This window comes from Ceratotherium simum, chromosome 7, assembly GCF_057802395.1.
Source record: "Ceratotherium simum simum isolate JZ-2026a chromosome 7, ASM5780239v1, whole genome shotgun sequence".
In the NCBI taxonomy this organism is placed as follows: Eukaryota; Metazoa; Chordata; class Mammalia; order Perissodactyla; family Rhinocerotidae; genus Ceratotherium; species Ceratotherium simum.
In genome coordinates, this window is record NC_141906.1 from 25,309,044 (window position 1) to 25,577,992 (window position 268,949).

At 39.0% G+C, this 268,949-nt stretch overlaps 9 protein-coding genes, 1 long non-coding RNA gene and 8 pseudogenes across 11 annotated transcripts; 4 read left to right on the forward strand and 14 right to left on the reverse strand.

The window, feature by feature from the left end:
• Positions 1–6,504: 6,504 nt before the first annotated feature.
• Positions 6,505–7,838, reverse strand: LOC101401622 (ankyrin repeat domain-containing protein 40 pseudogene; annotated as a pseudogene).
• A 1,252-nt stretch (positions 7,839–9,090) lies between these two features.
• Positions 9,091–18,686, reverse strand: LOC101404755 (E3 ubiquitin-protein ligase TRIM22-like). Its single transcript, XM_087433335.1, is given in 8 exon segments — positions 9,091–9,723; positions 9,981–10,007; positions 10,308–10,408; positions 11,650–11,672; positions 15,199–15,426; positions 16,073–16,168; positions 16,766–17,240; positions 18,673–18,686. Coding segments are annotated over 8 exon segments (1,560 nt in total). The 3' UTR covers positions 9,091–9,127.
• A 21,770-nt stretch (positions 18,687–40,456) lies between these two features.
• Positions 40,457–41,824, reverse strand: LOC147916597 (ankyrin repeat domain-containing protein 40 pseudogene; annotated as a pseudogene).
• A 112-nt stretch (positions 41,825–41,936) lies between these two features.
• Positions 41,937–49,935, reverse strand: LOC147916598 (E3 ubiquitin-protein ligase TRIM22 pseudogene; annotated as a pseudogene). The gene is made up of 3 exons (XR_015552681.1): positions 49,848–49,935; positions 45,585–45,607; positions 41,937–43,969 (listed from the first exon to the last, which is right to left on the reverse strand). The product of XR_015552681.1 is annotated as an E3 ubiquitin-protein ligase TRIM22 pseudogene (transcript).
• Positions 49,127–52,415, reverse strand: LOC147916599 (tripartite motif-containing protein 5 pseudogene; annotated as a pseudogene).
• A 10,274-nt stretch (positions 52,416–62,689) lies between these two features.
• LOC147916600 (ankyrin repeat domain-containing protein 40 pseudogene) lies at positions 62,690–63,751 on the reverse strand (annotated as a pseudogene).
• Positions 63,752–64,230: 479 nt separating this feature from the next.
• LOC101401874 (E3 ubiquitin-protein ligase TRIM22-like) lies at positions 64,231–73,639 on the reverse strand. Its single transcript, XM_087433336.1, is given in 7 exon segments — positions 64,231–65,951; positions 66,205–66,231; positions 66,534–66,634; positions 67,853–67,875; positions 71,372–71,602; positions 72,258–72,353; positions 73,205–73,639. Coding segments are annotated over 7 exon segments (1,494 nt in total). The 5' UTR covers positions 73,625–73,639; the 3' UTR covers positions 64,231–65,355.
• A 12,996-nt stretch (positions 73,640–86,635) lies between these two features.
• Positions 86,636–96,348, reverse strand: LOC147916601 (E3 ubiquitin-protein ligase TRIM22-like; annotated as a pseudogene).
• A 13,539-nt stretch (positions 96,349–109,887) lies between these two features.
• Positions 109,888–124,085, reverse strand: LOC101404325 (tripartite motif-containing protein 5-like). Its single transcript, XM_004418314.3, has 8 exons — positions 123,490–124,085; positions 118,234–118,716; positions 117,556–117,651; positions 116,676–116,906; positions 113,138–113,160; positions 111,778–111,878; positions 111,447–111,473; positions 109,888–111,179 (listed from the first exon to the last, which is right to left on the reverse strand). The coding sequence occupies exons 2-8, from the start codon at positions 118,654–118,656 to the stop codon at positions 110,587–110,589; spliced, it is 1,494 nt and encodes a 497-aa protein (XP_004418371.2). The 5' UTR covers positions 118,657–118,716; positions 123,490–124,085; the 3' UTR covers positions 109,888–110,586.
• A 2,628-nt stretch (positions 124,086–126,713) lies between these two features.
• On the reverse strand, positions 126,714–146,534 carry LOC101404056 (E3 ubiquitin-protein ligase TRIM34). Its single transcript, XM_004418313.3, has 8 exons — positions 146,223–146,534; positions 140,822–141,310; positions 140,079–140,174; positions 139,218–139,448; positions 134,329–134,351; positions 132,998–133,098; positions 132,667–132,693; positions 126,714–132,381 (listed from the first exon to the last, which is right to left on the reverse strand). The coding sequence occupies exons 2-8, from the start codon at positions 141,239–141,241 to the stop codon at positions 131,816–131,818; spliced, it is 1,464 nt and encodes a 487-aa protein (XP_004418370.1). The 5' UTR covers positions 141,242–141,310; positions 146,223–146,534; the 3' UTR covers positions 126,714–131,815.
• Positions 146,535–160,318: 13,784 nt separating this feature from the next.
• Positions 160,319–161,295, reverse strand: LOC101394797 (olfactory receptor 52B4-like; annotated as a pseudogene).
• Positions 161,296–167,288: 5,993 nt separating this feature from the next.
• On the reverse strand, positions 167,289–170,192 carry LOC147916602 (uncharacterized). Its single transcript, XR_015552682.1, has 2 exons — positions 169,288–170,192; positions 167,289–167,672 (listed from the first exon to the last, which is right to left on the reverse strand). It is a non-coding gene; the product is annotated as an uncharacterized LOC147916602 (long non-coding RNA).
• Positions 170,193–171,450: 1,258 nt separating this feature from the next.
• Positions 171,451–190,271, reverse strand: LOC101389586 (tripartite motif-containing protein 6). Its single transcript, XM_014779710.2, has 8 exons — positions 190,198–190,271; positions 178,444–178,933; positions 177,851–177,946; positions 176,964–177,194; positions 174,690–174,712; positions 173,246–173,346; positions 172,940–172,966; positions 171,451–172,712 (listed from the first exon to the last, which is right to left on the reverse strand). The coding sequence occupies exons 2-8, from the start codon at positions 178,864–178,866 to the stop codon at positions 172,150–172,152; spliced, it is 1,464 nt and encodes a 487-aa protein (XP_014635196.2). The 5' UTR covers positions 178,867–178,933; positions 190,198–190,271; the 3' UTR covers positions 171,451–172,149.
• A 13,663-nt stretch (positions 190,272–203,934) lies between these two features.
• OR52B6 (olfactory receptor family 52 subfamily B member 6) lies at positions 203,935–204,939 on the reverse strand. Its single transcript, XM_004443731.1, has one exon. It carries the CDS (start codon positions 204,913–204,915, stop codon positions 203,935–203,937), a length of 981 nt encoding a protein of 326 aa, XP_004443788.1. The 5' UTR covers positions 204,916–204,939.
• A 10,874-nt stretch (positions 204,940–215,813) lies between these two features.
• On the forward strand, positions 215,814–217,506 carry LOC101390466 (olfactory receptor 52H1-like). The gene is made up of 3 exons (XM_004443732.3): positions 215,814–216,731; positions 217,215–217,250; positions 217,447–217,506. The coding sequence occupies exons 1-3, from the start codon at positions 215,814–215,816 to the stop codon at positions 217,504–217,506; spliced, it is 1,014 nt and encodes a 337-aa protein (XP_004443789.3).
• A 25,567-nt stretch (positions 217,507–243,073) lies between these two features.
• On the forward strand, positions 243,074–244,134 carry LOC101390719 (olfactory receptor 52H1-like). The gene has a single exon (XM_004443733.2). The coding sequence runs from the start codon at positions 243,184–243,186 to the stop codon at positions 244,129–244,131; it is 948 nt and encodes a 315-aa protein (XP_004443790.1). The 5' UTR covers positions 243,074–243,183; the 3' UTR covers positions 244,132–244,134.
• Positions 244,135–254,712: 10,578 nt separating this feature from the next.
• LOC101390965 (olfactory receptor 52H1) lies at positions 254,713–255,672 on the forward strand. Its single transcript, XM_004443734.3, has one exon. The coding sequence runs from the start codon at positions 254,725–254,727 to the stop codon at positions 255,670–255,672; it is 948 nt and encodes a 315-aa protein (XP_004443791.2). The 5' UTR covers positions 254,713–254,724.
• An 11,627-nt stretch (positions 255,673–267,299) lies between these two features.
• Positions 267,300–268,195, forward strand: LOC101395045 (olfactory receptor 52B2-like; annotated as a pseudogene).
• The last annotated feature ends 754 nt before the right edge of the window (positions 268,196–268,949 follow it).

Consider the following 268,949-nt stretch of genomic DNA (forward strand, 5'->3'; position numbering starts at 1 on the left):
CCTCTTGCTACCAAACCAAAATGATTTCGCTCTTTGGTGAGTTAAAATCAGACTCTCCACCAGAAGTAGTTGTCATACAAAGCAATGTATATTTGCAACAAATAGGAGACCAGACAGAATCATTTCCGAAGTGGTGGCACTCCCTGAACTAGAGGAAGCAGATTCTTTTATCTCAGGTTGGGAATGAATATTTAAACGAGAAGTTTTGTCACCACGTGTAGAGGCAGGTATTAGCTGGCGCAGGCGCAATCTGAAAACACATTCTCACATACAACACATGTTATGCTAATAAGGCCTCAGTCCCTCTGAGGTTGAGCTTATAGTATTAAGATGAGGAGAAGGGCATTTTCTGGTTATCTTCAGGTCATCTGTGCAGGCACTGCCGTTGCAGTGGGGTTCAATCTGGTCCAACCTGGTTGATGCTGGTATCTCTTCCAGATATAGCTCAGAAAAACACCTTGATGGAGTGTTAATCACCTTTAAACTTCCTTTGAGCTGCTTTGGAAAAGCACTGGTGACACTCTGATGTGAACACACCCCCAATGATTCCCACCTCCTGGTGTTCATGCCTGTGTGCAATCCCTTCCACTAGAGAGTAGGCAGAATTTGTGAATTCCTTGTAATTGATGGAATGTGGTACAAGTGATGGGGTGTCACTACTGTGGTTATATTTCATTATCTAAGACTATCTCCCTACAGTAGTTCTCTTTCTCCTACTGGCCTTGAAGAAGTAGCAGCCATATTGTGAGCTTCCTATGGGGAAGCCCACATAGCAAGGACCTTTAGATAGTCTGTAAGAACTTAGGGTCTCAGTCCTATAGGTGTCAGGAACTGAAATCTGTCAACAGCCTAGGTTAGCTTTGACCCAGATTATTCCCTATTCTAATGTGTATCATAGCTGTCACTTTGAGTATGTGGGGGGGAGAAAGAAATTTTCCTCTATCCTTCTACATTCTCCTGGCTGGTCTAAGAATTAAATTGTCATGAGACAGATTAACAGGAGAAAAACAAACAGAAGTTTAAAAATGTCCATGTAAATAATCCATAGTCAATCTACAAATCAAAATTGGGGTGAGTTTATTACAAGCCAAGTTTGAGGACTATAACCCAGGGCCTTCCTTCTTCAAGGAAGGAAGAGCATCAAAGAAGTGGGGTATACAGAGTGGTTATATACTGTCTTGGAAAAAAGAACATACATCACATACAACAGGAATATCTCTTTTACTGCTGTCATCAGATGCTTAGCTGGCACAGCAGGTCAGTGGTCAGCAGGTCAGTGGTCACAAAGTGAGCACAGCGGATCAGTAATTAATCCTTAGTTTCCAGGAAGAGGTGCTTATCCTTAAAGAAATGCCAATATGGGGGAAGTTACATCCCTATCTTTAAGGGCATCATTCTTGTCTTTGGGACAAAGTAAATGTCTACAGCAGATGTACAATGCATACTCAACAGGCCATGTCAGGCTCTTTTGGAAAAACAATGTCAGGCCAAATTAGTATTAAACCAATCTGCTTCCTCATGTACTCCAACACATCCTATTGCTTTTTGTTTATTTATCAATAACATGTATACATAGGGGAAATCCAGGAAAGCTGAGTAACTCTCTAAAATGGCCAAAGCCTTCATTTTGAATATTACCTTCAGGTAAAATCAAAGGAGGATGTTGGGGGTAGGGGTTTGGGACTTCAAAGGGGAGGAAGGCAATTCACATGGAGAAGGAAAAGCAGATATTTGGTAACCAAATATTTGTCCTCCATGCAGCGACAATGGGACATGGACGGGACTCTGATCTCTAGGCCCTGCCAAGTCTCCCCCACTACGTTTAGCCCATATTCTTTGTAGATATCTCTGGTGATAGCTCTGTTCCTCTACCAGCCATTTATCTAGATTCTTTTAGGCAGTTAAGAGTGAGGTAAAAGAAAAACTTTCTAAGTCTTCTGTTTCTTTAAAATAATCTATCTCCTGGGCCAGGCTCAGTGGCCTAGTGGTTAAGTTCAGGGCACTCTGCTTCAGCAGCCTGGGTTTGGCTCCCAGACGTGGGCCTACACTGCTCTGTTAGCAGCCATGCTGTGCTGGCAGCACACATACTACAAAATAGAGGAAGATTGGCACAGATGTTAGCTCAGGGCAAAATCTTCCTCAGCAAGAGAAAAAATAAAAATAATAATCAATCTCCCAAACTAGCAAACTCTGTTCCCTTTCAAGTATATGCCAGTGAGTTTCTAAAGGAGAGAACCCAGCTAAGCTGTGCCCAGACTCCTGTCCACAGAAACTGTGACATAATAATTGTGTGTTCTTTTAAGCCTAAAATTTAAGCCTACCACCAAATTTGTGGCAATGTGTGACACAGCAATAGCAAATGAATACAATTTTTATTTAGTATATTGAGTAAGATTAAAGAGGCCATTACAATTATCAAAGATAATGAGAACAAAGTTATTTTTACAATAATGTATATATTTATTTTAAAATTGGATAGAACAAATTTTAAAGACTGTGATTCTTTATTCAAATTAGCTTATTTCTTGAAATGAAAGAAAGTTAATTCTTTTAAAGTGAATGAATGTGCTTTCCTAAAATCATTTATTTCAAATCAGAAAAGAAGCCAAGAAAAAATATGAATAGACACCACTCTGGGTCAATGCTTATGTACTAGAAAATTACAAAAGTAACTACAAATATTCTATTATTTAATTCCCACAATATCGCCATCAGGTAAGTTTTGTTATTTTTATTTATTTTATAAATGATACATTAAATTCCATAGAAATTGGTTAATTTGATAAGGGCTGCCAAGTGGCTATATCATCATTAAACAAAATTTGGTCTGTTTTCACTCTATTTTCAGAGTCCAACCTTTTAACCATCCAATTACAATGTCCACCCTCAACACTGAAGAGAGGGGATATATTCTTCATGTCATCTGCAATAGCATGCTGGTCAGGAAGTATCCCAGCATAATATTATCCACTTTCATGTCTACCCCTGTCTCATTTATGGTTACATGGATTGAGCATATCAAATTACATTTCTTGGCACCTAAACTTTTCTGTAACATGCACCGGGATTCTCCAGGATGCCGGCACTTCCTGGCTCTCCCTCCTGACCCCACATCTTTGGGGTGCCTTCTCTGTGGTGTGGTGCAGAGAAGACAGCACAGGTGCTGGAGTAACACACACCCGGTACTAATCCTGCCTCCCCTACTCAGCCTTCAGGCCATTGGGAAAGAGTCTAACAGTTTCTAAACTCTTTTAACCTGCTGGTATAAATTCATCCCTCTGATGATATTTGTAAAGACGAACTGGAATAATGTTAATATATATTGTAGGGTAGTAAGAACATTCCTTTACTACCTAGCTTCTTCTGACTGGCTTAAGAATTAAATTGGCATAAGACAGAATAATAGGATAAAATCAAACAAAATTTAATAATACATATACATAGGAGAAACCCAGGAAAACTGAGTAACTCACCAAAATGGGCTGAAGCTGCCACTTTAAATACCATCCTTAGTTAAAACACAAGAGGTTGTTGAGGGTAGTGGTTTAGGATTTCAAAGGGGAAGAAGGCAATTCATCTGCAGATGGAAAGCAAATATTTGGTAATCAAATATTTGCTGGGCTATGTATAAACAATGGGACCTGAGAGAGAACTTTGATCAAATGTGCCTTCCTAGGTGCCTGCCTGCCTGTCTATCACACCTAGTTTATGTTATTACACAGTCATCTAATGGTGTCAGCTTCTTCTAGGAATAGGCTTTCAATCTTAAATTCTTTTAAGCACTTAGGGGGAAGGTCAAAGTTTCTTTCTGAGTCTTTTGTTCTTAAAAATAATCAAGTGAAAGAGATTTATTTTGGGGTGGCAAATTCTGATCTCACACAATATACATATATTTATACAAGTAATTACATGTATATGTACCTATATATGTATATGTGACTGTGAGTGTGTATCTATATATAAATACATAGATATACTATATGAATACATATTTATATATATATATATTTAAATATGGAGAGAGAGAGACAGAAGGAGAGAGAGAGATACAGATATACATATTGATCTCAAGCCAGGAACTTTCATTTTCATCCAGCATGACCAAGATACTCATCTTTCTCTAAAGTCCTGCAAGTCTTATCCTTTTTTCAGTCAGTTAATATTTAACTGTAATAATATTTATTATGTTTCAGGGTCAGTAATGTACAAAGAAAAGAACCTCACTGAATGTTTATGCACAGTGTAAACAGGGGCTTTAAACATGTAGTGGAGGAGGAGGGATGAATTCACAGTTAACCTATGAATTCTTTGTTATAAATTACACAAAGCATATCGTTATAAATTAGACAAAAAAAATTTGTTATAAATTACACAAAGCATATAAAAATATTTCTATGAATACATAGAGTAAGACTTTAAAATCACCTACCAGCAACTGTGCAGTCTTATCCCACTGCCACAGGGAGGAGTCAGTTGACCATAGAGGACGTCATAAAGGAGAAGAGAGACCAGTGTTGGCCCATCTCACAATGGAGATGCCAATCCCTTGCCAATCTCTTTCTAAGCCCAGGAAATGCCCTGGAGCTACTCCTCTGCAGGCCACCTCCTAGCCAGGGGCCTCCACTGCTTCTGTGAATCTCCAATTAATCCAGATGGCTGGAAGAGTGTTAACCCAATGATTTAGACATGAGTTAATATTTTAACCCCAATGATTTAGACATGAATTAATACTGAATTTATTTAGCAGGATAGAACTAACCTTAACGGTATCAATAAAAGGAAACTTTTTTCAAAGGTAAGGGAAAAAAAGGCTAGGATTACTATATCTAGATAAACTAGCTTCTGATTGGTGGAAAGAGAAGGGAAGTTTCTTCTTTAAAGAAAGGGGGTAATAAGTAACATTTATTCTGCTGTGCAAACACTGTACAAGGGGGAGTAACTAACCATCAATCATTGCTGGAATACAATTAAGTCACTGAACAGAGCCACTCCATGTAGTTGGCCTTGAACCCACCCCAGCCTCAGCTCAACATTTAGGCAGCAGTAGGAGGCTATTATCTTAGCACAACATCCTCTTCCATTGACATTTTCTGCACCATCTCACTCAATCCTAGTGTCTCAGTGAAATTAACTCAATTAGGAAATTAAGTTTCTTTTGAAACTATAGGCACAATGGGGAAAAACTTCTTAAGACAACAGGGACGATCTTCAACAGATGGTTTCAAACTCCTGCTCTTCTGTGGGTTGAAGTATGCTCATTCTTATTTCTAAAGTTAAGCTGTTTGTTTAAACAAGAGAATGGCTTTCCTTTTACCATTAATGACACTGAAGGAAAGGAAAAGAATCTTTGAACGCCTTCTTTAGAAAAATCGTATGTCATGCTCAAGAGTTTAGTGAGGGGTTTGTTTTTTCCAGAACAAAGCCTGGCAGACACATACTTGGTGTTGTTAAGTGGATTGGTGGTGGTAGTGGGGGATCCCTAAGACCCAACTGTTTGTTTACAAAAGCAACAGATTTCAGAGTTGTGTAAAAATCCTAATAATTTCAAAATAACCTTATCTTTGACATAAAAATAAAGATGCTAACCCCTTTAGCTCAGTTTCCCACAATAACCTTTAAAACAGCAGCAGATCCTGTCTCAAAAATTGCTTTTCATTACTAGTAAAAAATGAAAGAGAATACGGGTCAGCAATGTTTGTGCTTTTCTCATATGGTGCAAATAAACGTTAGATGATAGGAATCACTTCAGAGTTAGGAAAAGACAAAAGAGGTTGCTCTTTCAGAAAGCATCCGAGTCCTCTAGCGACTACGAGGGGGAGTTAATGCAGAGATGACTGTAGACAATGGCAGACTAGAGACAGAGAAGCAGAAATGAGTGTTTGCAAAGGAAAATTGGGAAAGGGGAAGATCTTTTGGTTTAGAGCATATTTGCAATTAGGTAATTGTATTCTTAAATACTTTAACCTGAGTAACATTTGTAAATAAGTTCTGTGAAACCTAACAGCCAGAAGTCACACTAAAATTCCCTTGTCCAGTACCTGTGCTTTCCCCAGTTTTTTTCTTTGGTCAGTTCACATTTCAGGAGAGTTGGGAGCACGCAACACCAAGAAAAGAGCATCCCGGCCCTTCAGGGGCACTGTCAACAGGAGTGGCTAGAAACAAGCTCCGCTCTCGCTCAGCTTCTGCTCAGACAACTCTCTTACATTCTGCACATAAAATATACTGGGTAAAGAAATATCAGCTTCTCCCTCTCCAGGCCATTTCTCAGCTGTTCACAGCTTCAAGCAATAGATTTACTGTGCACCAAGAGGCTTGAAAGTTGCACTGCTCCTTGGGGGTCAGGGCCTTCCTACCATTGGCAGAACAATGTTAGCATATGCTATGCAGTGGTTTCAGGTTAGCATATGCTTCCCGGGCATCCAAGGCATTTAGACCAGTGGCTTGTCCTTGGTGCAGAGGTGACACACACTGTCACAATACTCAGTGATAAAAGTCCCTATTGTACTAGTAAGTCAGCTTTGAAGCTTTCTGGTAGCAAGACCTTTCAGTCAGTAAGGTTGCAGTATTTGTGGAGAGAAAATTATTTTCACTTATCGTTAGAACCAGTTCTAATTCTCGGAAATCTTGGAGTTGAGCAACATCTTTGTCCTTTCTTACCAGAGCACTGGATAACTTTCTGATCTTCTCCACTTGATCTGGATTGATACTAGGTTCACAGCAACTCACTCTGAGTAATTCTTGGTAGGTGAGCTCCTGTTGATCCAGTTCCATTTCAATGAAATGATTTTCTCAAAGAGATGGGTTTTGAATCCTCACGCTGAGTACAGCTCTTGCATATTAAATGGAAACACTCCGGTGAAGAAAAATGGATGGAATGCTGGCACCAGTCATGTACACAACTCATTTTGAGGCTCCAGAGACACTGGTGTCTTGGATGGGATGGAAGAGAACAGGGAGCAACTCTGACTCACTGATAGATCACAAACATGACCTAGTTTTGTGCTTTCTGGTGTTTTTAATATGGCAGAGGGGGCAGATACATCGCCATTCTGAACCAGTGTGAGGAGGTGTGGTCCCAAGGAAGGACTCCTACTAGGAGAGGTTCCCCAGGGGTGAGCAATGGAGGTAAGCCATCCCAAGGGGGTGATGCAGGAGGTGTGGAGAGGCCCTTGTTATGCAGCTGGGTTGAATCCTGTGCTATGGGGGTGTTGAAAAGAGGGAAGGTTGAGTTGGCCAAATAGTTGGGCACAAAGTGCAGTTTTGACTCCTTCTACTAGGGGAGGTTGTTGTCACCATCATCATCTTCCATTCCCATAATCTTCCTGATTTCTCTCCTCGATGTTAACTGGACTGACATTTCTCCTTTTGTGGTAAGAATCTCTTAATTAGCTCCTGAATTTAACGAGAGAACACCTGGCCACGATTGTGTTTACATACCCATTGTAAATACGTCCAGCTTTTGACCTCATTTTGGGAATTCACATTCACACTTTCACCAGTTTCCACACCTCTCAAGTGTCACTGAAGGCTGAGGCCACCCTTCATTCCCCTGCTGCTCCTGGCCTGTAGGCTCAAGTCTCCTCCAGGCCTGCAAATCTTGATTCAAGTGTTTTACAGTGGGATAGACTGCCCAAATTTGTAATGCATAATTCTACAAAAACAGTTTGTGCCTTTGCAATCCTGGGTAGTTCTATGCTGCACCATAAGTTAAAAATGATCTTAAAAAAAATGAAAATTGCCTCAAGTAGTAACTAGAGTGGTTTACCCAAGTGATTCCACAAGGAAGAGGACTGAACCCCAAAAGGCTGTCCGTAATAAGGACAGCTGAGCCTAGACATGACCCTCTCTACAGCACACATCATGAAAACTTATACTCTCTGCAGTGGGGTTTTGGGATCTGAAAAAAGAGACATCAGATGAGCCAATTAACATTTTATTAAAGTGAAACCAAACCAAAATGAAACAACATTGTTCCTCAGAACATTGACATAGTTTACATTTTTTAAGAAATAAAAACAAATATGTATTCCTACATATAAGACTCGAAGAAAAGTGCCTTACGTTTAATAAAATATAGTTTCTCAAAGTGATCCTAGAAATCAGATATGATCTTTGACACCAATTTTATTTTAAGAAAACAAGACTGTTAGATATTAAGTAACTTACATTTTGTAAGTGAAGAGAATAAATTTGACATAAAAATCTTTGAAAACCAAAAATCTACTCTTGGTAAATATTTACTTTATGCACTTCTCGCTTTAACTACGTGATAAAGATGGGTTGCCACTGGTAAAGCAATGCACTATGAAGGATTTACTATTTAGGGACAGATTCCTATGCACTGTCCTAGATAACATGGATAGGGCTTATGAGTTTTGCTTTGCTAATTCTGTTAAGCAGCTGAGGGAATGAGGAAGAAAAGAGATGTCAGAGGAGGTGCAGCAATACTATTCTTTCTATAGGAGTGATTAGATGTGTTTCCATTGCAAATACAAAAAAACAAGCATTCTCTCCTAAGGAAAACAAGATTTTAAGAAAGAATGTTCAATATTTCACTGTATGGTAAGGAAGTGTAAAGACAATTATCGGTTGAACTGCGTTCCCCCAAATTCATGTGCTGTCATGCTAACTCCTAATACATCATAATGTGACCTTATATGGAGATGAGGTCTTCACAGAGGTAATTAAGTTAAAATGATGTCATTCGAATAGGTCCCATTCCACTGTGTCTACTGCCCTTGTAAAAAGGGGAAATTTAGACACACAGCCATGCATAGTGAGAAGATGATGTGAAGAGACATAGGAAGAAGATAGCCATCTACAAGCCAGAGAGAGAAACCAAGAACAGATCCTTTCCTTACAGTCCTCATAATGAACCAACTCTGATGACACCTTGATTTTGAACTTTCAGGCTTCAGAATTTGGAGACAATAAATTGCTGTTGTTTAAGTCACCCAGTCTGTGGTACTTTGTTGCGGCAGCCCTAGTAGACTAATACAAACACATTCTAAATAAAAGAAGAGGAAAAAAGGAAGAAGCAGTCAGAATGGTGCAAATAAACTCAGGTAAGGGAGATAAGCCCCAGGACAAGGGCACTACGCAGAAGTAGGTGAGGGATTAAAATTGTTTAGGAGCTTGGTGGGCACAGAGTGATGGGGCCTGGACAGTTCCAAAGATTAAAATATGGATAAACAGTCTGAGAAAAGCGACATTTAGAGAACTTGTAGATGAGTGACCCACAGTTTGTGACATTGAAAAATGATACAGTGCAAGCTTCACAGTCTAGGAAAACTCCGATACGACAGGGAGTAACAGCCATGGGAAGACTCAAGACTTTTGGACTACAGGTAAAGGAGTCTTCAAAGGCATTGTACTCAGATCCATTCTGAAACCCTATAACCCAGTAACCGTACTGAGGTCTGTATCTGGAGTAAACATTTCTTTGATTTACATTTGGGGATAAAATAAGCCAATCGAAGTATTTCCTATTGAAGTAACTTTCCTTACTGCATATCCCCAGGATCCAGGCAATCTTCCCAGACACATCTACTTCCCAGTAGTATTTCCCTGAGAAGAAACATTGGTGGCCCAGGACATCAAAATCAGAAAAATCACATGACTCTGTATTCTTAGATGCAGCAAGTTGCATAACTCTCACTTGTCTCTGATCCACAGATACAACAATATTTGAGACAGTGTAGACTGGATTCGGCATCACGTCCACTGTAGGAAAAATCAGGAGTTAGGTAAGGGATACAGAATGGGTGCGTCTTGTGACATTGTGAGGAAGAATATTGGGATTTGACTGGGAGGAACTTGTGCTGGTGGGTCAGAGATGAGTAGGACACTAAAGAACTGTTGTATGTATGCAGGTTTGGAAAAAAACACATGAAGCTAACATCCTAGGACCTAGTAGTAACCTCAACTTCTAAAAAGGGATCAGAACATGGAAATTTGAGGACCCTGTAATTTCTTCTTACCCCAGTAACGTTGGACCTCTGTGAGCTCTGAAATGACAGAAGTTGCAATGACATTGTTAGAAGCAAAGGAGTGAACAGTGATACCTATCTTCTCTCTAGAGTGAGGACAGGGCAGGGGAGCCCTGTGAGGCTATAGTTGTGAATGAGAGGAAAAAGGAAACACCTGGTCATTCCTCCTAAAGTTTGATCATATTCAGCACAGGATCTCTCTCTGTGTCTGGCCTACTTCCTCTCTTTTATCCTCTTCTAGAAACAACATCCACTCCCCCATTTTGCCCCGATACTACAAGAATCCCACACCCACATTTTTGCCCTGGATCTCCTCACCTTTAGACACTTGTAGCATCTGGCTCAGATCTGAAACTCCAAATGCACTCTTCAGTTTCTGGGAAACCATTTCTGGCCTTTTCAAGGTCCAAGTCTCACTCCTAGAGAAGACAAAAATTGATCAGCCTACACTTCTGACCTTGTGTCTGTCCAAGACCGCTGTCTCCTCACCTTTCAGCCCATTGATATCCTTAAATCCTCTTCTTTGAACAACCTGAGGAGGGGAGAGAGGATATCCCTGACACTGCACCAGAAGAAATACGCTCATGTCTACTTCTCCATTTACCCTCTGCGTGATCTTTGGAAGGTCCACACCTCTCAGAAGCATAGTTTTTTCCTTTCAATGTGAAATCATTAACCTCTCCTGCTCTAACTCCTGCAAGTCATATGACATTTTATGAAATACTGGATTTAATAAAACAAAACAAAACTTTGGTACCTTCAAAAAAATTAATGTGTGGAAAAAGTCACTGCACGGATGTGGGTTCCCAGGGAGGTGATCAGAAAGTGAAGTTGCGGAAACTGTCTCCTGGGTGTTTAAGACATATCAAGTATAGGAATACTGTCTGGAGATGACCCACATCTTCAAAGTCTGCTGCCCAGTATCTAGGCCCTCCGAATAATGTCTGAGATTCCATGTTCTCTGAGAACCATTATAAACACTTGGAAAAGAAGATGTTACCAACAACAAACTAATAGTAGTCTGAATTTCACTTGTTAGGAAAGAGCTTGATGCTGCCACGTAGGTGTGTAAATTTAGACACAAATATGACACCTTTCCAATCTGGCTTCTAAAGTATGTAATCAAGATGGATCACTTTTTTGCATCCGGACAAAATACTTGAGATTCAAGTTTGTTTTTGCAAATCTAAACAGAACCACAGAGAAAGACCTGGTCTCCTCTAACCCAGGGCAGAAATTTAAATATAAAGGAGTTTTCTCCAAATCTGTGTGCTTGGCAGATAAAGAAGATAGGACCTTCCCACAGTAAGTCAGGCACCTATAAAATAGGGAAAACTGACTTCAATTCAGGCACGCCAGTTGAAAAACGTTTATAAAATCACAGGGTTCTGATGATACAGTGTCTTATCCCTAATACTGGTCCTGAAATGAAACTTTATAACTTCCCACCATCTAAGTGTCCTACCATAGAACCCTGGTCTATTCTCAATAGTTATAGAACACTCAAGCAATGATTTGTGAACAGAAATTTATGGTAAAACTATACCTCAAATGTCCTGCCCTGAGCGACGTTTCATTCTAATTGAGCACTAGATAAAGCAAATGGCTGTAAAACTCTTTTCATAGCACAGAAGGACCATCTCTGGTATCCCTCACATACCTTTTCATGATGTCATTTACATCCTAAGGAGAAAGAGAAAACATGAGTCAAGAAGTGATATGCCCTCTCCACTTGCACAGCTTCATCATATCCCCACCACCCCATGATGTGGTGGGCATAGACATGATCCCAAAGTGAGATTAAAAAAGTAAAGAACCAAGCCAATTATTCCAGAAGATGTTGTAATGTTTCCTAAAAGATAGAAATAAGGTTGACCCTTGTGAAAGTATAGCATGAGGCTTCCAGTGTCTGGAGATGAGATATATCTATGAGGAAAACAAGAGGTCCATAATTTTTTCCCCAAGTGCATAAAGCTCCCCAAGTGATAATTTGAATAATTCATCATTCTTTCATTTATTCAATGGAAATGTAAAGTGATATACTATTATTTTCCAAGTACTATGCCAGGCTTTGGAGAATCAAAAATTTGTAAATAATCATAATGTTCCTCAAGAAAGTTACAGGGCTTTTGCTGAGGGTACAAGCAAACAAATTATTAATGTAGGATAAATCTCAAGTCTTTTCTTCTTTTATGCACTAACTATGTGACCTCATCTACTCCCTTAAATTCTATACATGTTCGTGATGTTGATTTCCAACTCTGTATTTCTTCTGTTTTGCTTCCTAAATGCAGGTGAATATATTCAGTAGTAAAGAAGCCACAAGAATCAGCAACTTAGCATGTCTAATATATAAATTACAATCCACCAACCAAATTGTCTCCTCTCTTATGTCCCATTGTCCATAATGTTACCAATATCCACTTGGTCAATGTCCAAAACACTACAATATTTACTCTCCTCTTCAGTCTCTACCAAACCACTTTAGTCGACATTCTTCACAGTTTTTAGCCATCTGATCCCCTTTGTCATCAGAGATATTGTTTTATTTGCTTGAACAGATATGTATCAATACATTTATTCTGTTTTGTGTCAGACTTACTTCCTCCGTGTCACCAAATCTAGGCCAACAGCTATGTCTACACATGCCAAAAAAATGGTTTGGTGCTCTGTATTAGGGCTTTCTTTTGTATATGACAAAAAAACAAATAAAACTAGATTAAGCAGAGAAAAGGACAAATGGGGCAGTTATAGCTTTAGTCAAAGTTGACTCAAAGTTAAATTTGAGTCAAACCTCAAACCTGCTCATCAAGATCTGGTCTTGTCCTTCTCCAAATTTGATCTGTTCCCTCTGTATTGATTCTATTCTTCGTTCATGAAGAGAACATCAATCTCCTCATATAAACTCCAGAAGAAAGAGAACAACTCTTCCCAGTTATCACAAAAAATTCTGAGGCCTTCGTGACATTGGCCTATATTGGGCCGGGTGCCCATATTGAAAGCTTCACATATTACTGATGGAAGGAAATGAAGTAGTGTTGGAGGCATATTTCTACATTTCACTGAAACTAAGTCAGTATTATTCTGAAGTAGACTGTGATAGGATAAAGTTCATTTTGTAATCACTCTAGAAACCACTAGGAAGAAAACTAAAAAAAAAATACTGTTGGAAAATAGGAAAAATTAAAATTTTATGAAAGGAATAGTTATTTAATACAAACGAAGCTTCTTAAGGAGAAAGAGGAAAATAAAAATGACAGAAGACAGAAAGCAAACAGTAAAATGGTAAATTTAAATATAGTTATATCAATAATTGCATTAAATGTCATTGACTTAATACTCTAATTAAAAGCCAGAGACTGTGGAACTGGATAAAAAGCAAAATTAAATGATTGATATCTATAACAGCATATTTTGGATTAAAATACACAAGTAGGGTGAATTTAAAAATGTAGAAAAATATATACCATACAAGCAGAAATCATAAGATTGGTCAAGTGTTTATATTAGTATTAGACAAAAAAAAGACTTTAATTCAATAAATATTATGAGAGAGTGAGAGGGAAATTTCATAATGATAAAAGGTTCAGTACGTCAAGAAGATATAACAATTATAAATGTATACGCATGCAACAACAGAGCTTCAAAATACACAAAGCAGTCTTAAAAGGAAAAATAGACATTTCAGTAACAATAGTTGGAGAGTCCAATAACCCACTCTGAATAAATGAGTGCACAGCTTGAAGAAAAACTATCAAGGTATGGAAGATCTGGACAATACTGTGAACCAACTTAACCTAACTGACATCTACAGATCATTTCACCCAATGAATGCAGAACATACATTCTTTGCAAATTCATATAGAAAAATTTTGTAGACCTACAGAATTTTAAGCTATGAAACAAGTGTCAATGACATTAAAAGATTTAAATAATAAAATATATGTTCTGTGATAAGAGGAATTATATTTGAAATCCATAGCAGAAGAAAAAGTAAGAAATCACTAAATATTTTTTAATTAAACAACACAATTTCAAATATCCCAAGGGTTAACAAAAAAATCACAAAAGAAATTTGAAAACAACTTGAACTGAGTGAAAATAAAACCCAAAAATCAAAATTTATGGAATACAGCTAAAGCAGTGCACTTATGTCATTAGATACTATATCAGAAAAGATGGGCTCAAATCAGTGATCTAAGTTTCTACTTTTTAAAAAATTAGAAAAGGCAAAGCAAATTAGACCCAACACACATACACATGTGCCACCTGCATAGGTAAACACATACATACACAAAGAAAACATTAAAGGTGAGAGCACAGAGATAAATGTCATAGAAAGGTTAAAAAATGGATAAAATCAATGAAGTGATAAGATTTCTTCTTGAAAAAAATCAACAAAATTGACAAAACATAATAAAACTGACCAAAAAAAGGCAGAAAAATAAAAAGAAAAGAAATAACGCAAATCACCTAGATCATGAATAAAAGAAATGACATTACTGTAACTGTTGTAGAAATTAAAGGGTTTATAAGGGATTCTTATGATTAACTTTTCATCTACAAATCAGACAACTTAGACAAAATGAGCAAATTCAGACAATCACATACATTACCACAATACTGAGTCAGGAACTATAAAAAAAATCTAAATATCCCTAATTCAAGTAAAAAAAAAATATTTTAAACCCTTCCAAAAGGAAAAGCCCAGAGTGAGATGGCTTCACTGGAAAATTCTATTAAATATTTGAAGAATAAATAATACCAGTCCCTCACAAATTTTTTTCAATAAGTAGAGAAAGTGGGCGAAAAATCTCAAATCCTTCTGTGAGGGGGGAAAAATAAATCCCCTTGGAATCCAAAGTGTATGTGTTTATCTGTGATAAGCTGGACCATGAAGGGGACCTAATAAATGCTTAACACTAGATCGCAGAAAACAGGGGCCTATGTAATATCACTGGACACAATGGATCATCTTTCCAAGGTCAAATTTTTGCAGTGCCCTTGATAAATTGATAAAAATGAAGTTTTCCCTTGTTATTCATGTATTCAGTTATTCCTATAACCCTGATAGATGCAAGAAAGGGTTACTGCAGGGCCAAAGGAAACCTAGTCTCACCATCAGAAAGAACACAGCAATAAAGGGTAGAGGTAAACTAGTCTTCATATTTCTCAAATCTCAGAGACTGGGCTTCATCCTAAGTCTTACCTGCAACATCTCCATTGTTGACCCCTGTAACCGATGCTCCACATCTGAGATAAGAGCTCTCACCAACTGGCTCTACTGGACCAGCTCACTCTCAACCTCAGCCAAGTTATGAAGAATATCTCCTGCCTCATTCTTCAGCTTTAGCAGCTCCCTCTGCTCCTCACTGTCCAAGATACCTCTCATTTGTTTCAACTGCCTGGACACGTAGGTCTCATTTTGTAATAGATTCTTCCAGAATGAGAAAGAGAGAGAGGAACTCAGGCTCCCAGGCAGGGACTGGAAGCCAAAAAGAACCATTCTATTCGGGAAGTTCTCACAGGGAAGTCAGATAGAAGCAAGGGAGAAACTCTTGGGTAAGCTGACTTTTCCTATTATTTTCTCTTCATCACATTTCAAAATAATACCCTCAAATCTGCATTATTGAGACCAACTCTGAGCCATTTGATACCTGGGTGTGGCTCAGCTTTGACACAACTTTCCAGGACAATGAAGCCTTCCGGTATTTCTCTTGCCCCGTACCCTCTGCAAAAAGTTGTACGCTGAGGATAGAACCATGAGCCCTTGCCAAATATCTTCCCTGTGAAGAGTCAAAGACAAAAAATGTGACAGGAGTGGAATACAAAATTCACTAGCTGTCCTCATCAGAGATTCTGCCTAAGTGAATACTTGTCTCCAAATATCTTTGTTCATTTGTGACATGTTCACATTTCAATCCCCCCCCCGCCATCAGGGAAAGGATAAGGAAGAGGACTAATCAAACACTTTTTGACATATCAGCTGTCAGGGATCAAAGAAGAAAGGGGCTCCTCGTGACTAACAAACAAGGTTCTGCACAAATTTCAGTCTAACTTCCTCAGGAAGTGTCTCCTCCTACCTTCCAGGAAGTACTTTCCTCTCTAACGTCAGTCTCCATCTTCTCAGCTTCATGCTGCTCCAAACTCAGCCTCTCCAGAGCTGCCTGGAGCTTCTCCTGTGAGGAAGGTATCAAACCAGAGTCAAGCACTGGGCTTTCTCAGCATTGGAATGGACAATAAATGCGGAAGAATTCAGGCTGATATCCTGAGACACTAGAGTTTACACAAACTGTGAGAACTGCAATTAGTATCTATGACTTAGAAGAAAAGTTGAGGTGGTGAATGTGTTCTTTAGTACTCAGAGGTAGAAGTCAGCATCCTCTCCCGAAGAGAAGACTGATTCTCCTTTTCCTAGAAAAAGAAATCAGACCCTGAGGGAAGGAAAGAACTTATATCTCAACCCACCCAGCTTCCAGTTAACTCTCCTGTTCAAAGAGGTAATGAGAGCTTTTCTTGGGCACCAAATCTCTACCTACTAGCACAAGGTACAAAAATATGTACTTCTGGCTAAGAGTCTGTACTGTAGGCTTATCCTTATGTAATTGGATGAAATGCACAGAATTGGCCTGCAGGCCTTAGACAATGAGCATAAGAAGAAAAAAATGACAGGCCTCTGGGCTATGGTGACAAGGTAATTAAAGTCAAACGCATATTGGAGATTTCCCAACAAGTATCCTTTTCTGCTCTGTCTTTCCTCTATCCTGGTCTCTTACCTGATATTGGTGTGCAATATTCTCTATAAGGAATGTGTGGTGACCATGGTGCTCCTGAGAATGCTCACACAGGCAGCAAATGACCTTCCCATCTTCCTTACAAGAGAGCAGGAGTTTCTCTTTATGGTGCACACAGAGATCTCTCTTCTGCTCCTCCTCTGGGCTCAACTTGACCTCCCTGAGTCTCTCCACTATGTTGGCCATATGCCAATTGTGTCGCATGTTCCCAGGCCAGTAAGTGATTTGGCACACAGGGCAGCTACTGCCTCCTTCTTGGCCAATCATGGACTCTTGGTGGTTTGCGGTGATGCAGGCTTGGCAGAAGCTGTGGCCACAGGGTAGGCTCAGGGGTTCTGTCAGGGGCTCCAGGCAGATGGGGCAGATCACCTCCTCCTTTATGTTCACCAGGATTCCTGACGCCATCTCTACTGCTACCCCGTCTTACGTGTCCTGAGGCTCCTCTTGCTCACAGATCCTGCATGATTGGGAAAGTAAAAGGGGACAGAATAAAAAGGTAAGAATAAAATGAAATTAAATGTTTAGAAATCAAGGAAGAGCCAAGACCAAAATATTGAAGGACATGAAACAAGGAAAGAGGCTTGGTGGCTCGGTAAAAAAGAATTTTCCTAATAATTTTAAATATTTTAGTCCCAGTTCATGTCACACGACAAATCCCATCATGATCTGTACCATGATTGATATTTTCCTTTATTTTAACCGAATGAAAGGATGACCTGAGGACTTTTCTACCAAGATCTCTGTGTGACCCATCTATGCTGCTTGTTCTTTCCCATGCCAAAAACACATACTCAAGGTTAAAAGCACCAAACCACTTAAGCCTCTAGAGTTTTACAACTGCTCTTCTCTCAGTTGCCCTGATATCAGTATGACTCACTCTTATATATCTGTGAATTTTCTCCTTACATGTTCTCTTATCAGAAAGACCTGCTTTGACTAACTTATTTAGAGCGTAAGCTTTGCTATCACTTGCTCTACATTTGCAATGATTTCTCTTATTATCATGCCATAATATATGACAAGGTGTGTGCATATATGGAAAGAGCAAACCCTTTATCAGAAGTACAAATAAAGATAAGAAGTGACTTACAAAGATCGTTTATCTTCAATACACAGAGGTGAGACAAACCTAATGTATTTGGGGTCCCTCAGAGGTCTGGCTCCTCTTATCCCCTAGAGTCATTCAAAGAGGAACAGAGGATATTTCATAGGCAGAATTCATGCTTAGAGCAATGGGGGGTGTGGAAATGAAGAGATCAAGATTAGGTTGGAATTTCCAGAGACTATTGTGTTTGTAAATGGTGAGATTTTACCTCAGCCTGAAATATTCCATGGACATTGATAAGACCTTAAATGTGTGTATGTATGTGGATGGTAGAGAGAGAGATATGATACTCATAGGAAATACTCATAGGATCACACACCTCAGATACCGGGGAGAAGATCACACACCTCAGATACCCGGGAGAAGAGAAGCAAAGATGGAATGAATGTTAGTCTTGAGAAAGAAGTCTCAAAATACTAGGCAAGATGATTCAACAAACTATCACTGATGATGAATTATGCTAACAAATGGAATACTATCCAAAAACACAATGATATGTATAAACAGAAAACCTACACCACTATGAACTTGAAGTTGACCTGGAGAGTAATAGTAAATTAAATATTCAGACCTACGTGTAGAAAAGAGCAAATGTGAAGAACATTACTAGAGAGACATACAGGTTTTTGGGAAATCAAATAATGGGGGCAAATGAATGGATATCCAAGAATTCCAAATTGAAAACATAAAAGTTGAACTGCAAGCTGAAGAAGATGAAGGAAATATGGGATGAGAGAGAGGAAAAAATATGTTAGGTTGAAGAAATGACCTGTTCATAGAAGACCCCTCATCTTGCATGAGTTTTAAAATGCCAGTTTGCCTGATGTGCAGAAAACTGCTGGACCTTTGGTATCACATGAGCCTGCAGTGATCATAAAAGATGACTATTCCAAACTTATGTAATATTTAGGGACCTTTTTGCAAGAAGAAGGAGAAATTATCAAAGTTTTCCTATCAGAGAAGAGTGGGGACATATTTAGCTCTGCACATGAGCTGTGAAATGTTGGATGGATCCAGAATGAAATTGGGAAGATCAGTTACGAAGCATGCACAGTTGCTCAGGGGAGAGATGATGACAGCTTGAGGGACAAGATGATGAAGGAAATGGAGAAGAGCAGATGAGAGTGAGAGACAAGATGAGGTAGAAGGATGGGACTGGGAGTGGGACTGGATAAATTGTAACATAGACTTAACCTCAGGGCTGAGCTTCTTTCTGTAATATGATATTGGCTTTCTCTTCTCTCGGTAATTATTGTTCCCCCTGGAAAACCTCCTGGGTTACAATAAAATGGATGTTCAGCTGCCATGATTGTAAAAATGGCCTAAGGTCTAAAGTGCATTTGGACTGAGACGTCTTTGTATAGACCTTAAATGCCAGTTAGTAAGAACAGACCTCATTTTTCAAAGGGAGAATGTGATTCTTATAATCAAGATGTGTCTTATTTAGCCCCTGCAAGCTGTGTTTATGAGTTTTCACAAGGTAATCAATTCTTTGTATCACTAGGCTTATCTCACTTGTGGTAGTTTTACACACATTCTCCTCTTCTGGCTTCTTACAAAGCTGGGATTACAAGGATAAAGTATTTCCTGTACCACTGTAAGGTCCATCACTGAAAACTCACCTAAGGTAGCCATGAGATATGGTGTGCCTCTTGTCCTGTGTCCTCCAGCTAAGCTAAGTGAACCTGGAAGTTTATGTCATTTTGGACACATGGATGGAAATGGCCATCCAGATTGCAAACTGCTGCTGGCAGTCAGTCATGGAGAGTATTATAGAATGGTGGCACAGTGATGCTTATTCTCCGACCTGCACTCAATATGGCCATGTGGCCACAGTCTAGGATGAGAAGTTCTGTCAGGAGCTCCAGGCAAATGGGCTTATGAGGCAATAAACAATGAAAGGGAAGATCTCAATAGATATTAATGTCCTGATAGTCGCCAAAGTTTGACGGTAAATGGAAGATCTCCAGCATGAGACAACCAGTAAGTTTTACCTTTGCTCTGCACAAGCGAGGGAAAAGTTATAAAGACTGCATGGAGATAAATTTAGACCTACTGAAAGTGTCTCCTTGTGCCATGTTCATCATACATGAAGGGAACCTGATAAAGAATGAAGCTGAAGGTGAACCAAAAGTGTAATTCCCCTAATGGTACACATATAGAAAATAGTCCAAGGCCATATGCATTTACTCCTGGTCGTAAAGACTAAAGCCCAGGTCAGGGTCTAATGAATAGCAAGATCAGAAGTAAATATTATATCAGGGGTAAATATTACATGATAATGTTTACCCCTGTTTATGACTCAAGCTGTGACCCAAACATGGGAGTGAGGCCTCCAATTATTTCTCATCCCATTCAACATTCAACCAATGATGAGATGTATCAAGAACCTATAGAGGAGAGAGAAGCAGATCATGTTTTCTACCATAGGGATATAGAAGTTATTTCCACAGAGGGGTTACAAGGAGATAATGTCAAAGCAGCTTCTGCCACAATGGACAATGAAGGGCAATGTACAGAGGAGCTAGAGTCCTCTCACGTGGAGGATGAACCCTCCTCTACCTAAGCAGTGACCCAAGGGCTCCACAGCAATGAGGGAGCTAGCTATGAGAACATGAGTTGTGTGCCCTGCTACAACTTCCATGTTAGTCAGCTGCCATGGGTGTCAGACAATTTACACCTTACTCATTGGTCTTCTGACGTGAGTTCAGGAGAATACAAAATCAACATGTCTCAGAGATGACAGCCAAAGACAGGCAAGAAAACCATTGAAAGACAATAACTGTGTCAAAGTCCAAATAATAAGGCTGCGGACAGAATTTTCTTGTTTTTCACTGGAGTAAAAATATTTCTTTAAACATAAGAAGTCACAGACTACTGATGTTAAATGGAAAGAGTCACCTTTCCTAAATAAAATGGAACAAAGAAATTGTGCTACATTTTATTTGCCAGGTAGTCATCTTACACTATTTAATATAAACTTATTATAATACTAGCAAATTAAAAAGTGAAGCAGAAATGTAACAAATCAATTCTAAATCCCTGTGATAACTGGCATGACAGAGTTGTACTATATGAGCTCAGAGGACAGGTGCCTAACACTGACTTACAACTGAGAGGGGGACAATACTATGTAGCACAGGTGATAATCTTCAAAGTCAACTTTGATAAACGAAGATTGGGTCACAGGAGAGGAAGTCAGAGTGAGAAAAGAGATTTGACTGGTGTCTTCCATATGCCTGAGTCAGGCGGGTGCAGCTGTACCTTCTATAGGAAGGGGGACTAAACACAGAGATTCCCCTACTCTAACTTCCTTCTCTCATGAGTCTCAGGATCTTGTAATTGTACTGCTTCTTCTGACATGTTTTTATATCATTAACCTCAGTCAAGTAACTCATTTTATTTATTAAAGTTAGAAAAGATACCACTTCTGGAAATTCTTCCTACATGCTCCTCTTGCTCCTGATTTCTGAGCTGAGCTCTATTTCTGGGTGGCAGCTGTGGCTCAAGGAAAAGGATGAACAAGGTTAGTAATTTTTTAAGAACCTGCAGCAATTCCTTGTGTCTGGACAAGTGAGTAGATAAAGGCTACCGAGCTTGCCACCTGTCACTCCATTAGGGCTCTTAAGCACAGACAGGCTAAGAGATGAAAACTTATCTACAGAATCATTCAGAAATACTAGATTGTTACATTCATAGGCGTTAAGCTATTAGGATTCAGTGATTCCTCTGCCTTTGTTCCTGTTGCTGGGGAAAAGGACTTTGTACCCTTGAAAATTCGAGGAGACTGGAAATCCTCAACCAGGTACAATGCAAAATTATAGAATGAGTAGGAGATATGGGTAAATTCAGCTTGGAGAAAGAATGGTCCCTGCAGGAACAAAACAAAGCCTTTGACTTCTTCAAATCTCCCTTCTTTTAAGACCACGCTCCCCCAGACTATACTTCAGTCAGCGCTCTCAGCAGGGTGCCTTCATGCTAGGCCTTTTTCCTCCTTCAGAACAGCTTCCTGAAGTAAAATTTAACTCACTCAAGAGATTTCATTTTTTCCTCTGAAGTCTCCCAATCTCTGCCGTCTACAAACTACTCAACCCACCTTCAGACACCAATGGAGAAGTTGTAATTCCTTGAAGAAGAGAAAGGCAGGCCAGGGGCAGAGGCAGCCAGGATTCACTCACCAAACCAGGAGCCTGATGGCCACAAAGAGATCCGGAGGAGCCAAGTGAAAATGAAAGTTGAATTCTTGGAAGACGGCAGAAAGGGAGAGGAGAAACTATGGACCAATTAGAGTCCTCCAGGTAGGGCCCCTGATAAATGTCCTTGTGCCTGGGCCACATAGGCCAGTGAATACATTCTTATTCATATCTCATTTCTAGTCTTGGAAACTCTTTCATTGCTCTTCAAAGTAATTGGACCTTTGGAGCATTAGGCTTGCCTAGACAATGTAACTTCACACACACACACTTTGCCTTGTTTCATTACAAATGAGCTGTCATGAGAATAAAGTATTCCTTCATGTGTTTGGGAAGACTGTGATGCTGTCAGGTAATTGTCCAAATACAGACACAAGGATGCACCTTTCCATTCTGGTTTCTAAAGTGAGTGACCAAGATGGATTATTTGTTTGCTCTAGGGTCAAAATGTCCCTGGATATTTAAGTCTGTTTTAAGAAATCTAAACAGGAGCACATATAAGGACCTGGTCTCCTATATTCCCAGGGGAAAACTTAAATATAAAGGAGTTGTCTTCAATTTTGGATGTTAGGCGGATAATGAAGACAGAACCTTCCCATAAGTCAAGCCCCTGGAATTATGGAAACCTAAGTGAGATAAAGGCAATCGATGAATAAAATTGATAGAGTCACAGGGGTCTGATACCGCAACATCTTATCCCTAATACAGCTATTATACCAAACTCTATGACTTCCCCTAACCAATTCTTTACCATAGAATCTGGTCTATTCTCAAGAGTTATAGAGCATTGAAGTCGTGATTTATGAATACAAATTTAAGATAATCTACGTGCAAAATTTCCTGCCCTGAGTGATATTTTATTCTTATTGACCACCAGATAACCCTAATGGTTTCAAATCTCTTTTCGCAGCACAGAAGGACCATCTCTGGTCTCCCTCACATACCTTTCCAAGACGCCGTTCACAACTTAGAGAGGAAAGAGAAAACATGACTCAAGAAGTGATAGGCCTTCTCCACTTGGAAAGCTTAATCACATCCCCACCACTCCCTGCTGTGGTGGGACTAGATATGGTCCCATTGTGAGAGCCAAAAAGTAAAGAAAAGTGTCAGGCTAATCATTCCAGAAGACTCATACGAGATTGTCAGGTTTCCTAACAGGAACAAACAGCTTTGACCCTTTTGGAAGTACAACATGAAGCTTTCAATATCTGGAGAGGAGGTGTATTTATGAGGAAAATAAGAGGGCCATAATATTTTTCCCAAAGTGCATAAGGCTCCCCATGAAATTATTTGAATAATTCATGGTTCTTTCATTTAGTCAATGGAAATATAAAATGATGCACTATTATTTACTAAGCACTATGCCAGGCTTTGGAGAATAAAAAATGAGTAAATAATAAAAACATTCCTCAAGAAGTTTACATGGTTTTTGCTGAAGGTACAAGCAAACATATATATTACTGGAGGCATTTCTCAGGTCTCTCTCTTCTCATTTTATCCACTATGTATAAGTGGCCCCATCTACTCCCTTAAATTCAACACACACATGTGCAGGTAATTTCCAACTCTCTATTTTTACTCAATGTTGCCTCTTAAATACAGGTTAATATATTCAATAGTAAAGAAGCCACAGGTGCTAGTCACTTAGGATGTTTAATAAGTAACTTACTGTTCAACAACCAAATTATCTCCTCCCCTATACTCCATTGTCCATAATGTTTCCAATATCCATTTGGTCAATGTGCTAAAAACTACAATCTGCATCCTCCTCTTCAGTCTCTACTAAGCCAGTTTTGTGCACACTCAACAAGTTTTAGACATCTGATCTTCCTTATTATCACAGATTTTGTTTTATTTGCTTGAACAGATATGTGCCAATACATATCATCTCTTTTATCTCAGACTTAGTTCCTTCATGTAACCAAAAACTAGGGCAACAGATGGGTCTACACAACCACTAATAAAAGGGTTTTCTTCTCTGTATTAGGGCTTTTGTTTCTATACAACAAAAACCAAATAAAAGTAGATTAAGTAGAGAAAAGGATTTTGGGGGCAGTTATCCCTTAGTGAAAGCTTAATTTTGAACATTGTCAAATGTTGTCATCTGTATCTCATCTATGCCCTTCTTCAAATTCTATTTATTCCCTCTACATTGACTTTATTCTCAGTTCATGAAAAGAACATCAATCTCCTGATACAAACTCCAGAAACAAACAGAACCACTCTTCCCAGTTATCACAAAAAATTCTGAGGCTTTCATGACATTGACCTGCATTTGCTCGGGTGCCCATATTGAAAGCATAAGTCTGTTGTTGCTAGAAGGAAATGAAGCAGTGTTGGAGGCAAATTTCTATATTTTAGTAGAATTAAGTTAGTATTAATCTGAAGTAGATCATGATAGTATAAGATTTATATACTAATCACTAGAGTGACTACTAGATAAATACAACAATAAAATACAATTTAGAAAATGGGAAAACTTAGAATTTTATATTAAAAATGTTTAACACAAATGAAGCTTCTTAAGAGAAAGAGGAGACTAAAAACTACAGGAGACATATATAAAGCAAATAGCAACATGGCATATTTAAATACAGCCACATCAATAATTGCGTTAATGTCATCTTAATATCCTAAGTAAATGGCAGAGATTGTTGGACTGGATAAAAAGTAAGATTCAATTATTGCTACAAATAAGAAACATATTTTGGATTTAAGGACACAAATAGGTCAAAAGTAAAAGATAGAAAAAATATATACCATCTAAGCTGCCATCATAAAATAGTTAGTGTCTATATGACCATTAGACACAATAGATTTTAAGACAGTAAATATCATGAGAGAATGAAAGGGAAATTTCATAATGATAAAGGGTTCAGCACATCAATAAAGTATAAAAATTATAAATATATATGCATCTAACAGAGCTTAAAAATATGCAGGAGAAGAATAAAAGGAAAAATAAACAATTCAACAATAATAGTTAGAGATTTCAATAACTCACTCTCAATAATTGAATGAACAGCTTGCATAAAAACTGTCAAGGATATAGAAGACTAGTACTATCAACCAACTTAACCTAAGTGATATCTATAGACCATTTCATCCAACGAATGGAGAATATATATTCTTTTCAAATTCATATAGAAAAATTTTGTAAACAACAATAATTTGTAGCTACAAAACAAGTGTCAATACACTTAAAAGATGGAAAAACATAAAATATATGTTTTCTGATAACAGAGGAATTTAATTTGAAATCCATAGCAGAAGAAAAAGGAAGAAATCAGTAAATATTTTTTAATTAAACCACGTAGTTTCAAATATCTCAAGAGTTACCAAAAAACATCACATAGGAAATTTGAAAATACCCCATCTTATCCCTCTCTCATTTCTAGTCCTGGAAGCTGTTGCATTGTTCTTTAAGGTAATTCCTACTTTGGAGCACTAGGCTTACCTAGTCAATGAAACTTCACACACACATACCTTGTCTTGTTTTCTTTCTTTTTTTTGTTTTTGTTTTTTTTTTTTGTTTATTGTGGCAACATTGGTTTATAACATTGTATAAATTTCAGGTGTACTAAGTATAATGATGTACACACACACACACCTTTTCTTGTTTTCTCACAAATGAGCTGTCGCAAAGAGAGAATAAACTACCTCCTTTTCTGCAGTGAGGACCCACACTGAAGGCTCACCTGAGGCAGCCATACCAGCAGGTTCTGTCTTGTCCTGCATCCACCAGCTAAGGTAAGGAATCTGACCAGCTTGTGTCCTGTTAGGCCATGTGAGAGGGAATGGCTATCCAAATCCGAAATTACCTCAGATGGTCACTCAGAGGGGCTATCACAGTGGAAGCACAGTGTGGTGACTTTCAGAACTTGGATTCCATGTCTGAAATGAGACTTTTCCTAAATAGACTGGGAAGATGAAACTGTATGAAGTGGTTTTTGTTGGGCAATGTCATCTAATACTATTTATCATATAATCTCTATATCTTAGCATGATAAAATTGAAGCAGGAAAATAATTGTGATGGCTAATTTTACATGTCAATTTGACTGGCCACAAGGTGCCCAGATTAAAAATCAGTTCTGGGTGTTTCTGTGAAGTTGTTTCCAGACGAGATTAGCATTTAAATCTGTGGACTCAGTAAACTGGATTGTCTTCCTCATTGTCCCATTGTGGGTGGGGATCATCCAATTTATTGCAGGCCTCATTAGAACAAAATGGCAGAGGAAAAAAACTGCCCCTTTTGCTTCTCCTGCCCTTGGACTATAACTTGCAAAACCAGCTTCTCTGGTTCTCAAGCTCTCAGAGAGTTACTGATTACACCACCAGCTTTCCTGGGTCTCTGGCTTGCAGAAAGCGGATCCTGGAAGTTCTCTGCCTCAACAATAATGTGAGCAAATATAATGTATTGGTTCTGTTTCTCTTAAAAACCCGGACTAAGATAGTAGTGAAAAAAATTCTGAAAGTCTGTGTTAAGCGGCACAGGTGATCTGTGGTAATGATAATGACACAGATGAACTCTACTATTTCAAAAGATGTGTGTCTAAAAATGACTGGGAGACATTAAGGGTAAAAAGATGATTTTGTAGAGTTAATAATGCCCAAAGTCAACCTTAATCCAGTGAGATCTGGTCAGATAAAGGGAAATTAGAGCAAAAAAGAAAGAGTTTTGACTGGGATCTACCATCTGAGTGAGTCAATCTGGGGTGAAGTGTGCCTTTCCCAGGAAGAGAGGTGGTCAAATAAAGAGACACTGCTACTTTTAACTCCCTTATTTCATGGATCTTAGGATCTTGTTCTCATGCTGATTCTTCTGATATCTTTTCACATTGTTAACACCAATCAAGCATCTCCTTTTGTTTTATTTAAAGTTATAAAGATGCCCGTTATGGAAATTCTTCCCTCCTGACCCTCTTGCTCCTGATCTCTCAGCTGAGCACTGTTTCTGGGTTGCAGATACGGCCCAAGGAGAAGGAGGAACAAGGTTAGTGGTTTTTCGGGAACTGAATTGATCCCTGAGCTTGAACTTGGAAATCTGGTAGGACTAGTACACACAAAAGAAGCTTCGGAGAAAGACAGCTGTCACACAATTAAGGCTTCCCAATCCATAGAGGACAAGGTGCTAGGATTATGTGGTGAACCAGGCAGAAGCCTACATTATTACAATGACAGATGTTGAATTATTCAGCTTCAAAGAACTCTGACTTTCCCCTATTCTCTTCCTCAAAAGATCTTTTTCACCCCTGAGCAGGGCCAGGCATAGCACTCTTCTCTGCTGCTCTCTGTGCAGAACTGGTCCAGAAGCCTGGGCTGTGGCCCATGGAGCCTCTATAGGCTCTTTCTCTTGGAAATCCTTTGCTAGGATTTCTCAAGAAGTTCTCACTGGAACTAGGATTTCACCTAGAGTTGAGGACTCAATCAGTATACTCTGAGTTAGGAAGTGGAAATGAGTGGAGGACAATAGAGAGAACTGCAGTGGGGAGCCTGGTGTTCTCACTAAAACCATCAATAATGATCTCCACCCCCACCTTATGTTGTACACTCAACTGTAAGTTTCATGAAGTCAGGTAGGGACTTTCTCTATTTTGTTGCTTAGTGCCTCAGATCTATTAGAAGTTGTTGCATATAAGGAATGATAAAGAGAGAGATGGACAGAAATATAGCTGTAAACATCATTCTAACTAAATTGAACATCTAGGTGATAAATCATGCTTGTGTTCTATTGTTCCTGCTGTGAACATAATTGCTGGGTTACATAAGGAAATTCAGATATTCTCACAGTATTCTCCTGTGAGAACACATATGTGATTCTCCTTTGACAAATTTCTTTTTTGTGTGTGTGAGGAAGATTAGCCCTGAACTAACATCTGTTGCCAATTCTCTTCTTTTTGCTGAAGAAGATTGGCCCTGGGCTAACATCTGTGCCCATCTTCCTCTACTTGACATGGGATGCCACCACAGATGGCTTGATAAGTGGTGGTCCAAGCCTGGGATCCAAACTTGCAAACCACTGGCCTCAGAATGGGAGCGTGCGAGCTTAACGGCTATGTCACCCCTACCCTTTGACAAATTTTAACCAACAATTATTCATGTCTTTGTTTTCATCCTAAGGTTTCACTTAGATTGGTATCTAACCTGTCTCCCCGATCACACTTCATCCACATTAGCTCTTATCTTGTGTTAAGTTTTTCTCAATCAGAAAGCATTAAAAATCATGGGCCACAGGGAGATATTTCATTAGCTTTCTCTCCAAGCAGGAGACGTAATGACTGGAGGGGAAACACAGAGCCCTAAGAGGATTTTCTTTCTTTTCTCTGTAAATGAGAACATGATAAGCTTGAATGTGGAGCATGCTGCCAACACGCTCAGCACTGGTGAAAAATTGTGTGTGGTGAGAGGAGCACAGTGAATTAAAGTTTCCTGTTTGCCCATTTGTCAAGTATCTTGACAGGACCTGATTTCACTCAGCTGCAAATTTAATGCTTCTTAGGAAAGTCCTAAGATATAAACCAAGGATATGGGGCAGTTGAGAGATTCAAAGGGAGAGGAGAAAAGCATGGATATTCATCTGTGAAGGATTGGCAAAGGAAGAAGTACTGGACAGAGAAGTCTTTGGAGAAGGTAATTCATTTATTTTGTACATTGCAATCAATACCGCTATGTTTTTCTTGTCTCACAAGCATAGTCAGATTCTGAGTTCTCCATTCTCTACAGTTTCAATCATAAAGTATAGTTAAAAGACATCAGTTCTTAATATCTCTACATTAACCGCCATACCCCATACCATCATTGCTGAATATGCAAAGCAAGCAAACTGAGGTTCCTTTTCCACTAATGGAGGTATTCATTCTAACAAAACGGCACCCTTATCCCATAGATCAGCCTTATAAACCATGGACAAATGTAAAAATAAAGAAAAAGAAACTAAATTTGAAGCTGCTAGAGAGTGAAAAAAGCAGTTAGAATCACAGTGTAGTAGACATTGAAAGAAGAGCACAGTATTAGGGGAATTTTCTGGTTTTATGGCTGGTTTTTCATTAGAAGGCAGACCTCAATCCATAGTGGGTGTAACTCTTAAAACTCAGTTAGCGACAGAGAAGCTTATTGGTTTGAAAAACAAGGAGAATGCTGTGGGCCTGCCACAGAAGGCGGACAGTGGTGGAGAAGATCTGTAAAAGAGAGATCCAGAGGAAGAGATCCCAAATTGCACACATGTACTCTGACCAAATTTCCGAACAACACATGTGTGAGAAAGATGCCAAGCAGCCCAAGTAGAGTTAACGGAACTTAACTAAGTTTTCAGCTCCTGCAAAATTCAGGAGAGAATCAAGAATTTGAGTTCAATGAAGTTATTACCCGAAGAAAAAGTAATATCCTTCAGAGAAATAAATGGAATGCAGAGTCTCTACATCTCATTCACAATTCACCTAGGGGGATATTAGATACAATCTAAAATCATTCAACATACGAAGAAAGTAGAAAATATGGCTCATACTAAATAAAAAGACAATCAATGGAGACCAACTTCAAATAATCAAGATGTGTATATAGACAAGGACTTTACAGCACCTATTGTATCTAGGGTGAAGGATGTAAAAGAAAATATTCTTATAATAATAAACAAATAAGAAATGTCAAAAGAAAAATAGAGAAATTAGTTTTTTAATCAAAATAGTAAAACTAAAAAACTATAATCATTCAAAGAAAAAAAATCCAAGGTAGGTTAAAAAGAAATTCAGGATTACAAAAGAGAGCCTGAATGTACTTAAAAGTAGATTTATAAAAATCATCCAATATGAAAATAACGAACAGATCCTCAATAATCTGTAAAAAAAAATCAAGATAATAACATAGGCTTAAACCACAGAACAACTACTAAAATACAACAATACTAAAACTATAAAGATAGCTGAATTAAATGAGAAACAAACAGATAAAAACTACAAGTTCATTTAAATAATGCAGGGGCCAGCCCAGTGGTGTAGTGGTTAAGTTCATGTGCTCTACTTCGATAGCCCAGGGTTCGTGAGTTCAGATCCCGGGAGCAGACCTACGTTCCACTTATCAAGCCATGCTGCAGTGGCATTCCACGTGAAAAATGGAGGAAGACTGGCAACAGATGTTAGCTCAGGGAAAATCTTCCTCACCAAAAAATAAATAAATAAATAAATAAATACAGAGAAGCATCACAAAATCCAATACCCATTCAGGATAATGATAAATTAGGAATATTAATCTGATAAAAAGAAAAAAGCAAAAGTCTACCATTAACATCTACATAATGGCTAACTATTGAATACATTCTCTTTGTGATTGCAAACATGTTAAAAAACATGTCAACACTCACCACTCATATCATTCAACTCTATGTCCTAGCCCAAAAAATAAGGGAAGAAAAACAAATAAAAGCAGAAATATTGGTACAGAAGAAATAAAACAGTCTCTATTTGCAGATCACATAGTAGTTTATGTAGAAAATCAAAATAAATATCGAGTAACCTACTAGAATTAGTAAGTGAATTAAGCAATGTCTTAGATCTCAAGGACAATATTGAAAATCAGTTATATTTTATAACCTAGCAGTGAATAATTAGAAAATTAACGTTAAACATCCCTTTACAATAATTTCCCCAAATAAAGTACCCTGAGGAGGTAAACAATACCTCACCTCCCACCCCTGGATAACTAGACATGTTAACTGGACTGGGAGATTTCATAGCACTGGGAGGCATGGTGGATTTGCTGTAGGTATGAGATTAAAAAAAAAAAAAAAAAAAAAAAAAACAGACCTGGGATTGGACAATATGGAGAGATTAGGAGTCAAAATCAGTAGATTCCCCCATCATCATCCTTGGACAAAATAGATGATTATTAGAATCCTGTATCATTGAGTGTAGATCATGTGTCTATATTCTAATAATTATCTCATGTCCTCAGGGTTTAGAAACATCTGGTCACCAACTAGTGATGGCTGTAGATACCACTGTTTTCTCATTGTTCATGGATTAACCTACATAATGAAGTCTGATTATTCTGTGCGATTCCCGTGAAGCTACCCCAAATTTTCATTATGGATACTCATCTCCCAAATTCATTGCCCACTACAATCCTAAGGTCCCAGAAATGCAAATGGAGTAATTACCAGAGAACTTGGATCGTGAGAGAACCCACACTTGACGCCCAATGAACTTTTTGTTTTGAGTCCAGAATTCCATCTCAGGACACGTTCTGAGGAGAAGCTACTACGGTCTTCATACTCTTTTGAGAAAAGAGTCTCATTTGGGCCCAGGAGATGCTGTTAAAAAAAAAAGAAGTTTCAAACTCTTCTTTTGTGTTTGCTAAGTCACGTACTTTTCTCTTTAACTTGTTCCACATCTTGAAGTGGTTTCCTTCATGAGTTATGGCCTCAGTCATTGTAGCAATAGGGTGACAGGAATGCAGAGGTCAAAGGGAATATGAATGAGAATAAATTTCCTCCAGTGCCCATGGATGTGAGTTTGAGGGGGGTGTGTGTGCATGTGTGTGAGGAGAGAGATTGGATGTATCTAACCTGGAATGGAAAACTGAAGAATTTCTCATGAAACAAGGACCAGAGCACACACTGTTTGGCCAAGTTGTCTGTTATTTCTATTTCTCTCAGCTCATAAGTAGGTTGGGAAAGAGTTGGAAATGAAAATGCTAAAAGACACAGAGACACCATCATCCACTGCAGGAACACTCAATGCTGCAGCATCTGCCCTGATGTCTCACTGGAGGAGGAGAACAGGCTTTACTTCATTCCTGAGGACTGCTGTAGCCTTTCAGCTCACTGGAAAGAGAAAGGCTGACCAGGAAACGCTGACCTACACCTTTGATGAGGGAGCCCACGACTGAACTCTTGATCCTTCCTCTGTCACTATAACTCATAATGGAAACCAACAATCTGAAGAATGGAGATTGATCTGGGCAAACAGATTCTCTCTTTCCATTGAAGAGAATTACTGTGGAAATAGAAAATAATGTCAAACCAACTTATAGCTAGTATAATCATTTAGATTAAAGAGGCTGTTCCAGTAATTAAAAAAAAAGAATCTAAGTAACTTTGAGGAAGGTAAAATTTTCTTCTATAGCGATGAAATATTTATTATGTGCACAATACGGTATTGTTAACTACAGTCATGGACTGCACAATGACGTTTCAGTGAACAATGAATGGAATATGTGATGGTGGTCCCATAAGATCAGCACCATATAGCCTAGGTGTGTAATAGGCTGCACCAACTAGCTTTTTGTAACTCTATGCTGTTTGCACAAAGATGAAATTGCCTAACGACGCATTTCTTAGGACATATCCCCATCCATAAGTAACGCGTGACAGTAAGCAGAATGTTATACAGTAGATCTCTAGAACTTATTTAACTTGCATACCTGAAACTTCATATCTATTGAGCAGCAACTCCATAAAAATTTGTTAAGAGGTTAGATCTCATATTAAGCGTCCTTACCACAATTGAAAAAAGAGTGATTCATATCAGACTATTAAATAGTGAAGTCAAAAGGAATGTTTAGAGAACAAAAGATTAGAATTGTAATTGCAGATAACTATCTGTAAGTTGAAATAGACATATTTGAAGATTTAAAAAATAAATATGTATTATGCAAATGATGAAATCAAGAAATGATCTGTGAGTCTTTAATCAACTTATTCTATTTCAAAGCAAAGCAAATGTACTACTATTGAAAGTAGATTAATATTCATTCTTAATACTAATTGTTTCAAATCACAGTGAAAAATTAATCAACACTAATCTGGATCAGTGCTTATGTGCTAGAAAATGAGAAAGCTGTTACAAACATTCTAATATTTAACTCCCACATATGCTTATCAAATGTCTTAGTATATTTATTTCTGACGAGAACAGAATCCAGTTAAATTTAATTTAATAAGAGCCATTAAATAGCAACATCACTAGAAAATGAAATTCAAAGTCCAGGCTGTTAACTATTATCACCAGATAAAGACTTCAAAGTCCAGGCTATAAGCTGTGCACAGTGTTCACCCTCTACATCATGTCACCTGCAGGAGCACCCTGGTCACGAAGTAGCTCAATTTTCTTTTAGCCATTGCTATGACCTGCTCCTGCTTCATTAATGGCTCCATGGATTGAGCATATCAACCTCTATTTCCTGGCACCCAAGATTTTCCCATGATGCTACCAGCTTCTTCTACAGATCAGCATCGCCTGTGTTTTCCCTCCTACCCCACATCCTAGGGAATCTGGTTCCTACATATTCTTAAAGGGTGTACTGCAGAGAGGGCACCTGTGCTGGAGAAACCCAGACCTAGTTCTAATCCTGCCTCCTCCACTCATTAGCTGTGGGACATTGAGGAATATCTCATAAGTTTAAATATTCTTTTAAACACCTAAAAATAATTCCTTCTTCATATGATACTTTTGAAGATTAACTGGGATAATGGCCCCTTGTACATATATTTACACATATAATTATATGTGTGTGTGTGTGTGTGTGTATGTGTATACCATTCCCAGGCCAAGTTATTTTTCATTCCACTGGGACAAGTTATTTTCCCTCTATGTCTTTATACGGACTCTGTACAGGAGGCTGCCCTAGTATATAATACATATTTCACTTGAAAATTTGTACCCATGCTGTCCTGAGTAAATCTGTTCCTCATCCTGAAATTGAAACTGAGTGAAAAAAGAAAAGAAATAAATGTGCATAAGATTTTATGTATGGTTATACTCAAGTGTTTTACCACGTAGAAACGCCGTGAATACCAAAAGCCTGTCCCTTATAAGAGGAATTGTCCCTAGATACGCCTCCCTGTGCTGGACAGATTTTGGAAACTTATACTTTATCAGTTTTCTGACCAATTCCCATTAATGGGACTTAAAAAAAGACCCAGGCTCAGTATAAAAAGTTCTATAGAAGAAGACTGGAACTGGAGTGTTCTTGACAGGGAGTCTGGCAACTTAAGAAAGGAGACTTCAGTAGAATCAACTATTGTTGCTCTGAAGGGCACAAATCTGGGCACAGGACATTGACACAGCTTGTACTTTTCAGTAACTATGAGAGAAAATATTTATTATACTGTACGGAACACTTAAATAGCTACTTTACATTGAGTGACAGTTTTACACAACGATCTAAGAGTTAGGTGCAATTTTAAATCTCAATTTGTAGTTTAGGAATAAAAAGCCCATAATTTATTCATCTTTATTTACCTTGTAAAGAAAGAGATGGAATTTTATAGTCCTCCACGTGCTCCACTACAATGTAGATATCTGCAGCTTTACCATCATGGCTTGGGAACAGATGTTAGCCACGGCACATATGGATAATTTATCAACACCAATAATACATTCAGCAGTGGAGGACATCACAATAGAGGTTGTAGGGTCCCAAAGACACTCACCCATTGTCAGGCTTGGACAAGGAACTCGGTGGTGAAATATTCTCTCCTTGACCAAACTTTAGTCAGGCTCCTCCGAACTCTTTTCTCAAGTGGTCCCTGACTTTTAGGCTTGCAGTATTTGTCTCCACATCATCCAGGTTTAGCAAAAATTCTGCTGACTTAATTGAGTGTCATTGCCTCATCCCCCTTGAAAATATTTAGCTGGTCTGACCACCCTCGATATCTTATCACCCTGGCCTGCCTTCAGCAAAAGTTCTGTTAAATCAGTTTAGCAAAAATTCCTCTACCCCTTAGTAATTTTCCGTCCACTGACCTCTGACCCTGCTCCTTGCCTATAAATCCCCACTTTTCCTTATTATATTCAAAGAAGCCTGATCTCTCTCCCCTACTACCAAGCTCCATTGTAGAAGCCCTGCTGGAATAAAGTCATCCTTACCTCCTGCCCTTTAACAAGTGTTGTGAATAGTTTTTTTCTTTGACAGTGGTGGTGGCTTCAGAACCTAAATCAGAGAGAATTATCTGCTTTCCTCTCATCCTGATGCCAGGAATTGGGGGATCACAGTCACCTGTGCACCAATATCTACAATGTTCACAAAGTGCAATTTTCTTTTGTCTCCCTATTAAACTCCAACCTTGGCAAAGAGCTTCTGGTTTCTCTCGGAAACAGAGGAACATCTGCTTAACGCCTAGCCTTGTTTACATCTGAAATCTGAGATGTCTGGTTTAAAGTGACAGGTCCCTTCAACCCACCCCTAAACTCACTGACAGGGGCAGGGGAAATAGTTTCTGAATGAGTCACAGGGCGACCCTCAGGATTTAGACATAAGTTTTCTAGAGTGGAGGGAGGGATTGGAGAGTCTGGTGGAGCAGTGGCCCAGTCAGACACTGTTTCCCAGTGGGGATTTGCGGGGTCAGCACAGGGCAGGCCAGTTTGTGCAGTGCCCAGGCTGCCCCACAGGTTTTCCTGAGAGTTATCATAGCAATAGCTGCTGTCAGGCCACAAATGCCCCCTGAGAAGAGGCTTCAAAATAAGGCACCCACATGTACTGTTCTTGCTTACTAATATCAGAAAGATTTCCAACATCCATTTCCTCCAAAGAGGATCTAATCAAGACTCTAAGATCTCTTTAGGGCTGCTGGGCAAATGGATCCCAAAGGGCTCTACATTATTTTTTTTTCTTCTGAAGTTAAACAGCTGGCTGCACTGCAGGGTGTTTGTCAGGGCCATGGACCTGCCTAGAGTCACTCTGCTAGCAGAGCAATTTCCATTGGCTGAGGGCCCTAAACAGTGGAGGGGAACAGCTTCCCTAGCTTTCTCTGAACACTTTGAGGTGAACACAACCCTAATAATTCCTACCTCCTGCTGTTCATGCCTGGATTGCTCATGCAATCCCTTCCGTGGAGAGTAGGCAGAATTTGTGAATTCCTTGTAACTGATGGAATGTGGCACAGGTGATGGGGTGTCACTACTGTCGTTATACTACATTATGTAAGACAGTCTCCCTACAGTAGTTCTCTTTCTCCTGCTGGCCTTGAAGAAGTAACAGCCATATTGTGAGCTTCTTATACAGAGCCCCACATAACAAGGAATTTCAGACAGTCTGTAAAACCTGAGGGCCTTAGTCCTACAAGTGCCACAAACTGAATTCTGTCAACAACTTAGGATAGCTTCGACCCAGTCCCTTCCTTACTCTAACCTGTATCCCAGCTGGCATCTTGAGTACGTAGGGGACGAAGAAATTTTCCTCTACCCTTCTAGGTTCTCCTGGCTCACCTAAGAATTAAATTGACATGAGACGGAAGAACAAGAGGAAAAGAAACAAAAGTTTAGTAACGTGTATACATGGGAGAAACCCAGGAATACTGAGGAACTCACTAACATGGCTGAAGCCACCATCTTAAATATTAACCTCAGGTAAAGACAAAAGGGGATATAGGAGTAGTAGTTTGGGACTTCAAAGGGAAGTAAGGCAATTCACATGGAGATTGAAAAGCAAATGTTTGCTAAACAAACGTTTGCCATGCCTTGCAGATACAATGGGACATGGAGAGGACTCTGATCTCTAGGCCCTGCCCAGTTACTTCTTCAAGCCTGTTCTTACAGGCTATTTATCTAAACTCTTTTAGGCAGTTTAGGGGGAGGTAAATGAAAAACTTTCTGACCCTCCCATTTCTTTAAAATAATCAATCTCCCAAAGAGGCATAGTTTGGGCTAGCAAAATCTATTCCCTTTCAAGTACATCCCAGAGAGTCCCTAAAGGAGAGAACTAAGCTAAGCTGTGTCCAGACTTCTGTCCCCAGAACCTGTGACATAATAAATGTGTCTTCTTTTAAGCCTAAAATTTAGGGCTACCACTAAATTTGTATTACTTTGTTACACAGCAATAGAAAATGAATACAATTTTTATCTAGTATGTTGAGTTAGATTAAAGAGGCTATTACAATTATAGAAGATGATGAGAACAAAGTTATTTTTACAATAATATAATATTTATTTTGTAATTGGACAGAAACATTTTTAAAGACTGTGATTCTTTATTCAAATTTCTTGAAATGAAGTTAATTATTGTAAAGTGACTGAATATGTTTTCTTAAATCATTTATTTCAATTCAGAAAAGACGTCAAGACAAAACATGAGTAGACACCACTCTGGGTCAATGCTTTGTGGTAGAAAGTAATAGACATTATTACAAGTAGTCTATTATTTAATTCCCACAAGATCACCATCAGGCAAATTTATTATTCTTATTTATTTTCTAAATGAGAAATTGAATTCTGTAGACATTACTTAATTTGATAAGGGTCATCATTATATGAAATCTGATGTCGTCAAAGTCCAACCTTTTAACCATCCAATTACAATGTTCACACTCTACACTAAAGAAAGAGGATATTTTATTCATGTCATCTGCAATAGAATACTGGTCATGATGTAGCCCAGCATAATATTTTCCATTTTCATGTCTACTCCTGTCTCATTTATGGCTACATGGATTGAGTATATCAAATTACATTTCACGGCACTTAAGCTTTTCCCTAATATGCACCAGGCTTCTCAACAGGTCAGCATTTCTTGGCTCTCCCTTCTGACCCATGTCTTTGGAAGTAGGCTGATGCCTTCTCTGCAGTGTGCTGCAGAGGAGACAGCACAGGTGCTGGAGTAGCACACCCCTGGTACTAATCCTGCCTCTCTCACTCATTAGCCTTAGGGCCATAGGGAAGAATTCTAAGAGTTTCTAAACTCTTTTAATTTGCTGATATAAATTTCTCCCTCTTATGACATTTGTAAAGACTAACCAGGATAATGTTAATGTACATACATGTACTTATACAGATGATTACATGTATATATATATATCTCTTTATCTGTATATGTGACTATATGTGTGTGTATATATCTATCTATGTATATGTATATAGAAAGAGAGAGAGAGAGAAAGATATAGACATATACCTTGATCTCAAGCCACACACTTTAATTTTCATCCAGCTTTACCAAGATACTCTCTTGTCTCTCTCTTCGATGCTTCTCTAAAGTCCTGCAAATCTTTTTTTTTTCAGTCAGTTAATATTCAATTGTAATAATACTTGTTATGTTTGAACAGTGAGCAATGCACACAGGGAAAAATTTCAGTGAATGTTTACACACTGTGTAAACACAGACTTTAAATTGCAGTAGAGGAGGAGTTGTGAATTCACAAAGCTAAAAAAAATCTTTGTTAGAAATTACACAAAGTGTATAAAACTATTCTCTGTATGCACAGAGTAATATTTTAAACTTATCTACGAGCAACTGTGCATCTTATCCCACTGCCATACACAAGAGTCAGTTGACTACAGAGGACTTTCTAAAGGAGAAGAGAGACCAGTGTTGGCCCATCTCTCACTGGAGATGCCAGCCCCTTGCTAGCCTGTTTCTAAGCCCAGGAAATGCCCTGGAGCTGCTCCTCTGTAGGCCATCTCCCAGCCAGGGGCCTCCACTGCTTTTGAGAATCTCCAATTGATCCTGATGGCTGGAAGAGTTTTAACCCCAATTATTTAGATGTGACTTAATACTGAATTTATTTATTCCAGGATAGAGCTAGGCTTAAATGTATCAATAAATCATAACTTTTTTCAAAGAGAAGGGAAGAAAGGGTTAGAATATCTAGATAAACTAGCTTCTGATTGGTTGAAACACAAGGGAGGTTCCTTCTTTAATGCACTGCAGAGAAAGAGGGTAATAAGTAACCTTTACAATCCTGTGCAAACACAGTACAGAACACTGTACAATGTAACTCACCATCAGTTATGGGTGGAATACAATTTAGTCGTTGAACAGAGTGACTCCGTTAAGTTGGCCTTGAACTGACCTCAACCTCAGCTCAGCATTTATGCAGAAGCAGGAGGCCATTTTCTTAGCAAACATCCTATTCGAATCATTGACCTCTTCTGCACATTTTCTCTCAATCCTAATATCCCAATAAAATTAATCCAGTTAGTAATTTAGTTCCTTTGGAAGCTATAGGCACTATGAGGAAAATGTTTCTTAAGACAGCAGGGATGCTCTTCAACAGCTGGCTTCAAACTCCTGCTCTCCTGTTGGTTGAAGAGTGCTCATTCTTTTTTTTTTTGCTGAGGAAGAGAGGAAGATTTGCCCTGAGCTAACATCTATTGCCAATCTTCCTCTTTCGGCTTGAGGAAGACTTGCCCTGAGCTACCATCTACGCCAATCTTCCTCTATTTTTTGCATGTGGGTTGCTGCCACAGCAGGGCCACCAATGAATGGTGTAGGTCCACTCCCAGGAACCAAATCCGGCCGCCGAAGTGGAGCATGCCAAACTTAACCACTAGGCCGTGGGGTCAGAGGTGAAGTGTGCTCGTTCTTATATCTAAAGCTAAGGTGTTTGTTTCATCATGGGAGTGGCTTTTCTATTAACATCAACGACACTGAAGGAAAGGAAAAGGATCCTTGAATGCACTCTTTAAAAAAAATTGTAGTAATTTCAAAAAAACCTTTATCTTTGATATAAAAATAAAGATGCTAACTCCTTTAGCTCAGTTTACCACAATAACCTTTAAAATATCAACAGATTCTGGCTCAAACATTGCTTTTCATTACTACCACAAAATGAAAGAGAACATGGACCGACAGTGTCTGTGCTCTTCTCTTATGGTGCAGTTAAACACGTAGAAGACAGGAATCATTTCAGAGATTAAAAAAAAAAAAGTGGTTGCTCTTTCAGAAAGCATCAGAGAGCCCTCTATTGACCACAAGGAGGAGTTAATGCAGAGATGACTGTAGGTAATGGCAGACTAAAGATAGAGAAACAGTCATGAGTGTTTACAAAGGAAAAAGTAGGGGAGGAGAAGCCCTTTTGGTTTACAGCATATTTACAACTAGGTTAACTGTATTCTTAAATATTTTAACCTGAGTAACATTTATAAATATGTTCTGTGAATCTTAACCACCACAAGGCACACAAAAATTCCCTTGTCTAGTACCTGTGCTTTCCCTACTTTTTCTCTAGTCAGTTCACATTTCAGGAGAGTTGGGAGCACACAACACCTAGAAAAGAACATCCCAGCCATTCAGGTGCACTGTCAACAGGAGAGACTAGAAACGGGCTCTGCTCACTCTCAGCTTCTGCTTGAATAACTCTCTTACATTCTGCACTAAAACACACTGGGTATAGAACCAATGGCTTCTGCCTCTCCAGACCACTTCTCATCTGTTCACAGCTTCAAGCAATAGGTTCATTGTGCACTAAGAGGCTTGGAAGTGTGGCACCGCTGCTTGGGGTCAGGGACTTCCTACATTGGCAATATTAACAATATTAGTGTATGCTACACAGTGACAACCAGGGGCCCTCCTAGGCATCCAAGGCATTTAGATCAGTGGCTTGTCCTTGGTGCAGAAGTGACACACACTGTCACAATATTCAATGATAAAATTCCCTGCTGCATCAGTAAATCAGGTTTGAAGCTCTCTTGTTGTAGAAAGACTTTTCAGTCCATGTGGATGCAACATTTCTGAAGAACAATTCTTTTCCCTTATCCCTCAGATCCAGTTCCAACTCTTGGAAATCTTGAAGTTGAGCAACATCTTTGTCCTTTCTTATCAGAGCACTGGAAAACTTTCTGATATTCTCCACTTGATCTGGATTAACACACAGCTCACAGCAATTCACTCTGAGCAGTTGTTGGTAGGTCAGCTCCTGTGGGTCCAGTTCCGTTTCAACGAAATCATTTTCCCGAAGAGATGAGTTCTGAATCTTCACCTTGAGTACTAGCTCTTGCATATTAAATAGAAAAGATCCAGTGAATAAAAAGGGATGGAATGCTGGCTCTAGTCCTGTAAAAATCCCATTTGGTAGTTCCTGAGACACAGAGAAGAGAACAATGAGTGACTCTGACTAACTGTTGACAGACATACAGCACTGTTTTGTACTTTCTGGTGTTCTGACTACGGCAGAGGAGGCAGACACATCCCAGTTCTGAACCAGGGCCAAAGAAGTGTGGTCCCATGGAAAGGGTCCTAGCACAGGAGTTTCCTCATGAGGGAGTAATGGAGGTGAGCCATGTGCAGTGGGTGATACAAGAGGTGTGGAGAGGCCCCCATTCTCCAGCTGGGCTGAATCCTTTGCTGTGGGGGTGTAGATAAAGGAGAAGGGAGGGTTGGCCAAGTAGTTGGGAACAAAGGTCTGTTGTGACTCCTTCTTCACCTGGGGGAGGTTGTTGTCATCATCATCATCTTCCACTCCCATAATCTTCCTGATTTCTCTCCTTGATGTTAATTCTCCTGGCATTTCAGCTTTTGTGATAAGAATCTCTTTGGGAGGTCCTGATTTTAACAAGTAAGTGACCACCTGGTCATGACTGCATTAGATGCCCAGTGTAAACAAGACTAGCTCTTGACCTCATTTTGGGAGTTCATATTCAGCTCACTCTCCACCAGTTTCTGCACCTCTGGAATATCCCCCAAGGCCAAGGCCACCTACCACTCCCCTGTTGTTCCTGGTCTGCAGGCCCAAGCCTCCTCCAGTCCTGCAAATCTTGATTCAAATTTTACACAGTGGCATAGCCTGCCCTGAGTTATAATGCACACTTTTCTAAGAACAGTTTGTGTCTTTACTAACCTAGGTAGTTCCTTTCTTCATAAAAAGTTGGAAAATGATTTTTAGAAACAAAAAGGAAAAAGAAGAAACGTGCCTAAGGTAGTAAATACAGGGGTATACCCGAGTGTTTCACCCCAGGGAAAAGGACTGAACACCAAAAGGCTGTCCCTTATAAGAACAGCTGAGCCTAGACATAACCCTCCCTACAGGACACATCATGAAAACTAGCAGTTTGCAGAGGGTGTTGGATCTGAAAAATGAGACTTCATTAGAACAAATTATCATTTTATTGAAGCAGAACCAAACCAAAATGGACTGTTCCTTGGGACATTGACATAGCTTATATTTTTCAGTAATGCTGACAAATATTTATTCTTACATCTAATATTCTTAGTAAAGTGCTTTACATTTAACAAAATTTAATTTCTAAAAGTGATCCAAGGAATTAGGTTCAATCTTTAACATCAATATTTATTTTAAGAAAACGAGACCAAGAGATGGTAAGTAACTTATTCAAGGTTACACAGGTTATAAGTGAAGAGACCAGATTTGACCTCAGAAACTCTGAGCACCAAAAGCCTACTTATGGTAAATATTTAATTTATACACTTCCTGCCTTAACTCTGTGATAATATGGGGTGCCATTGGTAAAGCAACACACTCTGAAGGATTCACTATTTAGGGACAGAGGGCTATGCACTGTCTTAGATACATGGATAGTGTGGACAAGTTTTCCTTTGCTAATTCTGTTAAGCAGCAGAGGGAATGAAGAAGAAAAGAAATGTCAGAGGAGTTTCAGCAATACTCTTTTTCTCTAGGAGGGTTTAGATGTGTTTCCCTTGCCAACACACAAAAAATAAGCATCTCCTAATGAAAACAAGATATTAGGAAGAAAAGAGTCAAGCTTTCATTATATGGTAGGGCAGTGTAAAAGACTGACATGGGTTGAATTGTGTTCCCCTAAATTTCATATGTTGTAGTGCTAACCCCTAATACTTCAGAATGTGACCTTAGTTGGAGATAGGGTGTTTACAGAGCTAATTAAGTTAAAATGATATCATTAGGGTGGGCTCCACTCCAATATGACTGGTGTCCTTATAAAAAGGGGAAATTTAGACACAGAGCCCTGCATAGTGAGAAGATGATGTGAAAAGACATAAGAAGAAGACAGCCATCTACAAGCCAAAGAGAGAAACCAGGAACACAGCCTTTCATCATAGAGCTCAGAAAGAACCAACTTTGCTGACACCTTGATTTTGGACTTTTAGCCTCCAGAGCTGTGAGACAATAAATTGCTGCTGTTTACCTCACCAAGTCTTTGGTACTTTGTTGTGGCAGCCCTGGTAGACTAATACAAAAACAATATAAATAAAAGAAGGGGGAAAAAGGAAGAGGCAGTCAGATGGTGCAAATAAACTCAGGTGCAAGAGATGAGCCCCAGGACAAGGGCACTAAGCAGAAGTGGTGAGGGATTAAGAATGTTCAGGAGCTTGGTTGGCACAGGGTGATGGGGCCTGGACAGTTCCCAGGATTGAAATACGAATAAACAGTGCAAGAAAAGCGCCATTCAGAGAAAATGTACATGAGTGGCCTATGGTTTGTGACAATGAAAAATGAGACAGTACAGGCTTTATAGTCTAGGAAAACACCAACACAACAGGGATCAACAGCCATGGAAAGAGTCAAGACATGGGGATCAGAGGTGGAAGAGTCCTCATACACAATGTACTCAGATTCGTTCTGTAACCCTATAACTCAGTTGCCATTTTGAGGTCTGTATCTGGAGTATACCTCTGGATGATTTACATTTAGGACAAAAGCAAGCCCAAAGATCCAATTGCTCTTGAAGTCTCTTTCATTACTGCACACCCCCAGGATCCAGACAAACTTCTCAGACACATCTACTTCCCAGTAATATTTCCCTGAGGAGAAACAATGGCTGCCCAAGACATCAAAAGCAAAATGATAATGTGGACATATTCCTTAATGGAAAAGGATGCACAACTCTCACTTGTCTCTGATCCGCAAAAATGACAATACTCGAAATAGTGTTGACTGGATTTAGCATCAGGTCCACTGTAGGAAAAATTATAAGGTCAGTTGAGGGATATAGAATGGGTGTGTCTTGTGACACTGTGAGAAGGGATATTGGGATTTCACTGGGATGAACTTGTGTTGATGGGTCAGAGATGAGTAGGACACTTAAGAATGGTTGTATACATGCAGGTTTGGAGAAGAACACGTGAAGCAAAGATCATGAAACCTAGTAGTAACATCAACTTCTGAAAAGGGATCAGAATATGTAGATTTGAAGACCTGATAACTTCTTCTTACCCCAGTAGCACTGGATCTCTGTCAGCTCTGAAATGACAAAAGTTGCAATGATGTTGTTAGAAACAAAGGAGGAAACACTGATACCTACTTCTCGCTAGAGGGGGAACAGGGGAGAGGAGCACTGTGATGCTATGAACTGGTAAATGAGAGGATAAATCAGACAGCAGGCCATTCCCCCTTCGATCTGATCATCTTCAGCACAGGATCTTTCTCTCATTGTTAGGCCTACCACCTCTCTTTTACCCTCATCTAGAAATAGCATCCACTCTCCAATTTGGTCTGATACTACAAGAATCCCACAACCACACCCTTCCTCTGGGTCTCATCACCTTTAAACACTTGCACTTTCCCTATTACATGAGAAGCTTGGGATACTCTCCTTTGTTCCATGGAAAAAGATTTTGGCTTCTTCAGAGTCAAAGTCTCACTCCTGGGGATGAAAAAAATTGCCGCTGACACCTCTGGCTTTCTGTCCCTCCAAAAACACCGACTTGCTATATTTTAACCCCATTGATTCACTTGAACCCTCTTCCCTGGACACCCTAAAAATGAGAAAGAAGACTCCTGACCTTCAAACCAAAAGAATTGTATTCATATCCACCCTCCTGTTTTGCCTCTCTGTGACCTTGGGAAGGTCTTGACCCCTTAAATGCATAGTTTATTCCTTCCGATATGTAATCCTCACATTTCCCTCTCTACCTCCTAGAAATCATATGAAAATATATGAAATAATGGGTTTAATAAAACAAAACAAAACTTCAGTACCTTAAAAAAATTAATGTTTGGAAAAGTCACTGTATGGTTATTGGTTCCCAGGGAGATGATCAGAAAGTGAGGTTGCAGAAGATGGTTTCTGAGTGTTTGAGACATATCAAGGGTGGGAATACTGTCTGGAGAGACTAAGATCTTCAAATCTGTTCCCCAGTAAGGAGGCCCTCAGAATAACATTTTAGATTTCAGATTCTCTAAGAACAATTACAAACACTTGCAAAAGAAGACATTATGAACATGAAACTAATAGTGGTCTGGATTTCATGAGTTTGGAAAGAGCTTGATGCTGTCAGGTAGATGTGCAAATTTAGACACAAAGGTGAGGTCTCTCTATTCTGGCTTCTAAAGTACCTGACCCAGATGCATCAACTATTTGCACCAGGCCAAAATACTCACTGAGATTCAAGTCTGTTTTTGGAAAACTGAACAGAACTATATGGGAGGACTTGGTCTCTTCAATTCCCAGGGCAGAAATTTAAATATATAAGAGTTGTCTCCAATTCTGGGTGCTTGGCAGATAAAGAAGAAATGACCTTCCCACAGTAAGTCAGGCACCTATGAAATATGGTAACCTAAGTTAGACACGCAAGCAGGGTGAATAAAATTTATGAATCACAGGGGTATTTTAGTGCAAGGCCTTATCCGTAACACTGCGACTGACCCAAACTCTGTGACTTCCTCCAACCAAGTCCCTACGATAGAATCTGGTCTATTCTCAATAATTATAGAAAACTCTTAAATTTAAGGTAAAACTACACCCAAATTTTCCTTCCCTGAGCGATGTTTTAATCTAATTCAGCACCAGATATCTCTAATGGCTTTAAACCTCTCTTCACAGCACAAAGGATCATCTCTGGTCTCTCTCACATACCTTTCCACAATGCCATTGACATCCTATAGAGAAAAGGGAAAACATGAGTCAAGAAGTGATATGCACTCTCCACTTACAAAGCTTCATCACATCCCCACCACATCTTGATGTGGTGGGAATAGAGATGGTCCCAATGTGAGATCCTAAAAGTAAAGAAAAGACCCAGGCCAATCATTTCAAAAGATCCCAGAGATGTTGTCATGTTTTCTAAAAGTTAGCAACAGCTTTGAGACTTGTGGAAGTACAGCATGAGGCTTCTGATATCTGGAGATGAGAAACATTTATGAAGAAAACATGAGGTATGTAATTTTCCCCCAAAATGCATGAGGCGCCCCGTGAGATGCTTTGAATAATTCACGGTTCTTTCATTTATTTAACAGAAATGTAAAGTGATAGACTATTATTTGCCAAGCATTATGTCTCGCTTTAGAGAATCAAAGATGAGTAAATAATAATATTCCTCAACAGTTTACATGGGTTTAGCTGAAGGTACAAGCAAACAAATGTTTCTCAATCCCTTCTCATTTTGTACACTATCTATAGGTGATCTCATCTTCTCTCATAAGTTCAACACACACATATGTGCAGTTAATTTCCACCTCTTTATTTTTACTCAATTCTGCCTCTTTAATGCTTAATCTATTAAGTAGTAAAGAAGTCACAGGTATCAGTAACTTAGGATGTCTAATATGTAACTTACTATTCACCAACCAAATTATCTCCTCTCTTATGCTCCACTATCCATAATGTTACCAATATCCTCTTGCGCTAAAAACTGCAAAATTTACTCTGCATGTCAGTCACTACCAAGCCAATTACGTCCACACCTTTAACAGTTTTTAGCCATCTGATATTCTTTATCATCAAAGATATTATTTTATTTGTTTGAACAGATATCTATCAATATATCTGCTGTCTCTTACCTCAGACTTATTTCCTCCATGTTGCCAAAAACTAGGCCAATAGCTGGGTCCACACACTCCAAAAAAAGTGGCTTTGCTCTGTGTATTACGGCTTTTTTTTTTTTTGTATATGATAAGAACCAAATAAAACTAGAGTAAGTAGAGAAAACGATTTTCGGGGCAGTTATAGCTTTATTTGAAGCTTAATTTTGAAACTCAAGTCTAGTAATCAGGATCTGGTCTATGGCCTTCTCCAAATTCTATTTATTCCCTCTATATTGACTTCATTCTCTGTTTATGAAGGGAACGTGAATCTCTTGATATAAACTCCAGAAGAAAAGGGAACTTTTCTTCCCAGTTATCACAAAACATTCTGAGGCCTGCGTGGCATTTGCTTGGGCTGGATCAAGTACCCAAACAAAAGCATCACTCTATTGTTGTTGGAAGGAGATGAAGCAATGTTGGAGGCAAATTTCTAAATTTTACTGGAATTAAGTTAGTATTAATTGGAAGTAGATTGTGATCGGATAAGATCAATATTGTAATCACTAAAGCAACCACTAGGAAAAAAATATAGTTAGAAAATTTAAAATTTCATATTAGAAATATTTGTTTAACATGAAAGAAGCTTCTTAAGGTGAAAAAGGAGAATAACATCTACAGGATCTATATAGAAAGCAAATAGCACAATGGTAAATTATATACATCCGTATAAATAATCACATTAAATGTCATTGTCTTAATACCTCAATTAAAAGGCAGAGATTGTTGTACTCCATAAAAAGCAAGACTCAATTATTGCTATCTACAAGAGATATATTTTAGATTCAAAGACACAAATAGGGAAAAAGTAAAAATGTAGAAAAATAGATTGCTCAAATGTAGACATTAATATTACAAAATAGGCTTTAAGACAATAATATTATGCCAGAATGAGAGGGAAATTTCATAATGATAAAAGTTTCAGTACTTCAAGAAGATACAACAATTATAAATGCACAGGCACCTAACAACTGAGCTTTAAAATACAGAAAGCAAGATTAAAAGGAAAAATAAACAATTCAATAATAATAGCTGGAGATTTCAATAACTCTCTCTTAGTAACTGAGTGAATAGCTTGTGTGAAAACTATCAAGAATATAGAAGACATGGACAATAATATCAGCCAAGTTGACCTAACTGACATCTATAGACCGTTTCACCCAATTAATGCAAAATATACGTTCTTTTCAAATTCACATAGAAGACTTTTCTTCACATACAATATTTTAAGCTATAAAACAAGTAACAATACATTTAAAGACTCGAATGACAAAATATATGTTCTCTGATTACAAAGGAATTAAATTTGAAATCCACAGCAGAACAAAAAGGAAGAAATCACCAAGTATTTTTTAATTAAACAATATACTTTCAAATATCCCAAGGGTAAGCAAAAAAATTACAATGGAAATTTTAAAATAAGTTGAATTGAATGAAAATAAAAACCAAATAATCAAAACATATGGAATACAGCTAAAGCAATGGATTTATATCATTAAACACTATATCAGAGGATATTGTCTCAAATCAGTGATTTATGTTTCCATTTTAAGAAAATTAGAAAAGGAACAGAAAATTAAACCAAATACACACACACACACACACACACACACACACGAACACCTGCATATACACACATACACACATAAAGTAAATATCAAAGGTGAGAGAAGAAATAAATGATACAGAAAGTTTAAAAAATAGATAAAACCAATGAAACAATAAGCTTTCTGCATGGAAAAAAAAATCAACAAAATTGACCAAACATAATTAAACTGAAAAAAGAAGAAAAAAAGCAAATCACCAAAATAAGGAACAAAAGAAGTGACATTACTGTGAATGCTGTACAAATTAAAGGGTTAATATGACATTCTTACAATTAACTTTACGTGATGATTTAAACAACTTAGAGTGGAAAAATTCTTACAAAGACACAAATTACCAAAAACTGACTCAAGAATTGTAAAAAATTCTAAATCTAATAAAATTCTAAATTCTAAAATAAAAATTCTAAATTCTAAATCTAAATAAATCCAATACAAGTAAAAAAAAACAAAAGAAAGGTTATTTTAAACCTTTCTGAAAAGTGCAGAGTAAGATGTCCTCCCTGATGAATTCTGTTGAATATTTAAAGAATAAATCATACCAGTCCTTCACAAATTTTTTTCAAAAAATTGAGAAAGAGGGGGGAAAGCTCAACTCATTTTATGAGGGGAAGAAAAAAGCCAAACTCTTAGAACCCAAAGAGCATTTGTTTGTCTGTGTCTAAACTGGATCGTGAAGAGGTACCTGATAAATGCTTAACATGGACCCCAGATAACAGGGGCCAATAGAACATCAGTGAACACAACAGATCTTCTCTCCAAGGTCAAATTCCATAGCCATCCTCAGCAGAAATGTGAACATCTATGTGAACACCTCCCTCCAAATACGTGTTCATTTGTGACGTGTTCATGTGACGTTTTCAGCCCCCACCCCTATCAGGAAAAGGATAAAGAATAGGACTAATCAAATGATTTTTGGACATATCAGCTGTTAGGGAACAAAGAAGAAGGGAGGTCCCTGTGACTAACATTCAAGGTCTTCCCCAGATTTCAGTCTAACTCCCTCTTGAGGGGTCTCATCCTCCCTTCCAGGAAGTTCTCTCTTCTCTGACATCAGCTTCCAAGTTCTCAACTTCCTGCTGGTCCTCCCTCAGCCTCTGTAGAACTGTCTGGAGCTTCTTCTGTGAGAAAGGAATCATGCAGATTAAAGCCCTGAGCTTCTTCAGCATCAGAATGGTGGATAACTGGGGAAGAAATTAGGCTGATCTAGGAAGAGACGGGAGTTTACAGAAAATGTAAGAATTGCAATTAGAATGTATGACTTGGAAGAAAACTTGAGGTGGTGAATGTGTTGTTTAAAACTCAGGTGGTAAAAGCCAGCATCCCCTCCTCAGGAGAAGACTGGTTCTCTTTGACCTAGAAGACAAAACCTGATCCTGATGCAAGGAAAGAACTTACCTCTCAACACCAAGCTCCCCAGTTAACCATCCTGTTCAAAGGGGTAATGAGAGCTATTCTTGAGCACTAAGTCTCCATCTACTAGAACAAGGTACAAAAATATCTACTTCTGGCTGAGAGTCTGAGCTGTAGGTTTGTCCTTATCTAATTGGATGAAATGCACAGAAATGATATTCAGGCCTCGGCAGGTGAGCACAGGAAGAAAAGAGATCACAGGCCTCAGGGCTGCGGTGACAAGGTAATTAAAGTTGAATGCAAAGTGGAGATTTCTCATCAAGTACCGTTCTGCCCTGTATTTTTCTGTCATGGTGTCTTACCTGTATTCCTGAGCAATCTCCCCTATGAGGAATGTGTGGTGACCATGGTGCTCCTGAGACCGCTCGCAAAGCAAGCAAATGACCTTCCCATCCTCCTTACAGAAGAGCAGGAGTTTCTCTTCATGGCGCACACAGAGATCTCTCTTCTGCTCCTCCTATGGCCTCAACTTGATTTTCCTGAGCTTCTCTACTATGTCGGTCATGTGCCGATTAGGCCTCAGATTGCTGGGCTGGTAACTGACTCTGCGCACAGGGCAGCTGCTCTCTCCTTCTTGGCCAATCATGGACTCCACACAATCATGGACTCCTTGTGGTTTGCATTGATGCAGGCTTGGCTGAAGCTGTGGCCACAGTCTAGGCTCAGGGGTTCTGTCAGGAGCTCCAGGCAGATGGGGTAGGTCACCTCCTCCTTTATGTTCCCCAGGATTCCTTAAGCCATCTCAGCTGCTTCCTCATCTTATGTGTCCTGACTTCTGTGGCTCCTCTTGCTCACAGATCCTGCATGATTGGGAAGGTAGAAGGGGAAAGAATTAGAAAGGAACGAATAAAATGATACTAATTATTTAGAAATCAAGGATTGTCCATGACCAAAATATTGAAGGACAAGAGAGAAAATGTGAGGAAACAAGGAAAAAAGCGTGGTGACCTGGCAAAAAGGACTTTTCATGATAATTTCAAACCCTTTACTCCCACTTCATGTAACATGAGAAATTCCATCCTTATCTATTCAATGATTGACATTTATTTTTACTTTCACTGAATGAAAGGATAACCTGAGGCCTTTTCTACCACCCTCCTTGTGTGTCCCACCATCTATCCTGCTTTTTCTTTCCCATGCCAAAAGCACAGCTCCAATTTTAAAAGCACCAAACTACTTAAACCTCTGGGAATTTATACTTGCTCTTCTCTCAGATGTCCTGATATCATCATGACTCACTCTTATATTCCAGTGAACTCTCTCCTTAAGTGTTCTCTTATTGGAAAGACCTGCTCTGACTAACCTATTGAGAGTGTAATCTTTGCTATCACTTGCTGTACGTTTGCAATGATTTCTTTTATTATCATGACATAATATATGACAATGTGAATGTATACCTGGTAAGAGCAAACCCTTTTCAACTGTGTAAAAAAGAGATAAGTGATTACAAAGATCACTCATCTTCAAAACAGTGAGTTGAGATGAACCTAATATATTTAGGGTCCTTCAGAGGTCTCTCTCCTTCTATACCACAGAGTTATTGAAATATAGAGGAAACTTCTCAGACCCAATTAATATCCAGAGCAATGGGGCATGTGGAAGTGAAGAGATCCAGATCAGCTTGGAGATTGTGGGGAGTCTTGTGTTTGTAAATGGTGAGCTTGCACCTTGGCCTGGAAGTAACCCAATGACATTGAAAGGTGTCTAAAGGTATATATGTATATGGATGGTACAGAGGGAGATGGTATGGATATACTCAGAGGATCACACATGTCAGATACATAGAAAAAGAGAAACATGGGTCAAATGAATGTCAGTCTTGAGACAGAAGTCTCAAAATATTAAGCAAGATCATTCAACAAATTATCATTGGTAATCAATTAAGCTGGCAACTGGCCTACTATCCAGAAACACAAAAATGAACATAAACAGAAAATTTAAACCACTATGGCCTTGAAATTCATGTGGAATGTAATAGTAAACTAAATATTCAGCCTTATGTATACAAAAGAGCAGATATGAAAAACACTACTAGAGAGATGTTCGTGTTGTTGGGAAATCAAATGCTGGGGGCAAATGGAGGGTTATCCAAGAATTCCAACTTGAAATCATGAGTTGAACATAAAACTGAAGAAAATGAAAAAAATATGGGATGAGAGGACAAAATGTGTTAGGTGGAAGAAATGACCTGTTCATGGAAGTCATATCATCTTGTATGAGTTGTAAATGCCAGTGTGGCTGGTGTGCAGAAAACTGCTGGGCCTTTGGTATCTCATGAGCCTGCAATGACCATAAAATATGACACTTCCCAAATTATGTAACATTTAAGGCCTGTTTTCCAAGAGCAAGGGGAAATTATCAATGTTTTACCATCAGAGAAGAGTGGAGACATATTTAGCTCTGCCCTTGGGCTGTGAAACTTTGGAGGGATCCAGAGTGGTATTGGGAAGATCAGTTAGGATGCAGGCACAGTTGCCTACAGGAGAAATGATGATAGCTTGAGGGACAAGGTGATGAAGGAAAGGGAGAGCAGCAGATGAAAGTGAGAGTAAGATGAGGTAGAAGGAAGGGACTGGGAGTTAGATTGGTTACGGGGGAAGAAGTAGTGCATGCTTTCTGCCATATTATTTTCGCAGTGGGTCTACAAGGAACTAATGTCAAAGCAGCTGTTACGACAATGGACACAGAAGGGCAATATGCAGAGGAGGTAGAGTCCTCACATGGAGGATTACCCCAGCTTTACCTAAGCAGTGGCCCAAGGGCTCCACAGCAATGAGGGAGATAGATATGGGAACATGAGTGGCGTCTGCTTGATAGAACTCCCAGGTGAGTTGGCTGCCATAGGTGTCAGATGATTGTACGTTAAACATTGGTCTTCTGACATCTGAGCTCATGAGAATGTAAACTCAAAATGTCCCAGAAGTGAAAGCAAAAGGTAAGCAAAAAAGACATTAAAAGACAATAACTATGTCAAAGTCCAAACAACAAGGATACAAACAGAACTCTCTTTTATTTTCACAGGAGTAAAACTGTTTCTCTAAGCATGATGAAGTGCCAAGTTAAAGGAAAGAGTCCCTTTTCCTAAATGGCATGGAGAAATGAAAGTGTGGTATGTTTTATTTGCCAGGTAATCATCTAACACTATTCAATATAAACTCAATATAATACTAGCAAATTAAAAACTGACGCAGAAAAGGAACAGATCAATTCTAAATCCCTGTGAAAACTGGCATGACAAAGGTTTACTGTATGAGTTCAGAAGACAGGTGCCTAACACTGACTTACGACTGAGAGGATGACAAGAATATGTAGCAGAGGTGACAATCTCCAAAGTCAACTTTGATAAGTAAGACTGGGTCACATGAGAGATAGTCAGGGTGAGAAAACAGATTTGACTGCTGTCTTCCATATGCCCGAGTAAGGTTGGTACAACCGTACCTTCTACAGGAAGGGGGAGTGAACACAGAGGCTCCACTACTCTAGCTTCTTCCCTCATGAGTCTCCAGATCTTGTTATCATATTATTTCTTCTGAGATCTTTTTATATCATTAACACCACTTAAGTAACTCATTTTGTGTATTAAATTGAGAAAAGACACCACTTCTGTAAATTCTTCCTTCACGCTCCTCTTGCTCCTGATCTCTCAGCTGAGCTCTGTTTCTGTGGCCAAAGTGACCCAAGGAGAAGGGTGAGCAAAGTTAGTGATTTTTAAGAAACTGCAGCAATTCCCTGTATCTGGACAAGTTAATAGATAAAGGCTGCAGAGTTTGCCAGCTGTCACCCCATCAAGGCTCCTAAGCAGAGACAGGCAAAGGTGATGAGAATTTATCTACAGAGTCATACAGAAATACTAGTTTGTTACACTGATAGGCATTCAACTATTAGGATTCAAAAATCCCTCTGCCTTTGCTCCTGTTGTTGGGGTCAGGGACTTTCTACCTCTGAAAATTTGAGATGTCTGAGTGTCCTCAGCAAGGCACAGTTGAAAAGCATAGAATGGGTTAGAGATGTGAGTAAATTCAGCCTGGAGAAATACCAGTCCCTCCATGAAACAAATAAAGACTTTCACTTCTCTAAACCTCTCCTCTTTTTGACCACCCCTACTCCAGACTGTCCTGCAGTCAGCACTCTCGGCAGGGAGCCTTCAATTTTGTCCTTTTTCCCCCTTCAGAACAGCTTCCTGAAGACAAGTTAGACTCACCTGGCACATTTAGTTTTTTCCTCTGAAATCTTCCAACCTCTGCCCACTAAAAACTACTCACCTCAGCTTCAGACACCAATGGAGAAGTCCTGATACCTTGGAGAAGAATAAGGTAGGCCAGGGACAGGGGTGGTCAGGATTCACTCACCAAACTAGGGATCTGATCCTCACAAACAGATTCAGAGAAGCCAAGTGAAAATCAAAGTTAAATTTTGGGGGGAGGGCAGAAAAGAAGAAGTAAAACTATGGGTGAGTGGAAGGCCTCCACAAAGGGCCCAGGGAAATGACAAGGCATTTTTCCGTGGGCCAGATGGGCCAGTGACTACATTATCTTTATCTCAGTTCTAGTCCTGGAAGATATTTTACGGCTCTTCAAGGAAATTTGTCCTTTGGAGCAGCAGGCTCACCTAGGTAATGGAATTTCACACACCTCCACCTTGTCTTGTTTCCTTACAAATGAGCTGTCATGAGGAGGCAGTAAAGTACCTCTACCGCAGTGGGGACCCACACTGAAGGCTCACCTGAGGCAGCCACACCAGCACTCTCTCTCCTGTCCTGCATCTGCCAGCTAAGCAAAGTGTATCTGGCCAGTTTGTGTCCTGTTAGGCCTTGTGAAATGAAACAGCTATCCAAATCTGAAGTTACCTCAGGTGGTCAATCAGAGGGGCTGTCACAGTGGAACCACGTTGATGCTGCCTTTCAGAACCTGGATTCAGAATGGCCAAAATGAGAATTCGCCTGAATAGTCTGGAATGACGAAACTGTATGAAGTGTCATTTGTTGGACAATGTCATCTAATACTATTAAGCATATAATATCTATATCTTACCATATAAAATGAAGCAGGAAAATAATTGTGATGGCTAATTTTATATATCTTCTTGACTGGCCACAAAATGTCCAGATTAAACATTATTTCTGGGTGTGTCTGAGAGGGTGTTGTTTCCAGATGAGATTTGCATTTAAATCTGTGGACTCAGTAAACTAGATTGTCCTCTCCGTTGTGGGTGAGCATCATCCAATTTGTTGCGGCTTGACGAACAAAATGGCAGAGGAAAAAAAACTTACCCTTTTCGTTTTATGCCTGCCTGATTGAGCTGTGTCATCAGTCTGCATCTCCCTTGGACTAGCTCTTGCACCATTGGCTACTCTAGTTCTCAAGGCTTCAGACAGGGACTAATTATACCACCAGCATTCCTGGGTCTCCAGCCTGCAGACAGCAGGTCCTGGAAGTACTCACCCTCCATAATCATGTGAGCCCATATATGAAATATACATACATATATATGATATATAAATATGTCTTGGTTCTGTTTCTCTGGAATAGGCAAACTAATGTAGTAATGTAGTAATGAAACAATTCTAAAACTCTGTGTTAAGTGGCACAGGTGAACTGTGATGATAATAATGATAATGACACAGTTGAACTATGCTGTTTTAAAAGATACACACCTAAAAACTTCTTGGGAGAGTTATGGGTACAAGAAGGATGTTGTAGAGGTGATAAAGCCCAAAGTCAACCTTAATCTGGTAAGAGCTGGTCAGATAAGTAGAGGTCAGAATCAAAAAAGAAAGAGTTTTGACTGGGATCTACCACCTGATTGAGTCAGTCTGGGGTGCTGTATGCCTTTCACAGGAAGACAGGAGGTCAAATGAAGAGACACTCTGACTTTAACCCCCTTTTCTCATGGATCTCAGGAACTTCTTGTCATGCCACTTCTTCTGATACTTTTTCACAGTATTAACACCAATCAAGCCTCTCACTCTTTTTTACTAAAAGTTCAAAGACACCCCTTACGGAAATTCTTCTTACGTGTTTCTCTTGCTCTTAATCTCTCAGTTGAGCTCTGTTTCTGGGTGGCAGATATGGCCCAAGGAGAAGGAGGAGCAAGGTTAGTGGCTTTTCAGGAACAGAACTTAACCCTGAGTTTGAACTTGGAAATCTGATAGGACTAGTAAACACAACAGAAGCTACAGAGCAGGGCAGCTGTCACAACATTAAGGCTCTGAAACCCAGAGAGGACAGGGTGCTGGGCTTATGTGTTGAGCCATGCAGAAATCCTACATTATTACACTGAGAAATGTTAAATTATTAAGTTTCAAAGAACTCTCTGACTTTCCACTATATCTTCTGCAAAGGATATTTTTTAACCCTGTGCATGACCAGGCATAGCACTCTTCTCTGCTGTTCTCTGTGCAGAAATGGTTCAGAAGCCTGGCTGTGGCCCATCGAGACTCCATAAGTTCTTTCTTGACAGCATCCCTTGCAAAGATTTCTCAGGAAATTTGAAGACAAACAGGCAGATAGCCAGACACAGAGACAAAATGTTTGCTCTTCTTTGGAGATGGTACAATGTAGGAGTTTTACAGTAGGGTAAGGACTACCTAGGTACTGAGTTTCCTTATCTCATTATATCTTAATGGTCTGCACAGAGGCTTTCTGCATCTGCACAGTTTAGATAGGAAAAATGAAAGTGTCTCCATAATGGGGAGAACAAGTCCTACGAGAGGTTTAGCCAACATCCTCGAGATTTCTTCTGTTCTCCGTGTCAGGAACTGCCAATGGGAAGGTGGACCTGTTCTTGGCATCAAGAGACCTGAGGAAACTCAGAAACACTGAAACTCCTCCCCATCCCTCTATGCTCAGAGCTCCCTCTTTGACTACCATTAGAGCCCAGGATTTAACCTGCCCCACACTAATGACCCTCTATCCAAGCCCTCTAGCTCCCAGGTCAGTTAGTTTCAAAGAAGCCATTTGGTAACAAAGGCCATGTTCATAAAACTACTCCTAGTTTCATTCCTTTTTCTCACAGTGAGCTTATCAGTAAACCCTTTAGCACTCTCTTCAAATTAGGTCCCGTCCAAGGGAATCTTTTACCCAGATTCCAGGAATAGTTTCCCCACTGGTCTCCCTGATACTGTCACTGGTCTCACATAGTCTGCTCTCATCACTATTCATACTGAAAATCAGAATGATTTTTCAAAGTATACATGAATCTGGTCATTCCTCTGCTCAAATGCATGTCATTCAGTGCAAGTCCATCTTTAATATGGTCTGGTTAGGTGCACATTAAATATCCCCTGCTATGGCCTCATTCCTCTCAGCCCACCTGCCACTCCTCCCCAACCCACATTGGATGACTTTATGTTACTCAATCACTCTGGACAAAAATCCATCTTAATCTCATCATTTCCTTGAAGTTTCTGCTCAAAATCACCATCCCACACTGAGACCTAACCTGAAATCTATTTAAAATTGCAAAGCCCTTTCCCAGGGCACATAGATCCTTTGCCCCATTAAAGCCCTTTTGGTTGATTATTGCTGTTCTTTCTTTGTTGTACATTTGTACTGTAGTAAGTTTCATCTTTTGGCACACTACATTACTCTTTTACTCTTTGTTTTTTTCTCTCTCCTAACTCAGAATATAGTATTTTGTAGATACTTAATATTTGTTGTATGTTCAGTAGGTGTTAATACAAATACTTTTTACCACAACCGTAAGCTTTCGTTCTTGTGAATTTAATCAGAAATATTAAAAAAAAATTAAATCCATTTCTATCTGTTTATTGAGCCTTCTTCTAGCCACTGAGTAGACAATTAATAAATACCACTTATGGACCTTGTCCAGTAAAATATTGTGAGACCATTGAGGGAGAGCTTTTATTAGACTCCTCTCCAATAGGAGAGGTAGAGACTGGAGGGAACACAGAGCCCTAAGGATGATTTATTATTCCCTGGACCCTCAGAACATAACAAGCTAGAATGTGGACCATAGCAATGTGGTTAGCTCTGGAGATGGACTTTGGGTGGTGGGAGAAGGAGCATGATTCCTTCAGGTTTCCTTTTGGTACACATTTTCTTATACCCAGAAAAGCTCCATTTCCCCATTGGTTTCTCTCCACCTTAAATCTAATGTCTCACGGTGGTTCCTAGGACATCATTGGCACTTTTGCTGCCTACCCATCCCTTTTGGGGCCTCTGATTCCCTCCTACCATTGTCCAGATTTATTTTTTATAATCTCTTCCCAGACAAGCTCAAAAACATCAGGTCCTCTATGTACCTGCAATTTTCAAATTATAGATTGATCCAAGGCTTTACAGCCCAAAGCTGTCCTATCTCAACCTACTCAGAAATGCATAATGTATACTGGGGCTTGAGTTTTGAAAGAAAGAGTTCTTCCATAAAGAGAAGGAATCCAGATCAACAGATTTCACACTTTCTACTGTAAAACAGAACTCTTTCTTCACATTCCAGAAGCACTTGTATGTCATACAAATATCTCACAGAATCTGAAGGGAAACCTTTAGTTCTCTGGGACCTAAACCTGAGGACAGATCAGAGTTTTAAACGGAGAAAAGACTACAGGAATACCTAACTTTATTGTGCTTCACAGATACTGCATTTTTTTATAAATTGTAAGTTTGTGACAATGCTGCATACAGCAAGTCTATCGGCACTGTTTTTCCAACAGCATCTGCTCACTTCATGTCTCTGTGTCACATTTTCGTAATTCTCACAATATTTCAAACTTTTTCGTTATCGTTATATTTGTTATGGTGATCTTTGATCATTGATCTTTGATGTTACTATCATAATCGTTTTGGGGCACCACGAACTGGACCCATATAAGATGGCAAACTTAATCGATAAATGTTTGTTCTGACTGCTCCACTGACCGGGCATTCACCCATCTTTCTCCACCTCCTCAGGCCTCGCTATTCCTTGAGACACAACAATATTAAAATCAGGCCAGGGGCCGGCCTGGTGGCGCAAGCAGTTAAGTGTGCGTGCTCCGCTGGGGCAGCACCGGGTCCGCCAGTTCAGATCCTGGGTACAGACCGTTGCACCGCTTGTCAAGCCATGCTGTGGCAGGCGTCACATATAAAGTGGGGGAAGATGGTCGTGGTTGTTAGCCCAGGGCCAGTCTTCCTCAGCAAAAAGAGGAGGATTGGCAGATGTTAGCTCAGGGCCGATCTTCCTCAAGCAGGAAAAGAAAAAAAGAGAGAGGAAGATTGGCAACAGATGTTAGCTCAGGGCTAATTTTCCTCACCAGAAAAAAAAAAAAAATGGTGGAGCCCCTTAGTGTGCAGATCTTCTCTGCTGTATATAAAAATTCAGGTCATTATTTCCTTGTAACTAGGTACTTCATCCTGAACCAGGACTGGGCATTTGAGTAAATGAAAAAATGATAATGTCCCTGGGGAGTCATTTGTCAATTACTCAAGAGTACAGATTTTTGCCGGTGATTCAGAGCCTCTGTCATCATGACAATGGAGTGACAGAGAAGCAGAGGTCAAATGAAAATGTAGAAGATTAATTTCCTCTAGTTTGCATGGATGAACACTAAGTTATGGATGTGCACATACACACACAGAGACACAGGAAATCCCCACCTTGGAATCCCTTGTCTCATCAAAGGTCATCCAAAGATGAAGAAGTTGGGAATTCATGGGGATAAGCAGGAATGAGAGTAGTTACTACTTAACCAAACAACCGACCATTTTTTTTCTCAACTCTGACCTTGGTTGGGGGAAGAGTTGGGAATAAATATGCCAAAAGACATGGGGGATCACGTCAAGTCTTGAATGAACATGCATTTCAGAAATAATTCCTCCCCTATCTAACTGAAGAAGGAGAACAGGCTTTCTCCTTCATTCCTGAGAACTTTCACCTCACTGCAAAAGAAAGGCTGACAAAGGCAAACAAAACAATTCCCTATACCATTGCTAAGAAACTTCAAAAGTGTACTTCTGATTCTTACTGTACCACCATGAATAATAACTTTTTAAAGCTAGGTAAACAGAGCCCAAATTGGAATTCAATTTCAGTGACATAGAATCACTGCAGAAATTAAAAATAAATAAATAAGACTGGGTGGCTCTACAGAAACATTTATTTACAATTTTAAAGAAAATTGTAGTTCTTTGAGTTATTACATTTCTTAAAATAAAGCCAGGGTGATAATGTTGAAAGTAAACTAATATGTATTCTTAAAATCATTTATTTCAGTCAGAGTGAGAAGGAGCCAAAAAATAAATAGACAGCATGCTGGATTACTGCTTATGTGCTGGAAATGACAGAAGTTAAGGAAAATAATATTCTGTTTAATTTTCACAATACTACATCAGGTATATTTCATAATTGTTTTTTACAGATGAATAACTGAAAATGTGCTAGAAAGTAGCAGAAGTGATTACAAATAATCTATTATTTAGTTCCCACAATATTCTTGTGGGGTATCAGAATTGCCACCCCAAAATGTGTCTTTGGCTTGATTATTATTATTATTTTGTGTGTGTGTGAGGAAAATTAGCCCTGAGCTAACATCTGACGCCAATCCTCCTCCTTTTTCTGAGTAAGACTGGTCCTGGGCTAACATCCATGCCCATCGTCTTCTATTTTATATGGGATGCTGCCACAGCATGGCTTGACAAGTGGTGAGTCAGTGCATGCCTGGGATCCAACCTGCAAACCCCAGGCCACTGAAGCAGACCCCATGCCCTTAACTGCTATGCCACTGGGCCCACTACTGGCTTGATTATTTTTAAGAACAAAAGTCTCTGAAAGAAACTTTGACCTTCCCCCTAACTGCCTAAAAGATTTTAAGCTGGAAGTCCTATTTCAGGAAGAAGATGATACCTTAAGATAACTATAGTATAATATGAGTTAATTATGATAGACAGGGAGAAATCAAAAAAGGGCCTTTTAATCAAAGTCCTCTCCAACTCTCATTGTCTTTGCAAGGCATGGTCAATGTTTGTTTATCAAACGGTTGCTTTTCCATCTCCATGTAAATTGCCTTCCTCCCCTTTGAAGTTCGAAACCACTACCCCAAACATCCTCTTTTGTCCTTAGCTGAAGTTGGTATTTAAGGTCATGCCTTCTGACATTTTGGCAAGTTACTGAGTATTTCTGGATTTCTCCCATGTATACATGTTATTAAAATATTGTTTGTTTTTTTTCCTGTAAATCTGTCTCACATCAATTTAATTCTGAGAACAGCTAGAGGAACCTAGAGTGAAGAGAAACAGTTCATGCTCCTCTACATCTCCATCAGGTGAGTTTTATTATTTTTACTTATTTTATAAATGAGAAATTGAATTCCATAGAAATTAATTAATTTGATAAAGGCCAGTAAGTGGATATGTCATCATTATACAAAATTTGGTCTGTTTTCAGAGTCCAACCTTTCAATGATCCAAGTACAATGTTTACCCTCTACACTAACTTTTTTCAAATGGAAGAAAAAGGAAGGTTAGTATGTCTAGATAAACTGGCTTCTAATTGTTTGAAATATAAGAGAAGTTTCCTCTTTAAAGCACTCCAGAGAAAGGGGGTAATAAGTAACCTTTACTCTGCTGTGCAAACATTGTACAAGGGGGGGTAACTCACCATCAGTCATTGGTGGAATACAATTCAGTCACTAAACAGAGTGACTCCAAGAAGTTGGCCTTGAAGCCACCTGAAACTCAGCTCAACATTTAGAAAGCAGCAGGAGGTAATTACGTTAGCACAACATCCTCTTCCATTGATATCTCTTGAATGTTCTCTTTCAAACTTAGTGTCCCAGTAAAATTAACCCATTTAGGAAATTAACTGCCTTTGGAAACTGTAAGCACCATAGAGAAAATCTTCTTAAGATAGCAAGGATCCTCTGCAACAGCTGGCTTCAAACCCCTGCTCTCCTGGTTGTCTAACTGTGCTCATTCTTATTTCTAAAGTTAAGCTGTTTGTTTCAACAAGAGAGTAGCTTTTCTTTTAATATTAATAACACTGAGGAAAAGGAAAAGAATCCTTGAACGCATTCTTCAAAATGTTCTTATGCTGTGCCCAAGACTTTAGTGAGGTGTTTGTTTTTCCAGAATAAAGCCTGGTAGACTCACAACTCACTTTGTTAAGTGGATTGGTGGTGGTAGTGGGGGATCTCTCTGATCAAACAAATTGTTTACAAAAGCAAAAGATTTCAGAGTGGTGTACAAGTCCCAATAATTTCAAAATAATCTTTATCTTTCACCTGAAAATAAAGATGCTAACTGCTTTAGCAAAATTTCCCACAATAATCTTTAAAATAGCAACAAAATCTGTCTCAAATTTCTTTTCATTTCTAGCAGAAAATGAAAGAGGAGAGTACGGACCCACAATGATTGTAGTCTTCTCAAATAGTACAATTAAGCATTTATATGACAAGAAACGCATCAAAGTCAAAAAAAAAAAAAAAAAGCTGTTGATCTTTCAGAAAGCATCAGAGAGTTCCCTGGTGACTAGGAAGGGGAGGGGAGGTAATGCAGAGATGACTGTAGGCAATGGCAGACTAGAGACAGAGAAGCAGTCACGAGTGTTTACAAAGGAAAAAGTAGAGGAGGGGAAGCTCTTTTGCTTTACAGCATATTTACAACTGGGTAACTATATTCTTAAATACTTTACTGTTAACATTTATAAATGTGTTCTGTGAAAGCTAAAATTACCTTGTCTAGCACCTGTGCTTTCCCCAGCTTTTTTCTTTAGTCAGTTTACATTGCAGGAGAGTTGGGAACATGCAACACCAAGAAAGGCATACTTTGGCCCTTCAGGTGCAGTGTTAACGGGAGAGACTAGAAACTGGCTCTGCTCACTCTCAGCTTCTGCTTGGATAACTCTGTTACATTCTGCACATAAAACACACTAGATATAAAACTACTGGCTTCTGCCTCTCCAGACCACTTCTCATCTGTTCACAGCTTCAAGCAATAGGTTCATTGTGCACCAAGAGGCTTGGAAGTGTGGCACCGCTGCTTGGGGTCGGGGACTTCCTACATTGGCAATATTAACAATATTAGTGTATGCTACACAGTGACAACCAGGGGCCCTCCTAGGCATCCAAGGCATTTAGATCAGTGGCTTGTCCTTAGCCCAGAGGTGACACACACTGTCACAATACTCACTGATAAAAGTCCCTGCTGCATTAGTAAGTCAGGTTTGAAGCTCTCTTGTTATAGCAAGACCTTTCAGTCAGTGTGGATACAGTATTTCTGAACAGAAAATTATTTTCACTTATCATTAGAACCAGTTCTAACTCTTGGAAATCTTGGAGTTGAGCAACATTTTTATCCTTTCCTACCAGAGTATGCAATAACTTTCTCATCTTCTACACTTGCTCTGGAGTTAAAACTCAACTCACAGCAACTCTCTCTGAGCAATTCTTGGTAGGTGAACTTCTGTCAGTCCAGTTCAATTCTGAGGAAATCATTCTCTCAAAGAGATGGGTTCTGAATCCTCACCTTAAGTACTAGCTCTTGCATATTAAATGTAAATGTTTCAGTGAAGAAAAATGGATGGAAAGCTGGCACCAGTCCTGTACACATCCTGTTTCGAGGCTCCAGAGACACTGGTGGAAGAGACAGTCCACCAGTGTCACTGAGACACAGAGGGAGTGACTCTGACTCACTGGTGGTCGAAAAACAGGACCTGGTTTTATGCTTTCTGGTGTTCTCGGTATGACAGAGGAGATAGACACATCCCAGTTCTGAAGTAGTGTCAAGATGTGTGGTCTTGTTGAAAGACTCCTAGCAGGGGTGTTTCCCCAGCAGGGAGGAATAGAGGTGAGCCATACCTACAGGTTGATGTAAGAGGTTTGGAGAGGTCCCAATTCTACAGCTGGGCTAAATTCTTTCCTGCAGGGGTTTAGATAAAAGGGAAGGCTGGGTTTGCCAAATTCTTGGGAAGAAAGGGCAGTTCTGACTCCTTCTTTAGCTGGGGGAGGTTGTCTTCATCAACATCATCTTCTATTCCCATAATCTTCGTGATTTCTCTCCTTGATGTCAATTGGACTGGCTTTTCTCCTTTTGTAATAAGAATCTCTTTGTCAGCTCCTGATTTTAACAAGTTGAGGGACCACATGGTCATGATTGTGTTTACATGTCCAGTGTAAAGAAGTCCAGCTGTTGACCTCATTTTGAGAGTTCACATTCACCCCATTGTCCACCAGTTTCTGCACCTCTTGAATGTCCCCCAAGGCCAAGGCTGCCTACCACTCTCCTGCTGCTCCTGGCCCACAGGCCCAAGCCTCCTCCAGTCCTGCAAATCTTGTTTCAAATTTTGTAGAGTGGCATAGCCTGCCCTAAGTTATAATGCATACTTTTCTAAGAATGGTTTGTGTCTTTGTTATCCTAGGTAGTTCTATTCTTCATCTTAAATTTGAAAATGATTTTTTTTAAAAAAGAGAGGAAAAGTGCTAAGGTAGTAAATATAGTGGTATACCAAAGTGTTTCACCTCAAGGAAAAGGACTGATCCCCAAAAGGCTGTCCCTCATAAGGACAGGTAGGATGAGATGTGACCCTCTCTACAGGACACATGATGAAAACTTATACTCTCTACAATGGGGTTTTTGAATCTGAAAAATGAGACTTCTGTAGAACTGATTATCGTTTTATTGAAGCAAAACCAAAACAAAACATAACTATTCCTCAGGACATTGACATAGCTTATATTATTTCAGTAATAATAACAAATAATTATTCTTACATAAAAGATTCTTGGTAAAGTGCTTTACACTTAATAAAATATGGTTTCTCAAAGTGATCCTAGGAACTGGCTACACTCTTTAATATCAATTTTTATTTTAAGAAGATGAGACCAAGAGATAGTAAGTAACTAATTCAAGGTTACACTGCTTGAGAGTGAAGAGACCAGATTTGACTTCAGAAACTCTGAGCACCAAAAGTCTACTCTTGGTTAAATATTTTATTTATACGATTGCTGCTTTAACTCTGTGATAAATATTGGGTGCCATTGGTAAAGCAACACATTCTGAAGGATTCACTATTTAGGGACAGATTCTTATGCACAGGCCTAGACAACATGGACAGAGCTGAACAAGTTTTCCTTTGCTAATTCTGCTAAGCAGCAGAGGAAATGAAGAAGAAAAGAAATGTCATAGGAGTTACAATAATACTGTCCTTTCTATAGGAAGGATTAGGTGTGTTTCCCTTTGAAATACACAATACTAAGAAATTCTTTCCTAGTGAAAACAAGATACTAGGAAGGAAGGGTTCAAGATTTCACTGTATGATAAAGAAGTAGAAAAGACTGTTATAGGTTGTGTTCCCCAAAATTCATGTGTTGTAGTCCTAACCCCTAATACTTCAGAGAGTGACCTTATTTGGAGATAGGGTATTTCCAGAAGTAATTAAGTTAAAATGCTGTCATTAATGTAGGCCTTACTCTGATTCAACTGGCGTCTTTATGGAAAGGGGAAATTTAGACACAGAGCCATGCACAGTGAGAAGATGATGTGAAGAGACACAGGGAGATGACAGCCATCTACAAGCCAAAGGGAGAAACCTTTGAACAGATCCTTTCATCACAGCCATCAGAAAGAACCAACTCTGCTGACAACTTGACTTTGGGCTTTTAGACTCCAGAACTGTGACAATATAAATTGCTACTGTTTAACTCACCCAGTCCTTTGTACTCTGTTGTGGCAGCCCTAGTAGACCAACACAAAGACATTCTAAATAAAAGAAGAGGAAAAAAAGAGAGGCAGCCAGAATGGTACAAATAAACTCAGGACAGGAGAAGAGCCCCAGGACCAGGGCACTAAGCAGAGGTGGGTGAGGGATTAAGAAGGTTCAGGAGCTCAGTGGACACAAGGTGATGGGGCCTGGACAGTTCCAAGGATTGAAATATGGATAGACAGTCTGAGAAAATCGACATTTAGAGAACTTGTAGATGAGTGACCCATGGTTTGTGACATTGAAAAATGAGACTGTGCAGGCTTCATAGTCTAGGAAAATCCCTACACGATGGGGAGAAACAGCCATGGAAAGAGTCAAAAGCTGGGGCTCAGATGTGGAAGAGTCCTCAAAGGCATTGTACTCAGATTCATTCTGTAACCCTATAACCCAGTAGCCATATTGAGGTCTGTATCTGTAGTATACATTTGGATGATTTACATTTGGGCCAAAAATGATCCTAGAGATCCAATTGCTCTGGAAGTTCCTTTCATTACTGCATACCCCCAGGATCCAGGCAATCTTCCCAGACACATCTACTTCCCAGTAATATTTCCCTGATGAGAAACATTGGCAGCCCAAGACATCAAAAGCGGAAAAATCATATCGATGTGTATTCCTAACAGTAAAAGTTTGCACAACTATCACTTGTCTCTGATCCAAAGATAGGACAATACCCGGAATAGCGTTGACTGGATTCAGCTTCACGTCCACTGTGGGAAAAATTACAGGGTCAAGTGAGGGACATAGAATGGGTGTGTCTTGTGACATCTGAGGATCAATATTGGGGGTTGACTGGGAAGAATTTGTGTTGATGGGTCAAAGATGAGTACGACACTTAAGAACTGTTGCGTCACGCATATTTGGGGAAGAACACATGAAGCGAAGTACATGGGATGTAGTAGTAACTACGACTTCTGAAAAGGGACCAGAACATGGAGAATTGTATACCCTGTAACTTCTTACCCCAGTAACATTGGATCTCTGTCAGCTCTGAAATGACAAAAGTTGCAATGCTTGTTAGAAGCAAGGGAGTAAACACTGATACCTATCTTCTCTCTAGAGTGGGGATGGGGGAGGAGAACACTCTGAGGCTATGAACAGGTGAACGAGAGGTTAAAGCAGACACTTGGCTGTTCCCCCTTCAATCTGATCATCTTCAGCACAGGATCTCTCTCTCCTTGTCAGGCCTACCACCTCTCTTTTACCATTATCTAGAAACGACATTCACTCTTCCATTTTCCCCTGATACTATAAGAATCCCACACCCACACCCCTCCCTTGCCTCTCCTCACCTTTAAACGCTTGCAGTTTCCCTATCAGATCAGAAGCTCGGAGCACCCTCCTTTGTTCTTTGGGAAAAGTTTTTCGCTTCTTCAGAGTCAAGGTCTCACTCCTAGGGATGAAAAACATTGGCCTTAGACCACTGAATTTTTGTCCCTCCAAAACCACTGACCTCCTTTCTTTATACCCCTTCGATTCACCTGAACCTTATCCCCTAGAGACTCTGAGAAAGGAAGGAGTAGACTGTTGATCTTGGAGCCAGAAGAAATGTGTTCATGTCCAACTTCCCATTTACCCTCTGTGTGACCTGGGGAAGGTCTTGAACTCTGAGAAGCATGTTTCTTCCTTTCAATGTGAAAGCGTTAACCTCTGTCTCTCTACCTCTTAGAAATCATATGAAATTGTATGAAATAAAGGATTTAAAAAAACAAAACTTTGGTACCCTAAGAAAAACTAATGTATGGAAAAGTCACTGTATGGAGGTGGGTTCCCAGGGAGAAGATCAGAAAATGAGGTTGCAGAGACTGGGCCTGGGTGTTTAAGACATGTCAAGTGTGGGAATACTCTCTGGAGAGACCCAGGTCTTCAAAGTCTGCTCCCCAGTAGGGGAGGCCCTCAGAATGTCATCTGAGATTTCAAGTTCTCTGGGAAAAATTACAATAACTTGGAAAAGAAGACATTACGAACACCAAACTAATAATGGCCTGAATTTCATGTGTTTGGAAAGAGTTTGATGCTTCCAGGTAAATGTGAAAATTTAGACAAAAGGTCGCCATCTTTCCATTCTGGCTTATAATGTACGTACACAAGATGGATTAATTGTTTGCACCAAGGCCAAAATATTCCTTGAGTTCAACTCTGTTTTTGGATATCTAAACAGAGCCATATAGAAGGACCTGATCTCCTCCATTTCTAGGTCAGAAATTTACATATAAAGGAGTTCTGTCCAATTCTGGGTGCTTGGCAGATAAAGAGAACACAACCTTCCCACAATTCTATGAAATTCGGGAAGCTAAGTGAGATATAAGCAAGTAGGGTGAATAAAATTGATTAAGTCATAGAGATCTGATAACGCAACACCTTATCCCTAATACTGCTATTGACCCAAACTGTGCGACTTCCCCCTGACAATGCCCTACCATAGAATCGGGCGCAACTCAATAGTTGGAGAACACTCAAGCTATGATTTCTCAACTGAAATTTAAGATAAATCTATGCCCAAATTTTGTTGCCTGAACGGTGTTTTATTCTAATTGACCCCCAGATAACTCTAATGGCTTTAAACCTCTTTTCACACCACAGAAGAAGCATCTCTGGCTCCCTCACATACCTTTCAATGATGTCATTCACATCCTATAGAAAAAAGAGAAGACATGAGAAAGGAAGTAATACACCCTCCCCACCTAGAAAACTTCATCACATCCCTGCCAATAACTAACATGGTGGGAATAGAGATGAGCCCAATGTGAGAGCCAAAAAGTAAAGAAGAGCCCTAGGTCAAACATTCCAGAAGACCATGAGATTTTGTCATGTTTCGTAAAAGGTAGAAACAGCTTGGACCCTTGTGGAAATACAGCATACGGCTTTCAATATCCGGAGATGAGATAGATTTATGAGGAAAACAAGAGGTCAATAATTTTTTTCCGCAAAATACATTAGGCTCCCCATGAGATGATTTCAATAATTCAGGGTTCTTTCACTTATTCAAGGGAAATGTCATGTATTTACCAAATATCATGCCAGGCTTTGTATAATCAAAGATGAGTAAATCACCATAATATTCCTCAAAAAGTTTACATGGCTTTTGCTGAGGGTACAAACAATCAAATGTATTAATGGAAGCATTTCTCAAGTCTCTCTCTTCTCATTTTTTACACTATCTATAAGTGACCTCATCTCCTCCCTTAAATTGAAAACATACATATGTGAAGTTAATTTCCAACTCTCTATTTTTACTCCATTTTGCCTCTTAAATGAGGTTAATATATTCAATAGTAACGAAGCCACAGGAATCAGCACCTTAGGATGTCTAGTAGCTAACTTATTACTCACCAACCAAATTGTCTCCTCCTTTATTCTCCATTGTCTTTAATGTTACCAATATTTACTTGGTCACTGTCCTAAAAACTACAAAATTTACCCTCATCTTTAGTCTCCACCAAGCCAGTTTAGTCCACATTCTGATCAGTTTTTAGCCATGTGATCCTCTTTATCATCACAGATATTGTTTCATTTGCTTGAGCAGATATATACCAATACATTTGGTCTCTTTTACCTCAGACTGACTTCCTCTGTGTCATCAAAACTAGGCCAACAGCTGGGTCTCCACACTCTAAAAAAAAATGGTTTTGCTATCTGTATTAGGGCTTCTTTTGTATATGATAAAAACCAAATGAAACTAGATGAATAAGAGAAGAGGATTTGGGGAGCAGTTATAGCTTTAGTCAAAGCTTAATTTGAAACTCAAACCTTGTCATCAAGATCTTGTCTATGACCTTTTCCAAATTCCAATTATTCCCTCTATATGGAATTTATTCGAAGTTCATGAACAAACCTTGAATCTCCTGATATAAACTCCAGAAGGAAAGAGAATTTCTCTTCCCAGTTATCAAAAAAATATTCTGAGGCTTGCATGGCCAGCATTGGCTCAGGTGTCTGTATTGTTGCTGGAAGGAAATGAAAAAATGTTGGAGGCAAATTTCTACATTTTACTGGAATTAAGTTAGTAATGATATGAAGTAGATCATGATAGGATAAGATTCATATTGTAATCACTAGAGCAATCACTAGAAAAGAAACTTAAGAAAAATACAGTTTGGAAATGGGAAAACTTAAAATTATATATTAGAAATATTTGTTTAGCACAAAAGGAACTTCTTAAGGAGAAAGAGGAGAATAAAAACTACAGGAGACATACAGAAAGTAAATAGCAAAGTGGCAAATTAAATAAAGCCATATCAATAATTGCATTAAATGTCATTCATCTCAATACCCTAATTAAAAGACAGAGATTGTTGGACTGGATAAAAAGCAAAATTCAACTATTGCTATATATAAGAGACATGTTTGGATGTAAAGACAGAAATAGGGCAAAAGTAAAATGATAGAAAAATATATACCATACAGGCAGTAATCATAAGACAGTTTGTATCTAAACTAATATTAGACACAATAGACTTTAAGACAATAAATATAATGAAAGCATGAGAAGGAAATTTCATAATGATAAAAGATTCAGTACATCAACGAGGTATAACAATTATAAATGCATATACACATAATAACAGAGTTCAAAATAAACAAAGCAAGATTACAAGGAAAAATAGACAATTCAATAATAATAGTTGGAGATTTCAATAACTCACTCTCAATAATGGAATAAATATCTTGCTTAAAATATATCAAGGATACGGAAAACATGGACAATACTATCAACCAACTTAACATAACTGACACCTATAGACCATTTCACCCAATGAATACAGAATACACATTTTTTCAAATTCATGTAAAAAAATTTTCTAGACATATGTTTCAAGCTATAAATCAAGTGTCGATACATTTAAAAGACTGAAAAATAAAGTACATGTTCTTTGATTACAGAGTAATTAAATTTGAAATCCACAGCAGAAGAAAAAGTAAGAACTCACTAAACGTTTTTTAATTAAACAACACACTTTCAAATATCTCCAGGGTTAACCAAAAAATCACAAAGGAAATTTACAAATAAGATGAACTGAGTGAAAATAAAAACTAAATAATCAAAAAGTATGCAATAGAGCTAAAGCAATTGATTTATATCATTAAACACTGTATCAGAAGAGATGGTCTCACATCAGTGATCTAAGTTTCCACTTTAAGAAAACTGGAAAAGGAACAGAATACTAAACCCAAGATGCACACACACTCACACACATGTGTGCACCAGCATAACACACACACACACACACACAAAGAAAACATTAAAGGTGAGAGCAGAAATAAATGATACAGAAAGCATAAAAACTAGATTAAATCAATTAAACAATAAGGTTTGTTCTTGAAAAAAATCAACAAAATTGACCAAAAATAACTCAACTGAATAAAAAAGCAAAAAAAAGAAAAAGCAAAACGCCAGAATCAGGAATAAAAGAGGACACATTACTATGAGTGCTGTAGAAATTAAAAGTTTATAAGAGACTATTATGATTAACTTTATGTCTACGAATCAGACAACTTTAACACAATGGAAAAATTCCTTCAAAGATGTGTACTACCAAAAATGACTAAAGAACTCTAAAAAAATCTAAACAAACCTGGTACATGTCAAAAAAATAATTTTAAACCTTTTGAAAAAGAAAAACCCAGAGTGGCTTCTCTGTGTGGACACCATTGAATATTTAAAGAATAAATAACCCCAATCCTTCACAATTTTTTTTCAAAATGTAGAGAAAGTGGGGGAAAGTCTCAACCCATTCTACGAGGGGAAAAAAAAAAAAAAAACTCTTGGAATGTGAAGTCCAATTGTTAGTCTGTGTCTAAGCTGGATCATGAAGAGTTACCTGATATATGCTTAACAGAGAACACAGATAACAGCCGCCTATAGAATATCACTGGACAGAAGAGATCTTCTCTTCAAGGTCATATTTTTGCAAGGCACTTGTTTAACTAAAAAAAAATGAGATATTCCCTTGTAATTCATGAATTCAATTGTTCATATAACCTCTGAAATAGATGCAGGGAAGCGATACTGCAGGGCCAGAAGAACCTTAGTGTAACCAACAGAAAGACCACCTCAATACAGAAAAGAAGGAAACTAGACTTCATTTTTCTCAGATCTCTGATGCTGGATTTTCTTCTCAAGTCTTACCTGCAGCATCTCTACTGCTAACCCCTGCAACTGATGCTCCATGTCTGAGATGAGAGCTCTCACCAACTGGCTGTGCTAGACCAGCTCATTCTCAGCCTCGGCCAGGTTATGAAGAATATCTCCCTCCTCATTCTTCAGCTTTAGTAGCTCATTCTTCTCCTCATAGTCCAAGAGAACTCTCATTTGATTGAACTCTGCCTGGACACGTTTGGTCTCATTTTGTATTTTATTCTTCAGGAATGAGAAAGAGAGAGAGAGATTCAGGCTCTCAGGCAGAACCTGGGAGCCAGAAAAAGAACTATTGTTTTTGGGAAATTCTCACAGGGAAATGAGATAGACACACGGGAACAATTCTTAGGGAAGCTAATTTTTCCTAATATTTTCTCTACATCACATTTGAAAATAAAGGCCTCAAATCTGCATTATTGAGAGCAACTCTGATCCGCATTGGAGACTTGGGTGTGGCTCAGCTTTCACACAGCTGGCCAGGACAGTCAGGCCTCCCCGCATTATTTCTGACCCGCAACCCCGTCGTCTGCCAAAAGTTGAACACTGAGGATAAAATGAGGAGTCATTGTCAAATATCTTCCCCCAGAAGATTCAAAGGCTCAAAGACATGGTCATAAAGGTAGACAGAATTCACTAGCCATCTCCACCAGCGAGTCCATCAATGTGAATACTTCTCTCTAAATATCTGTGTTCATTTATGACATGTTCGCATTTAACCCCCACCCCTATCAGGGAAATAATAAAGAAGAGGACTCATCAAATGACTTCCGGACATGTCAACTGTCAAGAAACAATGAAGAAGGAAGTTCCTTGTGACTAACACTCAAGGTTCTGCCCAGATTTCAGTCTAACTCCCTCAGGTAGTGTCTCCTCTTACCTTCCATGAAGTTCTCTCCTCTCTGACATCAGCTCTCAACTCTGCAGCTTCCTCCTGCTCCTCCTTCAGCCTCAACAGAGCTGCCACGAGTTTCTCCTGTGAAAAAGGACTCAAACCAGGGGCCGGCCCGGTGGCGCAAGCGGTTGGGTGCGCGCGCTCCGCTGCGGCGGCCCGGGGTTCGCTGGTTCGGACCCCGGGCGCGCACCGACGCACTGCTTTGGCGGGCCATGCTGTGGCGGCGTCCCATATAGGGTGGAGGAGGATGGGCACGGATGTTAGCCCAGGGCCGTCTTCCTCGGCAAAAAAAAGAGGAGGATTGGCGGATGTTAGCACAGGGCTGATCTCCTCACAAAAAAAAAAAAAAAGGAATCAAACCAGAATCAAGCTCTGGGCTTTCTAAGCATCGGAACAGGATAAACGGGGACGAAATAGGCTGATCTTCAGAGATACTGGAGTTTACAGAAGCTGAGAACAGCAATGAGAATCTATGACTTGGAAAAAAACCTGAGGAGATGAATATGTTTTCTAAGATTCAGGTGTTAGAAGTCAGCATCCCCTTGCCAGGAGAAGACTGATTCTCTTCGTACTAGAAGAAAAAACCTGATCCTGAGGAAAGGAAAGAACTTACATCTCAATCCACCCAGCTTCCAGTTAACACTCCTGTTCAAAGAGGTAATGAGAGCTTTTCTTGGGCAAGAGATCTCCACCTACAAGCAAGAGTTACAAACATATGTAATTCTGGATAAGAATTTGTACTGTAGGTTTATCCTTTTGTAAGTTGATGGAATGCACAGAAAAGTCCTTCAGGCCTCGGAAGGTGAGCATAGGAAGAAAAGAGATGACAGGCCTTAGGGCTATGAGACAGGGTAAATAAGACGAATGCAAAGTGGAGATTTCCTGTCAAGTACCGTTTTCTGCCATGTCTTTTCTCCATCCTCGTCTCTTACCTGGTACTCCTTGGCAACCTCCTCTATGAGGAATGTGTGGTGACCACGGTGCTCCTGAGATCGCTCGCAAAGCAAGCAAATGACCTTCCCATCCTCCTTACAGAAGAGCAGGAGTTTCTCTTCATGGCTCACACAGAGATCTCTCTTCTGCTCCTTCTCTGGGCTCAACTTGACCTCCCTGAGCCTCTCCACTATGTTGGCCATGTACCTATTAGGCCGCAGGTTACCTGGCTGGTAACTGATTCCGCACACAGGGCAGCTGCTCTCTTCTTGGCTGATCTTGGACTCTTTCTTTTCTGCAGTAATGCAGGATTGGCAGAAGCTGTGACCACAGTCTAGACTCAGAGGTTCTGTCAGGAGCATCTGGCAGATGGGGCAGGTCACCTCCTCCTTTATGTTCACCAGGATTTTTGAAGCCATCACAGCTGCTCCCCTTGCCTACTGTCCTGACTTCTGAAGTTCCTCTTGCTCACAGATCCCTGCATGAGTGGGAAAGCAAGAAGGGTGCAGAGTAAGAAAGGAAGGGATAAAATGAAAGTAAGGATAAGCCAAAACCCAAATATTGAAAGACAAAAAAGAAAAGGTGGAGAAACAAGGAAAGAGGCTTTGTGAACTGGTAGAAACGACCTACCATGATAATTTTCATACACTTTATACTCAGTTCATGTCCCATGACAAATTCCAACTTATCTGTGCAATGACTGATATTTTCCTCTACTTTCACTGAATGAAAGAAAGATCTGAGGACTTTTCTACCGAGGTCTGTGTGAGCCACCATCTATCCTGCTTGTTCTTTCCCAGGACAAAAACACACCATCAATGTTAAAAACACCAAACTATTTATGCCTCTGGGAATTTATACTTGCTCTTCTCTCAGCTGCCCTGATATTGGTATGACTCACTCTTATACTTGAGTGAACTCTTTCCATACATGTTCTCTTATCAGAAAGACCTGCTCTGACGAACATATTTAAAGCACAGCCATTGCCATCACTTGTTGTATGTTTGCAATGATTTCCTTTATTATCAAAACATAATGTATCACAATGAGTTTGTGTAAATGTAAGAGTAAATGCTTTATCAGATGTGTAGAGATAGTAAGTGACTTTCAAAGATCATTGACCTTCAATACACAGAATTGAGATGAACCTAATGTATTTGGGGTCCTTAAGAATTCTGTCTCCTCCTACCCCATAGAGTTATTCAAAGACACACAGAAGAAACTTCATGGACCCAATTAATACTCAGCAATTGAGTGTGTGGAAGTGAAGAGATCTAGATCAGCTTGGAGGTTCTGGGAAGACTTGTGTTTGTGAATGGTGAGATTTCCATCTTGGCTTGGAAATATGCCATGGATGTTGACAGTAGGATAAATGTGTGTATGTATATGGATGGTGAAGAGAGAAATGGTATAGATATACTCATAGGATCACATATGCCAGATACCCGGGAAAAGAGAAGCATAGACGAATGAATGTCAGTCTTGACAAAGAAGTCTTAAAATATTAGCAAGATTATTTGACAAATTATCATAGAAGATGAATTATGCTAGCAATGGACCAATATCCAAAAACACAAAGATGAGCCTAAACAGCAAATTTAAATCACTGTGACCTTGACATTCACCTGGAAAGTAATAGTAAGTTAAATATTCAGCTTTATGTGTACGAAAGAGCAGATGTGAAAAACGCTATTAGTGAGACGTCCAAGTGGTTGGGAAATCAAATAACAGAGGCAAATGGAGGGTTATCCAAGAATTCCAACTTGAGAACATAAGTGTTGTTCTGATGCTGAAGAAAATGAAGGAAATATGGGATGAGAGAGAGGACAAAATGTATTAGGTGGAAGAAATGACCTCTTCATGGAAGACATATCATCTTATATGAGTTTTAAAATGCCAGTGTGGCTAGTGTGCAGAAAACTGCAGAACGTTTGGTACCACAGGAGCCTGCAGTGACCATAAAATATGACACTTCACAAATTATGGAACATTTCAGGACTGTTTTCCAAGAGCAAGGAGGAATTATCAATGTTTTCCCATCAGAGTAGTGTGGGGACATATTTAGCTTAAGACTTGGGCTGGAAATGTTAGATGGATCCAAAGTGGAATCAGGAAGATCAGTGAGGATGCATGTACAGTTGCTCAGGGGAGAGATGATGATAGCTTGAGAGACAAGGTGATGAAGGAAATGGAGAACAGCAGATGAGAGTGAGAGACAAGACAAAGTAGAAGGATAGGACTAGGAGTTAGATTGGATATGTGGGAACAAAGGGTTAACATCAGGCCTGAGCTCTTTCTTCCTTTAAAGATAATATTGGCTTACTCTTCTCCTAGTAAGTTTTGTTTTTTTTTCCCTGGGAAACCTACTGGCTTACAATAAACTGGAAGTTCAGCTGCATTGATATAAAAATGGCCTTATGTGTAAAGTGCTTGTGGACTGGGAAGACTTTATATAGATCTTGAATGCCAGTTAGTTAAGTATTGACCTCATCTTTCACAAGGGGAATGTGACTCTTACAACCAAAATGTGTTTTTTTTTAAGTCCCTGGTTGCTGTGCCCATTGGTTTTCACAAGGTAATCAGTTCTTTGTAGCACTAGGCTTATCTAACCTATGGTAGTTTCACACACATCCACCGGTCTGGCTTCTTAAAAAGCTAAGATGACAGGGATAAAGCATTTCCTGTACCACTGTAACGTCCATCACTGAGAACTCACCTGAGGCAGCCATGCTGGCTTACTGTGTCTGCTGTCCTGTATCCCCCAGCTAAGCTAAGTGAACTTGGCCTTTTATGTCTTATTAGGTCACGTGTATGGAAACGGCCATCCAGATTACAAACTGATGCTGGTGGTCAGTTAGATGGGGTAACACAGAGTGGTAGTACAATGATGCTTATTCTCCGACCTGGACTCAATATTGCCCTGTGGCCACAGTCTAGAATCAGGAGTTCTGAGCTATAAACAAAGAAAGGGAGCATCTCGGTAGATATGAATGTCTTAAAAGTTGTCAAGGTTTGACAGGAAAAGGATCTCTAGCATGAGACAACAAATAAATTTTCCCTTTCCTCTGCACAAGGGAAGAGAAAAGCTACAGATGCTGCATGGAGATAAACTTAGACTTACTAAAAGTGTCTACTTGTGCCATGTTCATCATACGTGAAGTGAACTTGATAAAGAATGAGGCTGAAGATGAACTGGAAGTGCAATCCAGCTAATGGTACAGATACTGAAAATAGTCCAGAGGCCATATGTAGTTAGCCTCTAGTTGCAGAGACTATAGCCCAGATCAGGCTCTGATGAATAGCGAGATCTGAGGTGGACATTACACCAGGGGTAGTTATTCTATGATAGTGTCTACCCATGTTTTATGACTCAAGCTGTGATCCAAACATGGGGGTGAGGCCTCCAAAAATTTCTTATCCCCTTCAAGACCCAACCAATGCTGAGACATATCAAGAGTCTATAGAGGAGGGAGGAACAGAGCATGCATTTTGCCATGGGGTTATAGAATTGATTTTCCCAATGTGGCTACAAGGAATTAATGTCAAAGCAGCTGCTGCCACCATGGACAAAAGAGCAATGTACAGAGGACCTAGAGTCCTCTCACATGGAGGATGACCCAGCCTCTGCCTAAGCAGTGACCCAAGGGCTCCACAGCAATGAGGGAGATACATATGGGAACATGAGTGGTGTGTGTCTGATAGAACTCCCAGATCAGTTGGCTGCCATAGGTGTCAGGTGATTGCACCTTACACATTGGTCTTCTGACATTTGAGCTCATGAGAATACAAACTCGAAATATCCCAGAGATAACAGCTAAAGAGAAGCAAAAGACATTAACAGACAATAACTATGTAAAAGTCCAAAAAATAATGATATGAACAGAACTTTCTTCTTTTGTGACTGGAATAAAACTGTTTCTCTAAGCATGATGAAGCCGCAAATTACTGACGTCAAATGGAAAGAATCAGTTTCCTTGAATGGAATGGAAAAATGAAATTCTGCTATGTTTTTATTGCCAGGCAGTCATCTAATGCTATTTAATATAAACTCCTTATAATACTATAGTATATAGTATCATATAACATATAGTACAGTATAGTATAGTATAGTACACAGTATTATAGTATATAATGCTATAATACCAGCAAATTAAAAACTGAAAAAGAAAATTAAAAAGTCAATTCTAAATCCCTGTGATGCCTGGCATGACAGGGGTGTACTGTATGAGTTCAGAAGACAGGTGCCTAACACTGACTTACGACCGAGAGAGGGACAAAAGTATGTAGCAAAAGAGATCATCTTCAAAGCCGACGCTGAGAAAGTAAGATTGTGTCGCATGAGAGGAAGTCAGGGTGAGAAAAGAGATTGACTGGTGTCTCCCATATGCCTGAGTAAGCTGGGTGCAGCTGTATCTTCTATAGGAAGGGGAAGTAAACACAGAGACTCAACTACTCTAACTCCCTTCCCACTCTAATTCCCTTCCCTCATGGGTCTCAGAATCCTGTTATCCTACTACTTCTTCTGACATCTTTTTATTTTTTTTTTATTTTATTTATTTATTTTTTTTGTGAGGAAGATCAGCCCTGAGCTAACATCCATGCTAATCCTCCACTTTTTGCTGAGGAAGACCAGCTCTGAGCTAACATCTATTGCCAGTCCTCCTCCTTTTTTACCCCAAAGCCCCAGTAGATAGTTGTATGTCGTAGTTGCATATCCTTCTAGTTGCTGTATGTGGGACGCGGCCTCAGCATGGCCGGAGAAGCGGTGCGTCTGATAGGCATTAAACTATTAGAATTCAAAGATCTCTCTGCCTTCGCTCCAGTTTTGGGGGGAAAGGACTTTCTATCTCTGAAAATTCCATGAGTTTGGCTGTCCTCATCAAAGTTCAATTCAAAATTATAGAAGGGGTGGGAGATGTGGGTAAATTAAGCGTGAAGAAAGAACAACCCTCCATGAAATACACAAAGCCTTTCACTTCTCAAAACCTCCATTCTTTTAACACCACCCTTCCCCAGACTGCACTCCAGTCAGCACTCTCAGCAGGAAGCCTGCAAATTGGGCCTTTTTCTGCCTTCAGAACAACTTCCTGAAGACAAATTACTTCACAGAGGCAAATTCAGTTTTTTCCTCTGAAGTCTCCCAATCTCTGCCCTCTACAAACTAGTCAACTCACCTTCAGACACCAATGGAGAAGTCGTAATTCCTTGAAGAAGAGAAAGGCAGGCCAGGGGCAGAAGCAGTCAGGATTTACTCACCAAACCAGGAGCCTGATCTCCACAGAAATCCAGAGGAGCCAAGTGAAAATGAAAGCTAAATACTTGGAGGAAGGTACAAAAGGAGAAGAGACACTATGGACGAACGGGAGGCCCCTGGGAAACGACAAGAATTTTGTGCCTGGGCCAGATGGTCCAGTGCCTACATTCTTATTCCTGTCTCAGTTCTAGTCCTAGAAGCTCTTTCTGACTCTTCAATGTAATTCATCCTGTGGGGCACTAGGATTATCTAGGCAACTGAATTTCACACACACTCACCTTGTCTTGTTTCCTTACAAATAAGCTGTCACTAAGAGAATAAACTACCTTCTTCACTACAGTGAGGATCCACACTGATGGCTCACCAGAGATAGCCACACCTGCAGGCTCTCTCCTGTCCTGCATCCACCAGCTAAGCAAAGTGAATCTGGCCAGTATGTATCCTATTAGGTCATGTGAGAGGGAATGGCTATCCAAATCTGAAATTACCTCAAGTGGTCACTCAGAGGGGCTATCACAGTGGAAGCACAGTGAAGCTGACCTTTAGAACTTGGATTCTACATGGTCAAAAAGAGACTTTTCCTAAATAGACTGGGAAGATGAAACTGTATGAAGTGTCCTTTGTTGGGCAACATCATCTATACTATTTAACACATCTCTATATCTTAGCATAATAAAAATGATGCAGGAAAATAATCATGATGGCTAATTTTACAGGTCAACACAACTGGCCACAAGGTGTTCAGATTAAACATTGTTTGTGGGTGTATCTAAAAGGGTGTTGTTTCCAGATAAGGTTAGAATTTAAATCTGTGGACTCAGTAAACTAGATTGTCCGCCCCACTGTGGGTGAGCAACACCCAATTTATTGCAGGCCTAAATAGAACAAAAATACAGAGGAAAAAAAATTGTCCCTTTTGTCCTGCCTGCCTATTTGAGCTGGGGCATAGGTCTTCTCCTGACCTTGGACTAGGACTTACACCACTGGCTACCCTGGTTCTCAAGCCTTCAGAGAGACACTGATTACACCACCAGCTTTCCTGGGTCTCCAGCTAGCAGACAGCAGATGCTGGAAGTTCTCAGCCTTCACAATTATGTGAGCCAATATATGATATATCTATATCATATTGCTTCTGTTTCTCTGGAAAACTCAAAGTAATGTAGCAATAAAAAAATTCTAAAACTCTGTGTTAAGTGGTACAAATGAAAAGTGATAATGATAATGATCTTGATAATGACACAGATGAATTGTGCTATTTCAAAAGATGTGTGCCTAAATGACTTGGGACTGTTGAGGGTACAAGGAGGATGTTGTAGATGTGATAATGCCCCAAGCCAACTGTAATCCATAAGATCTTGTCAGATAAGGGGAGTCAGGGTGAAAAAGAAAGCTTTGACTAGGATCTACCATCTCAGCGAGTCAGTCTGGGGCGCCGTATGCCTTTCACAGGAAGAAAGGTGGTTTAATAAATAGACACTCCTACTTTAACCCCCTTTTCTCGTGTGTCTCAGGATCTTGTTATCATGCCACTTCCCCTGACATCTTTTCACATTATTAACACCAATCAAATATCTCATTTTGTTTTATTAAAAGTTGTAAAGATGCCCCTTACAGAAATTCTTCCCACGTGTTCCTCTTGCTCCTAATCTCTCAGCTGAGCTCTGTTTCTCTGTGGCAGATAGGACACAAAGAGAAGGAGGAGCAAGGTTATTGGTTTTTCAGGAACCTAATTGATCCTTGAGTTTGAACTTGGAAATCCGTAGGACTAGTAAACATTAAAGAAGCTGTGGAGCAGGGCAGCTGTCACACTATTAAGGCTCCCAAATCCAGAGAAGACACGGTGCTACAATTAAGTGGTGAGATGTGCAGAAATCCTACATCATTACATGACAGATCTTAAATTATTAAGCTTCAAATAACTCTCTGACTTTTCCCTATTTCTTTCTCAAAGCATCTTTTTCATCCCTGAGCTGGGCCAGGCATAGCACTCTTCTCTACTTCTCTCTGCGCAGAACTGGTACAGAAGCCTGGGTTGTGGCCCCATGGAGATTCCATAGGCTCTTTCTCTAGGGCATCCTTTGCTAGGATTTCTCAGGAAGTTATTGCTGGAACTAGGATTTCTCCTAGAGATGAGGTCTCAGTCAGTATACCCTGAGGTGGGAAATGAAAATATATAAGTGGAGGGCAATAGAGGGAACTACAATGGGAAGCCTCGTGTTCTCAGTACTACCATCATTAGTGATCTCCACTCCCACCCTACATTGTACCCTCAACTGCATGTTTCATGAAGTCAGGTAGGGACTTTCTCTGTTTTCTTGCTTATTGACTCACATCTACTAGAAGCAGTTTCATGTAAGTGATAAATAGATAGGTATACAGACCTATAGCTGTAAATACCAATTTAACTGAATTGAACATCTGGATGATAAATCATACTTCTATTCTACTATTCTTGCTATGAACACAATTGCTGTTACATAATGAAATTCAGCTATTCTCATCTTATTATTAACATATATATGATTCCCCTTTGACAAAATTTAACCAACAATTTTTCATATCTCCTGTTTTCTTCCTGAGGATTACTCAGATAGGTGTCTAATCTGTGTCCACTACCACACTTTAACCAAATTAACTCGTACTTTGTTTTAAGGTTTTCTCAAATGGGAAAATTTAAAAATCCATAGGCCAAGGAGAGATATTTCATTAGCTTTCCCTCCAAGCAGGAGATTTGATGACTTGAGGGGAAACACAGAGCACTAAGAAGGATTTTTTTTTTCCACTATAATTCAGAACATGATAAGCTGGAATGTGGAGCATGCCAACATGCTCAGCTCTGTTGAAAAATTGTGTGTGCTGAGAGGAGCATGGTGAATTCAGGTTTCCTGCTGGCCCACGTTTTCAGGTATCTTAATAGGACCTGATATGACTCACTTGCAAACCTAATGCTTCTTAGGAAAGTCTCATGATATCCACCAAGGATATCAGAGATTCAAAGGGAGAGGAAAAAAAAGGTGATATTAAACTGTGGGAGGATTGGGAAGGAAAGAATTATTGGATAGAGAAGAGTTCTTTGGAGAAGAGAGCTCCTTTCTTTTGAACATTGCAATCAATACTGCTAGTGCTATGCTTGCCTCACAATACAGTTACTCTCTGAGGTCTCCACTCCACTCCAGTGTCAATCATACAATATACCTAAAAAGACACCTATTCTTAATATCTCTTCATTAACCACCATACTCCATACTATCATTGCTGAACACGCAAAGCAATTTAAACTGAGGTTCCGTACCCACTAATGGAGGTATTCATTCCAACAAAGCAGCATCCTAACCCATAGCGCAGCATTATAAACCTTGAACAGATGTTTAAAGAAAAAATGGGGCGTGGAGGCTAATAGACTAATAGTGGAGACTAAGGCACTAGAGAATGACAAAAGCAGTGGGAAACTACAATTTGATAGACATTTGGAATAAGGGAACAGTTTTGGAAGAGTTTTCCAGTTTTATGGCTTTTCATTTGAAGGCAGACCTCAGTCAGTAGTGGGTGGGATAGTTAAAACTCAATTAGCAACATACAGACTTATTGGCTTGAAGAAGAAGAAGAATTATTTGGGGCAGCTGGAAATTGTGGAGAATATCTGTAAAATAGGGATTCAGAAGATGAGATCTCAAATTGTACACATAAACTCTGACCAAATCTCTGAACTGCACATGTGTGAGAGAGATGAGAAACCGCCCAAATAGGCCTAAGAGAACTGAACAGAGATTTCAGCTGCTGCAAAATGCAGGGGAGAAGTAAGAATTTGAGTCCAACCAAGTTAATTGCCTGAAAAGAAAAAATAATAATATTCTTCAGAGAAATAAACAGAAACCAGAGTCTCTACTGCTCATTCACAATTCCCCTGGGGGTATTTTAGATACAATCTAAAATCACTCAAAATACAAAGAAACTGGAAAACATGGCTCATACTCAAGAGAAGAGGCAATCAGTGGAACCAACTTCAAAATAATCAAGATATGTTTAATAGACAAGGACTTCACAGCAACTATTATATCTAGGGTGAAGGATGTAAAAGAAAATATGCTTATAATAACGAGCAAATAAGAGATGTCAAAAGACAAATAGAAATAGTTCTTTTTTTAATTGAAATACTAAAACTAAAAACTATAATCACTCAAAAAACAAGTCTAGGGAATACTTAGGAGAAAATAAAGATCATAAGAGAAAACACGTGAATTTAAAGGGCATTAATAAAAATTATCCAATATAAAAATAATGAACAGAGCCTCAATAATCTGTAACAAACATCAAGGTAACGACATCAGTTTGAAAGACAGAAGAATTACTAAAATGCAACAATACAAAAACTACAAAGGTAGCTCAATTAAATGAGAAACAAAGGGGTAAAAATCACATGTTCATTTAAATACATGCAGAAAAGCATCACACAAAATCCAATACCCACTCATGATAAGGATAAATTAGTAAATTAATCTGATAAAAGGAAATATGACAAAGACTGCAGTTAACATCATATTTAATGGTCAAATATTGAATACATTCTCTCTATTATTAGAAACATGCAAACATGCACCATTCATATTCACCATTGAATTATATGACTTAGTCCAAAAAATTAGGGAAAGAAAACAAATAAAAGCATAAATATCAGAACAGTAGAAATAAAAGTCTCTAGTTGCAGATGACAAAATGGTTTTTGTAGAAAACCAAAGTAAATCTAGAGGAACTTACTAGAATTAGTAAGTGAATTAAGCAAGGTCATAGGACTCAAGACCCATATTGAAAATCAATTATATTTCATAATCTAGCAGTGAGTAATTAGAAAATTATCTTTAAAGATCCCTTTACAATAATTTCCCCCCGTAAACTACTCTAAGGTTATAAATGATGCCTCACTTCCCACCCCTGGGTGACTAGATGAGTCACCTGGTCTGGGAGAGTTCATAGCACTGGGAGGCATGGTCGAGTTGCTATAGGTGTGAGATGAAAACAGACCTGGGGTAGGACAGTATGGAGAGATTAAGATTCAGGATCAATAGATCCCCCATCATCATCCTTGGGCAAAATGGATGGTCATTGGAATCTATATCATTGAGTGCAGATCACATGTTTCTATTCCACTAAGGATCTCAGGTTCTCAGAGTTTAGAAATGTCTGGTCACCAACTAGTAACGTCTGTAGTTACTACTGCCTGCTTGCTGTTTATGAATGAATCTGAACAATGAAGCCTCTTTATTCCCTGAGATTCCCGTGAACCCCCCAAAATTCTCATTGTGGTGACTCATCACCCAAATTCACAGTCAGTCCAACACATTCCTAAGGTCCCAGAAATAGATGGAGTAATTGCCGCTCAGAGAACTTGTTCATGAGAGAACCCACAATTAATGCCAAATTAACTTTTTATTTTGAGTCTATAATTCCTTCTCAGGACATTTTCTGAGAAGAATCTACTTATAGGCTTCATACTCTTGTGAGGAAAGGGCTTCATTTAGGGGAAGGAGATGCTGTAAAATAAAAGGATGTCTCGAACTTTTCCTTTCTGTTTGCTCACATACTGTTCTTTTTAACTTGTTTCACAACTTGAATTGATTTTCTTAATGAGTTATGGCCTCAGTAATTGCAGCAATAGGGTGACAGGAAAGCAGAGGTCAAAGGGAATTTGGATAAGAATCAATTTCCCCCAGTGCCCATGGATGAGAGTTTGAGGCTGTGTGTGTGTGTGTGTGTGTGTGTGTGTGTGTGTGTGTGTGGAGAGAGACTGGATGTGTCTAACCTGGAATGGAGAACTGAAGGGTTTCTTGTGAAACAGGGACCACAGCAGACACTGTTTGGCCAAGGAGCCCACTATTTCTGTTGGGAAAGATTTGGAAATGAAAATGCCAAAAGACACAGGGTAACGGTAACCACCATGTGCTGCAGGAAAGCTCAATGCTGCCGCATCTGCCCTGCTGTCTCACTGGAGGAGGAGAACAAGATTTACTTCATTCCTGAGGACTACTGTAGCCTTTCAGCTCACTGGAAAGAGTGAGGCTGACCAGGAGAAGAAACACCGACATACACAATTGCTGAGGGAGCTCATGACGGAACTCCTGACCCTCCCCCATCACTGTAAGTCATGATGGGAGCCAGCAACCTGAAGAGAGGAGATGATTTATCTGGGAAACAGAAATGATTTTCCATTGAAAGAGAACTACTGTGTAAATAAAAAAGAATGTTAAATCAATTTATACCTAGTATATTCATATAAGTAAAAGAGGGTTTTCCAGTAATTAAAATAAAGAAATGGGGACTGGCCCTGTAGCCTAGTGGTTAAGTTCAGTGCACTTCACTTGGGTGGCCTAGGTTCGGTTCCTGGGGCATGGACCTCCACTGGGGGCGGCCACGCTGTGGCAGTGACCCACATACAAAATAGACGAAGGTTGGCACAGAAGTTACCTCAGGGCAAATAGTCCTCAGCAAAAATAAATTAATTAATTAAATAAAAATAATAAAATAAAAAAATAATTAATAAATAATAAAAAAATTTAAAAATGACTAACTACCTTTGAAGAAGGTAAAATATTCTTTTGTAACGAAGAAACACTTATTGTGTGCACAACACAGTATTCTCAACCACGGTCATGCACTGCATAATGACATTTCAGTCAATGATGAACTGTATATACGATGGTGGTCCCATTAGATTAGTACCATATAGCCTAGGTGTGTAATAGATTATACCATCTAGGTTTGTGTAAGTACACTCTATGATGTTTGCAGAAGGATGAAATCACTTAATGATGCATTTCTTAGAACATATCCCCGTCCAATAAGCGATACATGACTGTAGGCGGAATGTTGTATAGTAGATCTCTAGAACTTCTTTATCTTGCATAATGGAAACTTTATAACTGTCGAGCAGCAGCTCCTTATATATTCCTTAAAAGGTTAGATCTCATGTTAAGTGTCCTCACCACAATTTTTTTTTTCTGAGATTGATTATAATATATATATATTATATATACCTACATATAATCATGTAGGTATACACACACACACGTTCCTGAGCCAAGTTCTATCTTTTTCATTCCATTGGTCAAGTTATTACCCTTCTATATGTTGATGTGGGCTCTGGGCACCAGGCTGCCCGAGGTTATAATACATACTTCTCTAAGAAAATCTGTACCTTTGCTATCCTGGTAACTATATTCCTCATCCTGAATTTGAAACTGGGTAAAAAAGAAAAGAAGACAAAAGTGCATAAGAATTTATATATACTGTATACTCAAGTGTTTTACCACAAGGAAAAGGCCTGAACACTATAATGGTGTCCCTTTTAAGAATCGGTGTCCCTAGACATGGCTTCCTCTTCTGGACAGATTTTGGACTTTCATAGTTTAGCACTTTTGCGACCCATTTCCAATAAAGGGCCTTAAAAACAGGCCCAGCCTTGGCATAAAAAGTTCTATAGAAGAAGATTGGAATTGGAGTGGTCTTGACAGCAGAGTCTGGAACCTTGAGAAATGAAACTTCAGTAGAATCAATTACCGTATCTGTCACATAGGACATTGATGCAGCTTATACTTTTCGGTAATCATGAGAGAAAATATTTATTATATCGTACAGGATACTTAAATAGCTACTTTACATTGAGTGGCATTTAGTTTCACACAACAATCTAAGTGTTGGGTGCAGTTTTAAGTCCTAATTTGTATTTTAGGAAAAAGAAACCCAGAATTTATTCATCATTACACATCTTGTAAAAGAAGAGACAGGATTTGAACTCAAACACTCTGTACATAAAATCTTCACTCTGGGTACACATGTTGCTTATATTTTCCTTTCCTTGACTCCCTGATGAACCCGGTGTATCCTGGGCAACAAATTGACATACCCTCAAAGACTCCTTAGTTTTTGGTGGTGAGTATGAGATTATTATGGACTGTTCTAGATAACATGGATGGTGGCAGACAGGCTTTGCCATGTCTCTTCAGATCAATGATAAAGGAAAATATGGAGAAATGGGAGGGCAAACATGTTATATCAATACTGCTCTGTCTTTAAGAAGGATTAGACGTCTTTCTTTGAGAATACAAAAAGAGATAAATGATAAACAAGCATCTCTCTTAACTGTAACTAGATACACTGTACATCCCAAGGATTAGTAAAAGTTCTAAAGTAAAAAAGGAGACAACAAGGAAGAGATGGTATGAATGGTGCAGATGAGCTCATATATAGAGATGAAACCCAGGACAAGGAGCACTACAAGAAGGGGATGATGGAAAAAGAAGATCCAGGAGCTCAGTGGGCACAGAGTTATGGGGGCTGGACATTTCCATGAATTGAAATATGGATAGGCTGTCTTTGAAAAGTGACATTTAGAGAACTTGTAAATGAGTGACTTTGAAAATTGACTTTGAAAATTCAGACAGCGCTGGCTTCATAGTTTAGGAAAACTCCAACACAATGGGGAGGAACAGCCATGGAAAAATTCAAGACCCTGGGATCAGGTGTTGAAGAGTCCTCAAAGGCCTTGGACTCATATTCCTTCTGTAACTCTAAAACCCAGTAGCTGTATTGTGGTCTGTACCTGAAGTAAACATTTGGATGGTTTACTTTTTGGTCGAAAACAAACCAAGAACACTTTTTTCTATTGAGGTTACTTGTTTTACTGTATACACCAGGATCAGGCAATCTCCTACTTCCCAGTAATATTTCTCGAAGTAGAAACTTTGGTGGTCAAAGACATCAAAAGCAGAAAAATCACATGGAGATATATTCCTAAACATAAAATGGTGCAAAACACTCATTTGTCTCTGATCTGCAGATACAACAGTATTCAAAACGATATTGACTGGATTCAGCATCACACCCACTGTAGGAAAAATTATAGGATCAGGTGAGGGACATAGAATGGGAGTGTCTTGTGACATTGTCAGGAGGAATATTGGGAATTGACTGGGAGGAATTTGTGTTGATGGGTCAGAGATGAGTAGGACACTTATGAACTGTTGCATGTATGCAGGTTTGGGGAAAGACACATGAAGCTAGGATCATGGAAACTAGTAGTAACCACAACTTCTGAAAAGGGATCAGAACAGGGATATTTGAAGACCCTGTAGCTTCTTCCATCCCAGTAGCATTGGATCTCCATGAGCTCTGACATGACAAAAGTTGCAAGGACGATGTTAGAAGCAAAGGAGTAAACACTGCTACTTAGCTTCTCTCTAGAGTGGGGACGGGGTAGAGGAGCCCTGTGAGGCTATGAACTGCTGCATGAGAAGACAAAGCAGACACCTGGCCTTTCCTCTTATATCTGATCTCATCTTCAGCACAGGATCTCTCTTTCCTTGTCAGGCCTACCTCTTCTCTTTTACCCTCATCGAGAAACAACGTCCACTGCCCCATTTTGCCCAGAAACTACAACAATCTGACATGCACACCCTTCCCCTGGCTCTCCTCACCTTTAAACACTTGAAGCATCTCGCTCAGATCTGGAGCTCCCAATGCATGCTTCAGTTTCTTGGAAACAATTTTTGGCTTTTTGAAGGCCCAGGTCTCACTCCTAGAGAGAACAAATCACAGAACTGTGATAGTCCCACATTTCTGACCTTGTGTCTCTCCAAGACCCTTGTCTCCCTCACCTATCACTCCCTTGATGCACTTAAATCCTCTTCACTGAAGAGCTTGAAGAGGGTAGAGAGGAGAGCTCTGACAGTGCAACCAGAAGAAATATGCTCCTCATGTATACCTTCCCATTTACTCTCTGTGATCTTGGGAAGGTCTTCACCTCAAAGAAACTCATGTTGTTCCTTCTAAAATGGAAAAATTAACCTCATACTCTCTACCTATTAAAAACAAAATAAAATTAGATAAAATAATGGTGCCTTTAAAAGTTATTTTATGACTCTAAAAAAATATTTGATACATGGAGAAGTCACTGCCACCTCAGGGGTTCCACCAGGAGGAGGCCAGAGATGTGAGGTCCCAGATGGTGAGTAGAGAGGCTCCAGAACCTGGCCACTGAGGGGTTTAGGTTATCAAGTGTGGGGCTCCTGTGTTGAAAGTCTGAAGGGTCTCCTGAGGCTGTTATCCCAGTACAGATGCCCAGATATGAACATTTGAGGTCACATTCTCAGGGGATATGTTACAAATATTTGGAAAAGAAGTTATGACAACCAAACTAATAATGGTCTGAATTTCATGTTTGTGAAGATCTTGATGCTGCCAGGTGGGTAGTCAACTTTAGACACAAGAAAACCATTCTTGCTGTGAGATGCTAAGATGTGTAAGCAAGGAGAGATTAAGTATTGGCGCCAGGATAAGAGCCACTATTCCCTAAGACTTGAGTCTATTTTTTTGGAAATCCAAAGAAAACCACCTTCAAAGACCTTATTTTCTATTCTCAGAAGGAAAAGTAAATGTAAAGGAGCCATCCTTGTGTAAAACGTGGGAGAATGGCGGATAATGAGGACAGGATCATCCCTGCAATAAGAGATGTACCTAAGAAATATGGAAACAAGAGCTGAGGCAGAGACTGAGGTTTGGCTAAAATGAGGGAAGTCATGGAGTCCTGATACAGCAACCTCTCATTTCTAATGCTTCTCTTGGCCCTAATTCTGTGACCTCCCACCACCCAAATTCCCTACCATTGACAAGTTTCATCTGTGATTAGCAATTTGAAACAATGTAATATTCAACTGTTCCAGCTCTGTGATTTCTGATTGATCTCAAGATGACACTCGTGGATGCAATTCTGTCTTCACAGAAAAATGGACAATACCTGGTCTCGCACACATACCTTCTTACAACGTTAATCATATCCTGGGGAGAAGAGAAAAAACATGAGTCAAGGATAGAATTGCTAGATTTACAAAAAAAAAAAAAAAAAAAAAAAAAAGGCTAGTTAAATTTTTAATTTTGGATAAATAACAAATTATTTTTAGTGTAAGCACAACCCCTGCAATATTTAACATATGCTTCTACTAAAAAATGGTGTGTGGTGTATCTAAAATTCAAATTTAAGTACACATCCCATATTTTTTCTGACAATCATTGAAGGAGTGATAAGGTCTCCTACCTTACAAAGTTTTACCCACCTTCCTCCTCACATACCTAGCGCTCTTTGATATAGTGTGAATAAATAGATGGTCAGAATATTGAGGAAAAAATGTAGAGATGAGACCCTGACCAACCATCTTTGAGGACTCATTTGTGGAGGTTAGAAAGATACTTCACGTGTCTGGAGATGGTACATATTTTAAAGGACAAGAAGAGGCCTACTACTGTTTTAAGTACATTTATGAGAAGGCATCATTAATTCATTATGCTTTTATTTATTCCAGAGACAAACAAAGGTGAAATCTACTATTTGCCAGACATTATTCCAGGCTCTGAGGAATCAAAGATGAATAATTCATAACAGTCCTCAAGAAGTGTACGTTCTTTTGCTGCAGGTACAAGCAAACAAATACTTCGAGTAAATGTTTCTCTGGCTTCCCTCTACTTACTCTATATACCACCTACACACTACCTATAGGTGATCTCATCAATTTTTAAGTATGAAATAAGCAACAGGAACCAGCACCAAAGAAAGTCTAAAACGTAACACAACTATTTCCCAACTATTCACATGCTGTTGTTCAGAATGTTACTATTAGCCCCCCATCACTGCCTTAGAAATTATACTATCTTACCCTGAATTTCAGTATTGTATTAAGCAGTCCAGTCCATATCCTCAACTAATTTAGATCTTTTCCCCATTATGTCCATTATTTGCTTTATTTTTTTCAACAGAATTATACCAATATATTTATCTTATTTTATTTATTTATTTTTTTGTGAGGAAGATCAGCCCTGAGCTAACATCCATGCTAATCCTCCTCTTTTTTTTTGCCGAGGAAGACTGTCTCTGAGCTATCACTTATTGCCAATCCTCCTCCTTTTTTTTCCCCAAAGCCCCAGTAGATAGTTGTATGTCATAGTCGCACATCCTTCTATTCACTGTATGTGGGACGCGGCCTCAGCGTGGCCAGAGAAGCAGTGCGTCAGTGCACGCCCAGGATCCGAACTGGGCTGCCAGTAGCGGAGCGCGCGCACTTAACCGCTAAGCCACGGGGTCGGCCCTGTACCAATGTATTTAGTTTCCCACTCTCCAGCCTAATGTGTTTTATAGCAAAGACTTGACCACAAGTTGGTTCTACCTCTTCAGGAAAAGTCTTACTTTATATAATAGACTTTTTTGTTTTTATTGTGTATGACAAAAACCCAACTAAAACTGACTTAAATTTAAAAGAAAGAAGAAGAAATTAAGGAGGCAGGTAGAACTTTGGTCACAACTATGTTTTTAAGTAAAACTCTTGTCATCAGCATCTGTTCTTTCTTCTCAAAATTTTATTTTCTACCTGCTATGTTGACTTTCTTTTCAGACTCTATATGGCGTCAACTTGAATGTCTTGGTTTAATTGAAAATCTCTGATATATTACCTGGTTGAAAAGAGAATTTCTCTTTCTAGTCATGACAGTAAAATTCTAAAGCATAGAAATCACTGACCTGAATTGAGTCAATGATTAAAATAATTACTGCATCATTGGTAAATATATAGGAACCAGATATGCTTATTTATCTAGAATTGAGAGACAAATACATCCTAGATGCTACTGATTTTATCAACCCTAACCAACTACATGAACTAAGAGTAGAGAGGGCTCTACAAAGGGTAATCCAAGAGGTTGTTACAAAAAAAAAAGGTATTTGATTTGAGGTTGGACAGACAAACAAGGGTCCCATGCAGTTCATCCCACAGGTGAATTCCACCTCCACACCATTTTCACCAAGTCATTTCCAAAATATGGCCAAATATATTACAATAGTTACAAGAATATTAAAAATGGGTAACATATCATATATAAATTATTACTTAAAATCAGTAAAAGATCTAAACTTAAGATCTAAACCTGTAAAAGTGTTAGAAGAGAATATAGTAAAAACTCTTCATGAAATTTGATTTGTTAATAATTTCTTGGATATGACACAAAAAGCACAGGCAATAAAAAAATAGATAAATAGACTTCACAAATGTAAAAACTTGTGTGCATCAAAGGACACTCTGAAGAGAGTGAAGAGACAGTGCACAGAAAGGGAGAAAATATTTGCAAATCGTATAACCGGGAAGGTATTAATGCACAGAATATACAAAGAACTCCTCCAACTCAACAACAAAAAAAACCCACTCAATTCAAAACATGGGGAAAATATTTAAATAGACATTTCTCAAAAAGATGTACAAATGGCCAATAAACACATGAAAAGATGCTCAACATTATTGGGCATTAGGGAAACGCAAATCAAAATCACAATTAGATACTACTTAACACTCTTTAGGATGGCAAAAAATTCATAAAAATTAATAGATATTGGTGAGGATATGCAGAAACTGGAATTCTTGTACATAGCTAGTATGAATGTAAAATGATGCAGCCACTATGGAAAAAAGTTTGGTGGTTCCTCAGAAAGCTAAACACTTACTATTATGATTCATCAATTCCATTTTGAAGTATATACACAAAGGAATTGAAAGCAAGGACTCAAACAGATATTTTTAGGCCAATGTTCACTGCAGCATTATTCACAATAGCCAAAAGGCAGAAACAACACATGTCCATCAACAGATGAAGAGAGAAACAAAATGTGGTGTATACACACAATAACATATTATTCAGCCATAAAAAGGAATGAAGCTCTGCTGCGTGGTACAACATGGATGAAGCTTAAAAATATTGTGCTAAATGAAAAAGACCAGACACAAAAGGATCAATATTGTGTGATTCCACTTATAGAAGTACCTAGAATAGAGAAATTCATATAGGCAGAAAGATTAGCGGTTATTAGGGACTAGGGTGAGGGGGAATGGAGAATGGGGAGTTACTACGTACTGGTTACAGAGTTTCTGTTTGGGTTGATGAAAAATTTTAGAAATAAGTAGTGGCGATTTTTGCACAACACTGTAAATGTAATTAATGTCCCTGAAGTATATACTTTAAAATAGTGAAAATGACAAATTTTAAGCAATATGTTTACCACAATTGTTTTAAAAATTTAGTAATGTAATATACCAAATACTATTGAATTTTATCCTTTAAATGAATTAATTCTATAATATGTGAATTATATCCCAATAAAGCTGCTAAAAGAAATGAATGACAGCTACTTTCTAGAGTAGAAGATCTAAACTCTCATCTACTATTCAAATTTACTTTCAAGGCCACAATTTCTGTCATTTTCATCCTTATCAGTCTAACAATAGCTTCTCATGGTCTAGCAACCAATGTATATATGATAAAATGATCCATTCCAGACATTGCCAAAAAATAATCCAGATAACATAGAAATTGTTATCTGAACTCCTGGTTGGCAAAGTTGTGGAGGGTAAACACCACGAGGCTGTCATACATTACAACAATTTGAAGAACAGCCAAAACTCAAAAAGTTTCTTGATTGGCCCACCTGGCTGCCCCAGATCTATTCTTGTCAGTAGTGGTGCATGGCCTCATGCAAGAGGAATTCGTAGAAAATGTCCAATATGTGACTGTAGTTTTCCAGTACGTACAGTCTTGCAGGTTGCATGTTAAAGTCTGTTATTGCCTTAGGAATGGAAAAATCACGAGAATCATTTCCCAGGATTGTGATTTATCTTTCCCAACTACTTCCTAAAATGTTGTGTCATTTTGCTTTATTTTTATGGCCAATTACATGACCTAGTAACAAAAACTGGAGATCTCTTCCAGTCTAACAGATTCGTTTAGCTTATTTGTTAGCATGTGGACATTATCCTAGAGTGAATCCAAAACAGGATATCAGCCCCTTTCCCTAATCTGCATTCCAGTGAACAGACTTTAATAGTGATATCCTTGTGCCCTATCTCAGGTAGGAAGTTTACTCCCTGACCTTTCTCTGACTGCTGTCTCAGTCTCTGGCTCTTCACTAGTCCCAGGCATAACTCATACTGTGGTTTCATCCTCTCTGACTTTGCTGGCACTAACTTGACCTGAGAACAGAGAAGCTAGACTTGGTTCCAAAATGAAAGAGCCTGTCTTAGCAACTTGAACTGAAATTTCTCAGCCCTATGATAGGTCATTTCTAAAGGCCAAACAAGATAGTCACATACAAAGTCAATAGTCGCACTATACAATAAGTGGTTGTGTAAGAGCCGCCTCACTTCCATCTTCCATTTGCAGCCCAACAAATACAGGGAATCATTTACAAATTACTCAGCATTGTGTTTATTTCAAATGACAATATACAAAATCAAACAGGCTTGATTAGAAAAAGATAGAATTAGATTGTGCCAAAACAAATAAATGAAATATCCAGTAATCTATCTGGCTTCAGAAATAACTGATCTGATGAACTCAAATGATCACATTGGTGCTCTGTCTCTGGGCTTATACTTTTTCTGAGTTAGTGTCATTACCAAGTTTCACCTGGTTATCCCTGGACAACTGAGTATTACCTCTGGCTATCTACTTTTGAATGGGAAAAACATCATATTCATAAACATGAAATAGAGAAAGATGAAAAGCATAAAATAAGAATTTATTAGATCAGATAAGAAAAAAACTGAAAGATAAAAGAAAAAAATGTGGCAAATAAAAGAAATTAAAATGTCCACATTGGAAAATAAGTAAAACTGGATTTATTTACAGATGACATGATTCAGTACGTAGAAAATCTCAAGGAATACACACACACACACACACACACACACACACACACACTCCTAAAACCAGCAAAAGAGTTCAGGAATATTGTGAGATACAAGATCAACATAAAAATCTACTGTATTTTTGATTATGAGTAATGAAAAATCCAATAAGAAATTAAGACATTTATTTACAATAGAAACAAAATGAATCAACTCAAAAATTGAAGAAAATAAGTAAAAGACTTCTGTGCTGGAATCTACAAAATACTGCTGATGGAGTTTAAAGAAAATCTAAATAAATGGAGAGATTTTATATTGTTAAGATGGCAATACTCCTCAAATTGTTCTTTAAATTCCATACAATGCCTATCAAAATCCCAGCAAGCTTTTTAATAAAAATTAACAAGATATCTCAAAATTTTCATGGAAAATTCAGAGGACGCAGGGTGGAGTTTCCCAACTTTGGCACTTCTGGTATTCTGACCTGGATAATTCTTTGTCATGGAGTCAGCCCTGTGCATTGTAGGAGAATTAGCAGCATCTCTGGCTTCTACCCACTAGATGCTAGTAGCATCCTCCAAATGTTCCCTGGGGTAGGAGTGGTTAAAATTGTCCCCATAGAGAACAACTGACTTAGAATAGAATTGTTTTGAAATAGAATTGAATAGAATTGCTTCAAATTTTTTTCAAATAATTTTGCAAAAGAAGAACAAAATTGGAAGACTTAGGCCACCCAACTTCAAAGTTTTTTATGAAGCCACGGTAATCAAAAGCTCAGAGTATTAGTGCAAGAATAGATATATACATGCATGTAACAGATTGATAATCCAGAAATAATTCCTTACATTTAGAGCAAACTGATTTTTGACAAAGGTGCCAAAATAATTCAGTGGAGGAAGGGAGAGTCTTTTCAGCAAATGTGGAACTGAATTTGTTCATATTTTAACAGCTCAATATATTTACTAAAAATCCTTGATCCACTTAACATGGATTCATTTTATAATATGTAAATTATACCTCAAGAAATATGTTTTTTTTAAGGCAGAGGTAAATACCCAGCAGATGAAAATTATTACCCAGTATTGCAACAAAAGTTAAGTAAAAGAGATTCTTGTTCAGCTAGTAAAGGAGAATGGCAAGAAGTCAAGCAGAAAAAATTTGAAATTTCCTGAATTTCCCAACACACTTCACAGCTTAAGATCACAGTCACACTGCTAATACCACAGGAAAATAATTTAACATTCATACTAGGTACAATTCCTCCATCAAGTCTCTATAGATTTGCCCCCACATCCTTCCCCAGGTAACACAAACACACACACACACACACATATACACAGAAACACACACATGTAATCATACATGCAAACCCCTCACTCAGTTGTAGTGTTACATTTGTCACTCCTCAACAATAAAAAAATCAAACAAAAACATAGATTTGTGTTGTTTGCTTGTAACTAAGCTTAGTGAAGAGAGGCCTTACAAATGCTAGCTAATGGGAGACTATAAACAATCTTCTCTCCAAATTTTTCCATTGCCTTTTATAAATTAATAATAATGGGAATTTCCTTATCATTTGTACATTGAATTTTTCCTATGACTCTTGAAACGAATGACAGAGAGGGGCACTCAAGGGCGAAAGGAACCTTTTAATATCACCAGGAGGAAGAAAGTGCAGGGACACAGAAGGGAAAAAAAGTTAGTCTCCATGTTTTTCCCCAAATCTCATGTGTAGGAGCTCCATCCCAAGTCTTACCTTCTGTGTCTATTGATGATCCCCACATCTGATGCTCGAGATCTGAGATGAGCTCTCTCACTTACTGACTCTGCTGGACCAGCTAGTCTTTAGCCACTACCAAGTCATCTAGCACATTCACCTTGTCTTCCTCCAGCTTTTGCAGCTCCTTAGAGTCCAGGGTTTAATCTGCCCCACAATAATGACCCTCTTCCCACGCACTCTAGCTCCCTGCATTAGTTTCAAAGAAGTCATTTGGTAACAGAGGCCATCTTCGTAAAGCTACCCCTAGTCTCATCTCTTTTTCTCACAGTCAGTTTGTCTGAAAATCCTATAGCATTCTCTTCAAATTAGGTTCCATCCAATGGAGTCTTTCACCTAGATTCCAGGAATAGTTTCCCCAGTGGTCCCTGATACTTTCATTGGTCTCACACAGTCTGCTCTCATCGCTGTTCATGCCAACAGCCAGAATGATTTTTAGAAGTATACATCAATCTTGTCACTATTCTGCTCAAATGCATGTCATTCAGCCTGAGTCCATCTTTATCGTGGTCTAATCAGGATCACATTACACATCACCTCCTATGGCCTCATTCCTCTCAGCCCATCTCCTACTCTTCCCCAACCCACCCTGGTTGCTGTTATGTTCCTTAACCACTCTGGACAAAAATCAATCTTAGGGCCGGCTCCATGGCTTAGCTGTTAAGTGTGCGCGCTCTGCTACTGGCAGCCCGGGTTCGGATCCCGGGCGCGCACCAACGCACCGCTTCTCCGGCCATGCTGAGGCCGCGTCCCACATACAGCAACTAGAAGGATGTGCAGCTATGACATACAACTATCTACTGTGGCTTTGGGGGAAAAATAAATAAATAAAATTATTAAAAAAAAAAAATCCATCTTAAACACATCATTTCCTAGAAGACTCTGCTCAAAATCACCTTCCCACACTGACACCTAACCTGAAATCTATTTAAAATTGCAAAGCGCTTTGCCAGGGCACATAGATCTGGTGCCCCATTACAGCCCTTTTGGTTTATTGTTTCTGTTCTTTATTTGTTGTCCATTTGTACTGGAGTGAGTTTCATCTTTTTATGTACTACATTACTCTCTTATTCTTTGCTTACTTTCTCTCCTTTGACCCAGAATATAATCTTTTGTTGGCACTTAGCATTTGTTGTATGTTCGGTTGATGTTAACACACTTGTTTTTGTACCACAGCTGTTTGCTTTTGTTCTTGTGAATTTAATCCAAAATATTAAAAAATTTTAAAATTTGTTTCCTCCTGTTTATTGGGCCTTTTGTAGCCACTGAGAAGATAATTAATGTATACCATCTATGGATCTTGTCCAGGTGTAAGGCACAGATTCATGACCTCTGAAAAGTGGGAGGAAAAGAAAGTACACATCAAAATATTTGTAACATAGAGATTTAGGAACAAAGTATTCACAGGGGAGATTAAGAGGGAGTTCTTTCTGAGAAATGACCAACACCTTGTGTTAGCTCTCTGCAAGGGAAATTTGAGTAAGGAGTTGAGGTAATAAGCAACGGAAAGGTGAGTCTAAGATAATGAAGAACAAGTTCTAAAGTAAGATCTCTCCCCAGAAGGTCATGGAACACTACTGAAGTACGAGTAAGCCCTGACACTCAGTAGAGAACAAAGTTCCTGTGTCTGGAACTCCAGAGACAAGTGACCACACAGGAGCTGCAGACACGGGAAGCATCTGATCATCTAGTCCCTCTCATCAGGCTGTCCAAAGCGCTGGTAATTTATCAGGAAGGTTGTGGACAGCTTCATAGAAGTTATCAGGACTAGAGGAAGAATATGCGCTTCAAGAGGATCATATGCGGGCCGGCCCCGTGGCTTGGTGGTTAAGTGAGCACGCTCCACTGCTGGCGACCCGGGTTCAGATCCCGGGCTCGCACCGACGCACTGCTTCTCAGGCCATGCTGAGGCCGCGTCCCACATACAGCAACTAGAAGGATGTGCAGCTATGACACACAACTATCTACTGGGGCTTTGGGGGGAAAAATAAATAAATAAAAATCTTTAAAAAAAAAAAAAAAAAGAGGATCATATGCTTGGCAGAGCCCCTAATATCCTTTTCCCTCCAACATGAGTCCAGATAAGGGCTTTCATCTCTGCTGGCTCTCACCAGGAGCTTGAGCTTTTATGAAGAAGGAAAACAGGGCTCCATCTCAGAAGCTTTTCTAGAGGAAAGGAGGAGGGAATTTTCTGCTTCTGAGATAAAGAGTATTCTGGCTCACCTTCGTGGGGTAGAAAGTCAAAACTACAGAATAGAAAGAAGATGAGGGTAACAGCCTGGAGAAATAATGGTCCCTCCAAGAAACAAACTTTGCTTTTATAAACCTCTCTTTTTTAAAGTTCGCTCATCTCCCAGACTCTATGTCCCCTCTTCTGCTACCTTAGCAGCAAACCTACAAGACGAATCCTTTTGTTGTTTCAGAGCAACTTCAAAACCACAATTAAACTCACTCAGACACATTCAATCTGATCCTCCCAAAGACTGCTGCCCTTTGCCCTCACAAAGTACCTTACACACCTTCAGGAGAAGTGCAGGAGTCTTGACTTGGTGGAGATCAGGTGCAGATGTGGTCAGATTCACACAACAAACCACAGGACTGCTCTCCACAGAGGAGTTCCCCCACAGGAGCTGGGTGAGAAATGAAAGTTAAATTCTTAGAAGCAGAAATGAAACAAAGGAAGCAGAATAGAAACTGAGAAACAATAACAATGGGAGGCCACCAGGTAGGATACCAGAGGAGGGTGATGCTTCAGTATGTTCTAGGGTTTGCCCCAGCTAGTCACCCAATCTCTATATTCTTATTCCTCTCCCAGTTTACTCCAGGAATAATATTTGAATAAGAAGAATGTGAATTACAATGATACATTCTACAGCTTGCCTGAATACTCAGAATTTCAATTCAATCATATAATTATTAATTAAGCTTATCTTATATTCAGATCCTAAGTAAGTCACTAGGGATAAAATAATGATCCAGAAAGTCTTGGCACCTGACCTCTTGTAACACAGAGTGTGATGGGGAAGATAATCCGTTATTAAGCCCTGCAATTTTGAGCTGGCACAGTGAGTATTACTGGCTGTCATTGTGAATAGTAAAAGTAAAATGAATAAAAGATTCTTCAGTGTGAACCTGTTGAGAAAATATTTCCACAATGTTACTGAATCTTATAAGTCCATCAGTTAATTATGATTTTCTGCTCCTTATCCAGACAGGCCAGAATGGAAGGTTTCCAGAGACTAATTGTGGTAAGATTGTATCTGTGCCATGTTACCCAGCAACTAATAGGCAGATGAGAACATGGAGGTTTATAGATGGTGCTGTTCCAGTATAATCTTTCACTGAGTACTCACACCTCCAAAATTTGTCAACTTTTCCCCGCATCCTTTGGGAAACATTTGGTCCTTTCTACACCATCAATCAAAAGCAGAACTGAAACATTTTATATTTCCTACACATGCTTTCATGCCCTATTATCTCCTGTGTTCTTGTTCTGACTACGTGTTCCAAATATTGCAGCCACATAATGGTGGAAGCTCCATAACATGGGTCACTGACAGACAGGACTGAAGAGCACACCAATCCTCACATATTAACTGAAGTGAGACATGTAGGGAACTAAGAAATTGATGTTTTTCCAGTTAAAGCACAGATATTTTGATATTGTTTGTAACCCACAGAAGCGTAAGCTAATCTTGGCTTGTAAACTCTTTCTGACTCACTTATATCTATGATGCCGGAAGTGAAAATTATATAGACGTAATTCCTGATCCATATTTACAGTTTCAGTTTCTTGAGTAGGAATAAAATTTGTTTTAATGACCAATAAAGTCATGATGCTTTTCAAGTGCAATGAAATCCTCCACATTTTATAAAAATTGCATTTTTTTCCTTTATCATCTTTGTTATCACATAATACTGTCATTGAATATCGCTCCTTATCCGTACCTGCACCCAACAACAGTAAGTTGTCTGAAGGCAGAACAGGACCTTTTCTATGTTGTTGCTTCTTGTCTTAGATCTATTACAAAGTGTTGTATATAGGCAGTGATGTCTAAATAGAAAGACATGGAATTGTATAGCTATAGATATCATTTTAGTTACACTGAATATACTGATGATAATCATGGTTATGTTCTATTGTTGTTACAGTCAACATATTTGCTGTGATACATAAGGAAATTCTTGTATTAGTATTAACATTTATATGAACTCTCTTTACAAATTTTAACCAACAGTTTTTCATATCTTCTCTGGTTTTTTCCTAAGATTGACTCAGATACTTACCTCAATGCTTGTTGTTTCATCTATCTCCACTACCACACTGTAAGCACATTACTTCCTGTGCCCTGTGGTTTTTATAGATTATAAACAGTTAAAAATCGTGTGTCCAAAGTGCAAGATCTTTCATGAGACTCCTCTCCAACAGGAGAAGTAGGGACTGGAGGGAAACACAGGCCCTAAAGAGGATTTATTATTTCCTGAGCCCTAGAAACATAATAAGCTAGAACGTGGACCATAGCAATGTGGTTAGCTCTGGAGATGGACTTTGGGTGGTGGAAGAAGGAGCATATTTCCTTCTGGTTTTCTTTTGGCACACGTTTTCTTGTACCCTAACAAGCTCTTATTTCTTCCCTGGTTTGTCTCCACCTTAAATCTAATGTCTCGGAGGAGGTTCACGGGACATCAGTGGCACTCTCCCTGCCCTCTCATCCCCTCTTGGGCCTCTGATTCCCTCCTACATTTTCCAGATAAATTTTTTATAATCTCTTCCCAGAAAAGCGCAAAAACATCAAGTCCTCTGTAGTTGCAATATTCAAATTATAGATTGATCCAAGGCTTTACAGCCCAATGTTGCCCTATCTCAACCTACTCAGAAGTGCACAGTGTGTACAGGGGTTTGGCTTTTGGAAGAAGGAGTTCTTGGGGGCTAAAGAGAAGGAATCTAGATAAAAAGCCAGCTTTTACACCCCCTACTGCCAAATAGATCTCTTTCTTCACATTTCAGAAGCACTTGGACCTCATACAAACATCTCACCGAGTCTAGAGGAAACCCTTTAGTTCTCTTGGGCCCAGGACAGGAGGACAGATCAGAGAGTCAAAGGGAGAAAAAGGTACAGGCATAGCTTGCTTTATTGTGCTTCACAGTTATTTTATTTTTGACAAATTGAGGTTTCTGGGAACCCCACATCTAGCAAGTCTATTAGCACAATTTGTCCAATAGCATTTGCTCACTTTGTGTCGCTGTGTCACATTTTGTTAATTCTTATAATATTTTAAACTTTTTCATTACTGTTATATGTTTTATGGTGATCTGCGATCAGTGATCTTTTATAATACTATTGTAATTGTTCTGGGGCACAATGAACTGTGCTCAAATAAGACAGTGAACTTAATCGATAAATGTTGTCTATGTTCTGGCTGCTCCACCGATTGGCCATTCCTCCAACTCTCTCCCTCTCCTTGGGCCTCCCTATTCCCTGAGACACAACAATATTGCAATTAGGCCAATTAATATCCCTAACATGACCTCTAGGTGTTCAAGTGAAAGGAAGAGTTGCACATCTCTCACTTTAAATCAAAAGCTAGAAATGGTTAAACTTAGTAAGGAAGGCATGTCGAAAGCCAAGATATGCTGAAACCGGGGCCACTTGCAGCAAACAATTAGCCAGCTTGTAAATGCAAAGGAAAAGTTCTTGAACGAAATTAAATGTGCTATTCCATGAACATATGTATTATAAGAAAGTGAAACAGATTTATTGCTGATATGGAGAAAGTTTTAGTGGTCTCGGTAGAAGATCAAACCAGCCACAACATTTCCCTAAGCAAAGCCTAATCCAGAGCAAGGTCCTAACTCTCTTCAATTCTATGAAGGCTAAGAGAGGTGAGGAAGCTACACAAGACAAGTCTGAAGCTAGCAGAGGTTGATTCATGAGTTTGAAAGAAAGAAGCCATCTCCATAACATAAAAGCGCAAAGTGAAGCAGGAAGTGCTGATGTAGAAGCTGCAGCAAGTTATCCAGAAGATCTAGTTAAAATAATTAATGAAAGTAGCTACCCTAACAACAGATTTTAAATGTAGACAAAACAGCCTTATAGTGAAAGAAGATGCCAACAAGGACTTTCATAGCTAGAGAGGAGAAGTCAATGCCTGGCTTCAAAGCTTCAAAGAACAGATTGACTCTCTTGTTAGGGCCTAATGCAGCTGGTGACTTTAAGTTGAAGCCAATGCCCATTTACCATTTTGAAAATCCTAGATCCCTTAAGAATAATGCTAAATATACTCTGCCTATGAAAAACAAAGCCTGGATGACAGCACATCGTTTTACAACATGGTTTACTAAATATTTTAAGCCCACCATTGAGAACTACTCCTCAGAAAAAATGATTCCTTTCAAAATATTACTTATCATTGACAATGCACCTGATTACCCGAAAGCTCTGAGAGATGCACAATGAGATTAATGTTTTTTTGCCTCCTAACATAATGTCCATTCTGCAGCCCACAGATCAAGAGGTAATTTCAACTATCTAGCCTTATTATTTAAGAAATACATTTTGTAAGGTTCTAGCTGCCATAGATAGAAACCCTCAGATGGATCTGGGCAACGTAAATTGAAAACCTTCTGGAAAAGATTCAACATTCTAGATGCCATTAAGAACATTTGTGATTCATGGGAAGACATCAAAAAATCAACATTAACAGGAGTTTGGGAAACGTTGATTCCAACACTCATGGATGACTTTGAGGAGTTCAAGACTTCAGTGGAAGAAGTAACTGCAGACATGGTGGAAATAGCAAGAGTACTCAAATGAGAAATGGAGACTGAAGATGCAACAGAATTGCTGCAATCTCCTGATAAAACTTTAATGGATGAGGAGCTGCTTCTTAGGGATGAGCAAAGAAAGTGGCTCTTGAAATGGAATTCTCTTTAGGTGTAGATGCTGTGAAGATTGTTGAAATGACAACAAAATATTTAAAATATTACATAAACTGAGTTGATAAAGCAGCAGTAGTGTTCGAGAGGATTAACACCAATTTTGAAAGAAGTTCTACTGGTGGGTAAAATGTTATCAAACAGCATCACGTGTTACAGAGAAATTGTTCATGAAAGGAAGAGTAACAGATTTGGCAAATTTCATTATTGTCTCGTTTTAAGAAATTGCCACAGCCGCCCCAACCTTCAGCTACCACCACCCTGATTAGTCAGCAGCCATCAACATCGAGAAAAGACCCTCCATCAACAAAACTATTATGACACGCTGAAGGCTCAGATGCTGGTTAGAATTTTTTAGCAAAAAAAGTATTTTTTAATTAAGATATCTACATTATTTTTTTAGACATAGTGCTACTGCACACTTAATATACTAAAGCATAGTGTAAACATAACTTTTATATGCACCGGGAAACCAAAAAATTTGTGTCACTTGCTTTATTGTGATATTCATTTTATTGTAGTGGTCTGGAACCTATCCTGCAGTATCTCTGAAGTATGCCTATAAAAGGGTGGCTATGGAATTCATGGGAGGCATGGAAGGGACGAAGTATTAGAGAGAAGAGTGGGCCTTGCACAAGGGAGCTCATTTCCTTTGGTCCTCACAATCATTTCCCCTACCGCACCCTGAGATTGCCACATAAACACACTCATACACACGGCGCCCTCCACTCCCCTCCAGTTGTCAACAAGATTTATGGATAAAAAATAGACTGTACCAAATGTCGTGTCTACTGTATAGCTCTCCATTAACCACCATACTCCATACCATCTGCTTCTTCTTTCTGAAATGTAAGAATGAAAAATGGGACAATCACTTTGAAAGAAATCTGGAAGTTTATAATGACATAAAATACTCATTGACTCTAAAACCCAGTAAATCACCTTATAGTATTTACTCAAGAAAAATGATCTGTCTGTATTTCTAGAGGGCTGGATATGGGGATCCCACCAAGCCCTGCATGAACAAACACTGCAGAAACAATTCCCCTCCCTTCTCACTGGGGGAGGACAACAGGATTTCTTTCATTCCTGAGGACTGCCCTAGTCTGTCAGCTCAGTGGAAAGGGTGAGGCTGACCAAGACAAACAAAAGTTTGGCCTACAATATTGTTGAGAAATCCCACAAAATACTCTTGACTCTTCCTGTATTTCCATGAATAATAATTTTTTGAAGCTAGGCAAAGAAAAGGATTTGCAATGAAATAGAAATACTGCAAAAATAAAAAAGAATATTAAATCAACTTTTAATTAGTATATTCAGTGAAATAAGCTATTATAATAATAAGATAAGACAAGGCAGCTATGGAGACGATAAGAAAAAATGTTTTACAATGCTAAAATATTTATTTTAAAATTAGATAAAATTTTCTAAAATATCTTTGATTACTTAAGTACTTTATTCTATCTCTTTTTTTTTTCTCTTTTTTTTCCTCTTTTTTTTTTCCTCTTTTTTTTTTCTCTCTCTCTCTTTTTTTTTTTTGTGTGGAAGATCAGCCCTGAGCTAACATCTGCCAATCCTCCTCTTTTTTTGCTGAGGAAGACTGGCCCTGGGCTAACATCCATGCCCATCTTCCTCTACTATATGTGGGATGCCACCCAAGCATGGCTTGCCAAGCGGTGGGTCAGTGTACGCTTGGGATCTGAACCGGCGATCCCCGGGCTGCCGGAGCGGAGTGCGTGCACTTAACTGCTTGCGCGCCACAGTGCCGGCCCCATTATTCTATTTCTTAAAACAAAGCAAAGGTAATAATTTTGAAAGTAAACTAATATGTATTTTTTAAATAATTTATTTCAAGTTGCAGGTGAAGGAAACCAGAAAAACAATTAATAGACACTATTCTGGATCACTGCTGATGTGTTAAAAAATAGCAGCAGTAATTAAAAATATCCTATTGTTTAATTTTCACAATAACTCATCAGGTAATTTTCATTATGTGTTTTTTGCAAATGAGGAAGTGTATCTCATAGAATTGAATTTACTTGATAAGGGCCAGTATGTGACACCACCAGAATTATAATAAAAAGCTCCTTATGATACAGAAAGAGAAATACTGCATGATCTCACTTATATGTAGAATCTAAAATAGTCAAACTATGGAAATAGAGAGTAGGATGATTGTTGCCAGAGGCTGGGGGAGGAGGAAGTGAAGAGATGTTGGTCAAAAAGTACAAAATTTCAGTGATGCAAGGTGAATAAATTCTGGAGGTCTAACGTACAGCATAGTGCTAAGGTCTGAAGGCTTGTGTCTCCCCCCTTCAAATTCATATCTTGAAAAGCTAATACCCAGTATGATGGTATTAGAAGGTGGAGACCTTTGGGAAGTGATATGTCATGATGGCAGAGTCCTCATGAATGGGATGCATGCCTTGATAAAAGAGACCCTAAGATATCCCTAGCTCCCTACACCATGTGAGGACACAGCGAGAAGTTGGGAGTCTACAATAGGGAAGATGGTCTTCAGCAGACTGGCACAATGATCTTAGACTTCCCAGCCTCCAGAATTGTGAGAAATACATTTCTGTTATTTATAAGCCACTTCTTCTGTGGTAGGTTGTTATAGTAGCCTGAACAGACAAAAATAGATGATGACTATAGTTAACAATTATGTATTCTATATCTGAAATTTGCTAAGAGGATACACCTAAGAATAAATCTTCTCACCACACACACACACACACATATACACTCATGAACATGTACACACACATACACACAAAGGAACTATGTAGAGGTGATGGGTATGTTAATTAGCTTGATTGTGGTGATCACTTTACAATGTATACATATATTTAAATATCAAGTTGTACACCTTAAATATTTACAATTTCTATATTTTTATATGTGAATGGTATCTCAAAGCTGTTAAGAAAACTAAAAACAAAAATATGGCTGTGAGATATATATGAGTATATATGTCTGTGTTTATTTATGTGTGTGTGTATCAAAAGGAGAACTGTAGTAGTCTTGACAGTGGTGTCAAGGACCTGAAAAATTGGAGAAATTGGGAAAATTGTACAAAGCATGTCTTTGTATTATTTCTTACAACTGTTTGTGAATCTACAGTTATCTCTTTTTTTTGTTAAAAAGTTGCCAATTTTATAAAGCTTTCTCTAGGGTACAAATGTTCCTTTGACTGTGCATCCTCCGTTAAGCTCTTATTCTAGGCGGCAGACACGACCCAGGAGAAGCATGAGGGAGTTTGGTATATTCAGATATCTGTTAGGGTTTCCGGAGGACTGGGCATGGAGCTCAAGGGAGATGAGTGAAGAGAGGAGAGATTGCAGAACTGGGCAGGAGTCCTATCCACTTTATATAGGCAAAGAGGGCATAGAAATTTCTCTAGAGAATCACAAACACCACTATGTATTTACACGTACAAGAAGCAAATGTTATCAGCTTTCCCGGATCCCTCTAGCTTGAAGATCATCAAGTCTCCTCATTTCCTTCTCTCTCTTGAAGGAGAGCTGGTACTGATGTCCTCTGCTGTCCCTGATTACAGATGTGACCCAGAGGCTGGCCTGTCAAAAGGAGTATTGGAAACATAATTTCATAATTTTGCGCATCCTATTATTGTTTTGCTCCCATGAAGTTTTCTGCTTCTTCCTGAGAGTGAGTCATTTTTATAATATCCTAATTAGTAACATAGATTCTAAAAATTATTAGCTAGAATTCTATAGCAATTTTTAAGTTGTTTAGTTGTCAGTAATAGAACACTTATGAGCCATTGGCCTTGTTTAGATTTGTGTAAAATAATCACGTTCTCCTTTTCCTGTCATTTATTTTAGTATTTTTATTTGTTCTTTCATTATTTCAAAGAATAAGTCTCCCCTGCCTGAAAGGAGACAGCAGTTTGGAGGCAGGGAGAGGCTGGGATCGTTCCCCAAATCTGAAATCTTTGGCTGGGCTTTACCGAAGACCACATGCTGCTGCAGTTGCCTCTACCTGTGATACCAGCTAGTGGTCCTTTGAGAGTTAATGACTCAGAAGGGAAGGAGCAGGCTCAAGGCAGGGGTGAAACTGCAAATACACAACACTGCAGCTGCAACAAACACAACACAGCCTTGACATTTTCAGATTTCAAGCCCCATAGCTATAGTACCACCCCATCAAACAGTGACGGAGACTGAGATATCTCTGTTGTCATCAGAGCAAAGTGGCATGAGTCACTTAATGAACAGGAAGGTCTGAGGTCTTTGAGAACACCTGTGAAGGCACAGATGCCACTTTTAACACATCAGTTTACTTTAGCTTTCCTACAATACATTAAACATCAAAAATAAACTCACGACCCACATTAAATATACACTAAAATTTATGATTTTTTTAAAGAGGACCACTTGGCATAATAGCATGTTTAGGAGAAATATAATTACCATTTATTCATCTATTAGGGAATCTTTACCCCATAACATGAAAATAATAAGAGCTATGTTATTAAGTCTCCAATATTCTCAGTATTAACTGAAAACACTTAGTATCTATGATGATTAATTTTATGCGTAAAATTGGCTAGGCTCCAGTACCTAGATATTTGGCCAAACACTAGTATAAATGTTGCTGTAAAGGTATTTTCTAGATGAGATTAAATATTTAGACCAGTAGTCTGAATAAAGCAGATTGTCCAGTCAATTGAAGGCCTTAAAAGAAACAAGACAGTAGACCTCCCCCCTAAAAAAGAAATTCTGTCTCCTGACAGCTTTAGAACTTGGGCTGCAACATCAACTGTTCTCTGGGTCTCCAGCCTGCTAAACTGCCCTGCAGATTTTGGACTTGTCACTCTCCACAACTTCGTGAGTGAATTCCTTAAGATCTATCTATCTATCACCCTATGTCTCTATCTACACATATATCCTATTCGTTCTGTTTATCTAGACAACTCTGACTATTACGTGGTCTAGGAAGGTACCTGTACTGTCTTCGTGGCAAAGCAACATTGAGGTGAAAAACAATTGCCTCACTTCCCACGTGAAGGAGACAAATGAGAGTTAGTTGAGCTGGAAAAGTACTTAGCACAGCAGAAGGGAGTATGAGCCATGGGTGCAGCTGTTAAGAACAGACCCAGGTTTGGACAGTATGGAGAGATTACGAGTCAGGATGAAGAGCTTGCACAGCATCATCGTCATGTAAAATGGAAGGTCATTGGAATCCCATATTAATGATCACAGGTTATGTGTTTATTCCAACAAAGAACTCAGGTCCCCAAATGGGGAAACTTCTGATCACCACCTGGTGATGGATCTAGATACCTCTACCTGCACATTGTCCATTCATGATCCTGCAGGTTGAAGGTTCCTTATTCCCTGAGATTCTCCTGAGACCACTCAAACTTTCCACTGTGGATGCACATCTGCCTCATTAATGACCCAGCACAGTCCTGAGGACCCAGAAATACAAGACAAAGTGATTGCTACTCAGAGGTTCAGAGGTTACAGGGAGGGAAAAGACCTGGAACTGATTTTCAGAAAGCAAATCCACGCTTAGTGCTCACCAGACTTTTTGAGTCCAGGATACCTTCTCTGGTTGTTTACTGAGAAGAGAGAGTGTAGTCTTCGCAAAGGGCTTCATTTTTGGGCCACAGCATCTGTTAAAATGTAGGTGCCCCTCAATGTGCAGATCGTTTCTGTTTTATATAAAAATTCAGGACTTTATGCCTTGTAACTAGGTACCTCATCCTGAACTGGAGGACTGGGCATCCCAGTGAAGGTCCCTGGAGAGTCATTATTTTAATTATTCAAAACTACAAATTTTTTTCAAGCGAGTCAGATCCTAAGTCATCATAGCAATGGGGCGACAGGAAGGCAGAGGTCAAAGGAAAAATTTAGAAGATCAATTTCCTCTAGTTCCCACAGATGAACACTAAGATCTGGATGTGTACATACATACACACAGACACTGGAAATACCCACCATGGAATCCCTTGTCTCATCAAAGGTCATCTAAAGATGAGGAAGTTGGGAATTCCTGGGGACAAGCAGGGATAAAAGCAGATACTTCTTAACCAAACAGCCACCTTTTTTTTTTTTTTTTATTTTAACTGCAAAGTTGGTTGAGGGAAGAGTTAGGAATAAAAATTCCAAAAGACTTAGGTTTCCCATCAAGTCCTGAATGAACATCCACTGCAGAAATAATTCCCCTTCTATCTCAGTGAAGGAGAATAGGCTTTCTTCTTCATTACTGAGAACTTTCACCTCCCTGGAAAAGTAACACTGAGCAGGGCAAACAAAACACTTCCCTATACCATTGCTAAGAAATCCCACAATTATACTTCTGACTCTTACTATATCACTGTGAATAATCACTTTTTAAAGCTGGGTAAACAGAGCCCAAGTTGAAACTTAATTTCAGTGACATAGAATTACTGCAGAAAATGAAAAAAACAAAACTGGGTGGCTATACAGGAACATTTATTTTAATTAGCTAAAATTTAAAGAAAATTGTAATTCTTTAATTAAGTTATTGTATTTCTTAAAACAAAGTAAGAGTAATAGTGTTGAAAGTAAACTAATATGTATTCTTAAAACCATTTATATCAGTCACAGTGAGAAGGAAACAAAAAATAAATAGACGGAATGCTGGATTACTGCTTATGTGCTAGAAATGACAGAATTTATTGAAAACATTCTTTTGTTTAATTTTCACAATACTACATCAGGTAAATTTCACAATTTTTTTTTACAAATGAGAAACTGAATCCCATAGTATTTAGCTTACTTGATAAAAGGCCAGTATGGAGCAACACCATTTATTATGAATTATAATAAAATCATAACTGTGACACACACACACACACACACAGAATTATCTATCACAGGCAGAGCTGAAGTAGTCTTGACAGCAGTACAGTGGTATCTGGGATCTGAAAAATGAGACTTCAGTAAAAACAACCCTAGTGCCCCTGAAGACGCAAATCTGTTACACAAGACACTCACATAGCTTATATTTTTCAGTAATTAGTAGAGAAAATATTCATTATTAAGTTGAGACACCTAGATGCTTTAACTTAATGGCATTTATCTAATCACAATGATCCTAAGTGTGGTGTAGTTCTTATACCAAGATTATTCTAAGGAAATAAACACAGCACTTAAGTATGTCACTCAAGTTTACACTGCTAGAATATGGAGAGACAGGACTTGAACTCAGACACTGGACCCAAAACTTCCACTCTTAGTACATATGATTTATGATATTTTCTCCTTAACCCCTTGATGAATAAGGGACACCATGGGTGAACCAACACACCACTAAGGACTCATTCTTTCATGGATAACTTCTATACAAGGTCTTTGATAATATACAAAAGTTGTTGAAAAGCTTTCCTTCATCTTCTCCATCAGTGGCAGAGGAAATGGGGTTGTAAAAATTTGGCAGAGGTGTTACCTCAATACTGATCTTTCTTCATGAGGCATCAGTAATTTTTCCTTGAGAGTATGAAACATGATGAATAAAGATTCTCTCCTAATACAAACATGATATTGGGAAAAATATGACACAAGGCAAGTTGTACAACCTATTGGTGAATGAAGAATGTTCAACTGGAAAAAAGGGAGGCAGTGAGGAAAAGATGGTGAGAATGGTGCAAATAAGCTGTGTCAGATGCACCCAAGGTAAAAGGCACTCAAAAGTGAGTGAGGGTATAAGAATGTTCAAGAACTTGGAGAGCACAGAGTTATGGGGGCAGAACATTTCATAGGATTGAAATATGGAAAAATATCCCGAGAAAAGTGACATGAAGAGAATTTATAGATGAGAAACCCATGGTATGTGACATTGAAAAATGAGACAGTGCCAGCCTCATAGTCTAGGAAAATCCCAATACGAAGGGGACGAACAGTCAGGTAAAGGGTCAAGATCAAGGGATCTGAGGAGGAAGACTTCTCAAAAGCATTATATTCAAAGTGATTCTGTAACCCTATCACCCAGTAGCCATTTCTAGGTTGATATCTAGAGTAAACATGTTGATAATTTTCACCTTGTCTAAAAAAAGCCTTCATGTTGATTTCAGGGCACTTTCCACTATATACCCCCAGGATCCAGGTATGTTTCCCTGACACATCTACCTCCCAGTAATGTTTCCCTGATCTGATAACCGGGGACCCCAGGACACCATAATCATCATAATCCCCATTGCGATATATATTTGTATTGAATTTCCGAGAGAACTCATATCTCACTTGTCTCCGATCTGCAGAAATGAAAACATCTGATTTATCCTTGGGAGGATCCAGTGTCATGTGAACTGTAGAAAAATTATAGGGTTTGGTGAGGGATATGATGTAGCTTTATTTGGCACATTGTGAGAGGGATCTTGAGAATAACCTGAGTGGGTACTGGGAAGAACTTTGTTCTGTTCTTGGGGAGAGGTATAACACTGTAGAAACATAATATGTATCTGTGTGTTTGAAAGGGACACATGGGTCTTAAAACATGAGACCTACTGGAAAATGCATAATTCTGGAAGATGATAAGGACAAGGTGGCTTGATAGTACTGTGATTTCTCCTTACCCCAGTATCGTTGCACATCTGTGAACTCTGAAATGACAAAAATCCGTGACATTAATCCAATATTAAATATAAGGAAAGGAGTCAGCACTGAAATCTATTTCCTCTCCAGATTAGGGGAAGGATTGGGGACTACAGTGAGATAGTGAACTCGTGAATGAGAGGAAGAACTAGACACGTGGCCACTCCCCGTTAAATACGACCATATAATCAGCAGATATAGCCCCCCTTTTTTGTCTCCTCTGTCCACACCTAGAAATTGTACCCTCTTCCCCATTCAGCCCCTTCTTTCACAAGAATCCCACAGCCACCCACTTGCTCTAGCATTCCTTACCAGTAAACATTCGCAATATCCCTCTCAGATCAGGAGCTCTGAACACTCTCCTTTGTTCCATGGGAATAGTTTTTGGCTTCTTCAGAGTCAAGGTCTCACTCCTAGGGATGACAAAATCGGACCTGCACACTTCTGACTTTTTGTCCCCCCAAAACCACTGACTTCCTATCTTTTCATCACATTGATGCACTTGAACCCTCTTCTCTGAAGACTCTAAGAAAGGAGCTAGTAGACTTTGCCCTTGGAGCCAGAAATGTGCTCATGTCCACCTTCCCAATTACCCTCTGTGTGACCTTGGGAAGATCTTGACCTCTCAGGAGCACATTTCTTCATTTGCTCACATTTCCTCACATTTCTCCCTTCCAAAATGAAATCATTAACCTCTCCCTCTTGACCTCCTAGAAATCATATGAAATTATATGAAATAATGGATTTAACAAACAAAACAAAATATTGGTTCCTTAAAAATAATAATGTGTGGAAAAGTCACTGCATGAATGTGGGTTCCCAGGGAAATGATCAGAAGATGAGGTTGCAGAACCTGGCTCCTGGGTGTTTGAGTCATATCAAGTGTGGGAATATTGTCTGGAGAGACCAAGACCTTAAAGTCTGCTACCCAGTAGGGAGGCCCTCAGAATAACGTCTGAGATTTCAGGTTCTCTGACAACAATTACAAACCTTAGGAAAAGAAGATATTATGAACATCAAACTAATAGTGGTCTGAATTTCATGTGTTTGGAAAGAGCTTGATTCTTCCAGGTAGATGTGTAAATTTAGACACAAAGATGTGGCCTTTCCATTCTGGCTTCTAAAGTATGTGAGCAAGATGGATTGATTGTTTGCATCTGGGCCAAAATATTCCTTGAGATTCAAGTCTGTTTTTGGGTATCGAAACAGAACCATATAGAAGGTGCTGGTCTCTTCAATTCCTGAGGCAGAAATTTAAATATAAAATAGTTGTCTCCAATTTTAAGTCCTTCGCAGATAAAGAAGTCAGGACCTTCTCAGCAGATGTCAAGCGCTTATGAAATACGGGAACCTTAGATACATAAAAGCATGCAGGGTGAATAAAATTTACGAAGTCACAAGGCTCTGATACTGCAATGCCTTATCCCTAACACTGCCATTGACCCAAACCTTTCAACTTCCCCTTACAAATTCCCTACCATAGAATCTGGTCCATTCTCAATTATCATAGAACACTCAAACTATGATTAGTGAACAGAAATTTAAGATAAAGCTACACCCAACATTTCCTGCCCTGAGTGATGTTTTATTCTAATTGACCACCAGATAACTCTAATGGCTTTAAACCTATCTTCACAGCACAGAAGGACCACAGTTGGTCTCCCTCATATACCTTTCCATGATGCCATTCACATCCTAGGGAAAAAAGAGAAAACGTGAGTCGAGAAATGATACATCCTCACCACTTAGAAAGCTTCATCACATCCCCCCGACCCCCTGATGTGGTGAGAATAAAGATGATCCCAATGTGAGAGCCAAGAAGTAAAGAAAAGATCCAGGCTATTCATTCTGGAAGACTCATGAAATGTTGTCACGTTTCCTAAAAGGTAGAAACAGCTTTGAGCCTAGTGGAAGTACAGAATGAGGTTTCTGACATCTGGAGATGAGAAATATTTATGAGGAAAACAGGAGGTTCATAATTTTTTCCACAAATGCAGAATGTTCCCCATGAGTTGATTTGAATAATTCAGGGTTCTTTCATTTAATCAACAGAAATGTAAAGTGATAGACTGTTATTTGTCAAGCAATATGCCAGGCTTTGGGGAATCAAAGATGAGTAAATAATCATAATATTCCTCAAGAAGTTTATGTCGTTTTTGCTGAGGGCATAAGCAAATATATGTATTAATGTAGGCATTTCTCAAATCTCTCTCTTCTCATTTTATACACTATCTATAAATGACCTCATCTATGCCCTTAAATATGACATACACATATATGCAGCTAATTCCCAACTCTTTATTTTTACTCGATTTTGCATCTTAAATGCAGGTTAATATATATAGTAATAAGAAGCTACAGGAACCAGTAACTTATGATGTCTAATATGTAACCCACTATTCACAAACCAAATTGTCTGCTCTCTTATACTCCACTGTCCATAATGTTATCAATATCCACTTGGTCAGGGTCCTGAAAAACACAATATTTACCCTCCTCTTCAGTGTCTACCAGGCCAGTTTAGTCCACATTCTTCACAGTTTTTAGCCATCTGATCTTATTTATCATCACAGATATTATTTTATTTGTTTGAACAGATATGTACGAATACATTTAGTCTCTTTTACCTTGGACTTACTTCCTCCATGTCATCAAAACCTAAGCCAACAGCTAGGTATACAAACACCAAAAAAAATGGTTTTGCTCTCTATTAGGCCTCGTTTTTTGTATAAAGCAAAAACTAAAAAAAATAACAAAAAAACTGTATTAAGTAGAGAAAAAGATTTTCAGGGGCAGTTATTATTTTAGTCAAAGTTTAATTTTGAAGCTCAAACCTAGTCATAAAGATCTGGTCTACGTCCTTCTTCAAATTATATTTATCTCTCTGTATTGACCCCTCCATATTGACCTTATTCGCAGTTCATGAAGAGAACATGAATCTCTGGATATAAACTCCAAAGCAAAAGAGAATATTTCTTCCCAGTTATTGCAAAAAAATTCTGAGGCCTGCATGGAATTCGCCTGCACTGGATCAGATGCCTATATTGAAACCATCACTGTTGTTACTGGAAGGAAATGAAGCACTGTTGGAGGCTAATTTCTATATTTTACTGGAATTAAGTTTGTTTTAATCTGAAGTAGATCGTGATGGATAGGATACACGTTGTAAGCACTACAGCAACCACTAGGAAAAAAACTTAAAAAAAATACAGTTAGAAAATAGGAAAACCTAAAATTGCATATTATAAATGTTTGTTTAACACAAAAGAAGCTTGTTAAAGAGAAAGAGGAGAATAAAAACTACAGGAGACAAATAAAAAGCAATTAGCAAACTGGAAAATTTAAATACAACATATCAATAATTGCATTAAATGTCATTGTCTTAATATCTCAACTAGAAGACAGAGATTTTTGAACTAGATAAAAAGCAAGAATCAATTATTGCTATCTATAAGAGATACATTTTAGATTCAAAGACAAATAAGGGAAAAGGTAAAAATGTAAAAAATATATACCATAAAAGCAGTAATCATAAAATTGCTCAAGTATCTGTAGTAATATTAGACAAAACAGACTTTAAGGCAATAAATATTATGACAGAATGAGTGGGAAATTTCACAATGATAAAAGGCTCAGTACGTCAAGAAGATATAACAATTATAAATGTGTATGCATTTAACAACAGAGCTTCAAAATATGCAAAATGAGATTAATAGGAAAAATAGACAATTCTATAATAATAGTTTGAGATTTCAATAACTCTTTGAATAATTGAGAGAATAGCTTGTGTGAAAACTGTAAAGGATATAGAAGACATGAACAATACTATCAACCAAGTTGACCTAACTGACATCTGTAGACCATTTCACCCAATGAATCCTGAGTAAACATTCAAATTCAAAGAAAAATTTTCTTGACATAAAGTATTTTAGGTTATAAACAAGTGTCAATACATTTAAAAGATTGAAATAATAAAATACATGTTCTCTGATTACAGAGGAATGAAATTTGAAATTCACAGCATAAGGAAAAGTAAGAAATCACTGAATATTTTTTAATTCAACGTCACACTTTCAAGTATGCAAAGAGTCAATGAAAAATTACAAAGGAAATTTGAAAGTAAGTTGAACAGAGTGAAAATAAAAACTAAATAATCAAAATGTGTGGCATTCAGCTAAGGCAATGCATTTATCATTAAGCACAATATCAGAAAAATGGTCTCAAATTAGTGACCTAAGTTTCCACTTAAAAAAAAAAATACCTAGAAAATGAAGAGCAAATAAACCCAACACACACGTATGCACCTGCATATGCACACACACTCACACATAAAGAAAACATTAACTGTGAGAGCAGAAATAAATGATACAGAAAAGTTTAAAAAAATAGATAAAATTAATGAAACAATAAAGATTGTTCTTGAAAAAATCAATAAAATTGGCCAAACATATCTAAACTGACCAAGAAAAATACTGAGAAAGCAAATCAACAAAATCAGGAATGAAAGAAGGGACATTACTGTCAGTGCTATAGAAAGTAAAGGGTTTATAAAGGATTATTATGATTAACTTTACGACTACAACTTAGAGAAAAGGACAAATTGCTATAAAGACTAGAATACCAAAAACTGACTCAAGAACGGTAAAAAATTGAAATAGAGCTAATACAAGTCAAAAAAAATTATTTTAAACATTTCCCAAAAGAAAAGCCCAGAGTGAGATGGCTTCATGGGTGAATTCTATTGAATATTTAAAGAATAAATAATAACAGTCTTTTACAACTTTTATTCCAAAAATAGAGAAAGAAGGGGAAAATCTCAACTCAACCACAAGAGAAAAAAAAACAAACTTAGAATCCGAAGTGCATTTGTTTGTCTGTGACTAAGCTGGATCTTGAAGGGGCACCTGGTAAATGCTTAACATAGACCACAGATAACAGGGGCCTATAGAATATCACTGGACACAACAGATCTTCTCTCTAAAGCCAAATTTTTGCAAGGCACTTCATAAATTAATAAAAATGAGATTTTCCCTTGCTATCCATGCATTCAATTATTCCTATAACCTCTGAAATTGATGCAGGGAAGCGGTACTTCAGGCAAAAGGAACCTTAATGTCACCACCAGAAAGAGCACAACAATACAGAGGAGAAGGAAACTAGTCTTCATTTTTCTCAGATCTCAGAGGCTGAGACTTCTTCCCAAGTCTTACCTGCAGCATCTCCATTGTTGACCCCTGCAACCGATGCTCCACATCTGAGAGGACAGCTCTCACCAACTGGCTCTGCTGGACCAACTCATTCTCTGACTCGGCCAGGTTGTGTAGAATATCTCCCTCCTCATTCTTCAGCTTTAGCAGCTCCTCATGCTCCTCACAGTCCAGCATACTTCTCATTTGATTGAACTCCGCCTGGACACGTTTGGTCTCATTTTGTATTTGATTCTTCAGGAATGAGAAAGAGAGAAAGGCACTCAGGCTCTCTGGCAGAGATTGGGAGCAAGAAAAAGAACTAGTCTCTTTGGAAAGTTCTCACAGGGAAGTGAGATAGAAGCAAGGCAACAATTCTTGGAGATCCTGATTTTTCCTATTATTTTTACTTCATAATATTCCAAATTTATGGCCTCAAATCTGCATTGTTGAGACCAACTCTGAACCAAACTGGATTCCTGGGTGTGGCTCAGGTTTCACACAGCTGTCGAGGACAGTCAAGTCTCCCTGCATCACTTCAGACCTCCACACTCTGCCAAAGATTGAACACCGAGGACAAAACCATGAGCCATTGCCAAATGTCTTCCCCTAGAAGAGTCAAAGACTCAAAACCATGACAGGAAAGGAACACAGAATTCACTAGCTATCCTCACCAGAGAGTCTATCTATATGAACACCTCCCTCCAACTGTCTGTGTTCATTTGTGACATGTTCACTTTTCAGCCCCCACCCCTATCAGGGAAAGGATAAAGAAGAGGACTAATCAAATGACTTTTGGATGTATCAACTTTCAGGAAACAAAGAGGAAGGACGCTTCTTGTGACTAACACCAAAGTTTTTCCCAGATTTCAGTCAAACTCCCTCAGGAAGTGTCTCCTTCCACCTTCCAGGAAGTTATCTCTTCTCTGATGTCAGCTTCCAACTCCTCAGCTTCCTGCTGGTCCTTCCTCAGCCTCTCTAGAGTTGCCTGGAGCTTTTCCTGTGAGAAAGGAAGGAAACCAGAGTCAAGCAGTGGGCTTTCTCAGCATCAGAATGGAGGATAAATGGGGAAGAAATCATGCTGATCTCTGGAGAGACTAGAGTTTACAGAAACTATGAGAACAGCAATTAGAATCTTTCACTTGGAAGAAAATCGGAGATGGTAAATGACTCAGGTGGTTGAACTCAGCATCCCCTCACCAAGAGAAAACTGATTCTGTTTGACCTAGAACAAGAAACCAGACCTTGCGGCAAAGAAAGAATTTACATCTCAGTATATCCAGGTCTTGAGTTAACCCTCCTGTTCAAAGGGGTAATGAGAGCTTTGCTTGGGCACCAAATCTCCACCTACTAGCACAAGGTACAAAATGTCTACTTCCGGCTAAGTGTCTGCATTGTAGGCTTATTCTTTTGTAACTGGATGGAATGCAGAGAAATGTCCTTCAGGGCTCAGAAGGTGAGCATAGTAAGAAATAAGATCACAGGCCTCAGGGCTTTGGTGACAATATAATTAAAGTCAATTGAAAGTTGAGATTTCTCATCAAGTACCATTTTCTGCTGTGTCTCCATCTTAGTCTCTTACCTGATATTCCTGGGCAACCTCCTTCATGAGCAATGTGTGGTGACCACGGTGCTCCTGAGCCCGCTCACACAGCCAGCAAATGACCTTCCCATCCTCCTTACAGAAGAGCAGGAGTTTCTCTTCATGGCGCACACAGAGATCTCTCTTCTGATCCTCCTCTTGGCTCAACTTGACCTCCCTGAGCCTCTTCACTATGTTGGCCACGTGACGATTAGGTCGCAGGTTCCTAGGCTGGTAAGTGATTCGGCACACAGGACAGCTGCTCTCTCCTTCTTGGCTGATCATGGACTCCTTGTTGTTTGTCGTGATGCAGACCTGGCAGAAGCTGTGGCCACAGTCTAGACTCAGGGGTTCTGTCAGGAGCTCCAGGCAGATGGGGCATGTCACCTCCTCCTTTATGTCCACCAGGATTCCTGAAGCCATCGCAGCTGCTCCTGTATCCTACCTGTCTTGACTTCTGAAGCTCCTCTTGTTCACAGATCCCTGCATGATTGGGAAAGTAAAAGGGGACAGAGTAAGAAAGGTAGGAATCAAATGATATTACTTGTGTACAAATCAAGGCTGAGACAAAATATCGAGGGACAAAAAAGTAAAGGTGGTGAAACAAGGAAAGGAGCTTGGTGACCTGGTAAAAAGGACTTTTTATAATACTTTTAGACGCTTTACTCCCAGTTCATGTCACACGACAAACCCCATCCTCATCTGTGCAATGATTGATATTTTCCTTTACTTTTACTGAACAAAAGGATGATCTGAAAACTGTCCTCCCAAGATCCTTGTGTGACCCATTGTCTATCCTGCTTTATCTTTCCCACACCGAAAACTCATGCTCAATGTTACAAGCACCAAACCACTTATACCTCTGGGCTTTTATACCTGCTCTTCTCTCAGCTGCCCTGATATTTGTATGACTCACTCTTATGCTTCAGTGAACTCTAATCAGCAAGACCTGCTTTGACTAATTTATTTACAGTGTAACCATTGCCATCACTTGTTGCACATTTGTGATAATTTCTCTTATTATCATGACATAATATACGACATTGTGTGTGTGTACATCGTAAGAGCAAACCCTTTATCAGGTGGATAAATAGAGATCGTAAGAGACGAAGATCATTTATCTTCAATACACAGAGTTAGGAGGAACCTAATGTTTGGGGTCCTCCCTCAGAGGTCTGTTTCCTCCTACCCCACGGAGTTACTCAAAGACAAACAGAGGAAACTTGATGAACCCAATTAATACTGAAAGTAATAGGACGTGTGGAATTGAAGAGATCCAGACCAGCTGTGAAGTTCTGGGGAGTCTTGTGTTTGTAAATGGTGAGATTTCACCTTGGCCTGGAAATATGTCAAGGACATTAATAGGAGCCTAAGGATGTGTATGTATGTGGGTAGTGGAGAGGGAGATGGTATGGATATACTCAGAGGATCACACATTTCAGATATCTGGAAATTGAAACACAGATGAAATGAATGTTAATATTGTGAAAGAAGTCTCAAAATATTAGGCAAGATTATTCAACAAATTATCATTAACTATGACATATGCTAGCAAGTAGACAAATATCCAAAAACACAAAGATGAGTCTAAATAGAAAATTTAAACCTCCAAGCACTTGACATTGACTTGGTAAGTAATAGTAAGTTAAATATTCAGCCGTATATGTACAGAAGAGCAGCTGTGAAAAACACGCTAGAGAGACCTACAAGTTGTTGGGAAATCAAATAATGGAGGCAAAAGGAGGGTTATCTAAGAATTCCAACTTGAAAACACAAGGGTTGAACTGAAAGCTGAAGAAACTGAAGGAAATACGGGATGAGAGAGAGGACAAAATATATCAGGTGGAAGAAATGACCTCTTCATGGGACACATGTCATCTTGTATGAATTTAAAATGCCAGTGTGGCTGGTGTACAGAAAACTATTAGGTCTTTGGTATCACACGAGCCTGCAGTGACCATAAGATGTGAAACTTCCCAAAGTATGTAACATTGATGCACTCGTTTCCAAGAGCAAGGAAAAATTATCAATGTTTTCCCATTAGAGAAGAGTGGGGGCATATTTAGCTCTGCACTGCAGCTGTGACATGTTAGATGGATCCAGAGTGGAATTGAGAAGATAAGTTAGGATGTAGGTACAGTTGCTCAGGAGAGAGATGATGATAGCTTGAGGGACAAGGTGACGAAGGAAATGGAGAGTAGTATAATGAGAGACAAGATGAGGTGGAAGGATAGGACTGGGAGTTACATTGGCTATGTGGGAACAAAGGGTTAACATCAGGCCTGAGGTCTTTCTTCCTGTAAAGATGATATTGGCTTATTCTTCTCCTAGTAAGTTGTTTTTTTTTTTTTTCCCTGAAACCCTACTGGGTTATAATAACATGCAAGTTCAGCTGCCTTGATAGTAAAAATGGCCTGATGTGTAAAGTGTACTCAGTCTAGGAAGACTTTATATAGACCTTAAATGCCAGTTGGTAATCATAGACCTAATTTTTCACAAGGTCATATGACTTTTATAAACAAATATGTCTCTTTTAGGCCCCTAGAAGCTCTGCTCACAGACTTTCACAAGGTAATCAGTTCTTTGTAGCACTAGGCTTATCTAACCTATGGCAGTTTCACACACATCCACCTGGCCTGGCATCTTACAAAGCTGAGATGACAGGGATAAAGCATTTCCTGTACCACTGTAAGGTCCATCACTGAGAACTCACCCGAGGCAGCCAGGCTGGCATGCTTTGTCTGCTGTCTTGTAGCCCCCAGCTAAACTAAGAGAACCTGGTAGTTTGTGTCTTATTAGGTTCACCTGGACAGAAATGGCCATCCAGACTGCAAACTGCTGCTGGTGGTCAGTCAGAGGGGGTATCACAGAGTGGTAATACAGTGATGCTTATTTCTCAACCTGGGCTCAATATGACCCTGTGGCCACCGTCTACATTCAGGAGTTCTATCAGCAGCTCCAGGCAAATGGAGCTATGCAGCAATAAACAAAGAAAGAGAGGGTCTCAGTAGATATTAATGTCTTGACAGTTGCTAAAGTTTGATGATAAAAGAAGGGTCACTATGAGACAACCAGTAAGTTTTCCCTTTGCCCAGAAAAAGGGAGGGAAAAGCTATAAAGACTGCATGGAGAAAAATTTAGACCTACTAAAAGTGTCTACTTGTGTCATGCTCATCATACCTGAAGGAAACCTGATAAATAACAAGGCTGAAGGTGAACCGAAAGTATAATCCAGCTAATAGTACAGATACTAAAAAAAGCCCAGAGGTCATATGCAGTTGGCACCTGGCCGCAGAGACTATGGCCCAGATCAGGCCATTATGAATAGCAAGATCAAAGGTGGATATTATACCAAATGTAGACATTATATGATAACGTCTACCCATGTTTCTGACTCAAGCTATCCAAACATGGGCGTGGGGCCTCCAATTATTTCTCATCCCATTCAAGATCCAACCAAAGCTGAGATGCCTCAAGAACATATAGAGGAGGGAGGAGCAGAGCATGGTTTATGCCAAGGTGTTATGGAATTTATTTTCACAGTGGGGCTACAAGGAGCTAATGTCAAAGCACCTGCTGCCACAATCGACACAGAATGGCAATATACAGAGGAGCTAGAATCCTCGCCCATGGAGGATGATCTCACCTCTACCTAAACAGTGACCCAAGGGCTCCACAGCAATGAGGGAGATAGATATGGGAACATGAGCTGTGTGTCTGATAGAACTCCCAGGTCAGTTGGCTGCCATAGGTGTCAGGTGATTGCACCTTACACATTTGTCTTCTGACATCTGAGCTCATGAGAATAAAAATCCGAAACATCCCAGAGGTGACAGCTAAAGACAAGCAAAAAACACATTAAAAGACAATAGTTATGTAAACGGTCTAACGATAAGGATATAGCATAACTTTCTTCTTTTGTGATTGGAATAAAACTATTTCTCTAAACATGATGAAGCCCTAATTTACCAATGTTATATGGGAGAGAGTCACTTTTCCTAAATAGAATGGAAAAAAGAAATTCGGCTATGTTTTTATTGCAGGTAACCATCTAATACTATTTAATATAAACTCTTTATAATACTACCAAAATAAAAACTGAAGCATAAAAGTAACAAATCAATACTAAATCCCTGCAATAACTGGCATGACAGAGGTGCACTGTATGAGTTCAGAAGACAGGTGCCTAACACTGACTTATGCCTGAGAGGAAGACAAGAATATGTAGCAGAGGTGACAATCTCCAAAGCCAACTCTGATAAAGTACGAGTATTTCACGTGAGGGGAAGTCAAGGTGAGAAAAGAGATTTGACTGGTGTCTTCCACATGCCTGAGTAAGGTGAGTGCAGCTGTACGTTCTTTAGGAAGGGGCAGTAAGCACAGAGACTCACTTTTACTTCCTTCCTTCATGTTTCTCAGGATCCTGTTATCATGCTACTTTTTGTGACATCTTTTTATATCATTAACAATAATCAAGTAACTCATTTTGTTTATCGAAGTGAGCAAAGATAGCACATTTGCAAATTCTTCCTACATGTTCCTCTTGCTCCTGATCTCTCAGCTGAGCTCTGTTTCTGGGTGGCAGATACAGCCCAAGGTGATGGATGAGCAAGATTAGTGATTTTAAGGAACTGTAGCAATTTCCTGTGTCTGGACAAGTGAAATACAGGCTGCAGAGCTTGGCAGCTGTCACCCCATCAAGTCTCCTGAGCACAGACAGGCCAAGGGATGAGAATTTATCTACAGAGTCATACAGAAATAGTAGATTGTTACACTTAAGGCATTAAACTATTACGATTTAAAGATCCCTTTGCCTTTGCTCCTGTTGTTGGGGAAAGGGACTTTCTACCTCTGAAAACTCTAGGAGTCTGCCTGTTCAACAAGGTACAATTCAAAATTATAGAATCTGTAGGTGTGGGTAAATTCAGATTGGAGAAATAATTGTCCCTCCATGAAACAAATAAAGCCTTTTACTTCATCAACTCTCCCTTCTTTAGAGACCAGCCCTCCCCCAGACTGCACTTCAGTCAGCACTCTCAGTGGGAAGCCTGCAAATTGGGCCTTTTTCCGCCTTCAGAACAGCTTCCTGAAGACAAATTAAACTCACTCAAGCAAATTCAATTTTTTCCTCTGAAGTCTCCCAATCCCTACCATCTACAAACTACTCAACTGACCTTCAGACAGCAATGTAGTAGTTGTGCCACTTTTCAGAAGAGGAAGCCAGGCCAGGTACAGAGGTGGTCAGGATTTACTTACCAAACCAGGAGCCTGAGCTGCACGAAGAAGATGGAGAGGAGCCAAGTGAAAATGAAAGTTAAATTCTTGGGGGACGGCAGAAAAGAAGAAGAGAATCTATGGACCAATGGGAGGCTTCTACCTCAAGCCCCTGGGAAATGACAAGACTTTTGTGCCTGGGCCAGATGGGCCAGTGACTACATTTTTATCCGTACATCAGTTCTGGTCCTGGAAGCTGTTTCATGGCTTTTAAGGTAATTCATCTTTTGGAGCACAAGGCTTACCTAGGCAATGGAATTATACACACATCCACCTCGTCTTGTTTACTTGCAAATGAGTTGTCACAAGGAGAGAATGAAGTAACCCCCTTACATCAGTGAGAACCCATCTGAAAGCTCACCTGAAACAGCCATACCTGCATACTCTCCTGTCCTGCATCCACCAGCTATTGGACCTATCAGGTCATGTGAGAGGGAATGGCTATCCAAATCTGAAATTATCTCAGGTGGTCACTCAGACAGGCTATCCCAGTGGAAACACAGTGATACTGACTTTTAGAATCTGGATTCAGTACGGCCAAAATGAGACTTTTCCTAAATAGACTGGGAAGATGAAACTGTATGAAGTGTCATTTGTTGGGTAATGTCATCTAATACTATTTAAAATATAACGTCTATATATTAGCATAATAAAAATAATGCAGGAAAATAATTGTGATGACGAATTTTACATGACAACTTGAGTGTTCAGAAGGTGCCCAGATCAAACATTACCTCTGGATGTGTCTAAGAGGGTGTTATTTCCAGGTTAGCATTTAAATCTGTGTACTCAGTAAACTATATTGTTCTCCCCAATGTGGGTGGTCATCCTCCAACCCCTTGTGGGCCTGGATAAAAAAAAAGGTGGAGGAAGAGTGAATCTGCCCCTTTTGCTTCCTGCCTGCCTCTTTGAGCTGAGGCATAGGTCTTCTCCTGCTCTTGGACTAGGACTAGCATCATTGGATGCCCTGGTTCTCAAGCCTTCATATCAGTCCCTACTGATTACAGTCCCCACTGATTAAACCATTTGCTCTTCTGGGTCTCCAGCTTGCAGATGGCAGATCCTGGAAGTTCTCAGCCTCCATAGTCGCTTGAGCCTATACATATATATATATATATCATATTGGTTCTGTTTCTCTCAAGAATCCTGATTAATATAGTAATGAAACAATTCTAAAACTCTGTGTTAAGTGGCACAGATGAACTGTGATAACGGTAATGATAATGACACAGACGAACTACACTATTTCAAAAGATGTATGCCTAAAAAAGACTTGGGGGAGTTAAGGGTACAAGGAGGATGTTATAGGAGTGGTAATGCTCAAAGTCAACCTTATGCCAGTAAGATCTGGTCATATAAGAGGAAGTCAGGGGGAAAAATGATAGAGCTTTGACTGGGATCTGCCATCTGAGTGAGTCAGTCTGGGGTGCAGTGTGATTTTCACAGGAAGACAGGAGGTCAAATAAAGAGACATTCCTACTTTAACCCCCTTTTCTCATCGGTCACAGGGTCTGGTTATCATGCCACTTCTTCTGATATCTTTTCACATTATTAATACCAATCAAGCATCTCGTTTTGTTTTATTAAAAGTTGTCAAGATGCCCCTTTGTGGAAAATCCTCCTACATATTCCTCTTCCTCATAATCTTTCAGCAGAGCTCTGTTTCTGGGTGGCAGATATGGCCTAAGGAGAAGGAGGGGCAAGGTTAGTGGTTTTTCAGGAACCGAATTGATCCCTGAGTTTGAACTTGGAAATCTGGTAGGACTAGTAAACAGAAAAGAGGCTGGGGAGCAGGGCAGCTGTCACACAATTAAGGCTGCCAAATCCACTGGCAGATGTTACATTATTCAGCTTCAAAGAACTCTCTGACTTTCCCCTATTTCTTCCTCAGAGGATTTTTTTCATCCCTGAGCAGGCCAGGCATAGCACTCTTCTCTGCTGCTCTCTGTCCAGAAGTGGTCCAGAAGCCTGAGCTGTGGCCCATGGAGACTCCATAGGCTCTTTCTCTATGGCATTCTTTGCTAGGATTTCTCAGGAAGTTCTTTCTGGAACTAGGATTTATCCTAGAAGAGTGGTCACAGGGAGAGGAGTAAAAGCATGGATATTGATCTGTGGAAGGAATGGGAAGGGAATAAGTATTGGACAGGGAAGAGGTCTTTGGAGAAGGAAGCTCATTTCTTTTGAACATTGCAATCAATACTGCTAGTGCTGTGCTTGTCCCACAACGCAGTTACTCTCTGAGCTCTCCCATCCCCTCCAGTTTCAAGCATATAATATAACTAAAAAGACATCTATTCTTAATATCTCTGCATTAACCACTGTACTCCATACCATCATTGCTGAATATGCAAAGCAAGCAAACTGAGGTTCCATTTCCACTAATGGAGGTATTCGTTCTAACAAAATAGCACCCATAAATCAGGATTACAAACCTTGGACAAAGGTAAAAAAGTAAATAAATAAAAGGAAACTAAATGAGAGTGACAAAAGAGTTAGAATCTGCAGTACAATGGACACTTGGAAGAAGGGAACAGTATTGAGTGAGTTTCCTGGTTTTATGGCTTTTCATTTGAAAGCAGACCTCAATCAGTTGTGGGTGGGACAGTTAAAACTCAGTTAGCAACATAGAGACTTATTAGCTTGAAGAACAAGAAGCATATGGGGATACCACAGAGCTGGAAAGTGGTAGAGAATATCTGTAAAAGAGACATCCAAAAGAAGAGATCCCAAATTGCACATAAGAACTCTGACCAAATCTCAGAACTGTGTGAGATAGATGACAAGCAGCCCCACTAGGGCTAACAGAACTGAACAGAGACTTCAGCTGCTGTAAAATGCAGGGGAGAATTAAGGATTTGTGTTCAATGAAGTTACTGCCTGAAAAAAAAAAAAGTATTCTTCAGAGAAATAAACAGAATCCAGACTCTGTACAGCTCATTCACAATTCCCCTGGGATATTTTTAGATACAATCTAAAATCATTCATCATAAAAGGAAACCAGAAAACATGGCTTATACTCAAGAGGCAATCAATGCAGACCTACTTCAAATAATCAAAATGATGTATTTAATAGAGAAGAACTTCACAGCAGCTATTATATCTAGGGTGAAGGATGTAAAACAGAATATGCTTACAATAATGAGAAAACAAGAAATATCAATAAGAAATATCAAATATAAAAATAAGAAATATCAAAAATAAGAAAATAGAAATAATCCTTTTTAATTGAAATACTAAAACTAGAAACTACAATCATTCATAAAACCAATCCAGGGTTGGCTTAGGGGAAATTCAGGATCTCATAAGAAAGCCTGAGTGAACTTAAAAGTAAATTAATAAAAATGATCCAATATGAAAATAATGAACAGAGCCATAATAATCAAAAAAAAATTAAAGTAATAACATAAGCTTAAACCACAGAACAACTACTAAAATACAATACAAAAACTATACAAGTAGATGAATTAAATGAGAAACAAAGAGGTAAAAATCACATGTTCGCTTAAATACGTGCAGAAAATCATCATGCAAAATCCAATATCCATTGATGATAATGATAAATTAGGAGTATTAATCTGATAAAAGGAAATGAGAAAAAGCCTACCGTTAACATCATACTCATGGTCAAATATTGAATGCATTCTCTGTATGATTGGATATATGTAAGAAACATGTCAACACTCACCATTCATATTCATCATTGAACTATATACATCCTAGCCCCCAAAATAAGGCAAGAAAAACAATAAAAGCATAAATATCAGAATGGAAGAAATAAAAGTCTCCATTTTCAGATGACATAACAGTCTATGTAGAAAATCAAAATAAATCAAGAGAAACCTACTAGAATTAGTAACTGATTTAAGCAAAATCATAGGACTCAAGACCAACATTGAAAAGCAATTTATTTTATAATCTAGCAGTGAATAATTGGAAAATTAAATTTAAACATACTTTTACAATAATGTCCCAAAATAAACTACCTTGAGGAGATAAACAATCCCTCACTTGCCACTCTGAGTGATTAGATGAGTCACCTGGTCTAGGAAGGTTCATAGTACTGGGAGGCATGGTGGAGTTGCTATAGGTATGAGATAAAAAAGCAGACCTGGAATTGGACAATATGGAAGATTAGGAGTCAGAATCAATAGATCCCCCATCATCATCCTTGGGGAAAATGGATAATTACTAGAATCCCATATCACTGAGTGCAGATCAAGTCTCTCTATTCCAATAAGAATCTCAGGTCCTCAGTGTTTAGAAACATCTGGTCTCCAACTAGTGATGGCTGTAGATATTACTGCCTGCTCATTGTTCATAATGACCCTGCAGGATGAAGCCTGCTTCTTCCCTGAGATTTCTTCCCATGAATCCTTTCCCCCAAATTTCCACTGTGGACACCCATCTCCCAAATTCACACCCTAGTACAATCCTAAGGTCCCAGAAGGACAAGATGGAGTAATTGCCGCTCAGAGAACTTGCATCATGAGAGAATCCACACTTGATACCCACTGAACTTTTTATTTTGAGTCCAGAATTCCCTCTCAGGACATTTTCTAAAGAGAAGCTACTTATAGGCTTCATACTCTTGTGAGGAAAGAGCTTCGTTTGAGGACAGGAGACGCTGTCAAAAAAAAGATGTCTTGAATTTTTCCTTTGTGTTTGCTAACTCAGGTACTTTCCCCTTTAACTTGTTTTACATCTTGAACTGGTTTTCTTAATGAGTTATGGCCTCAGTCATTGTAGCAATAGGCTGACAGGAAAGCAGAGGTGAAAGGGAATATGGATAAGACTCAATTTCCCCCAGCGCCCATGGATGAGAGTTTGAGGTGTGTGTGGAGAGAGACTGGATGTATCTAACCCGGAATAGAGAACTGAAGAGTTTCCCGTGAAACAGGGACCAGAGCAGAGACTGGCCAAGTAACCCATTATTTCTATTTCTCTCATCTCATCAGTAGGTTGGGAAAGAGTTAGAAATGAAAATGCCAAAAGACACTGGGACATCATCATGGGCTGGATGAAAACACACTGGAGCAGCATTTGCCCTTCTGTCTCACCGGAGGAGGGGAATAGGCTTTACTTCATTCCTGAGGACTGCTGTAGCCTTTCAGCTCACTGCAAAGAATGAGGCTGACAAGGAAACGGAAATGCTGACCTACACCGTTGCTGAGGGAGCTCATGACTGAACTCCTGACCCTTCCTCTATCACTGTAAGTCATTATGGGAAACAGCAATCTGAAGAATAGAGATTGATCTGAGCAAACAGAGAAAAAGTGTTCCATTGAGAGAGAATTACTATGGAAATAGAAAAGAATGTCAAATCGGCTGCCAGCCCAGTGGTGTACTGGTTAACTTCACGCGTTCTGCTTTGGCGGCCTGGGTTCGCCGGTTCAGATCCTGGGCAAGGACCTACTCACTGCTCATCAAGCCATGCTGAAGTGGCATCCCACATAGAAGAACTAGAAGGACCTACAACTAGGATATACAACTACGTAATGGGGCTTTGGAGAGGAAAAAAGAAGAGAAAGATTGGCAACAGATGTTAGCTTAGGGCCAATCTTCCTAAAAAAAGAAAAGAACGTCAAATCAACTTATTCCTAATATATTCATTTAGATTAAAGAGGCCCTTCCAGTAATTAAAATAAAAACAGACTAAGTAGCTTTGAAGAAGGTAAAACTTTCTTTTATAATGAAGAAATATTTTTTATGTGCACAATACAGCATTATTAGTTACAGTCATGCACTGCATAATGACATTTCAGTCAATGATGAACCACATATACAACAGTTGTCCCATAAGATTAGTACCATATAGCCTAGGTGTGCAGTAGGCAATACCATCTAGGTTTGTGTAAGTACACTCTATGATGTTTGCACAAAGATGAAATTGCTTAACAACCCGTTGATCAGAAAATATATGCCTCCTTAAGCAACGCATATCTGTATAGGCAGAATGTTATACAGTAGACATCTAGAACTTATTTACATTGCATAACTGAAACGTTATATCTGTTGAATAGCAACTCCTTAAAAATTTGTTAAGACATTAGATCTCATGTTAAGCGTCCTTACCACAATTTAAAGAAGACTGATCGATATCAGACTATTAAATAGCAAAGTCAAAAAGAATGTTTGTAGAAAAAAATGTCATTTTGTACTTAGATAATTATCTGTAAGTTGAAATAAATATATTCAAAGATTTTTAAAAAAGAAATATTTATTATGCAAAAAGATGACATTAAGAAATGATCCATGATTCTTTAATCATGTTTTTCTATTTCAAAGGAAAGCAAAGGTACTAATATTTAAAGAAGATAAATATTCATTCTTAACATTAATTGTTTCAAAAAACAGAGAAAATTAATCAACACCAATCTGGATCAGTGCTTATATGCTAGGAAATGAGGAAGCTATATAAGCATTTTATTACTTAATTCCCACAATATCTCTATCACATAAGTCTTAGTATATTTATTTCTGATGATAAACTGAATCCAATTAAATTTTATTTAGTAAAGGCCAGTAATTAGCAACATCACTATGATAATGAAATTCTATCTAATTCCAAAGTCCAGGCTATCAACTGTCCACAGTGTACACCCTCTACATCATGTCACCTGCAGGAGCACCCTGGTCATGAAGTAGCTCAACTTGGTTTTAGCCATTACCATGACCTGCTGCTGCTTCATTAATGGCTACATGGATTGAGCATATCAAACTCTATTTCCTGAAACCCAAGATTTTCCCATGATGCTCCCAGGTCCTTCTGTAGATCAGCATCCCGTGGGTTCTCTGTCCTACCCCACATCCTAGGGAATCTGGCTTCTACCTTTTCTTGGGGTTATACTGCAGAGAGAACACCTGTATGGGAGAAACCCAGACCTAGCTCTAATCCTGCCACCTCCATTCATTAGCCATGGGACATTGGGGAATATCTCATAAGTTTATATATTCTTTTAAATATCTGATAGGAATTCCTTCTTCATATGTTTAAAGATTAACTGGGATAAAGATACTCTATGTATATATATTTACACACATAATTATATATGTGTGTGTGTGTGTGTTTAAGTATGAGTGTGTATATATATACAATTCTCAGGCCAAGTACTTTCTTTTTCATTCCCCTGGGACAAGTTATTACCTCGCTATATCTTGATGTGGGCTTTGGGAAACAGTTTGCCTAGTTTGCCCTAGTTTACTCCTCTAAGAAAGTTTGTACCTTTGCTATCCTGGGTAAGTCTATTTGTCATCCTGCATATGAAACTCATTAAAAAAGAAAAGAGAAGCTCATAATATTTTATATGCGGTGTATACTCAAGTGTTTTACCACAAGGAAAAGGCCTGAACACCAAAAGCCAGTCTCTTATAAGAGTAGCTGTCCCTAGATATAGCTTCCTCTGCTGGACAGATTTCGGAAACTCACACTTCTGCAGTTTTCTGACCCACTTCCAATAAAGGGCCTTAAGCTTTAGTATAAAAAGTTCTAGAGAACAAGACTGGAACTGGAGTGATCTTGACAGTGGAGTCTTGGAACTTGAGAAATGAGACTTCAGTAGAATCAATTATTCCTCCTCTAAGGGCACAAATCTGTTGCACAGGACACTGACACAGCTTATACTTTTCAGTAATCATGAGGGAAAATATTTATTATATTGTGCAGGACACTTAAATAGCTGTTTTACATTGAATGACACTTAGTTCTACACAACAATCTAAGAGTTAGGTGGAGTTTTAAATCCTAACTTGTATTTTATAAAAAAGAAACCCAGAATTTATTTATTATTACAGGTCTTGTAAAAGAAGAGGCAAGATTTGAAATCAAACACTCTGAACATAAAATCTTCACTCTGGGTACATGTATGGCTTATGTTTTCCTTTCATTGACTCTCTGATGGAACTGCTGTATCATAGGCAACAAACAAACATACACTCAAAGACTCCTTAGTCGTTGTTGGTGGGTGGGAGGTGATTATGGACTGTCCTAGATAACGTGGAGGGTGGCAGAGAGGCTTTCCCGTGTCTCCTCAGATCAGAAATAAAGGAAAATATGGAGATATGGGAGGGAAAACATGTTGTATCAATACTGCTCTGTCTTTAGGAGGAATTGAGAACACAAAAAAAGGGTAAGTGGTAAATAAGCATCTCTCCTAACTCTAACTAGATACACTGTACATCCCAAAGATGAGTAAAAGTTCTAAAGTTAAAAAGGAAACAACAAGGAAAAGATGATGCAGATGAGCTAAATTATAGACATGAAACCAAAGACAGGGGGCACTACAAGAAGTGGGCGAGGAAAACAGAAGGTTCAGAAGCTCGGTGGGCACAGTGTCAGGGGAGCTGGACAGTTCCAAGGATTGAAATATGGATAAGCTATCTGAGAAAAGGGACATTTAGAGAACTTGTAGATAAGTGACCCATGGTTTGTGACATTGAAAAATGAGACAGTGCCTGCTTCATAGTCTAGGAAAACTCCAACACGATGGGGAGGAACAGCCATGGAAAGAGTCAACACCTTGGGATCAGAGGTGGTAGAGTCTTCAAAGGCATTGTACTCCGATTCATTCTGTAATCCTATAACCCAGTAGCCATATTGAGGTCTGTATCTGGAGTAAACATTTTGATGATTTGTGGCTCGCCTAACATCAAACTTTGTATTACGGTAACATTTTCTACAGTATACCCCCAGGATCCAGGCGGTCTTCTTGGACACATCTATTTCCCAGTAATGTTTCCCTGAGGAGAAATATCGGGAGCCCAAGACACCATAATTATAATACTCAACAGGCCAAATTGGCACAGACATCACTTGTCTCTGATCTTCTGAAAGTACAAGATTCAAATTTAGGTTGACTGGACTCAGTATGATATCCACTGCAGGAAAAAAAAAAAATTATAAGTTCAGGTGACAAATATGCAGTAGATTTATCTGGTGACATTGTGAAGAGGACACTTGGGAATTGACTAGGAAAAACATGTATTGATTGGTTGGGGAAGAGGGTAAATATATACATATATACACACACACACATATATATATATATGGAGGTGATGAGATGAGAACACATGGGAGTAATACTATGGGATCTAATTGAAACCACAAACTTCTGAAAAGATATCAAAACAGAGTGATTTGAAGACCCAATAACTTCTTCTTACCCCAGTGGCACTGGACATGTGTTAGCTCTGAAATGATAAAACATTCAGTGATATTGATTAGAAGCAAATGATTAAGCACTGATACCTATCTCTTCTCCAGAGTAGAAGCAGGGGAGGGGAGTACTGTGAGGCTATGAACTGATGAATGAAAGGACAAATCAGATACCTAGCCAACTCTCCTAGATATAACCATATCTTCTTCAATGATATCCCTTCTTCTCTGAACACCCTCTTCCTTCCTATCCTCTCTTTGAAACTATACCAGCTCTCCAATTTAGTCCCTGACACCACAAAAATTCCACATCCAGAATCCTGCCCCGGCTCTCCTCACCTCTAAACATGTGCAGCATTCCCCTCAGATCTGGAGCACGGAACACACTCTTCAGTTTCTTGGAAGTAGTTTTTGGCTTCTTCAGCTTCCAGATCTCACTCCTAGAAATGACAAAAAAGGTTGACCCTACATCTCTTCCCTTGTGTCACTCCAATACCGCTGCTTTCCTTTCCTTCTGTTGATGCACTTGAACCCTCTTCCCTGAGAAGCCTGAGGAGGGGAGAAGGGAGAGTCCTGACGCTGGAGCCAGAAGAAATGTGCTCATGTCTACGTTCCCACTTAACCTCTGTGTGACATTGGGAAGGTCTTCACCTCAAAGAAACAATTTCTTCTTCTAAAAATGGAATAATTAGCCCTTCCCTTGATACCTCGTGGAAATAATACAAAATTAGATGAAATAATGTATAGGAAAAGCCTTTGCCACCTCTAAAAAATGTATGTAATATGTGGAAAAGCCATCACAGTGGATCTCCCAGGGAGGGGCCATAGACGTGTGTTCCCAGGCAGATCGTAGTCAAGCTACAGATTCTGCCTGTCATGTGGGTCTCCTTTTAGAGAGCCTGTGATCTTGTGCCCTAGTCAAAAGCCTGAACTCCAGTGGTGTGGCCTACAAATAAAATCTGAGATTTCAGATGTTCTGGAAAAAAGTGAAAAACACTTGACAAAGGAAAAGATATGACCACTGAAATAAAAAATGGTTAGAATTTCATATGTTTGCAAGGAACTTGATGCTGCCAGATGGGTTGGCAACTTTACACACAAGTACTATACTTTCCCATATATGCTTCTGAAGTGTGAGAACAAGAAGAGATTAATTATTGACACTAGGGTCAAAACCACTAACCCTGGGGCTCGGGTCTATTTTTGGATATCTAAAGAGAACCTCATAGAATGACCTGGTCTCTTCTATTTCCATGTGAGCAAAAAAAAATATAAAAGAGTTGCCCCATAACTTATTTTAGGGCTTGATGAAGCCTTCCATGTGATAAGGCAAGTACTTATGAAATACAGGAACAAGATCAAGGACAAATGGTGAATAAAATGAGTGAAGTCATAGGAGTCTGATGGTGAATTTCTTGACCCCTGTTATCTGTACTGGCCCTATAACTCTGTGAGCTCCAACTACCAAATTCACTATCATAGAATGTGGTCCAATCTCAAAAGACATGAAACACTTAAATCCTCCTCTATGACCAGCAATTTAAAATGATACTACATCCAAATTTCCTGCTTTGGGAGATTTTTCATTCTGATTGGCTACCAGATAACTCCCATGGCTACAAACCTTTCTTCATCACAAAAAAGCACCACTCCAGGTCACCCATACGCACCATTTCATGATTCCACTCATGTCCTAGGAAGAAGAGAGAAAACATGAGTCAAGGAGTATAAAGATTAGGGCAGGATTAATGAAAGATAGAATAGAAAATCAATAAAGAAAATCAGAGAAATCAAAAGTGAACTATTTGAAAATATCAACAAAATTGACAAACCTTTAGCTAGACATATTATGAAAAAAGATAGAGGAGGCAAATTACTGAAATCAGGAATGACAGAGAAGACATGACTACTGACTTTTACAAAAATTAAAAGGATTATAAAGGCTATGAACAATGGTATGCCAACAAATTAAATAATCTAGATAAAACGGACAAATTCTTAGAAACACAGAAACTATCAATACTGATTCAAGAAGAAATAGAAAATTTGAATAGACCTAAAACATGTAGTGATTGGACTGGAAATCAAAAACTTCCTGCAAAGAAAAGTTCAGGCCCAGATGACTTCACTGGTGAATTCTGCAAAAAGTTCAAAGAACAAATAATACAAATACTTCACGAATTCTTCCAAAAAATAGTAGAGGAGGGAACACTTCCCAACTTCTTCTATGAGGCCAGTACTCCCCTAAAACTAAAGCTAGACAAAGACATCACAAGAAAAGTACACTACAGGCCAAGATCCCTTATGAATATAGATATAAATTTCCTCAACAAAATACTAGAAAATTGAATCCAACAAAATATAAAAGATGATACACTATGGTCAAGTGGGATTTATCACAGAAATGTAAGTTTGGTAACAATCAATATACTACATCATATGAATAGAATAAAAGATAAAAACCACATGATGATTCCAATAGAGGAGACAGAAAAAAAGCCTTTGACAAAATTCAACATCCTTTCATGATAAAAACAAAAAAGGAATAATAACAACAAACTGGGAACAGAGAGAAGCTTCCTCAGCCTGATATAAAGCATCTATGAAAAACCCCTAGCTAACATCATACTTAATGGTGAAAAACTGAGCGCCTTTTCCCTAAGATCTCTAAGATCAGGAACAAGGCAAGAATGTCTTCTCTCACTACTTCTATTAAAAATAGCATTAGAGGTTTTAGTCAGGGAAGTTAGGTAAGGAAAAGAAATAAAAAGCATCTATATTGCAAAGAAAAACTATCTCTATTTGCAGAATACATGATCTTATATATAGAAAAGCTCTGCTCTATACATTGGCTATAGGTGACCCCTTCCAGTTTTTAAATTTTACCTCACATGCAGGTGCTGCTGATTCCAGCCTTTACGTAATCTAATCATTGTCTATTGTCTCTAGTTATGTACCCAGGATGATACATTACACAATGAAGAATAAACAGGTAGCAGCAACTCATAATATCTAAAATATAAACTACTATTCACCAACCATATTGTTCCCTCTCCTATGCCCACTTTCCAAAAGTGGTACTGATATTCACTCAGTCCCTGTTCCAAACACTAAAACATCTTACCAAGCCAGTCCCTTCCACACCTTTAACTTCTTTTGGCCATGTGCATTTTCACATCATCACTACTATGGATTTATTTGTTTTGAACAATACGTACCAATACATTTGGTCTTACTCTTAAATGCCCCCAGCTCGATTTACAACTAAAGGAATGGTTTCGCTCTCTAAATTAGTATAGATTGGTTGTACATGACAAAGAAGCCAACTAAAAATGCCTTAACTAAAAAATAAATAAATAAACAAAAAGAGGATTGTGGCCAGAGAGATATTATTTTAGTCAAAGATGGATCTGGAAGCTCAAATCCTGTCACAGATCTGGCCTTTCTGTGTCTCATAATTCTCTTTTCTTCCTTACCTGTTGACAGTATTCCCAGATTTTAATTGATAGCAACTTGAATCTCCTGGTTTAAATTATCTTCGCTGATATAATTTCCATGAGAAGGACAACTTTTTCTTCACTATAGTGACAATACAATTCTGAGGCCTTAAGCCATTGACCAGAATTGGGTCATATGTCCAACTTAAAATAATCACTGTGTGGTTGGTGGGAATACAGGAATTAGATATACTGATTTACATAGGATTAACTCATCCATCCTTGAAAATGCTGATTTTCTCAGTCCCAAACAAGTACATGGCTGGAAATACACATTTTGGGGTTTCCTTAAAAAGAAATCCAGGTGTTTTTACCAGGAAAATAAGGGAATGGATATTGAACAGATAAAAATAATAGGTGTTATCATCATTTAGCTGCCTACTGTCGTTCACATGTCTGTCATGCCATAAAATTTCAAAAATAAAAATGGTCCCATATAATAATACTATTACAGGAACACTAAAAGTAGAAGTGCCTCCTTTCCTAAGGGAAACAACCTAAAATCTCATCCAATTTTTGCATCAATTTTCGGGTTCAGCATTTCTTGTCAGCTCATTCTTCCCAGTCAGTGTTAAACATAGCCCCCAAACAAACAACAGCCCCTCCAGCAAACAACAATGATCCAATGATCAATGATCCATCCCAATGATGATCCTGATAAAAGGAAAGCTGTTATAAGAACTCTCAAGAAACAGGATTGTGAAGGGGCAGCACCACAATCAACAGCATATGTCTTAACATGTTGGAAAGGAACACCCAAACTCTCTAATCTGGTAAAAGAATAAGTTCCTTGGTTGGCCCATTTGCCATTCTTTGAAGTTGTTATCTAAATGTGGGATACTAATCCCACAAAATTTATAACTTTTATCTTTTAAGCGTTGTTTTTATTGCAAGTGACCAAATACCAACTTAAATTGGCTTAAACGGAACAGATGCCTGGACAAGTGACATAAACACAATAGTCTTTTCAAGAAGTTGGCAATTGAAAGAGTTGTGAAGAGCTTGTGGATGAGCTATAAACAAGGGAAAAGGAGTGAACCTATAAAACCTTTTTGTTTTTACTGAGATATTATTAAGATACTATAAAATTCATCTTTTATGGTACATAATTTAGTAGGTTTTAATATGTTTTCAATGCTGTGCACCATCACCACTATTTAATTCCAGAACATTTTCATTACTGCAAAAAGTAACCATATACTCATTAGCAATCATTTCCTATTTCCCCCTCTCCAGAGCCCCTGGCAACTACTAATCCAATTTCTGTCTCTATGGATTTGGCAATTATAGACTTCATATAAACAGAATCATACAAAAGGGGTCTTTTTGTGTCTGCTTCTTTCACTTATCCTATGTTTTCAAGGTTCATTCATTTTGTAATGTGTATTAGGACTTGATTTCTTTTTATAGCTAAATAATATTTCATTGTTTGGATATAACACATTTTGCTTATGTTTTCATCAGTTAATGGACATTTAGGTTGTTTCCATTTTTGAGCTATTATGAACAATGCTGCTATGAACTTTTGTATACAAGTTTTTGTGTGAATGTATGTTTTCAAATTTCTTAGGTATGCACATAGCAATGGAATTGCTGGGCCATATGATAACTCTAAGTTTTTGAGGAACTTCCAAGTAGTTTTCCAAAGTAGCTTCACCATTTTTCATCTTTACTAGCAATGTATGAGAGTTCCAATTTCTCCCCATCTTTGTCAACACTTGGTATTGTCCATTTTGAGGGATATAACCATCCTAATGAATATAAAGTGTATATCATTGTGGTTTTGATTTTGCATTTCCCTGATGGCTAAAGATGCCAATCATCTTTTTGTGTGCTTATTGGCTATTTATATATCCTCTTTGGAGAAATGTCTATTTAAGTCCTTTGCTCATTTTTAAATTGGATTGTCTTTTTATTGTTGAGTTGTAAGAGGTTTTAATATATTGTGAATACAAGATCTTATCAGATATTTGATTTGAAAACATTTTCTCCCATTCTGTGGGATATTTTTTCACTTTCTTCATGGTATCCTTTGTAGCACAAAAGTTTTTAATTTTGATGAACTCCAATTTATTTTATCTTTGGTTTCTCCTGCTTTTGGTGCCATATCTATGAAGCTATTGCCTAATGCAAAGTCACAAAGATTTATACCTATGTTTTCTTCTAAGAGTTTCATAATTTCTGCTCTTACATTTAGATTTTTGATCCACTTTGAGTTAATTTTTGTAAGCATCAGAGACAAAGGAAACAATCCAAGAAATGAAAATCAATTATCATTCTGCTTGATATCAAGAATAAAAAAAAAGGAAGTGTTTGGTAATCCAGCAAAGACAGGGAAACAGACAGACAAGAAATCAAGCAAAAATTATGAAAAGTCTAGAATTCCCTGAATGTCCCCATACTTCATGGCTCAAGAAAATGGTCACTCTATTAATGATTTGAAGAAAAAACTGTTTAAATTTTAACATTAGTTTAAATTGTTCCATCAAGTATCTACAGATTTGTACCAGCATCCTTTCCTGGAGTGCATGCACACACACATACACATGCACAAACACACACTCACACCATTCAGGTGTGATACTTCCTATCCAAATATTTGCCCACCCCTCCTAAGAAAAGGCTCCATGTTCTATCACTCCATATTTTTTTTAAAAAAACAATCTAATAAGAGAAGTTTGTAATAGCAAATATGCATTTTTTAATTGAAAAAAAGAATACATTTCTTAAACCTGAAAATGTGTGTATTTGCCTGTGGCTAAGATGAGTGGAAAGAAGCTTGACAAATGTCCAACACTAGATTACAGATAACAAGGGCCTAAAGAATATCACTGGATACCATGGGTCTTCTCTCCAAGGTCAAATGTATTCCCTTACTTCATAAAATAATAAAAATGAGACATTCCCCTGGAATGTTGACATCTGGAATGGACGGCAAAGAAGGGCTCTACAAGGCCAAAGGAACCTCTTAGTGTCAACACCAGAATTAGAGCCCAAGGACACAGAAGAGAAAATAACTTAGATTGTGTTTCGAGAATCTCAGATTGGGTGAGTCTTCTTACCTGCAGCATCTCCATTGTTGACCATTCACTGCGACGCTCCAGATCTGAGATGAGCTCTTTCACCAACTGGTTCTGCTGAACCAGCTCATCCTCAGCCTCAGCCAACTTATCCAGTGTCTTCTTTCCTTCTTCCTCCAATTTTTGCAGTTCTATCTTCTCCTCACTGTCCAGGATGCTTCTAAGCTGATTAAATTCTGTTTGTATCCTTTGTCTCTCAGTCTGTATATGATACTGCAAGGTTCAACAATAGAGAGAGTCTGTCAGCCTGACAGCCTACTGTGCAAAGGATTAGGATCCAGCAAAAAAAATATTTTTTCAGGGAGTTTGAACCAGGAGGAGAGTAGAGGCCGGAGGGCAATTTTTGGAAAAGCTGCTTTTCTCCTACTATTTGCCTTTCATTATATTCCAAAACAGGCCTCAGATTCTCTTATCTAGGCCAACTCTGGAACAAAATATAAAACCTGAGTGAGGTTTAGATTGTACACAGCTGTCCTGAACACTTGTGCCTCCATGCATTACTACAATCCCAAGTTTGAACCTTAAGGAAAATCTTGGTCCTTTGCCCAGTGTCTTCCACTGAAGGTATCTAAGCCTCATTGGAAAGAAGAATAAAAGACAGAATTCTTCAGCTTTTCTCATCATGGAGTCTGTCTTTATGCTCAATTCCAAATACCTGTGTTTACTTGTAACAAAACCACTCTCCAGCCCTCATCCCCAACAGAGGCAGGACAAAGAAGTCAAATGGTTTCTGGTGTCATTCAATGTCAGAGGACAAAGAGGAAGCGGCTTCCTTGTGATTTGGACTGGAGGTCCTGCCAAGATTCCAGGCTCAGAAATCCCTCAGGAAGAGTCTCCTCCTACCTTCCAGGTAGTTCTCTCTTTTCTGATGTCAGCTTCCAACTTCTCGGCTTCCTGCTGCTCTTTCCTGAGCCTCTCCAGAGCCACTTGGAGCCTCTCCTAGGAGAAAGGAATCACACCAGAGTCAAGCTATGGGCTTTCTCAGTACCTGGATAGAGAATAAATGGGGAAGAAATCAGGCTGATCTCAGAAGAAACTAGTTTATAGAAACTGTGATTAGAATCTGGTGGTTAGAATATATAACATGGGAGAAAATCTCAGGAGGTGAATATATTCTTTATTCCTGAGTGAAGTCACCATCCCCTCACCAAGAGTAGCCTTATTCTCTCTTTTCTTAGAGTAAGTATCAACTTTGCTGCAGAAAGGAAACTTCTATCCTCTTACTGAAACTCTTTCCACATCCAATCCATAATGTTGAACAGCAACCATCCTGCTGAGAGTAGCAGTGAAAGTTAACCTTTCGAAAGGAATTCCCCATCCATACAACCAATGGGAAAAAAGGCAAACCTCTCACTCTTGTCCAAGAGTCTAGGCTGTAAACTCTAGGCTTATCCTTTATGTAAATGGAAGGAATACCTAGAAGTGTCCTTCAGGTATTGGAAGCTGAGCATAGGGTAAGAGACATACATGGAGGGAGATTACAGGGTTCAGTACTATGGTGCCAAGGTGAGTAAAGAAGGATGGAAAGGTGAGATTTCTCACCAAGTACCATCTTCTACCCTGTCTCCCTCCACCCTGGGCCCTACCTGACATTCCTTGACTGCCTCCTCCATGAGGAATGTGTGGTGACCACGGTGCTCCTGAGACCGTTCACAAAGCCAACAAATGACCTCTCTATCCTCCTTACAGAAGAGCAGGAGTTTCTCCTCGTGGCGCATGCAGAGATTTCTCTTCTCTTCCTCTGGGCTCAACGTGACCTCTCTGAGTCTCTCCACTATGTTGGCCAGATGTTGATTTGGCCATAGATTTCCAGGTGAGTATCTGATACCACACACAGGACAGCTGCTTTCCCCTCCTGGGCTGATTTCTGCCTCCTTGTTCTTTGCAGTGATGCAGGCTTGACAGAAGCTGTGGCCACAGCCTAGACTCAGGGATTCTGTCAGAAGCTCTAGGCAGATGGGGCAGGTCACCTCTTCCTGCGTGTTCTTCAGAATTTTTAAAGCCATAGCACGTCTTCCCTGGCTTCTTCCTGTCCTAACTCCCGAGGTTCTTCTTGCTTAAAGATTTCTGGGTGGCTGGGTGGATTGAAAGGAGATGGTGTAAGAATGGCACAAACAAAAAGGACTCTAATTGTGCAGACATTAAGGACTGGCCAAGATGGAAATATTGAAGGGCAAAAAGGAAGAGCGAAAGAAACCAGAAATGGAATTCAGTGGCCTGGGCAAGCCACTAACGCATCAGGCTTCTACATTTGATTTTCTTTCAGCCTGGAATGATCCTTCCCTTCATATTTGCATGACTTCCTCTTACACTTCCGTCAGCTCTCTCCTTACGTGTCCTCTCACCAGAAAGGCCTAATACAACTAATTTACCAACAGCACAACCACCAATACATCATTCAATGTACATTTGCCATCTTTTTCTTATTATCACTATATAATTTATAATATCTTTCTTTAATTATTCTACTCCTAAAATGTAATCCACACATAGATCAGGCACTTCGTTTTTATTCACTCCTGCATCCCTTGTGCCTAGAACCCACAGGAACACAACGTTTGATGAATGTATAAAGAACCTCCTCACTTCTCCATAGGTGATTAGACTTTTTTTTAATCAGTATTTCATCTTTTTTTTCCCGTTGATTAGCTGTTCTCCAGTAGGTGAGCTTTGGAACCAGAAATATGATTTCCAGTGAAGTATTTACCTCCTAATATACCTGTCCCACACAGGGCTCTCCCATACCCTCATATTCACTCCCCAGATACACCCACAGAAACAGCAAGGACCAAAATAAGGAAGTAATCTTATCACCAATAATTGTATAACCAGTTACAATTTATAAGTCACGTTGACCTATTTATTCCTCACACAAAAATCCTTAAGAAATAAGAATTTTCTCAGATGTGTAAATAGCATGAGGTGACTTACAAAGATTATTCAATTCAATAAGTTGAATTGAGGTGAATATAATGTCCTCAGGGTCCTCTTTCAGAGATCTGGCAGATGTGATAAACACTATCACACAGAGGTACACGTTTTTGGGAAATCAAATAATTCGCCAAATAGGAGAATATAAAAGATATCCCCCTTGAATAAGTAAGGATTGACTGAAAGCTGAATGATGAAAAGGGAATATGGAATGAGAAAAAGAAAAAATATTTTAGGGAAAAGGAATCACATATATGCAGGCCCTATTGATGGAGAACACAGCATCTGCTACAAGTTTTAAAATGCCAGTGTGGCTAGTGTGCAGAGAGCTGCTAGGCCTTTGGCATTACATGAGCCTGCAAGGATCAGAAATGTGACACATCCAAAATGATCTAAAAGTGATAGTCTCTTCCAAAGAGCAGGGATCAGTGATGGGAGGTTGTAGGACCAGTTGATGGAGGAAATGGAGAGAAGCAGAGGAGAGAGAGAGACAAAGTGAGATAAATGTGACAGGACTGGAATTTAGATTGGACATGTCGGAACAAAGGGTTATCATCAGGCTAAAGTCCTTTCTTGCTGTAAAAAGGACATTGGCATTATCTTCTCCTAGTACTTTTTTATTTTATTTTTATTATTTTTGGTAAGTACACACCTCAGCTTCCACAAGGGGGTTGTGACTCTTGTGATGAAATATTCTCCTGCAGTGTCCTTGAAGCTATGCTCCTGGTTCTTACAAGGAAATCAGTCTATTACAATAAGACTTACCTAAGCTATCTTAGTTTCATACATATCCACCTGGTCTTGTTCTCTTACAAATGACCGAGGGGGATAAAGTATCCCCTATGCTACTGTATGGACCCTCATTCAGAGCTCACCTGAGGCAGCTATGCCGACACGCTGTAGTCTCCTGTCCTGTATGCCCCCGCTAAGCTAAGTGAACCTGGCTGGTTTATGTCCTGTTGTCACATGAGTGGGAATGGCAAACCAAACCTGAAATTATTGCTGGTGGTCGGTCAAAGGGCATGTAACAGAGTGGTAGCATGGTGACACTGACTTTCAGAACCTGCACACAATATGGACAAGGAACTGTGAGGCAAAAAAAAAAAGGAAGCTCTCAGAAGATATGAATGTCTTGATACTTGCTCTAATGGATTAAATTGTGTCTCCTACACAGATGTGTTCATCTGTGTGAATGTGACCTTATTTAGAAATAAAGTCTTTGCAGATGTAATCAAGTTAAGATGACGTCATACTGGAATAGAGTGGGCTGTAAACCAGTGACTAGTGTCCTTGTTAGAAAAGGAAAGGGCACAGAGACACATAGTGAAGAAGTCTATGTGACAATGGTGGCAGAAATTGAAGTAATAAAGCAACAAGGAAAGGAATGCCAAAAATTGCTGGCAACCACCAGAAACTAGGAGAAAGACATGGAACAGATTCTCCCCTAGAGCCTCCAGAAGAAACGAATTCTACCAGGACTTTGATTTTGGACTTCTGGCCTCCTGAACTGTGAGAAAATAAATTCCTATTGTTTTAAGCCATCAAATTTGTGGTAATTTGTTACACTGGCCCTCGGAAACTAATATAGTTGAAAAGATTTGATACTTAAAGAAAGATCTGAAGTATGTAACAAATTATAAATCTTCCCTTTTCTCTAAAAGGAAAGGGTGAGGGTGTGATGAAAGCTGTATGAAGACACATTTAAACCTAGAAACATGCCCACTTCTTCAATCATCCGTGGAGTTAACCTGATGAGGAATAAGGCTGAATGTGTAGGTGTAATCCAGATACTGATAATTGTCTAAAGGCTATATGCTGTTAGCCCTGGCTGTAGAGACAATTGGTTAGATCAGGTTCTGATAACTGTCAAGACCAGGGGTTTACATAATGATAATGTCCACTTCCGCTTACAACTGAAGCTATGAGCCAATGATGGGCATGGGGTTCTCTGTGATTTTTTATTCTATTCAGTATCCAACCAATGCTATGAAACACCAAGAGCTTCCAGAGGAAAAAGGAGTGGAACACGTTTTCTACTGTGGGGCTGTGGGCCTAGTGTTCATAGTGGGGCTGCAAAAAGTTGACGTCAAAACAGCTGTCACCATAATGGCCACAGAAGGAGGAAGGGGCAGAGAAGCCAGAGCCCCCACACATGCGCAGTGACCCCACCAATGCCCAAGAAAGACCCAAAAGGCCAACAGCAGTTATGGAAGTAGAGAAGGGAACACAAGTGGCATCAGCCTGACAGAACTTCCAGGTCAGCTGGCTGCCATAAGTGTCAGATGACTATATCCTACACTTGAGTCTTCTCCTAACATCTGGACTCACAATAATGCAAACTCTATGCCTCTCTGTGGGTTAGACAGTAAAATGAAAATGTCTTCAGGAAGAAAAGTGAAGGGAAGGATGTCCTTCAAAGTTTTCAGACAACATCCTAGACATTTCTCTTGGTTCCTGAGTCAGGAACTGCCAATGGGGAAAGTAGGACCATTTTTTGGCATCCAGAGACCTGTGGAACTCAGAAACATTGCCTCTCCCCTCCCCATTCCTCTATGCTCAGAACTCTTGCTTCAGCCACCCCTAGAATCCAGGGCTAAATCTGTCCCACACGAGTGCTCCTCTCCCCAAGAGCTCTAGCAAGGCTTTTCCAGGTCACTGCAGATCTCTCACTCTAATTCAACTTTTTAAAAATGTTACCTCATAATATTAGCCACCTTCTTATATACCATATCCATTATTTATTGTTTGTTTATGATCTCTCCTCAACTAGAATGTAAGCTCTTATGTGTATTCAACATTTATTTTATGTTGAATGGATAGTCATTGCACTTTTTCACACCAGCAGCCTGCTTAGGTCCTATGAATTAAATTTTTAAAAAATAAATAAATCCATTTCATCCTATGTGTTGGGCCTTGCCCTTGACCCTGGAGACAATCAATATCTGAGCAGAAATGGACCCTATCCAGGAGTAAGGCACAGACTCACAGGCAGGCAGTAACAGTGACTTCTGAAAAGTGGGAGTATAGCACACGATGGGCACGTGTTGGAATATATGTAACATGTCAATCAATGTGCAAATTGCTCACAAGTGAGCTTAAGACAGGACATGGTGTCACTTGATGGGGCAAACTTCTTAGCAAGACAAGTGAATCTTTGGGCTCCTCTTGAGCAATAATCAACTTTTATTAAACAGCTCTGAAGAAAGAAATACAGAGAGAAATTGAGGTAACAGTCAACACAAAGGTGTGTCTAAGAGGAAGAATGATAAAGGAAAAACCCTAAGGCACGTGAGGACACCAGTGCCAATGGGCTACGGAAGTACGAGTCAGCAGGTCTATTCAGGGAAGGGCAAGTAGATACCTGAGACTGGAGCTCAGAAGGACCCAGGATAAAAGGCAGACTCAGAGGCATCCACCCAGCTGTCTTCAGGCAGCCCAACAGCTAAAGATATGTCAGGAAGGCCACAGACAGCCCCTTGGTGGTTGCCAGGAGGGGAGTGAAAGAATCAGCTTCAATATTACCCCTGCCATGTCCCCAAGACTCCATTGTCTCTGATGCCTCATACTAGGAGCTTGGACTTTCACACGTTTGGAAAACAGGGACCTCTTTCACCAGATTTTCTTCTGAGGAGTTAGAGGTGGACAGAAGAGAAGAGACTTTCTGTTCATCTCTTTAAAAGAAAGAGAGAGAGAGAGAGAGAGAAAGAGAGAAGATTCCTGTTCAGCCTGGAGAAATAAGGGCCCCTCCAGGAAAAAAACAAGGCCCTCTGCCTCTTTAACATTTCTTTCTTTCAAGGCCGACCCTCTCCAGACTCAAGGCTGCCATCTGTCTGCACTCAGAGCAGGAAGACTGCAAGCTGGCTTTTCTTCCCTTCAGAACAATTCTGGGCCACAAACTAAACTCACCAATTTCGCCTAGTACTTTCGTCCCAGAGTCTCCCACCCTCTGCCTCCCATAAACCTCCCCACACATCGTTAGGTCCCAGCAGAGAAGTTTTGACTCCTGGTTTAAGTGGTGAAGAAAAACCAGGGCAGGTATGGTCAGGATTTACTCACCAAACAGGGGCTCAGTCTTCGTGAAGTAGTTTCTGCCGAGGAGCTGGCTGAGAAGTGAAAGTGAAATTCTTGGAGCTAACAGGAAGAGAGAGCGGAAGGAGCTTCTGGGCCAAATGAGCAGTAGTCCTTTAGGGCCACCAGAGAAAGAGTAATACTTTAAACCAGTGGTTTTCATGGGGAGAAAGGAGGATTTGCCCCCGGGGGGGAAATTTGGCAGTCTGAGGATCAATTTGGTTGTCCTAACTAGGGCGATGCTACTGCCATCTAGTGGGTAGAGGCCAGGGATACTGCTAACCATTCTACAATGCAGGACAGCTCCCATGACAAAGAATTATCCAGTCCAAAATGTCAAAAGTGCTGAGGTTGAGAAACTCTTTTAACCCTTTCTGCTTCCTAGGCCAGCTGGGCACCGAATGTCTCCTACCACTTTCATGGCTGTGCACAGGCCCTCAATTCAGTCTGCCAACTTGAATCATCTCTTCAGGTCCGATGTTGCATTTGCCCCCAAAAAGCACTACACCACCTCCTAGGAGATGGGAGTTGGGTGGAAGAGGGATAGAGGGTACTGAGAAGAGTTGGCTACAAAGGACCTGGGGAACTTTTTAGAGTGTTGGAAATTTTCTAAATCCTGATTGTGTGGTAGTTACACAGGTGTAGAACTTTCTCAAAACTCATGAAACTGCAAACTCTAAAAGGGTGCATATTATTGCCCATAACATGTATCTCAATAGCATTGATTATTAAAGAAAATTAAGTTTTGCAAGTGATTCTTATATGAATCTGAAGTTGAGAACTACCAGCCTTAAGTGGTGAATTGGGACTTTTGGGCTCTGGACAGAAAGGGCTGCTTTGAAAGTGAGGTAACCTTGAAATCACACCTGATAGGGAGTAACCTTGAACAGGGGAGTCTCTGTCAGAAGTAACCACCCTTCTTGGGCACAGGATGATCCCAGCACATTGTGTCTCTGTGAAGAGCACCCTCTATATTCATGAGGAAAATAAATTGATGGATTAATTTTCTGTGCTGTATTTATCAAGGAAATCCTAGTCTCCTGTGCTCCTGTAGAACACGTTACATAACAAAAAGTGCCACCTTTTAAAATTGCTTTCCAAGGTACAATTGTCCCTTCTGCCCCCCTCCATCATCTGAGCCATGTTTGGGGACCAAGGACAAGACCCAAGCAGATAGACAATTTAAAAATTGTTGAAATTTTACAACTTTCCCATAAAAACATCTGTACCCATCACATTTGGACATACGCTTTGGCTACTTTTAAGGAGTCAATTATTACTTTCCCATTTAGGTTTTCTTCTCCTTAGTTCAATATTGGTAATTTATATCATTCAGCTAGTGAGTCATTAGACAGATTTGTTCAATCATTAGTTTTAGTGTATATTACCTTAGCATTGTCCATCTGTTCTGTGTGTGTGACATCCAATTTTTCACCACAATTTTGTTCACTTTGTTTTTTTTCCTCTATTTTTCTTTTACCTCATTTCCCTATGAATGCAATGGGCTTGCAATCATGCTATGATTTTGCCAACTTTTTGTTATTTGCTTAACAACCTTCTATCAACATATATATGTTAAAAGCAGAAAAAAATTGCCACTTTTGGAAATTTGTCTTAGGGTATTAAGAGTTCCTGTGATGTATCACTCCCAGCTGAGCTGTGCTTCTGGGAGGCAGGAATGGCCTGGATGGAAGGGTAGGCAAGTTTGGTGTACTCAGGAATCTGAAAATAGTTCCATGGGATTATACTTGGAGCTCTAGGTAAACATAAGAGAGGTCATAGATGTGAGCAAGGGTCACATCATTAATACTTGTTTATATAAGCAGAGAGAGAGCTGGGGAATTATCTGGAGGATGATGACAACCACTACATAGATACCAGTGCAGGAGTAAAGTGTCATATTTCCCAGATTCCTCTGACTTTACTGCCATCATTGCCCCATGGTACCCACCCTCTCTCAGAGCAGGGCTCAGCAGGGCTGCCTTCTCTGTGATCCTCAGCTTGCAGATATGATTCAGAAGCCTGGGTCTCCACACGTATCAATATGTATAAGGCCCTATGTACATTGAAGATAATTTTGTACTTGTTTTAATTTTTATTTTATTATGAAGCTTTTATGGTTGTTTTTTGAATATTAGGTATTTTTCACAGAATTACTTCACAGAGATCTAAAGCTTATTATTATAGAACTGGGTAATATTTTCTAATATTTTAATTATCTGTAATGAACTACTTTTCATTCATAATTTTATTAGCTGTTTGTGCTACATTTGCCTTGTTTATTTGTGTAAAATGATCACTTACTCCTTCTACTGAAGTTTATTTTCATATATTTCATACACTATTGTATTCTTTCAAAAAACAATTCTTGGGACCAGCCCCATGGTGTAGTGGTTAAGTTCAGCATACTTCACTTCAGCAGCCTGGGTTCACAGGTTCAGATCTCAGGTGCAGACCTACACCACTTGTCGGCCATGCTGTGGCGGTGTCCCACATACAAAATAGAGGAAGACTGGCACAGGTGTTAGCTCAGGGCTCATCTTCCTCAAGTGAAAAAAGAGGAAGATTAATAACAGATGTTAGCTCAGGGGCAAATCTTCCTCAGCAAAAAAAATATAAAAATAAAAGCAAATCTCTCTGTATGAGGGAAGACAGTAATTTGGAGGGAGGAAGGGGGTGGGTTAGCTCCCCACATCTGAAATCCTTGGCTGGACTTTACAGAAGACCACATGTTGCTGCAGTCGCCTCTACCTGTGACACCAGCTAGTGGTAGTTGAGAGTTAATGACTCAGAAGGAAAGGTGCAGGAGGATACTGCTGCTAAGGCCAACTAGCACAGCACAGTGTAGCCTTTCAGGCCTCAAGCTCAAGGATGCAGCTCCAGCCCAGCAGACAGTGAAGGAGACCTTTTGAACCTTTTGTGCTCAGCAGTGCCAAGTGGCACATTTACTGAATTAAGAGGAAAATCTGAGGCCTCTGAGATCACGCGAAGGTCACAGATGCCACCTGTGAAGCATCATCTGTTTACTTTAGCTTTCCTATAACACATTCAACAATAAAAATGCACTTATATCCCACATTAAGTATAAATATGTTAAAATTGTATGAGTTTGCTAAAAAATGACCACTTGGCATAATGGCATGTTTGGTAGAAAGATAATTAATATTTAGTTATGTACTATGAGGTGTTTTTCTTTCCACAATTTGAAGACAATAGGATCTTTGTTATTAAGTCTCCAATATTCTCAAGAATAACTTAACACACTTAGCATATGGTACCTTACCTATAAGATCTCAGTGGTAAAAACCCTGAGAAGAAAAACAGTTCCTCTCTTCCTCCTCTAGGGAGACTAGATTAGAGTCACCTGAACTGGGTAGGTGTATAGCTTGGGAGATGCACCAAGAGGGGGAAGAGTTGAGGGCGCTGAGATTACGAAATGATAATAAAATAAAACATATTGGGGGGGTGGAGTCAGGATCAAGAGATTGCCCAGCACTATCCTCAGGCAAAACAGAAGATTGCTAGAATCTCATACAAATGAATGCAGATCCTATGTCTGTTCCAATGAGATTTCATGTCCCAGTGTTGAGAAACTTCTGATCACCATATGGTGATGGCTCTAGAGACTGCTTTTTGCTCATTGTCCATGGACAATTCTGCAGATTGAAGGCTCCTTTATGCCCTGAGATTCTCCTGAGCCCACCCAAACTTTCCACTGCGGACGCCACATCCCTAATTATGACCCAACACAGTCCTAAGGCCCCAGAAATACAAGATAGCATGATCGTCACATACACTTTCAGAGATGACGGGAAGGAGAAAGCCCTAGAACTGGTTCCTGGATGGTGAGAACCCCTACTTGGTACCCACTGGATTTTTGATTTTGAATTGAGATCCCTCTTTCAGTCTTTTCCTGAAAACAGAAAAATGTGAAGCAACTCACAGGCTTCATAGTCTTGCCAGCAGAGGGCACCATTTCTAGGGCCAGGAGGCTCTGTTAAAACGATGATGACCATTAGTATGCAGATTCTTTTTGTTTGTTTGCTATCTCAAGTCTTTTTTCTCTGTAACCAGTTTCTCATCTTGAACTGGGAAACTGAGAATTTCAGAGAATGAAAGACCTGAACATCCCTGGAGAGTTACCTGTCAATAATTAGAGAGAGTACAGGATATTCCTCGAGAGCTAGAGCCTCAGTCATTATAGCAATGGGTTACCAGTATGCAGGGGTCAAACAGAAATAGATAGAAATTGATCATCTCCAGTGTTCATGGATGAGTGCTGGAGATAGAGGTGTGTGTCAAATCCTGTCTCCAGGATTTGGAATACTTTCCTTCACCAAAGGTCACCAGGAGATGGAGGACTGAAAAATTCCTGGTAAAGAAGGGACCAGAGCAGAAACTGCTTTGTCAAGCAGCCCATTAATTCTGTTTGTCTCAATTCAGAAGTAGGTAAGAGATAGTTGGCAATGAAAATGCCGGCAAGACCCAGGGATATCACCACGTATTGCAGCACCATTTGACCTTCTCTCTCACTGGAGGTGCAGAACAGGCCTTACTTCATTCCTGACTGGGAAGAATGAGGCTGACTAGGAGAAAAGAAACACTGACCTACATCATTGCTGAGGGAGCCCATCCTAGTACTCCTGAGTCTTCCTCTATCACTATAATGTGGACAAGCAACCTGAAAAATGGAGACTTAGCTGGGCAAAGATAAAAAAGAGTTTCCAGTGAAATTACTGCAGAATTAGAAAAGAATATCAGAGACTTGCAGTTTTAGTTCCAACATGCAAAGAACTTGAAAGTCATTACTTCCATCCTTACAACAAGAAAAAAGCTAAATGAACTCAACATCAATGACTTTTCTTGGACCCAACAGAGAACTGAGGTCACAGGGTAAACCAAAAGCCTGAAATCTAGAGGTAGATAGGTGAAAACAGAGAATAACAGCCTAAATCTACTTACCTGGAGATGTTGCAGGAGGCATCAAATGGTAGGTGCATTAACATGGTAATTTTGGTGAATTGCTGGAGGCTGAGCATGGACTAGTTTGAGAGGGAGAAATTCCTAAGAGAAATAGCCTTAGGGGACTGACATGCTTCCATGGAATTTACTTGGAAAACCAAATCAGGTCCCCATAGTGAGGAGCCAAGAAAAAAATCCTCTCTTTTCTCTACCAGAAGGAGGGTAAAAGAACTGTTTTAAAATATGCCCAGAGCATTCCACATAACAAACTGAAAAGCAAAGAGAAAAAAGAATAATAAAAAAAAGAAAGAGTACTTAAGAATTGTGGTATAATTTCAAAATAACCAATGTATGTATAATTGGAATACTAGGAGAAAAAAGAGAGAATGGAGCAGTAGCAGAAGAAATATTTGAAGTCATAATGGCCAAGAATTTTCCAAAAAAATAATAACAGACACCAAACCAGAGATCTAAAGAGCTCAGAAAACACCGAAGATAGGAATTAGTTTCAGGATAAATTTAAAAAAACAAAACAAAACACCTATACCTAGAAAAGGGATATCAAATCAATTTTTAATATTATGTCCAGTTAGCTTAAAAAGACAGCAAGGAATACGAGGAGAATAAAATTTTTGTTTTAGAATAAAGATTTTTTACAATGATGAATTATTTTACAACTAGATGAAATTTAAAAATTATCTATGATTCTTTAATCAAGTTATTCTATTTTTTGAAATAAACCAAGGTAACAATGCTTAAAGTACTCTGCATTCTAAAAATGATTCATTTCAAATCACAGAGAATGGAAGTCAGAATAAAATCGACAACTAGTTATAGATTTGGATAAATAGATCAGTAGTTATGAGCTATGTTTCATGCTGACACATGCCTGTTCTCACATCCATATCATACATACCTCTCACACAAACTGCATAGCCAGGAAGGACCCTACTGGAAGCCTTGGACTTGGGGTCAGTTCAGAGATTCAAGAGGAGACAAGAGTACAGAAATGAATATGGGCTCTATGGATGGGCTGGAGAGGGAAGACACTTTACGGTGAAAGGAAGTTGGTCTCTGACACACCTGTCGACTAGTCTCCCTCCACTCCCTGCCCCTCACACAACCCCATATACACTAAGCCATCCATCCTTCAAATGTCATCAAAAGATAGATTGTCTTCATTAAATATATTTAAAAATCCATCTACTTTTTCTCTTTGATTCCAACACCATTTTCCACACCAATATCACCTCTTTTCTGCCCTATGGCCTCCTAATCATTCTCCTAATTAACACCCTCTACTCAACATACATTCTTCACAGAATAACCAAAATGATTTTTTACAATGGAAATATGATCATGCCATCTTTGAAAGTAAATATTTCAGTAGGTGTCCATTGCTTTTAGGATTAAAACTTACTTATTGGGCCGGCCCCATGGCTTAGTGGTTAGGTGCGTACGCTCTGCTACTGGTGGCCCAGGTTCGGATCCCGGGCGCACACCAACGCATCACTTGTCCGGCCATGCTGAGGCCGTGTCCCACATACAGCAACTAGCAGGATGTGCAACTATGACATACAATTACCTACTGGGGCTTTGGGGGAAAAACAGGAGGAGGATTGGAAATAGATGTTAGCTCAGAGCTGGTCTTCCTCAGCAAAAAGAGGAGGATTGGCATGGATGTTAGCGCAGGGCTGATCTTCCTCACCAAAAAAAAAAAAAAAACGTACTTATTAACAACGTCTACTGGCCCTGAGTGAAGGGATCATGGATAGACCTCTAGTCTTACGTTAAGCCACACACTGTGTTCACTCTTGCTGTCCCTCTCCTAGTACCTCACCGGGGCCAAGTTCCTTCTCATGTCGAACATGATTTTCTGTTTCCAAAATGCTCTGCTCCTCTTGCTTCACTTAATCAAGTTCAGCTCATCCTTCATGTTTCTCCTTCAAGGCTTCTCCTTCAGGTAGGTATCTTTGACCATAGCACCTAAGAGGGTCCTCTGTTATAGCAGAATGTAAAAACAAAAGGAAAAAAGCCTACCCAGATTCTACATAACTCTTATCACAAGTGTAATTCAAACGCTTATGTCTTTATTTTTAAAGTCTGTCTCCTCTTTAAGTCTGTAAACTCCGAGTTTCCTAGTAAATCTCCACACCTAGCACCATGCTTGGCATATTGGTGTGCAATAAAAATCTGTGAATAAACAAGCAAATGGATAAATTAATCAACATGATTTATATATTTATATATAATTTGTTTATATTTATTTATCACAAACTGATATACTCGAAAACCACATATTTATTAAATAAATATATATATAATGTGTTTATGTATTAATATATATATATAAAACAAAATGATATATTCAAAAACCACTATAAGCAACTTAAAATTGAATTTTAAAAAATGTTAAAAAAAAAAAAAAAAAACCCGTAGGAAGACAGGAAAGAGAAATGGAGAAATGAGAACCCAGGGAACAAATAGAAGACAAATAATAAACTGGCAGACATAAGCTCTACCATAGCATTAATTACTTTAAATGAAAATGATAGAACTATATCAATCAAAAGATAAAGAATGGCAGAGTGCATTAAAAAAACAAAAATATATGTTGTCTATAAGAAATTTACATCAAACATAAAAACATAGGACAAATGTAAATAAAAGAGGGGGAAAGCACTAAATTCTTTACATCAGAAAAAAAATTTCAGATCAATAATCTGAGTTCCTACCCAAAAAACCTAGCAAAAGAAGAACAAAACAAACTCAAAGAAGCAGAAGGAAGGAAATAATAAAGATAAGAAAAGAAATCAATGAAATTAAAAACAGGGAAACAATAGAAAAAATCAATGAAATAAAATGCTGGTTCTTTGAAAGACTGACAAAGATAAAAAGAGACAAGACACAAATCACTAATATCAGGAGTCAAACAGTAGATATCACTACAAATCCTGCAGCCATTACAAGCATAATAAGAGAACACTATGAACAACTTTATGTTCAGAAGTGCAACAGCTTAAACAACAGGAATAAATTCCTTTAAAACTACAAACCACATAGCTCAACCAAGAAGAAATAGATATTCTAAATAATCCTGTAGATTATTAAAGTTGATATTAAAGATATTAAAGAAACTGAACTTTAAAAGCTCCCAGAAAGGAAATCTCTAGGCCCAGATAGTTTCACCGAAGATTTTTACCAAATAGCTGAAGAAGAATTAACACCAATTTTATACAATGTCTTCTAGAAAATAGAAGAGGAGGGAACACTTCCCAACTCATTTTATGAGGCCAGTTTTATCTTGATACCAACATCACGCAGACAGTACAAAAAAGAAAACTACAGATTAATCTCTCTCATGAACTTAGATATAAAAATCTTCAACAAAATTTTAACACATTGAATTCAGATATGTATGAAAAGAATTATATACCATGACCAAATGGGTTTTATTCCAGGTATGCAAGGCTGGTACAATATTCAAAAGCCAGTCAAAGTAATCCACCATATCAAAGAACTAAGAAAGAAAAAGTATATGATATCAATTTATGCAGAAGAGTTATTTGCCAAAATCTAACATTCATTCATGATAAAAATGTTTAGCAAATTAGGAATAGAGGGGAATTTCATCAACTTGAAAAAGAGTATCTAAAAATATCTATAGGCATCATCACAATTAATGGAGAAAAACTGAATACTTTTTCCTTAAGATCAAGACCAATGTAGGGATGTCTGTTCTCACCCCTTTTATTTAATGTAATACTAGAAGTTCTAGCCAGTATAAGAAAGCAAGAGAACGAAATAAAGGGCGTACAGACTGGAAAGGAAGAATTAAAATTGTTCCTATTTAGAGATGACACGATTGCCTACATAGAAAATACCAGGGAATCTACAAAACAAACAAACAAATAAGAAAACATAACAAACTCCTAGAATAGGTGAGTTCAGTAAAGTTGCAGGATACAAGACTAATACACAAAAATCAATGTCAATTCTACATACTAACAACAAACGTGTGCAGATTGAAATGAAGAAGTATCATTTTTAATTATGCCAAAAGTAAAAAGTACTTAGAAATAAAGCTAGCAAAATATGCGTAGGATCTTTGTGTTGAAAATCAGAAAATACTGATGAAATAAATCAAAAGAGACCTAAATAAATGGAGAGGTACACCACGTTCATGAATTGGAAGACTCAACACTGTAAAGCTATCAGATACCAATTTTTCCAAAATTGATCTACATATTTAATGAAATTCCTATCAAAATCCCAGCATGATGTTTGTAGACATAGAGATACTTATTTTAAAATTTATAAGGAATTTAAGTTTTCAGTATACTAACCAGGTTGTACAAAAAAAAAAAAAATTTATAAGGAAAAGCAAGGAATCTAAAATTTATAAAACAATTTTGAGAAAAAAGAATGATGAGTGAAGAAACACTTACTTGATGTTAAAGCTTACTGTTTAGCTACAGTAATCAAGATAGTGTGTTATTGACAGAGGAAAAGACACACAGATAAATGAAACAGAATAGAAAACCCAAAAATAGACCTACACAAATATACCCAACTGATTTTGGACAAAGGCACAAAAGGAATTTGATGGAGGAAAGACAGTTTTTGTCAACAAATGGTGCTAGAGCAACTGAACATCCATAGGCAAAAAAAAAAAAAAAAAAGAATCTTGACCTAAACTTCACACCTTATATGAAAAATAACTCAAAATTCATCATGGACTTAAATATTAAATGATTACTCATAAAACAATTAGAAGAAACAAAGAAGAAAATCCTCAAGAACCAGGGCTAGATGAAGAGTTTTCAGATGACACCAAAAGTACAACTCATAAAAGGAGAAATTGATAAACTGGACTTCTTACCAACTTAAAAACTTTAAAACATTTTCAAAATAAAAAACATTTGCTGTGAGAAAAGCCCTATTAAGAGAATTAAAAGACAAGCTACAGACTGGGAAAATTAATTTTCAAACCAGACATCTGTCAAAAACCTTGCATTTAGAATACATAAAGAACTCTCAAAACTTAACTCTAAAAATAAATAAAAAATCCAATTAGGAAACAGGAAAAATACATGAACTGACATTTCGCAGAAGGGACTATTCAGATGACAAACAAGCACGTGGAAAATGTACAACAGCATTAGCATTTAGAGAAATGCAAGTTAAAACCACAATGACATACATCTATCATAATGACTGAAATAAAAAATAGTTATGATACCAAATGCGGTGAGGACACAAAGCAGCTAGATCACTCTTGCTTTGCTGGTGGGAATGTACAATGGTAGAGTCACTCAGGAAAACAGTTTGATGGTTTCTTATAAAATTAAACATGCACAAATTGTACAACCCAGAATTGCAAACTTGAGCATTTTTTTCAGAGAAATGAAAACTTACATTTACACAAACATGTGTGCATGAATGTTCATAGCAGCTTTATTCATAATAGCCAGAAACTGGAAATAACTCAAAGGTTATTTAACATAGGAATGTTTACAAACTTTGCAGTATATCTACATCATGGAATTCTACAACAATAAAAAGAAGCAACTACTGAGACACACAACAGTTTGGATGGATCCAAGGAAATTATGCTGAGTGAAATCAACCCAGTTCCTAAAGGTTATGTGTTGTATGATTTCATTTATATAACATTCATGATATATCAAATTTGTAGAGATGGAAGACCAGTTAGTGGTTACCAGGGGCTAGGTATCGAAGGAGAGGGATGTGAGTGAAGCTACAAAATGAAGTCATAAGTGATGCTGGAACAATTCTTTATCTTAATTATGGTGGTGGTTCCATGAATCTATAATGTCATATAATGACCTAGAACTATACACACACAGATGCAAGCGCACACACAAGTAGTACATGTAAAACTAATGAAATCTGACAAGGTCTGTGGTTTGTACCAATGTCAACTTTACAATTTTGATATTGTACTACAGTTATGCAAGATGTTACCAGAGGGCAAAACTGGATGAAAGGTAAACGGCCTTCCAGTACATTATTCTTTTGCAACTTCCTGTGAATCTATAATTATTTCGAAATAAAAAGTTTTTCAAAAAATTGTTGAATGTGAAATAAAAATATCATAAGACAAAAATAAATAATAATAATTATTATTAGTATAGCAAATATATATAACACTATATGCCTGATGTCATTCTAAGCACCTTACATATATTAATTCATTTAATCCTCATAAGAACTCTATTATGTTGATCAAATAATCCTAATTTAGAGATGATAAGATGAAAATAGAGAAATGGATGTGAATAATACTCAAATGCTAGCCTAAGGAGAATTTTCTATGGTTAATCAATGGAAAAAGACACAAAAGAAAAGACATACATATAGCTATTAATACTTAAATCATTTTATAAAAATACTAAGAACAAAGGACAAACTGACAAGTACTTAAATATGAGAGTGAAAACGTATTACTATTGATAAATTTTAAAAAATAATGAAAAGAGATAAGGACAAGATAAAGTTTTCAAGAGTTAAATGGGCAAACACAGGAATAGCCAGAATCATCTAGGAACTTTAGTAGCCAAGAGCAGAAACTTGACAAACAAAAAGGAAATGGATTTTTTCCTGCCTCTGCCATTTTCCTTGGTAGAGTTTCCATTTCCTCATCTGTAATACTTATTTTATGGAGCTCAAGTGAAGATGATGTGAGGTAATGTACATAAAATGCTTAGCATGGAAGCTGTAACGTGACAAGTACTCAACAAATGGTAGTTACCACTACTTCATAAGATGAACCATGACTATGTAATAAATGTTTAACCTCAATAGCAATAAAAATATAAGTAAAATTTGCATAGCAATATCATTTTTGTCCTTATCAATGGCAAAAGTTTTTTTAAATGAAAATACGCAATCCCCTTCTTAGTGCTGAGAGAGATATTTTGCATCCTTTCCAAGTGTAATTTTACAGGATTCATCAAAAAATCTATAAAATCTGCAATAGCATGTTAGAACTCTATTATTAAAATAAAAATTGAAAGATTAGTGTAAGTTCTATGTATAAGATATTCAGAGAAGCTTTGTTTATGTGGTTAGAAAAGGAAAACTCCAAATGCCCAATAATATTGAAAATGAATGAAAATATATATACACAGAACAAGAAATGTAAGGCTGTATACCAAAATATTATCAGTGGTTTGCTCCTGACTAGGGATTTTCTTTATGTTTCTGTTGTTTTCCAATTGTATTACATTGAGCATTTGCATCTTATAGTAGAAGACAATACTTAAAAATAATTTATTTAGAACATATCTGGGCTGTGTACTTAAGCAACAAGTAGAATTGAGCCTTAAATTTGTAAATATGTGGTCATAATGCCATACAAAAAGGACTTAAAAAAAGAATGCTTGGTTAAATGTTATAGTAAAACCCTGCAATGAAATGCTATATAGACATAGTAATTGAATATATAAATTCATATTAGAAACAAACGTTGTCAACAATGTACTACTAGAAAAGAAAAGTAGGTTTCAGACCATATATAGTATGATAAATACTCTCTACATATATTATATGATAATATTTTCCAGATAGATATAGGAATAGATAAAGCTATAGATACAGATGGAGATAAAATACAGACATAGATTCAGATACAGATGTAAACATAGATATATAAGTACATAGATATAAATATATAGCTATAGAAACCAATTTTTTTTTTTTTTTTTTTTTGGTGAGGAAGATTAGCCTTGAGCTAACATCCTTTGCTAATCCTCCTATTTGCTGAAGAAGATTGGCCCTGGGCTAACATCCGTGCCCAACTTCCTCTACTTTACATGTGGGACACCTGCCATAGCATGGCTCGATAAGCCGTGTGCAGCTCCACACCTGGAATCCAAACCTGCAAAGCACAAACCCCGGGCTGCCAAAGCAGAGGGCGAGAACTCAACCACCACACCACCAGGCCCACACCAGGAAAACAAAATTTTAACAATAAAATTGATGGAAAGCTGTGAGTGTATGGGTTTAGGAGTTCCGTTTCATGTTTGTCTTTTTTCATAATTTCTAATAAATTCTACAAAGAATCTAGATTTTTAATCAAATATGCATTAAAAAAGAAATATGAACAATATGCTATTTTTCTCATAGAGGTATTATCAACTAAATAATACATTGGGAAAGAGTTGTAGTTAGTGAAATTGTCACAGAGGAGACAAGATGAGAACTGGATATTAAAGGAGGAATAAGAGTTTTCCGACAAGTCAATGGTGGTTATTTCAAGACAAAGCAGAGACATGAAGACCTTAAGAGGGTGGGTTAATGGCCTGGTGTGCCTGAAATTTGGGTTACTTTGAAAGTGGTATGGAAAATATTCCTGTAAAGAAGGCCAGGAATCAGGTCATTAAAGACCTTGAATACTCAGCTGAGGAGGAGATCATTGAAGAATATGGCCTGACCTTGAGAATGGAGGAATTCCTGTTCCTCAGCATTCTCCCAGCATTCACAACCTCATCAGAAACCACATTAATATTTTGACATTACAACAATGATCACTATCAATACCCTCAGTCTCCACAAGGATTGTTCTGCAGAATACAAAACACACAATTCATTCACATTCCCTTATTATACACATGCATGTTGATAGGATATAGATTAAAATATAATAACTGCAAAACCTAGGAACCACTGATTCTGCTAATGTCATTTAGCTAGAATGAAGGACATTAAGGAATAGAGGTTTGTATGTGATTGTCTAGAGATATCACAAGATGTCTCAGAGAGTGGGAAACTCAGTGAGGAAGAGCTGAACAAATTCCCAGGCCAGAGAAGTTCTCACTTCATCTATTTCTAAAGATCATGCTAGTGTCATTAAAGATATATGAGTTCTGAAAATCAATTCATCCTGTCTCAGGCTCTTTGTAGGAGGTAGCTTCTTCAGTCAGACATAGCACTGCTCTCTCAGGTTGTTTTGACAACAGAAGAGTAAGTTCTGCAACCTCCCTGGTGAACTTGCTCCAGAGACAGAATTCACTGAGCTATTTCCTAGTGTTCCAGCTGCCTCTTCCTACCCACCACTTCCACAGACCACTTCACAGGTAGCTAGAGATGCTGAAAACTCAGTTCTTAAACCAAAGTGATTTCTGCTTTGTAAACAACATACAAATCACCTGCTCTTGGATTTGCTTGGTCTTGATCCCATAAATTATGGGATTCAGCATAGGTGGAGCAAGCATGCAGACATTAGACAATAAGATATGGATATGAGGTGGAATGTGGTGTCCAAACTGCTGAGTAAGGGTTGTGAAGATTCTAGGCCCATAAAAGAGGATGATGACGCAGACATGGGAGCCACATGTGTTAAGAGCTTTGTGGCGAGCATCTTGGGAAGTCATGTGGAAGACAGCACGGAGAATCAGCACATAGGAAACAAAAATTATCACAACATCTAAAACTACTGTTAACATTAGGATGGAAAACCCATACCAGATGTTCACTCGAATGTCATTACAAGCATATTTGGCCAAGCCAATGTGTTCACAAAAGGTGTGCGGAATAATATTATTTTTGCAGAAATCAATCTTTTCAAAAGAAATATTATGGGCAAAAGTGTACAATAACTTCTCAGACAGATAGTCACACCAATTTTCCCAATCAATGCATGTGTAAGAATAGTGGTGTATCTCAGTGGGTAGCATATGGCAATGTAGCGGTCAAATGCCATCAACAGTAAGATCCCAGACTCAGACATGAAAGTGCAGTGGATGATGAAGAACTGAGTGATGCAGAGATTCAGGGAGATCTCCCCAGCCCACAACCAGAAGATGGCCAAGGCTTGAGGTACCGTGCACGTGGAGAGGATAACGTCTGCTCCAGCCAGCATGCAGAGGAAGAGGTACATGGGTTCATGGAAGCTGCGCTTTATGAGGATAATGAAAATGAGCAGGCCGTTCCCAAACAGGGCGATGACATAGGAAATGAAGAAGGGGATGGAAATCCACCTGAGCTGGTCCTCAAGGCCAGGGATGCCCAGCAAGTAAAAGACTGTGTGGCTAACACCAGTGTGGTTTAAGGGAATCATATCGGAAGCAGATGATGTTGGACCTAACGTCCTGTTCACAGAGAGAGGAAAATACGTATTCTTTTAAATATATTCTTAAGAGGAATTATACTAATATGCTTTGTGAGGACACCAGGAGCTTTTGGCAAATCTCATACTCTCCATCTTTTTGAACATGCAAATAATAGAAAATATGCAAAGATGACAGGATATGGTCTGTGCCCCAATGAGTGACAGTCAATTACACTTGTCTCCCACCAATCAAAGTAGAAGATATTATTGTATGTATTTTACTTTCAAACAGAGGATTGTGAATACACAGAGGGAATCATTATGCATGTCTGAGAGGGCTGTAACAAGATGACACTTGAACTTGACCCTGAAATTGACTAGTTTATCATAAAGTGAAGAATGAAAAGAGAAGAGAAGTAGTATAAGGAAAGATGAATATACAGATCAATGCACAATGTATTCCTGAAACATTTCCAGAGTAGGATGACAGGTGCATAGGGAGTGCATAGGGGTTGTACAAGCAGATTTTACTGATTATGAAGGGCCTTGATCACAGCTTCACACTTAGACTCTCTGCTTTACACAGCGGGCAGCCAGCAGATATCTTGAAGTCAGTAGTTTGAATAATTACTCTACTTTAGAATGATTCCCCTGGAGGTTTATTGGAGTAGTAATTAACTGAAGAGGCTGGATGCTAAAAGACCAGTCATATTCCAGAAATAGAATGGATCTGAATGTAATAAAGTCACAGTGAATTAAACTAATATTTATTAAGCGTTGTTTTATGCTACGGCTTGTAAAATGCACATTGTATGTAACATTTTATATATTCTTCACACAGGGAGTAGACATCCACTCTAGGAAGTGGGTATTATCTCCACTTCACACCTAAGGAAAGTGAGACTCAGAGAATACAAATCACTTGACAAATTTCACAAAAAACAATTGATAGAAATGAGTTTGAAATCTCTACCTTCACTATACACAGTTTGCTCACCTGTGAAGAGGGTCAAGAGACCTTCTGGAGGTAACATAGACAGGGCTTGTGTGGCTGAGGGGAGGCACTCCTTGTGCTCACACTTAGGGAGCTAAGCTAGAAATGACTGGAATTGGAATATGAAAGGCATTACTGCTGGAGTGGTGGGTGTTGCAGTACTTGATCCTTGGAAGATTCTTCTGCTGATAGAAATTAACGTGTTATTTCATCATTTACTTCCTAGTATACTTTTGTTTATTTATTAGCTTAATCATTCGCAAGCATATGTCGAGCAGTGACCATTTTTCAGGCATTATGTCATGCGCCTGAGTCCTAACTTGGCTTTTGGTTTGAGAGAATGGTGGATATGTAAGCAGATGAGTTTAGTAGAACGTTCCAGGTGTAATGGGCTCAGAGGGCACCTTCTGAGAAGACAGCCATGCCCAATCCCATTTTCATCAGAATGAAGAAATGGACTAGACTATAAAATACCCTCTTCATGGGGTTTCTGAGGATACTAAACGAAGGGGCATCTTAAAACATCTAGCTCAGTGGCTCATCTTAGCTCAGTGGCTAATATGTATCTTACGCTCATTGATATTCTTTCTTCCACTCCAGTCACCCTCTTGATGTCCCTGATTTTCCTTTCTGGAGAGGAAAATTGGCTCCTACTTCTCACATCTACTGAGATGCCCTGGCTGCCTCCCCAAAACCCCATCTAATGGCTGCTTGGGGCAGGCGACCACAGTTCCCTTCCATTCCTTGGGCTTCATTCGTGTTTTTCCAAGAGGGGTCTGTAGTCTAAGTAAATTTGTTTTCTATTTTCTTATCTTTAGTTTAATGATTAGGGTACTTGCCATTTATTGGATCCCTTCTCTTTATCTAGTACCCTTCTGTAACCTCCGTCCACCTCGTATACTTTCAACCTCCCTTCCCAGACCTCACTATCTACTTCTGCTATAACCAATCACATTGGTGCCTCTGGTCTTCACTATCCTGTGTCCACATATATCAATAGCCTCCAAGAGTCTTGTCACCTTTGGCTTGTCTGGGACATAACGACAGTCCAGTTCTTACCTTGAACTTGGAACATCCTCACCCTCAGATGTCTAATTCTTACCAGCCTTAGGTTGAGTCGTCAGGGACAGACAGACACAAGATCTGTAATAAAATTCAGCTTATGAAGGGTCAGGGGTAGGGATGTTTATCCTCTTTTGTGGAACCCTTGAGGGAAGCACTTACACCGGGGTCTCCAGGGATGGAGCTGTCTCCACCAGCCTCCCCCTCTTCCCAAACGGACTGAGTCTCTAAAACTATTTGCCATCTCCCTCTCTTCCTCTTGACTCTCTTCTGTCTTGCTTCTCTCAAGATGCTTTGATATAAAAGCCTTTTCCACCTAATCTAGTCTTGCTACAGCCTCATTTTAATGGATGTTAAACTCACTTTTAACAGGAATATGAATATTTATACTTAATATGTACCAATGATTTGTAAAGTTTTGTTCTTCATGAAAAAGGACTACACTAAAGTTATATTCATAGCTGGGGTTTTCATAAGTTTCAAATTTCAGAGTCATGGATAATGATGTTTAACTATTGCTTAAGGATATAGACACATGTATAAACCCTTAACATGCTTAACAGTTAGTAGAAGAGGTGTGAGTCTTGATTACCTTGGACATTTATATTTCATGCCTCTGCCTCCTTTGGTTACGTTTAAGATTTTTCACTTTATCTTAATTTTCAGTTTGATTGTAATGCACCCAGGCATAGCTTTATTTGTTTTTATCCTTTTTGAGGTTCACTGAACTTTTTGAATCTGTAAATTTATGATTTTTACCCAATTTGGAAAATTTCAGTAATTATTACATTCAAATTTTTTTCTATCCCATTCTCTCTGATTTCATTTTGGGACCCCCAACTATACGTATGTTAGACTTTCTACATTGTTCCACCAGTACCTGAGGGTCTCTTCAATTTTTTTTTTCTATTCTTTTTCTCTCTTTTCTTTAGTTGCATAATTGTCTTGATAAATCTTATGGTTAATTACTAGAAGCATGATTACCTTGGTCAAAGGATAAACGCATTTGTAGATTTGTTAGATATTAAAGATTCCCTCCATAGTGGTTGTACCATTTTTCATCGCCACTAGCAATGTATGAGTGCTTTTTTTCTCATAATCTTGCCAGCAGAATATGTTGTCCAGCTTTTGAACATTTATCAATCTAATAGTTTGTAAGTGTGGTTGACCGTCTGCAAAAATGGCAGCCAATAATTCTTCCATCTGCTGCACACACATGCCATTCCCTCCATCATGAGGTACAGTCTGTTCTCCAGCCCCCTGAATCTGGGATGGCCTTATGACTTCCTTTGACTAATAGAATAGGGTTGAAGTGATGCTGTGTGAATTCTAGAGCATGTGGACCTTGCAACCTCCATTTTTCCCCCTTGAGGCCAGTAGCCATTTAAAAAGCTTAGGATAGACAGATGAATAAGACCACATGGGGCGAGATCACAATGAGGTCAATCAAAACACAACAGCTGACAACCATGAAGACAAGTGTTTTGCTTTACTCACTTAGTTATAGCCTAACCCTGAACTGTTCTTGGCATACTGTAGGCACACAATAAATATTTGTTGAATGAAATATGATTGAATGAATAAACTGATATATGAATGACTTCAGTCGCTGGGTGTAACTTTTAAGGTGCTTGAGGTACCATAAAGCCTGGTGATTCCCCAATAAGGGACAGTTGGTAGAGTTTCAGAATGTTTGGTGTCGGATGATGCCAAGGGATGGGATTTGGGAGCCTGTCACTATTCAATTTCAGGGAGGAGTTTCCCAAGATTTCCATCTCAGCATGGTAACTGAGGCAAGTAGGCATTTTGTGGCAGGCCAGCTTTCCAGCAATATTTCTCATTTCATCTTTCATAACTGTTCCTCAGGCACAGCAAATAATTAATTCTTCACCCTCCCGTTGTCATGCCATGCTCTTTCTACTACTTTAGGGTCCTTATCCTTGTTGATCTTTCTGCCAAGAATATGCTATTTCTTTGACTGACTGGTGACCTTGTACTCAGATCTCAACAACCATCTGGAATCTTAGCTCCTTCATGGAACCTGTTATAACCATCTTTCACACTAAGTAGTTTAAACTGATACTTTCTTGATGAGAAAACAACATATCCACATTCCTCTTACAGAGATTTATAGTATTTATCATATTTCAAACAAAATTTTGTGGTTGCAAAATATGCTAATTTATGGAAGACTCATAATTTACCTATCCATTTCATTATTATTTTTAAAATTTGTAATAATTTTTAATTGTGGTAAAATATATATATCATAAAATTTGCCATCTTGACATTTTTAAGTGTACTTTTCAGTAGTATTAAGTATATGCACACTGTGCAACCAATCTCCAGAACTTTTCATCTTGCAAAACTGAAACTCTACACTAATTAAACAACTTTCCATTCCACCCCAGCCCACCACCAGCCACTAGCAACTGCCATTGTACTTTCTGTCTCTATGAATTTGACTACTCTGTCTCATATAAGTGGAATCATACAGTATTTGTCTTGTGACTGGCTTATTTCACTTATCATAACGTCCTTAAAGTTCATCCATGTTGTAGCATGTGTCAGAATTTCCTTCCTTTTTAAGACTGAATATTATTCCATTGTATGTATATACCACATTTTGCTTATTTATTCATCCATAGATGAATACTTGGGTTGCTTCCATCTTTTGGCCACTATGAATAATGCTGCTATGAACATGGGTGTACAAATATCTCTTCAAGACCCTCCTTTAAATTCTTTTGGATACATAACCACAAAAATGTACAAGACCCACACATTGAAAACTACAAAATATTGCTAAGAGGGAGAAAAAAAACAAAGAAATGGAAAAATATACACGGTACATGGATCAGAAGACTAAATATTGATAAGATGCCAATTCTTACCGAAACTGATCTACAGATTCACTGCAATCCCAATCAAAATTATAGCAGACTATTATTTAGAAATTGATAAACTGATTCTAACTTATATATGGATGCAAAAAACCTAGAATAGGCAAAGCAAATTTGCAAAAAAACAACAAAGTTAGAAAACTTATACTACCTTATTTCAAGACTTATTATGAAGCCACAGTAATCAATATATATAGTATTGGTGCCAAGATAGATAAGTAGATGAATGGAAAAGAATAGAGAATCCAGAAACAGACTCACACATATATGATCAATTGAGACATAACAAAGGTACAAAGCCAATTCAGTGGAGAAAGGATAGTCTTTTCAAAGATAGTGCTAGAACAACTGGATCCAAATATACAAAGAGATGGGATTTTGATCCACACTTTGCACTATTTAAAAAATGATCTCAAAGTGGATCACAGACTTAACGTAAAACCTAAAATTATAAAATTTCTAGAAGAAAACTAAAGAGAAATTGTTTGTGACTTTGGTTAGGAAACATTCCTTAAATAAAACACCAAAATCATGATATATAAAAGAAAAAAATTGCGAAGTTGGACATCATCAAAATTAAGAACTTCAGCTCTTTGAAAGATTGTTAAGAAAGTGAAAAGGCAAGCCACATACTGGGAGAAGATATTTGCAAATCATATATCTAATGAGGGACTTATATCAAGAATATATAAGAACTCTCAATAAGAAGAAAATAAAAAAAAAAATATTTATTGGCAACCCAATAAAAAAACAAGCAAAAGGGCCGGCCCCGTGGCTTAGCGGTTAAGTGTGCGCGCTCCGATGCTGGCGGCCGGGGTTCGGATCCCGGGCGCGCATCGACGCACGGCTTCTCCCGCCATGCTGAGGCTGCGTCCCGCATGCAGCAGCTGGAAGGTTGTGCAGCTGTGACATACAACTATCTACTGGGGCTTTGGGGGAAAAAATAAATAAAAAAAAAAATTAAAAAAAAAAAAAAAAAAAGCAAAATATTTGAGATGTTACCGAACCAAGTGGGCTCACTTCCTGATGAGTTAAATAAGACTCTACACCAGTGGAAGTTGTCTCACAAAGTAAAATGTATTTGCAGCAAACAGGAGACCATGAAGAATCATTTCCAAAGTCATGGCATGCCCGAACAAAGGCAAGCAGGAACTCTTATTTGGTTGGGGAATGAATATTCATAAGGGAGGAGCTGGTATTTGTTTGCACAGGCTCAGTTGGAGAACATGCTTCCACATAATGAGGCCTAAGCTCCTCCTGGAGAGATTTTTGCATTAAAAATAGGGCAAAGGTCATGGGCATAGCTCTAATGTTGAGGCTTGGTCAGTTTCAGGATGGCTAGAGGTTACATCTTCCTTGAGCGCCTCACTTGGTCAGTTTCAGGATGGCTGGTGGTTCCAAACGCACTTTTGAGTTTCTTGAGGCACTTGGCGACAGAGACACTTCACCAAAGAAGATATGCAGATGGCAAAAAAACAAACAAAAATCACACATAAGAAGATGCTCAACATCGCTAGGCATTTGAGAAATGCAAATTAAAGATAATGAGATACGTCACTACACATCTATTAGAATGTCTAACATTAAAAACAAACCAAACCAAGTCATGGCCAGGATGTAGAGCAACTGAAGTCTCATACATTGATAAGGCAGATGTAAAATGGTATGACCACCTTAGACATAGTTTCGCAGTTTCAAAAAAATTGATATACCTACTACATAGCCCAGCTATTTCAGTACTACTAAATATTTATCCAAGTAATGAAAGCATATGTTTTTTGGCAGACTTGTACAAAAAATATTTATAACAACTATATTTGTAATAGCCCAAAACTGGAAACAACCCGAATTTCCATCAACAGGAGAATGGATAAGTTGTTGCATAGCCAAACAATGGAATACTATTAGGCAACAAAAAAGGAATGGATTCTTGATATAAGCAACAACCTGGCGAATGAAAGAAACTAGACAATAATACTGAATGATTCTGTTCTAGAAAATGCAAACTACAGTGACAAAAAGCAGAACAGTGGTTACTAGAGGATGGGTGTGTGGTGCACAGGGACAGAAAGGAGGGATTACAAAGGGGCAGGAGGAAACTTTTGAGGGGGGTAGACATCTTGATGGTGATAATAGTTTCACAAGTGAAAACGCATCAAATTGTACACTTTAAATATGTACAATTTACTGTATGTCAATTATATCACAAAAAAAGATGCTAAAAAAAAATCCTTTAAATTCAAATCAAAAGTAAATGCCAGCTCTAGCAAGCACAGGCTTGTTGAGAAATGTTAGGGTAACTATACCACTTGCCTAGAACTCCGATGAGAGCATCACTCTTCCCCTGCTCTCTTTATGAACTTTAGGCTATAGGATGGAATAAACATAGCCCCCCAAAAAATGCTGAGATCCTGGGTCTTCTGTAATGAGGAAGAGGAGTTGCTTAAAGTTCCAGGCACTCCTTTTAGTGTCCCGTATAACAGACCATTAGGTCTCCACAAAAATCTGCATTTTCCTTCCTTTGAAATTTGATTGTACATAACTGCATACAAGAAGACATTTTTACAATCTTCCTTGCAGTTATGTGTGGCCACATGGCTATTCTCAGCAACAGAAAGGGAGCAGAAATTATGAATCCTGTATATGAATTAAGGTTTTAAGAAGCAAATTGCCTCCCCAGTTTTCTTTACCCTTCTGCTGGCTTGATGCTAATGACACTACTGTCCTAGTGGATGGCAGAGCCCCAAATGGAAGAAAGCTTGGTCCATAAATCCCAAAGGGAACAGTGCCACTCACCCACTGGTTACACTCATGTTAGATTTTTACATGAATGAGAAATTGTTTTTAGTATTTGATCCATTAGACATTTTGGGGTTTATTTTTCATAGTAGTTTAGCTTTACTGCATTTCACCAAAAATGTCAAGGCCAGTAGGCCTGTGCCCAGACTCCCCCAAGAGAAAGTCAGGGCTGTAAACTCATTCTAAAGTTTAAATTCAAAGAACAATCTTCTAAGTTCTCTCCAAATCTCAGATTGGGCAACCTTCCCCAAATCTCACCTACAGAATCTCAGCAAATACTTTGGCTTTTCTTATTATCCAAGGTCATTCACTGGATACCTCCACAGGTAGAGGACAGCTGGGCTAACTCCTTTTGCCTGGAACTTACTACATGGGAAAATAAGTGGGAAGGGAGCAATTACTCAGATTCTCTTTTACAATCATCTCTCATCCCCCAACTTCCACCAGCTCCATGGGCAGTTTGCCTGCTGTATCTCCTTCCATATTGCTTCCAATTGAACAGCAGAACAGGACGAGAAGTATACATTTGGCCTCTGGTCTCCCACAAATTTGATCTCCCAAATGAAACCATACCCTAGAGCAAACCAGTGCTGCACTTTTACTGTAACCTGTACTTCATCTCACCAGACACCAGAACTGTGCCCTGAGGATGAACTAGCACAGCAGTCCTCCCTTATATGCAGGTGGGAAACGTCCCAAGACCCCCAGGGGATGCCCAAAACTGGGGATAGTACGGAACCCTTTATATACTATGTTTTTTCCTAATGAGCTTAATGGGTGGGTAGTGCATACAGCATGCTTACCCTGGACAAACGGATGATTCACATCCTGGGCCAGATGGAGCAGGACATCACGAAATTTCATCCCACTACTCAGAAAGGCATGCAATTTAAAACTCATGAATTGTTTATTTTTGGAATTTTTCATTTAATATTTTCAGACCTCAGTTCACCACGGTCACTGAAACTATGCAAAGTGAAACTGCAGATAAGGAAGGGAGGACTTCTGTATTTCGTCAAACCATGAAGGAACTTCAAGTGTCTAACAGACTGAGGGCTAAAGGCAGGGACCAGACTAGGCAGTCATATTCTCTGGCACGATCCCTATCTATGATCTTCCAAATTGTAAATTTCTAGGTATGTTGAGATCCTCTTCTCTCTGCCATTACCTTCTACAAAAATGCCTCAGAGGGGTACAGGGTCTGTGTAGAGATGAACATTATCTGCCTTACACTAGGGCCCCCTCGGGGATGGCAACTGCCTTACAGGAAGAGCTGTCTGATAGAAATATAATGAGCCACATATTTAATTTTAAATTTCCTAGCATATACATCAAAAAAGTGGAATAAAACAGGTGAAGTTAATATATATTTTATTTAATCCAATATATCCAAAATATTATCATTGCAATCTACAATATAAGTTATTAATAAGATATTTTGTATTATTTTTTGAACTAAATCCTCAAAATCTGGTGTGCATTTTACACTTACAGCACATCTTAGTTCAGACTAGTCACATCTGAAGTGCTCAGTAGCCACTGGTGGCTCTTGGCTACCATATTGGACAGCTAGCTCTAGTCAACTCCTTGATATTCCTTTCCACCCTCACATCCACCTCATAATTTCTTTTACAGTTGGCTCAAGAAGCATATAGCACCTCTCTACCAAAGTCATAGACACTCATTCACTAGCTGTTCATGTTAGAGCATGAAGAAGAGGGTGTGGAAAGGCTGGAAGAAATCATTCTCTTCCTAAAAGTGCTTTATATTAACTATTTTCTCTTCACCTTTTCCTCCTATTCTGGGAGAAAATTTGTATTGATCATTTTCCTGACTTCCCCTTTTTTTACTTACATGCATTTGGAAATTTTTTTTTTTAAAGATTTTATTTATTTATTTTTTTCCCCCCAAAGCCCCAGTAGATAGTTGTATGTCATAGCTGCACATCCTTCTAGTTGCTGTACGTGGAACTTGGCCTCAGCATGGCCAGAGAAGTGGTATGTCGGTGCGCGCCCGGGATCCGAACCCGGGCCACCAGCATCGGAGCGCGCGCACTTAACTGCTAAGCCACGGGGCCGGCCCAACATTTGGAAAATTTTTTGTTTTATTTTTCAATTTCTATCCTTTGTTTTTTTTTTTTTTTGGTGAGTAAGATTAGCCCTGAGCTAACATCTGCTGCCAATCTTCCTCTTTTTGCTTGAGGAAGACTGTCCCCAAGCTAACATCTGTGCCAATCTTCCTCTATTTTTTGTATGCAGGATGCCGCCACAGCATGGCTTGATGAGCGGTGTGTAGGTCTATGCCTGGGATCTGAATGCTTGAACCCCGGGCTGCTAAAGTGGAATGCGCAAACTTAACCACTATGCCACGGGCGGCCCCTACCCTTAAATTTTTAAGATCCATGAAGGTTGTAGTGAAAACTGAAATTGGAATCTCTTTAATTTGAATTTAAAGTGACCCAAATTAACATTATAATGGTTTTTAGCACTCAATCCTATATATACTTACACAAAAATACAGGACTTCTTTGTTCATTAATTGCATTTTATAAAACCCGACAACAATGTCACAAGAATGTAAAATTACATGTCCATTTCTTTCACAAACAGAGATGAAAACAAACCCTAAACAATGTATTAGCAAAAACAAATCCAGTATTGCATTTGGGGAATAACAGTGATTTATTTCAGGAATTTGTGTTAGATATAATAATTAAAACAAATCAATGTACTCCAATAACAGAATAAAAATGACATATGATTGTCTCAATAATTACAGAAACAATATCTCTTGAAATTTAATTTTCCATTCAGTACAAAAATTTGCAGCAAATTAATAGAAGAGAACTTCTTAAATTTGATCCCATACATCAACAAAACAAATCTTTATTAAATACCATGTTTAATGGTAAAATGTTGAAAGCCACCCATCTCAAGATCTGTGATTGATTCATCAAAGATGTTCATTATCACTACTGGGTACATTCTAGCATTGAGTAAATGTTCAAAGGTAAAGAAGTGAGAAGGCAGAAAAACAGAAGGTCAAAAGGGAGAGACTGAGGTACAGTTGAGCCTCAGAATAAGGGATACTGCTCAGATGTGGGCGAGGACAGAAGAATGTTCAAGAGCTTGGGCGACGCAGGGTCATTGGGACTACACAGTTGCAAGGATTAAAATATGGACAAAGGGTGGTAGGAAAGTAATATTTAGAGAAGGTATAGATGGGGAAGCCATGGTTTGTGACATTAAAAAAGGAGACAGTGCCGGCCTCATAATCTAAGAAAACCCCAATGCGGCGAGGGGGCACCATCATGGAGAGGAGGAGGGAAGCAGAAGATTCCTCATAGGCTCTATATTCATGTTTATGATGTAACCCAATTACCCAGTATCCACTCTGAGGTTGATATCTGGAGTAAACATTCTGATTGTTCGCCAACTGGCTGAAACAGAATGTAGGCTCCCCTGGATTACTGCACACCCCCAGGATCCAGTCAGTCTTCTTGGCCACATCTACCTCCCAGTAATGTTTTCCTGAAGAGAAGTGCTGAAAGCCCAGGACACCACAGTCATAATGCTCTTCCAGATGAGACCCAGACAGCTGAGCACCCACAAATCTCACCTGTCTCCGGTTTTTGGACAGGACAAGATTTAAATTAGCTGTCTGTGGATTCAGAGTCACGTCCACTGTGGGAAAAGGTACAATGTCAGAAGATGAGGATGGGTACATGGGTCTTATGACAACCGAGAAGAGAAAACGCAGGAAGTGTGGGAAGACTTAGAACTATGTGTTGGGGGGATGGAGGTAGGTATCAACATATCATACCTGAGAATATGTGTGGGTACGTTTGGGGAGCAGCATGTGAAAGAGGATAAGAACATGTCAGCTCAAAGAGGCCATGGTTTCTACTTACCCCAGTAACTTTGGACACCTGTTAGTTCTGTAAGGATAGAAAGAGTCAATCACATTATATGGAATCAACAGTCTCAGGTCTGACGTCTCTCTCCTTACCTGACTGAGGGGTATACAGGGAATTCTGTGAGGATGGCCATTTCAATCCCCCTTAAATATGAACTGCACCTTCTTCGGCACATTATGTCCGTCCCTCTCTGACCTCTCTCTTTGCCGCTATTCCCAAATACCAACTATACCCTCCATTCTATTTATTTCTTACTCCTACAATAATCACAGCCAAACTCTGTCCCCTGAATCTCCTCACCTCTAAACACTCGCAGCATCTTTTTCAGATCTGGGGCTCGAAACATACTCTTCAGCTTGGTGGGGAGAGCTTCTGGCTTCTTCAGGGTCCAGAACTCACTCCTAGAGAGAACAGAACTTATGAATCTCCTACACTGCTGACCTTGAGTTCCTTCAACACCTCTGTCTCCCTCATCTCCCAGGCCCATTGGTGAACTTAACTCTTTCCTGAAAAAAATTAGCATCATTCTTCAGAGTCCTGACACTGGACACAGAAGATCTGGACTAAAAACTACCTTCTCACTATCTCTGTAAATTTTGATAAGATTTAATCCCTCAAAGCCTCATTGTTTGTTTGTTTTGTTGTTATTTTTGTAAAATACAATAATTTTCCCTTCTCTCTCTATATCCTAGAGATTCTCTAAAATCAAATAAAATAATGGCCGGGAAATTTTTTGCTACCTCTAAAAAAGATACAAAATACTTAAAATGTCAGTGCCATCTAAGAGGGTCTACCACAAGGGGCTAGAGATGTCTGTGTCAACAGGTAGCACATCAGAAACCTGTTGCTGGGGCTTTGAGAGTATTAAGTGAAGGTCTCCCTTCTGAAGAGTCCGTGAATTTAGGCTTTAGGGTCTCCCAGAGTCCTAGGGAGAAAGGCCTTCAGACTAGCATCTTAGGATTCACTGTCTCTGGGAATATCATGCCAGTTGGAGAAAGGAAATGTCCTCACCTCCAAACTGAGAGGAAGGGACAACAGGCTCCATATTTCATGTATCTGTGATGCACTTGAAGGTACCAGGTGTGTGGGCAACTTTAGATGTCACCTTGCTGGATGAGATCCCAGAGTATGTGACAGACAAAAGAACATGTTTTGAGCCAGGGCCAAAACCACTCTTCTCAAGACCTCAGGGCTATGTTTTTACCCGAATTGAGAAAAACAGAAGTCTGAGGAGAACTGGAGAACTAAGCAGCAAGGCATGGATTGTTCCAAAGCTAAGAGATAAAGGGAAATTTGAGGCAGATGTCCCAGGACTGATTCTTGGACCTTGGGAAACAATGTAGATGGAAAATTTCCTTCTGATAAAATACATGGACAGAGAAAATCCCTGTATATTTCCAGCTATAAACTACTGGAATCAGGGATGGACGCAGGTCTAGAGGTTTGTGGAAAAGGAGTTCCATCACAGATTACTAGGGGAGTCAATGATACTGCAACCATTTACTCTTAATTTTATTCCCCAATTTGTGACCTCCCATCACCCAAATTCTCCTACCATAGAAACCAGGCCAGTCCCTCCATTTGAGAGGACCCAAAAATTCTCATGAGGAACAAATCAAGACACCACAGTCCTAAATCTTCCCTGCCTTGTGATTTTTTTTCCTTTCCTACTAACCACAAGATAACTCTATGTAGGAATCTTTTGTCAATCCAAGGGAACCACCTCGTGTTCTCCTACACATACCTTTTCGTGACATCATTCACATCCTAGGGAGGAAAGAGACATGTTAAGTGAAGGAGTAATAGGCTTTGTCCTCTAACGAGCCTCATCCATGTTCCTCATCCCATCCCCACCACCCTGTGAAACGATGGGACTAAAGACGGCCCCAATATGGAGGCCACAAAGTAGAGATAGGAACTCAGGGCAGACTGTCCCTGAGACTTCATGTAGGGATGTCGGGAGATGATTAATTCATTCATAGTACCTTTTTTTTTACAATAGAGTGTGTGTGTAAAATATTATTTATGCACATCATCTATTATTTGCCAGGCATTGTGTGTGGCTCTAGAGAATCTCACATGATTAAGTCATAATTCCTGTCTTGGAGCTGCTTACATTCTCTGATGCTGAGGATACAAGGGCCTTAAATATGGTTGTTTCTCAAACTTTACCTCCTCTAACCCTCTACGTTACCTTTGCTGACTTCATCTAGTTTTCTTGATTTTAACACACACACATGTTAATGATTCCCAAAGCCGTACTTCTGCTCAGAGCTCTCGTATATACTCCACCGAATGATCCACAGGCATCACTAACTCAACATGTTGAAAAGAAAACTTACATTTTCTGCAACCATGAGATCTCCCCTGTTATTCTGCATCTTCCTCAAGGAAACCCGTATCCATTCAGTCACCAAATTTAGACAAAGTATTGTCCTAAAAACTACCTTATATTCACCCTGACGTCCCATCTTAGACCAGGCCCATCCATTTCACACCCTTGGCTTCTTTTAGCCCCCTGCTCTTCACCATCATCATGCTACTGCCTGCCTCATTTGAGCAGAATTGCCTCATGACCTCCTATTTGGTCTCCCTAACTTCTGCTCTATACATCTCAATGACTCTGAAGAAAAGGCCAATGATTTGATCGACATAACACAGGAATAAGTATTTTCTCTGTACTGGGGCTATTTTTGGATGCATTTGACAGAAACGCAATTCAAATTGGCTTGAATATGGAAAGTGGTAGAGGTAGTAGATGTACCAACTTACACTAAACACCCAGAATTATATCAACCGTAAGGCATGGCTGTACTGAGGAACTCACATGATTAAATCAGGATCCTACTTCCTGGCTATTTCTCTTGTTAGCTTTATCCTTATGGTTTACATTTTGAAACTTGAAAGTTGCAGGCTTGCACCCAGCTATCCAATCTTAATGGGCAACAATGTCATATGGAAAGGAGAAGGAAGAATGTGTCTTTGATGGACGAGTTCTAGAAAAACTGACTGTGAGATAACACTCAAGTTAAAACGTCCATTGGGCAGCATACTAATGAGTGTTGGAGTCTAGACAGATGCCTGGACTAGTGATATAAATTGATGATCCTTTTGTACTTATGGAGCAATTTTTACAGTTTGAGGAGACTGTGGACGGGCTAGAAGAAGGAGGGGAAGGAGCAAGTATTAGGGTAACCCAACATCAAAGATGAAGAAAAAGGGCAAGAAGAATAAAATGAAGATGTGAAACCAGAATCAGTGAATGAGGAAAAGCTCCAACACGTGGAAAGTAACTACCCCACGACCCCAGCACTAGGGTCCAAGAATGAGTAAAGAAACGATTATTCCCCTAGCAAAGGGAGAGCAAGAGGAAAGCAAGACAGCAAACAGAAAATAAAAAACAGCCTGAAAGTTGCAGAATGTCACAAGGTACACCTTGCCTCAACCTCAGTCACACTATTCACTTTATGCAGAAAAACAGCTGCTCAGATTTCAACCTCAGTTTAAGCTCCTCCATCTGATATTTCTAGACTTGACACACTGCACCCTCCCAACCTAAACACACACACACAGGCCAGAGCCCAGGCTTCTCTGTGCCTCAAAGGTTGTCACAGCTTGGGGGGTGCTACTGGCATCTACTAGGTAGACGCCAGGAATGCTGCTAAACATCCTACAATGTACAGGACAGCCACTAACAGCCAAGAATTTTCCAGGCCAAAATGTCAATAGTGCCGACATTGAGAAATGCTGCTATAGAACATCACCAGATACAACAGATCTTCTCCACAGTATCAAATGAACTTTACTAAATGAACTAACATTCCCTTAGCCTTTGTACTTTTAATTATCCTCTGCTTTACCTGTGACCTCTGCACAGTTTAATGGGGAAGAGGTACTACCGAGTCAAAGGGATTTTTTTCTTGCCCCCACCAGGGTATCAGTCCATTGTCAGAAGGGAAAAAAAGTTAGTCTCTCTTTGCCTTGACTCTCAGATTGGGGGCTCCTTCGTGAGTCTTACCTGCAGCAGTTCTGTCGTTGACCCCTGACACCGACGTTCCAGATCTGAGATGATAGCTCTCAGTGACTGGCTCTGGTGGACCAGCTCATCCTCAGCCTCTTCTATAATACTCAGACCCCTCCTCTCCTCTACCTCCAGCTTTTTCAGTTGCCGCTGCTCCTCTTTGTCCAGGATGCTTCTCAACCGATTAAACTGTGTCTGAATCCTCTGTCTCTCAGGTTCCATCTGATTCTTCAGGAACACAGAAGAGAAAGTGGCTGCTAGTCTGTTGACCTCAGGGTCTCCTCTATAAGGGGTGGGGGAGACAGGCTCGGCACTGCTTTCCTGGCCAGGTCTTACCGGGAAAGGAGGAATAAATGGGGGAGTAAGTCCTGCAGAACCTGTTCTTTCCTCTTCTATTCTCCCTTCAGCTCTTCCCAGACCATGAGCCCCCGGTTGCCTTATCTAGGCTTCCTAAATTGAGACTGTGATTCCTGGGTGAGGTTTAGATTCCAGGCAGCCTCCCCTTCCAATTTTGAGTATTGAGGTAGGAATGATTGGCCTGTGCCTAACCTGTCTTTCTAGGAGGTTTCAGAGCTTCAACAGTAGAATAAGGTCCAGAATCAAGAAATAAGGGATGCCAACGGCCATGGCTCCTCTCCTACACGATTGTTTTCAAAAGCCAGGATTCCCTTTTGACATGTTCATTTTCTAATTCCCGCTTCCCTCTACCCTACTCTGTACCAAGAAACTACCCTTGTCTAGAAGGGTGGCAGTGAATGATTAGGCATAGGGAAGCTCTTCTGGCCAAATCAGGAAACAGACAGGACTAGGTCTCCTTTGCCCTTGGCTCCTACGCCCTGCCCTGACTCCTGTCCCAGGAAACCTTCAGGAAGAATCTCTCTTACCTTCCAGGATGCCCTCTTCTCTCTAATAACAGCTTTTAGTTTCTCAGCTTCCTGCTGCTCTTGCTTCAGTTTCTTCAGAGACTCTTGGAACTTCTCCTGGAAGAAACACATCAAGTCAAGCAAGGTCAAGCATGAAATTGTTTTGGTGCCTAGACATGGAATGAACGGGGTAGAGATTATGCTGACTTCAGAAGCCTGTCCTGCCCTGGGATGAAAAACTGAGAAGGCCTAAGTATCTTTTATATACAGAGGATGGGATCCAATGGGAACAGGTTGATTCTCTTTCCTTTGGGGAAAGAACCCGATCATGAAGCACTTTAAGTCCTTTATTCTCATTGCCAACATATTCCCAACACTCAATCCACCAAGCTCCCTATTTGCCCCTTGCAGCATCTTCTACTCAAAAGGCCATGCAGAGCTAATCTTGAGCAGCAAGAAAGAGATAAAGTTTCTACTCTTGGCCAGGGAGACGTTTTCTAGGTTCATTCCTCTAGCCTAACGGGAGGACTACAAAGAAATCAGATTAGAGCATGAGGCTAAAATCTCCTGCTAAGGACTGTTCCTCCCTACCTTCCCCCCATCTGGGCTCCCACCTGATATTCCTGGGCAACCTCCTCCATAAGGAACGTGTGGTGACCACGGTGCTCCTGAGACCGCTCACAAAGCCAGCAAATGACCTTCCCATCCTCCTTACAGAAGAGCTGGAGTTTCTCTCCATGGTGTGCACAAAGAAGGATCTTCGGCTGCTTCCCCGAGCCCAACACCACGTCTCTAAGCCTCTCCGCTATGTTGGCCAGGTGCCGATTAGGTCGCAGGTTCCCAGGCTGGTAGCTGGTCTGGCACACAGGACAGCTGCTCTCTCCTTCTTGGCTGATGCTGGACTTTTTGTTGTTTGCAGTGATGCAGGCTTGGCAGAAGCTGTGACCACAGTCTATGCTCACAGGTTCTGTCAGCAGCTCTAGGCAGATGGGGCAGGTCACTTCATCTCGTATGTCCACCAGTATTGCTGAAGTCATTGTAGCCACTCTCCTGGTTTGTGCTGGCCCAGCCCTGACTGCTAAGGTGCTTCCTTCTTACAGAATCCTGGGTAGATGGGCAAACAAAAAAGGATCAGGGTGAAAAATGAGGGAGAAAAAAGGGAGGCTGACTGCCCTGGCTAGAGGGCATACACCTGGGGTAACAGGGCTTCTCATTCTAATTCTGAACACGTTCTTTACCCCAGCTCATAGCAGACATTAATTTACACCCTCAATACAGCAATGATTATGATTTCCTTTTATTCCTGTTGGATGGAGGGACAAACTGAAGCTCTGCAAAGTAAGGGTCTTGTGTGCACCACCATCTGTTTGACCTTTTCCCAGCCCACCAAAACACACTCTCAATATTAAAAACACCAAAATATGCTGCTGCCTCAGGACTTTTGCACTTGCTGCTCCTGCTGCAAGGAAGAGCCTTCAGCCTGTTATGTGCACGACTCTCTGACTTCACTCAACTCTCTCCTTACATGATCCCTCATCAGAAGGATCTGTTGTCAAGCCTAGCTAAAGCACGGCCACCCATACAATTACTCTTGGTATACTTACCTGCTGAATTTTTCTTCTTATCACCACCTAATAGGAAAATTTAATTGTCTGATCCCCCCACTAGGATATAAGCTCCATGAGATCAGAGACTTTTTCTGTTTGTTACCATATCCTCAGAAGCTAGCACAGTACTCATCACACAGGCCTTCAACTTCTGATGAATAAAAATCTAGAACCTCCTCAGCCCTCCATGGGTGATGAGGCTTTTCTCATGAGCTTGTTCACCTCTTTGCCACCAGTCTGGCATTGCTTTTCAGTATCTAATCTCTAAGATCCAAGGTATCATTTGTCATCAAGACACTTCCACCTTTTAACAGCTCTGCCCCCCACAGAGCCCTTTCATCCCTCATGGTCACCTTCCCAGAAAAACCCAAAGATACAACAATGACCACAATAATGTGAGGTAATAGTTTCACACCTAACAATTTTATGAAACCAGCTGTGATTTAGAAATCACATTCACCTGCTTTCCTTATCCCTCAAAGGAAAATTCTGAATAAAAAGAGTATTTTGAGACCTTTGATAAAGACATTAAGTGACTTTATAGAAACACACATCTGGTAAGTCGCAGAGTTGGCATAACTGAACATGTCCAGAGTCCTTACTCGAAGCTCTGTCCTCAACTACATAGCCTTAACAAAAGAGAGTCAGTGGCAAAGGTGTAAACGTTGGGTCAGACCCTGTGATTTAGGAGTATGGAAATGGGAAAGTTCCCATTTGATGAAGAAATTTTACCAATTTAATAAACTTTGACCAGAGCCTTAGTGGGCCCATATGTGGGGGAGAGAGGGGACAGGTGGGGTGGGGGAGGCCACACATGTTCTAGTGATAGGACAGTCCACAGAGAAAAGACCTGAGGAAGAGGTATGCATGTGGGGTGGCTGGACCAAAGAAGTCTTATACCATTTAGGGAAAGTTTTTTGGAATAACTAATGACAGAAAAGGATAAAAATGAAGGAAAGGGAGAAATGAAGTATTAGTACCTGCTACATCATGGATCAACCTTGAAAACACTATGCTAAGTGAATGAAGCCAGACACAAAAAATCACACACTATATAATTCCATCAATGGAAATGTGCAGAGTAGGTAAATCTATAGATACAGAAAGTAGATTAGCAGTTGCCGGGGATGGTGGGAGAGGGAAAGGGCAGTAAGTGCTAATGGGTTTGGGGTTTCCTTTGGGGGTGATGAAAATATTCTGGAATTACACAGTGGTGCTGGCTGAACTGCTTTGTGATTATGCCAAAAAGAAACACTGAACTCTACATCATTAAAGGGTGAATTTTACAGTATGTGAATTATATAGCAATAAAAAAATTATATAAGAGGAAAAAGGAAGACAGGGAGGCTACCTTGTGACGACTTAGTTCAGAGTGCTCTCAATCTCAGCTTTCACACAAGGCATGCTGTGGGAGAGGATCTAAGAGTCAAGCATAGTACTATAGTCGGTATGGAGAGAGGGTGATGAATGAAATAAATACTGTCCAAGGAGGTATACCATTTAGATTTCTGGCAGGAAACCAATCCATTTTTGAAGATATAACGAAAGACAATCATTATTAATGCAAACATTTATGTATACATGAAGGTGTTTCAAGGAATAGTGGAAAGAAGGCAGAAAATAATCATAGATACCATTTTCTGATTAATCTTTATGTGCTAGGCAATGGCTAAACTCTTTGCAGGCATTATACAAGCTAATCCCACAGTAATTCTATCAGGTAAGTTTAATAACACCTATTTTATGAATATAAAAAGTGAATTTCTGAAAATGTTTAATTACCAAAAGTCTCAGAGTGAATAAGTGACAAAGTGAAGATTATAATTCAGTTTTATGCAACTCCAAATCTCAGGTTGTTAACCACACTAATACAGTGGCCCATCTGGTTCTTAGAGGGAGACAATGTTTTTTTCATGTCACCCACACCACCTGCAAGGGCACTCAGGTCATAAAGTGGTTCAGCTTGTTTCTATCCAAATCTTGATTGGTGCGTGTCTCATTTTTTGGCTGCACTGATTCAGCATGGTAACCCCCTTCTTCCTGACATTTAAAGACCTCCTACAGCTCTTCCTAAGTTATCTGCAGTTTCCTTCTCCAGCCCAACTCTGCTTCATTCCTGGTGGCACATCCCAGGGACTCAGGCTGCTCCTTTTCTCTGGCAGTGTGGGGCAGAAGAGAAGGCATTGGAGCCAGAGTAACGTAGACCCAGGTCTGAATCCTGAATTCACTTACCAGTGTCTAGTTCTGGAACACTGGAGTAATTCCTGATCTGAGACGTGGTCTAATCTTTTTGTGTACTGCTAAAATCAATTCCTTCCTCATAACATAGATGTGATAATTATCTGTGCCAATGTGTAGAACAGTCTCAACAAAAACTAGTTATCACTACACTGATGCTGTCACTGCTCTTCGATCCTTCAGTGCTCTTGCCTCTTACCACGAGGAAAAGGGCCTCTTCAGTATTTTTACTGGGGATAGACCAAGGTCTGGTAGATGAATAGCTCTATATAAATGTTAGTTTTAAGAATGAATGAATCACTTTCTCACCCCCTTTCACATCTTCTTACTTCTTTTAGACCTACGAGAAAAATCCACTATCTCAATTCATAAAAAGATTTAATAAGATGGCATTTAAGGACAATGTGAGAAGCTGGACCTGACCCAGTAGTTTCTGTGTGCCTGGCACAAAGGTCAGTTAAGAAAGCTCGGAGCTTCTCTAACTAGACAACTAGAGATGCTGCAACTTACTCTAACTGTATTTTTTGTCTGTGCTAAATTAAAATAGATATCCTCATTGAAAAACATCTTTATTCTCACTCTTGGAAGTTTTCAGTAGTTAAATTATATTACTATTGCCTTAAATTATACTGAGAATTGTTTTAGACATTTTATCTTATTTATTTATTTATTTTTACTGATCCAGCATTGAACCAGTTGCATTGGAACCCATTTGCTCTGCTTGCCTAGCTGGAGTGTTATTTGGGCCACTGAACATGAGCCAGCTCACAAATGCACTGCCTAGTTGAAGGCACACTAGTCCTGGTCCCAGTTCTGACATTCACGGATAGGATAGGCCACAGGGCAGCTGAGAGCAAGTGTAATTCCACAATTTCTCTTTGGTTGGTCCCCCAGCAAAGGCAGATGTACACTGATATACCACATGGTCAGTGTAGGCATAATTGAAGAACACAAGGTCCTGTAATTTGTACCAATTTTCCCCTCTTGAGGACCTGGTAGGATAAAAAACATCAAATTGCCTGCCAGTAACAATATGCCCTTTCAGAATAAAGGGTGAGAAAGTGTCCCCAACTAAGAAAAAATAATCTGTGAGACACAGCATAGCTGAGCAGGGTGAATACAGAGCATTGCTAGAGATTTAGTGAGCGGAAAACGAGCCCTCAGTGCTGCCACCTAGTGCTCTCTGGTGCACTTGCAGGTACTGGACTCATTCATCAGCTCTATCCTGTTTGGCAATAGCAATGTTAACACTAAGTATTTATTAAAAGCCTGTTATGTACTGGGCAATAATCTAAAGAGTCTTCATGGAACAACTCAGTAATTCTTTATAAAAACACTGAGTGTCCCTTCAACCTCATTTAATAACTGTATAAACTGAGGCTCAGAGACATTAGATATCTTGTCCAAGTGGTAGATCCAAGATTTGAATATATTCCTCTTCTCCATAAAGGGTACAGAATAACAATGTTAACAAATTAATGAAACGTGAGCAACTACTTGGTATTACAGAAGTATTTACTTATCATCTGACACTGACATTTAACCAAATTAATCACACCTATGGGAACTGGGCACTTAATTGATTTGCTAACATCTCCTAACACCTACATAACCTCACTTAGCACATTGTGATAGACTATGAGGGTCTATCATCTGTGTTAAATTAGGATTATGAGGGCAGAGGCCCAATCTCTCCTGATCGTCTATGTATCCCAGAGCCTAGCACTGCACCTAACACAAGAAATGAGCAATTAACTTTATAATAGAATTAAAATTATAACTTACTGCTGAGCTTAAAGTTAAACTTGACATTGGCACTGAAGCCTCACAATGGAAACAAATGTGCTATTTTGTGAAATTATTAATGTTAAAAAATAAGTGACTTTGAAAAGATCAATAAAACCTTATAAATCTCCAGCCAAGCTAACTCAGAATAAAAGAGAAAGGACTCAAATTACTAATATCAGAAATGAAAGAGGGGGCATCACTACAGATCCTATGGACATTAAAGGTATAATAGACTACTATGAACAACCCTATGCCTACAAATTTGATAACCTAGATGAAACAGACCAATTCCTTGAAAGGCACAATTTGCTAAAATTCACATAAGAAGAAATAGACACTCTGATAGGCCCATTTTTTAAAAGAAATTGGGTCAATAATTAATAACCTTCCAAAATAGAAAGCAGCAGGCCCAGATGGGTTAACTGGTGAATTCTACCAAAGATTTAAGGAAAAAATAGTACCAATTCTCTACAATCTCTTTTAGAGGATAGAAGCAGAGGGAATACTTCTCAGCTCATTTAGAATAATATCTCTCATGAACACAGAAACAAAAATCCTCAACAAAATATTAGCAAATCGAATCAAACAACATATAATAAAAATTATATCATGACCAAACGGGATTTATCCCCGATATTCAAGGCCAGTTCAAAATTTGAAAATCAATTAACGCTAAAAAATAAAATCACATAATCATATAAATTGATATAGAAAAAGTATTTGACAAAAATCCAACACCCATTCATGATAAAATCTCAGTAAAAAAGGAATAGAGGACAAATCCCTTAACTTGATAAAGCACATCCACAAAAAACCTACAGCTAACATCATACTTAATGATGAGAAACTTGACGCTACCCCACTAGGACCACGTATAAGGCAAGACTGTCCCCTCTCACCACTCCTTTTCAACATTGCACTGAAAGTTCTAGCTAATGCAATGAGACAAGAAAAGGAAATAAAAAGCATACAGATGGGAAGAAAGAAATAAAACTGTCTTTGTTCGCAGATGACATAACCATCTATGTAGAAAATCCAGAACTGACAAAACAAAACCTCCTGGAACTTGTGAATGATTACAGCCAAGACTGCAGGATACAAAGTTAATATACAAAAGTCAGTCAATTTCCTATATACCAATAATGAAAAAGTGGAATTTGAAATTAAAAACACAATACCATTTACATTAGCACCTAATAAATGAAATACTTAGGTATAAATATAATAAAATATGTATATCTATATAAAGAAAACTACAAAACTCTGATGAATGAAATCAAAGAACTAAATAAATGGAGAGATATTCTATGTTAATGGATTGGGAGATTCAATATTGTCAAGATAACAATTCTTCCCAACTCGATCTATAAATTCAATGCAATTCCAACCAAAATCCTGCAAGTTATTTTCTGGATATCAATAAACTGATTCTAAAGTTTATATGGAGAGGCAAAAGCCCAGAATAGCCAACACAATACTGAAAGAGAAGAACAAACTTGGAGGATTGATGCTACCCTACTTTAAGACTTACTATAAAGCTATAGTAATTAAGACAATGTAGTATTGGTGAAAGAATGTAAAATAGATCAATGGAACAGAATAATGAGACCAGAAATAGATCCCCATGTAGACAACTGATCATTAACAAAGGAGCAAAGGCAATATAATGGAGCAAAGATTGTCTCTTCAACAAATGGTCCTGGAACAACTGGACACCCACATGCAAAAAAAATGGATCTACACACAGACCTTACAGCCTTCACCAAAATTAACTCAAAATGGACCATAAACCTAAATATTAAACACAAAACTATAAAACTGCTAGAAGATAACATAGAAGAAAACCTACATGACCTTGGGTATGGTAATGCCTTTTTAGATGTAACACCAAAGACACAATCCATGAAATAAATAATTGGTAAATTAGACTTCATTAAAATTAAAAACTTCTTCCCTGCAAAAGACAATGTCAAGAGAATGGAAAGACAGGACACAGACTGAGAGAAAATATTTTCAAAAGACACATTTGAAAAGTACTGTTATCCTAAATATACACAGCACTTTTAAAACTCAATAAGAAAACAAACAAATCAATTAAAAAATGAACCAAAGATCTGACACCTCACCAAAGAAGATATACAGATGGCAAATATGCATATGAAAAGATGCTCTAGATCATGTTATCAGAGAACCGCAAATTAAAACAGCAAAGAGAGGGCCGGCCCCGTGGCTTGGTGGTTAAGTGCGCGCACTCCGATGCTGGCGGCCCGGGTTCGGATCCCGGGCGCGAACCGAGGCACCACTTCTCCGTCCATCCTGAGGCTGAGTCCCACATACAGCAACTAGAAGGATGTGCAGCTATGACATACGACTATCTACTGGGGCTTTGGGGGAAAAAATAAATAAATAAAATCTTTAAAAAAAAAAAAAAAAAAAACAGCAAAGAGATACCACTACACACCTATTAGAATGGCCAAAACTGGAACACTGGCAACACCAAATGCTGGCAAGGATGTGGACCAACAGGAACTCAAATTCATTGCTGCTGGGAATGCAAAATCATACAGCCACTTTGGAACACAGTTGGGTGGTTTCTTACAAAAGTAAACACACTCTTATCAGATGGTCCAGCATACATGCTCCTTGGTATTTACCCAAAGGAAATGAAAACTTATGTCCACATAAAAACCTGCACACAGATGTTTTTAGCAGCTTTATTCATAATCGTCAAATCTTGGAAGCAATCAAGACATCCTTCACTAGGTGAGTTGATAAAGCGTGGTACATGCAGACAATAGAATATTTTTCAGCACTAAAAAGAAATGAGCTATCAAGCGATGAAAAGACATGGAGGAACTTTAAATGTACTAACTGAAATCTGAAAATGCTACATACTGCATTCCAACTATGTGATATTCAGGAAAAGGCAAAACTATGGAGACAATAAAATGATCAGTGGTTGCCAGGAGCTGGGTTGAGGTATAACCAAGTAGAGCACAGAGTACTTTTAGGGCAGTGAAAATACTCTATAGGAGACTATAATGATGGATACACATCATTTTGCATTTGTCCAAACACACAGAAAGTACAACAGAAGGCTGAATCATAACGTAAAGTAGGGACTTTAGGTGACTATGATGTGGCAACGTAAGTACATCAATTGTAACAAATGTAGCACTTTGGTGGGGGATGGTGATAATGGGGAGTTTATGCACATGTCGGGGCAGAGGGTATATAAGAAATCTCTCTACTTTCCCCTCGATTTTGCTAGGAACCTAAAATAGCTCTAAAAAAATAATGTCGATAAAAAAATTTTGGTGATATTATACTTACTATTTTAACTGAAGGTCCACTCCATTTCCCCCAACATATACACAACTACACACACATTTATTTCAGGAAAAAGTGTACCTGGTATACACGATTCTCATGGAGAAGACTTTCTCCCTCATAAATGCAATGTGATAATAGCCAAAAACTGGAAATAATCCATAAAAGCCATTAACTGGTAAATGAACAAATTGTGGTATATCCAAACAATAGCATATTATCAAACAATAAAATGGAACTACTGATACATACAACAAGATAAATCTCAAAAGCATTACGCAAAGTAAAGGAAGCTAGACAGAAAAGATAAGTTACCATATGATTCTATTTATATGAAATCCTAGAGAAGACAAAGCTACACTATTAGAAAGCAGATTAGTGGATGCCAGGGCCCGGGCTATGAGGAGATGAATTGCAAAGGGTCAAGGAAATTTTGGGGGTGATGGAAATACCCTTTATATATCATGATTGTGTTGGTGGTTACACACCTGTATACATGTCAAAACTCACAGAATTGTATGCTTAAAATTGATGACTTACTAGATGTAAGTTATAACTCATTAGAGCTGACAAAAACAAAACAAAAAAGAAAAGCAATGACAAAAATCAAAGCTTGGCTTTCTGATCTTCTTCCAAGCATAGATTACAACTGTGTTGTTAAATATGGTAGCTACATGTGGCTATTGAGCACCTGAACTGTGGCTAGTTGAAAAAAAGATGTTTTAAGTATAAAGTACACACCAGCTTTCAAAACTTAGTAAGAAAAAATAATCCAAAATATCTCATTAATAGTTTTTTTATATTGATTGCATGTTCTAATAATATTTTGGACGTATTGAGTTAAATATATTAAAATCAATTTCACCTGTTTCTTCTAACTTTTTAATGAAGCCACTAGAAAATTTAACATTATATATGTGGCCCCATTATATCTGTATATTTCTTTTCCATCTAATGCACTACTTTAGAGATTTAAGACAGAGAAATTCTGGAACAGAAAAGATTAGTAAAGTTAATGTCTCTTGTCAAAGGGTATAAAGATAAGGCTGGGGAAAGGGAGAAACTGTGAAGAAGGGGAACACATAGTTAGCAAGGGTTTGAGTAACCCTTGCCCACATACCAGCAGGCCCTTGACCACTGGCTGCTGCTGAGCACAGCCCAGAGACATGGAAGGTCAACCGAGACTCTGACTGAGGCCATGTCTCAAGAGCAGTGTGGATGGGCTGAGAGATGCCAGTCTGGCTGTGTGAGGAGTGCACCCCCCAGAGCCTGAGGTCCCAGAGCCCTGGGGATCAAATTAGCAAACGAAAAAGGCCAAATTCATGACCAGGTAGGACCAGTTAAATCAGAAGCCAATGCCTGAATAAGGTCACGTGGTCTGCTAAGTAGCAGCACAGGCAACCGATTGGAGCTCTTGATGCACAATCTCTCAGCCTCACCAGGACAAGTTCAGTATCTGCACTTTACTAAGATCTCCAAGCAATCTATCTGCACATTAAGGCTTCAGAAGCACTGCCTTAAACAAGGGAGCTTTCTTCTCAGGTGGATGCAATTTAGGGTGCAAAATAGCTAGAAAGTGGCAGGGGTGGGGGAGGGCCAGAAAATGGACTGATATTTAGATCTGTAGTGTCTACAGGTATTAAAATTAGACTGTATTAGGCATATGACTGTATTGGAATGGAAGCTCACAATTCAATATCAAAATGGCTTTCAGAACAAAAGTCAGTGACTGGGCAGAGGATCCTAAAGGCTGGTCCAGGCTGGGGGGCTCAGAATGAAAGTGAGAAGTAAGATGAGGCGGGCTGCCTCCCAGCTGGGAGCTCCAGCAAAGCTGGAGTAAAAATCTAAATAGGTGGCAACTGCATTCAAAGTGAGTTGGGCTTCTTGTGCTCTGGAAATAATATATTTTTAGCTTTGTGTAGAGTTATATTCCACTTTAACCTATTATCTGGAATCGATTATCTAACAGGATGCATTCAAATAGCTGAACTGGAACATAATCAACTTCAAATATTTTTCAAATTTCACTTCAAAAGAATCACTACCCCATGTATTCAAAACTCATAATGATTTAATATCTCCGCAAATTCTTAAAACATTGTCCTGCACAGGTTTTTTTCTCTCTGAGTGTTAGATAATCCATTAACCGAGGATTTTCTTTTTTTTTGGATAGATCATAAAATTCTTATCATTTTTGGCTGTTCTCTGAATTTGTGATATTACATTTGTAATTCCCAATTTTTAAAACCGTTGTTTTTTAATTTGTTTAGAAGTAGTCATCTATTCCTTACTCTATGCTTTGAAAAATTGTTTTGATTTTGGCATTTTTTTAAAGCGAGGCATTGAGTTTGCCAATCATGACAACTTAAAAAATTAGAGTATTTAGTATTTGTCAGGCATTCTCCTGTGTGTTTAAACCTCTGTGTCACTTAATCCTCACCCAAACTCTAGGATATAAATACTACTCTGTCCATTTTATACATGGAAGAAACTGAAGCTCAGAGGTCAAGTTAACAGGTGCGGGCACATAGGCAGAATTTGAACACAGGCAGGCTGGCGGCAGCCCCCTGGCCCTTAACCACACATTTCTGTCTTAATTGATTGACTGATTAAATGTTGTCCCTAATCTCACTGAGCTCATTTGCAGTGAGGATGAAAAAGACATAAAGTTAAAATAATCTATATCATGAGAGAAGGGACTTCATCTCCTGCCCTGTCACCTCTGCCAAAGCGACAGTGGGCCACTCATGGAACGGCAGGCTTCTCCCTGTAACGGGCAACTCGAGGGAATGAGAAGCCAGAGAAGCTCCAGATATGACAGCATCAGGTGCTCAAGGCTCTCTAGAGCAAACTAAGGAGTTTTAAACAGATTCTGAGGAAAAAAGGGCGCTCCCTCTTTCGATCTTTTTTCCGAACTCAACCGCGCGTGGCCCTGCTCAGCCAGCTCTGGCCTTTGAACAAACGCCGCAGGTCCGGCTGAGTGCCCGAGGCTCATCTCCCAACTCCCCCAGGGAGGAGTCAGGCCTCCTGGGGTGGAGAATAAACGGTGCTCACTTCCTGGAGCAGAAAGGCTGGAGCTGGGGGGAGGGGTCGCTGACCTCTGAATCCGCACCAGTCCCGTGTTTTGCCGTCATTCCATAACAAGACTTCCAGAGCTGCCTCCACTACATCCTTTGGCTTCCAGAATCAGGGTTCAACTATCACTGCCCTTTACACGGACTACTCCTAGCTCCAAAGGTGCCTCTTCTGTGCTCCCTTCCCAAACTTGAGTTAACCCAAAACTGCAGAGGTCTCCCTCACTCTTCCTCCACCCGCGAACCCCCAGCGCAACCTGTAGGGCGGGTCAAACTCTCAGTACTGGTGGGAACAGCGGTGGCTGGACAAAAAATGGATTTGCTCACTAACCTGGAAGCTGCGGCCTGGATCAGAGCCGAGGACTTGCAACTGCCGCCGCGTCCACCAAAGCCGAGAGACTCAGGGGGAAAGAGGCGGGGCGAGGGGAGGAGGAGATGCTGCCGATAGGCCCAGTTTGTCCAGTGCAGCTTAGGTCGGGCACTCCAGGGGTGTGGTCGCCAGTGCCCCTCAGGCGGTAAGGGAGAGAGCTGTACCGCTCACCTGATGAACAGCAAATTCTGAGGCCTGGGAGAACACTTGAAGGCCAGAAATGGCGCTTGTATAGTGTCTTCACTTTATCTTTTTGATATCATGTCTGTTTAATAACACTGATAATACACCTGTACCCCATATTGATGTATTAATTAAAATGTCTAAATAAATCAAATTGTCTTAAGTTATACAAGTGAGTAAAGATAACCATTTGACATCATAATGGCATGTTTTTCAAAAAGATCATTAAAAATCATCAATTTGAGGGGCCGGCCAGGTGGCATAGCGGTTAGGTTCGCGCTCTGGGCTTGGGCTGCTCAGGGTTCGCAGGTTCTGATCCAGGGCATGGACATATGCACTGCTCATCAAGCCATGCTGTGGCAGCGTCTCATATAAAGGAGAGGAAGATGGGCACGGATGTTAGCCCGGTTCCAATCTTCCTCAGCAAAAAGAGGAGGATTGACAACAATGTTAGCTCAGGGCTAATCTTCCTCACAAAAAAAATAATTTTAAATGACAGATATAATTTACAATCCAGAATCAGGGTTTAACTATCACTACCCTTTACATAGACTACTCCTAGCCCCAAAGGTGCCTCTCCTGTGCTCCCTTCCCAAACTTGAGTCAACCCAAAACTACAAAGGTCTCCCTCACTCTTCCTCCACTCTCCAACCCCCAACCCAACCTGTAGGGCGGGTCAAACTCTCAGTACTAGTGGGGACAGTATAAATTGTCCCCAAATTGTAGAATTTACAATTATATCTGTAATTTTATAATTTTACAATAGTGTAATTTACAATTATATCTGTAATTTTAACCCCTATAACTGAGACCATAAGTGTTTGTTTTTAGGTCCTTATGAAAGCTGTTAAAGCCTAGAAACTGTAACCATAGGGTTTCAATGGCACAGCAATTCTCAGAAGAAAAGGAAGGCCAAACTTCCTGCCCCAAGGAAACTGAGATGATGAGTCTGACCTGGTCTGGGAAGGTGGGTTAGGGGAGGGAGGCCTAGAGGGATGAGGGTGTCCAGATAAAAGTTGGAACAGAGGGCTGGGTAAGGTGGCTTCTTTCACTTAGCGTAATATTTTCAAGTTTCATCACTCATACATTGTATCACGTATGAATACTTTATTCCTTCGATGGATGAATAATATTCCATTGTATGGATTTTCCACATTATGTTTATCCATTCATTAGTTTTTAGACATTTGGGTTATTTCTACTTTTTGGCTATTATGAATAATGTGCCTATGAATTTTCTTGTACAAGTTTTTTTGTAAAGATAGGCCTTTTTTTTCTCTTGGGTATATACCTAAGAACAGAATTGCTGGGTCATGTATTTACTCCTTTTAGGATCTTCCAGACTGATTTCCAAAGTGAATGCAGCATTTTACATTCCCACCAGCAGTATAAGAGGGTTCCAATTTCTCCACACCCTTGTCAATACTTGTTATTATATATCTTTTCTATTTTAGTCATCTTAGTGGATATGAAGTGGTATCTCACTGGTATTTTAATTTGCAATTCCCTAGGGACTAATAGTGTTATATGTTATATGAATGACTATCCACTTGCATATCTTCTTTGGAGAAATGTCTATTTAGATCCTTTGCCTATTTTTTAGTTGAGTTATTTGTCTTTTTATTATTAAGTAAGAGTTCTTACATATTCTAGATATAAGGCCTTTATGAGTTCTATTATTTGTAAATGTTTTATCCTAGGGTTGTCTTTTTATTTTCTTGATTATATCCTTTGAAGAACAAGTTTGTAATTTTGATGAAATCTGAATTTTTTTCTTATATTTTTGGTGTCATATCTATGAAGGCTTTGCCTAATCCAAGGTCATGAAGATTTATTCCTATAATTTTTTCTAAAAGTTTTATAATTTAACTCTTATACTCAGGTCTATGATCAATTTTGAGTTAATTTTTATTGTGTGAGATAGAGGTCTAATTTTATTCTTTTGCATGTGGCTATCCCATTATCCCAAGACCATATTCTTTCCCCAGAGAATTCTCTTGACATTGTTGGCAAGCAACTAATGAGTTTTCATCCAGTGTGTGTGCATATATGTGTATGTGTGAGTGATGGTAGGGGGATAGTGGGGAGAGACGTTTTGAACTTAAATGTTATATAAGAAAAGATCACCTGGCAGTAGTGAGCAGGCTGAAGAAGAGTGCAAGTAACAAAAATACCTAAATCCAAAGAGAGCAAATTTCTAGCTATTGCTGTAGTATGGAGGAAAACGTGCTTAACAAGATGCTATTGAGTATAGATACAAGAGAATGGATTTGTGAAATAATTCGTTTTCTCTCCATGCAATTTGGTAACAATGTGTAGGTAAGGATTAGGAATAAGTAACTCTAGATGTACATCTGGGTTTCTTATTCTCGCATCTTAATGAGGGACACTAAAAAGACTAGGTAAGTGAGTTAAGAGATGAAGAATACAAGTAAGGAAGAAGAGAAACGTGAGATGATACTCAAGGGGGCATACTGAAGAAACATATTTTCCAGGAAAACACCTTGAAGGAACAGAGCAAAGGGCCAAGGAGAAAGCTCAAGGGAGCCCTGATGATAAAGAAGGCTGAGATCTGGGTCTGGGAAGGAGAATATTCAAAAAAAGGATAGTATCAAACACAGGCATTAGCTCAAAACTCATTTCATCAAAAGCTTTTTTTAACATGAGGATGAATAAATCAAATAGTTGATAATTGATTGTATTCAATACCACTTGCATTTCTTTTTCTGATTTGTATTTCTCTTAAAAGACCAACTACTTCAAAATTCCAAGTCAAAGGTCACACTGTATCTGCTGTTTTTTAAATGTTTTTTTATCTTTCATATCAGTTCAAGTTCTCCTAACCAGTTTGGCTTGGTTTCTCTTATTTCCTCAAATCCACCTCACAATGTTGAACCCCTACTTCATTGAAGCCCAATCTACCCACTCTCACCCCTCATCTGCTTTTAAAGATTCTATTTTTGCACTTGAAATTCTGGCTTCTCACAGAGAAGATAGTGAAAGGATGGAAAATCTGCTTTACAAAGAAACTCAAAGAAACTCAATTTACATTTGTTTGCCTAAAATTAACTGGCAGATCAGGTACTGAATAGATGTTGTCCTGTATTGTGTCTACTAATCTACTTTCCATTCAATAAATATCTATTCTATGGGGTTTGATTTTATTCTCTTATAGGCAATGAAAAATGCAATTATTTGTATTTTGGATAAATCTGTTGGGTGGCTGGGTAGATCGGGGCTTAGTGGTGCACAATGCTGAGATCAGGGAGACCAATTCATAGACTATTGAAACAGTCCAGATGAAATGAAACTAAGGCAGTAGAGTGAGAATATGAAGGAACTGATGAAACAAGTCGCTAAGATGGAATGATTAGGCTTAGTGACAGCAGCATATTGGAGGGAGTTAAAAGGAGGAATCTAAGATAGATTTTTGTGTTAAGCTATTGGGAGGATGGTGTAGGGAATTATGGAGGTGAAGCAATCTGCTGCAGAAAATGTATATTTGTTGTTTTAAAAATCAAGTTAGCATTTTCTGGATACCATTCAGATGAGATTAATAAATACTGAATTCCAAGTAAAGTCTAGCCACTAGACTTTACTATAGATTTGTGAGTCAACATAATATGTGGGAATTAAAATTATGGGATACAATACATGGAACTCTTAACATCAGAGATCATTTCTGTATTTATATGTGTATATCTAGAAAGTAGAACAATATACACAACATACTAGTTATTCAGTATTGGCTTGTGGAAGGAAGGCAGGGATGGAGGAAGGAAGGGGGGAGAAAGGATATGACTTCCTTTTCCAGGATCAGATCATCTAAAGAAAATAATATAGACAACTCTTTGCCTCCTAGAAGTCTCTCAGGCTCTAGACCCTGGAGATCTTATTTTTCATCTTTTAATGACCCCCTGTTTGTTCTCTAGAATAATCTGCCTGGGCTCCTGATCTTGCTTTTATGACCTCAATTCTAAACCTTTCTGAAAGGGGACAGTGTTCTGTGATTTCTGGACTTAACCTATTTATCTTTTCTCCCACAGGAGGTGCAAAGTGTACTAGAAAGATATATACAATTAAGATTGGGGTGGGAAGTGTCAGCCACTTTGTCTTGTGAAATGTGGTGTAAGCCCTTATGAGAATCTTAGGGCAGGCAAGGTGGGATAGTGAGCAGTTAGCAGATATGGGCCACTGATCTGGGTATTCAAGATTCATGATCAGCAGGAATGGACAGGTGTCTATGGTAAGAGAATTTGGCAAGTTGTCAAAGTTATTTGGGAATGTAGAGTAAAAGGAGTCTCAGGATTGGTGATTCTCCCAGATTCCTGTGTCCTCACATTATTTTTATTACTGCAAACTTGGTTATTGGGCAACATAAACTGCAGTCTGAGCCATATTCTGCTTGTTGATCTCATCATTGGGAGTTCTCCGACTCCTTTACCTCTTCAAATTCTGACTCAATTCTGGGAGTTGTAGCATTATGACTCATGCTGTCTGTCATTGTAGAAGGAAAAATCCGTCTTGTCCTCAGGCCATACAATACCCATACCCTAGATGGTGGAATTTCTAGAGTTTTTCCATGCTTAGTCACTCACTGTAAAAGGCTCTCATATGGCACTGAGGTTAGTTTAGTTAATTGGTCCTTCCATAGCTGCTTTTAGTTCTTCCCATACTCGCCTGAATGGCAGGGTAATTTGTGCACTACTCAGCTTTGACTTTAGTTCAGGAGGCAAAGATTCTATGTTCCTCTGGACTGTAGGAAAAACCCAAGGCAACTTGAACTCTAAGACCCTGAGACCTGCACTGCACTTCAGCAAGATGTCCTGCAGTTATTGTATTTAAAGACTTCAATAAGCAAAACTAGGAAAGACTGGCATTTGATATAATGGTAGTCTATTAGGGTATATCAGTTATCCCCTGAGTCTGACCCAGGAGATAGAAGAAAAAGGGGTATCTCTTTTTTAGGTAAGGAAGAGGCAGGGGCCAGGAGCTGTCTTTTCAGTCAGGTAGTCAACCACATCCTCTTGATACCAGCTCAAGACAAGGTTGACATAAGGGAAGCCATATTGTAGAAAAGAAACTCTGTTGTAACTTTGAATGACCTCTGACTAACTAACCCAGCTGGAATATATACTCTCCAGGAGATCTAACTGCTCTGTAGATTTTACAACCCCTGCTTGTGCATGTACCTTCCAGCTGTGATACAATGATAACTTTGTTCTTTCGAGTTCCTTAGGAATGTGATGACCCCTGAACAGAGAGTCTATGCTGATAGCCATCATCAATGAAAACTGAAAGATTTGGTGTGGCGACTCCCAGTCTGTAACACCAGAGGGTGAACATTCCTGACCCCTCCTCTATAACCCACCAGCCTATATAACTGCTGTAAGATTTTGTGCCCCCTTAAGCTGGTTCTTTTGGACATTAGGCAGCCATCTTCCCTCTTGCTAGCAAGCTGTAATAAAATGCCCTTTCTTGGCCACTATCTTGCCTCTTGACGATTGGCTTTTGTCTTGTGGCAAGTAGATCATGCAGTTTGTGTGGTAACACTCTCCTATAGTCCCCTAACATCTGGAGCAGAGACCTGGAAACTTACTTGGAACAAGCACAAGGAAATGGCAATTTCAGGTCTACACTGCACTGAGCATGCCCAGGGACACTGCTTTCCGCTGTGCAAACATCTGGTCTGGTCAGTAGCTGGAAAGCCCACTACAGTGAACAAATTATCTACCATTTTTGTTTCTTCATGTTTATATAGTACATTTAATTTCACCCAAAACTTTCAAGCCATTATTCAATTTTCATGACAACACAAGGAAACAAAATGGGCAGAGATTATCATCGTCTTTAAGAGATGAAAGCTGAAGCATGAGCTCCAAGAAAAACGAAACAGAAGTCTAAATATGAGGCATCTACCATTCTAAATGAATTGGATTGACTTTAACATATTTTATTCATTAATTTATCTTTTTAACATTGGATTTCTAGTCCCATTCCCAGAGGTACAAATGAGGGCTAACTGGAAACAGGCAGAAAACTGGGCCTGCCATCATTAGGCATTAGGCAAATGCAAATCAAAACCACAAGATACCATTTCACACCCGCTAAGAGGGCTAGAATGAAAAAGACAAATGATGACACTTTTTGCTGAGTCCCTGAAGAAACTGGGAACTTCATACACTGCAAATGGAAATGTACTATGGTATAGTCATTGGAAAACAGCCTGGTGGTCCCTCAAAAGGGTACATATTCCACTCAAAGGTATATACCCAAGAGAAATGAAAACATAATTCCCCACAAACACTTGCACATGAATGTTCATGGCAGCATTATTCATAACAGCCAAACAGTAGAAACAACTCAAATGTCCATCAATTTATGAATGGATAAACAAATGTGGTATATCCATACAATGACACATTATTCAGCCATCAAAAGGAATGAGGTGAAACCTGTAGGGAGAGTGAAGTCCTCCTGGCTTCACTCACCTATACCTGATACATGCAACAACATGGATGAACCTTGATAATTGTATGCTGAGTGAAAGAAACCAGTTACAAAAGATCACGTAGTATACAATTCCATTTATTTGAAATGTCCAGAATAAATAAACCTATAAAGAAAGAAAGTAAATTAGTGGTTGCCTAGGGTTAGGAGGTGGTATGGGAGAAAAGGAGGAGTGATTGTTAAAGAAATACTGGTTTTTGTTGGGGGAAAGAGGGTAATGGTAATGTTCTAAAATTGATTATGGTGATAGTGGCACAGCTCTATGAATATAATAAAAAACATTGAATCGTGCACTTAAAATAGGTAAAATGCATGGTTTGTGTATTATACTTCAATAAAGCTCTTATTTAAATTTTAAAAATAATGAAGAAAGAAAGAAACTGGGTTTATCTCCTGAAGCAGAAAGAGAAAGAGAAACGAAGGCTGCTGGTTTCTCAATCTACTCTTATCTGATGGCTCAATCCTTTTATCCAAGGTTTCAGGTCTGTCTCTTTCATCTCATTTAGGGTCCTGCTTCAGGGTCTGCTAGATAATAACATTTACACAGCCACTTTATTGCCTGAGATCAGCTATTCTGTGCTCTCTCCCCAAGTGTGGGTCACATTTTAAACCTGCAAGATTCCCTACATTTCTCCACTGAACACTAGCCAACTGCTGAAGTCTAGTAGAGGAGGTGAAACCTGTAGGGAGAGTGAAGTCCTCCTGGCTTCACTCACCTATACCTGCATATGCAGATGAGGACAGAAAGTAAGGAAAGCTTGTGTGGGTGGGGGAGGGGTAACAGAGGAAAGAAGGGGATGGAGAAGTGTCTTGAAGGGACAGGAGGGGCCAGAAAACCTGCTATAGGGCCAAATTCAAAATTCATCCAGTCATTCCCAGTCTGTAGTTTGGTCAGGAATGCTGAAGCACCAACTGGAAAATGGGAAGAGGAATAAATTTATGTCCCAAGCAAGGAAGAACTGTGTCAGGATCTTGAACAGCAAGGACAAGGGGCTGTGATATTACCAGAGGCCAGTAGATGGTGATATTGTGATCTCAGCCTCAATGTTTACTTCTCCTCCATGAATTAAAACAAAGAAAAACATGCCCACATCCCATACATTAGAAACAGTTAACTAAGAGAGTGGAATGGAAGCATAACAGTATGGATAATAGACAGTTAAGTATTGATTAATTTTGGTTTTAGAGCTTACCCTCCCTCTGTATTATGGAGTCAATAAATCCATATTATTTTTAGGATCCAAGTGTTTCGTTTTTAGGAACTGAATATTTTTACAAGCACTTAAAAAATCCTGGAATCTAACATTGTATATTTAAGGCAGAAAAGAGCTTGGGAGAACTTGACTACCTTGTGGAGAACAGGTGCCGTCCGTCCTGTCCAAAAGAGGAATGGAGTGCTCCTCAGCTCCAGAGAAGACCAGCCCTCTCCCAGCTTCCACATCTCCATGGGCTAGAGTAGACAAGAGTCAATCCTCCTGCACTGACCTCGCACACCTCCCTGCTCATGGTACTCACCACCACTCACTGCTATGAGACCATTAGGAATAATGTCATTATGCATTTTATCCCTGTTATGTCAGGTGCAAGAAGCTCATGATTTAAGGTCATCCCTCAGACCCTCATCCCTACAAGGCTCTGGATATCCCCAGTTATGATTCCATATACCACCCCTCTCCAACTTTTTAAGTTCTTTACTGGACAATCTGGGACTCATAGTCAGCCATCAGCAAAATTCCCTATATTATCAACTTCTTCTTGGAATATTCTCTTTACTTTCCTGGTCTAACTGAAACCTGGCTTGTCAGAGGCTATTTGTTCATTATCTCCCACACTTCTTAGATCTTTTGGCTGGTGTTGGGTTTAGTTGTTGTCCTTGCATCTTATTACTGATTCCTTCCTTTCTCTTAAAACAAAATATATAATTGTAGCATCCTTACTTCACTTCATTGTATTACACCTCTTACTAATCATCCATATCCCAGTTATCTGCTCACCTCTGGTTATTCCTCTTCTTTGCTTGGTGGCTTCTGCCCCTGGCTCTTTGTCTCTTTCTCTGCATAATTCTCTTATCATGATTCTTGATGATCTCAATACTGACTTAGATGATCCTTGCCTATCCTGACTTTCAGTTCTTTTCACCACTTCTCCTAAAATGAACATGTCTTTCATCCTTCCTCAGTCTCTCACTCCCATGGTCATGCTGAATACCCTGCTTTCACCAATAATTACAAACTTTCTGCCACCTCAATTTCAAATATTTTACTCTCCAGCCATCGCTTTTATCATTTTGACTCTCTATAGAGCTATCACCCCAATATTCTTTGATCCCACCAGGATCAAACTGGCTCCTGCCACCTATTCCCTGTCCACAGTGCCCCCTCCATGTCTAAGCTACTCTCCTATTTTCTCAGTTTAAATTCTACTATTATAATCATTCTTTGACATATTCATTTAAATACTTTCCCATTCTCCATCTTCATTGAACTTTCTTAGCAAAATACTGACGCTGTTTTTACTTGACTATTTGCAGCTTCTCTATTCATCCAGGCAGCTGACCATGTTTAGAGAAACACACACACACACACACACACACACACACACACAGACACTTCTCACTTTAATTCATGATCACTAACCTCAAATGATTCTTTAACGCTACCTAATCCTTTATTTCTCTTACTCTCCTAGGTTCTCTCTCATCTCCTTTCCCATATTAAAGGATTTAAAACAAACGTAAAACCGCAACACTCACACCCATATAAAATAAACACAAGTCAAAGGTGTTTATTTTCATTAATTAATGAAGGAACCAGTAAGATAGTAAGATCAGTTCAATAAGAATTTGAGTTAAGGAATGAGGACTGAAACATTCTACTTCTTACAGCTTATTCTCTACATTAACAAAACCTTACTATTCCACTGTCTTTGTTAACATGATTTTGCTATTTTAGGAGGCTCTTGCCTAGGAAGATAAAAAATTCAAATAACTTTATTATTAAAGACATAAATACATTTAAATGTGCATCAACTTGTTCAACGCTTCAATAGAGAGCATCAAACAATAGTTTACTCCCCAAGATTGTTCAAGCCTCCTCTCCTCAAAATTCTTACCTTGTTGTTTCTATCAATCCTAAACTGTTATCCTTATTCAATATTAATCAAGCCCCTGAATTGCAAGACACATTTTAAACAAGACTCCAAGTTTTCATAAATATCCCAACTTTCCCCTCCTCCCTTCGAAGACTCTGTCTCTCTTACTGTGTTAAGATTAAACTCTGCTTTGTTTTATCAACAGATAATGGGATATTCTAAGGAAGACAGCATTTGATGAGAAATGTGTATTCTCTACCGGAAAAAAAATTAATTTGCTTTTACCATGAGCAGGAATTGTTTGCAATGCCAGACAGGAAACATTTGCTTTGTTAATATTTTCTACAATCTACCAGATTGCAAAATAGCCTAGACTAGTCAATTAAACATAATCAAAGTAACACATCCTTATAGCACCAGTTAATTCCCAGAGAGTCTGTTAGACAACATCCAAAATTCCACTGAGGGGACATCCAGTAATCTCTTTCTCCCATTTCCAAGTCTTTGACAATGTTTCCTGACAATTCTTATGAAGTATCTCTCTAGGCCTCCCTCAAGTGCCCTGTTTTCAGCCAGGATGGCCAGATGGAGAATGGGCTGGAGTTTTCTAGATTGGAAGCTGATCCAGTACACAGTACACAATAGAGTAGGTTTGGCCTTTTTCTTGGCTGGCTCCACTTCTCCCAGATCCTGAAGATGCAGCCTCTGTAGATGCTGTGGGGATAGTTGGTACCCAAGGGCACTGTCAGGTGGTCTAGGATGGCACAGGTCATCTCCTCCCTTGTTCTTTACTAATAACTGTTTCCTAATTGAGATTGGTGAGATTCTGTATGCTTTAGGGACTTCAAAGCTCTCAACTTATTCCAGGCTATTCAGACTGAGGGGTGAAGGACAAAAAGAAAGAATATCAAAAGTTACCAAAGAAGTTACCAAAAGTTTGCTAAAATGGAACAGACACCCTAGGGTTGTTTAATTCAAATCACAATTGACATGAACAAAGATATGCAAATAAGGTTTTTTAAAAAACCTTCTCAATGATAAAACTAGCATACATAAATAAAGTAGGTAACCGTCAGTAGGCTATGACACCTGGAAGCTCAGAAAAAGAGATTTTCATCTGAAGTCTTTTGATGTTTATTCTAGAGTTAGAGTTCAAAATAATGAGGGGATTTAGGACTATCATATTATATACTCAGGAGTAAGGTTTGAGAAAGCCTGTTTTCTCACATCCTTGCCAACACAGTGTTAATCCTTTTAAGTTTTTCCAATCTGACAGGTGAGAAATGGTATTTTGCTGTAGTCTTAATTGTATTCTCTTTTTATAATAGTTAAGCATATTCTAACTGTCTTTGTCCTCTTTCTCATCAGACTTTTGAACATTTTTCCCCTACATTTTGAAAGCCCCTTATATTAGGAGAAATTAGCCCTTTATCTGTAATACAATTTGAAAATGTTTCTTCCCAGTGTGATGTTGACTTCTGACTTTGCCAAGGGTGTTTTTTTTGCCATGAAGAAAAGGGAGGCATGTTTTTTATTGGAAGATCATAGAGATGTCTCTGTGGAAGAGGCATATGAACAGAAAACTGAACAAAAGGAGAAAGTGCATCATGTAAAGGTATAGGAAGAGGGTGTTTCAGCCAACAGAATTAACAAGTACCACGGCCTGAGGAAGAAATGAACTTGGTTTGTCTACAAATCAGCAAGAAAGTCTATGTGTCTTGAGTGGCACAGTTATATTTACAGCAATATCTACAAAAATTTTTTAATGCATTTAATAATGAAATTTTAAAATTATATTTGGTTGAATTCAGTTATTGTAAACATTGGATTAAAATATTTTTTCTTTTTATTCTTGTCTTCCCTTTCCATTCCTCTTTATAGAAACAAAATTGAAGTATAATCTTGCAATCTGCTTAGGTTTCAGGACAACTTTTTATTAATTATGAGATGAGCTATTAACTGAGTCAGATTAGCTATTAATTAATAATTAAAACAACAATACAAATAAAGCTATTATTTGTAAAGCATTTATTATATGACACACACTGTTATAAGATATATATACATATATCTTATAATATATATACTATATAGTATGTTTCTCATCAAATAATTAAGATAAAGGTTGTATTACCTTTACTAGTAAAATAAATACTATTAGTTTTTTTCTTTTAAAGATAAGAAAGTTGAGACAGAGAGAGGTGAAGGAACTTGCTGAAAGTCACATCGTAAGTGGAAGAATCAAAATTCCAACAAAGATCCAGAACCTAAAAATTTGACCACTACTCCTGACAGTTTTCTCTTCCACATAATAACAATACTAATAACTTCTCTCTCTAATTCTCATTATATAGTCTTGAGGATGCAGAAAGCTATGTGGAAAGAAAGAAGAGGAAAATGAACTGAATATTTATTGAATGCTTACTGTGTAACAGATAAATAATGTTATATTATCCTCATCTTCTTTATAGATGAGAATAAAATGAAGTTCATTGGGATATGCAACCTTTCAAGCTCGTTGAATAAGTAAGTAGTAGATCCAGGCTTTAAATCAATGTCTCCTGGCACCTGGAACAGTTCTCTCCTCTACTTGACACTGAATCCCAGGGCTAGAAGAACTCCCTCAAAGAAGAATAAATGTTTAGCAGAAAAGTGATGTTAAAAAAGCAGTCTTCGAAATAAGAATTTTATGCACATACACATGCATGTATGTATGCAATATATTTATGCAAATATATTGTATGTTTGCTATGAGCAGGTTCTTATGCTTTGGGCCACTAGGGATAAAAAGCTTTTCAAAATAACCCCTTTCCTCAAAGAATGCAGTCTAGAAAGGGAGTAAAGGCACAAACATGAAAAGATCTCTAATAAAACAAGAAGGAATATTCTCAGGACCCAACAAAATAGTGATTTAGATGAAAAGAGGTGGAAATCTCAAAGGATGGATCTTTCACTGTGGGCTGAGTATGGGAGTGGGCAGAGTTGAGATATGAACTAGGTTTTCCAGGATGAATTGGTCTGGGGCTAAAATTCAGGTTGAGTTGCTCTTCTCAATCTCAGAGAACATCAGATTAGACTAATCTCTGGTGTTAATGATTAGTGATCAAGGTGCTATATTACATATTGATGTTTGTATTTCTTTAATAATTCACTAAAGAATACATAAATCCATATCTATTAGATATCAGTAGGTACTTTGACTTCTCATTTTAATGATAAATATAATTTTTTAAATAAAAAACATATTCAGATGGAAAAGAGTACCCCTATAAAATTATCTACATTTTAAAGAAAACTCTGTCTGGAACAGATATCGGTAGTCCAGGCTTATTTGACAAAGGTTTTTGAAATAACATGTTCATATTTAAACTGATGATAACTGGATGTGTACACCTACATATTCTGAATTTGGGTATATACACATATGTGCTTATGGACACGTGTAGGTAGTTATAAAAATAAATATTATTTCATGAGGCTATGAATTTTAGACATGATAGTTCTCAAGCATTCCCATTGTAAGAAAGATGTTGAACTGGCAAAGCTAAGTGTCAAAATAATATACAAGTGATTAGATAACACATTAGGGAGAAAATGCAAGTGGATACTTAGAAAAGTCCTATTCAATGGTAGATTCTGGGTAAATTATCATATTTCCCCTAATTATTTTTGTTTGAGATGGTGGAGTATCAGAAGGTATTAGAATAGTATGTGGAAGGAAATGGGATGGGTATTACTATAGATTTCCAAGAAAAGAAATCAGAAGTGGATTTGATTAGAGCATGTATTTAAAAAATTGGGACATAGATGAGAATAACGTGGGGATAATTGGAAGATGTAGAGATAAGGATAGGGTGAATATAGGACAATTGATAGGTATAGAAAAGGATTAAGTTGAGGTCAAGTTGGGAGCATCTATTTAGATTTCTTAGCAAGACTTGAAAACATCTGTTTGGCCCCTTCTAAAATCTGCTTGGTCCTCACTCCGTATACGATGGGATTGAGCATGGGTGGGATGACCACATAGAGGTTGGCCAGGAGGATATGGACATAGCGTGGGAGGCGTTTCCCACCAAACCTGTAGGTGAAGACAGAAAAGAGGGCAGGGATGTAAAAAAGTAGGATGACACAGACATGGGAGCTGCAAGTGCTCAGAGCCTTGGACCGGGCATCTCGAGAAGGGAGGTGGAAGACAGCTCGGAGAATGTGAATATAAGAAACAGCAATAAGGATGATGTCCAGGCCTGTGGAGAGGAGAGCAGCTGCCAACCCATACCAGACATTGAAGGAGATATCAGAACAGGACAGCTGGGCGATGCCCATGTGCTCACAAAATGTGTGTGCGATGATGTTGATCCGGCAGTAGTGCAGGCGCTTGAGAAGAAAGATGGATGGAACCATGATGATGAAGCTGCGGGTCAAGGTGGCAGCGACGATCTTCCCAATGACAACACTTGTGAGGATCGTAGCATACTGCAGAGGAGAGCAGACGGCCACATAGCGGTCAAAGGCCATGGCCAGCAGGACTGCAGAGTCAGCCACAGAGAGGAAGTGGATGAAGAACATCTGGGTGAGGCACCCATCAAAGGAAATGTGGCTGGAACCAAGCCAGAAGTTGGCCAGTGCTTTGGGCATTGTGGAAGTGGAGAGCAAGACATCAGTACTGGCCAGCATGGACAGAAATATGTACATGGGCTCATGCAGTCTTGGCTGGGAAAGGATGACGCAAATTAAAATGCCGTTGCCTGCCAGGGCGGCTACATACATGGTGCAGAAGGGGATGGAGAGCCAGACATGTAGATGCTCCAGCCCAGGGATGCCAATGAGGAGGCAGCCTGCCATGCGAGTGTCAGAGTTGTTCGCAGCAGCTGTGCTGTTAGCAGATAAAAGGGCCATAATTTCTTTCAGAGCCCTCACCTGTGCTATAGGGGAAAAATAGCTTCAAACTTTGTATACACTAGCAGAGTGCACATAAAAACTTGCAAACAACCTCAAGGTCAGCACACACTCACAGGTCCTACAAACATTATGGGCTGTGCGCACAGACATATTCTCTACAGACAATCACACATGGGCTCTGCACATAGTGCACAAAGGCCCTGCTCACAGACAGGCTCTGTGTTCTTATTCAGAGGCTCTTCACACAGCTGCAAGACTTTCAGGCAACCACAGGACTCGATAACATTGCCATACTCAGTACAGTGCCATGGGTTCTGAAAAGAGCGGGAATAGCTAGAACATCAAAAACAATCTCTCTAGTCTCTATGCGTATGTGAACCGTAATGAGGTCTGCAAATCCCCAGACTTTGTACAGAGGGCTGGAGTCCACACCAAAGGGCAATTGCCTCTGCTTAGCAGACTAGGCTGGGGGCAGTGGGCACTGCAGACTCTGCATTTCCATTCCCTCAGTCACAGATGCTTTGACAAGTATGGAGGCAGTGAAGGCAGCTATGGCATTTAGAAAGAACACTGGACATTGTGTGAAAAAAAAACTCTGATTCTGAGATCTGCTATGTCAGTTTGTGATTTTGGACACGTCAGTGTTTTCTCTGAGTAGCAGTTTTCTGACCTTTAAAATGAGCATAATTGCTGTCCTGTTGTTGTATTAAATTAAATTTTGCCTGCGGAAGTGTTATTAAACTGTGTGGTGCTTCCTGAATCACCTCTTTGCCTCTGAAGTATGGCGCTATCACCCAGAACAAGAAGGAAGATATGGAGCAATGCTTCTGAAAGTGTGGTCCCCAGACCAGCATCATCACCACCATCAGGGATCTTGTGAGCTCTTGAACCCGATTGCAAACCTAATGAATCAGAAACTCTGGGGTTGGAGGCAGCAATCTATGGTTTAGCAAAGCCACCAGGTGATTCTGATTCATGCTAAAGTTTGTGAATCACTGAAGTAAGAAATTTTTTTACTTTTTTCCCTATCTGTAATCTAAATGTCCATCTCTTCTTCTGCCAGGACCGATAACTTCTCAGTCCCAGTTGGTTTCTGCAGCATTCTCCCTGAAAATGCTCCGACTTTCACTAAATGTAACCTGTGTTTTCCTCAGCTCTCAGTCAGGATGTGAAGAAAATGACACAAACATACAAATAGTCTTTACTACGTATTCGGCCACTTGACCCCTCAGTCCTATTAAATTATTCTCACAATAAATATACAACTTTTACCACTGTCAAATTCCTGTTCCTCTTTCTTAATTGAACTTTCCTCTTATATAACCGAGACTTCAAGACTGTCTGGAGACAACTCATATTATTACTCCATTCCTATACATTTATCTTACCTCTGCAACTATCCTCCTCTCATTTCCTCCAGTCTCAGAGAAAGTGGTGTTAATGTTTCTCCTTCATTTCGATGATTCTTTTGTTGTAGATGTAGATAAAATATATTTTACTTTATATAAGTATAAAAAAGCTCCCTTAAGTTATTTTATTTACCATCCATGTTGCTTTCCAGGCTCCAGATACTTATCCAAAGATTTCCCAACTGGTCTCCTAGCCTGCAGTCCTTCAAGTCTCTAAACCAGCCTCCATATAAAAATTATACTTCCAAAAGATAATTTTGAGCATGGTACTTATTTGATTACAGATAATAATTTGCCATTGCATGAAAGATTCACACATACATGTTCCCTGCTTTCTGTACTAATATTAGACAGAATGCATGTCTCTGAACCTGCTCTTCTTTCTCTACGGTCTTTTATACATTCTGCTTCCTTTACCTCCATCCTCCCCTTTAATCTAGCCAGTTTATATTTCTCATTCAGGAAGACTTTTCTCATTCCTCAAGGCTGGGTAAAGTGCTTCCACTATACTCCTATACTATTCTCCTGCAATCATCTATCTCTCTTTGTAACACTTATCACACTGAAGTATTTTCATCCCCAATACATAGTGAGCTCCCTAAGGGTCAGGGTTATGTCTTATTCACCGGTGTCTGGGATAGACGTGACATGAGGTGAAAGTTAAAAAAATGAAAGAATAGGTAAGTTCCCAGTTATTCAGCCACATAAATTCACACTGTCAAGGACACACACTCATAGCATAAAAACCATGGGTTTATAATCATAGATCTTCCGTCTTCACATTCTCTCCTTATCTGTAGTCTGTGTCATTTGTCGTGCTCATTTTTCCCACAGTATCACTCATCATGCTCATCATCCACTACATGCTCCCACCTTTGTTGGACATATTAGTACCTGCATAAATTTTTCTTCTCCAACTTCAGTTCTCCTCCTAAATAATCAACCTCCAAGGTAGCCTTTGTTCAAAGTATGTTGCTATCATTCATCCACGTGACTTCTGTTTTCACTCCAATTCAGGCACCCATTGATGTTGCGGCACCCCCAAACTAGTGAACATCCCCGTTTTACTTAAAGTTGTCTCTCCGGCAGCCCCCGTTTTCAGACCTGCCACTCCTTATATGCTCAATTCTCTTGCTCTCTAGTTCCTGCTCTGTCATCTGTGAAAAAATTACCAGAAAAAATATTCTTTCTATTCCAATGAATTCCTATTTCCACCTTTTTGAAGCCTTTACCTGACTGCTTCATCCTAGAACTTTATCCTTTGTAAATGGTCTCCCAAATGCAGTATAATAACTTTTCCTTCCGTTGTTCCTCAATTCTGAGGATAGAGCTTATGGGTCATTTATGATTCTTACACCCTCCTTAGGAGCTAAGGATCACTTATTCATCAATCTCCCATCCTCACCTGTAAAGTGACCCTCCAAACTGCCCTTCTCCCATGCCACCCCCCCAGGAGAACACAGTTCACTCCAGCTACCCTATCCCATTCTTCCCCTCAGTCCTCAGCTTCTCCTTGAACACTGTTAAAGAGCTGTCTGCTTATCTGGTACTCATTCCCCATTCATTCTTCTGTATTAATAATTTCCCCTCCATCCTGAAAATATCTGACCCAGACCTACCTCCCTGATGCCACCTTTTCAGACTCACAGTTTCTCAATTCCACATTTCATACACAGCTTAGGCTTCCCTAATATATAGAATTAAATCATGGGCATTGCCTCATATGGTATTTATTTCTTCCTCTGTTTGGGAGCAAGGATTCTCCTCCAGGAGCAGAGATTCTCCTGCCTTTGTGTATCCTTCTCTTCCTTAGTTCCAAATCCCTCTCCCACCATTTGGGCCAATATGTCGCTGTTCAACACAAAGATCTAAGGCACATGGGGATATGCTTTGGCACAGAGCCATATAGAAAAATTTATTGATAAACATTGTGAGCATCTAAGGGGTGTAGTCAGCACCAACTCAGAGGCCAAACATTCAGAGTTCTGGTTGAAGATCATCCCTAGCAGAGATAAAATTAAGAACAAGAGCCTAGAGACATAAGCTTGCTTGACGTATTTGAGGAACAGGAAGTGGCATATTGTGGCTGGAGAATCAAAAGTAGGGGCAAGTGGTTGAGTGGAGAAGAGGCCACATCATTCAGGGCCTTGTAAGTCATGAAATGTAGATTGTATCTTTTATTCTTAGTGAGCTAGAAAAACATACCAAGAGATTTTTTAACATTTTATTTTGAAATAATTATAAATTCAGAGAAATTTGCAAAGAAGTGTACTGAGAGGTCTCATGCACCCTTATTCCAGCCTCTTCCAATGTTGACTTCTTAAATATCTATTGTATAATATCAAAACCAAGAAATTCACATTGGTCCAATCTACCGAGCTCATTCTAATTTCACCATTTATACGTGCACTCTTTTTGTCTGTGTGTATAGCTCAATGCAATTTTATCACATGTAGCCTTATATAACTACTACTAAAATCATGATTTTCAACTGTAACATCACCACAAGATTCCCTCATTTTACTCCTTTATAGCCACAACCATCCCCTCCCTATTCCCTGACCCTTGGCAACCACTAATCTATTCTCCATCTCTATAATTATATTATTTTACCGATGTTTCATAAATGGAATTATGCAGTATGTATTCTTTTGAGAATGACTGTTTCACTCAGCATAATTTTTTTGAGGTTCATCCAAGTTGTTGAGTGTATCAATAGTTAGTTTCTGTTTATTGCCGAGTAGTATTCCACGAAAGAGATACATCACAGTTTAATCATTATTCTTTGAAGGACGTTTGTGTAGTTTTCAGTTTTTGCCTATTATGAATAAGGTTTTATGAGCATCCATGTACAAGTTCATGCATGAAAATATATTTATTTCTCTGGGATAAATGTTCAAGTGTGCAATTCCTGGGTTATATAGTAAGTCTGTTTTTTTTCATTTTAAAAAGAACTGTGAAACTGTTTTCCGTAGTGGTTGTCAGAAAGATTTTGAATTGAGAAATTATATGTTATGACTTATATATTTAGAAATATTGCTGGTTCTTATATGGAAAGTAAACTGAAGAGAGACCATCTAAGAAGCTATTACATTATTCCAGACAAGAGATTATGGTCATGTGGACTAGGGAGGGGAAATTAGAGGTTTTGAAAATTGTCAGATTTTGAATATATTTTGATCATAGAGCTAACAGAATTTAATTATGATTGAATGTGTGATATAAAAGAAAGAAGGATGACTCAAAGGTTGTTGGTCTGAGCAACTAGAATGATGAAGTTGTTATTTACAGTGATAGAGATGATTTAAGAAGAAATAAGAGTCTGATTTTGGACATGTTAAGCTTGAAATGCCTATCTGGCATCCAGGTAGACATGTTGGAAAAGCAGTTAGATTTACGAATCTGGAGGATAAATTTAGAAATCAGGAATGAATAAATGTTATTTAAAACACACACACAGGGCCGGCCTCATGGCATAGTGTTAAGTGTGCGTGCTCCACTGCTGGTGGCCTGGGTTCGGATCCCTGGCGCCCACGGATGCACCTCTTGAAAGGCCGTGCTCTGGCAGCATCCCACATAAAGTGGAGGAAGATGGGCAAGGATGTTAGCTCAGGGACAGTCTTCCTCAGCAAAAAGAGGAGGATTGGCATGGATGTTAGCTTAGGGCTGATCTTCCACACAAAATAAATAAATAAGTAAATAAATAAATAAATAAAAAGAAAAAAATAAAACACACATACGCTGTTTCAGGTTATCTCGGGAGTAAAATTAGAGAGAAAAGAGAAGAGAACTGAAAACTGAGTACTGGGATAATCTAAGATTTAGAGAAAGGAAGGAGACAGAGTACATAGAAAAGCAGAAAATAAGGAGCAACCAATGAAATACAAGAGGGGACAGGAGAAAATAGAAAAACCCAGACAGGAAGACAGAAAACAATTAAAGTAGGTGGAAATGTTCATAATTATCAAATGCTGCTATGTTGAGTAAATTGAAGCCTAAGAATTGCCTTTGAGATTAGGCATTATGGAGATCACTGTGGACCAGGAAGAGGGCAGTTTCAGCGGATGGTAGAAACTAGAGAGTGGTCAGGAGAGAATGGGAAGAGAAAAATGGAAACCATAATGAGAGGAGTATTTTTTTCTTGTACTTTTAGGAGTTATTATAAGAGGAGAAATGCCATTGATTTTTAACAACTTCATCTTATATCCTGTTACTGTAATAAACTCTTATCTTAGTAGTTTCTGGTACAGAAAACTTACAAAGACCGCACCGTGATTTCCTCTAATTAATAATAAGATATTATTAATTTTTACATTAGTATGGTACATTTGTTATAACCAGTGAACCAATATTGACACATTATTATTAATTGAGGTAAATATATATTAACTAAAGTCCATTTCTGATAGAATTTATATCAGAAAAATTTATTTCTGTTTTCAGTATATTTGCAATAGAAATACTAGTGTATAATTCTTAAAGATTATTTATACAGATAAATAACTATATTAATTTGGTATAATAGATAATATAATATATACACACATATATATTCCTTATTATATACAATAGCTAATAATAATAATTAAACATCTTTTGAGCATTTACTATATATATTGTAGGTTCGGGAAATAACTCATGTTTGATCGGAAGAGCTATAACTTAACACTACCTATTTTGATACAATATTCTCGAATGGCATATATCTGCTCCATTTTCAACAAATCACTTTATAACTAAATTTATTTTTTCAAAGAACTATAGTCTTTACGGCTTAATAAAGAGGACAGATAACAGTAAATATAGTTTCTATTTTTGTGACTCACTGTTTCTTAGGGATATTTTGTTTACCTGGATTTACGCTCAGAGTATGATGTATTTATTCTATATTCCCAAATTCTCTATGTCAAGAACTGTGAGGAGTCTGAAATTTTATTTTATTTGCAAGCTAACAAGTTAGCTTTCTGCAGTTTCATGGAGGTTGTTAGAAGACACAGGACTCCCGGGTCAGAGACAAAGGACGGTTTAGCACACACAGCACTAGCAGATTTTCCTAGCTTTAGCTAATGTCCTTTTTCTATCCCAGAGTCTCACCCAGGAAACCTCATTACATTTAGTCATCAGTCTCCTTGTTCGTCTTTTGGATGCAACAGTTTAGTGTTTTTTTTTTTTTTTTTTTTTTTTTGTGAGGAAGATCAGCCCTGAGCTAATATCCGTGCTAATCCTCCTCTTTTCGCTGAGGAAGACTGGCTCTGAGCTAACATCTATTGCCAATCCTCCTCCTTTTTTTCCCCCCAAAGCCCCAGTAGATAGTTGTATGTCATAGTTGCACATCCTTCTAGTTGCTGTATGTGGGATGCGGCCTCAGCATGGCCAGAGAAGCGGTGCGTCGGTGCGCGCCCGGGATCCGAACCCCGGCCGCCAGTAGCAGAGCGCGTGCACTTAACCGCTAAGCCAGGGGGCCAGCCCCAACAGTTTAGTTTTTAAATGTTTTCAATCTATTACTATTTACTTTGGTTTTAAAATTTTGTGTGTGTGTTACGTATTTTTATTTAAAAATGTTAAATTTCTTTTTTTACATTGTTGGAATGTATGGGGTTGGTGTCATTGTGTGCTTGATTTCATTTTTTTGTTTGTTTGTTTGTGCTGAGGAAGGTTAGACCCGAGCTAACATCTGTGCAATCTTCCTCTTCTTTATATGTGGGTTGCTGCCACAACATGGCTGACAAGTGGTGTAGGTCCACGTGTGGGTTCTGATCCTGCAAACCCAGGCCGCTGAAGCAGAACACACCAAACTTAACCACTATGCTAGTGGGCGGGCCCTTCAACTTGATTTTTTGCTGTGGACATCCAACTCTGACTTGTTGAAGTGAGAGAAAGTCAATTTCACGTAAAAGGCTGAGAGATCTGCAGGAACTCACCGACACAGCCAGAGACAAAAAAAAAAAAAAAATTTAGAGAAGCAGGAGGTTATTTTGCCCATTTTTATGTGCCACACTAGATATACTAAGCTAGTCAGAATATAACCACCTTTAATATTCTGGTTTGTTTTCCCTTGAGATATTCTGGACTTGATATTTATACCTGATTTAGTAAAATGGAAACCATAATTTGCACCACAAAATTACAATGTAGCTTCAGCTCTTTCTGCAATGTGTAAAGCTTGCTCTGCATTATATATATTTTTACAGTGTTATACAGGACAATTCACGTATGAAAAGTCTCAGTAAGACGCTGAGATCTATGGTGGTTCTCTTTTGGCAATACATGAACAGAATCAATAAAATAAAAAGAGAATATGGGAAGTGAGAGAAAAAGTGGCATTAAGAATAACTTTCAGGTTTCTGCCATAAGCCGCTGGATGTTAATAATGTATCTCCAGCCACATGGCAAGCATTCAATACGTATGCAATGACTAAAGGAGTGGTTTATATAAAGGTTTAACTCATGTTGCTCTGAAATCATTGAGTTTCTTCAGTCCAAGAAGTGTTTCAATGCAGTTACAAGTAGAGACCAGACAGTCTCCTTCAATGAAATAGAAGATGACATAATAACCAGAAAAATCTTCACGTAAGGGAGGTATTGGGATTGGGAAACAATGCATCGGAATTTAGAGGGCATTGAAAACCTGATATATCCACCCTACAACCATATCATCTGGAACTCACCAGTGTCCCTAACCAATCGACTGTCTTTTCTCCAAACATTCACATAAACATGTTCTGGGATCCAGAATTTAAAGGGTCATTACCACACCATTGTTCTTAGCTATTTTACTTTGTTTACTCTTTCAAAAGGTAATTTTGAGTATCTATAAATGACTAGTCTACACAGGCCATACCCTGAAGAATACCAGCAATTCTGATTTCTCTCCTCTATCCAAAGCCCTGAATCATAACCTATGTGTATAGGGTGTCATTTCCAGGCCAAGAAAATGTAAATGTAAACATTTACATACTAACAGTGTTGACTGGGGACTGGAGTCCCTGGAGTCCTCCTAGATTTTAGAGCCCTCACTTTTCAGAGTCTCCCCATCCCCTGAGAAAAACAACAAAAGATAAAAGGTTATGCTAGCCAGGTGTGTCTGTCTTTCATAGCTGGAATTAAATTTCTTTCTCCCCATGCTTCACCTTCTCATCTTTGGTGCCCTTCCCTTCTTTCTTTTTATATGTCCTGTCCAATTGTGTTCCCTCCTATATCTCTCTGTTCTCATCCTTGGAGCTATCCTCTTCAAGCCCTCTACTGACTTTTTAACTCAGAACTAACATCAAAATCAAGTGCCTGTGAGTATTATCTGAGTGTACTAACGGTGGTGATGGTGGTAGGAATCTTAGAGGGGCAGAATGGAAAAGATTGAGCAGTGTTAAAGGTCCCTTGATAAGCAGAATAATGAATGGCCCCTCAAAGATATGGACATCCTAATCCCTGGAACCTGTGCATATGTTATTTATATGTCAAAGGAGACTTGTGGTTGCTAATCAGCTGACTTTAAAATAGGGAGATTATCTGAATAATTCCAGTGTAATCATAATGGTCTTTCAAAGTAGAAGAGGGAGATAAGAGAGTTCAGAATCACAGACACATATGTGACTACAGAGGTCAGAATAATGAGATAGGAGGAAGACTCAATCCACTGTTTCTACCTTTGAAGATGGAGGAGGATGCAATAAACCCTCCATATTTTCTGGCCCAGATGTTTTACGTGAAAAGCAGAAAAATTAGTAAACAATGACAGGCTTGAAATATCAGTTTTACTACGGAGACCATATGAATGGTTATTTTACATGAACTCTTGTCTTTTTTTTTTTTTTAAAGATTTTATTTATTTTATTTTTCCCCCCAAAGCCCCAGTGGATAGTTGTGTGTTGTAGCTGCACATCCTTCTAGTTGCTGTATGTGGGACTCGGCCTCAGGATGAACGGAGAAGTGGTGCCTCGATGCGCACCCGGGATCCGAACCCGGGCCACCAGCATCGCAGCGCGCGCACTTAACCACCAAGCCACAGGGCCGGCCCTCATGAACTCTTGTCTTATTCCACTCTGGAAGACACGTACGGAGACTAAAAATTTGTCTTTTAGAGGAGTTCCCAATCATTAAGGTAGGATGGCCATATACTCAGGAAAGACAAATCCAAGAAAATAAACAGTATAATAATGCAAAGCTCAGTGCAGCCATCTGATAGTTTGTTTTTTAAAATGATTAAAGGCTGTGATAGTACAAGCAGAAGAATAGATTTCATGGTTCAGCAATGCTAGAGAAGTTTTCCTGGAGACATTAGTGGTTGTAAAGATCAGGAGCATTGAGTTAAGTTTAGACATATTGAGAGAGACAAGATTGCATTTATGGAAAAGGCAGCAACACAAGCAAGGAGATGTAGGAATGATGGAGAAAGATGTGGAGGCCTATGTGGATACATTTTAGGGAAGAGAGTGAGACACATTCACATAAGTAAAACAGATGTATACAAGGAAGATATTGACTGCCAAACAGGAAATAAGATATATTTTGTTGGCATAATAGGTACAATTACATGCTTTTAAACAAGGTTGTGAGTATCTTGATGATTTCATATTTTCAAGAGATCAATCTGGCAGCATAAGATAAAGAAAAAGGTTTGCAAGATTTGGGAAGAACAGGAATTCTTATTCTATGGTTCCAATTAGTGATTAGGATGGCTTGAGTAGGTGAGGAAGTGAAGAAATGGAGTAGACAGATCAAGCAGGGATTTCCAAAGAGGATCATAAGAGCTGGCAGATGAGATATAGGGACTGAAGGAGAAAGAAGAGTCACAGTCAACCCTCAGATCACCATGCTTCAGCAGTGGGAGAATGACTTGAGGACAAAGTGAGGTAGCTGATAATAAAGTTGGCAGAAGGAAGAAGATAATAAGTCTTGGAGAACTGTTGATGAATTGACAGAGGAGTGTTTAGAGGGAAATTTTCTTCCAGATATTGAAGAGAGGGAGGCAAGTAGGCAGTAGTAGATTGGCTCACCAGAGTCCTAATAATACATTGAGAATGTAGATTTGCTAATTCACGTATGGTCCCTGTTATTTCTCTGAATGCATACCTCAGTGAAGATATTACTGAGACTCATGCCAGGTAGACTATTCAACACTTGCATCTTGGAGAAATCTCAGACTAAGTTACTTGGTGAGGGCAAGATAATTTTGGAATTTTAGTTGACAACAAAGGGCCAATATGCTGCCAGGTCGTGGATCTGTGGGTACATTGTCCCAATATAGAAACAATATTGTTATAGTAATGTCCATACATAGGGAATGATTGGTTTAATTGAGATCTCTTGGCAACTCTTGGTAAATGCTGTAGAGGTCATGACAAGAGGTAGGTCATGTTTTCCTTATGTTTGTTTTGTGATGGGATAAAAGGGATCTTAGTTGTAGAAAAGACTTAAAGGGAATTTATGACCAGTTAGTCTCAGGAGTTGAATATTATATTTTGTCCTCAGGGAATGACAATCACCATGATGGCCACACTAAATTTTACCAGTTTCAATCCAGGCTCCTTCATTTTGGTGGGGATCCCAGGTCTGGAGAAGTTCCACATTTGGATTGGGATTCCTTTCTTCGCTATCTACCTTGTGGCCCTTGCAGGTAATGACATCATTCTCTGCCTCATCACTATGGACTGCAGCCTCCACGAACCCATGTTCCTCTTCCTCTCAATGTTGGCCTCTGCCGACCTCATATTATGCACCACATGTGTCCCCAAAACACTTGGCATATTCTGGTTGAGAGCTCAGGAAATCACATTTCCTGGCTGCCTCACCCAGTTGTTCTTTCTCCACTTCAGCTTTTTCCTGGACTCAGCCATCTTGTTGGGCATGGCATTTGATCGCTACATGGCCATTTGCTCCCCTTTGAGATACACGAGCATCTTGACATCTAAGACAACTGTCAAGATCATGGTGGGCATTGTTGGTCGGAGCTTTATTGTTATTTTGCCTGTTGTTTTCCTGGTGAAACATTTGCCTTTCTGCAGGACGCGTATCATCCCTCACACGTATTGTGAGCATATAGGCGTGGCCCGGCTCGCCTGTGCTGATATCTCCATCAATATCTGGTATGGCTTTGCTGTGCCTATAATGACTATTATCTCAGACCTGATCCTCATTGGTATTTCCTACACTCTCATCCTTCATGCTGTTTTCCACCTTGCATCCAGAGATGCCCGCCAGAAAGCCCTCAGCACTTGTGGTTCTCATGTCAGTGTCATTCTCATATTCTACACACCAGCCGTGTTCTCCGCCCTTACTCACCGCTTTGGCCACAATATCTTTCACACTTTTCACATTATGTTTGCCAATCTCTATGTGGCAATTCCTCCTGCACTCAATCCCATCATTTATGGTGTAAAAACAAAGCAGATAAGGGACAAAGTCATCCTTCTGTTCTTTCCTAAAGGGATGTAGTGACCTGGAGACGAGAACATGGAAAGAAAGATTGTGGGAAGTTAAGTAATAATACTAATTTAATAGAATTTCTTATGTAAATCAGTAGCAGGATGCCCTCTAATAATGGATCCAATTCCTATGAATTTCAAGACCTTAATTCTTTGAAGAAAATCATCGGTAGAATTAGAGGGAGACATGTAAGGATTTTTCAAGTCCTAAGAAAATGATAGGCATCATATGAAAGTATGCTAATTTTCTACCATCAAAAACATAAATTCCTGAAATTTGTACTCTTACCTTGGTCCTTTTATCCTGTTTCAATTTCCTATTGATAAATTAAAAGAAAAAATAGTACTTCATTCATAGCCTCGTTGTGAGGTAAAATTTGTTTAGGGCCGGCCCCGTGGCTTAGCGGTTGGGTGCCCGCGCTCTGCTGCTGGTGGCCTGGGTTAGGACCCCGGGCGAGCACCGACGCACCGCTTCTATGGCCGTGCTGAGGCCGCGTCCCATGTACAGCGACTGGAAGGATGTGCAGCTATGGCATACAACTATCTACTGGGGCTTTGGGGGAAAAAATAAATAAATAAAATTATTAAAAAAAAATTTTGTTTAGCACACATTAAGCTCATAAATTCAATAACCATCTTTGTATTGAAAATTCTCAAATCTAAAGCTCTAGTCTCAATTCTTTCTCTGTCTCACATAGCTAACTCTCTATTTGATAACTCCTCTTGGCTATCCCATTGAAACTTCAAAATCAACATGAACCAAAATAATTACCATCTTCTCCTCTTCCTTTCCTCACAATCAGCACATTTTCTTGAATTCTCTATCTTATTAAATGGTATGGAATTCAGTTAGTTTCCCATGTCAAAGCCTTTCTCTCTATCTCATTTATTTTCTTTAATTATTTAAAAATTCATTTGCTATTGATTGTGTCTTCTGAATATCCTTTAATTTAATTCACATGTTTCACATTAAAACGTGATCACTACTTTATCTCTGTCTAGGATTGTTTTCAGCAGCCTCATTTGGGAATTCGCTACCTCAAATTTTTTTCTTCTCCCAACTATTTTTTTCTCAGACACTAGAGTGGTCTTACTAAACTCCAACTAGATCATGTCAATCTTATTCTTAAAATCACTCAAGAGTTACTCATTTTGCTTGGAATAAAACCCAAATACCCTAACATAACTTCAAAGCCTTTTATGGCATGATTGGTGCTAACCAGTTATCGCTTGGTGTCCACTGACCCAACTATCCCCATTCCTCACTCTTTCTTTCACATGCACTTTATGCTAAAATTACCCTGTACTTCTTTCGGTTTTTCTAACAAACTATGTTCTCTTTTCTTTCTGGACTTCGTGCATGCTATTCCCTTTGGAATCTGAAGCTTAGCTTGAATGTGGGTAGGAATGAGAGTGAAGGGAAATAATTTTTCAATTCCTTTTGGTGGTTCTATTTCACATCCAGTAGAAGAGCTATAATTTTTTTTTAAAAATGGGCAATAACAAGTATTGGTGAGAATGTGGAGAAAGTGGAACCTTGATACATTACTAGTGGGGATGGAAAATGATGCAGTCTCTATGAAAAACTGTTTGACAGTTCCTCAAAAACTTAAATATAGAATTATCAAATGACCCAGCAATCTTACTCCTAGGTGTATACCAAAAAGAATTGAAAACAGGTGTTCAACCCAAAACTTGTAGATGAATGTTTATAGTAGCATTATTTATAATAGCCAAAAAAGTGGAAACAACTCACATCAAATGTATATCAATTGATGAATGGATAAAACAAATGTGTTAAAACAACAGAATAGTTTTCAGCTATAAAAAGGAATAAAGTTCTGATACATAATATAACATGGATGAATCTTGAAGAAATTATGCTAAGTGAAAGAAGCCAGACACAAAAGGCTGACGTATTGTATGATTCCTTTTATATCAGAAGTCAAGAACAGGCAAATCCATAGAGACAGAAAGTTAATTAGTAGTTGCCAGGTGAATGGGGGAAGGTGAAATAGAAAGTGACTGCTTAGTGAGTATGAGATTTCTTTTGGAGTGATGAAATGTTCTGGAATTAGATAGTGGTGATAGTTGCACAACATTGTAAATGAACTAAAAGCTACTAAATTTCACACTGTAAAATAGTTAAAATGGCAAATTTTATGTTATGTGAATCCCACCTTAATAAAAAAGTTAAGTAATATGCTCAATGTCATACAAATAATATATGACGAGTATATAGCTAATATGTCTGTCTGATTCCAAAGTCTTTGTTTTTACCCACTCGCTATCCTACCACCCGGTGAAACAGACTTTCTTTGGCACAGTCACTTCACTCGTTCAAATCTTTTCTGAATCAAACTAAAGCTGTAGTTTTCAGGCTCATTCTAATCCCAGTGTGTCAGGCCTAATAAGAGCTAGTACAATTGGTGGTGTACTAGAGACTGTTCTGGCTTGTGAGAACCAAGGGTTAAATTTTCAGAAATTTTTCCAGGAGGTCAACATCATATTGACAGCTTGAAATCAGTCATAGTGGGACTATCTACACCTTGTGAATCAGCAAATCTACAAATCAAACCTCCAAAAGCCAGTTATTAAGCATTCACCAACACACCACTGGCTACAATCCTCTTGAAGCTCAACTCACAGGCCTGAGTGTGACTCAGGCCATGACTTCAGACCTTTATAGCTGCACTTGAGCTTCAGCCATTCTATTGGGCTCTTTTCTTCTGAATTCTGCTTTTTACATCCCCTTGGTCATTTTTTTTCCAATGACCCTTCATATGCCTAAGCTTGGTAGTATTGTTTGGGAGCAGGTAACACATTATTTTATTGTGATTTACATAGGCTCTTTTAGATATATGGATTTATGTGGCTACAGGGAATAGAGTGAGAGGGATATATAGGGATAGGCATACAGATAGCAGCCACCCAAGACTTATGGGGTTGAGTTAGAAGTAGAAGACCATTTACACTGGAAGTTTTTACTGAGCATGTATTGGGTTTTAAATATTCATGTTATCAATTTTATCCTGAGTGTACACACAAAGGGTTCTGGATCAGGGACAGATTATCATTATTCACTTAAAAAGCAAATAATAATTGTTCCCTACACCTGATTCTTACCCCTAGGGCTACACAATGAAGGCCAGGTCAAATGTCCTATGCATATGAATATCCTATGCTTACAAAGTCAAGGAATGAAGAAAAATGCATTTTTTCTGCTTATAAAATCCAGAAAGACTATTTCTCCTCCACCTACCTCCTCTCCTTCTGGAAATTTTCCATGGTGACTAATGGGAAATAAATCAGGAAATCAATCCAGGGAAAAGAGAAGATCATTGTCTCTAGTTCTAAAACCCAGCCATGTCTTCATACTTCGGGAGTTAGCGAAATCTCCCTGGAGTTCTCTCACTCTCTGTAGTTATCTCACTAACTATATTGTAAATTAATTTCCCAAGATGTGCTCTTAGCCAAGGATCCCAAGATTTTGCCAAATTTATTCAGAAAGTCCAACTTAGGAAAAACACAAAAATACTTTCTCTATACCCCACAATATGCCAGGAATTTGAGCAGACAGCTGAGAAGAAGGAAGTTCCATGGGTATGGAGCAAGGTAAAATTTCCTTGAAAATTCCCATAGGGGCTTCTGAAGGGTGGGAAGTGCAAGACTGGCCCACACTGTCTGGAATATGGGCAGTGCAGGTGGAACACCCACATATGTAGTGCCTGATACCACTACAAAAGCAAAGTGCATAAAGAAGAGCTGGGTTACACAGCCACCAAGGGAGACGTCCACGTCATCAAACCAGAAGATGCTCAGGGCTTTCAGTACTGTGGATGTGGATAAAATCAGATCCCAAAAAGCCATCACGGAGAGGAAGAGGTACATGGGTTCATGAAGACTGTGCTCCACTGCCACCACACAGATCAAGATGACATTTCCTGACACAGCCACCAGGTACATCAAGCAGAGGGAGGTGGAAATCCACATGTGTAGCTCCTTCAGGCCAGGGATGCCAATGAGGATAAACATATCGTCATTGACATTGGAATAGTTGGATGCTGCCAAACCTGGATTATGATATGGAACTTTCATCACTTATCTGAAAAGAGGAAGAAAGTTAGAGAGCTAGCCTGTCACAACCAACTAGCATATATTTATTAACCCTCAATGGGCTCAGGAATCTGCTGTGTAAAATCTCAGCTAATGAGTCCCCAACTACTCAGAGGTATTACTTATGGACATAAATGTGTGTAGTATTCTGCTTTGAAGAGAAAGATTCCAAAGATTCAAAGTGGGATCAAAGAATTTTTAAAAGATGCTTCCAAGGAAAATCATGAGGCTGGTATTATTTTCTCACACAATTGACACAACTTCAAAATGATGGTCACGCAAAATTTTTTTTTCATTTATTTTTATTTTTTCCCCCCAAAGCCCCAGTAGTAGTTGTATGTCATAGCTGCACATCCTTCTAGTTGCTGTATGTGGGACGCGGCCTCAGCATGAGGAGAAGCGGTGTGTCAGCGCGCGCCTGGGATCCGAACCCTGGGCCGCCAGCAGCGGAGCGCGCGCACTTAACCGCTAAGCCACGGGGCCGGCCCTGGTCACACAAAATTTTAAAACCTGTAATAATCAATTGTATTCTCTGACTAAACAGTTTGACAGTGAAGAAAATTATGAATTTTTATAAAGAATATAAAAAATGAATAGAAACAAAAAGCTTTTTTCTTATTGAACTAGTTAAACAATTCTGTTATCTAGCACACATTTACCTAATCAACTATTGATCTATTGATTAACTAAACATCTATTGATCACCTACGATGTGTACAGAGATGTTAGCATGTGCATATAAGGGAAAAAGGAGTTCAAAGCCTGTAAAATAGAAATCTGCACATAGGGTTATAATCTATGTGAACCATGGTGTCACTATAGGTTTCTGTTTGTCTAATAAATTATCATCAACTGATCACAGATATTCTTTTTTTTGAAGTTTCATTAGTGAAAGATTTTATTAAATTATGCATAGCTGTCACTACAGTTATGGATGCTGCTACTTGAGAATGGGTGGAGCTGCTGTTATAGCACAGGATGAATACTTTTCCTGAAATTCAGGATGATACTCTGTACTGAAGTTTACCCAGATTATCAAAAAATATTATGTTTCTATCCTGGAGTTTTCTTTATTAATACATCCCAACTTCATTACTTTAAAGAAGCATGAGCTGGGGCCAGCCCAGTTGTGTAATGGTTAAGTTCATGTGCTCTGCTTAGGCGGCCCAGAGTTCGCAGGTTCAGACCTGCACATCACTCATCAAGCCATGCTGTGGCGCCATCCCACATGCAAAACATAGAAGAAGATGGGCACAGATGTTAGCTCAGGGCTAATTTTCCTCAGCAAAAAGAGGAAGATTGGCAACGGATATTAGCTTAGGGCCGATCTTCCTCAGGAAAAAAAAAAGAAGCATGATTGGAAATAAGTAACTTGAGCAAGTCAAAAATATAAATCACACATATAATTGGGTTCTGCCACCAACCGCTTCTTATTCAAACTCTTTTTAAAATAGATTTGATAATTTCTCAGTTTGTTGATGGTTAATTCCATAAAGTTTTATTTTTTGTGTATGCAAAGAATGAATTTGAAAAACATTAGTAAACAAGGAAATTCTGTCCTTCGGGGAACACAATACAGTTGATCTCTTCAAATTTCCCCTCCCAGAGATTTTTTGTGAAACTCGCCAACTTGTGTTGACTGGATTGCATCACTGAAAAAGGAACTTATAATGGAATATGCTATGCTATTTAAAGAAGATCAAAATAAAATTTCCAACCCTGCCATAATTTTAAGTATTCTAAAAATTAATAAATAATCTTCATTAAAAGGAAAATTAATTTTCTCATTTTAAAAAATCTTGTTATTCTATATCAGGAAAGACAAAGATAGCTCAATTATTTTTTACTTTTAAAACAATCCAGGGCCAGCCCCGTGGCTTAGCGGTTAAGTGCTTACGCTCCGCTGTGGGCGGCCCTGGTTCGGATCCCGGGTGTGCACCCGACGCACCGCTTGTCCGGCCATGCTGAGGCCGCGTCCCACATACAGCAACTAGAAGGATGTGCGACTATGACATACAACTATCTACTGGGGCTTTGGGGGGGAAAATAAATAAATAAAATCTTAAAAAAAAATTCCATTTAATATTTACCATTCATTGTTAAATTTTTAAAGAAGAGGTTAAAAAAATGCTTATGCTTGGGGTCATTGTCGAGCAATAAACATATTTGCATAGATAGGATGTCTTGTAGATAAAACATGGAGATATTAATTTGTTTTATCTGAGTAGTGAAGTCAGATGATTTTATTTTATTTTTGTTTCATCTGATAGTTTCTATTTTTCTATTACATGAAAAAAATGTGATATTATTTTACTATTGTCAAATGTATGACAATAATTTGATGATGTTTGTTTTGTTATTAAAGGGAGTACTAAAAATTTAGGCTTTCATTAGAAGTTACTTAATTCATACCTTCAACTCTTAGAGTTCACCTAATACCCCCTTTAATCCATAGTAATCTTTCTGTAGGAACAGCTCCAGGCTCATGAAGCATCTGGAATTGTCCTTTGAATTTTTAAAATAAACCAGGACGTCTGGTATTGATTACCATCACTTGAAATATTCGTTGGTGCCATATGTGGGCATGGCCAAGAATAGGAGTTACACTTACCAAAGAAAAGAGGTGTGTATGGTACAATATATACTTGTTCTTTACTTCATATTAAGATATACCCCTAATATTACTTAAAGTTAAAAACCAGTTCTTTTTCTCTACTTAAAAAGATCAACTTGCGGGGCAGAATAATTATTCGGATGTGTTGTCCCAAGCTTTTAAAGTGGAAGACGCTGTGTGTGTGAGCCCGGACTTCTTAAGACAGGAAACCAGGAAATCAAAGTCAGGATCTAGCCACCCACAGAGGCAAAGATTTGAGAAGCACTCATAGAATCCCTAACTTACCTAACTTATCAACAGCTTCTTTTCACCAGACCACCTGCTCAGGCACATCTCAGATCTGGAGTCCCATGTTGGGTTAAAAGGTTAGAGCACTCTCTTGAAATAGACCCTATGAAAAGCCTGTCTCAGGCCAGCCTGGTGGCGTAGTGGTGAGGTTCACGGGCCCCACTTTGGTGGCCTGGGGTTTGCAGGTTCGGACCCCAGGTGCCGACATACGCACTGCTTATCAAGCCATGCTATGGCTGTGTCGCATGTACAGTAGAGGAAGATGGGCACGATGTTAGCCCAGGGCCAATCTTCCATAGCAAAAAGAAAAGGATTGGCAACAGATGTTATCTCAGAGCTAATCTTCCTCAAAAAAAAAAAAAAAAAAAGCTTGTCTCATTTACAGACCCCTGACTGCTAGAGTTCTCGTTGTAGGTGTTTCTGTGAGTAGAAAACTAGAATGGGATCATCACGGCTGCAAAATATCACTGAGGAAGGCTCCAACAGCAAGGTACAACTGTGGTTATTATTTCTGGGAAAGAACATAAGAAAGCTGAGCCTAGAGGTAGGGAGAAATTTCTGCGGGGGGAACAGGGAGGAAATTCAGATCCAGGGAACAAAAATTATGGAGAAGGGTAGTCAAAAAAGTACACTCTAAAAGTGTTACATACTTTACCTCCTGCCCATGTGGCCATTCTGCAGACACAGAAATGGCTTTTGCAATCTAGGTGGTGATAGTAACTGCTTCATATCTGTGTGTTCAAGTTCCCTAGAATGTTCCACCTGCTACCTGAGCAACCTAGCTTACTCACCTGCATCAATTCCTTCAAGCCCAGAGGCGAGACTCCCCACTGCACAGAAGGCAGAATGAGCCTAGGATCCTTTATCGCTCCTGGAAAAGTCCCAAGGAATGGACTTCTGGGATCTGATGCCTGGTCCTGCCTCCAGTTGAACTACAGATAGGGACAAAATGCTTAATTCCTTTTCTGCTGAACTGGCAATAACATCTTGATTGTCTGTGTACCGAGCAGTGAGCTCCATAGAGGTGTGTGGGCTCAAGGTTTAAGCGAGCACTTAAGACCTTGAGAGTGAGTGCCTCTTTAAATTTTGCATCCTAGAGACCTCACTAGCCTCTCGCTAGTCTCAGCCCTGGAAGAAGCATTATTTTATTCATTCCTGCATAGTCCTTTCAGTACAACTAGCTCTTCATCATCTCTGCCTGAACTACAGTAAAAGTTCTCAAACCAATTTTGTTGTCTCTAAAGCTGCTTCTTCAAGTGCCTCTTTCTATTTTTTTATTTTTATTTTTTTAATTTTTTGTTTATTGCAGTAACATTGGTTTATAACATTGTATAAATTTCAGGTGTACATCATTATACTTCTATTTCTGCATAGATTACATCATGTTCACCACCCAAATACTAATTACAACCCATCACCACACACATGTGCCGAATTATCCCATTCGCCCTTCTCCCTTCCCCTCTGGTAACTGCCAATCCAATCTCTGTCTTTATGTGTTTGTTTGTTGTTGTTATAATCTACTACTTAATGAGTGAGATCATGTGGTATTTGGCCTTCTCCCTCTGACTTATTTCACTTTGCATAATACCCTCAATGTCCATCCATGTTGTCACAAATGGCTGGATTTCATCGTTTCTTATGGCTGAGTAGTATTCCATTGTGTATATATACCACATCTTCTTTATCCATTCATCCCTTGATGGGCACTTAGGTTACTTCCAAGTCTTGGCTATTGTGAATAACACTGCAAAGAATACAGGGGTGCATGTATCATTACGTATTGGTGTTTTCAAGTTCTTTGGATAAATACCCAGCAGTGGAATAGCTGGATCATATGGTAATTCTAGCCTTAATTTTTTGAGGAATCTCCATACTGTTTTCCATAGCGGCTGCACCAGTTTGCACTCCCACCAGCAGTGTATGAGAGTTTCCTTCTCTCCACATCCTCTCCAACACATGTTGTTTCCTGTCTTGTTAATTATAGCCATTCTGACGGGCGTGAGGTGATATCTCATTGTAGTTTTGATTTGCATTTCCCTGATAGTTAATGATTTTGACCATCTTTTCATGTGTATGTTGGCCATCTGTATATCTTCTTTGGAGAAATGTCTGTTCAGGTCTTTTGCCCATTTTTTTATTGGGTTGGTAGTTTTTTTGTTGTTGAGATGCATGAGTTCTTTATATATTTTGGAGATTAAGCCCTTATCAGATGTATGGTTTGCAAATATCTTCTCCCAATTGTTAGGTTGTCTTTTCATCTTGTTGATGGTTTCCTTTGCTGTGTAGAAGCTTTTTAGTTTGACGTAGTCTCATTTGTTTATTTTTTCTATTGTTTCTCTTGCCAGGTCAGACATGGTTCTTGAAAAGATGTTGCTAAGACCGATGTCTAAGAACGTACTGCCTATGTTTTCTTCTAGATGTTTCATAGTTTCAGGTCTTACATTCAAGTCTTTAATCCATTTGGAGTTAATTTTTGTGTATGGTGTAAGGTAAGGGTCTACTTTCATTTTTTTGCATGTGGCTATCCAGTTTTCCCAACACCATTTGTTGAAGAGACTTTCTTTTCCCCATTGTATGTTCTTGGCTCCTTTGTCGAAGATTAGCTGTCCATAGATGTGTGGGTTTATTTCTGGGCTTTCGATTCTATTCCATTGATCTGTGTGTCTGTTTTTGTGCCAGTACCATGCTGTTGTGGTTACTATAGCTTTGTAGTATATTTTGAAATCAGGGAGTGTGATACCTCCAGCTTTGTTCTTTTTTCTCAGGATTCCTTTAGCTATTCGGGGTCTTTTGTTGTCCCACATAAATTTTAGGATTCTTTGTTCTATTTCTGTGAAAAATGTTGTTGGAACTTTGATAGGGATTGCATTGAATCTATAGATGGCTTTAGGAAGTATGGACATCTTAACTATGTTAATTCTTCCAATCCAAGAGCACGGAATATCTTTCCATTTCTTTGTATCTTCAATTTCCTTCAGGATTGTTTTATAGTTTTTGGTGTACAGATCTTTCACCTCTTTGGTTAAGTTTATTCCTAGATATTTTATTCTTTGTGTTGCAGCTGTAAATTGGATTATATTCTTGATTTCTCTTTCTCCTACTTTATTGTTATTGTATAGAAATGCAACTGATTTTTGTATGTTGATTTTGTATCCTGCAACTCTACTGTATTCGTTTATTACTTCTAAAAGTTTTCTGGTGGATTCTTTAGGGTTTTCTATATATAAAATCATATCATCTGCAAATAGTGAGAGTTTCACTTCTTCCTTTCCAATTTGGATCCGTTTTATTTCTTTTTCTTGCCTGATTGCTCTGGCTAGGACTTCCAGTTCTATGTTAAATAGGAGTGGTGAGAGTGGGCATTCTTGTCTGGTTCCTGTTCTTAGAGGAATAGCTTTCAGTTTTTCACTATTGAGGAAGATATTAGCTGTGGGTTTGTCATATATGGCCTTTATTATGTTGAGGTACTTTCCTTCTATACCCATTTTATTCAGAGTTTTTATCATAAATGGATGCTGTATCTTGTGAAATGCTTTCTCTGCATCTATTGAGATGATCATGTGATTTTTATTCTTCATTTTATTAATGTGGTGTATTACGTTGATTGATTTGCGAATGTTGAACCATCCCTGCATACTTGGAATAAATCCCACTTGGTCATGGTGTATAATCTTTTTAACGTATTGTTGTATGCGATTTGCTAGTATTTCGTTGAGGATTTTTTCATCGATGTTGATCAGTGATAATGGCCTATAATTTCCTTTTTTTATGTTGTCCTTGTCTGGTTTTGGTATCAGGGTAATGTCGGCTTCGTAGAATGAGTTAGGGACCTTCCCCCACTCCTCAATTTTTTGGAAGAGTTTGAGAAGGCTAGATATTAAGTCTTCTTTGAATGTTTGGTAGAATTAACCAGGGAAGCCATCTGGTCCTGGTCTTTTATTTTTGGGGAGGTTTTTGGTTACTATTTTGATCTCTTTACTGGTGATTGTTCTATTCAAATTCTCTATTTCTTCTTGATCCAGTTTTCGAAGGTTGTATGATTCTAAGAATTTATCCATTTCTTCTAGATTGTCCAATGTGTTGGCATATAGCTTTTCTTGGCATATAATATTCTCTTATAATCTTTTGTATTTCTGAGGTGTCTGTTGTAATTTCTCCTCTTTCTCTACTGATTTTACTTATTTGAGCCTTCTCTCTTTTTTTCTTGGTGAGTCTAGATAAAGGTTCGTAAATTTTGTTTATCTTTTCAAAGAACCAGCTCTTGGTTTTATTAATTTTTTCTATTGTTTTTTTAGTCTCTATTTCATTAATTTCTGCTCTGATTTTTATTAGTTCTCTTCTTCTACTGATTTTGGGCTTTGTTTATTCTTCTTTTTCCACTTCCTTTAGATGCATTGTTACATTGTTTATTTGAGATTTTTCTTGTTTGATGAGATATGCCTGTATTGCTATAAACTTCCCTTTTAGAACCGCTTTTGCTGTATCTCATAAATTCTGGCCTGTCGTATTTTCATTTTCATTTGTCTCCAGGTAGTTTTTGATTTCTCCTTTGATTTCTTCATTGACCCAATCGTTGTTCAGTACCGCTTTGTTTAATCTCCACGTATTTGTGGCTTTTCTGATCTTCTTCCTATAGTTGATTTCTAGTTTCATACTGTTGTGGTCAGAAAAGAAGCTTGGTATTATTTCAATCTTCTTAAATTTATGGAGACTTTTTTTTTGGCCTAATATGTCATCAATCCTGGAGAATGGTCCATGTGCATTGGAAAAGAAGGTGTATTCTTCGGTTTTTGGATGGAATGCTCTGTATATATCTACTAGGTCCATCTGTTCTAGTGTGTCATTTAAGGCCAATGTTTCCTTATTGATCTTCTGTTTGGATGATCTATCCGTTGGTGTCAATGGAGTGTTCAAGTCCCCTACTATTATTGTGTTAACTGTCTATTTCTATGTCTGTTAATAATTGCTTTATATATCTAGGTGCTCCTATAGTGAGTGAGTATATATTTACAAGTGTTATATCCTCTTGTTGGATTGTTCCCTTGATCATTATGTAATGCCCTTCTTTGTCTCTTTTTACAGTTTTTGTTTTAAAGTCTATTTTGTCTGATATGAGTATCGCTACCCCAGCTTTCTTTTCATTGCCATTTGCGTGGAGTATCTTTTTCCATCCCTTCACTTTCAGTTTGTGAATGTCTTTAGGTCTGAAGTGTGACTCTTATATGCAGCATATATATGGGTCTTGTTTTTTTATCCAGTCTGCCACCCTTTGCCTTTTAATTGGAGCATTTAGTCCACTGACGTTTAAAGTAGCTATTGATAAGTATGTACTTACTGCCATTTTTTAACTTTTTTTTTCTCAGTGTTTTAGTAGTCCTTCTCTGTTCCTTTCTCTTTGTAAATAGAATTGATGGTTTCTTTAGTTTGACCTCTGTCTGAAAGCTCTACTCTTTAACTCCCCTCCTCCCTCATTTTATGTTTTTGATATCATATCTAACCTCTTTTTTGTGTATTTATATCCATTACCCTCTTATCATGGAAATAGATAATTTTTCCTATTTGTGGTCTTCTCTTTTCCCCTTAAATCAGTTCCTTTAACATTTCTTCTAGCACTGGTTTCTTGGTGACAAAATCCTCTAATTTTTGCTTGTCTGGGAAACTTTTGATCTCTCTTTCCATTTTGAATGATAACCTTGCCAGGTAGAGTATTCGTGGCTGTAAATTTTTTCCTTTTAGCGCTTTAAATACATCATGCCACTCTCTTCTAGCCTGTAAGATTTCTGCTGAGAAGTCAGCTGATAGCCTTATGAGGTTTCCTTTGTATGTAACTTGTTTTTCTCTTGTGGCTTTTAGGATTCTCTCTTATCTTTAATTCTGGACATTTTGATTATGATGTGTCTTGGTGTGGGCCTCTTTGGGTTTATCTCATTTGGTGCTCTCTGTGCTTCCTGTACCTGGATGTCTGTTTCCTTCATTAGGTTCAGGAAGTTTTCATCTATTATTTCATCAAATAGATTCTCTACCCCTTTGTCTTGCTCCTCTTCTTCTGGGACACCTATAACACGGATGTTAGTGCACTTGACTTTGTACCAGAGCTCCCTTAGACTGTCCTCACTCTTTTTAATTCTCTTTTCTTTTACCTGTTCAGCTTGGGTAATTTCTTCTAGTCTTTCGTCCAGCTCATGGTTCTGCTCTTCTGTATCTTCTACTCTGCTTTTGAGTCCCTCTAGTGAATTTTTCATTTCCAGTATTGTATTCTTCATTTCTGATTGGTTCTTTTTTATATCTTCCATTTCCTTGTTGACATTCTCACTGAGTTCATCTATTCTTCTCCCCAGATCAGTGAGCATCCTTAACACTCTTTGTTTGAACTCTCTGTCAGGTAGGTTGCTCATTTCTGTTTCACTTAGTTCCTTTTCTGGGGTTTTGTCCTGTTCCCTTACTTGGAATGTATTCCTTTGCCTTCTCATTTTGCCTCTTTCCTTGTGCTTGTGTCTATGTCTTAGGTAGATCAGCTGTGTCTCCTGCTCTTGGATAGGTGACCTTATATAAGTGATAGCTTAGGAGGCCTGCACTGTGTTTCCCTCAGTTCTCAATGTTCCAGGAGAGATCCCTATGTGGGCTACATGTGTCCTTCTCTTGTGCTGTGTTTGCTCTCCCTGTAGGCGCCCAGGAGCTGAGTTATGCTCCTGGCCAGCTGTTGTAACGTTCAGCTGCTTGTAGTTGTTGTGGGCCCTTCAGTGTCTTTATCCGGTGAGGGGAGCCCCAGCACAGTTGGCTGCAAGTTCTAATACCACATTTGTGTTGCAGTATTTCTTTTAAGTGAGTAGGCCCCCAGCCTGGCAGGTTGTTAGGTTCAGGGGCTTACAAATGCTATAAGCCTCCACCCTTTAGGTCTCTTGTCAGCTCTCTAAGGATTGCAGCTGGGTGGGGCTGGCATCAGGCACAGGAGCACCCAATTTTTTCGGGCTTTGGAAGGTGGGGCAAAACCCCATGTGGGTCTTTGAGAAGCACAAGTCTTCTGCAGCTGACAAGCCCTGCCACCCACAGGTCCACACACATAGTCAACACAGTCTTGCCCCATGTGCACGCCCAGACCTCCTGAAGTGGACCCAGTCTCTCCACGGCAGGAGTCCCACACACTCCACCACTGCCCCACTCTCTCCACCTGCTCCTTGTACATGCCCTGCCCCACTGAACTGGGCTCAGTTGCCAGGCTGCAGAGAATCCAGTCACCAATCTATGCAGGCCCACAAGTTGCCTGAGGGCTTGTTGTTGGGTGGGGCCAGTCCCTAGGGTGGGCTGCCTGCTCTGGCTGAGCTGGATTAAATCGGTGCTCTAGGGTGGGGCAGACCCTGGGCTAGCAGGCTCCAGGGAGAACTCCAATGGCATCTGTTTCAGAACCCCCACACCAAGCCACAACAATGGCTGCCGCCAATGTCCCGTTTCCTGAAGAGATCTCACCTCTCACTGCGATGTACTCAGAGCCTGTAAGGTGAGTGTCTTTTCACCAAGGCACTGTGCATCTTTCTGGTAATTTTAGGTTGCTTTCTGAAACGAGTGAGTTTGCACATGGGCCCTTTAAGAGCTGGTTTTAATTTCTTTGTGAACCAGCTTTTCTGGGGGTACTCCCCAATGTTTTAGTAGCAGGCAAAGTCAGTTCTTATGCCACTTGTCTCGATTGTGCTGGGTCCACAAAATCCCCACAGCGGGAGCGCTTCCCGTCTCAGGTCCCTGCTCCTCCAGGGAGGGCTGCTTACCTGTGAGCTTCTGCCAGGTGGCTGTGAGGCGCTGAGGCTTGTGAAGGTGGCGTTTTTTCTCTCCAGAAGGGAGTTTCTGCCTCTTCCACCTCAATTAGGATTGTCCTTTGTTGCAGGAGTTCCTCTTATCCAGTTTTCCGTTCTCTCTCAGGGGTAATTTTTCCATGAGTAGTTGTAAATTGGCTGTGTCAGCGGGAAGAGGTGAGTTCAGAGTCCACCTATGCTGCCATCTTGACTTCTCTCCCTCAAGTGCCTCTTACTTCACTCCAGTAGCAAGTCCACACAACAGACAGAATGAATTTCCCAATATGTCAATTTCATTATGTCACAATCCTGAGTAAAACCTTCCATCAGCCCCTTCATCCACTAACCTTTAGAATAAGATCCAAGTTCCAAAGTACAAAGAATGAGTTCCTTCTCACTTCCCTGAACTCGTCTTCTGATCTCCCCTTCCCTCTTCTCAGCCTCGCCCACATCCAGGGTGTGCAGACAGTTCCCCAACTCTCACTATGTTCTCATTGGCCTCCTTACATTTGAAATAAGATCCTTTCTGCCTAGATTGTTTCTATTCCCATGGTTTGCCTTGAAAACTCTTAGTTTCCCTTCAAAACAAAGCTCCAATATAAAATTTGTGACCATTCCACTCTCTCTCCTAATTATATCAGCACCCTTCTCTGTGCCCTCACAGCTCTCTGTGCTTTTTTAGGTCATATCTCTTGTCACTCTATACTGGAATTGCCTGCTTCCAGTGTGTTTTCTCCACTAATCTGTGATCTTCCTGAGGACAGTAAAAATTGCCTTAGCCATATCTGTATCTGCAGCACCTGTTAAACATTAAATAGAGTAAAATAAAACTAAAAAAATTGACTTTCATGTAATGTGCCAAACAATGTACAAAGTGCCTTATACACAACAACACGGTCAATCCTCAAACCTTGTGAGATGGTTAAGATCTCCATGCACACATGAGGAAACCGAAGCTTGGATGGTTAAATAAATATCCCAGTTTCATCCAAAAGGGGCTGATGGATTTGGTCAATTGCAGCCAACAGTCAGTGTTTGGCCTCAAGCCCTTTCCCTTTGATCTCTTTTCTGTGCTGCCTAATAAGAGGTGGTTGGATGAAAGCACAAATGAATGAAAGGCAAACTGGGGCGTGAAACATGCTGTTACGCTGAATATCATCTTTCAAGATAGTTCCTTGAACAGGCTATTTACTTACTAAAAATGGCTTCCATTGTCCATAACTTTTTACACTTCTATTCAATTTTTTTTTTAATATGAGCCACAAATGAAAAACAAAATACCTGCTTCTAAGGAGCTTATATTTGCATCTTCCTCCTTCTTGCTTAAGGGCCTTTACACATACTTTTCTCTGTGTCTGGAATGTTCTCCCCTTTTCCTTAAGCCTACTGAAGATAATGTAGTATAAAGTGAAGTAGAAGTAGGGTTCAGGAGTCAGACTACTTAAGTTAGAAAATTCTCCACTTGAAGTGGAGAACAATTTGGATGAACTTGCTTTTTATTTTTTTGCAAATAAAATTGTTAATGATTTATTTGTTCTTTTGTTCGTTTGTTTATTGAGGTAACATTGGTTTATAACATTGTATAAATTTCAGGTGTACGGATGAACTTTCTATGTGTCATTTTTCTCATCTGTAATATGGAAACAATAAGGAGATCTATCTCATTGGAAGGAAGGAAGGACTAAATTGGATAATGTTTTGAAAGGGTTTGGCCCTGTAATTGACACATAGCAAGAGCCCAATAAATATTATCTATTTTATTAGCTTTTCCTTAAAATTAACTTCATCTTTCAAACATGCTCCTCAAAGAATTTTTCTTATCTCCCCCAGGCCTGATCAGACACTTGTTGTTTACTCTCATGTTGCTCTATAGATTTCCATAACAGTTATCAAAAGTAGTGATTGTTTTTACACATAAAATCTGTTGATTATTTGAACAATGTGTGTTTTCCTCAATGGACTGAATACTCCATGAGGAGAGATATTGCATCTGTTTTGTTCTGTACCATGTTCCTGGTGTCTAGCACAGTGCTTTGCTCCTAATAGGTGCTCGGTTTATCTGTATTGAATGATAGAATGCATGCATGCACAAATGAATGATCTGTTGCCTGCCTAGCTCAGCAGATTCATTTCTCAGCACTGCACTAAGTGTACCTGGGTCTGCTAAGTGGCGCATATTTCCCGGAATACATCATATCCTCCTACATCTCTAAGCCTTTGCACATGCTGGTCTCTTGGCCTGAAATGTCTTTTCTCTGTCTTCCTCTAATCCTTATTCATCCTCAAGACTCAAATTAAATTAATCTATTCCTCAAGGTCTTCTCTGATCCCCAGGCTGTGGTATTACCCCTCTACTCAGTTTCCATGGACATCTTTGGATTTCCTATGGCTTTCATCCTGTACTGAAATTTCATTTTATAAATCTATTGACCTCAGTAGGTTATGTCCTAAAGTGAATCAATAGATATTTATCTCTGAATATACAGGGTCTAGCATAATGAATGGTATCCTGGACCTGACATGTTACTCCTAGTTTTAATAGTTGCTTGTTGTGTGAAAGAAGTGGTCTTGAAATTCTTTTACAGATATCATGCATGGTGCTTACTATATTTCACACATATTAGTGACCTCCCCTGTTGAAGTAAGTTTCAAAGGGGGTTATTCAAAGAATTATAGTGAACAATCTTTAAGCAGCATAAGTGGCTAAGAACTGCAGTTACCCTGCCTTGACCTTCATTCAGTTCCTTATCCATAGCTAGGACTATATAATGATAATGTATGTTCTTTTTCATATTAGTTATCTATGTTGTGAACAAACTACCTCAAAAGTTAGCAACTTAAAACAACAACAAACATTTATTATCGCAAAGAGTTTCTGTGTATCAAGAATTCAGGACTGGCCTACCTAGGTAGTTCTATTTTGGGTCTCTTATTAGATAGTAGTCAAGATGTTACTGATGTTGCAGGCATCTGAAGGCTTGGCTGGAGCTGGAAGACCTGCTTCCAAGACTGGTCACTTATGTAGAGCTGTTTGTTAGCAAAAGGTTTCAATTCCGCCCCACACAGGTAGTTTGTCCTCATGTCGTGGAGGCTCGCTTCTCCCAGAGTAGGTAATTCAAGAGAGACAGCAAGAAGGAAGCTTCAATGCATTTTATGGCCTAGTCTCAAAGGCACACACTGTTATGTCCACCATATGCTATTTACTAGAGATGAATCACTAAATCCAACCTACATTCAAGAGAAGAGAAATTAAACTACCATTTTAAGACAAGAGTATTACAAAATTTGAGAACATATTTTAAAACCACCATGCTTGTTTATATTTATAAATCATCTGAATTCTTTGTCTTTCTGATGTTTTGTCATCTGATTTTGGGAGACCTATTTACACCAGGCTATTAGCATTAAAATGCCCCAGGCTCCACATATGAACACAGTACTCATGCTATATTTGTCATCATTGATTCTACTCAGAATAACAATTGTTTCCCAAAGCATTCTATCTGAATAAATAAAGTATTTATAGGAAACATATACAAACACTTCCCCAAAGACGAAAGTAAATTGAGGGCAGCCATTAGATTTCCCAATTTTTAATTTTTTTTCTCTACTGATCATGCTTGTCATGGTCTCTAAATTTTTCTGATAAGGAATTGGGGCAGGGGTGGGGGTTTGAACTGGAAGAAGACTACAAAAATGTTACAGTAAAAAAGAGATTTTAATGCAAAGTACACTTTTTCCAAATTATTCTACTTTGATCTGAATTTTTGATATCATCATAAGCTAATAAAGAGTTTCTTAAGATTCAACAATTCAGTATTATCTCTTTTCTTTTCTATATTATGCTATAACTTTAGGAAGACTATGATCATAAAGGAGTGAGTAGTTCAAGAGTGGGTATATTTGTAAATGGTATACCTTTTAGATCTTTTTCATATGCATCAAGTAATATAAAATTATTTTCAAATTGTCATTATAATAGTAACAAATATATAAAAAAGTTATATAAATAAATATGATACAAATAGATGATAATATTTCTACTACTACTAATAACTGAGAACACAGATTGAATGCATACTTTGTGAACGACCATGGAAATCCAATGGTGTACATTAAGAGTGAGGACCTTATCATCAAGGAACTTGCTTTCTGGAAGTAGAAACAGAGAGCTAAACAGATCATTTCAATATGGTACAATTAGTGTTCAGGCAGGGGTAAACACAGGGATGAGTGAGGGATGGCTTTTCAAATGAGGTGATACTAAGTTCTAAACTGAGTCAGACAGAAAAGAATAGGAAAAGTATTCTAGAAAGAAGGAGAAACATATGCAAAGGGATGATGTCTGCAAAATTATGTGTATGTGGAACTCCAAAGAGATTCATTGGAATTTAGGGTGTTTTGAGGTTGAGTGGCAGGAGATGAAACTGAAGAAGAAGTCAAGGGCCTGAACCTGCTAGATCTTGTATGTTGTGCTAATGGGAATTTATTTTATTCTAAAGGCTTTACAAATTCTCTGAGAAATGATGATCATATTTCTATTTTAGAAAGATTATTATGGCTTCAGTGGCACAGAACTGAAGAGTGGTGACTGAAGGAGGAAAGTGGTTCTAAAGATGTTTTGAAGTCTAAATTGACAGGACTGGCAAGTGTATGTGTAAGGAGTTTTATATGAAGGTTCAAACATTGGATCAATATGATTGATTTGTGATAACCAAGACATTCTCTTTTTAGGCATGAATCAAAAAGAAGAACCTATACCCCTCCTTTCATAGATTCATTTGCATTTTAATACTAAAATAACCATTATATACACATAAAAATGATTAATTATTTTATTATATTATCTTATAACATAAACAAAATAACACACAGAGAAGCTCAAGTCCTCTCAAACACACACACACACAGATTTCATCGTAGATGGCTTTAGCAGCAGTGGAGAGAGCACGTTCCATTTTGAAAGCCCTGGGAGATTTTGCTTGCTCAGAATGCTACCTGTCCTAGAAGACCTGAGACTGCAGAGACTCAGTCCACCACTGCCTTTGGGAACTCAGAACTTCAGGAGCTAGACCCCTGGGAAATGCCTCACTGTGCAGGCCACAATTCACTGGTTGGGTTTGTGGTTATGGTCTCTCAGGGGCTCACAAGTTTGAGCGTCCTCTCTGAAGTCCAGGAAGGGGAATAAGAGGATTGGTTGCTTGGGGGTGCCATTTCTGTCCATCCCTTGGATCCCGTCAAAGGCCTGGGGTTTTGTGAGTGTTGGATGTTGGGCAAGGCAGGCACGGTTGGGAAGCAAAGAACAGAGTTCAGGCCCAGATCCTGGAGATGCTAATTGAAGGACATACAGAGGACCTAAGAGGAGGGACAAGGAGATGCTAAGAAGACACAGGATGGGCTTGGCTCAGCTTTCTCTGTGAAATAGAGTCTACAGTCTTGGGGGCCAGATTATAAACAGTCTTAGAGGTTGGAATAGGATTCATAAATGGGGCAAAAGGGAGCAAGTAGGACTGGGCTGTCTTAAGGACACAATTCAACAGCCAAAATCAAATGGTCTGAGAGCTTGGATCCAGAAAAACAGACTGGGACTCTGTGGTTTCCAACTCATTTGAAACTTTCTGTCATCATGTGGGTTTCTGCCATCCATGTGTGTTTGTATGTGTTTGTAATAAGAATGATATTGCATAATAGTTGCTATTTATTGAAAGCTTAATATGTTCCAGTCACTGAGGTGAGGATTTTTATCCTGTAATCATCACAAAAATTCTATGAGGAAACAGGTATTTTAGAGAGATCAAATAACTTGTTTGGTGTAATAAAAAAGGAGGCACAGGTCAAATGGAAATCCAAGATACTTGACTCTAAAATCCAGTTCTTAAGCAGTAGCAATAATTTGACTTTGTGTAGACTTTGCCTATGACTCCATGTGTGTCTCGGTATATGTGTAAATGAGTTTTTTTTAATAAATCCATTCATTCATTTATCATTTTAGTCATTCATTCATTAAATTGCACTTTAAGGGAACATAAAATAAACAGAAGGGAGAATAGAGGTGGGGTAGGGAGGGATGTGGCTGAAAAAGTACAAAGGTCCCATATCAAACAGGAGCTTGTGTGTAATGATTTAAATATTATCCATTTATTGAATAAAACTTAAGTGTTTTATAGAAATTCAACTAGAATCAGGAGATAAAACTATGAATATAAAAATTCTTTGCACTCAAGAAGAATAAAAGATAGGCAAATAAACACAATAAATTCTGATTAGTCTTTCCCTAGGAAATAAGTACATGCTTCCATGGGTGTGAATAAAAGGACTCAGTCTTGGGGGTTAAGAAAAAGTTTTTTGGAAGAATTTCTACCTAAGCTTAGACAAGAGGGGTGGACAAAGAGGTGGACAAATGTAAGCAGTTCTAAAAATGTCTTGGGGCCGGCCCCGTGGCGCAAGTTGTTAAGTTTATGCCTCCCCTGCGGCGGCCCGGGGTTCACTGGTTCGGATCCCAGGCATGCACTGACGCACTGCTTGGCAAGCCATGCTGTGGCGATGTCCCGTGTGAAGTGGAAGAAGAAGGGCATGGATGTTAGCCCAGGGCCAGTCTTTCTCAGCAAAAAAAGAGGAGGATTGGAAGATGTTAGCACAGGGCTGATCTCCTCACAAATAAATAAATAAATAAATAAATAAATGTCTTGCTTCTCTAGATAGAACTTCTTGACCAATGTTAGTAAAAATGATAACTGTGATCTTATTTTTATCTTTAATGGAAATGCCTGTAGCATTTTCCTGGATTGGCATATTATTGGCTGCCAATTTGCATAAGTTTATTTCCTGTACTTATGCAGTAATAGATATTTAGTGTTTACAAGTGTACTTTCAGTGACGATGACAATATTCTTTTTGTCTTGACTCATTAGTGATATTAAATTACAGAAATATTTATTGAGCACTTTTTAAGTGGCATCATTGTGCAGACATGGAGAGTATTATTGAAACAAACAAACAAACTAAACCAGAACAAACAAAACTGACATCATCTTTCTCTTTGCAGAGAATGCAGACTAGTAGAACAAATGAATATTAAATAAGTAGTTGCAAATATGATGGATTTCAGGAAAGAGAAAATACAGTTTGGCAATAGAATTTTCTAACATAGAGAGATGAGGAAGACTATTCCCAGGGAAACAATATTTTAAGTTGAATGAAAGGGAGCTTAGTTGAGACTTGAATGATAAATAGAACTTAGCCTTGTTTGGAGCTAGCAGTAGGGATGAGAATACTTTTCTAGACGAAGGAGGAAGTATGTGCATAGTCTCATAGTCTCATAGTCAGGAGACCTTGTCACTGAAGGAACACCTGTTGTCTTACCTGTATTTAAAATGGCACACATTACCTATTTAGACTTTTATTTATCTACAATGATCATTGTTTAGAGAAATGCAGTATCAATGCATGACAACTCAATGCTTGGGTACCACTTATTCTAACACCTTGCAGTATGATAGCCTAAACTTAGGGAGTGGTAAGGTCTCATTCTTCTTCGTCACATGGGTTTCCACTATCTCTGGTCTCATTTCTGTTCCTCTTCAGAGAAAAGACATGAGTCTCAATGAATGGTTAAGTTAAAATTTAAGAAGAAATAATTAAATACTGCAGTTGGAACTCTGGAAATGAAGTGGTTGAGGAATTTACTCTGATCCTTTATATGAAATTGCTTTTAATATACATATTTTAAGAAAATGCAGGAGGTTTTATTGCTCACAAACATTCCTGGAGTGTAACAAGAAGGCTGAAAATGTAGCAAGACCAGATTTTGGAGAACTTGTTAGGTATGTTAAGGAATTTTTATTTTGATTCAAAAAGAATTGGATCAATATAGTTGATTGCACGTAGAAATTTAAAGAGAGGAAGGTATAAATGATGAATTGCAAGTTTCTGCTTTGGGTCATTTAGTGAATGATATTGATAATCTCTGAAGTATTAGACACAGTAGGGGACAACAGGTTTGTGAAGAAATATGATAGATTTTAATTTTAATTTTTGAAAAATGAAATTTGAGGTGCCTATAAGATAGTCAAAAGAGGATATCTAGGGTGCAGTTGCATAAGTGCATCTTGAAAGATCTAAATGAGAGATAAAGAATGGGGAGGCATCAATGTATAGCTATTAATTGGCATCTTAGGAGTTGATGATATAGATCAGGAAAAGTTTTGAGAGAACAAAAGAGGACTTCAGGCAAAACCTTGAGGAATACCAGGATTTAAGAGACAGAATAGGAAGAACAGACAAAGGATGAGATAAGGTGCCAACGATGTTCGAGAAAAATTCAGAGTGTTGTGACAAAACCTTAAGAGAATGGGGGCCGGCCTGGTGGCATAGTGGTTAAGCTCATATTCTCTGCTTTAGGCAGCCTGGGGTTTGCAGGTTCAGATCCCTGGCACGAACCTATGCACTGCTTATCAAGCCATGTTGTGGCAGGTGTGCTACATATAAAAAAGAGGGAAATGGGCACAGCTGTTAGCTCAGGGCCAATCTTCCTCACCAAAAAAAAAAAAATTAAGAGAATGTTTTAAGATTGAAGGGATCGATGGTGTCAAATGCTGCTGAGTAGTCACGTAAGGATTGAAACGTGGGGCATGGACTTCATCGGTGACCTTAGTGAAAGTGGCTTCAGTGGGAAGGTGAGAACAAAAATGAGATTAAATGGGTTAAACGATAAGCAGCAGATGAGAATAGAGATAAGCAGTGTAGACAATTATCTCCTTGGCTATGAATAGGAGAATAATTAATTATTTCTTCATAATTTAGACTCGAAGATATTTGAGCAAGTTTTAATTGATTAAATCCTGAAGGAGCGGAATTTTTAAAAGACTAGATTGAAGACAAAGGTAAGAAAGAAAATAAATGATAATAGAAGGTACCTGACAAGGTGGGAAGACTTGAGATAGAGGGTATGCATTTGTTTTTGGCCCCAGATGTGAAAGAGACTTTTTTCCTCCCAATTGTAGCAAGAAAAAAAAAAAAACGGGTAGAGACTAGATATTGAAATATATATAAGTATACAGATATGATGCTGTCTTACATGGTTCCATATCTAATGGCTTCTAATTTTTCTGAGAAGAAAAATAAAAAATTATCTGTTAAGAAAGAGGGAGTTGAAAATGGTGGTTGTGCTTGGAGGAAAGTCATAGATGGAGATTAAGTTGAACAAGATCATGTTATTGAAACACTGGGCTTGTCAAGGGTTAAGTTTAAGGATGATGATCATGAAATCATGGGAATACACATATGCCTAGTGAAGAAGTGTTTTTCCATAATGACCTAGAATACATATTAGACTGATTAATCTAGGAATTGAGTTTTGCCACACATATGTGACGGAAGGTCAGTGGAGCTAGGGCAAGCAAATGTTTGTAAAAGTGGTTGAAATGATGAATCATAGAATTTAACCTAAATAAAGAGGACTGCAAAGACACTTGGGTGCTGAATGAATAGTAGTGAAAAAGTCAATGCCCTAGAGTGCTCAAAGTTGTTGACTGAAGAACAAATTGGTAATAACTGAACCACATAAGCGAACAGATACAAAGTAGAATGTCTGAATTTGTGATTTATGAGATTAGTCAATGTTAGGTTACAGTATTTCCAAGACATGGCCCTGGAATTGGGTGGCTGACCTTCAATACCAAAGTAAGCCATCGAGGATGATATTATGCTACTTTGAGGAAAAAGTTTTGGGTAGGTGAGTGACAAGGATGTTAAATTTGCTGCAGCTAATAGTTATAAATGTGTCTTTAAAGAATCAATGGAATTATAAGTAAGTCTGTGAAAGATAATAAGAAAAGAGAGAAAGTTTTTAAATGAATAGATTGTTGTTAAGGAGCATTTATTTTAAATAAGAGTGCTAAGAAGAGATGTCTGGAAGTGGTATGACACATACCTATACCTTCATTAAGGAGTGTTCATTTTAATAGTACAAAGTATCTTTTGCTTCATTTAATGCTTTTTAAATTAAATTTTCCTTTTTATGATTTTCATTTTGCTGGGCTTGCTTCCTTTGTATTTAAATCTGTCTGAAGTATACTTGTCTATCCTTCTGTTTAATCCTTTCAGGGTCATTTTGTTTTAGGTCTTTCTCATGTGAGCAATGTATAATTGGATTTTAGTTTAAAAGACTTCATTGATATCTATGATTTTAAGTAGAGGAGTTCAAATAATCTACATTTAAAATTGTAAGTGATATGCTTGATTTTATGCTGCTAATTTGTTTTATGCATACAGTTTTCTCTGTTTTCTCTATGTGACTTAATTTTATATGTTTTGCTACACAGATATCATGTGTATACTATTTGCCATATACTCGAAAAAGATTTTTGGTTACGTGCACAGGAGTCTAGGAAAAAACTCCTTGGCTTTGATTCTGAGCTCTGCCATTTCCTCATTGTGTGGCCTTAGGCAAGTTACTGAACTTCTCTCTCCCTTAGTTTTTGCATCTTTAAAAAGTGGATAACATTCTTACCTATCTCATAGGGTTGTTAAGAGGTTTATAGAAGTGATTTCTTGAAAAAAGCTTTAGATTTGTGTAGTATATTGAAGGTTCTCAGAAAATATTAACTCTTGTTATGCAGTAGCTTATTTGCTTTTATCTTGACCTATAATTTAGAATATATAAATTCTATATTTTTTCCATTAAAGGTCAGCGCTGTGTTTAACAGAAGCACACTTGAACTAATTTGCACATTAAATTCTAAGAGTGGGCTGGAGGCTGAGCTACATATCTATTCTCAGATTCATGGTAAGACATCAAACATCACAGTCTCAGACAACATTTTGATCTGCAAATCCCAAGGCTCCATAGTGTCAGGGATATGAGGAAAATCACAGCAACTAAGGTAAGGTTGAATGTGCTAGATAAATTACAGTTCTAGTGTTATGTTTTTCCTTAGACCCTTCTCTATATCTCTACATCTCTGTATCTTCTCAATGCTTGGCATCTAACAGAGTGTTGAGGCAGTCACCTGGTGTGTGACAGCAGCATGAAAGAGTATTGGCTGTGGAATCTAATGATCTTGGCTCTGCCAGTTACTAAAGATGAGATCTGAGGTAAGATTCTCTCTCAGAGTTTCAGTTTCTATTGAAAAAAAGGGGGAGAAGGGATAAAAATAGGTATCTCAGAAGATTGTTTAAAATGAGATAATACTTTATAAGAGCCTAGCACATAGTAGGAGTCTGGAATTGTTAATTTTCTTCTTATTTTCTCAATTGTGCCCCACTTTTTTAAGTTTCTTTCTATTTCTGCATGTGGTTAGATTGTTTTTCTCCATACTCACATCTATACAGCAACAAATTACATTAATCCAGGGCAAATCCAGTCATTAAAATAAGAATAGTATTTTATGTAGTTTGAAGAAGATTCTAAGAGTGAATGAGTGATTAGTGCCAGGAGTATTGGGTCTGAGGAATCTTTCTTGAAGTGATGAGCATTGCTCTTAATAGCAATAGGAAGTTCTTTCTTGGCAGATAAGAAAGAGGAGAGCTGGCCATAAGGAGAGGGTGGAGAAAGTAATTTTCATACAATTTTTTCGTGTTCATTATACATAATTTGTTTTTAGGATATAGAAGCTATTCATCAGACCTCAATGGTCCTTTACAACCTAAGTAGCTACAACACAGATGCCTTCACCCTTTTGGGCATCCCTGGACTTGAGCAGTACCATGTCTGGATCAGCATTCCCTTCTGCTTTATCTATTTTGTGGCCATTGTGGGCAATAGTATCCTTCTCTACCTCATTGCCGTGGAGCATAGTCTTCATGCACCCATGTTCTTTTTCCTTTCTATGTTGGCCATTACTGACCTGACATTGTCTACCACATGTGTCCCCAAAATGCTTACCATCTTCTGGCTTGGTCCCCAGAAGATCAGTTTTCCCGGTTGCCTCACCCAATTATTCTTTCTGCACTACAGCTTTGTCTTGGATTCAGCTATACTGTTGGCAATGGCGTTTGACCGCTTTGTGGCCATCTGCTCACCCTTAAGATATACCACTATTCTGACCCCCAGGACTATTGTCAAAATTGTTGTGGGACTTTCCTTTAGAAGTTTCTGTGTTTTTGTTCCATGTGTTTTCCTTGTAAATCATCTACCCTTCTGCAGGACACATATCATCCCTCATACATACTGTGAGCACATAGGTGTTGCCCGGCTTGCCTGTGCTGACATCTCCGTCAATATATGGTATGGGTTTTGTGTTCCCATCATGACGGTGATTACAGATGTGATCCTAATTGCTGTCTCCTACACTCTCATCCTCCGTGCTATCTTTCAGCTCCCATCCCGTGTTGCCCGTCAGAAGGCTCTTGGCACCTGTGGTTCCCATGTCTGTGCTATCCTCATGTTCTATATACCAGCATTCTTCTCCATCCTTGCACATCGCTTTGGGCATAATATCCCCCATACTTTTCACATTATGTTTGCCAACCTCTATGTAATCATCCCACCTGCACTCAACCCTATTGTCTATGGAGTAAAGACCAAGCAGATCCGGGGCAAAGTCATTCTTCTGCTCTTTCCTAAGGGGTCCCAGTGACATATGCCTGAAGTCTGGGAGGCAGGGCAAGTTCCTAGTGTATATCAGGTTAAAGACTGAACCTGTAGACAATGATCCAGAGAAGGGACAGATGAAAAACTTCCTTATTAATCAGACCAGTGGTTTTGCTTTCTTTGTTATTTTAGACAGAAGTCTACTCAGTCATCCCGGTTACAAAAATATTATGAATCTAGGAAATAATATATATATTTTTTATTTCTGGAAACTAAAATTTTGCAATTCCTTATGATTGATGTAAGGTGATTACAAACCTTTTAGTGAAAACAAAATGATCAGCATCTTTTTTTCGTTATGAATATGTTCCTAAGGAATCTGAATTTTTTTTTCAGATTATATATCATAGTAGTTTATACATTATAGTAGAGCAAGGAATTTCTACTGTGATGACTCTGTGAGGTTCTAGATTTTTAGTTTGGTTACTCCAATCCACTTCTAGACAGCATCAAATGCAGGTCCTGGTATGTACCAGGTGCATAAGCAATGTTTATCAAATATACGAATGCCAAATAATCATGAAATTTTTAAATTAAGAGTGCAGATGTTTATTTTGGACAAAGGAAGAGGGCAATTTTGAAACCCGAAATTCATTTTTCACTCAATCTTGAGAAAGCCAAATGAGATGAGAGTGGTCAGAATACCCTAAGAATGAATAAAAAGAGGAAGCTAAATTCTTATGGACAATAAGATGGAAAAGCATGTACAGATTAAGATGTGGGATTGAAATTTGACCAACTGGAAGCACTGGTGGCCCAAAATCTCTTCTTCGTTCTTCTATCTCAAAAGAGATATAGTCCCATGCCAAAAATGTATCTCTATTTGTATGATTCATTATCTTTTCAAATCCAGTATGTCTAACTTGGTCATAGTGAGTCATTCAGTCACTAAATCAGTCAAGGAATAACTATTTTTGGGGTTTGCCAGGTACTAATAATAGTTGATGTCTAATTTCCTCCAATATTTAATATGTCCTCAAAGCCTAGATCTTCTTTCTAAACAACCTGTTGGGTTCAAATGTGAGCACCTCCTTCCCTTACCACAGTGATCCAAATGTTCATCACTTTTCATCCAAATCAAAATTCCAACGTTCTACACAGTCTCTCTACTTCTAGACTGTTTTCCCTCCCCTATGCTACCACCCCATTCACTTGTCACTAAATTTATACTACTACAATAACCCTCAACCTATAATTTAATAGGAAAGATACGTTTGTTGGACTCAAAGACTAAAGTTTTAGTATATATTCTTTTACTGTGTGACATTAGCCACACATGTTGTTTCCAAAATTATTTGATGTATTTTGAACATCATAAACAAAAATACTATGAAGTATAAGTGGAAGATAAAGTAGAAACAAGAAGAAAAACAGAAACAAAGATTTTAAAAAAATAAGACAAGAAATAGGCTAATCCACTTTCCACCTACCATGAATTCTTATTCTCTAATTACACATGGGTCAAGAATTCAGCTCTAGTCTATGTGTGAGTTAAGCATGATTTAGTTACCTAAGTCACAGTGCCTATAAATTAAAAGCCAGTCAATTGTTCAGAGAAGTAAAAACACTTCTGACATGAAAAATAAAAAGAGATATCTTCAGAGAGCTCTTAGAGAAAAGGTACCAAGTATGCAATTAATTACATTCTTATAGAATATACAGTTTAACGGGACTCTTCAGTCCCTTACCTCCATACAAAGCACTATAACATTCCAAATTACTATTCAACAAAAGCTAAAAATTCTGTAGGGAGCCAAAATAATGCTAACCTTCTTAGGTCTGATTTAGCCCAGATATTTAGTCCAGATATTCAAAGAACTGAGTGGACCTCAGGCAATTTTTATTAATTCACTCTTTAAACAATATTTAGCAAATATTTGTCAAACATTTTCCATACCTGAAACACTGTGTTAGAGATTCTGTTTACCATGTTGAACAAAACAGAGATGGCCCTTATCCTAGTGGAGTTTGCAACCTGGTGAGGGAGTCAAGCTTCAATCATGTAAACACCCAAATGAACATATAACTTCAAATTGCATTAGATTTTATGACAAACAAAAATTAAAAAAGAGTGCTCTTGAAGAGATACTATTGGAAGAAACCAACTTCAAATTAGGTATTCAGAAAGGCTCTTTCTGAAAGAAATTGCATTTTCTCTAAGAAAGAGAGTCAGTCAAGTGGGGGATGGAGGAGGGTATGATTCAAGCAGAGGAGGTGAATGAACTGTACACTGAAAACTATAAGACATTGGTAAAAGGAATTGAAAAAAGACACTAATAAATGAAAAGATATCCCACGTTCTTGGATTGGGAAATTTAATATTGTTAAAATGTCCATACTACTCAAAGAGATCTACAGATTCAATGCAATCCCTATCAAAATTCCAATGGCATTTTTCACTGGTATAGAAAAAAACAGTCCTCAAATTTGTATGGACCCACAAAAGACCCCCAAAAGCAAAAGCAATCTTGAGAAAGAAAAACAAAGCTGGAAGCATCATACTTCCTGATTTCAAACTATTTTACAAATCAATAGTAATCAAAACAGTATGGTGATTACAGTATGGCATAAAAACAGACACATAGATCAATGGAACAGAATTCAGAATCCAGAAATAAACTCAGGCATATATGGTCAACAAAGGCACCAGTGGGGAAAAGGATAATCTATTCAATAAATGGTGTTGGGAAAACTAGATATCCACATGCAATAGAATGAAACTTGACCCTGATCTTACAGCACTCACAAACTTAACTTGAAATGGTTTAAATACTTAAATGTAAAATCTGAAACTGTAAAACTCCTGGAAGAAAACATAGGGAAAATCACTGTGACCTTGACCTTGACCATGATTTCTTGGATATGACACCAAAAGCACAAGTAAAGTAAGCAAAAATAAACAAGTGAGACTACATCAAACTGAAAAGCTTCTGCACAGCAAAGGAAACCAAGAAAATGAAAAGGCGACCTACAGAATGGGAGAAAATATTTGTAAACTATATATCTTATAAGGGGTTGATATCTAAAATATAAAAGGAACTCATTTAAATCAATAGCAAAAAAAATAATAATCTGATTAAAAGTAGGCCAAAGACATGAAAAAACATTTTCTCCCAAAAAAGAAGACATACAAATGGCCAACAGGTACATGAAAAAGGGCTCAACATGGCTAATCGTCAGGGAAATGCAAATCAAAACCACAATGAGATTTCACCTCACACCTGTTAGGCTATTACCAAAAAGACAAGAAATAACGAATATTGGTAAAGATGTGGAGAAAAGGGAACCTTTGTACAATGTTGATGGGAATGTAAATTGTTGCAGTCATTATGGAAAACAGTATGAAGTTGCCCCCAAAAAATTACAAAGAGAACTACCATATGATCCAGCAATCCCACTTCTGTGTATATATCTGAAGGAAATAAAATCAGTTATGTCGAAGTGATATCTGCACTCTCATGTTCATTGCAGCATTATTCACAAATGCCAAGATATGGAAACAACCTAAGTGTCCGCCAACGGATGAATGGAGAAAGGAAATGTGGTACATACATATATATATGTACAATGGACTATTATTCAGCAACAAGGAAGAAGGAAATCTTGCCATTTGCAACAACATGGATGAAGGGCATCATACTAAGTGAAATAAGCGAGACAGAGAAAGACAAATACTGCGTGGTATCACTTGTATGTGGAATCTGAAAAAAAAATTGAACTTACAGAAATGGAGAGTAGAATGGTAGCTGTCAGCGGCTCGTTGGGGGTGGGGAATTGGGAGATGCTGGTCAAAGAGTACAAACTTTCTATTATGAGATAAATAATTTCTGGAGATCTAATGTACAGCATGATGACTATGGTTAATAATACTGTATTGTATACTTGAAATTAGCTGAGAGTAGATCTTAAGTGTTCTCACTACACACACACACACACATGAAAGGTAACTGTGTGACGTGATGGATGTATTAATTAAATTGACTGTGGAAAATATTTCACGATGCATGTGTATATCAAATCATCATGTTGCACACTTTAAATATATACAATTTTATTTGTCAATTATACCTTAATAAAACGAAATAAAGAAAAGTAAACATTTACAGATGAATAGACTTTGGAATGCTTATTTTAAAAAATCAAAAAAGAAAAGACAGAGGGATTACTACATGTAAAGACAAAGAGCTGACAAAAGGCTCAGTGCATGAATGGAACTGGAAACAGTGATGTGGGGGCCCAGTTACGTAGAAGGGATAACAAAAGGTGAGATTGCAGAAGACAGAAAATTCTGGCCTATTTTCAGGAGTTTGTTTAATATTCTAAGAACAATGGGAAGCCATAAGAATTATGTCAGTTGGCAACAAGGTCCAAACTGTTTTAAAACATTACTCATAAGTCTGTTGTTTTTGTTATGGGGTTTGTGATAGCCTTTTCGGGGGGTGGTGGGTGGTCACTGGAGTCAGCAGCCACTCTATACTACCTATTCACATACACTTTAACCCTCAGTAGGTGGGCAGCCTTTTTGACCAAGGAAAAACCTAATTCCTTAAATTGCCTGAAGGAAAGTCAAAGTCAACTCCAATTAGAAACCGACCTGTAGAATACCTGTCCATGGGGCTAAGGAGTCCTGTGAAATAACTGATTCCACACTGTGCACAATAACTAAACGGGAGTTCAAATAATTGATAGGGGCCAAAATTAATATGCATAAAATACTAAAACAGGTATAAGGAAATTTCCACCTTAATCATTTAAAAGAAGGAGTAACAAAGTTAAACAAATTATTGTACAAATGTTGGTAACTAAATTGTGGGGACTTCCATTTTGAAATAGTTGATTTGTACTCCAGTATGACAATACTAGATAGCAGAGCCAGCTGTCTGTTAAGGCACCACTCTTAAATCATGCTAATAGAACCATATCATTTATGTGTAGAATAATAATTGGTTTGTTGCTGTTATTTAAGTGGGGGTGGAGGGTGGGAGGTACAGTTCAAATTTTTAAGGTGTGAATTATAAATAAAGAGGGCAGGGGCACGAGAGCACATTTCTATTTCAGTCCAGTGGAAAATCATTAACTGATTTACCAGAAAACATTTTTATTAGCTCAGGTTATGGCAACATGAAGCCCTAAATTCTGTATAACCTTATGTATGGACCATATGTTCACATAAAACTCATGCACATTACCTATAACCAGTTCTTTTCCACACAACTAACAGTCAAAGAGACAGATGTCTCCACAAGTGGAAAGAGTACACTGAAGGTAAGAATTGGACATTTCCATGACTTAAACATACCTACTCTTCCTGTAAAAATACTGGCCCAAGAAAACTCGACTGATAGTACATCAAGCAAAATAGTGTTGTACATTTGACTCATATTTTCAATAGTCTTGAAATGTGGGATGTGAAAAGATCACCATTGAAAATGGAATTATTGGGCTAGCCCTGGTGGCCTAGTGGTTAAGTTCGGCATGCTCTGCTTCAGTGGCCTGGGTTCAGTTCCTGGGCATGGATGAACACCACTTGTCAGTGGCCATGCTGTGGTGGTGATCCACATACAAAATAGAGGAAGATTGACACAGATATTAGCGCAGGGCAAATCTTCCTCAGCAAAAAAAAAAAGGAACATTGGCACTGAATGTTAGCTTAGGGTGAATCTTCCTCAGCAAAAAAATAAAAAAAACAAAATTGAATTATTTGTGCTCTGAGTACAACGAGAAGAAAACATGCCTATGGATGAGATAAAGGCAAACAAATTAGCAATTTTGGAGTCTACTATTCAGAGTTATTGTTGAATATCTTTGCAGAAGTATATGCAGAGAGACTGGATATACTATACTAGGGAAATTGACCTCGTTGTTAGATTTGTGGGATAAGAATCTCTTAGGTATCAATTGAGATCTGGGCCTCCAGATTCCTGACAGTACCAAGAGGCAGATCTAACAGTCTTCCCACAGGAAAGCATTTTATTAATTTACATATAGTTTCACCAATGAAATATTTATAATAAAGTTTCAATTTGCATTGAGTCCAAAATAATGAAAATGTGACAACCACACAAAGATTTAGATAAAGATAAATAAAAGTAGAGGAAATAGCAAGGGTTAAGACTCTGAGATGAGAATAAAATGAGATTTAAGCTAAAGAACAACAGAATCAGATATAAACTTTAGAAAAACCAGTCTGTCTGCAGTGTAGAAAATGCACTAAGGGAGACAAAAATGGAAATAAGATGGTTCTTTAAAGGCTATTAGAGTGATATCGGTAAGAGATAGTGGTAGCTGGGCAATGGAGACAGAGAAGAGAATGATTTTAGGAGATATTTAAGAGGGACCAGCAATAAAATTGGTAAAAACAAAAAAAATCCATGTGAGTAGTGAGGTGACATTTGCTGAGTTTAGGAGGACTGAAAGAGCAGCTTTGGGAGGGTAGTGGATGCATTTGGGGCATGGTGGTTTTGAAGTTAAAGTGGGATATTTAGTCAAAGATGTTCCGACGAGGCAGCCATTCAGTGCCCAACAAGAACATCCGCACGTAGTCCTTCAAAGGAAATAGTGCGCAGGATTTGTTCCACTCCTGCCTCAATAGAGACAGTTCCAAACAACTTTCTTGCTTTCTAGTTTTTCTGCTCAATATCTACATACATATTGGTCCTCTCGGGAAAAATAAAGGGCACAAAAATCCATCGTAGTGCTTATGAATGCAGATCCTGGGACCCCATTCTGAAAGGCAGTAGAGTATCTTGAAGTGGGCCATGCAGTTATTTTAACAGGCACGCTGTGAGTCCACCACTGTGTTAAGCATTTTCACAAGCACTGACCTACTTAATTGTCAATTCTTATATATAATCTTAAGAAGCAGGGACTGTGTTATCACCTTTTTATAGATATTAAGTACCTTGTCCAAAGCCTTTTATCTAGTAAGTGAGAGCAGGAGCTCAAAACCTAGCTGATTTGATAGGTGCGAGTACACATACACACACGCACGCGCACACACACACACACAGCCATACACCCACAGGCACACCAGCTCTCATGCAAATAGAAAAAAACCATGCATCCTGGGGCAGTGTTAATTCCCAGGCATGGGCAGGGTTAATATAAACTTCTTTATATGCATCCCTTGAGAGTGAGAAGAGAGAGCCTTCAGGGTCCCTCAGGCCATAACTGTCTATGTCTTCCTCACACTGAGCAACGGCCAGAAAAAATAAATGAGCAGGGAATTAATCTGTCCATCAGCCCCTTCTTTTCCCCTCCATTTATTTCTTTGGTGGATGTGTCTGCTCCTCTTGCAGATTTTCTGTGTGTCTGTTAGCAAAATCTCTTTTCTTTCCATTTGGCCCAATCTCCAAGGTTAGGTGAGTGCTGGCTGTTTGAAGGGATGTGTTTGGGACTAGGATTTGGAAAGAAAGAGGGAGTGAATGAAAAGCTCAGGGCTCCATTTTCTAGGAGCCATGGACTGAACACTATAACTTTCTTTTCTGAGCAACTCTCATTTATAAGCTGAGGTCATGGTCTCCAGTACTTGGATATACTGTACTTGGCGTCAAATGGATGCCAAAAGATTAGAACAGATGGACAATTATACAACTGGGTTAAGAATGGCCATGGTCAGTGTTGTTCAGGCAATTTCTGTGTCAGACATATGACAAGGACCCATAGCTCTAAACCTTAAGGGTAGGTTTGAGTGCTCTTATTAGTTTTTATGCATCTATTTCTGTTCTCTTCCTCACTGTGTAGTTTGACTGCTAGTGATAATACTGATGATATAAAATATAATCTAATAAAAAGTAGTAAAACTTATTATGTCCTTACTATATGCCGGGCACTGCACTAAAGAGTGGTTTTGCCTTATTTTGTCCTAATAATAACTAAGAATTAGAGATATTAGGCCCTTTTAAAACATGAGAAACGCCAGGATCATATAGTTCAAGTAAGCTTGCCCAAGTTCACACAGCTAGTATATTACAGAACTGGGATTACAGTGCTTAGCTTTCTGGCTCGACGGCATACACTCCGTGGCCATATTTTTTTGAGATACTGTGAACGCCTGTGTGTGTGTGTGCGTGTGTGTATATTTTACCACAGTCACATTCAATAAAGTCAATACTAATAATTTTATATCATCTGTTATCTAGTTTATATTTAAAATCCCCCAATTATACAATGTCTTCTGTTTCTGGTTTGTTTACATAGAATACAAGCAATGATTGCATTTCGTTGTTCGTTTTCTTAAATTTATTTTAATCTAGAAAAGTATTTTCTTCATTTAAGCACCCTCCACTCCCCATTTTTTATAAGAAAGATTAGCCCTGGGCTAACATCCATGCTCATCTTCCTCTACTTTATATGGGACGCCGCCACAGCATGGCTTCACAAGCTGTCTGTCAGTCCACGCCCCCTCGGTCCGCACTCTGGATCTGAACCCGTGAACCATGGGCCGCCGAAGCAGAGCATGCAAACTTAACCACTACACTACAGGGCTGGTCTCAGCACTCTTCCCTTATTAAGTGGCACTGACTTATTGAAAAGACCAGGCTGTTTTGTGGACCACCCCACATTGTAAAATTGTCTGACTGTAGAATGACAAGCCTCAGAGTTAACTTTCTTTACATGTGCCCCGTGCATGTTTGTAAATGCTTTTGGATGACTCTATGAACATCTGTTGTGTTTAAGTGCATGAAAATAGAAAAACTAGAGAAGACTTTTCCTCACATACGTATGAATAAAGGATGACTTCAGACAAGCTGGAAGAGCTGTGATCCAAAGTATATGGTTTCAGGGTGCTGAAGCCATATATGGTTTGAGTATGTGAACAGCACAAAAGAGGGGTTTTCCTCATGAAGGCTGAACAACCTAATCAGATCTCTACTGTTGGCAATAAGTGAGTTCTAGGCCCCCATTGAATAAGAGAACCGAGATGAAGGTGACTAAGCTGGAGAACATGAATACTCAGCAGATGGGGGACTGGCCTGTGGCCCACTGTCTGAACTCTGGACTGTGTTCCCAGAAACTAGAATATGGGAATTAAAGAGACATTGTCAAGGAGAGTTCGAGTTGCTACAAGAAAAGTGTTTTTATTTATACATAAGGGAAGTTCAGAAAGAAAAAAAGAGAACATCCTGTTTCTCTTTTGCCAAAAGCAGAAGAATGGAGAAACTAAGCATTGGTCTGGGAGATGGAAGGTATAAGGTATTGTGAGCTGGGACTAAGAATGAGATAAAAAGTGGATGTAGGGGTAAGGTTGAAAGTGAGTTTTGGTATTGTCAGTTCAGCAATCTGAGGTGTACGGGCATCACGAGCTTTGCCTTTACCCTTTTCCCCACCACACGCTGATCCTGGCAGTCCTTCTTCTTGCTGTACAGTTGGTTATCTGTAGATTATAAATAGCTTTCTATGTAAACACATTACTGGAGAAGGAAGAAGGTATAGGAATATAGTCTTTAAAAAAGGAACTCCCCGGGTAAAGATTTGGGGAATTTACAAAACAAATGGAAATGTCAAAATCTAATCATGAACTATTTTATTTATATTTTCCTTGGCATGTGGCAGGTGTATGTATATGTGCATGCATGTGTGCATGTGTGGGTGAGAGAGATAAAATGGAAGGTGAAGTTTGTTTGTGTAAGATTATGTGTAGGTGAATATATGATGGTAAAATGTATGAGAATGTAAGTATAGATCAGAGTATGTTTGAGATTGTAAGTATTAAGTGTGTATGTGTATCTGAGAGAGTATGTGTCCTGGGGTCTATGTGTCTATCTAATAGAATGCATGTTTACAAGGAAACAATCCTTTTGGACAGAAATCTTGACTAATAGTGTTTTTAAGTCCAAAGTATTAGGATTTTATACATCTGTATAGTGTATAGGGTGCTGGAAAATGGCTTTTTTTTTGGAGGAGCAAAGGCTCATGAGCCTCAGCTATAGGACACTTTTCTAACTTAAAAATTTAAGTTACGTGACTTGTCCAGCATAGTGTAGGAACTCAGCTCATGTTTGTTGAACTGAATTAGATTTTTGGATGGCAATAAAGGTGTATTGACCTCACAAATCTAAAAGCCACAGTCATCAGGTAGCCTTGAAAAAAGTGAGTAATTGCCCTGGTGCAGAGATTAACAATGACAGATCAAGCAGATAGTAACCAATATTGTCCATAAAGTCATATAAACTATAATCCACCAACCTATAGAAAAGTATACCCTGTAATTTGCTAACTTGTATCAGGGGTATACAGTACGATGAAAAGAATGATTTTAGCCGGTCCAGAAGGCTGCCGGGAAAAGTTATGTAGATCAGCAGAGGTGGCTTGAAGAAGATATTCTCTTTAGGCAGAATGACTGTACATCCCAATATATCTGAGACGATCCTGGTTTATGCATGTTATCTGTCATCATTATAATACCAACCTTTTTTTACTTCAAATGTGTCCCACTTTGGATGATAGATTAGATGGTCACCCTATCTTTAGGAGTCAATAATGATGAGTAGTTGGAAGTGAGTGACTCAATTAACCCTAACTATCCTTTATCATCCTCTGTCCTCAGGACCTGGAACTTGTGCCATCCTAGTCTTCCATGATCATTTTCAATCTGAGCAACTACAACCCAGGACCCTTCATTATGATGGGGATCCCAGGCCTGGAACAATCCCATGTGTGGATTGGGATTCCCTTCTGTATCATCTATATTGTGGCCATTGTGGGCAACTGCATCCTTCTCTACCTCATTGCTGTGGAGCGTAGCCTTCACGAGCCCATGTTCTTCTTTCTCTCTATGCTGGCCATGACTGACCTCATCTTGTCTACGGCAGGTGTTCCTAAAACACTCAGTATATTTTGGTTTGGGGCTCGAGAAATCACATTCCCAGGGTGCCTTACACAAATGTTCTTCCTCCACTATAGCTTTGTCCTAGATTCAGCCATCCTGATGGCTATGGCATTTGATCGCTACGTGGCCATCTGTTCTCCTTTGAGATACACCACTGTCTTGACCCCTAAGACCATCATCAAGATTGTTGTGGGCATCTCCTTTCGAAGCTTCTGCGTAGTCCTGCCAGATATATTCTTGCTCACACGCTTGCCTTTCTGTAAGACACGCGTCATACCCCATACATACTGTGAACATATAGGTGTTGCCCGGCTTGCCTGTGCTGATATCTCCATCAACATCTGGTATGGCTTTTGTGTTCCAATTATGATGGTCATCTCAGATGTAATTCTCATTGCTGTTTCTTACACTCTCATCCTCTGTGCTGTCTTTCACCTCCCGTCCCAAGAAGCCCACCAGAAGGCCCTTGGCACCTGTGGTTCCCATGTCTGTGTCATCCTCATGTTTTATACACCTGCTTTTTTCTCCATCCTTGCCCATCGCTTTGGACACAATATCTCCCGTACATTCTACATCATGTCTGCCAACCTCTACATTGTTATCCCACCTGCACTCAACCCCATTGTCTACGGAGTGAAGACCAAGCAGATCAGAGATAAGGTCATACTTTTATTTTCTCCCAAGGGTACAGAATGATGTTCTACTGTGCAATGGAAAATCTAGGATAAGTTTATAGTGTATATTAATGTAGCAAAAATAAAAAAACTAATGCTACTTAAAGTAAGAACTGCCTGCAGGTGATTTTGCCTACCAGGAAAATGGCATGGTCTATATGAAGGAGATGGTTCTATGTACAAAAATTTCCTTGATGACCTGTTTGCTTGTGGAATATGAAGTTGTACAGGATATGATCAGGAAGAAGGATGTGAAAACAAGAGCCAAGTTATTCAAAATAGAAAAAGCAATAAAAATTTGGAAGTTGAGATTTGCAGCCATGGAGAGAGAAAAATGTGTTAAGTGAGACTAAACGTGAAAATGTCAGTGAGAAATTTCTCATTTAGGGGATTAGTAGATGGATTTGGGACATTTATGATAACATTCAATTCTAATTATTGTCCATGTTATGCTTCTGTAATTATCTTGAAATGTCCCATCCCCCTCCACACAAAAAAATTTTAGTACAAGTCTGCTGTAAGCAATGAGTTCTGTCAGCAGTGCTCTAATGGGAATGAGAGAAGTAATGTACTTATCAGTGCCAGGGGTGGTGGCACCAGTGCTGGGAAAGGAGAGTAGCCTGTAGGCTCCAAGGCACATTGAAGAAGTGAGCTTCAGAGGTAGTGCCCAGGAGAACATGGCCCCTGAAAAATAGTTGGAGATCTGAGACAAGGGCTGGACCTCCAACAATACACAGATGAGACCTCAAGCCAGTTCATTTGGACACTGAAGTGAAAATTTAACCCCATTGGCCAGAAGACTTGTGGAGTTCTTATCTACAGAGCGTATTTCCTTGATTGCAGGAGAGAGGCAATTACAAGACACATTTCTACAGTGAGGAGGGAGGGTGAGGAGGGGAAAACTACAATAAAGTAATACATCCAAGGTAAGACACATCCAAATTTTAGAAACATTAGAAGTGAGAAAAAATTATATGTTGTGAGCAAAAAAAAGATCTAGAGTTCTTCTAATAAATCTTTTAGTGAAAATTCTCCATTTATTTGGAGATTATTTATTGAGTACAAACTATATATCAAATATTCTAAGCATTCAGGATATGAAGATTAACAATATGGAAGAGGCTTTGCCCTGCTTCTATAGAGCTTATATTCTAGATAGAGTGACAAAGAAGCAGCAAGAAAACAAGTAAGTCAAATAGTAATATAACCAATAGAAAAATTAAAATGAATAAAGTGATGGACTAAAACTGGACAAGGAGGACAATGACAGGGAGGATAGCAAATGCAAAGCCCCTGGGGCTGGAAATAGCTTGACATTAGCTGAGGACAGAAAAACGGCCAGGGTGGCTGGAGCAGAATGAGGTAGGGATAGGGGATGAGGGCTGAGGAGGAGCAGGGCCAGATCCGTGGAGACTAGAATCAGAGAAGAAGAAACTGAAATTCACTGAGTGAAAATGACTTTTCCAAGGCACATAGCAAGGAAGTTATAAATGTGGAGCTGGAATAAAATCTGCTGACCCCCTGTTCAGTGATAGTCCCATTGAACTCAGCCTCAAGCTTGTGAAATCAGACTCCAGAGGAAGGGAAAAAAATATTTAGGAATGTCAGAGCCTGTTTTTATTGTTTTTGTGAATTCTAGTTTTCTTAAATGAAACCACATCTGACTAAAGGAGGATTCTGTTTTCTGTGCCAACTTGCTAAAAATGCTTACAAATATCAGAAGAGATTATCTCTTATTCTCTTCTGGTTATTTCCATCTTGCTGAGAGCATGGATTGGCCAGGAGCTGATATTTTAAAAAGTTTACTGAAGGAATAATAAAGAGTCTGAGACGAGACGATTTAAAAATACATACTCCTTTCATCCTGGTAGGAACTCAAACTCATGGTTATCACTGGCACATGTAAATGGCTCCCATGAAAGCTTAGTGACCTAGAAAAACAACAACGGAAAGGGATTGTACCCTGCTCTGTCTCCTTGTCCTCCCCCCACCCTCTATCCTTAGCCCAGTTGTCTGTTATTATTTGTCTATCTTTCCTAGAAAAGTTCATTTCTTTCTACGGCTTTATGGCCTCTTTACTGGTAACTCTATGTCTTAGCTTTTATATGTGATCTCTCTGATAAATTTCAGTGACTGCTTTCCTACCTCATAGAGTCAGTACTAGGATTAAAAGAAAAATGTAGATGAATGCATTTTGCAGATTATAAAATACTGTTCTGATATTAGCTGCTATGTTAGAATTTTCACTGATGACTGCTGCCGTTCTCATCTTGGACTCCTGATGTTTAACTCTGAGCTTGTTCTTGTCTTTTAAAATCCTCCCACCCCTTACTGTTTCTGGGAGGAGAAAACAGGTAAGGCCTAGTTTTGCTCTTCTCTCAAGTTGAACTTTACTGTCCTAGCTGCCAATGGCTCTTTCTGGTAAGACTGGTTGCAAATATTCTATTCCATTGTCAGACCATGAATGAAATTACATGTTCTGGTTTGAATTAAAAAAGAATAATTATACAAAAATCAGCAGATACTTTTCTCACACATAAATTGTCTTATCTTATATCTTTTCTCTTTTGTAAATTCCCCATCTTTTATATTAGATATTAAGAGCCTATCAATAGGAGTACTGACTTTTTTTATCTTCTCATTCTCAGGATTTAGAACTGTATTCTATAAATAGATCAGTGAATGTATTCCTAACACCTTCTTTTCTAGACTTTCCACATCTAACCACTCTGTAAGTCTTTGTGATTCCATTTCTGTTGCCCCTTGGATTTTAGCCCTACTCACTAACCATCCCATTTGCCCCCATCTTAGCCAGATATTTGTACCTTGTACCTAGACCAGATATTGCATATATCCTTTTCAAATGTATATTTCTATTCTTTTTTTTTCTTTCCTCCCCAAAGCTCCAGTCAATAGTAGTATATCCTAGTTGTATGTCATTCTAGTTCTTCTACGTGAGCTGCTGCCACAGCATGGCAACTGACAGACGGGTGGTGTGGTTCCACTACCGGGAAGTGAACCCAGGCCACAGAAGTGGTTAGCACCGAACTTTAACCACTAGGGCATCAGGGCTGGCTCCATATATGTTTTATGTCATATTCCAGTGACAAAAAGATGTATTCATAGGAATAATATAGGGCCTATTAAAAGTGAGTAATGGAATAGATTTACAATGTCTACCTTGGAAGAAAGGAAGCAGTTGGAGGTTCTATGCTTTTTTATCTGCTACTTTGAACATAGATTATTAAAATAAATTTATAAATGATTTATCTGTCATAATTTCCATCCAATAATATTCACAAAGCACCTATTAGATGAAAGAAAATGTAAACTGGGAGTAGAGATATGGAGCAAGTATACATGCTGCTTACAAAGAAGTTTATAACTTAGCAAAAGGAGTAAATCACATATATAGATACTTTTCTCAGATAATCCTTTGTATTGCAATGATTGAGATAGGATGTTAGGGAAACACAAAGGAAGCATACTCAACCATTCCTTGGAGTCAAGGAAAGCTTCCTGGGAGAGTTCACTTTTGTAATTCTGTCTTGAAGAACAAAAAGAAGTTGAGCCCCAAGAATAAGGGGAATAGAACCTGCCAGCCAGAAGGGATTGCCTGAGCCTAAGTGGGAAACCATGTGTTTCAAGTTTAGGCTGATGGAGGAATGGTCCACAGTGATAATGGCATTGCTCAGAAGGTTTGTAGCGGTTGGACAGTAAGAAATATGAGAAACATGAAATAAATCAAAGTCTTCAGTAAATATAAGGAACTGATTGGAATATCAGTAGATGAGGTTTGTAAACTATCTCATAGTTTGATGCTATTGTTGGCTTTTGAAAATTAATAATTAATCACACATTCTCTTCTTCCTCTTGCAAACTAATTGATAGGCATAGGAGTCAGAGAGATGGATATAAAAATATGAGCTTCATTTCTGGTAATGTTAAATTCAAGAATTTGATATGACTGTACATTCAGATTACATTTCTCCTATTTTAAGTCCAAGTCTAAACTTGGGGAGGACACACCCAAGAGTGAGTTGGGATCCACAGAACAATCACACTAGCTCATTCATCTGCAGAAGGAAACCACTGAATGACAAATGTGAATATACATATATGTAGACATATGTAGGGGAAGGCCTCTAGATCAGCTCTTATCAAACTACCAATGAGGAAAGACCCATTTTTTTTACCTTTCCAAAACTGTGGATTAATACTTTTGTAAAATACAACTTTTGTAAAAATAAATTACTAGAAAAATAAAATTAAAAAATAACCATAGAACATACAAGTCTCATTTCTATTATTATATTCGAAGGCATAAAATATATTACAATAAGTATAACCAAAATAAACACAGGACAAAAATAAAAGACTTACAGAAGTTGTACACACTGTTTCTTGAAAGTGTGCATACAAGTGATTAATATAGAGAACTTATATCACATTCATGAGATTTGTCATTTTGCAGTTATACTTAAACAAAAATCTGAGTGAAATAGTGAAAACCTCAAATTAAAAGCCTCTATGTACCTGTTGAAGCAATACCATGTGTATCAATATTTAACATTTTTAATGTGTCAAATGAGCTTGCATTTTGCTCGTTAATTTATCTAATCTAGGTTGTAATTGATGACAGTGCTACTTGCAGGCAATAATTTATTATTAAACAATTTTTTGTATGTTTTGTTTGGTTAGATTTTGCTTTTCTAATTTTAGTGGTAGGAAAACCTGTCTCACAAAGGTCTATTAACAGGAATGGGATAAATTATTTTAAAGCAATTTCATCATGTTAAGGACATTTATTTTTATCTTTTATTCAAAATTAGCAAGTAATTCTATATTTTCATTATTTATCTTCAATGCTTCATTAGTAGTCAGTTCCAACAACTTGTCCTATAAATTATAGCTAAATTAAAATGGTCTTTCAATGAAAGAAATAGATTCTGAATCCTTGAATTTCTTATGTGTGGATTTTCTCTTGATGGAAAATAAAATTCGAAACATTCTATTAAATTTGTAAGGTATTCAGTGATAACTTTTGTAGATGTTCTATCAATATACAGCTCATCACTTATGTTATTGAAAATTGTTATTTTATGAAATTTGTCTTAATATTCTATAGAAGATCTGATCCTCCGAACTTCTGACTTCTATATTTGCTGCTAAAAGTTATCCACTATTGACAAATATATTGAATAAATATTTAAAATACCAAAAATAGTCAAATAAGAAAATCCGGCTGTCCAATTTACATCCTGAAGAACTTGGGAGCCAATATTTTGCAGAAACACTGAAAGTTCATTCCATAGTTCAAACATCTCAATAGAACTTTTCCCCTCAATAACCATCTTTCTTCATTAGGCAGTAACTCTTGTTTTTGATCAGCTTCCGTGTTGTCACACAATGAAGAGAATAATCTTGAATTTAACACATTAAGGTTTTTTTTTTTTTTTTTTTTTTTTTTTGGTGAGGAAAATCAGCCCTGAGCTAACATCCCTGCTAATCCTCCTCTTTTTGCTGAGGAAGACCCGCTCTGAGCTAACATCTGTTGCCAATCCTCCTCCTTTTTTTCCCCCTCAAAGCCCCAGCAGATAGTTGTACGTCATAGTTGCACGTCCTTCTAGTTGCTGTGTGTGGGACGCGGCCTCAGCATGGCTGGAGAAGCGGTGCCTCCGTGCGCGCCCGGGATCCGAACCCGGGCCGCCAGCAGCGGAGCACGCACACTTAACCGCTAAGCCACGGGGCCGGCCCAACACATTAAATTTTATACAACTCTCTATTCTTACTATAGCACTAAACACGTTACTCAGTTTAGCTGACTTTTTTTTTTTCATAGCAATCCTTTCGATTTACATTCAGAAGTAAGCTCCTTAATCTTGCTAACTACTGCAGAGTGTTTACCTGTGCCTATTACTGTTCCATCAGAATATACTTTTAACTTACTTAAAGCAAACTTAAACCTTAAACTACATTTGTTGACATTGTATCCATCATAATTTTATATACAGTTCATAGTTAGTTGGGCTTATCAGTAAGAGTGTTGAAAGAATAATGCTTCCTTCACAACACTGTCGTGTTCAAATCACACATAATAAAATAATTATCATGTTAGCAATACCATTGCATTCATCAAGTTGTAGTGAAAAATACTTTGGTAGCTTTATTTCTTCTGTGAGTTGGACTTCCATATCATTAACTAGTTCCTGAAAGTGTAAAATTATGTTGTCATTGGAAAATGTGCAGCCTGCTTAGGGCAGGTGCTCCCACAAAAGTAGTGAAGGTTGATTCCTCACTCAGAACCCGCAGGAATAAATCACCACATTTGCACAGTGGCCTTGTTGCTTGTGGTCTCTGGGCCATATCTCAATAACTGCTTCCACACACTTTAGGTTATAGTGTACACACACACACACTCCATGAGGAAAAAGCCCAACAGGAGAAGAGGTTATTGGACTATTCTAGAAGGTCAAAACACATGATTACAATAGTATAAGAAAGTTTTTTTTTTTGGTAAGTTGTGAATTTGTTCTGTGACAGTGTAAACACAAAAAAGTTCCATTCAAACCAGGTCTAAAAACGAGTGTAAACTATGGGTGATATATTGTGAAATATCTGCCATTACCACATTCTGTTATGTACCTGTAAGTGGAAGGAAGTGTATATTTTGAGAGAAGGGAGATGTTGTGTAATTAATGTCTATTAGGGTCTAATAGTTACCCCATGTGAATCCAGCAGGCACCTCAGATTGCCAGAATTTGTCCTCAAGCTGACTCTTTCCAAGTCACACAACCTCGAGTAATGTTTTGTTAATTCCCCTGAGCTCAAGGCACCCTTCTAGGTGCTTTAAGCATGTTACTTTAATCCTCACAAACACCTTTTGGGGAAAATATACTAATCCTCATTGTACAAAGGAAAAAACTAAGGTCAGAAGAGTTAAGGACCTTGCTCAAGGTAACACGATAGTAGAGCCTTATTCAAACCCAGGTCTGCCTGATTCAAAAGGCCAGGCTCTTTCCACCAAGCTGCTTTGTCTCTTTGTAGGACTACAGGCAGAAACAATACTAAACAATGACTACTGTCCATTTCTAGATGGCAACTGGCTTTGCCACTTGTGTAGAGGGAGCACATCTCCATTTAAGTTTGCTGCTGCTCCATCCAGTGCTTCTGCAGAGACCTCCCTGCTCAGCCTCTACCTTTCCCCAGGTCCTGAGCATATCAAGCATATAAACCTGGGGACCAGGAAAGTCAGCAGAGATGATTACACACTTCTGCTAATTCCTCATTAATGATTCACAGCTGCAACTAGCAGGTTCTCAATCCCGCCAGGGGCTCAGGGTCCATGCCCCCTTGAGGGGCTCAGAGAAGAGACCCATAAATCATTCTCACTCACATCAGCTCTGTCCCAGGCTTACCACTGGAGCATCTTTGGGATCTTTTAGGTCTCAGGTACACTGACTGCTGAATGGATAAACTGGAGCAGCAGAGACTGAAGCAGCATTGGGCAGATAGAGGCTGGATGCCCATTCCTCATCTTTAATCCCATCCCTGCAGCTGAGAGGTGAGAGGCTCCTGACCCATCAGCAGCAAGAATTCATCAGGCAAGATCAGGCACACGCTAGACAGAGTTTGGGGGCTCCTGAAAAGGTCTCCTTCCTATCCCCTACCTAGATTTATTCCATATTGAGGCAACACTGAAGGTCCCACTAACAGTGCTGATCCTCAAGGAGATGCTCCAGGAAGCCTCTTCGTCCTGATAGAAATGAGTTGTTCAGACATTTTTTCAGAGCACTACTTTGGGGTGCAAAGGAGAGGATGTAGTGGAGGGCCAGTGTGGCTGTTAAGTTTGAGAACTGGGACTAAGGCATCACCACTCCCTTTCTCACTTTCATCATTCCTGTATCGGAATAATGTGGAAACGTGGAGGTTGGGGACTAGGAGCAGGGTAGAAGACAATGCCACCAAATTTTTGTTTTATTTAAAGGAGTCTTGTACTCGCCTTCTTTTCTTGGGTCAAACAGCAAAGGAATTTCCTTCTTTGGTCTAATCAGATCTAATCTGAATCTTTCCACCTGCCTTTTTTTTTTTTTTTTAATTTTTTGTTTATTACAGTAACATTGGTTTATAACATTGTAAAAATTTCAGGTGTACATCATTGTACTTCTATTTCTGCATAGATTACATCATGTTCACCACCAAAATACTAATTACAACCCATCACCACACACATGTACCGAATTATCCCTTTCACCCTCCTCCCTCCCCCCTTCCCCTCTGGTAACCACCAATCCAATCTCTGTCCGTATGTGTTTGTTTATTGTTGTTATTATCTACTACTTAATGAAGGAAATCATACGGTATTTGACCTTCTCCCTCTGACTTATTTCACTTTGCATTATACCCTCAATGACAAGATAACAGCATCCATTTATGATAAAAACTCTGAATAAAATGGGTATCCACCTGCCTTTTAACCAAATTTTTTTTTCAAACTCAGGACCATTCTGCTTTCAAATATCTTTAGTTCAGTCTCAAACGCATCTTATTTTTTAAAAGATATGATGAGGGATTTTTTATCAGATTATGAAATTGAGAACTAGGAATGCAGTGGAAATGAACTGGAGAGGAATGGGTCCAGAAGTAATAAAAGTGCTCAGGTAACAATAAAAACACTGTATGACATGTGTTGGGCATTTACCATGTTTCAGTCACTGTTGTTCCCTATGTAATTGCTCTACATATATTATTTTATTTATCTTTACAATATTCTTGAAAACAAGGTGTATTTATTATTATCCCCAATTTAGAGATAAGGAAATTGAGGCATAGAGAAGTTGAGTATCTTATCCAAAGCCACACAGCTTATACGTGGTAGAACAAGATTTTGAACCTAGATAATCTGGCCTTAGAGCCGGCTCTGGATCTTAACCACTGTGCTGAAGTGGGAATAAATGGAGACAAGAAAGTTGTAACATTGTACCATCTTTCCCTCTCACTCCTGTCTCCTCCAAAATCAGGGTGGGGATCACATACTTTGCTTAAATCATGGTTCAAAGGGAGTCATCCCAAATCATATAACAAATCTGAGACTGAAAACAGGTTGTCTGAGTTTATATCTTGAACACTTTTCACTATGCCTTCTTTTTCCTTTGACGCTTCCCGTTGCATTTAATACGTTCTTTGATGTTCTGTTCTTCCCTGGGGGGTGCGGGGGACAATGCCTTGTCCTTCCCACCTCTTAGGCAGGACACAGCATGTGAATCACTTTGAGTAGAAAGGCTCTGAGGAGCCAGAGGCACCTGAGAAGAATCAACAGAAAAAGAAGGGGGAGGTGATGAGCTCTGGCCTGGAACCCCATGGGGAGGAGGTAGCAGATGGTGGGAGACAAGTGTCAGTCTACAGCTGGTTCATGCAGGTCTCTGTACCACCAGCGCCCCCAATGACTCATGCCAGTAAAAAAGAGATGCATGTGTGAATGGAGTCAGAATGAGGACACCCTCAGGGTGGGAGGGAAACCCAGGGTCAAGTAGAGCTGCCAAATCAGTGTGAGTGGCAGAGGCAGCATCTCTTGTCAAGAAGAAAATTGTTATCAAGTGAGGAACAAGGCAAAAAGTCCAGGAGAAGTCACAATCCTGAACTAGGATCCAGGAGACCTTGTTCCTGGTCCCATACTGTGTGACCCTACCCTTTCTGTACCTTGGTTTCCAGATCATAGAAAGGGCCACAAGATGTTGTGATACCTTTGCAGTACACCACCATCAAGGAGATTCTGCAGGACTCCAAGCCACAGCTCAGAGACAGTCCTGTGCCTGGGAGCCCAGGGAGGGTAGAGACCCTACCTTACTTTTCGACCAGCGTGGCCCTTGCTGAACTCCTGACCTAGAGGATGCTGTGTGAGGATGTGTGTGTGAATGACGTCAGAATGAGGACACCCTCAGAGTGGGAGTGGAAACCCAGGGTCAGGTAGAGTCACAGAATCTGTGTGAGTTCATTTCTTGAAGTCTTTTCACTATACTTTCTTTTTCTCTGAATGCTTCCAGCTGAATTTAATACTTTTTTGGATGTTCTACTCTTCCCTGGAGACAATATGTTGCAGTACCTTGGAGATGAGGTAAAGGACTGGGCAGCCAAGGAGAGCAGAGCAGGTAGGTGGGAGATCAGAATGGTGCAACTGTGCCTGCAGAGAGACTGACATAGCAGAGGTTGTGAGTGGAGGGTGGGAGGAGGGTGTCCGGCTTCCTTCTCCTCCCCTTCGCTTCGCCTTTGGGAGGAAATGGAAGGATCAGAAGTGTGGGCCTTACACATGAGATAAATGGGGAAGTTGTCCACAGAATTTTGCCAAGAGGAAGTGCACTCACAGGGCCCACATACCCTGAGTACAGGACTTTCTTATGGGGCCGCTGCCTGGTTACAGGTGTGCTTGCCCTATGGTTTGGAAGAGACATTCCCAGGCCCTGAGGGAGCTGACATCCTCTTTCCCTCGTAAAGGCTGGGCTTGCTCTGTGGGTTCTGGCACAATGTTCCCAGGTTCCAGAGGAGCCCTCAATGCCTCCACTGTGAGAGAGGCAGGACAAGACCCCATGATTCAGCAAAGCCTTATCCTTCAGAAGGAAGCTCTGGTTTCTAAACCAACAAGACTTCCATGTGGGAAAGTCTATCTGGTTTATTACCTGTCTCTACTCTGCAGAAGTCAAAGTGTGGGGATGTGTGAGAAGGTTCAAGAGGCAGTGTTGCAGAGAAAGCTGGAGCAGACACAGACTATGGGAAGCTTGATAGCCTCACTCAGGGCCAGAGACCCTATTCTCTGCTTGCCTGCCTCAGGCTACTCAGACCCCAGAACCAGGTTAAAATAGCAGATGCTCTATCTCATGAAGTTCAAGAACATAACTCTGGTCTTTGGGTGGAGCACAGAAAGCCCACCTTAGCTTAGATCCTTCTTCTAGGCTGCTCTTTATCTGTTTAAGCTCAGGGAAGTAAAGTCCTTGCACCTCCAGCACTTTAACCTGACCAACAGTTGCACTGTCATTGTGGCATCTGACCCCGGTCCCTTACACTGAAGCTTGATTTTGATGCTTTGCTATGTCCTTAGTGGGATATGAACTTTTCTAGACTGGGTTCCAGAGAACCCAAAAGGTCTTCCAACAAATAAAGAAAGAAAGAAAGTGGACCCACAAAGCTAAGTCAAGGGACGAATGTCTATACTGTTCAAAGCAGCAATTAGGTTTCATGACTCAGGTACATAGAGCTATGATGGATCAGAACTGGAGGGAGGGATGTTAAAGGTCATGGGCAGCTGGGAAAAAATACTGGACAGACTGGGGGGAATGGGATGTTTGGGAGAGTGAATCTGAGCTAAATGGCTTCTGGAAAGGGAACTTGGAAGAGGAGCTTTGTCTGAGCATCTGTCAGTGAATGGAGTGGAAAATAGCCATTCTATATTTCCTGCCTTCTGACTTACATCTCCGCTAAAGTGGAGGGAGCCCAGAGGATGTACTGCACTTGGAAGGATTAAGCTTGGATAACATGAATATCTTCCTCTGGGACAGGTGATTAAGAAAAGCATAAACAAACACATCCGATGTCCCCATGTAATTGGGCTGATGAAGAAACATTCCATCCAGAAAAGACTATCAGAAGAGTATGGTCTTCAGTCAGATGAGTTTTGATTCAAATCCCTGTTCTTCTATTTACTATATGTGTGACCTGGAGTGAGTCTGTTAACCTCTCAGAAATCAAATTCCTTGATTCATCACATGGAAGCATTAGCAAACCCACAGACAGGGAATCCATAGATCAGTGTATGCCAAACATCTAGAACAGTACCCAACACAAAGAGGGCTCTCAGCAAATGCTCCAGCATCCTATGCCCTGATCCTCACCCCTACCTATTTCAAATCTCTTTAGAACCGGTAATTGCATCTCACAGGCCCCATTTTTACTCTGCAGGGACAGAGCCAGGTAGAATCAAGAGATGCAGCTGGATCCTGCACTGCCTGCTCTCAACCAGACTGTGCTCATCTCTGGGCCGGGGCCCTTTGTCCTACTGGGGGTTCCAGGGCTGGTCGCCTTGCATGCTTGGCTTTCTGTGCCTGTGTGCCTGCTCTACATGGCAGCTTTTGCAGGTAACGCCCTTCTACTGGGGCTGGTGGCAGCTGACAAGGCACTTCGGGCACCCATGTATCAGCTGCTGGGGCTTCTGGTAGCCACTGACTTGGTTCTCGCCACATCCACAGTGCCCAAAGCTCTGGCTGTGCTCTGGGGCCTGTCAGGTGAGATCTCCTTTGAGGCCTGCCTAGCCCAGCTTTTCGTTGCCCATGTGGCCTTCATTGCTGAGTCCTCAGCGCTGCTGGCCATGGCTGTGGACCACTATGTAGCCATTTGCCAGCCTCTGCGCTACAGGGCACTCCTGATAGGTATAGTGTGGTAGGTATAGTGGCTGTAGCTGCTGTGACCCATGGTGTCTGTGTCATGGCAACCCCTGTAGCTCTGCTCCAGAGATTGCCTTACTGTGGGCAGCGGGCACTGCCCCACACCTACTGTGAACACATGGGTGTGGCTCGGCTGGCATGTGGCGACATGCGCCCCAACATCTGGTATGGTCTGGCCACTACGCTGCTCTCTCCAGTCCTGACCTAGGGCTCATAGGTGCTCCCTATGTCCTCATTCTCCGTGCCATCTATCGCCTGCCATCCCATGGTGCCCGTTGCAAGGCCCTGGGCACCTATGGGGCCCATGCCAGTGTCATCACTCTCTTCTACACACCTGCCCTGTTCTCCTTCCTAGCTCACCATTTTGGTCGCCACACAGTGCCCAGCCGTATCCACATCCTACTGGCTAACCTTTACGTGGTGGTCCTCCCTGCACTTAATCCTGTGGTCTACAGAGTGCATACCCAGCAGATTGCTCAGAGGCTCAGGCACTTGCTTCGACTTTGCTGGGCAGGGGCAGTGCGGGATGTGGGCCCTGAAAGGGCCTCCACGGGAATGAATGAGCACCCTACTTTCTCCAGTGCGTGCCCTCAGCTGGCCAAGCAGTGCTGCAGGACCCGTTGAGGCAGAGTTCTAACGAAGGCATCTCCCTCATCTGCCGATAGGTGGCCTTATGCTCACCCCAGCCCTGTTCCCATCGTGTGGGCAGAGTGCACAATGAATTTACCTCTCACTGCCTGGGTCTACTGTGCATAGACTATTCCTGCTTTTTCTAACTCTGTATTGATCTCCATAGATGTATCACATACATATAAAAGAGGTTGGGCCTGGACCATGACAGACAAGGAGGAGCAGGACACAGCCTGGG

Coding starts and splice junctions, on each gene's coding strand:
- LOC101390965 (XM_004443734.3), top strand. CDS start 254,725: ATGATCATTTTCAATCTGAGCAACTACAACCCAGGACCCTTCATTATG.
- LOC101404056 (XM_004418313.3), bottom strand. CDS start 141,241: ATGGCTTTAAAAATTCTGAAGAACACGCAGGAAGAGGTGACCTGCCCC. Junction 139,449..140,078: donor AAGAGAGAACTACCTGGAAG/GTAGGAGGAGAC, acceptor TGAACCTTGCAG/TATCATATACAGACTGAGAG. Junction 133,099..134,328: donor ATGAGTGGAATCATGAAATG/GTGCGTATGGGT, acceptor TGTCATTTCTAG/GAGTGAGATCTGGAAGCTGA.
- LOC101390466 (XM_004443732.3), top strand. CDS start 215,814: ATGGCCACACTAAATTTTACCAGTTTCAATCCAGGCTCCTTCATTTTG. Junction 216,732..217,214: donor AGATAAGGGACAAAGTCATC/CTTCTGTTCTTT, acceptor CGAGCACCGACG/CACCGCTTCTATGGCCGTGC. Junction 217,251..217,446: donor GTGCTGAGGCCGCGTCCCAT/GTACAGCGACTG, acceptor TGTCTCACATAG/CTAACTCTCTATTTGATAAC.
- OR52B6 (XM_004443731.1), bottom strand. CDS start 204,915: ATGGCCCTTTTATCTGCTAACAGCACAGCTGCTGCGAACAACTCTGAC.
- LOC101389586 (XM_014779710.2), bottom strand. CDS start 178,866: ATGACTTCAGCAATACTGGTGGACATACGAGATGAAGTGACCTGCCCC. Junction 177,947..178,443: donor AGGTTGCCCAGGAATATCAG/GTGGGAGCCCAG, acceptor TGTTTCTTCCAG/GAGAAGTTCCAAGAGTCTCT. Junction 177,195..177,850: donor AGAAGAGGGCATCCTGGAAG/GTAAGAGAGATT, acceptor GTGTTCCTGAAG/AATCAGATGGAACCTGAGAG.
- LOC101404325 (XM_004418314.3), bottom strand. CDS start 118,656: ATGGCTTCAGGAATCCTGGTGGACATAAAGGAGGAGGTGACATGCCCC. Junction 113,161..116,675: donor CAACAATGGAGATGCTGCAG/GTAAGACTTGGG, acceptor TTTTTTCCCTAG/GATGTGAATGGCATCATGGA. Junction 111,180..111,446: donor AGATGTGCAACGATACTGGG/GTAAGGAGAAAT, acceptor ATTTTTCTACAG/TTCACATGACACTGGATCCT.
- LOC101390719 (XM_004443733.2), top strand. CDS start 243,184: ATGGTCCTTTACAACCTAAGTAGCTACAACACAGATGCCTTCACCCTT.